Source organism: Prionailurus bengalensis, chromosome E3, assembly GCF_016509475.1.
Source record: "Prionailurus bengalensis isolate Pbe53 chromosome E3, Fcat_Pben_1.1_paternal_pri, whole genome shotgun sequence".
Classification (NCBI taxonomy): Eukaryota; Metazoa; Chordata; class Mammalia; order Carnivora; family Felidae; genus Prionailurus; species Prionailurus bengalensis.
In genome coordinates, this window is record NC_057357.1 from 29775578 (window position 1) to 30063935 (window position 288358).

The 288358-nt window shown below is 44.3% G+C and overlaps 2 protein-coding genes, 2 long non-coding RNA genes and 1 other non-coding gene across 13 annotated transcripts; 1 reads left to right on the forward strand and 4 right to left on the reverse strand.

The window, feature by feature from the left end:
* Nucleotides 1-14622: 14622 nt before the first annotated feature.
* LOC122471644 lies at nucleotides 14623-36648 on the reverse strand. Of its 3 annotated transcripts, none has more exons than XR_006294224.1 (3): nucleotides 36372-36648; nucleotides 22046-22127; nucleotides 14623-15125 (listed from the first exon to the last, which is right to left on the reverse strand). XR_006294224.1 is itself a non-coding variant. In XM_043560494.1 (2 exons), exon 1 carries the CDS (start codon nucleotides 30534-30536, stop codon nucleotides 29547-29549), a length of 990 nt encoding a protein of 329 aa, XP_043416429.1. In that variant the 5' UTR covers nucleotides 30537-34838; the 3' UTR covers nucleotides 14623-15125; nucleotides 24638-29546. The 3 variants fall into 3 exon arrangements, 1 of the variants encoding a protein (XP_043416429.1); XR_006294225.1 differs by lacking the exon at nucleotides 14623-15125 and adding an exon at nucleotides 20119-20636; XM_043560494.1 differs by lacking the exons at nucleotides 22046-22127; nucleotides 36372-36648 and adding an exon at nucleotides 24638-34838.
* Nucleotides 36649-52566: 15918 nt separating this feature from the next.
* Nucleotides 52567-52638, reverse strand: TRNAT-CGU. The gene has a single exon. It is a non-coding gene; the product is annotated as a tRNA-Thr (tRNA).
* Nucleotides 52639-80053: 27415 nt separating this feature from the next.
* Nucleotides 80054-209021, reverse strand: MRTFB (myocardin related transcription factor B). 7 transcript variants are annotated; one of them, XM_043560501.1, is made up of 15 exons: nucleotides 208788-209021; nucleotides 144038-144103; nucleotides 141975-142030; nucleotides 140669-140744; nucleotides 136596-136757; nucleotides 134436-134614; nucleotides 122297-122431; nucleotides 119334-119581; nucleotides 114035-114167; nucleotides 112197-113087; nucleotides 110237-110380; nucleotides 107504-107662; nucleotides 107043-107180; nucleotides 88186-88246; nucleotides 80054-85754 (listed from the first exon to the last, which is right to left on the reverse strand). In XM_043560501.1, exons 1-15 carry the CDS (start codon nucleotides 208939-208941, stop codon nucleotides 85222-85224), a joined length of 3135 nt encoding a protein of 1044 aa, XP_043416436.1. In that variant the 5' UTR covers nucleotides 208942-209021; the 3' UTR covers nucleotides 80054-85221. The 7 variants fall into 7 exon arrangements, with proteins under 7 accessions (XP_043416436.1, XP_043416432.1, XP_043416435.1 ...); XM_043560497.1 differs by having other exon boundaries at nucleotides 112047-113087; XM_043560500.1 differs by having other exon boundaries at nucleotides 122297-122434; nucleotides 208788-209020.
* On the forward strand, nucleotides 163121-171247 carry LOC122471646. Its single transcript, XR_006294226.1, has 2 exons — nucleotides 163121-163710; nucleotides 170807-171247. It is a non-coding gene; the product is annotated as an uncharacterized LOC122471646 (long non-coding RNA).
* Nucleotides 187508-196667, reverse strand: LOC122471647. The gene is made up of 2 exons (XR_006294227.1): nucleotides 193365-196667; nucleotides 187508-193242 (listed from the first exon to the last, which is right to left on the reverse strand). It is a non-coding gene; the product is annotated as an uncharacterized LOC122471647 (long non-coding RNA).
* Nucleotides 209022-288358: the final 79337 nt, after the last annotated feature.

Consider the following 288358-nt stretch of genomic DNA (forward strand, 5'->3'; position numbering starts at 1 on the left):
CTAACCTGCCTTGCAGAGTTGACGCTGTGGTCCGAAGGCCCTGACAGAAACAGGTGATGTGTGGGGATATCAGGAACCCCTTGAGGTTCCGGAATTGGGGACTGCTCAGGACAGGACCCTGTGTTCAGGGTCCTCTTTTTTCCCTCCAGCAGTCTAACACTCAAGAATCAGAATGGTGTTCCCTTCCTCCCTTCTTCCCCTCCTCAGTGTAATCTTTACCCTTTTGGCTTCCAGCATGTTCTTGGCGCAAGTGTGGTACCCTGGCCTCAATTCGCCGAAGCCCCTGAGGGCTAGGACAGGAGTTGGCAAAGCATCCATAAAGTGCCAGAGAGTAAATATTTCAAGCTTTGCAGGCTGTCTGGTCGCTGTAGCAATGACTCCACTCTGCCGCTGTAGGTCAAAAGCAGCCACAGAGAGGATGTCAAGCAAATGGCCGTGACTGTGTTCCAATACAACTTTATTTGCATCAGTGCAAAAAAGAAATGATAAATACGCGATGTGAGAAAGATGTTAACTGATACTACTGTATAATCATGTTGCAATATCTAAATGTGTTAACGTATGGTACACCTTAACCTTACACAACGTTCCGTCCCTTCTATTTCAAAAAATGTTTCTGATCTAAAAAATATTTGAAAGCTTTGTTTCTTCTGCTGCGCTAGTCTTGAAAATAATCAACAGACTGGACAGGCAGCCTACGGAGCAGGAGAAAGTAGCTGCACGCCACATACTGATCAAGGTTGACATCCAAAATATATGAGGCAGAATTCCTGTAGCTCAATAGCAAAGCAACCAACCACCCAGTCAGAAAATGGGCAGTGGACTCGAATAGACCTTTCTCCAGAGAAGTCACAGCTGGCCAACAGGTGCATGAAAACATGTTCGACATCACTCATCGTCAGGGAAGTGCAAATCAAAACCAGTGAGGTATCACCTTGCACCTATTAGGATGGCTATTATAAAAAAAAAAAACTAACCCAACGAAAGCAAACCAAACCAATACAAGTGTTGGGGAGGAAACGGAGAAATTGTAACCCTTGTACACCTGCTGGTGGGAATGTAAAATGGTGTGCCTACTCTCAAAATGCTGTGGAGTCTCCTCAAAATATTAAAAACAGAACTACGCCTGGGTGGCTCAGTCGGTTGAGCGACCGACTTCGGGTCAGGTCGTGATCTCGCGGTCCGTGAGTTCGAGCCCCGCGTCGGGCTCTGTGCTGATGGCTCAGAGCCTGGAGCCTGCTTCGGATTCTGTGTGTCTCTCTCTCTGCTCCTCCCCTGCTCGTGCTCTGTCTCTCTCTCAAAAATAAATAAACATTAAAAAAAAAAATAGAACTACCAGATGATCCAGTAATGCCACTTCTGGGCTGGAAAGCAGGCACCAGGCACAGCAGCCAGGATGTGGAAACGCCCCAAGTGACAGAGGGATAGATCAAGACAATGTGGTCAAGACCTGCAAATGGGATACTATGCAGCCTTACAAAAAGAAGGAAGTTTGGCCACACGCGGCCTGAAAGCGCCTGGAAGGCAATAGGCAAAGCAGCACAAGCCGGTCACAGAAAGACAAACACCGTGTGATGGTACTTCCTCGAGGCATCAAAAGTAGCCCAGCTCCCAGATGCAGAGAGTCAGAGGGTGGTTGCCAGGGCCTGGGGGCAGCGGGAATGGGGAGTTCTTCTTCAACGGGTATATAAAGTTTTGGTCATGCCAGTTGAGAACGTTCTGGAGATCTCTACGACGCTGTGCCTGGAGTTAACAATAGCGTCTTGTGCACTGAGAAGTTTGTCGGAGAGGGTAGATTTCATGTTATATGAAATGTTACCACGCTAAAGGAAAGAAAGAAGGAAAGAAAGAAAGAAAGAAAGAAAGAAAGAAAGAAAGAAAGAGAAAGAAAGAAAAGTACAGTGTGCTGTAATTGGCCCCACCCTGGCCTAAGCCTTTGGAACCCAAAGCCGCACAGGTCCAGAAAGTGCTCCTGTTTTGAAAAGCCACGCAGATATTCACCCTCAAACGCCAGCTCATGCTTGAAAACCTTTGTCAAGTCAGATATCACTCCCTAATTGACCTTTGGGAAGGAAGATATATTTTCTGGCCCTGGTTTGCCCACAGTTCCCTGTGCTTCATGCTGCCGGGGTCATCTGACTCTTGGCGTCTCTTTCTTGAATGTCCTGGGTTTTTGTACGTCCCAAGAGCACCAGATGGGCGGCTAAGGCCTCTTGCTCGGGGGGCGGGGGCCAGGGGGGTCCAGCTGGTCTGGGGTGGAGCCCTGGTCACACCACTTTCTTTCTTCCCTTGGGCAGCATACCCATCATCTCTGACCTTCGGTCGCCCAATCTGTTAACTGGGAAAAGCACCTCTGCTCAGGGTTGTCCCAAGGCTCACGTGCCTCAGTGTCAGCTACCTGGCCCTGGGCCTGGAGGAGGTGGGTGTTTAACCCAGCAACTCCCTCCAGTTATGCTGGCAAGAGACTTGAGGCACCTGATTAGAGAGAGGGTTCGAAGGTAGAAAGGGCAGGACGTGGCACGTAGAATCAATCAAATCTCTTCACTCCTGTGTGTCCGTAGGTAGCTCCGTAACCTTTCTGAGCCTCACTTTCCTCGCCTGTAAAACAGGGCTGATAAACGGGACCGACTCGGTGAGACAGCACGCAGTGTCTGGTATGCAGTGGGCGCTTAATAAGTGCGGCTATTGAGTGTTTACTTCTGCCGGGTCCCGTCCTCAGGGCCATGTGCTTTGTGGACTCGCCTAGGTTTACTGGCCAGGTTTCCGTTGAGCACAGAGTCTGGTCGGGGTGGGAGCAGGGAGGGTCCTCTATCCCCGGGTCACTCAGCAGGGGAAGTCCCTTGCTGAGGTTTCAGTCGTCCAGAGCAGTCGTCCCATCTGCTGGGATATATAATATCGCTTCCTTCCTTCCTTCCTTCCTTCCTTCCTTCCTTCCTTCCTTCCTTCCTCTTTCTTTCTTTCTTTCTTTCTTTCTTTCGTTAATTTGTTTATTTTGAGAGAGAGACACAGCATGAGCAGGGGAGGGGCAGAGAGAGGGAGACAGAGAATCCCAAGCAGAGTCTCCTCTGTCAGCACAGAGCCCGACGCAGGGCTCGAACTCATGAACTGTGAGATCGTGACTTTAGCCAAAATCAAGAGTCAGTTGCTTAACTGACTGAGCCACCCGGGTGCCCCACATCGCTTCCTCTTGATCGTCTCTGCACAGTTATCTTCTACTTACGGCCAGTAGTTGCTTTCTGCAGTGATAGATGTGTGGCAAGCACTTTCAGAATGTTACTTGGTTTCTGGGACGCCTGGGTGGCTCAGTCAGTTGAGCGTCTCACTTTGGCCCAGGCCTTGATCTCCCAGTTTGTGAGTTTGAGCCCCTTGTTGGGCTCACTGCTGTCAGTCTGTCCGCACACAGGCGCTTCAGATCCTCTGTCCCCTTCCCTCTCTGTCCCTCTCCCACTTGCACTCTCTCTCAAAAAAATAAACATTAAAAAAAAAAAGAATGTCATTTGGTTTTTATTTTCTATTTTTTTAATGATTCTTTTTCTTTTTCTTTTTCCTTTTTTTTTTTTTTTTTTTTTTTTTTTGGGAGAGGAAGGGGCTGAGAGAGAGGGAGAGAGAATCCCAAGCAGGCTCCATGCTGTCAGCACAGAGCCCAACACGGGGCTCAAACTCACCGACTGTGAGATCATGACCTGAGCCCAAACAAAAAGCCAGACCCTTAACCCATGGAGTCACCCAGGTGTCCCTGTCGTTTGGTGTGTAAAATGAATGTAAGTTGGCTTTAAAAAAAAAAAAAGCAAAGAAAGAGTACAGGAGGGAAAAACGTGACTCGAGTTTGGGAAGCCCTGGAATAGGGCAGGGGCTTGGTAGGTCACATGGTAGGGGTTTGAGATGGTGAGACAGCAGCCAGATTCGGTGGGAGTGCCCGAGGCCCTCTCCTTCCTTAACACCAGCCTCAGTTCCCCCATCTGCAAGATGGGGGCGGCGATAATTATGACAATTCACGGAGGCCGAGCATACGAAAGGCTAGGGACAGGGGCTGGCACGTCATAACACCGAGGTACTAATTTTTAGGGTAGGGGTGGGGAGCCAAATGCCATGTGGCGCCCCGGACTGGGTCCTGCGAGAGAAAAAAGACATTGGTGCCAAAAACGGGAAGTCTGGATCAAGTCTGGGGTGTAGGTAATAGTCACGTACTCATGCTGGTCTCTTAGTTTTGACAAAAGTACCATGGTTCTGCCAGACGTTAGGTTCGGGGAGGCTGGGCGAAGGCCGGGCGGTTGTGTCTTTGCAGTTCCTCCGTCGATCCCAAATTCTTCCGTAAGAAAGTGTGTTTACAGGCATTAACGTTGACGGGGGGCAGAATGCTCTAGTTAATCAGGGACGGGAGGTGCTGAGTCGAGGGAGTCAAGGATAGGTGTCCTGAATGGGGGTGGGTGGAGGGGAAATGTCGAGTCCTGGAGGAGAGAAGGTGTTCCTCACGGAGGGAGCTGCTGTCTCTGGGTGAGGAAGCATGGAACCAGACCCTTCCCCAGCACCTGGCCTTTGCCCCTGCTGTTCCCCTACCTGGAACACTCGTACTCACCACCTCAAAGAGGTCTCGGGGCCCCATCCACTGTCACCCGCTCTCAGGGACCCCTGTCCTTTTGCTTCTTGGCCTGAGCCCACCATGTCATGCATTAGTTCTTTGTGGGATTCAGGGTGGGCTGTGCCGCGCACCGGGCCTCGCTCAGAGGGGCCCCAGCCTTGGCTGAATGCTCTGCTGGCGCCATTTTGAAACACTTAGTAAGTCTCCAACCGGGGCCTGCGTTTTCTTCTGCACCGAGCCCCCTGCAAATCGCGTAGCTGGTCCTAGTAGGATCCATGAGCTGAGCACCTCCCTCTGGTGGACCCCTGCCTTCGCTCCCTCTGGCCTTTGTAACAAATTACCACAGGTGAGGGAGTTCAAACGATGCCATTTGTAGTACCCTTGCCGTTGTGGAGGTCTGAGGTCTAACCTGGGGCCTCGGGGCTGTGTTCTTCCTGTGTCCGTTTGCCTGCCTTTTCCAGGCTCTAGAGGCGGCCGCACCCCTTGGCTTGCGGCCCCTTCCTGCATCTCTGAGGCCAGCACTGTAAGCATCTTCTCTCCGCTCTGACCTCTGCTTCTGTCCTCACATCTCTTGGCCTCCGGCCCTCCTGCCTCCCGCCTACAAGAACTTGTGAGTGGGTGGGGCCCACCCACATAACCCAGCTGACTCTCCCCATCTCAAGATCTCGAATTTCGCCACCCCTGCCACGTCCCCACTTCTGGTGAGGTTGTAGGCACCGGTTCTGGGGATTAGGGTGTGGCCATGCTGGGGAAGCCATTATTCGGTCTCCCACAACCATGGTGGCTGGGATCCCTGGCCTCCTCTGCTCACCACCGCATCCCCCTGCCACGGTGTCGCACACGGCTGACAGCAGACGCTCAATAAACAACCAATGATCGCATGGGTGGGTGACAGGAGCAGCCGTGTGCAGGCCAGGAGGGCAGGAGACTGGCTTGAGCCGGGACGGCCTAGTCTGTCACTCGGCTGTGGGTTGGTCAGCAGCCACCGAGAAGCTGGCCGGAGGTGCCTGGAGCCGCAGAAGGTGGCCACTTCCTATCACAGGCCAGCTGGGGTGGTCTTCAGCCTTTCCATGATGGCCTGGTGACCCTAATGGCCTTGATTGTCCTTGGCTGCCTGGGAAAAGGGCACGTGTGGCTCTTTTCTAGCGCCCCTCACCTTTCCTTCACCAGGGTCACCCCTCCTCTGCTTTCTGGGGAGGAGGCTGCTGGGTGATGGCGGGAGTGGTGAGGCCACTGGGATATCCCAGCACCCGGCAAAGGGGTTGTCATTGTGGCAGGGACACTGCGACCTAGTGACCTGGAGGTCATGCCCTAAGCCCCTGGCCCCCTCTTCAAATGGGCTGTGGGGTGGCCTTTCTTTCGGTGACTGTAACTGCCAGCACGGGCTGCATGCCAGCTACTGTGCCAAGTTCAGGGACGGTACAGTGGGAAGGCCCGGGGAGTCTCTGTTCCCCCCGGGGGACGCTCTGCAAGGTCCATCTCGTGGCTTAGAGGGACACGTGAGGACGCACTTCACGGTCATTTCAGAGAGAGCAACACGCTGTGAAAATGGCACAGTGGGTGACGGGTGAGGGGCCAGCCTGAGGTCGGTCCCCCCAGACCTCTCTGAGCAGGTCCCGCCTGAGCCCAGCCCGGAAGGACAGAAGCACCAGCCCCGTGGAGAGCCCGGGACACAGCCACAGGCAGAGCCAAGAGCAGAGGCAGAAGGCAGAGGGCAGAGGTCAAGGTTGGAGCTGGGGTCTGCGAGGAGGGGTGGGCGGGAGCATCTATACATCTGTACTGTCTGCCGGGTGGCGAGGCTGGCCCGCACACGGAAGGAACGGGGTGGCCATTGGTGTTCGACTGAGGCCTCCCTGCTCCACTTAGCCTCGGTCAGCATTCATGCGGCCAGGAGGAGAGAAGCCACGATGCACAACACCCTCCTTCCCTTGCCCTTGCTCCAGAGAAGAGCTTTCAGATGCCGGTGTGGGTCTGGGAGGCAGGATGCCCCTCTCTCCCTGCCCCCACCCCGCCACGGGATCCCAGGGTCCACAGTCTGGCCACGGAGGGCCATGCCAACAGGTGGTGGCAGCCCCAAGTGAAGCAGTGAGGTGGGCTCAGCCCTGGTGGTGGTGGTGGTCGGGTTCCGTTTCTCTCCAGAGCCTCGGCAAATGGTGTCGAACGTTTATGGCACCAAGAGGGCTGGGTCGCGTAGATGAGCCAGGCCAACGTGCTCACCTCAGGGTGAGCTTAATTAGAACTTGGCTGATACAAAGAATGGTTGGAAATGTCTAGCTGTGGATAGAAAGCATATGGGGAGATGATGAGGTATTTTGTCACTGCTCTAAGCAGTGACACGTGGCCCTCAACCAATGACTGGAGAGATCTGGTGTATAAATACCCCAGCTCCCTCACCTCCCAGATGTATGTTCAACACTGTCTCCCCAGGTTCCTCGGTGGGATTGAGCCCTGGTTGCTCAAGCAGCAGTAACTTGCTTTGCGACACGTCCCTGCTGGCTTCCTCTCTTGTCTCACGTCACCCCCTCCCACGACCTCTCCTTGATGTATTGTGTGCCCAACAGAAGTATTTATTAAAATCGAAATAAAATCATGTTCCTCTTCTGCTCAAAACTTGCTATTCCTCCCAGCGCATGTGGAGAAATTTCCTTTTTTCCCCCCTATAGCCTCTGCTATAGCCTGAAGGTGTCCCCTGAAAATTTGTATGTTGAATCCTAACCCCCAATGTCATGGTATTAGGAGGTGGGCTCTTCGGGAGATGACTAGGTACAAGGGTAGAGCCCTCGTGAAGGGACTGTGCCCTGATAAAAGAGGCCCCAGACAGTTCCCTTGCCCCTTTACCATGTGAGGACACAGTGAGAGGATGGCCATCTGTGAACCAGGAAGCTGGCCCTCACCAGACATCAAAATGGCCAGCACCTTGATCTTGGACTTCTCAGCCTCCAGAATTGTGAGAAATAGATTGAATTGTTGATAAGCCTCCAAGTTTGTGGTGTTTGGGTTATAGCAGCCCAAACGCGCTAAGCCAGCCTCCGAGGCCTCGTGATCTGGTCTGGCCCACCCTCTGTCTGTGTCTCCATCAATCCTCCTCACCCTGCTCCCTCTGTCCTAGAAATCCTCGGCTCTGCTCTAACTCAGGGCCTCTGCTCATACACTTCCTTTGACCCAGATTATTTCCCCTGTAACTCTTTGTATGTCTCTGTCATTCTGGCGGGCTCAGCTTCCGCACGCCATCTTGAAAGAGTCTTTCCTGACCCGCTCCTCTGAATGACCCAGTAAGGTCTTCCTTGGAGCGCCCCTTCCCCGAACTCTCCACACTCAGGGGTGTGTCCCCTTCAGTTCTGTGGCCACAGTCCCTGCTCTGAGAGGCCCAGATTCTGGACATGGGAGACCTGGGGTCGAATCCTATCTTGGCTTCTTAGAACATGTCTCAGTGGGCCTTCCTGAGTGACACCCCCCTGAAACACAGCCACTTAAAACAGTGATTGGTTATTTCTCGTGAGGCTGTGGGTTAGCTGGGGAGGTCCTCTGCTGGCCATGACTGGGCTCACTCAGGGCGTCACCCGGACGGGAAGGTGCGGATGGCCTCCACCATGTGTGTGGCTGGTGTTGGCTGTTGCCTTCAATAGCCTCCATTCTCCTTCCTGAGGCCTTTCATCTCCTGGGAGGTGAGACCAGCTTCCTCACGTAGAGGCCTCAGGTCGCCCTTCCACGTCAGCGAAGACGGAAGCTGCCAGGCTTCTTGAGGCCTGGGCTCGGGGCTTGTACTACTGCTCACGCACTCTATTAGTGAAAGCGAGTCACGAGGCCAGCCTGGGGGGCGGGTCGAGAAATACAGTCCACATCTTGGCGGGGGAGCAGCAGGGGATGTCTGACCACGTTTAATCTCATGCAGTGGGCTGTAAGGTCTTCGGCCAGCGACCTCACCTCTCTGTGCCTCACTTTTCCCCACTGTGAAATGGGTCTGTTGACATCTCTTGTATAGAACTGTTTATGGGGCTCCAACAGATGATGCGTGTGAAGTGCTTAGCACCCAGTGTATCTGTCGGAAGGTGCCCAGTGAGAAGCAACTATTATTATTGTCGCTGTTAGTAACAACATTACAGTAACGAGAGTGGGAGACTGGCAAATGATGGGTGGATGGATGGAAGAACGAACAAATGGCTTTCAACGTTCGAACAGCCTACAGTCCCGACGACCCATCTGGGGATAAGTCCTCTCATTTCATGGAGTTGACAACAAACAGCACCTGGCAAAGACCAGGGAGTTCAAACACTCTGATTTCTTGCTTTTTTTAATTTTTTAATTTTTTTGGTAATGTTTATTTATTTTTGAGAGTCAGAGAGAGACAGAGCGCGCGTGGGGAAGGAGCAGAGAGGGAGGGAGACACAGAATCCGAAGCAGGCTCCAGGCTCTGAGACATCAGCACAGAGCCCGACGCGAGGCTCGAACTCACGAACCGTGAGATCATGACCTGAGCCGAAGTCGGACGCTTAACTGACAGAGCCACCCCAGCGCCCCCAAACACTCTGATTTCTAAAGACACCTGATCTCTTGCTCAGTTTACTTTTTCGTCATCCGGATTTGGGAAGGGGGGAGGTCAGATAATTCTGCATGCTTTGTGCACAAAAGATTATATACAGCACTCTCTGTCTCTCTCTCTCTCAAAGACACCCCCCGTCTCCAGGGCCTCGGTTAGATGTAACCAAACACTACCAACTGTGACAAACTCAGCCAGGCTTCCCACTGGAAGGCTCAACAGCAAACCACATGTGGCCGGAGCCCCAGGGAGTTTGTTGGCACACAGTCCCCAATGGGGGCCCGGCTGGGGTGCAGCCCAGGTGGGCAGCTGTGAGGGACTCGCCAGCTGCTGTTCCAGAGCATAGCACACCTTCTAGGTCCTGCTGTGGGGACCCTGCCATAGCCCCTGGAGCGGGAGGCTGCCCGTGGGGCTGTGTGGACAGAAGGGAGCTGATCTTCCTGGGAAGGCTGGCCCTTTAGGAGCATTTTGGCTCTGAGGCCGTCTAGGTGAATTGTGAGCGATTGGGGAATGTTGCCACCTGCTAGTGACACTGTCCCTGCCCCAGCCTGACACTGGGTGCGGGAGGGCCCGGGAGAGGGAAGAGGGAACAGGAGCTACCTTTGTTTCCTAGGTCTGCTGCAGCAGCTCTGAAAACCTGGCTGTAGAAAACCATAGAAATTCACACTCTCACGGTTCTAGAGGCCGGAAGTCCCAAATCAGGGTGTCGGCAGGACCCTGTCCTCAAAGGCGCTAGGGAAGAATCCTTCTTGCCTCTTCCTAGCTTCTGGTAGCTTCCCGTAATCCTTGGTGCCCCTTGGTTTGGAGCCATTATCCCTTCAGTCTCTGCCTCTCTTATCACATGGGCTTCTCCCTGTGTGTGTCTGTGTGTCCTCTCCTGCTTTTATTTTATATTTTTTAATGTTTATTTTTGAGAGAGAGAGAGAGTGAGAAAGAGAGAGAGACAGAGTGCTAATGGGGGAGGTGCAGAGAGAGAGGGAGACACAGAATCTGAAGCACGTTCCAGGCTCCGAGCTGTCAGCATAGAGCCAGACGCAGGGCTCGAACTCACAAGCCATGAGATCATGATCTGAGCCGAGGACAAACTTTCCTCGCCTCTTCTTACAAGGACCCCAGTCATTGGATTTAGGGCCCACCCCAATCTAGTAGGACCCCAGCTTATCTTGATTGCATCTGCAAAGACCCTTCAAATAGTGTCAAATTCTGATGTTCCAGGTGGACGTGAATTTGGTGTGTGTGTGTGTTGGGGGGGGTAGATACCGTTCAACCCAGTATGGGAACTAAGGCAGAGGCGGTCAAAGGACGGATGGTCAGGGTACAGATGCCAGGGGTTCTGCATATGAACCGGAAGCCCACGAGCAATCCTGCGTGAGACTCAGGCGAGGCTGGCCGTGGGATTTGGACGGGGCTCCCACCGGTCCTTCTCCAGTCAGGCCCTCCCCCACGAGGCAAGTAGCCACGGAGCCGGGGGCATGTGCCCACCTGGTGCCCACACAGTCGCCACTTCTGCACCACGTCCTGGGGATCCAGGACTCCAGAATTCCTGCCCCAGCAGCCCCGAGCCATTTCCAAAGCCTGTTCTGGTGTTTCTCTCATTCTGCCCTGCTGATGGTACACCAGCCTCCCAGTGTGTGCACCCCTAACCTGAAGGGGGGCTCAGCGACAGCCATATGTGGGGGTCAGAGCAGAACTCGCACTTTCAGGCTGGGGTATCACTTCAGGTGCACAGGGCCCCTCAAGATGCAGAACGGAGAAGGGTGGGGAGGGAAATGGAGTGCTCTGTGGAATCAAGAAACCTGGGAGAATTCTGAATTCAGTCCTGACCTTCCAGATGATAGTGAGGGTGTGTTTATTGAAGAGAGAGGACAGCACATATTTTATTTACATGATTTATAGCTTTTAAATCTGTAGACATACAGTACCTGGGCCCCCACTTCTCTTCTTGCCCCGGGTCCAGCCGTTGTTATAGGCTACACGTTGAAGCAAAGAATGTGGAAGGTTCAGCATCCAAGAATCACCCTTGGTCTCATCACTCTCTAAGTTATGTTGTATATGTCGTGTGAGTGTGTATGTGCATAACTTGATTGTGTCGGTCTTTCTCACTAGCATATAAGCTTCGTGAGATCAAGGACCTCTTTGTTACCCTCTGTTAAATGGGATTTGTAATACCATTGGTTGGTGTGCCTGGGTGGCTCAGTCTGTTAAGTGTCCGACTTCGGCTCAGGTCATGATCTTGTGGTTCGTGAGTTCGAGCCCCGCGCCGGGCTCTGGGCTGACAGCTCGGAGCCTGGAGCCTGCTTCGGATTCTGTGTCTCCCTCTCTCTGCCGTTCCCCCACTCATGCTCTGTCTCTCTCAAAAATAAATAAACATTGAAAAAACGTTGGTTAAATAAAGAAATAGCCACTGCTCTACAGGGCTGCTGGCGGAGTGAGCAAGTTAGTGGTCATGAAGCCCAGAGTACGGGGCCTGGCCCATGGCGAGAGGTCTGTGAGATTCACTTGAGTTGCTGTTGAGTCACCTCTGGAGCCCCAGAACAGCGAACGGCGCCTGCCGAGTGCCAGCAACTATGGGTGGGATGAATGACGGAATGGCTGAGTCAGTCAAATCTGTGCCATCTGGTCATCAGACCCAGTGTCCCCCAGCAAGGCAATGTGATCACACGGGCGTTTTGAGACAACTCCTCTGGATGCCAAAGGCAGCCATCCTGGAGGAGTGAGGCAAGGGTGAGCCCCAGAGCACCAGGTGGGAGGCAATTCTTGAGGCCAAGGTTTCAAGAAATGAGATTGCGGAGAAGGTGGACGGGTGGACAGGGAAAGACGTAAATGCTCAGATTCAGTTTTGGACAAGTTGGATTTGAAGGGCCCCCAAGACATCCAGGAATTAGCCCAGGCTTGAGTCCCGGAGTCCATACTGGCAACATTATCTGGGCAAGGCTCCCTCGCCACTCCGAGCCTTGGTTTCCCCATCTGCAAAACGAAATACCTCACTGGGTAATCGTTAGGACCCCCTGTGGGAATATATGCACATCGCCCGACCCACAGCCAGGCACCCCGAGGAGAAAGTGCGTGTCTGTATTACACTGTCACTTAGAAGCAGCAGACACACTGGGCGCCTGGGTGGCTCAGCAGGTTAAGCGTCCGACTTCAGCTCAGGTCATGATCTCGCGGTTCGTGAGTTTGAGCCCCGCGTTGGTCTCTGTGTGGACAAGTCAGAGTTCAGAGCCTGCTTCGGGTTCTGTGTCCCCCTCTCCCTCTGTCCCTCCCCTGCTTGCGCTCTGTCTCTCAAAAATAAATAAATGTTAAGAAAAGCAGACACACAAGGCCAATGGGCTTCAACACCGAATTTACTGTTCCTGTCACTAACATTGGGGAGTAGATTTGACTTCCCCTACAGCTGCGTCTGGGGCTCAAGCATTGTCACACGGGCTTCATATCACCCTCAGGTCCCCTCTGCATGTGTTCATAATGGTCACCGACTCAGCAAATCCAGTGGCAAGGGGTGCCTTCTCCTATAGTTCTGGCAGAAAAGTCTGTTCAAGGAAGATTCTGATTGGCCCAGCTTGGTCACGTGCCCATCTTAGAGCCAATCACTGTGGCCGGGCTTGGGTCACATGACTTCCCTTCTAGCATGGCTCCCCTGTTACTAAGAGGTGGAAGCAGCAGGAGCAGAGCCAGCAGGAGTCCAGCACGTTCTGTCTGTGCATTGGGAGTTTCAGGATGGGAAGACCCGTGGACGTGAAGTTTCTGGCACAACAGTTAAGACCGAGATCCAGCCACAGTGCCCATCAGTGGATGGCTGGGTAAAGCAGACCTGGCATATACCCGTGACGGAATATCACTCACCCGGAGAGAAAAGAAGGAAATCGTATCATATGTGAACCCAGGGATGAACTTGGAGGAAGTGATGTTGTGTGAAGTAAGCCAGTCACAGAGGGACAAGTCCTGTATGATTCCATTTATACGAGGACTCTAAAATAGCCACCCTTCTAGAGCCAGAGGGTGGAAGGAGGGGGAATGGGGACTTCGGTAGGCGGGGAGGGAGAGGGGAATGGGGAGATACCGGTCAAGGAGTACACAGCTTCAGGTGTACAGGATGAGTAAGTTCTGGAGATCTCAGGTGCAGCAGAGTGCATATAGTTGACAATACTGTGGTGTGCACTTAAAAATGTGCTAAGGGAGTAGGGGCACCTGGGTGGCTCAGTCGGTCAAGCGTCCGACTTCGGTTCAGGTCAGGATCTCGCGGTTTCGAGTTCGAGCCCCCCATCAGGCTCTGTGCTGACAGTGTGGAGCCTGCTTTGGATTACGTGTCTCCCTCTCTGCCCCTCCCCCACTCGCACTCTGTCTCTCTCTCTCTCAAAAATAAACATTAGAAAATATATACTAAGAGAGTAGATCTTACGTTAAAGGTCCTGATCTCCAGAAAAATTAAAGAAGGCAAGACAAAACTTTGGGAGGTGAAGGATATGTTCATGGCATAGGTTGTGGTGATGGTTACATGGGCGCGTACTTCCCTCCAAACTCAGCAAGTGTAAACATTAAATATATACAGCTCTTTCTAGGTCACTCATCCCTCAATAAAGTGGTCTTAAAGATAAATTGTTTTAGGGGAGCCAGGGTGGCTCAGTTGGTTCAGCATCTGACTTCGGCTCAGGTCATGATCTCGCCATCCGTGAGTTCGAGCCCCGCGTCCGGCTCTGTGCTGGCAGCTCGGAGCCTGGAGCCTGCTTCCGATCCTGTGTCTCCCTCTCTCTCTGCCCCTCCCTCGTTCGTGCTCTGTCTCTCTCTCTCTCTCTCTCTCTCTCTCTCTCTCTCTCTCTCTCTCAAAAATAAATAAATATCTAAAAAATTAAAAAAATAATAAAGTTTTTAGCACACAGAAGGGATTGCGCTCCTGGTGGTGGTTTCTGGCATTAGGATTCTGACCAGAATGGCCGTCGCCCACGTACGTGTTCTAAAGTCCTTGACAAATGTGGCCTCCACATTCAATGAGTCCACTTTTCCTCGTCCTTCTCCAGGGATTCACCAAGAGGTCAGTCCAGGGGGGCTTGAGGCATCCCTCGGTCTGCGTCACGGCTTCACGCTGTCATCCACGGTCAGCCACACATGGGCTCTAGGCATCCCTGTCGCTGACCCCCACCTGGCCACCGGGGGACTCTCTCTCTACTCCGGGGACATTCCGGGACTTGGGGCACCACCACCTCCTCCCCCAAAGCCTGAGCTCTGGAGAGAGGCAGACAAGATCAAGAGAACAGGTTTTGCAGAGTTAGACAAAAAAAACCTTTGCGGTTCATAACGTCAGCGAGAAAATTCCAAAACCCCGGGGCGAGCTGTGATGTGGATGCTGCTATCAGAGGCCGGCCTCTGATTGGAGCCGCCCGGGGCCTCCCTGCCAATCAGCGCGCGCGCTGCGAAGCCTGGAACTTGAGAGCTTAGCAACGAGAAATCCGGAGGAACTCTGGAATTAATTTCAGGAAAGGGGCAGAAAAAAAGGAGAAGGGAATTAGTAGGCAGATAATCAGGCAGCGCAGTTTTATGATTACCTTGCGGCCAAGGCAAGTCACGAACATTTGCAGCATTAATCACAAGCCCAGGGGGAACCAGCCAGCTATCTTGTCTCAAACGCTGGGGCTCGTGTTTTGTTTATATTTTGTTTTGGTTTTTCTTCCCCCCTGAGCTGGTGCCGATGTGAGCTGGTGCTGATGTGTTCAGATGTGAACAGGGCCAAGAAAGAAGGGGCAGAACAGGTCCAATAATTAAAGAAAACGCTCCCTCCCTCCCGGATCCTGGCTGCCACAGCTCCTTCCAGGAGCCTCTTGGCCAACCTTTCCCTGGGATCATCTTCTGTCATGTGACATCACGGATGCCAGCCTGTCTGAAATGGGAACTGGAGGTCGGGGTGGCTGTAGATGGTTTCTGTGATTTCAGACGGAGGCCCAGGCGAGGTGATGGCGGCATTGGTTGGGCCATTCGATGACTGTTCGGTAACTGCCTTCACCACCGAGACGGGGGCTGTAAGACAGAAGTGAACATCTCCTAACAGTCCCTGCTTCTGCGGCCTGACAGTCCAGCCGGGGGCGGGGGAGACTAGGTATTCCTGATGACTTAATCACGCAACTAGCCGTGTGATTACAACCGGGCTGATTCTGTGCAGGGACGGGTGGGTGCTAGCAAAGGGGCGTGTGGGTCGGGGCCCCTGCAATTAGAAGGGCCCTGACTGTCCTGGTCCTACTTCGTGTAGCATGCAGCCTTCTGGAGGCTTCTGGACGGCCCAGCTGGGCCAGGCAAACCCAGCGCGGGAGGCCTCTGGGCCGGCAGAGTTAAGAGTTTGTCCTAAAGCAACGGGAAAAATGAGAAACCATTTAGGTTTATAAACTGGGACGTGGGGTAATTAGATTTACAGCTGAGGTACAACACTCTGTTGGAGGAGAAGAGATCAGAGTCGGCAAGGAAGGGAGCGGGGTGATGATGTGTGGGTGGTACCCCCCCGGGGAACGCGAGCAGGACCCCTTGATTCCATGGGGGCCTTGTGGATGGTTGTCCTCAGCCAGCTCCGCCCCAGGGCCCCGGGTCCTTGAAAACACCCCTTTAGGCGCCTTGCTCTGCGATATAGCTTGACCGACTCATCCTGATTGCCTATGACCTGCTTGGTGTCAGCCTCTAAAGATCCTGTTCCCCAGGAACCCCAGGATTGTTGGTCCCCCTCCTCTGGGACGGGATTAAGTGGGTCAGAAGAGCCAGCTTCGCTCACCACGTGGGGGCTTCCTTGCGTCTTCTCCCCAAGCAACCTAAACTACAGGCTTAGCAAGCTGACTTGCTGTGTGGTCTGGAACAAGTTACTTGGCCTCTCTGGGCCACTATTTCCTCATTGGCAAAACGGAGTTTGACCTGGGGAGAGCCTGTCGGTCTCCTTGAAGCCCTGATTTCCTAACTTGGCTGCTGCATTTTCAGAGCTCGATCACAGCAGAGGACCGAGCATAGAGGACAGGGCCATATACCCACGGTGCAGCCTTAAGCAAGGTGGCTCGCCTCTCTTTCCCTAGTTGCTTCTTGCATAAAATGAGAATAATAGTACTTATCTCATGGAAATGCGAGCACTAAGTTAAATAAAATTATTCTGTGTCTGGCATAGTTGGATCCTCTGGTTAACCAAAAATAAGCTGGAGACTTAGGATTTTCCTAAGTAGTGGCTTTATTTACCACACTTCTACTCTTTTTAAGACTGCCTTTTACCTCTGTCTGGTTCCATGAGGTGGAGCCAGGGTCCTTGTTGCCACTGTCTCCCCATAATGAAGGTTTGTTGAGCTAGTCGAAGTCACATTCTGCCCATTTTATGGGTGAGAAGACTGAGGCTCAGGGAGGCTAAAGGTCCTGCCATTAAGTGATGAAGGCAGAATTTAAGTCTGGATCTCATTTAGGGTCCTGTTCTTCTTTTTTTTAAGTGGTTGTTTATTTTTGAGAGGGCACAAGCGGGGGAGGGGCGAGAGAAGGGGACAGAGGATCTGAAGCGGGCTCTAGGCTGACAGCAGCGAGCCCAACGTGAGGCTCGAACTCGTAAACTGCGAGATCACGGCCTGAGCCTTCGGAAGCTCAGCTGGTTGAGCGTGCCCTCGGGACGCCCCCGGGTCCTGTTCTGTCTGCGAACTGGCCTCTGCTCCCTCCGGGTGGGGGGCGGGGAAGGAGGCACAAAAGTGATAGGGAAGGGGTGTGAGCAGGCAGATGTGGGGAGGGCGCCCCCTGTGAAGATGTGTGAGTGGCAATTCTCCGAAGGGAGCAGCTCCAGTGGCATGGCGTGACACGAGCAGCCTGACCTGATCCTCATGTGGACAGGAGCATACAGGAGGCTGTTTGCCCCCATCACTGGTTGCTGTGGAAATGGATGTGCGTGTGTGTGTGTGTGTGTGTGTGTGCGCGCGCGTGCGCGTGTGCATGTGTGTGTACGTGCTGAGATGGACCTCAAGTCTACGACCCAGGCTTGCCCCAGTGCTGCCAGCAGTGGGTGGGCAGACCAAGCCAATACCCTTGAGAGGAGGGAGGGAAAAGGGGGCGTTCTCATTTTTATCATGAAAATCTTTGTACACAGGCGTGGGGTATACGGTACAGTAACCCCCAGCTACCCACCACCCACCTCCAGCAATCCCACCTCTTGGCTGATCTCATTCTGTCTCTCCTCCCTTCCCTTCCGCCCTCATCCCAGATACTTTGAAGCACATTCCAGACATCAACCGTTTCTTTTGCAAATATTTTAGTATATGACTCAAAAAAAAAAAAAAGGATTTTTTTGAACCACCATCACCCCTACGAAAACAAACAGTAATGCTTTCATATCGGCAAATATCCGGTGTTCAGATTCCTCTGGTTGTCTCATGAATGTTTTCGTCACAGTTGGTTCAAATCAGGACCCATATAAGGTCCATACGCTGTGGATATGTCTCTTAGGTCTCTCTTAATCTGTAAGTACTCTCTTCCTCCCTTTTTCTTCTCTGGCAATTTATCTGTTGAAACAACTGGGTTGGTTGTCCTGTGACACCACTTACGGAATGAGTTTTGCTCGTTGCGTCCCCGTATTGTTATTATATGCGTTCTTCTCCCCGCTATATTTCTTTCTCTCCCTCCCTCCCTCTCTTCCTTTCTCTTCTTTTCTCTTCTTTTCTCTTCTTTTCTTTTTTCTTTTCTTTTCTTTTCCTCTCCTCTTTTCTTTTCTTTTCTTTTCTTTTCTTTTCTTTTCTTCCTCTCTCTCTCCTTCTTTCCCTCCCTCCCTTCCTTAGCGAGCTCCTGGAGTCACGACACGAGCCACAATCAAGAGTCGGACGCTTAACCAACTGAGCCACTCCGGCCTCCCTCCCAGCTGTATTTCTGATAAATCCCTCGTTAGAGCTAGAAGCTCACTTAGATTCATGTTTCGTTTGGTGTGTGTGTTTGTATGACTGGTCTTCAGTGGCTGTTTAATATTTCCCTTTGAAGGCGCATAACGTCTGGCTGCCCCTCTTCGCGGTGTTGGCAGTCATTGATGATGACGGTCCGGGTCGACTGGACCTTATAAGATGGTGGCATACCAGTTCCGTCCTGTCTTCGCCCGTTAGCTGGAACACTTCCATAAAGAGCAACTTGCCCTTATCTACCCGTCTGGTTACTGCCAGGTAGATATCGTTCATACCAGAAACGACAAGGGCTTGCTTCTTTCCCTTCATTTGACAGTTTTCAAAATAATGAGTTAGTTCCTCAGTATCCTCCAACGATGACAAAGGAACTGCTGTTTTTCTAGGTATCTTTGTGAACCCATAGATTTCGATGCAAATGGCACGTTTTAACCCGTTGGAGTTACTATTCCTATTGATATCAAATGGTCCCATCTGTGGCCAGTGGGAGCCTCTTCACACTGTCCCCCGCATCCTTTCTGATGCGACCCCAGAAGTCTCTGACAGCTCCACACGATCTGGGTGACAGGATGTTTCCAGGCTCATTGTGCACACTTCCTGCCTCACACCTGCAGTCGGCCATATTTCCACAGAGCCCTGATCTCCGGTGAAAAGTGGTGTTTAGAGACCATAATGTGGGTGCCAGGAGTGCTGATAGCTACTGAACTGGTCGTTATTTAAAAAAAAATTTTTTTTTAATGTTTATTTTGAGAGAGAAAGGGAGGGAGGGAGGGAGGGAGAAAGCGCACAAGTTGGGGAGGGGCAGAGAGAGAGGGAGAGACAGAGAAACCCAAGCCCAGTGCAGGGCTCGAACCCACAAAACCACGAGATCGTGACCTGAGCTGAAACCAAGGGTCGGACACTTAACTGACTAAGCCCCCCAGGCGCCCCCATACCGACACTTCCAACTCAAATCTGGGGCTACAGGAGTTTTACTCTGTCTCTCTGATCTTACATTCACCACTCCTTTCTTTCATGACAGTGTGACAGAGCCTGCTTCTAAAAGCGGAGATCTCTGTTGGGTCTCCCCTTGAGCAGGACGCTGAAATCTTTCCCCTCAGACATGAACCCGAGCTCTCTTTGAGGAGGGTGTTTAGAGGTGGTTTGGGGGAGCCCACGTCCAAGTCCACCAGGGGCCACGTTCTCACGGGAGATGAACGAGCTCTGTCCACCATCCCTTGTGTGTGGATCCCCTCACCTAGCTGCTTTCAGTCCTGCCTGCACACTTGAATCGCTTGGAGACTTACCAAAACGCCTCCCAGTCACATTTAAGTCGGAATACCTGGGGCTGGAAACCTCTGATCCATAAACCAGTCCAGGTAATTAAAAAAATAATATATTTTTTTATTTTTTAGAAAGAGAGCAGGGGAGGGGCAGAGAGAGAGAGAGAGAGAGAGAGAGGAAGAATCCCAAGCAGGATCCACACTCAGCTTGGAGCCCGACACGGGGCTCAATCTCACGACCCTGGAATCATGGCCTGAGCCAAAATCAAGAGTCAGACGCTCAAACACCTAGCCACCCCTAGTGCAGGTAATCTTAACGTGCAGCCAAGATTCAAATCACTGCTTTAGCTCACCCTCCTTGGCCAAAGGAAGAGAAGGAGGAAGTCAGGGGCAATGATGGAATAGTGTTGCCTTCGAAGATCATAAGCTTGGGTCTGAACTGTGGCACTCCCAGCTTCTGCCCTTGGAATCTTGGGAAGAACACCCACCACTAGAGCTTTCTGCAGTACTCAGAATGGTCTCTATCGATGCTGTCCAATGTGGCAGCCGCGAGCCACATTGAACTAATTGCTGATGCAACCCAGGCTGGGAATGTGTGGATTTTTAAACTTAAAAAAAAAAAAAAGTTTATTTATTTTGAGAGAGAGCGCGTGCGCACGCAAGCGAGCAGGGGAGGGGTAGAGAGAAGGAGGGAGAATCTCAAGCAGGCTCCACACTGTCAGTGCAGAGCCCGACACGGGGCTCAATTTCACAAAACATGAGATCATGACCTCAGCCGAAATCAGGAGTCAGACGCTTAATCGACTAAGCCACCCAGGCGCCCCTAGAGATCACGTATATTAAGCTCACGGTGCACACAAGGCATTCAGTAAAATGCCCGTTTATTTTCCTTGTTAACATCGGCCTGTCGCTCTTTAAAAAAACAAAACGAAACAAACTTGCCGTGAAAAGTGAGCGCTCAGAAGCACCCCGCCCCCGAGACGAAAAGTTCTAAGCGGTTCCACAGGACCTCCTGGAAAATATTCCTTAATTGTAGAAGTTCAATTGCAGCAGGACGTTATCAGTTGCAAGGGCTGTATTTCATTACAGATCTAGCCGCAGCTCAATAAATTAAGCAATCACTCAAAATAACATGTTGCTTTAATCCCCTCTTGGAACAATTTCAAGTTGTTTGGTTTCATATTAGCACAGCGCTTGAAAGGAGACTCACGTTGGCCTCGTTTCTTGTTCCTCAATTCATCAGCCCTTCTCCGGATAGGTCTTTGCGCGGCTAGCAGGAGGGAGCTGAGCCAGAACTGCTTTTTATCAAAACCCGGAGCGTTTCCATCCTCTGGCCTTTATGTGTGCCACGGCTCATTCGCTAAAATTACTGGCGGGCTTATCTGCAGCGAACACAGAAAGAGACACCTCTCGGCAGCCAGTTCTGGACGTGAAAAGCAAACTTGCAGGGGCTTTTCTGTTCCCATCTTCTCCCGAGTGGTTGGTTTATAATCTCACAGCAGAATTTCATTTCTCCTAGAAACTTGGCACCGGAGGTGTCAGCCAGGGAACATATTTGTTTGTGTAAATTAAAAGAAGAATATGTTTTGACCATATTTAAGTTCTAACTGCACTAAAGAAATAAATACTGAGCTGCACAACGCTTCTCCCTGCACGGTTCTGGCTCCCCTCCCCAGACTCTGCCTTTGTTTATAAAACCCAAGCTGATGAGAACTCTGAACAGGTTATCATCCCTGAAAGCTCAGGGGCCACGTCCACCTCACCCGGGGCCGCGTGGGAAGCCTGCGTACCTCACTTGGGACTTGCTTCCCCTGACGGACTGTGCCCTTGATGGGGCGGGTGAGGGTGCGGAAACAGGCACCCCGCGCATGCGCTGTGGATGGGCACCGGACAGAGGCTGTCGGAATTAGAAATGCACATATGCTCTGGACTGAGAAATCCCGCTTCTAGGAATGTATCCTAGGAGTGTACTTAGACCCGTGCCAAAGAGAGTGTATGTTATAATGGCGAAATCCTGCCGTTAAGTGAAATGCTGCCCGGTAGGGGACAGGTTATGTATGGTGCAATGCTAGAAGTCATTAGAAAGAATGGTGTGGGTCTGGGCTGTCACGTCTTCAAGATACATAGGAACGCCCCCGGCTCTCTTGACGTTATGAGAAAAAAAAAAAAATGCACTTGAACATGGCTTGAAAATGTATGAGGATTATGCAAACTGCATACAGTGGCTACTTTTCAGAAAGCGAAATTAAAGAGAAATGGCCAAGGGGGTCCTTCATTTCCCACATTTTTCTCGTCTGTACTATTTTTCTTGCCATGAACATGGTATTATTTTTACAATTTGGGGCAATGACATAACATAGTGTATTTAAAACGATGTCCAGGGGCGCCTGGGTGGCTCAGTCAGTTAAGCGTCAGACTTCCGCTCCGGTCATGATCTCGCAGTTTGTGAGTTCGAGCCCCACGTCGGGCTCTGCGTGGACAGCTCAGCGCGTGGAGCCTGCTTCGGATTCTGCATCTCCCTCTCTCGCTGCCTCTCCGCTGCTTGCCCTCTTTCTCTCTCTCAAGAATAACCAAACATTAAAAAAACTAAATAAGATGATGTCCACACTCAGGAACAATATAAAAGGGTAATACTCTTTCCTTACATTTCTGGCAGGCCAATGGAGTAGTGGTGGGGATCCTTGCTTCTCCGGCTTCTTAATGCAAATAATCTGTGGTGGGCTGCATGGTGGGTCCCAGAGAGATACCGGACACGTCTACCCTCCCAGTCACCGGAACCTATGAACATTACCTTGTGTGGCAAAAGAGGTGTTTAAGTCAAGGATCTGGAGATGAGTTTATGCTGGATTATCCAGATGAGTACTATGTGCCTCCTTAAAGAAAGAAGCGGAGACAGACACAGAGTTAGAAAGCAGGAAGACGGAGGCAGAGATTGGAATGATGGGGCCATCGGCTGAGGACAATGGGAGCCACCAGAAGCTGGGAGAGGCAAGGTACAGATTTTCCCCCGAAGCTCCGGGGCGGGGGGGGGGGGGGGGGGGGGGGGGGCACGTGACCCTGCCAGACTTTGGACTCCTAGCCTCCAGGACTGTGAAAGTCTCCATTTCTGTCATTGTAAGCCTCTTGGTTTGTGGTCATTTGTTACGGCAGCCCTAGGGAAATAACACCAGGCCTGCTTTTCTAACGCCTCTAAAATGCATGAAGGAAGCACAGAGGTATTTTAAGAAACAAGTTTGGGGGCGCCTGGGTGGCTCAGTAGGTTAAGTGTCTGACTCTTGATTTCGGCTCTGGTCATGCTTTCAGGGTTCATGGGTTCGAGCCCTGCGTCGGGCTCTGCGCTGGCCCTGTAGAGCCTGCTTGGGATTCTCTCTCTCTCTGCCTCCCCTGTTCATGTTCTCTCTTTCTTTCTTTCTCTCTCTCTCAAAATACATAAATAAACTTAAGAAAGAAAGAAAGAAAGAAAGAAAGAAAGAAAGAAAGAAAGAGAAAGAAAAAAAGAAAGAAAGAAAGAAAAAGAAAGAAAGACAGACTAGCTGGCCTGTGTGTTTGGGGGGAACACAAAAGATTCGTTCATTCACAGCACGGGTATTTCTTGAGCATGTCCTTGGTGACAGGCCCGGGTCTAGGTGCTGAGGGGACAGCGGAGAACAAAGATGCCTGACCTCCTGGAGCCGGTACACATCCCTGAGGTGGGAGGGACAGTATGTAAGATAAATGGAACATAGAGAAAGACCCGCGGTGGTGGAGGGGGCCAAGGAGAACAAGAAAACATGGGAGGAAGACAAGTGTCCAGAAGGGGGCTGGGGCATGGGGAGGTGACACTGGAGTAGAGCCCTGAAGGCGATGTGGGCAGGAGCTGTGTGTCCACCTGAAGGGAGAGTATCCGGCAGAGGAAAGAAGCACAGAACTTGACCCTGCCAGTGACCCAGTGGTTGGACCACAACAAATAGGAATGAACTGTCCTTTCTCCCCTCAAGTTTCCTTCCCCACCTCCCTTCCTCCCACGCTTGCTGCCTGCCTACTGTGTGCCCGCAGCTGGGGGCCCAAAGATGTCCAGGGTCCCCAGGCTCAAGAGGTGGGGGGAGGGGACAGCCCTAAACAGATCGCCACAAACAACATGGCAGGCATCGGAGCTTGGCCAGGATAAGCTGCCTGCCCGGCCCATGGCGGAGAGCGGGGCAGGGTGGGGAGGAGAAGTGGGTGTGTGTTGGAGGCGAGGTTGGGGAGACCGAGGCAAGCAGGAAAAGGGTGTGACTTCAAGTCCAAGGACGTAGCTCTGATCCAGTGGGAAACTAACGGTGCGTTGCGGCGGTGCCTCGAGACGTGCCTGGGGGTTGTCGTATTCTCAAGTACAGCAGGCACACCTGGGGGGGGGGGGGGGAGAATGAGTTCCGAGGATAACCCACCCCTGTCGGTTTCACACAATCCACCAAGGGAACAGTCCCCACGTCCTGAGTGGGGATGCTCTGGGTCGCACAAACACCAGAACTGATCTGCGGTACAATAGGGGATTCGCCACTCTGGCAGCTGCGATGGAAAAAGGGCAACGCTGAGCTGCTCCCGGATCCGGGACCCGTCAGGCTCTGGGGTCAGAAATTAGCGCCGGACCCTTTCCGTCCTCCCCACCCCACTCCCTCGCTCATGTCTCCCTCTTGCAGCTTATTAACCTCAGTCTCTGAGATCGCGGGTATCTCTGGACGCCAGAGAGTGGGGATGAGGCAACTTTTCCTCCAGGTCCAGGTAGGACGAGCCTTGTCTGGCCTTGCTTGGGTCCCATGACCCCGCGCGGACCGCTTGTGGTCAGGCACAGAAGTGGGAGGCGGTGATTGGCCATGTTTGGTCACGTGCCCATGTTTGGCCCAATTACTATAGCTGAAGGATGGGTGACGGCCACCTTCGGCCATATTTGCACATGGCGTCCGGCCTGTTGGCAGAAGGCGGGAAGCAGGTGCTTGCAAAAAACAAAAAATAAAAAACAAACAAAAAAACCCCCCACGAAACACAAGACCCACAGCTAACAACAACAACAACAAAACCCCAGAGGCACCCAACCCCTCCGGAGACATCTGCTGGCTGTACTGCTTGTACCTTGACTTTGCCGAGAATTGCCTCAATCCTGGGTCAGACGCTTTGAGATCCACTCCTCTGTCCCCCAGCCCCAAAGCTGTCTGCGGGATTTACTCAGACCTGTCGTAGTTCTTTTTGGCTACTGCCATTATGTTACTCTGATCAAATTTAAAAAAAATTTTTTTTCTTTTCACCTTTGGTTTGCGATGGCCTCTCCTGCCCCTATAGGTCCGCCCCTGTGTTGAGCGGGGCACTGCTTGACCCACAGGTGAAGGTGTAGGTGGAGAACGGAGTGCGTGGGTGAATGTTCACTTACTGCACATGCCACGGAGGAGGTGCAAGGTCCTTATCTGTTCTTTCCTCAAGGAGTCCCTCTCTCGTCCCCTGGCCCCCCTTCCCAGCCGTGTCGTATGCCCTCCGTGACAGGGCCCTGGTGGCATGAGGGCCTCGCTGGGCATCATCCAAACACACACTTGGGGGCTTCGAATCTCTCGCGGTCTTGAGCAAAGCTGATACGTTCCTGGGTTGAGACGCGAGCGCGGGAAATCCGGTTCATTTGGTCGGTGGAGCTCTTTGGAGCTGAGAGGGTTTGGGGCGCCATGATTGGTCGCCGGTGTCCGCAATGGCCACCTACCTCGAAAGGGCATCCCGGGTCCTGCCGCCGCGCTGGACTGTTTGCTAACCAGGGGGCCTCTGTTCTTCAGCCTGAAGCCCCGTGACCCGCTGTGAGATCAGGGGACACTGAGGGTCCAGGACAAAATGGCGTGGCTTAAATGAAAGAACTGCAGGCTCTTAGGGAGGAAGGCTTAAGGCCAATGGCTAATTCTTTTTTTTTTTTTAAGTACTTATAACCCACAAGTCAACTGGGGTCATCTTATTTTTGGAGATTCCAATGGAATAGGCTTGAACTCTGTCCCACGTGCCACTGTCTCCCACAAGGGAGACCCAACTTTCCTTGGAAACGTCCCAAGTCTTGGAGGTGAGGGGTGCTTAGGTCTCTCCTAGGCACCAAGGCTCTAACTTCCCGTGTCTGTTGAACTCGTTCTGCCTGGGCACCCTTTTCGCTGGCCTCCTGGGGACGTCACACGGACGGTTGCACAAGGCCTATGTTTGCTTTAATGCTCCGATGTTGTCATCTTGAACTCCTTAATACTTTGTGAACCAAGGGCTCCACACTTTCCCTGTGCCAACTATGTAGCCAGTCCTGCTTTTCTCAGGAGCTGTTTCCTTTCCACCCCACGTCGACCCACTCGGGACCGTGCCCCAGTTCGCCCATTCTCCCCACTTCCGTCCACACAAGGATGTGGGTGTAGGAGGCTCTGTTGGTCTGGGGCAAAAGACAAGCGCCGACCTCTCAGCCAAGGGAGCAACCTCAAGTCAGCGCTTGAATTGGCTTTGGAACTCTTCAGAGAGTCACGGGGCGGGGGGGTGGGGGGCAGGACGGGAGGCAGATGAATCAGAACGGGCGAAGGTTGGTACTGGGTGGCCCTGGATGGTGGGCCCGGGGTGCTCCTTACAGCATTTTCCCTCCTTTGAGTATATACTCCTTAAAAGGCTAACCACGCATCTTCCACATAACCCGGAAAATGCCACCTGTAGGTACAACGCGGAAGAGAAGTGGCCGTGACAGGGCACACCCACGCACGTGTGGAAAGCTGTGTTATCCCTGACAGCCAAAACGTATGAACGATCCAGATGCCCGTCAGCTGGCAGGTGGGTGAATAAAAGGTGGACAGCACCGGGCCACAAAAAGGAATGAAGTGCTGCCCCGTGCTGCCTCGGGGACGGACCTTGAGAGCGCGATGCTAAACGAAAGAAGCCAGTCGCAAAGCGTCACGCCGCGTGTGATTGATAGGAAGTGTCCAGAACAGGCGCATCGACGGAGAAGCAAGCACACGAGTGATGGCTCAGGATGCCGGGGGGTGGGGGTGGGGGTGGTGGCAGATGCTAAATTTCTGGGTGGTAAGAAGGAACTCTCTCTCTCCTGCACCCTCTCCCTGCGCGTGCACAAGTGGCCGTCTTCCTTTCAGTCACCTTCTCGTGCCTTAAGATGTTTTTCATTCTATTTCCCAGTCGTACAGACTTCAGAAAACGATCTTCTCTGAGGAGAAGCTCCTTCCACAGCCACAGTGCCCCGCTGAGGTGTCTTTCTAAAACTCTAACACTTTCCTCTTCAAAAGTTCCCCAGTCACGGCTACTAAAATCACAATTTTAAAAGCCCCCCCCCCCCCCCCCGCCGTGTTCTGTTATGGCAGTCACTAATAATTCCTAGCAGTTGTAAATTCCAAGAGCTTTGTGATTCCCTCAAGAAACGAGAGGCCGACTCAGTCTCTCCAGAGCCAGGGGTCTCTGACCGAAAACGTAACTCTTAGTAGCGGCACAGGTAGGGAGAGGGGGTGGGAAAGAAATGTTGCCAGGGCCGAACCCGAAGGCAGGTTTCGAGTCTGCAACAGACACGGGCCGATCGCAGCCTGTGGACCAAATTCAGCTCATGTCTGTTTTTGTAAATAAAGTTTTATTGGAACACCCAGGCATGTCTGTTCTGTATCGTCCGTGTCTGGTTTTTTTGTCCTAATGGCTGAGTGGAGTAGCTGGGACACAGACCACGAGGCCTGCAAAGCTGAAAATATTTAGCGTCTGGCCCTTTAGAGACAAAGTTTGCGGGTCCCGGGGATGGGAGAGCCAGGCTTGAACCCCAGCTCATCACCTGCTGGGTGTGTGACCTTGGACAGGTCAGTTCCTCTAAGCATTTCCTCATCGGCAAGCTGCGGACAGTTGTGCCTCCTTTTCATGTTGCTTGGGCAACTAAAATGACTTCATATGTGTAAAGTGCCTCGTATATATAAAGCCCATATACATGGGTGGTTATGTTATTTAGAAAAGGAAGCTGCTAACTCCTCCTTTACAGGGTTATCTGCAGCAATGGAGATAATGCCTGTGAAAACAGTTGGCGAAAACATATGTTTATCATTGTCATAAATATCTTAAAGGCTTTTGAGACGCGCCTGGGTGGCTCCGTCGGTTAAGCGTCGGACTTGGGCTCAGGTCGTGATCTCACGGTTGGTGAGTTTGAGCCCGGCGTCGGGCTCTGTGCTGACAGCTCGGAGCCCAGAGCCTGCTTCGGATTCTGTGTCTCCCTCTCTGACCCTCCCCTGCTCGCTTGCTCACTCTCTCTCTCTCTCAAAAATAAATAAATATTTAAAAAAAAAAAAACATTTTAAAAAGGGTTTTGAGATGATGCCTTGCTTCTTAGTAATATTTATAATTTGAGCTTTGAGGGTATAAAAGACCTGTAATAACAGAGGAAAAAGGACCTTTAATCCACACATCCAAACCCTCTCATTTAACAATCCAGGAAACGGTGCCCCCTGGTCCCCAGCTGGGACTTGAACCTGCCCAGAACTAGAACCTGAGCATTTTTTTCAACTGAACTCTGCGTCTTCCCCAGTAACAGATGCTCAGGAACCCAGGCCCCCCGCATATCTCTAAATATTTGTGCCGTGGCTGAGCTCCCCGCCAGAAGCTGTTGAAGGCGCTCTGCTACAGAGCGTTGGCACACGGGTTTGGGACGGGGAGGGGAGCAACCAGAAGCACATCCGCACCCCCTTCAGGGGCCGTCAGGGCTGGCCCCGCACCACCGACGACCTGCTTTCCTGGAAGGTGTCATTTAAATACGTTTGGATCAGGGGCACCTGGGTGGCTCGGGCAGTCAATTTTCTGACTTCGGCTCGGGTCATAATCTTGCTTTTGTGTCCCAGGAGCCCGCACATTACTGACACACACACATCGGAGTACACACGCATGTACACATGCCCCTTCTCTCACATGCTGATGCCACGCACACAGTGCGAAACGTACCCCCCCCCCATGTGGGATAATTTCTTTGCTTACTCTCCCACCTGTGCCTCCCAACTCAGCTGGGAGCCCCATGGGGACAGGGGCTGTCGGGCTCCCGGCTGTGCCTCTGGGACCCAGCACAGTGCTTAGCACACAGTAGGCCCTCAATAGACACGTGCCCAGTGACAGGAGGCAGGAAGCCCGTGTCCAGCCGGGGCGCTCTGATCCAGAATGAGCGGCTGCAGTTCTCAGAACCTCCAGACTGAGTGGCTCAAGAACTTGTTTGGGGGAGGTCCCTACCTAAAGGCACTCCTGGCTTTTCTCACCTGGGGGTCTCCCCCCTGAGTGGGAGAGAGGCACAGAAGGGGTGCCTGCGGGCCCAGCCCCCATCCTGGCAGCTTGCAGGGCAGGGGCGTGGGCTGTGCTCTGGCAGCTGGGCCGGCAGCTGGCCGCCAGGCTCTCGGTGCCTGCCCCAGCTGGCCAGCTGGGCCCCGATGCCACCCCCCACCCCATGACACAGCAGAAAGTGAAACCAGAGTCCGCCCCTGCCGGCTGGGGCCGAGGCCCGCTGTTTCCCTGTAAAGCCACCAGCCCGGGGTGCGGGGGAGGCAGGGAGCTGGCGCCCAGGCCTGGCATGGGGTGGCCTGTCGAAGGAGTGTCTCTCCAGGCTGAAGGCACTGCTGTGGCCCCTGCCTGTCTCATGGGGCTGTTGGTGAACCATCGTAGCTGCCCCATGGAGCCCTGTGAACTCCTTGATCTGGGACAGAGGGTTCATTATTGTCCCCATGTCGCCGAGAAACTGAGGCCGACAGGTTCCCTGGTGAGGTCATGGGTCGTCACGACCCCAAGATGAGAGACACATCAGAGTGGGTGTAGGGGCGGAGGGCTCTATGTTGGCGAGCAGGGAAGGGGTCGGGCACCCCCGAGAAGGGAAGACATATGACATCCAGGCTGTCACAGGCGGACCCCTCCCCAGATTTGAATTGGGAACCCACCCCGGTCCATCTTGATTTCTGCCCCAGGCTCAGTCAACCGTGTACCACAAAGATCCCTTCTCCCCGTGCCCCAAATTGCAAACCAACTGCTTGCTGTAAATAGAAATGAGCTGTACAAAGAAATACCTATGAGAGAAACGTACATCCTTAGCTGGGTGCCGCTTAAAGTTACTGAGTAGATCTGTGCATCAGACTCGGGAGATCGCTATTCCGAGGGGTGGGTTTCACGTGGGAGGAAATGGCAGCGCGGAGAGGTTGAGTCATTTGCCTGGGTTGGGGGGGACACAGCGGGGGTCACAAAGTGCAGGCAGGCTGATTCCAGAAACCTGTGCTCACTGTTGGGCTGTGATCTCTCCTCCATGTCTGGGTCGTCTCAGCATATAAGGCGTGTGTTCAGTAAATATTAGTACTAACACCTTCCATTGTTAATGCCTCAACTCCCCCATTTTCAAAGCACCTTCGGGGCTTGTACTGCACTTGAGCGCATAGCACTGGGTACAACCAAGAACCCCTTGAGGCCAGATCCTGGGGTGTTGCCCTCCCTTGGCGGATGGGGAAACCGAGGCAGAGAGTGGGAAAGTGACGTGTCCCGGGGAGCTGGGGAGAAAGCCGGGACCGGCCAGGGCCCCATGCCAAGGTGAAGATCCCAGAGGCCCAGGGCCAGGCTGAACGTGAAATTTTCGCCTCATTCGCCTGGTCAAACAGGTAATGCCTGTTTCTTTTCCACTTTCCCCACCTCCCCGCCAGGAACCCCCAGAGCAAAGGCCAAGGCCGACAGTCCCCACGGCTGCCCTGTTTCCCGGGTCTGACTTCCAGCCGTCTGCCGTGGAGACAAAAAGCACGTTTAGCAACCAATGTCTGTGCGTGGCGCCTTTTTCTCGCTCGTGGCAGTGACCAGTTCTGAGCGCTGTGAGTGGAGAAGGAGGTGTCTGGGGAGAATGGGGGGGGGCATCTTTCTCTCTTCCTTTGGGTGCTGGAGGAACTCAGAGCTGCCGTCTTCCCAGCCGGCCCAGGGGCCCCGAGGAATACTGCAAGAGCAATAAGGATTTTTAGGGGCATTATGATAGTGGAATAGAAACACATCTGCCCCCAAAAGTCCCTCATTTTCCCTGCGGTAACGAACCAGCTGGGCAGGAAGTGGTGGCTCCCGGAGCACCAAGAGCCAAAACTAAAAAGGAAGAAACGTACAAAGTTAGAGCAAATTTTAAACAAGCCAAAGCTTTCACGGTATGCGGCGGCTCCACCCAGGCTCCCCCAAAGGCTGACGATTATTGGCTGGTAATTGGCTACATGTGTCTGTGTGCGGCGGCTTCGAGACCGACGCGCCTCCTCTGTGCCCGGAAAACCAAGATCTGGAATCCCAGCGCGGGTCATGAGGCTCATCCCCTGACACCAGGTGACTCCCAGGACTCGCCCGTGACGTCTCTCCAAGACCCCGAATGGTTGATTACTCCCCACTGTCGTTACTGATCTAAGGAAACCACGGATCCGTCGATACCTCCTCGCGGGGACTGTGGGAAAGGTGGTCAACTTGGGAACCTGCGAGGAAACATGCGGGAAGGGAGCAGCTGTTTCCAACCAACTGCAGGTTGAAGGCTTGGGGAGGGGAGCCTGCTGGTCATCACTGATGGGGCACAAGGAGGGGAGAATGCCTGCTAAGATCCGGGATGCCACCTCTCAGGTCTGGCCGCTAGTGATTGAGGACTGGGAAGTCCAGGGCAGTGGCTCCCCTGGGGCCTGTGGCCTTCAAGGTCTCTGCAGGTGGGCCGCCCCCCCACCCCCATGCCAGCCAGCACGCCTGGCTGAAAGGGTTAACCCTGAAAGGGTTAAGCTCTCCACAGTGGCTGACACCCAAGGAGGAGAAGGCTGCTCTCACGGCAGGCTGGCATATCACACTGGGCCATCGAGACAAGAGAGGGGCTGAAAACAGCCTCTCGGAGCTCTGTCAATGGAGGCCACCTTATCAGCATCGGAACGAAAACGGGACGCAAAGCCTTCCTGACACAGAACCGGCTCCCTGGGCGCTCGCTGTCTCCTTGGCACCTGCCGCATGGCCCCGGAGCCCTGGCGGGGGCCCTGGGCATCTGTGCTGGTGAGCACCCAGCCGTCTGGGCCAGGCCTGCAAGGGTGCGATTCTACACTCGCCATGTGACAGCTGGCAACCCGGCCGGATCTCTTCTTTCAAGCAGCACCTAAAATATTCTCTGGGTGAACCCGAGGCTAAATATGGCCTGGCCTACAAGTGCCTGGTCTGGACCTTTTAATGCCATCCTAAGAGACAATCAGGAGCCCACGAGGCCTTCTGGTGGCCTGGAGTCCGGTTGCTGGGGCCAAATGGGAGTCCCGTGGGACTGGTGACTCAGGGCTGGGTGCAGCTTGCCTGAGCGGGCTTCCTTTCGGCGCGTTCTCCCTGGGATGCCCATCCAGTTCTCTCTGGGCTGCTGGCCCCGTGCCGTGCCCCCCGGGCCCATCCCAAGTGGAGAGTGGAGAAGACTTCCTGCTGGCCTGCAGAAGCACAGCTCCGCCCCTGAACCTTCTAGACTCACGTCCGCTCTCTCCTCTCTCGCCCAGGCGGATTTGCCCCAAGCCCATAGGGCGGCCTCCTCTGTTTCCCTTTGAGCATCTGGGAGGCCGGGCTTAGCAAAGTGAGGTACTGCCCTCAGCACGGACCACGTGGTAACGGCCAGTGAGCCCTGAGAGTCTCTGGGGAGTCCCTCAGGAGCCACACACCCCTCTTGTAGCCAAGAAATGCTGCCGGCTGGGTCCCGGGAGCAGAGACCCCCGGACACCTGTCTTGGGGCTCGTGTGGGCTCCAGCGGTGCCTCTAGGGCCACGTTCAGGCCTGGGCTGGCAGCGGTCCACGCTGTCTTGGGCAGAGATGCCAACAGGCCTGAGCACTGATCTCACGCACGATTCCAACAAGAGAGCCTAGTTTTCCACACGCCTCTGAGAACACCGCGCTGCCCGGCTGGCCGAGGACTGAAGGTAGATGCCGACTCCCTTCCCTGCGGAGGCCAGATCCTGGAGAAAAGGCTCAGTTTGCCCCCCTCCCTCCCGCCCCCCTCTTCCCGTGGCTCTTTTCCCCGTGGCTTTCTTGTGACAGCGACGTACACATTTTGTAGGTCTGTCTCCCTTTTGTGGAGTGGCGTGGCCATTCAGGGACACAAACTGGCCTTGTGGTTCCTTAAATGCAGATGTGTTATAAAAGGAAGATGATGTAAAATCAGAAACCTGAGGGTTCTGTAAACACTGACGTGCCCCCTGTAACTGAAGATGCGAGGTAAGGCTGCTCTGAAGAGAGCCCCAGGGGGTGCTCAGGGTGACGGGAGGGCCCCCAAAGTTCAGTCCTTCCAAACTCTCCACCACATCCACCCTTTTGCTTGTAAAAGCCCGCGCGGCTACGGGGCCCGAAGAGTCTCTGGTTGTTTAGCTCACGTTTGCGTCGTGTTTCAGGGTTTCTTTGCACCCCGTTCCATGCACAAGCCGCAAAGAAGCCTTTTACATCATCCCGATGCCGGGCAAGAGAGAAAATTCCGGCTTACGTGAATTCTGATCAACACCATTTTCTTTTGTTGGCGTAGGCACCTCGGGGCTGGCAAACGAGTCTAAGGACCTGAGTTTGCCTCAACTTTCATCAGGCTCATTTTTATCCTCATGCCCCTAAGAGCTGTATTTATTCTCCGATCCCAATGAAAAGAGGGCGCACTGATCCACTTCTAGAAAGCCATACCTTTAGCTGGCGAGATTCTTCTTTCTGTTCTTAATATAAAGTGTGTGTGTGTGTGTGTGCGTGCGTGCACGCGTGCATTTTTGGGGAGCGGTACTGGGGTACTGGGAAGGGAGAAATAGAGGGAGTGGTCCCTCACAGGGACTTTCCCACTTTTCACTGGTTGGCATCACAAACGCGTTTCATTCTTAAGGAAATATTCGTCACACTACCCCCTCTTCCTCACCCCTAACTGGCTATACATTTCCACCCCCTTCGAAAACTTTTTGTCCCTAGGAGATGGGCTCTGCTTGTATATTGCGAAGAACTAATTTCAAAGTTGCTATTTTTTTTTCCTTCTAAACCCACACTTCTTGGTGGGGTGGGGGGGTGGGGGGATAGCAGCCGCTTCATGAAATTTCACACAGACGGGCCAAAGGAGAAAAGCCAAAATGCATTCAGCATATTCAGTGGTTACACGTTCCCCCCCCCCCTTTTTTTTTTCTTATTGCTGCAGGGAGGGCAGGGAGAGGGGAGGGTGGTGGGAATATGAAAAGAAGCTGTGATTCTCTGCCGAATCACTGAGGACCTCTCACTGCAAAGTCCTGATTTATAATCTCTCCACCATACTACTTTGCCTGTTTCCAGACTCGGTGCGGGGGGTGGGGGGGTGGGGGAGGCAGAGTTCGCTAAATGTATTCAGCGTTACAGGCTCGGTTTCAGAGGGCTTCGTGGAAGCAAGGGCTGTGCTCTCTCTCGCAAGTGCTCGCCTGACAGCCGACCAGCTCCACACGCAGCTCGCAACTCCGCCTGGCTCCCCGCACTTCGCAATCCAGCAATGTTAACATACGGCTTCCCGCCCGGTTCTATGGCTCAGTATCTTGGGGCCACGTTCCCGATTCCGGCCTCGTTAATTCACGTAAAACACCCTGTTTGTGGAAGTATCATTAAAGGCTAATTTGGCGAGAGATCCTTATTTAGCAAAGCAAATAGGATCTGACAGCTCTCTGGTGCGGCCAGGGCGGTGACAATTCAGCAAAGCACAAACACAATTTATGTCACAACGTGACAACTGCCCATCATTGAGCCACGCTGCAATTCTGGGCTCCTGGATTTTGTGCTGTTTCATCGTGTCCCATAACAAAGAGAAAGAGCCCGGGGAGTAAAGGACAGTTTTTGCCAAGGCCCCCAGCAGCGCAAATGTCATCTGTGTGTACATGTGTCGTGTCTATTAAACACAGAATCCTCTAGCAAGAACCTTGTGTTCCAAAGTTCTTCAGGAACAGCTCACTTGGCTATTCTGTGCGGTGGACACCTGATTGAAACCCAGGTTTGCAAGTAAATAAACTTAAGGTATGTGGGTGTCTGTATAGGTCACGGCTGGAGGGCAGGGCTGTGTGTGTAAATTAATACGACGTAATAAGGTCAGCATTCTGGGAAGGGTATGGGTGCCCCCACCTCCCCCGCCTTGCAGAGCTCCTGGGAACCCAGTGTCCTGAGTTTCTTATAAAATGGCTTAGAGCGAGGTGGCAAAGAAATCCTGTGACTGCCGGTGGCAGCAAGCAGAAGGTTGCTCCTTTGACAAATTTGAAGACAAATCTAATGTAATTACCATTCCCAGTGTGATTCTGGGGTGTCAAACAAACACTTTGACATGACGGGTATGCCACTCAGTCCCTTCAAATCCTCCGACATCTCACTAAACCACAGGGGGGAAAAAAAACAACAACTGTACAATTCCCTTATCTCTCTGGCCTCGAAAGGCAAGAGGCCCTTAAAAACATAGCAGGTTCAACAAACTGAGAACACACACACGCACACACAGAATATTCAACCCACCCCCACCGTACAGCCTTTCACTTTTACCAAAAGTAGCAAACCTCCCCCCTTTTCTCCAATCAGCTTTTAGACGTGCAGCTTGGAGGTGTTAGCTCTTGGCTGGCTCTCTCCACGGGCTGCTGGGCCCGAATCCCTCGATGTTTAGAATGACCCCAAAAGCGGGACTTTGTGGGCCAGTTGGATAAAACATAAACTCATCTCGCCCTCAAAACCCCGATTCTGGGACCACAGCCTCCGAAACGGTTCCAAAGAAATGTGTTCCCCTCCACAGCTCACAGCACTGGGGCAGGCAGCCTCTGAGGCAGGATTTTGGAGAATCCTGGATAATTAAAGGAATCCTGGGTTTTGCTGCAGGGATGACAGTTGAGCTCCTGGAAAAGCCAGCACCGTGGTGGGAGGGCTGGGGGAGGGTATCTGCCTGCCCCTTGGGGGTATCTTCTTCTTCTGCTTCCCAGCCCCACTGTAAGGCCTGAAAGCTTCCCAGGAAAGACGCTGGGCGCCCAAAATGTCCCTCAGCAAAGCGCAAGTGCCCCTGGTGCCGCATACGGTCCCCCCCCCCCCCCATATCCAGCTAAAGTTTAGTTATTTATGCTCCTAATTGTCCTTCATTAAAGTCAAATTTGCTGCTTGCCCGGATTGGGGGAAATTATTTCCACCTTAATAGCTCAATTAGCCTCCGGGTTCTGACAAGGCCACCCCCCCCCCCACCTTTTCTCCCCACTTGCACCCCCCTCCTTTTTCACAACTTCTCCTAAAAATAAATTATAAATATGGATGTGTCCTCAGAGGATCTGAGCGGCACATTCCAACGCTCCCCACGGTGGGGATTGGAAGCGAGAGAAAGCAGAAAGGCCACTCCCCCCCATCCCCAAATCAAAATGCCTTTTTTTCCCCCTAACTTTTGCCAGAGCAACACGGTGTGGTCTCGGGCCCTGGCACCCGGATCTGCACCCCGGAACCTAGTTTTCCCCTAACCCTCCCCCCCCCCTCCCCTCGCGCCTGCCCATCAGAAGCTAAGCCAACGTGCTATGGCCGCCTGCTCCTCGGAAGGAAGGGGGGAGCCGCCAACTTTACTTCGGGGAGGTGGTAACTCTCTGGGGACTGTCCTCCCTGCTTCTCCGTTGGTCCCCAGGGCCCGGCCCGAGCCCGCGCGGCCCGGGGCGCACGTGGAGTGGCAGGGCGCGGCGGGCGCGGACCGGCGGGCGGGCGGCCTGCTCTCCGCGCGGCATTGATATCGGGGTCACGCAGCGAGTCAGTTTCCCGCACGGGCTTTCCGGGGTGGGGGCGGGGTGGCCGCCTCTCCAAACGCCCATTAATTTCCCAGCCCCGGCATCGGGGGAGCGGGGGGCTGCCTCGCCCCATCCCACCTTCTCTCCTAACACGCCCCTCTCGGGAGCCGGGGAGGGGGCTGGGGGAGGTGGCCCAGCTCCGCCGCCTCGGGGGGCGGCAGCGGCGGCGGATCGCAGCCCAGACGAGCGTCTAGCGCCGGGTCCCCGGAGAGCCCGGCGCTGCCCCCGCCACCACCTCCCCGCTCGCGTCCCCCCGCCGCACCCCCCCCCCACCGCCAGGCGGCCGCCCCGCACCCCTCCGGCCCGGGGGCCTGGGCACCCACCTGCCGCGGCCCCTGCCCTGGCGCGGGGGAGGGTGCCGTGCAGGCAAGAGGGTAGACTCACCGCCGCTACCTCCTCCGGGGGCGCAGGGGGCCCCCCGGGGCTGCGCCTTCCTGGGCTCCCGGGAGGCGTGCGCGGGGCGGGGGGCGCCCGCGGGCCCTGCAGCCTCCGCCTCGATTGGAGCCCAGCCTCAAATCCTTCACCGCGGGGGGTGGGGGGGGAGACTTCCAGAAAAAGATCCCACCCCTCCCCAGACAAGATCCAAGTGATGGGCGGGGGGCGTAGAAAATCCTTTTCTGCCGAGAGCACGGAGCCGACGGGGCTGCACCCGGCCTCCACGGTCCGCTGCCGCCACAAAGCCGCGCCCCCGCCCCCCCCCCGGCCCGGCCCCCCCCTCCCCCGCTCCCCCCCCCCCCCCCCCGCCCTATGGCCGGCCCGGGGCGGGGGCTGGGCCGGCCCGGGGTTGGCGGCGCTGGGGAGGCGGCGGCGGCCCAGGCGGGGCGGCTCCTCCCCGGCCCGGGAGAGAGGGCGAGAGCCTGGAAGCGGCGCGCGCCCGCCTGCCCGGGTGGGGGCTGGGGCGGGGGCCGGGGTGGTGCTGGGGGGGTGCCTTCCTAGAAACCCTCGCCAAATATAGTCAGCGGATAGGGGCATTCCTAGAAATGCGGCGGCGACGTCAACCTCGACCTGTGGGGGCAGAGCCTGGGGTTCTCCAACCTGGGGGGGGGGGCTCGGGGGAGGGGGAGATCCCCACTTCCAACACCCCGTGGGCCGGAGGAGGGAGCCTGGGCTGGGCCTCCCTCCTGGGGGCGGGCAGGCGTCCTCCACATGCGCTCCAGGGATCCCTCAGCTGGGGTGCAGGGTGCCTGAATGGGGACACATCTACTTGAGATTCAGACTCGCCCCCAGATCTGCTAGCCTCTTTTGGGAACACTCAGTGACAGCGCCAGCAGGCGCTTTTAGCCGGTCCTCCCCATTTTCTTCATCCCCCCACCCCCACCCCCCATGAGAAAACTGTAGGAGTAGGAGCAGCGTCCAGACTGGTTCCCAGCCCTGGTGGCCACTTCTTGGTGGCCCCGAACCTGCTTGGGGATGACCGGAGTCCCTTGGAAGCCCCAGGTTTGAAACTGGACAGACAAGCTCTGTTCCCAAGAACTCCCCAAATACCAACCCACTTTCAGGCCAAAAAATAAAGTTGTGTTTTCCGCCCTCCCTGTTCCAATGCACTCTGTTGCTGTTTTCACAGCCGCTGGCCACCAGCTCTGGGAGATGTTCTGGAAATTGGAGGTGGGGCATTGAGGGTCCCCTCTCCACCCTGCAAAGATCTGGCCCCTGGGGTGACACCCCACTCCATAAGCTACATAAGGTTCCAGCCATAAGGGGGACCCTCCCCTACAGCTCAGCCCCCCTGAAATCTTCCCCACCTGCAGCCCTTGCCCAGGAACCCCCTGATCATCATGCAAGTGTCCCCTCTCGCCCAGACAGGATCCAAATAACTGAGACATGACTTGTCCCCTTCCACTGCCCAGCCTCTTTTCGAGTAACTGTGACGGGATCGAGAGCCTCCCAGGATCATAAAAAATGTATTTGCTGTCCTCTGTTGGCCGACATGTGTCACACTCAGAAAATGTATCACCCAACCCAGTGGGCCCTCCTCATGCCATCAAGGGGGTCCCAGGGACCCCAACCAGAGGGAGTGAGCCAGGCAGAATCCTCTATTCCTTCTCTCCCAGGTGCACCCCTATCTCCTGCCCCCACTTTGCAGGGAGGAAGGGAGGAGGGGGTCCTCATTTGCAGCCACTGCACAGGACTTTGACCCACTGGTTTGTGACTGAAGTCCCTTCTCCCTCACTGGGCTCTAATTCCAGAAGCCTGGAGGACAGTGCTCAAGAAGAGGCCAGACAGGCTGTGTGTGTGTCTGTGTGTGTGTGTGTGTGTGTTGGCATAGGGGTTCTCTGGGTTTACTCTGGGCCGAGGGACCCCTAGGGGATAGTATTTCTCATAGCAACTTGGAGGGGAATGTGACAGAAGAAGATAGGTCAAATGCCTCTTAAGGCAAAGGGCTGATCACTGATAATCATCAGTCCCCATTTCCTCCTGAGGCCCTACTGTGTGCCAAGCATGTGACATATACTAACTTACTGAGCTCTTCCCATTTTCCAGAGGAAAACACTGAGGCTTTGAGGTCAGTTGTTCCTTGATCTAAAGCTTGCTTGCCCTCTTTGTGCCAGGCCCAGAGCTGACACTGGAGCCACTGTGGCCAACAGGACGGGTCCCTGACCCCAAGCAAGGCATCGTCTCCGGGAGAGACCTGAGTCAGCAGCCAGTTACTATGCTGACCCCTGTGGTCCCGGGCACGAGCTCTGGAGCCCAGCTGCCTTGGGTCAGGACACCATGAGAGACCAAAGCTGGGCTGAGCGTGTCCACTGGACACCAGTGTCCCCCCCTCCCCGGTCCCCCTGGCGTGTGGTCTCCATGACTGGATACTGCCATGGGGTAGGACACGGGAGAGGCTGGACTCTCCCTGCTGGTGCTTCTCATCAGCTAGGTGACTCTCCCTGGGCCTCAGCTTCCTCATCTGCAAAGTGGGAGTTATTATTATTTTTTAAAGTTTATTTACTTAGAGAACACAAGCTGGGGAGGGGCAGAGAGAGACTCCCACGCAGGCTCCACATTGCCAGCACGGAGCCTGACAAGGGGCTCGAACTCACGAACTGTGAGATCATGACCTGAGCGGAAATCCAGAGTCAGATGCTTAACTGACTGAGCCGCCCAGGTGCCCCTGTCACGTGGGAGTTATAGAACCTGTCTTCTAGGACTTTCACAGGGATTCAGTGAGACAAATACCCTGGTAGGGGTATTTGGCTTTTTTTTTTTTTTTTTCATTTCTTCTTCTAAGTTTCTTCTTTTTATTTATTTTGTGTTTAAACGTTGCAGGGTGAAGTACCACTAACAGAAAATCCGTCACAAAAACCTCCTAACAAGTGGAAAAAATAATAATCAGAAATGCCGCAAAAGTTGGCCCCGTTCACATATTTTCAGACTTTTACTGAGTATTTCCTCTGCTGCAAATTGGTTCTGTGACATTTATACAAGCATTTCCGGATGGCGCTGCGCGCTCCAGTTCATCACGGTCTCTCACCCAAAGCTGAGAGTCCCCGGCTTCTGAAGGCAATACCTGGGAGCTCGGGAGACGGTCCATCTGAGGCGCTGCGGACGTTGCTCTGTTCCTTCACCTAAAGATGTTTCCAGGGAGGCGGTGTTTCCCCCTTCTCTTTGCTCTCACCTCCCCACAGCGTCAGAACGAGGTTTTGGAAATCCAAAACAGATTTCCTCTGTTTTTGAGCTCATTCTTAGGGGCAGGGAACCCGCTTGCCAAGTTCATAGGTAGCTCCACACTGAGAATGGGGTTTCGCCCAGAATTTTAGCAACATTTGACCAAAGAAGGGCCTCTGAGTGAGTCTGCGAGATGGTTGGTTGTGCGTGGGATTATTACCTGGAGGAGGGGCTATTGGAGGAAAGAGGAAAGAGCTGGGGGCGGGGTGGGGGGTGTGGGCGTGGAGTCTGGGCAGCAGGTATGGCCTGTGCAAAGGCCGGACCGCTGGGGAGTGGAAATAGCTTCCTGGTGCCCAGCGGCACAGGCTCAGGAGCCTGGAGGGGCTGACCCCCACCCACGTCTGTGCACGGGGCCACAGGATTCTGGAAGCTCACTCATCACCCCCGGTCCAGGCCCTCGGAGCTGGGTGCAGAAAGAAAACGCACGCTGTGTTGGGACCAGCAGGGCCTGGGGGCAAGACCCCCCGAAGGCAACCAGGGCCCTGCCTTTACCTTGGACTTTAAAAGCCCCCTAAAAGATGTCCCCCAATCCCTTTGAGGCCTGCTCTTGCCTGTTCTGGCTCAGCTGCCTGGGACTCAAGCTGGTGGCCAAGCTGAAATCCAGCTCAGCTCTGGAAGAGCCGCCAGACTCCGGAAAACACCCCACTCTCCAGCCGGAAGCCCCAGGGGCCCGCTCCGGCCCTTCTCCCAGGAAGGAGCGTCACCCGCACCCGAGTTTCTGGCCCGGAGCAGATGCCAAGGCCCAGGCCGGAGGTGCAAGGTGGCCACACCAGGCAGTAGGAGCCTCAGGGAAAAGGCCTGGGTTCCTGCTTCCCTGCCCTGTGTAGCCCCCACGGTAGGTGGGGCGAAATCAAGTTTTGTTAGAGAATGAATTAAAGAAAGAATGAAAAGTACCGGAAAGGCAGCAGCCGGGCTGGGGCCATAGTGACGTCCCTCCCATCTGTGAAAATGTTGAGACTCCCAAGAGGGGGAGAATAGCAGGCCCTGTGTAGACCGAAAGATAAGCTGCCATTTGGTGAGACCGAGGGGTCTGTGGTTCCCGGTCTGCTGGCTACAAGCCCCTTGCCTGCTAGAGGCATCATGACACAGATGTGTGAGAAAGGCCGGTTAAGAAAGCCTTTGCAGGGCGCTTGGGTGGCTCAGTGGGTTAAGCGGCTGACTTCGGCTCAGGTCATGAGCTCACGGTTCGTGAGTTCGAGCCGCACATCGGGCTCTCGGGTGTCAGCATGCAGCCCGCTTGGGAGCCTCTGTCCCCCCTCTCTCCGCCCCTCCCCTGCCTCTGTCTCAAAAATAAATAAACATTTGCAATGGAGAGAAAGCCAGAGATCAATCGGGCTGTGACCTGGGACAAGTCCTTGGCCCGCTGGAGTTGAGTTTCAGTTAGTTTCCTGATCGCCAACAATGGGGTTGTTAAAAGGATTAAATCGTCCGATTCACAAAGTGCTTGTTGGGGTCTGGCGCGGTGAGCGCTCAATAAATTGTAGCAACGATCAGTCGCTATTAAACGGGCTAGGAATAGATTCAAACGCCTGAGTGTTTCTCCCTTGTCTACTCTAAGTTGTGGTTGGGGTCCCAGGCACCAGGGACTGGGGTGGGTGGGTCAGACTGGCCCACGTGGGACCTGGTCCCCTAGAAATGCAGAGTCGGCTCCTTGGAATTTCAGCAGAGTGGCCAAGCTGTGTCAAGAAACTGGAAGATGAAGGAGTGGAGGGGGCGCCTGCGTCCGCATAGACCTGTCTGGAAACCGCGTGACAATGGACCTCGCGACGCCTCTCGGGCCGGCACCAACTTAAAAAGAAATGCTGTTGGATTTGAAGTATTTGACCAGAGGTGGTGACGGGCAGCCCACAGGCCAAGTAGAGCCCGCGGATGTGTTTCGTTTGGCCCGCAGACCATTTAAAATAATAATAATAAATTTGACTTGGTGGCCAACATTTTTAAATCAGGAAATTTCATATTTAAAAAATCCAGATTTCTGGCTTCTCTTTAAAAAAAAAAAATCAGATGATCAAAAGACTGGGCAACGCGGGGCTGCATTCCCACAGGGCAACAGTCGGCTGGAGCAGGACAGTGGGACCCAGTATCAGCCAGGGGAGGCTAGCTGTGTGACGAGCCCAAACTTTCAGTGGCTGACCACAATACAGTTTCATTTCTTGGTCATATTATCACAGCCCAAGAAGTGGGGAGCACGGGGATCCACAAGTTCTCGAGGAACCGGGGCACCTTGTCTTTCATGGCTCTCGTATCTTCTAGGACTTCCTTCTTTCTCCGTGAACTGGGAAGACGGTGAAGGAGCCTCCAGGGAAAGCAAACCAACTAAGTGCATCGGCTAGGAAGTGTCCCACACCGGTGGGAACCAATCATGAGGCCCAGCAGGCACCTAAGGGGGCTGTGAGTTGTGGTGCCTGGCTCAGAGACCAGGAGGAAGAGGCGGCTTATGAACGCCAGCATCTCTGTTTCAGGTGACCGTCCCCGATGCTTCCTCAGCTCAGTCATGGAAGTTCTCTTCTCATTGTCTTTCCTCACCCCTCTGCCGCTCAGCTCTTTGGCTCAGAGGAAACGGCCAGTCTTTGGTCAGAGAATAATCATGTGATACAATCCCCACCAATGAGACAAGATGGATTTGGATGTGATGCCTGGAACTGCAGCAGCCATTTTGGGCCAGCGTTGGGGTGAAACCGACATGCTGCTGGCAGAGAAGAGAGATGGTGGAAGGAACCTGTGTCCCGAGGGGCCGCATGTCGTTGCTCAAGAAATCAGCGGAGAAACCCACCCTACCTCTCGTAGTAGTACCCCCTGGTAAATGCATAATAAATTTCCTTATTTTTAAAGGCAGTTTAAGCCAGGGGAGCTGCTGTTCCCTGCAGAAAAAAGTACGCAAAGTGCTAAGGCCATATAGTTTTTGCCTGGCTGGATTCACTTAGGTCAGCTGCCTGGCCATATAGATATTTGGGTTTTGACCCCTTGACTTAAAATTATTTCTTTTTTAATGCAAAGCTTGGCCAGCCCCAAGCTTTATGGCCTGAAATAGAAATTTCTGAGTGTCTACCACTGGAGAATGCAATGTGCAACTTTCAGTGCTGCCTGGGACAACAGGGTCCCATCCAGGGCCTGAATCTCCACCTGCAGCCTTGGGAGTAAGGCCTTGATATGCCCGTCAGGGTAATGGGTGAGGGGACCGGGGAACCTAGACAGGGGAGGGATACATTAGAAAGGGACAGAGAGTCTGAGAAAGAGAACGGATTGTGTAGGTGACAAGGGGAGAGCTGGTCAGAGGAGAGTCACCCCAGCTGGGTTGGGACGGCGTCTGGGGAGAGGCCAGAGGCAGCTTCCTATGAGATGGGCCAGCAAAGAGAAGGTAGAATTCTTAAAGCCATGGAGTTGGGTTGTTGGAGTCTCTCCCCACTCATGCTGGCTCTGGTATCTTCTGGAGGCCCACAGGGGGGCTTCAAAGGGCTGTTCAGTCCCTCTGGAGTGTGACCTTGGAATGCCACATTCCGCAAATGTCTGCATAAATCTGAGTCAGAGAAGGCTGGTTCAGGAAAAGGCCCAGGGATGGGCCATTTCTGCCTCTGCCCACGTGTCTCTAACCCTACCCCATGCCATTCCATCCTCTGGACCCTGGGGACAGTACCTCCTCTCTCTTCTTCTCAATTATGCCATCGGTAAAGTGCAAGTAGTATTTTCCTCATCATTTATGTGCCAGGCTCTGAGCCAGGTGGCCTGATGTGGGTTAGACCACACTAGACCCCCTTTTTTTTTTTAATTAAAAAAAAAAATGTTTATTTATTTTTGAGAGAGACAGACACAGAATGTGAGTGGGTTAGGGGCAGAGAGAGAGGGAGACACAGAATCGGAAGCAGTCTCCAGGCTCCGGAGCTGTCAGCACAGAGCCCGTCGCGGGGCTCGAGCTCAGGAGCTGTGAGATCATGACCTGAGCCGAAGTCGGCCGCCCAACCGTCTGAGCCACCCAGGTGCCCGCCCACCTTTTTTTTTTTGCCTGTAATTGGGAGGTATTTCAGGCTGACCCAAAACAATAGAGGATATTTTTTTTAAGTTTATTTATTTATTTTGAGAAAGAGAGAGAGAGCAGGGGAGGGGCAGAGAGGGAGAGAGAGAGAATCCCAAACAGGCTCCATACCAGCAGTGCTGAGCCAGATGTGGGGCTCGAACTTGTGACCCATGAGATCATGACCGGAGCCGAAACCAAGAGTCTGATGCTTAACCGACTGAGCCACCCGGGTTCCCCAAAACAATAGAGGATAAGTCAATAGACACCCATAGACTACCACCAATGGTGGCTTAATTAATACGTAAGTCAAATAAATCAAATCAAGATTCACTCAATACCCCTCGTGTGCCCTTTCTCCCTCTCGGCCACCGCGGACATCCCCACAGACAACGCCGTCCTGAATGTAGACGTCATCACTTGCAGGCCTGTCTGTATGCTTTTACCGCCTATGTAGCCAGAAACAACTACAAGATGTTTGCTCTGTGCAACTTGCAAGATGTTTGCTCTGTATAAATGGTATCGAGATGCCTCCTCGTTCCCTGCCTGCCTTGTGTTTTGCTCCACGTTTTGTGTGCCTAATGCACGGAGTTGGATGGAGTTAGGGTTTATTTATTTGAACTGGCTGAGCTTAATTCTCTTCTGTGCGCACTCCACAGTTTGCTTTTCTCTTTTCCTGGACGGACACTTCGCCCTTCCCAGCAACGCTGCTATGAACAGCCTAGTGTGGACGAATTTCCGCACGGTTTACGGGCCAGAGCGGAGAGGCTGGATCTCACTGAACACGAGATGTTCGGAAACGTGGTGGCTCTCAGCCCGGCGTGGCCTCTCGGAGTCCTTGTTGTCTTAGACCCAGAAGGTCTCACACATTCACACACCCTGTCTGGCTCCCCTGGGCATCCGAGCTTTCGACCTCTGGTCTCGTGGGAAATGCATTGGGCATGCAAGGCGGTAATTGTAATGATTTGTGCTAGGTGCTGTGAAAGCAAGAGACCCCAGGCACTGGTGCTGCATCGAGGAAATAGCAACTCCAACTGACGAGTTCAGGAATGATTCAAAATCATAGTTAAGTTAGGCGAAGTTTTGTGGTATGAGTAGGAGTTTTCCAGGAAGCTGGAGGTGGAGAAAGGCCATGATAGGTAGAGGGAATAGCCTAAGTGCAGGCCCAGAGGACTGAGGAACAAGTCGAATTGAAGGAATAAGAGAGGCTGCTGTAAAACACTGAAGAGCACGGGGGAGATCGGTAGGACACTTGGGGCCCAGAATGCCATGCTAAGGAGGTGGGATTTATCCTGGTGGTGGTGGGCATATGGTGAAGGATGGAACGATGAGTGGCACGTTCACTGGTGTTTTCAAGAGAGGTCGGGTGACAGTGGAAGAAGCGTGGAAGAGAGATAAGACTGAAAGCAAAGGAAACCAGGCGGGAGTCTACTGCAATGGTCCAAGCACCAGTCATCAAAGGAGAAATGGAACCTTGAAGGTCTAAAGCAACACAGAGGAGGTGACTGGCGAGAGTTTAGGCACTGACCAACTGGATGAGCAGGGGAGGAAGGAGGGGTGAGTCAAGGGTTGGGGTAGGCAGAATAATGGTCTCCCAAATATGCCCACGCTTTAATCCCTAGAACCTATGAACATGTTGTGTTTTGTGGCAAAAGGACTTTGAGGATGTAATTAATGTCATAGACTTTTATTTAATGTTTATTTATTTTTGAGATAGAGACAGAGCATGAGCAGGGGAGGGGCAGAGAGAGAGGGAGACACAGAATCCAAAGCAGGCTCCAGGCTCTGAGTTGTCAGCACAGAGCCCGAAGCGGGGCTCGAACTCGCAGACCGCGAGATCATGACCTGAGCTGAAGTCAGATACTTAAGAGACTGAGCCACCCAGGCGCCCCCTAGAGTCATAGACGTTTAAATAGGAGGATTAGACTGGATTATCTATTGAGATTGAGGCGGGCCCAGTCTCAGTCCAGGAGCCCCTTCCAAGCAGAGAACTTTCTTTGGCTTGCATGAGAAAGAGGCAGAAGGCGAAGTAAGACTTGAAATGTGCGGATGTCAGGACACACACGTGCAGGGACTGGAGAGGGGCCTCGAGGCGCCACGGAAACAGAGCCCCGTCCTACCCACGCGAGGAACTGAATGTGGCCACCAAGCTGAGTAAGTGTGGAAGCGGATTCATCCGGAGCCTCGTGATAATAGCCCAGCCGGGCAGCACCTTGACTTTAGACTTGTGGGAGACCCAGAACCAACCTGGGCTTCGGACCTGCAGAAACGGAAAGATTAGCAAACGGGGCGGTTTTAGGTCGCTAGGGTTGCGGTAAGGTGGTACAGAGGCGGGAGGAAAGGGTCGCGAGCATGGGTTCTGGGTTTGTCGCTGGGCTGCGGGCAGCTGTCCCCGTGGACCTTGTGGGGACTTGGATGGAAACTAGATCTCCGTGTTCCTCATCAGACTCTTCCTGTGTTAATTATCTGTTCCTGCAGCAGCAAGATTACCAGGAACTTGGCAACTTGAGGCCACAGGCATTTATTGTCTCCCAGTCTGCACGCGGGTCCGCTGGGTCCTCTGCGAGGCTGCAGTCCAGGCTGGGCTCTCTTCTCGGTGCTCGGCCGGCGGCTTCCTCGGTTTGGGCTGCTGTAACAGGAGACCACAGACTGGGGGCAGGGGGTGCTTAAACAGCACACTTTTATCTCTCACTCTTCTGGCCGGGAAGTCCAAGATCAGGGTGCTGGGAGATTCGGTGTCCGGTGAGGGCTCATTTCCTGGCTCGCCGACGGCCTTCTTGTCCTCACAGGGTGGAGAGAGACCGAGCTCTCGTGCCCTGTCCTTTTTTTATTTTTTATAAGGCATTAATTCCACCGCAAAGGCCTCAACCTCAAGACCTCATCCTGCCCCAATTACCCCCCAAAAGGCCTCTTAGGAGTAATACCATCACACTGGGGATTAGGGCTTCGACATACGGACTGGGGGAGGCGGGGAGTAGGCGTGAGCTACAAACCTTCAAGCCCAGAGCAACCGGAAGGACTCATTTTCTTCCCTTTTTTTTAAAGTTTTATTTATTTATATATTAAAAAAACATTGTTTTAATGTTTATTTTTTGAGAGAGAGAGAGAGAGAGAGAGAGAGACAGAGCATGAGCGGGGGAGGAGCAGAGAGAGAGGGAGACACAGAATCGGAAGCAGGCTCCAGGCTCTGAGCCGTCAGCCCAGAGCCCGACGCGGGGCTCGAACTCCCGAACCGCGAGATCATGACCTGAGCCGAAGTCAGACACTTAACCGACTGAGACATCCAGGCGCCCATATGTATATATGTATTTATTTGTTCGTGTATTTATTTTTCAGAGAGAGAGCCCAAGCAGGGGAGGGGCACAGAGAGAGAGAGGGGACACAGGATCCAAAGCCTGCTCTGCACAGACAGCAGAGGGCCCGGCGCGGGGCCCGAACCCACGAACCGTGAGATCATGACCTGAGCCAAAGGCAGATGCTTCACCGACTGAGCCACCCAGGCGCCCCGGGACTCCCTTCCGAGTCCCTACGGCTGCTGACAATTCAGTCCCTCGTGGCCTGCTGGACTGAGGGCTTCGATTTCTTGCCATGCTGTTGGCCGGCTTCCGTTCCTTGCCGTGTGGGCCTCCCCAGCACGGCCGCGCGTGTCCTTGAAGCAGCCAGAGAGCGTCTGCTATCCAGATGGGTGCTGCCGTCTTATGCAACATAATCAGAGAAGTGACATCACGTCACCTGTGCCGTATCCCGCAGGGCACAGTCGTCCCACTTAAGAAGAAGGGAAGACACGGGGTGTGAACAGCAGAAGGCAAGAATCGCTCAGGATGTTGTCAGAGTCTGTCCGCCAACGCTTCTCAAAGGAAGGTACGGGGTTTCTTTTCTGGGGGTGTTTCAAGAATTGTGAGGGATTTTGCAGCCCGCCCGGCCTGGAGTTCAAGGGTTCTTTTTTTTTTTTTACCCACGGTAAGCCAAAACCCAGGTCTGGCCACCTGGGTTCGAAGGGCCGGGCAGGGACCGGAGGGAACAGACTCACGGGCAGCGTTCTTTGTGGGCCGGCCTGGTGGTTTGCTAAGCAAAACTCAAGTTGATATGACATAAACAACGTCTGCTGCCTCCAGGGGCCTGCCACAATATTTTCTTTTAAGTGCTACTCGTGCCTGAAATACGCTTCTGGTTTTGAAATGTGGTTCTCCACTCATGCACGGCTACAAATCACTGAGTCTCTTATTAAGAGCGCCGTTTTTTATTCTTTACTGGAAGTTTGCAAAGCACATGACGTCATTCCAGATGGGAGACACGCCAGGGCAGTGGGCTGGAGGCCTCTCCTTGGAGGGGGTCAGTTTGGAAGACAAGAGTGAGCTTTTTCTTGTTTTAATGTTATTTATTTTACAGAGGGAAAGACAGAACACAAGTGGGGGGAGGGGCAGAGAGCGAGGGAGACACAGAATCCCAAGCAGGCTCCAGGCCCTGAGCCGTCAGCACAGAGCCCGACGTGGGGCTCGAACCCAGAACCGTGAGATCATGACCTGAGCCGAAGTCAGAAGCTCAATCGACTGAGCCACCCAGGTGCCCCAAGAGGGAGCTTTTTCCCTGCAAACTTGGCATCTCATCCATGCAGGGCCAGCCCTGTGTGAACGCCTGTGCTCTCCAGAGCCCTTGGCATCTGTTTACTCTTTATATTTTCTCTTCCCCCCCCGCCCCCCGTTGTTAAGTTTGTAAGTTTTTGCTGCCAAAACAGTGCATCCGGAAGTAACATAGCTTCCCTTCCTGAGGCCATGATAATAGGAAAAAAAAAAAAATTGGGCCTTTGCTCTGTAATCCCTCTGTACCCCTCACCCCACCTGCACGTCTTCATGATCAACAGCAGGACATGGAGCCTTCTGCATGGGATGTGGATGTTCTGGAACATTCTGAGAAGCCAACATAAAAATCTCTGTGTATGGGGCGCCTGGGCGGCTCAGTCGGTTAAGCGTCTGACTTGGGCTCATGTCATGATCTCACGGCCCGGGAGTTTGAGCCCCGCGTCGGGTTCTGTGCTGATGGCTCAGAGCCTGGAGCCTGCTTTGGATTCTGTGTCTCCCGCTCTCTCTCTCTCTCTGCCCCTCCCCCGCTCACTCTCTGTCTCAAAAATAAACATTAAGGGGCGCCTGGGTGGCGCAGTCGGTTAAGCGTCCGACTTCAGCCAGGTCATGATCTTGCGGTCCGTGAGTTCGAGCCCCGCGTCAGGCTCTGGGCTGATGGCTCAGAGCCTGGAGCCTGTTTCCGATTCTGTGTCTCCCTCTCTCTCTGCCCCTCCCCCGTTCATGCTCTGTCTCTCTCTGTCCCAAAAATAATTAAACGTTGAAAAAAAAATTAAAAAAAAAATAAATAAAAAAAAATAAACATTAAAAAAAATTTTTTTTAAATCTATGTGTATGGATAAATATGCTTATTTGTAAGCATATCGGCTAACGTTACAGCTATACAAGATGGACAAATTCTAGAGATCTGTACAACCTAGCGCCTATTGTTAACAACTCTCTTAAGGGGCCAGATCTCACGTTGTGTTCTCAGACACACAAAAGAGCAAAAGGACACAGGAAACTTGGAAGTGATGGTATGTCTCTCACCTTGAATGTGCTCATGGTTTCCCAGGTGTGTGCCTATGTCCAAACTCATCAAATTCTATACATTTCAATATGTGCGGGGGTTTATTTGGTTGTTATACCTCAGTAAAGCTGTAAAACCACCTCCCCCAAACGGGGCACAGCTTTTCTTACTAAATGAATCTCCAGGTCCATAAATCAATCCTTCCTTTTCGTGGCGGCCCATGACGCCAGGGGATGGATGGATTGCCCTTTCACGTCCTGGTTGGTGGATGTTTACAATGTTGTCGTCAGAAAGCCTCCATCGCATGAGAACCAAGTGAGTGTGTGCCAGTCCAATTATAGAATGGGAGAAACTGAGGCCCACAGAGATTAAGTGGAGGGTCCGTGGCTCCCCCCACCCCAGGTTCTGGTAGATTCCCCTAGCAGAGAGAAACCATGGCGGCCCTGCTATTGCACGCTGCTGCCACACGGTGTCACTGTTGAAGCTTGCTCCCCGTGCAGCCTCTGCTAACAAACAGCCCCTCCTAGCTACCACCAGGAACCTGGGCTCCCTCTTTGCCTTCAGAATTCTTATTTCACCTTCTTCTGGCACTGACCATCGTGATCTCTCCTTACAGAGCTCCCTGTGCAAACCCACCTTTTCCCCAGTGGTCAAGTTGTCACAGAACAAACACAGCGGACTTCAAGCTGACTTTCAGAAATTCACAGACAAGTTACGGGAACCCAAACATGGCTTTACAGATTCAGGAGTGCAAGTGGTTCAAACCAACATACAATGGCTTGCTTATTCAGACACACCATCAGCTTTACCCACTTCCGTGAAAAGAGGACCCAAACTCAGAATTTGGCTCACTAGTGTCTGATTCGGCAGCCTGCACCCAGCTGGTCTCACAGCTCCGTGGTATCCCCAGATTTCCAGCAGAGGTGATGATTTTGAGATTCATGTGTAGTCTTCCAGGCTTAAAAACAAAAAACCGGGGCACCTGGGTGGCTCAGTCAGTTAAGGGTCAGACTCCTGATCTCAGCTCAGGTCATGATCTCACCTTTCATGAGTTCGAACCCCACATTGGGCTCTGTGCTGACGGTGGGGAGCCTGCTTGGGATTCTCTCTTTTTCCTTCTCTCTCTGTCCCTCCCCCACTTGTGCGTGCCCTCTCTCTCAAAATAAATAAACTTAAAAACAAACAAACAAAAAACAGCAAGCACTTCCCCACACATAAATACATACCCTTAGTTTTGTTCAATTTTTTTTTTTTTTTTGAAAAATGGTACCTACAACACATTTTGTAACTTGCCTTTTCCTGAAGCCCATTCATCATGTGGGGCAAAGGAGAGTGGGCAGGGTGGGGACAGTTTTGGGGGGTGGTGAGAATGGGTGTTTTCCTAGGATGATGGCACTGAGTGAGGCTTTACTCTTTGGAGAGAAGGACAGGAAACTGTGTGTGGACTACTAACATCCTCCCACAGATACTGGCCTAACTGAGGGGCGTGGGGGGAGGAGGAGTATGGGTTTTTTGTTGTTGTTTAATGGAAGGAACCTAAGTGTTCCTTTGTGACTTTTTTTTTTTTTTTTTTTTTTTTTTTGAGAAAGAGACAGAATGCAGGGGAGGGGCAGAGTGAAAGGGACAACAGAATCTGAAGTAGGCTCCAGGCTCTGAGCAGTCAGCACAGAGCCTGACTCAGGGCTCGAACCTATGAACCACAAGATCATGACTTGAGCAGAAGTCAGATGCCTAACCCACTGAGCCACCCAGACACCCCTGTGGCGCTTCTTTAAAAAGAAATGAATGACTGCTCCAGGGGAGAGAAGACAACACTCAATCATTATCTGTCTTAATTCTGGATCATTCTAACTCGCCTGCCTCCTAATAGGTTATCTTTGGGTTTGTGGGCTCTGGAGAGATTCTGGGGAAAAAAAAAAATTCTGCACGATTAAATCTAAACAATGTGAAAGTTTTCAGGATAAGAAGTGAAGGAATCCTTTGCACAGATCTCCGACTGGCCGGCTGTTAATTTGATGTGGATCCCTCTACCCTCTGCCCAGTCAGGGAGGGCGGGGCCCAGCCACACGAGCGTCACCCAGCCGCAAGTTAGAAATGCAGGGTCTCGGCGCCACTAAAGAACGAGAACCTGTCTTTTAAGGCGACCCCCGGGGCGAAGAGAGCTTCTCGGTGTGGTCTGGCAGCATCAGGGCCACGTGGGGGGTAGTCAGGCCGCAACTCGGATTTACCGAATATGCAGAAGCCCCGGAGGTGGGGCCCAGCGATCGGTGCTTAACAAGCCAGGGGATGCTGCGGAAAGCCGACGACTGTGACAGCCGCTGCTGTGGAGTCGGGGACTCCAGCCCCTGGCCGCTGCAGCTAGGCTCCTCGCTCCCCATCGCATCCCCCAGGCGCCCTCCCTCCAATCCGCCCCGATGTGGCTCGGTCACCGAGGTACCCCCGGAGTCCAGCTCCACCACGTATCCACCAGGAGCTCCATTAACGCTCCCTTCGATTAGGAATCTCGGGCCGATCCGGGTTTCCCTGAGGAGGTCAAGCTGGTTTTCAGAGGGCACAAAACCCCCGCGGGTCGAGGCCACTGCACGCGTGGTTAAATGCATTCGAGCAGCCCCGCGGTGCATCCTTTCGTGATGCGAAGAAAACAGGTTCCCTGTGACCCCAGCTCCGTTTCCCGGGGCCGCTTCCACGGCCAGTCCGTCTGGCAGCACACAAACGCCTACAGCTGGCCAGACGTCCATTTCACAGAAGGGCAAACGGAGGCTCAGGCGGGTCTAGGTCGTCACGTCAGAACGGCTCTAGGTCTGGGCAGGATTTCCTCTCTTCATGCAGTGCCTGCAACGGATTTCTTTTTAAAAATAGCAAGCCAGCCAGCAGCTGCCTCTGGGTGTGGGCCCGGCATCAGGCAACGGCAGTCCTCTCATTAGAGAGGATAAACTTGGACTTTCAAGTTCAGGGGGAAAGCTTAGCGGCTCTCGAGTCGAGTGCCAGCAGCTGTGGGGTTTTTGCCGGGGGCCACGGTTTCTGGGGGCCCCTCCGCTTCCCGCGGGGGGCGGCAGGGGGCGCCAGGGGGCGCCGTCCTCTGGGAGCGCCGCCCGGAGCGGGCAGAGTTTGCGGACTCGCCGAGGCCGGACCACCCAGACGCTCACCTCCTGCGAGGGCGGGAGCAGAGCTTGGAGCCACACGAGGTGAAAACAGTTGGCCGGCTCCGCACCCATCTGCACCCAGGGGCGAGGCTCTCGGCGCGGCAGGCGGGCGGGGGCCTCTCCGGGGGCCAGCTCTTGAAAAGTGGTCCCAACCCTAAAAAGTCTCGCCACTGGGGAGGCTCGCGCCAGGCACGGACGGGGTTCGAACCCGTGATCTTCGGTTTACGAGACCGACGCCTTACCACTTGGCCACCGCGCCTGCGTTAGAATGGCGGCTCCGCGAGCCTCTATCCTGGCGTCGCTCCCGTGAGCTCGCCCCGCGGGCACGAGCGCGAGCGCGCCCGCTCGGCCCCCGCGGAGCCCCGCCTCCTCCCTGCGGCGGGAGGGGCGGGGCTCCAGCGGGCGCGCGCCGGACGCTCTCCGCAGACTCCCGGCGGCCGACCCGCGGGGCTTGGAGGGTAATCCGGTCCGCTCGTGTGGTGGGGTGGCGGCCCCGGAGTCCCCACGGCCACGGCAGGAGGCGTGTCTGGAGCTCCGGAGTCGGCGGAGCAGTTGTCGGGTACTCAGTGCCTAGTGTTCGAATCCCAGCTCCTCCAGAGACAGTCTGAGACCTTGGAGGGCGCTCCTCGGAGCCTCAGTTTCCCCTCTGGGGCGAAGCGGGAGAAGGGATGGCAGTGCTCGTTGCCAGCCGGATTCCCCGGGCGGTCCCCGGCTGCTCTGCGCGGAGCACACGCTCGGCGACGGTTGTTGAATGAATGAGTAAGTGTTTAAGAAATAAGCTCAAAGCTCCTTTCCCCCGATTGCCGCGGTGAAGCCCAGGGTGTCTGCCTCGTCCCGGAGCAGCGCCATCACCTGGGAACTTGCCGCCCTGCGACTTGGCGGTTTCACCGGCACCTGCCAAATCACACCCCATTTGGAGTGCCTGGTGGAGCCAGGCAACGTGGGCTTTCACTAGCCCTCCAGGCGATGCTGATGCGCCGGAAAGGCTGAGCCCGCTGCGCCAGACAACTGATAGACACATTCATATTTATATGCTCAAATGTATGTACGTATTCAAACTTATTTTTATACACATGGACCGACTCTGCAGTTCTCTTGGATTTTTCATGAATGGATGTATGATGTATTAATACAGCGGCTTGTAGTCATAGAAAATAATCACAAGTGACAGTGGATTATTTAACAAACACTAATGTGTGTTTCGTTAATATTATGCATAACCCAATATTGTAAATTATATATACTACAGTATATACGGTAAGACCATTCTACAAGGATGGGTTACCTTATTCTCTTTAATAGCTATTAGTGGTTAATTAGCTAATAGTGGTTTCCTTTTGAGTGGCTCTATCGCAGTTGATTTAATCAATTTCTGGGCAGTAGCTTTATGTTGTCCGCAGCTCTTTTGCTGCACGGAACGTTCTGCTATATGCATCTTTCCCGTCTGGTACCAGTGATGCTTGTAGGGCTTATGAAGACATACATTAGGACACCACTCAACTGCTCAACTGTATAGGCAAATAGGAAACTTAAATACCGGGAAGTTGTGTTCACCAAGTTGCTTTAAATGTCATGGTTTGGGACGGTGAGTGGAAAAGGCACCGACACTTATCCTCAGACACTGGGACAGGAACCCTGAGACACTGCACCCAGTGTGTGAGATCTTTCTGCAAACCTCACCGCAGCTCCCTAATTAAAAAAAAAAATTGGGGCACCTGGGTGGGTCAGTTGGTAAACGTCCAAGTTTGGCTCAGGTCATGATCTCAAGGTTAGTGGGATGGAGCCCTGTGCTGGGATTCTCTATCTCCCTCTCTCTCTGCCCCTCCCCTGCTTATTCTCTCTCTTTCTCCTTCTCTCTCTCTCTCTCCCTCCCTCTCCCCCCCCCATCTCAAAATAAATAAATAAAAATTATCAAATTTGGGGCACTTGAGTGACTCAGTCGGTTAAATGTTTGACTTCGGCTCAGGTCATGATCTCAAGGTTTGTGATCTCAGCCCCGCGTCGGGCTCTGTGCTGACAGCTCAGAGCCTGGAGCCTGATTCGGATTCTGTGTCTCCCTCTCTCTCTGCCCCTCCCCTGCTCGTGCTCTGTCTCTCAACAATGAATACATGTCCAAAAAATTAATAATAATTTACAAAATTTTATAAGCATTTTTAAATAGAAAACTCAAGAACATTTTCAGAATTAAAACATTTCTTACTGAGCAATGCCTCTGACTAGTTGAGGATAAAATTGGTGCCAGTGTCTCCCTCCTTTTTTGGGTTGAGCAGTTGGGATGATTGTGCAGAAGTGGCAGAGGCTTAGCCAAAGTTAAAAGAAATTAGCAAATGAAGGAAATTCACATGGGAGCAGAGCCCAGAACTAACGGGGCAGGTGGAGCAGGAATCAGTCTCTTAACAGGTGCTGTTTTTCAGTTTTGTCTTGTGAGGGAAGGGAGGGAGCAGAATAATACAGGGGCATCTGTAGCTTGTTGGGCAGGTGGGATGCCCCAGGTGTCCAGGATCCGAGGGGCCCTGAGAGAGGCGGGCCCTGAGAGAGGCTGGCCCTCCCACCTTCTGTGAGCTGGGTGGTCTGACTTGACTTAATCTGCCAGGCAGAAGACGCACAAGAGGCCACAGAGCTTGTACACGTGGACGGAGGGTCTGTCCTGGTTCCAGTGTCCCAGAGCGGTACCTGCACAAGGTAGGTCCTCAAAACGTATTATGGAAGGAATTAACATTCAGGGTTTATTTCAGTGCGGTCCTCCTCGTGGTTCTGGGGAACCTCCTTGGCCAGTGCCCTCCAACCACAGTTCCAGGATTGTCCTGACACTGAACTTGTCTGGACTCCTTTTCAGGGGAAGCAGAAACTTTGAATTCCTTGGTGATGGGAGTTGTTCATTGTTCACTCTTGCAGAAAGAGCTTAAATCCAGTGAACGTTTCCTCTTTTCTGCGTCCTAACAAAGGCCCTGGGGCAGATGATGGCACAGAATCAATGTGACCCCAACCCCGGGCCTCCTGCATGCATGCGGGGTGAGAAACCAGGGTCTGCTGATCTGGTGACCAAGCCAGGTGATAGGATGGAATACTTTTGATCTTTTTGTTCCGTCTGTATATTCAGGTCACCTGGATCTGAATAATTCATGAGCATTTGCATTTCTTTTGTGTTGAAATGTCACTTTTTTTTTTCCATTTTAGAAAAAAATATCTAGTTTTAAATCTTTCTCTTTTTTTTCCTGTACTTTTTTTTGTTTCTCTGTGCCCGTCCCCCAGGTTGATGTGGCTTGAAAAACTGAAGTTCTCTCTGGGACCCTCTCTCCTTGCAGGCCAAACTCCTGATACAGCCCGTGCCTGGGTCCTGGCTGCCCTGACTCATGTGTGCTGCCCCCATTTTAGCGGCATTTGATAGTTCGGGAGGGCCTCCACCCACACTTTTTAACGGGAGCCTTCGTTGCAACCTTAGCCGCACATCTCACTGGGACCCCCACATCTTGGGAAGACGCAGACCCATATGGGGACCGTGGGGCAGCCTTTCCGACAAACTCCCATGTTATGCTGATGCTGCCGGTCCTGGCTCTCACTTTGAGAACCCCTCCTTTAAAGGATCTTGGGGGCGTCTGGGTGCCTCATTCGGTTGAGCGTCCGACTTCAGCTCAGGTCACGATCTCATGGTTCCCGAGTTTGAGCCCTACGTTGGGCTCACTGCTGGCAGTGCAGAGCCTGCTTTGGATCCTCAGTCCCCCTCTGTTTCTCTGCCCCTCCCCAGCTTGCTGTCTCTCAAAAAAAAAAAAAAAAAAAAGATCTTGGAGAGATTCATTTGCATGAAGAAGATGGCAGGGAAACCCTTAAGCTTGGATACTTAGGTCACCTGAGTTAATGACATCAGGTTTTGACTGATAACCTAAATCGAGCCTAAACAAAAGCTTCCTCAGCTCCTCCCAGCGTGCCAGCGACCGCGCTGTTAGTCTTGGTGGGTTAGAGCCCAAGGCTGGAGCCAGAGAACACAGCCTGCCTTCATTACTTTCTGGGAGAAAGTCCATGTTTCCCAGCGGGCTGAGCACCTCAAATGCTAGGTAGGGGCCAGGCTGTGAACGGAGCAGGCATAGGACACCCCGAGTAAGGGACCTGGGCTTTTTAACTTTAGCTCTTCTGGTGGGTACGTGGTTGTATCTCATCGTGATGTGTATTTCCCTGGTAAGCGCCTCTTCCTGGGCCCATCAGCCGCTGCATACATCTTCTGTGAAGTGGCTGTTCAAATCTTCTGCCTGTTTTTATAGCTCGTTTGTCTATTACGGAATCCCTAGAGTCGGTTGTATAATCTGGATACAAGTCTTTTGTCAGATGCCTAGGTTGTGACTATTTTCACCAAGTCTGGGGCTTGCCTTTTCAAGTCTTAAAGATGTCTTTCAAAGGGCAGGAACTTTTAGTTTCAATGTAGTCCGCTTTATCCTTTTTTTTTGTTTTCCTTTTATGTTTCGTGTTTGTTACGTTCTTTCTAAGAAAGGACTCCCCGGTCATGTCGAGGTAGGTCATGTGTACCTAGGTCACCAAGGTTTTCTGGAATTTTATCGTTTGACGTTTTACATTTAGGCCTGTGATCCGTTTTGAGTCCATTTATCTGTATGGTGTGAGGTACGGCTTGATGTTCATGCTTTTCCCAGATGGCTATCAAATTGTTACAGCACCATTGGTTGAAATGATTATCCTCTCCCCATGGAATTGTGGCAGTACCTGTGTTAAAATTCAGTTTCCTGTGTATTTGTGGTCTGTTTCTGGAGTGTGTGCTGTGTTTTGTTGATGAGAATGCTTATTTGCAGGCCAGTTACCCCCCCAGTCCTGATGCTTGTGTTTTCTGGTGAGTGCTGAAATCAAATGTTATAAACCCTCCATCTCCATTCTTCTTTTCCAGAATTGTTTCTTGCATTCTAGTCCTTTGCATTTCCGTATGATTAGTAGAAACCGCTCATCAGTTTCGACACATGCCTGCCGGGATTTTGATGGGGAGTGCATGGAATCTGTAGGTCAGTATGGAGGAAGTTGAATATTTCATTTCACAGTTGCTTCTTGCTCGTGCCTCTGGGTCTTGGAGTCTAAACTCATTTCCTTTGCATTTCATTATGTGAATTTCCTGTGATTTTCAGTGGAGGAGTAGGTGGGATGCTTGTGGTAACCGTGTTGACCTCCTTTTGGCATGCCATCCATGTGAAGGAATGGTGGGGGCCCCCGCAGGACACATCTGGAGGAGAGTTGAAGGAGGATGTGTTGTCAGTGTAATCTCGGTGACAACATTCAGAAGAAGCAATGGTCTCCTGGTTCAGAAAGGGGATCATTGCTTCCACACCCTTCCACAAATAATGCCAACCGTACACCAAAAGTTACAAAGATGTAAATTAAAATTTTCTGCAGAGACATTAGAGTTGTACAGAATGCCCTGGTATCATCTCATCAGATCAATCTTAGAACCCCTAACCTCTAGAAGTCATGTTTCAGTAGGTTCATTCCAGAACTAGAATAAGCTCGAGTTGGCAGCTGTGAATAATAAGTTTTGTTCTTTTTCTTTTTTGGTTTTTTGGATAAGCTCTAAAAAGGTCAGATTATCTGAGGTACAGACATTTGCATGTAGCATTGACGGTGCTTTTATGTATATGTAAAAAAGGCAGAAAGTAATGGAGAAGAAAATTGCTATTTCTCTTATTATTTGTTCTTTGTGTAGCAGGGGGCCCTACGCTCCCAGCTCTCCCTTCCCCTGCTTCCCCTCGTCTTACTAGGAGTTTATTTTGGGTCATTCTGTATCTTTTTGTTTTGTTTTGTGTTGATGTGTATTTATACATGGGAAGTATAGTGTTTGGGGTGGGATTGATTTTCCCTCCAGTGATACATGTTATGTATCCCTCCTGTTGTACATGTTATATAGCTCGCCTTTTTAAAAGCTCCACAAAGCATCAGATGTCCAGCGGTATCATTCCCTATGGCTCTAATTCCTTTTAACTGCCGTGCTCTAGTGTGCTGGGTGACTGTAGCGGTTTTATTAATTCCCCTCTGGCTGGGGTTGTTTTGAATTTTTCTTCATTACACACAGTGCTGCCCTTGTATCTTTGCTTTGGCCTCCTTATGCATGTGTGTGGAGGGTTCTTTAGCAGAGATGTCAGGGTCATTGCTTTCCTAACATAACTTTTCTTTTGCTTTTTAGCAGCCTTGAGCAAACATCCGTTTGGTGGCGAGTGAGCTGCTGTCTGTGCTACCGGGCTACAGGAACAATACTGGCTCTGTTTGAGGCTCTCATTAAAAAATTTTTTTAGCAGTGCCTGGATGGCTCAGCTGGTTAAGGGTCTGACTTCGGCTCAGGTCATGATCTCACATTTTGTGGGTTTGAGCTCCATGTCGGGCTCTGTGCTGACAACTCAGAGCCTGGAGCCTGCTTCAGATTCTTTGTCTCCTTCTCTCTGCCCTTCCCCTGCTCATGCTCGCACACTCTCTCTCTCAAAAACAAATAAACATTAAAAATAAAAAAATAAATAAAAAATAAATATATTTAAAAAAATTATCTAAATATTGTTTTGAGAGGGACAGAGAGAACAAGCCATGGAGGGGAAGAGAGAGAGGGAGACAGAATCCTAAGCAGGCCCCGCGTTGCCAGCAGCAGAGCCCGATGTGAGGCTTGAACCCACAAATGGTGAGATTGTGACCTGAGGTGAAACAAAGAGTCAGATGCTCAGCCACCTGAGCCACCCAGGTGCCCCTTGAGTCTCTGATTTTTAAAGTCTTTTTTTTTTTTTAATGTTTATTTATTTTTGAGAGAGAGAGAGACAGACAGAGTGTGAGCCAGGGAGGGGCAGAGAGACAAGGAGACACAGAATCCGAAGCAGGCTCCAGGCTCTGAGCTGTCAGCACAGAGCCCGATGCAGGACTCGAACCCACGAATCATGAGATCATGACCTGAGCTGAAGGAGACGTTTAACCGACTGAGCCACCCAGGCACCCTGAGTCTCTCATGTTTAAGTTTGTGTGGAGTTGGTTGTGAAGAAGCAGAGACAATCAGTCACAAGCTCTGTGTGCCGCATGGCCGAGGTCCTCTCAGCTGGTTGAGACCTGCGTTTTGGGTACGGGTGTGTTGGTGCAAAGTGAACAAACATCTTTGGTTCTTTTCAGTATCATAAGCTTGTAAGAGACAATATGTGAATGTCCCAAAATGGTTCTTTTGCAAATACTGCACTTTGTGTGAAGTAGTACCAGCATCTCCCGTGAATGATACATGGGGTGTGTTTCTCAATGCAGCAAAGAATTTATTTTCCCTTAGCTTTATTAATATCATATGGGTTTTCAAAAACTCACATCTTGATTCATATTAACCATGAAGTCATTTTGATTGATAGAGACCATTTTCTGGGCCTTGTGTTTGAAGATGACTGTTACATAAATGACACGTGATCTCCTGGGTTGCAAATTTTTTTTTTTAACCAATACAGAGTTTTGGTGAATTTATGCTTGTAATTGGGCCACCTTCCATATACACCCCCTTCCCTTAAATGTAGGAGCAGAAGCAGTGTTTACATGCTTAAAGATTACATGTATGTGATGAAGTTCAAAGTGACTTTAAAAATGTCATCTCCTGTCATCCGACGCCAATTATCATATCCCCAGATTTGGGTGTGGGAGGTGATTATTCCCAGGGCTGTTCTTGGCAACTGGAAAAGATAAACGGGCGGAAGGAAATGAGAACAAATGTGAAGAGACATCTACCTACAGAGCAGAACATACCTTTTGCGTTTTCCCCTGGTGGTTTTACTTTAGTGCTGTGAAAACATAAATACGTATGTAAAACTTAGGGGCAAAGATGTCGAACGTGAAACGTGACTTTCCCCCCATTCCATTATGGACATGTGCGAATTTCTCCTAGGGAAACGTTGAATAAGATTATACGGGAAACCTTTTAGGGTTGCTCTTTCTCATGGTTCTGTCCCTCACCGTTCTTAAAAAGCTGTCGCTGTGTTTTCTTGTGATGCTTTGAGTCCGTAGCTGCTCTCTGGGCACTTCGGTGCTGGAAGTGTGAATGGTTGCTCTGGTGTTTGCCTCTGTGTTTTGCTGGTTGTCATGGTATATTAGTGAGTGCTGTGTAATCTTCTGCTCTCTCTAAAAATAACACAGGGGCAAATATTTGGAGAAAGTACAAACACTACATCCAGACCTCAGCTTATCTCAAATAGAAGCCACTAGTTCCATTCAGGTAAAAACACCTGTGGAAATCGAGAGTGGCTTCTTTCTTTTGAGTTGGGCTGTTTGGTTTTTTGGGGGGTTGGTTGTTATTGTAGTCTTAGAATCTTTCCCTCCCATCTTTCAGCAACTACTATTCTGCTTCCTGTCTCTATGTTAGTTTCCATATCCTGGAGTTTTACATAAATGGAATCAAACAGCATGTATTTTTTTTTCCTCCTGGTTTCTTTCACTCAATATACTTATTTTAAGATTCATCCATATCATGCATGATTTCATGTGCAAGAATCCATTCCTTGTTTCTGCTGAGTGGCATGGATATTTATGTTGTTTCCAGTTGAGAGTGATTACAGATAACGCTACCATGAACCCATGAACATTTCATGTACAGGCTTTTGAAAGGACATTGAAAGGCTTTCATTCATCTTGGGTAAATAGAAAGGAGTGAGATAGCTGGATCGTGTGTTTATCTTTTTTTCTTTTTTCTTTTTTTTAAAGAAGGTGTCATGCCCAGTGTAGACTCCAGTGCAGGGCTTGAACTCACGACCCTGAGATCAAGACCTGAGCTGAGATCATGAGTCATTCATTTACCTACTGAGCCACCCAGGCGCCCCTGTATGTTTATCTTTTTAAAAAATTGGTAAACTGTTTCCCAAGGTGGTTGTGCCTTTCACATTCCCACCAGCTGGGTAAGAAAGTTCCAGTTCTCACCAGTGCTTGGTAGAGTCAGTCTTTTAAATTTAGCCATCCTAACAGGTGTGGGATGGAATCTCATGGTGGTTTTAATCTGTGTTTCTCTAGTGACTAATGATGTTGAGCATTTCTTCATGTGTTACTACTCACTGGTCTTTGGAGAAGTGTCTGTTCAAATCTCTTCTGCCCTGGGGTGTCTGGGTGTCTCGGTCCATTGAGCGTCTGATTCTTGATTTCAGCCCAGGTTATGATTGCACCATTCATGAATTTGAGCCCCGACAGCTCTGCACTGACAGCAAGGAGCCTGCTTGGGATTCTCTTACTCTCCCTCTCTCTGCCTCTCCCCTGCTTGTTCTCTCCTCCTCCCTCCCTCCCCCCCCCCCCCAAAACAAATAATTATAAAAAGAAAAGGCATGCTCCTGCCAGGACTTTAAAAAAAAAAATCCCTTCTGCATTGTTTTATTGGGTGGTTTCTTTTCTTATCGAATTGAGCAAGTTCTTGATCTATTCTGGATACCATTACGTCATCAGAAATTTGATTTTCAATATTTTCTCCTGTGGCTCTTTTCATTCCCTTAACAGTGTCCTTTTAGGAGCAGAAGTTTTAACTTTTGATGACATCCACTGTGTCTGTTCTTATGCTCATCATTCTTTTTTTTGTTGTTTGTTTATTTATTTTTGAGAGAGAGAATGAGCACAAGCAGGAAAGGGGCAGAGAGAGGGGCAAAGAGGATCTGAAACAGGCCCTGTGCTGACAGCAGCGAGCCCAGTGTGGGGCTTGAACTCCTGTGCTGAAGTCGGAAGTTCAACCGACAGAACCACCCAGGTGCCCCATGCATCATTCTTTTGATGTATATATAAAAGAAATCTTTGCCCAACTCAAAATCACAAAGGTATTTTCCTATAGAAAGTTTTGTAATTTAAAGTTTGGCAAAAATGATTCCTTTAGAGTTAATTTGGTATATGATGTAAGTTATGAACTGAAGTTCACTTTTTGTATATAGAGATAAAATCGTTCCGGTATCTTTTGTTGTAAATCCTGTCTTTTCTCCACTGATTTCCTTTGTACCTGTGTTGAAAATAAGTTGTTCATATTCCTACTTCTGGGCTCTATTTTGTTCCCTTGATCTCTTTGTCTGTTTTTATACCAATTCCACACTGTCTTAATTACCATAGCTTTGTAAGTCTTGCAATCAGGGTAGTGTTGGTATCCCAACTTTGTTCTTCTTTTTGATTATTTTAGTTCCTTTGCATTTTCTTGTGGATCTGGGAACCCGGTAACAGTTTCTCCAAAGAGCCTGCTGGGATTCCATTGAACCTGTAGGTCATTTTGGAGAAAACTGACATGTTGTCAGTACTGAGTTTCCCAGTTCATGAACATGATACATCTCTTGATTTTTGTTGGTGTTCTTTAATGTGAACAGTGTTTTGTAGTTTTCAGTGTCCACATCTGTTACGTCTTTTGTCAGATTTATCCATATGTAGTTCATATTTTTGAAGCTATTATAAATGATATTATTTTAAAAATTTCAATCCCTGATTGTTCATTACTGGTAGCTAGAAATACACTTAAGTTTCTTGCATCAACCTGACATTCTCCCATCTTGTCAAACTCACGTATTAGTTGTATTGTGGTACATTCCTCCAGATTTCTACACAGATAGTCATGTCATCTGTGAATCCTGCATTTTATGTCTTCCTTTTTCATCTTTATTTTTCTTTATTGGCTAAAACTTTCAGTACAATGTTGAGTAGAAGTGGCGAGAGACAGGCTTGGCTAACTTCTGATGCTGAAGAGAAACCATTCAGTATTTCAAATTTAAGTGTGATGTTAGCCGCTGTGGGTTTGCCCTTTATTAGGCGGAGAAAGTTTCCTTCTTTTGCCACTTTGTTGGGTGATTTTTTTAAAAAAATCAGGAATGAATGTCAGATTTCATCATGTTTTCTTCTGCCTATTGAGATGACCATGGCTTTAATTTTTTTTTAGTTTCTTAATATGCTGAATTACATGTTTTTCAAATGTTCAACCATCCCCACATTCCTCAGGTAAACTCCACTTATCTCATGATGCATTATGTTTTTATATATTGTTGCAGCCAATGTCCTAAAAATTTGTTTAGAAATTGTGCACGTTCATAAAGATACTGGTCAGTAATTGACTTTTCTAGTAATGTCTCTTTCAAGCTTTGGTGTCAGGGTGATACTGACATGTAGAATAAAGAAGTATTCTTACAGTAAAGGAAGTATTCCCTCCTTTTCAATTTTCTAGGAGAGTTTGTATGGAACTGGTATTATTTCTTCCATAAACGACTGGTAGAATTCACCGGGAAAGGCCTCTGGGCCTGGGGTTTCCCTTGTGAAAAGGTTTTTCACTCACTATTAATTTCATTTCTTTCCTAGATACTGGTCTAATCTGGTTATCTATTTCTTTTTCTTCTTCTTCTCCTTCTTTTTTGTTTTTTAAACCCTAACCCCAATTGTATCTATACTTGGAGCCAGGGCCCTTTTTTTTTTTTTTTTTTTTTTTTACTGTTTTTATTTTATTTTTGAGAGTGCGTGCGAGACAGTGCAAGCAGAGGAAGGGCAGAGAGAGAAGGAGACAGAACCTTAAGCAGCCTCCGGGCTCTGAGCTGTCAGCACAGAGCCCGATTCGGGGCTTGAACCCACGAACCATGAGATCATGACCTGAGCCAAAGTTGGATGCTTAACCGGCTGAGCCTTCCAGGTGCCCCTTAGTTGTTATATATTTCTTCTTAAGTTAGCTTTTGCAGTTGGCATCTTTCAAGGAAATTGTTCCATCTAAGTTGTTGAAATACCAACATAAAGTTTTTCATGATAATGCCTTATTATCCACTTCCTGTTTGTGGAATCGGTCTGATGTCACCTCCCTCATTCCTGATATCGGTAATTTGGTAGAGGTTTATCCATTTTATTGATCTTCTCCAGGGACCAGCTTCTACTTCCATTTTCTTTGCTATTGCTTTCCTGTGTTTCTATTTTGTGTATTTTGGTTTTGACCTTTATTATTTACTTTCTTCTACTTAATTTAGGTTTAATCTGCTTTTATTTTTCCAGTTTTTTAAGATGGACACTGAAGCCATTGATTTGAGACCCTTCTTTTTTTTTTATTTAAAAAAATTTTAATTTTTTTTTTTTAATTTACATTCAAGTTACTTAGCATATAGTCCAACAATGATTTCAGGAGTAGATACTTTAGTGCCACTTACCCATTAGCCCATCGCCCCTCCCACAACCCCTCCAGCAACCCTCAGTTTGTTCTCCATATTTAAAAGTCTCTTATGTTTTGTACCCCTTCCTGTTTTTATATTATTTTTGCTTCCCTTCCCTTATGTTCATCTGTTTTGTCTCTTAAAGTCCTCATATGAGTGAATTCATACAATATTTGTCTTTCTCTGACTAATTTGACTTAGCATAATACCCTCCAGTTCCATCCATGTAGTTGCAAATAGCAAGATTTCATTCTTTTTGATTGCCGAGTAATACTCCATTGCATATATATACCACATCTTCTTTATGCATTCATCCATCGATGGACATTTGGGCTCTTTCTGTACTTTGGCTGTTGTTGATAGTGCTGCTATAAACATTGGGGTGTATGTGCCCTTTCGAAACAGCACACCTGTGTCCCTTGGATAAACACCTAATAGTGCAATTGCTGGGTTGTAGGATACTTCTCTTTTTAGTTTTTTGAGGAACCTCCACACTGTTTTCCAGAGTGACTGCACCAGTTTGCATTCCCACCAACAATGCAAAAGAAATCCTCTCTCTCTGCATCATTGCCAACATCTGTTGTTGCCTGAGTTGTTCATTTTAGCCATTCTGACTGGTGTGAGGTGGTATGTCATTATGGTTTTAATTTGTATTTCCTGGATGATGAGTGGTATGTGGAGCATTTTTTCATGTGTCGGTTGGCCATCTGGATGTCTTCTTTGGAGAAGTGTCTATTCATGTCTTTCGCCCTTTTCTTCACTGGATTGTTATTTTGGATGTTGAGTTTGTAAGTTCTTTATAGATTTTGGATATTAACTCTTTATCTGATAAGTCGTTTGCAAATACCTGCTCCCATTCTGTCGGTTGCTTTTTAGTTTTGCTGATTGTTTCCTTTGCTGTGCAGAAGCTTTTTATTTTGATGAGATCCCAATAGTTCATTTTTGCGTTTGTTTCCCTTGCCTCCGGAGTCATGTTGAGTAAAAAGTTGGTGTGGCCGAGGTCAAAGAGGTTTTTGCCTGCTTTCTCCTCGAGGATTTTGATGGCTTCCTGTCTTTCGTTTAGGTCTTTCATCCATTTTGAGTTTTTGTGTATGGTGTAAGAAAGTGGTCCATGTTCATTTTTCTGCATGTCAGTGTCCAGTTTTCCCAGAACCACTTGCTGACTGTTATTCTTTCCTGCTTTGTCAAAGATTAGTTGGCCATACGTTTGTGGGTCCATTTCTGGGTTCTCTATTCTGTTGCACTGATCTGAGTGGCTGTTTTTGTTCCACTACCATACTGTCTTGATGATTACAGCTTTGTAATACAGCTTGAAGTCTGGGATTGTGATGCGTCCTGCTTTGGGTTTCTTTTTCAAGGTTGCTTTGGCTATTTGGGGTCTTTTCTGGTTCCATACAAATTTTAGGATTGTTTGTTGTAGCTCTGTGAAGAATACTGGTGTTATTTTGATAAGGATTGCATTGAATATGTAGATTGCTCTGGGTAGTATTGATATTTTAACAATATTTGTTCTTCCTATCCAGGACCATGAAATATTTTTCCATTTTTTTGTGTGTGTCTTCTTCAATTTCTTTCATAAGCTTTCTATAGTTTTCAGTGTATAGATTTTTCACCTCTTTGGTTAGATTTATTCCTAGGTATTTTATGGGTTTTGGGGCAATTGTAAATGGGATTGATTCCTTGTTTTTCTGTTGCTTCATTATTGGTGTATAGGAATGCGACCAATTTCTGTGCATTGATTTTGTATGCTGCAACTTTGCTGAATTCACGGATCAGTTCTAGCAGTTTTTTGGTGGAACCTTTTGGGTTTTCCATGTAGAGTATCATGTCCTCTGCGAAGAGTGAAAGTTTGACTTCCTCCTGGATGATTTGAATGCCTTTTATTTCTTTGTGTTATCTGATTGCTGAGGCTAAGACTTCCAATACTATGTTGAATAACAGTGGCAAGGGTGGACATCCCTGTCTTGTTCCTGACCTTAGGGGGGAAAGCTCTCCACTTTTCCCCATTGAGGATGATATTAGCATTCGGTTTTTCATATATGGCTTTTATGATCTCAAGGTATGATCCTTCTAGCCCTACTTTGAGGGTATTTATCAAGAAAGGATGCTGTATTTTGTCTAATGCTTTCTCTCCATCTATTGAGAGGATCATGTGGTTCTTGTCCTTTCTTTTATTGATGTGATGAATCACATTGATTGTTTTGCAGATATTGAACCAGCCCCGCATCCCAGGTATAAATCCCACTTGGTCGTGGTGAATAATTTTTTTCATGTATTGTTGTATCTGGTTGGCTAATATTTTTTTGAGGATTTTTGCATCTATGTTCATCAGGGAAATTGGTCTATAGTTCTCCTTTTTAATGGGGTCTTTGCCTGGTTTTGGAATCAAGGTAATGCTGGCTTCATAGAAAGAGTTTGGAAGTTTTCTTTCCATTTCTATTTTTTGGAACGGCTTCAAGAGAATAGGTGTTAACTCTTCCTTAAATGTTTGGTAGAATTCCCCTGGAAAGTCATCTGGCCCTGGACTCTTGTTTTTTGGCAGATTTTTGATTACTAATTAGATTTCTTTACTGGTTATGGATGGGTCTGTTCAAATTTTCTGTTTCTTCCTGTTTCAGTTTTGGTAGTGTATATGTTTCTAGGAATTTGTCCATTTCTTCCAGATTGCCCATTTTATTGGCGTACAATTGCTCATATATTTTCTTACTATTGTTTGTATTTCTGCAGTGTTGGTTGTGATCTCTCCTCTTTCCTTCTTGATTTTATTTATTTGGGTCCTTTCCTTTTTCTTTTTGATCCAACTGGCTAGAGGTTTATCATTTTTGTTAGTCCTTTCAAAGAACCATCTTCTGGTTTCATTGATCTGTTCTACTGTTTTGTTTTTTGTTTGTTTGTTTATGTTTGTTTGTTTTGATAGCATTGATTTCTGCTCTAATCATTATTTTTCCCGTCATCTGCTGGTTTTGGGTTTTATTTGCTGTTCTTTTTCCACCTCTTTAAGGTGTATCGTTAGGTTGTGTACCTGAGACCTTTCTTCCTTCTTTAGGAAGGTCTGGATTGCTTTATACTTCCCTCTGATGACCACCTTGGTTGTGTCCTGGAGGTTTTGATGTTACCATTTTCATTGGCTTCCATGTACTTTTTAATTTCCTCTTTAACTTCTTGGTTAGCCCATTCATTCTTTAGTAGGATGTTCTTTAGTCTCCAAGTATTGGCTATCTTTCCATTTTTTTTTCTTGTGGTTGATTTTGAGTTTCATAGCGTTGTGGTCTGAAAATATGTACTGTATGATCTCTACCTTTTTGTACTTCTTGAGAGCTGATTTGTGTCCCAGTATGTGATCTATTCTGGAGAATGTTCCATGTGCACTGGAAAAGAATGTATATTCTGCTGCTGTAGGATAAAATGTTGTGAATATATCTGTTAAGTCCATCTGGTCCATTGTGTCATTCAAAGCCATTGCTTCCTTGTTGAATTTCTGATTATATGATCTCTCTATTGCTGTAAGTGGGGTGTTGAAGTCCCCTTCTATTATGGTATTATTATCAATGAGTTTCTTTATGTTTGTGATTAATTGATTTATATATTTGGGTGCTTTCACATTTGGAGCATAAATGTTTACAATTGTTAGGTCTTCTTGGTGGATAGACCGCTTAATTTTACGATATAATGCCCTTCTTCATCTGTTACAGTCTGTATTTTAAAGTCTAGATTGTCTGATACAAGTATGGCTACTCTGGCTTTCTTTTGTTGACCATTAGCATGATAGATGGTTCTCCATCCCCTTATTTTCAATGAAGGTTGTCTTTAGGTCTAAAGTGGGTCTCTTGTAAACAGCATATAGATGGATCTTGTTTTATTATCCATTCTGTTACCTTATGTCTTTTGATTGGAGCATTTAGTCCACTGATGTTTAGAGTGAGTACTGAAAGACACGAATTTATTGTCATTATGTTGCTTGTAGAGTTGGAGTTTCTGGTGGTGTTCTCTGGTCCTTTCTAGTCTTAGTTGCTTTTGGTCTTTGTTTATATATATACATATATACATACACACACACACGTGTGTGTGTGTGTGTGTATGTATATGTATTTTGTCTTTTCTCCACTCAGAGAGTCCCCCTTAAAATTTCTTGCAGGGCTGGTTTGGTGGTCACGAACTCCTTTAATTTTTGTTTGGGAAACTTTTGATCTCTCCTTCTATTTTGAATGACAGCCTTGCTAGGCAAAGAATTTTTGGCTGCATATTTTTCCAATTCAACACATTGAATATATCCTGGCACTCCTTTCTGGCCTGCGAGACCCTTCTTTTTTATTAAAGGCTTTTACTACCATTCATTTCCCTTCATGTACTGCTGTAGCAGCATATCATACCCTTTGATATATTGTTTTTATTTTCTTTCAGTTAAAAATACTTATTTTCTCTTTTGACTTATTTTTTTGACCCACAGTTTATAGTTTCCAAATATTTGGGGATTTGCAAAAGGATCTTCCTTTTATCGATTCCTTATTTAATTCCATTGTGGGAGAGGAAGATGAGCCTTTGTAAAAAACGCATATTCTGTTGTTGGGTAAAATGTTTCATATGTATCAAATTGGTGGCTAGAATTTTAAAATCTTAAAAAAATTCCTACTCAATTTCTTTTGACTTGTTCTATCAGTTGCTGAGAGGATATTAAAATCTCTGTGGGTTTGCCTGTATCCCTTCGAAATTCTGTAATTTTTTGTTTCATGTTGTTTCAATCTGTTAAGTACATAAACAGAATTGTTTTGACTTTTGATGAATTTATCATTATGATATGATCTTGTTTATCTCTGGTCCTATTCTTTGCTCTGAAAATCTTTGAAATTTTGTCTCATAAAAATACAGCCGTTTCAAAAAAAAATAAATATAGCCATTTCAGTAATTGAGTAGTATTATCATAGTGTACCTTTCTCTATATGTTTACTTTTAAGCTATATCTGTGTCTTTATAATTGAAGAGTATTTCTTGTAGGCAGCATAGAGTTAGGTTTGGCTTTTTTAGCCATTCTGAAAATGGCTGCCTTTTAATTGGATTATTTAGACCATTTACAGTTAATAAGACAGTTGATATGGATATGTTTATCATATTCCTGTTTGTTTTCTATTCCAGTTAATGATCCTTCAGGAGATTTAAATACTAAGAAAAGTTGTGATATACTTGTATAGTTACTGTTTCTGGTGCGCTTCATTTCTTTGTGTAGATCCAGAGATGCATCTGGAATCATTTTCCTTTGTTCTGAAGAACTTCCTTTAATATTTCTTGTTGTAAGAATCTGTAGGTGATGAATTGTTCCAGCTTTTGCATGTCTGAGGAAATCTTGCCTTCATTTTTGAAAGATAGTTTTGCAGGTAATAGAACCATAGGCTAACAGCTTTCTTTTCTTCCAGTATTTTAAAGATGGTACTCCATTACCTTCTAGCTTATATTATTTGCAACAAGAAATCTGCCATAATCCATATCTTTGCTCCATTATAAATAATGTGTACCCCCTCCCCCCGGCTGCTTAAACAATGTTTAAATAGTGGTAAAACATACATAACATAAATTTTACCATCTTAGATGTATAGGTCAGTAGTCTTAAGTACATTCAGTTGTGTCACCATAATTATTGTCCATCTACAGAAATATTTTCATCTTGCGAAACTGCAGCTCTGTACCCACAAAACAATAAGTCTCCATTGTCCCCTATGACAACCCCTGCTGAGTACCATTCTGCTGTCTAGCTGTGGATCTGAATTGTCTTTCTTTGAACTTTTAAGGCTGAATAATATTCCCTTGTATGTATATACCACATTTTGTTTATCCATTCATTCATTAATGGAAATGCGTTTCTTTTACCTTTTTTTGGCTACTATGAATAATTCTCTTATGGACAAGGGTGTATGCAAATATCTCTTTAAGATCCTGCTCTCCTGAGTATATATGCAGAGTAGAATTGCTGGATCATATGGTAATTCGGTTAATTTTTTTGAGGGAACAGTCAGGTTGTTTTCCATAGTGGCTACACCATTGTACATTCTTATCAACTACACAAGGGTTCCAATGTCTCCAAATCTGCACCCACCAGTCACTGTTATTTTCTCCCTCCCTCCCTTTCTTCTTTCTTTCTCACTCTCTTTCTTTCTCTCCTTCTTTCTTCCTCTCCTTCTTTCTTCCTCTCCTTCTTTCTTTCTTTCTTTCTTTCTTTCTTTCTTTCTTTCTTTCTTTCTTTCTTTCTTTCTTTCTTCCTTCCTTCCTTCCTTCCTTCCTTCCTTCCTTCCTTCCTTCCTTCTTTCTTTCTCCCCCTTCCTCTCTCCCTCCTTTCCTTCTTTCCTTTCTTTCTTTTTAGTATTCTTTTTAGTATTTATCCTAATGGGTATACCTAATGAGAATATACCTCATGGGATTTTGATTTGCATTTCCCTAATGATTATTAATGCTGAACATCTTGTCATGTGCTCATTGACCATTATATACTTTCTTTGGAGAAAAGTCTATTCAAGTTGCTTGTTTATCTTAAAATTGGTGGCTTTTTTTGATAGTTGATGAATTATAGGAGTTATTGGTATATTCTGTCAATGTTTGCTTTATATACTTCAGATCTGTGATGTGTGCATATGTGTATAGTCATTATATACTTGTGAATCGACCCCTTTATAATTATTTAGTGTCCTTCTTTAGCACTTGTAAAAGTTTTTGATTTAGAGTCTATTTTGTCTGATAATAGTGTAGCTGTTCCTGTTCTCCTTTGGGTTTACTACTGGCATGGAATAAGTTTTTCCATTCTTGCACTTTCGGTCTGTGCATGGTCTTGTGTCTGTGGTGAGTCCCTTACAGACAGCATATAACTGGGTCAGTCCTGTTTTTTTAATCCATTCTGTCAAGTTGTGATTTTTAAATTAGGAGTTTCATCCATTTGCAGTTAATTACTGACAAGGGAGTACTTAATATTGCCAATTTATTTATTTTCTGTACTTCCTGTGGCTTCTTTATCCTTCATTTCTATCCTTCCTTCCTGCCTTTGTCTTCAGGTGATTTTTTTCCAGTCATGACTAGTTTTGAGTCCCTTCTCATTTCCTTCTATGTATATTCCGTATATATTTTCTTTGTGGTTACAATGAGGATTACATATAACATCCTAAAGTTATAACAATGTATCTAAATTGGTTACTTCACTTCACTTAACATGTAAAAATCCTGTATCTTTACCTCACTTCCCCCCCTTAGATTATTGATGTCACAGGTTCCATCATATGTTATGAACCCACTAATGTAGATGTAGAATTACTTGCATGATTTTGTCCTTGATATCCTATGGAGGAGTAAAAAGTGCAGATAAGAACCAAAATGACAACATTACAATTTTTTATTTGTCACATATATACCTTTGCTGGAGAATTTTGTATTTTCACATGACTTTGGGTTATTACGGTCTGTTCTTCCATTTCAACTTGAAGGACTCCCTTTAGCATTTCTTGAAGGGCAGGACTAGTGATGTAGTCCTTCAGCTTTTGCTAATCTGGGGCTGTCTTAATTTCTCCCTCATTTCTGAAGGACAGTTTGTTGTATAATAAAATACTCGGTTGTGTTTTTTTTAAGGCTTATTTATTTTGAGAGTGCGTGAGCATGAGTGGAGGAGGGGCAGAGGGGTAGAGAGAATCCCAAGCGGGCTTCTGTGCCATTAGCTCGGGGCCTGATGTGGGGCTCTAACTCATGAGCCTTGAGATCAGGACCTGAGCCAAAATCAAGAGTCAGAGGCGTAACTGACTGAGCACCCAGGCGCCCCTCAGTTGTTTTTTTTCTTTCATCATTTAAATCCACCCGCCAGCTTAATTGAGGTATTGTGGACAGATTAAAATCATGTATATTTAAAGGTATACATTGTGATGATTTGATCTATATTGTGAAATGATTAGCACAATCAAGCTAATTAACACACTCATTACCTCACAACGTTCCCCTATTTGTGTGTATGTGGTGAGAAAACTAAGACCTACTAAAAAAAAAATTTACTCTTTTAGCAAATTTCAGGTACATAATACAGTATGATTAAACACAGTCACTGTGTTGTACATTAGATCCCCATAAGCTATTCATCTTATGCCTGAAAGTTCATCTTACACCTTGACCAACATCTCCCTGTTTCTCCTCCCTTGCTGCCCCTGGCAACCATTATTCTACTCTCCTTCTGTGAGTTTGGCTTTTTTCCATTCCACATGTACATGAGCTCATGTGGATTTGTCGGTGTCTGGCTTATTTCACTTAGCTTAATGTCCTCCCGTTCATGTATGGTTTTGCAAATGTCAGGATTTCCTTCTTTTTAAAGGTTGAATCCTATTCCGTTGTGTATACACACCACATTTGCTTTTTCGATTCATCTGTCGATGGACACTTAGGTTGTTTCCTTATCTTAGCTACTGTGAATAATAATGCAATGAACGCTGGAGTGCAGGTCTCTTTTTTGAGTAGTGATTTTAATTCTTCCGGATGTTTTCCTACAGTGGGATTGCTGGACCTATTGCTAGTTCTAATACATAGTTGTATTTTTAGTGTTTTGAGAAAACTTGATGCTCTTTTCCATAATTGTACCAATTTACGTTCCCAGTGTATAAGGGTTCTGATTTCTCTACATCGTTGCCGATAGCTGTTATCTTTTGACTTTGTGATAATAGTCCTTCCAACAGGTATGAGGGGGCATCTCAGTATGGTTTTGATTTGCATTTCCCTGATGATTAGTGATTGGAACAATTTTCCACAAAAACTTATTCACACAAAAACTTGCACACAGCTATTTACAGCATCTTTATTCACGCTTGGCAGAGCTTGGGAACCGCCCACCAGGAGATGAATTGATTAATAAACTGGTACATCCAGACAGTAGAATGTTATTCAGTGCTGAAAGGAGACGAGCTGTCAAGCCCCGAGAAGACATGGAAGAACCTTAAATGCATATTCTGAAGTGAAAGCAGTCAATCCAAGAAAGGCCTCATATTGTGTGATCTCAACTATATGACACTTTCGAAAAGGGAAACCATGGAGACAGTAAAAAAAAAAAAAAAAATCAGTGGTTGCCAGAGGTTGGGTTGTGGGGAGAGACGAATAGGAAGACACAGGGGATATTTAGGGCAGTGAAAATACTCCATATGATAGCATGGTGATCAATACATGTCATGGTACTTATTTCCAAACCCATAGAATGTACACCACCAAGAGTGAACCCTAGTGTAAACTATGAACTTTGGGTGATAATGGTGTGTCAGTGTAGGGTCATCAACTGTAACAAATGTACCACTCCAGTGGGGATGTCGGTAATGGTGCAGAGGGTGTATGGAACTCTCTATACCTCCCTCTTAATTTTGCTGTAAGCCTAAAACTGCTCTAAGAGAATAATTTTTTTTTAATTGGTCATAAATAGGAGAGTTTATTTCTGGACTCTCAATCCTGTTCCATTGATTTCTATGTCTATCCTTTTTGTTTTTAATGTTTGTTCATTTTTGAGAGAGAGAGAGAGCACGCAAGCGTGTGCAGGGGAGGGGCAGAGAGAGAGAGGGACACACAGAATCCAAAGCAGGCTCCAGGCTCTGAGCTGTCAGCACAGAGCCCGACGCGGAGCTTGAACCCACGAGCCATGAGATCATGACCTGAGCACAAGTCAGATGCTTAACCACCTGAGCCATCCAGGTGCCCCATACATATCTATCCTTACGCTCATACCAAAGTTTGGATTAATGTAGCTTTGTAGTAAGTTTTAAAGTCAGGAAGTGTGAGTCCTCCAACTTTGTTTTTCTTTCTCGATATTGTTTTGGCTCTTCTGGATACCTTGAATTTCCATATGAATTTTATGATCAGCTTATACATTCCAGCAAAGAGTCAGCTGGGATTTTGGTAGGGAGTATATTTAATCTGGAGATCAATTTTTGGAATATTGCCATTGTAAAAATACTAAATCTTCTGATTCATGAACATGGGATGTTTTTTCATTTATTTGTGTCTCCTTCAGTTGTTTTCTGCACCGTTTTATAGTTTTCAGAGTATGTCTTGCACTTCCATTATTAAATTTACTCATAAGTATTTTATTCTTTTTGATGCTAATGTAAGTGGAATTGCTTTCTTCATTTTTGGTTTGTTCACTGTTACTGTTTAGAAATACAACAGGGGCACCTGGATGGCTCCGTTGGTTAAGCGTCTGACTTCGGCTCAGGTCATGACCTCACGGTTCGTGAGTTGGAGCCCCACGTCAGGCTCTGTGCTGACAGCCTGGAGCCTGCTTCAGATTCTTTGTGTGACCCTCCCTCTCTGCCCCTCCCCCACTCACACTCTGTCCCTCTCTCTCTGTCCCTCTCTCTCAAAAAATAAAATAAACATTTAAAAAAATTTGAAAAAAGAAATGTTAGATTTTTAGTGGATTCCTTAGGATCGTTTATATACAAGATCCTATCATCTAGTATAAATTAACATAGTTTTACTTCTTCCTTTCCAGTCTGATGAGTTTTCTTCTCTTTCTTGCACAATTGTCCTGGTTAGAACCTCTGGCACAGTTTCAAATAGAGGTGGTCAAAGTGGTCATCCTTGTTTTTTCCGTGATCACTGGGGACAAGTATCCAGTCTTTCACAGTTAAGCATCATGTTAGCTGTGGGTTTCGTTTAGATGACCTTTATCAGTTTGAGAAAATTCACTTCTAGTACTAGTTCATTATGTATTTTTATCATGAGGGGATACTGAATTTTGTCAGATGCTTTTTTCATCTGGTATGATTATATAGCTTTTGTACCTTATTCTGTTGATACTGAGCATTACGTTAATCATTTTCAGATGTTAGACCAACTTTAGATTCCTGAGATATGCCCCACTGGGTCCTGGTGTATAATACTTTTTATACGTTGTTGGACTTGGTTTGCTAGTCTTTTTTTTAAGGTTGTTTGTGTGTATACTCCTAAGCAGTATTGGTCTGTTTCTTTTCTTTTCTGATGACGTCTTTATTTGGTGTTGGTGTCAGGGTGATACCTAATAGAATGAGTTATTTTTTCAAAGATGTTTGTGAAAAGTCAGTATTCTTTGAATTTCTGGTAGGATTTACCACTGTGAAGCCAACTCATTAGTAGTTTTTAAAAATTAATTCACGGGCTCCTGGATGGCTCAGTTTAAGCGTCCGACTTCGGCCCAGGTCATGATCTCACGGTTCGTGAGTTGGAGCCCCAAGTCGGGCTCTGTTCTGACAGCTCAGAGCCTGGAGCCTGCTTTGGATTCTCTGTCTCCCTCTCTCTGCCCCTCCCCCATTCGCAATATGTCTCTCTCTCTCTCTCAAAAATAAATAATAAACATTAAAAAATTAAAAAAAATAATTCGTTTTCTGTATTTGTTATAGTCGATTCATATTTCTGATTTCTTAATTTTTGATAGTTGTGACTTTCTAGGAAGTTGTCTGTTTTATCTAAGTTAATTAATTTATTGGCATACAGTTGTATATAGTATTCCCTAATAACTTTCTTTATTTTAAACCTTTTTTTACATAAAATATTTCCAATTCACAGAAAAGAATGGGGGAGAATAAAGAAATCAACTGCCAGTAAGCAAATGTTAATGGTTTTCTATATGGCTGTAGAATTCTTAAAAAGAACAGTGATGAAATAAAATATTCAGTATTAATTGAAACTTACTTTATACCTACTACTACCTAATTCCTTTTCTTTCTAGATGTATCCTGAATGTTGAAATTGATCTTAGAAATTGAAAAATTGAAATCTTGAATCTTTACCAGCCATGTTTTTGTACTTAGTATCTTTGTATACAGAAAACTGCACACAGCATTCTTGTTTTAAAATGTTACTTGCAGGTGCCTGCACGGCTCAGTCAGTTAAGTGTCTGATTCTTCATTTTGGCTCTGTCATGATCTCACAGTTCGTGGGTTCGAGCCCCACACAGAGCCTGCTTAGGATTCTCTGTCCCCTCGCCCCCCAAATAAATAAACATAAAAAAATGTTACTTGACGGGCACCTGGGTGGCTTGGTTGGGCGTGTGACTCTTGATTTTGGCTCAGGTCATGATCTCATGGTTGTGAGATCAAGCCCCATGCCAGGCTCTGTGCTGGGCGTGGAACCTGCTTAAGATTCTCTCTCCCCCTGTCCCTTTGCCCCTCTCCCCTGCAAAAAACAACAAAAAATGTTACTTAGGCCTGCTTCATCCTGCACTTTTTTCTCCTAAGCATTTTGAGATTCTCTTACACGGACACATTTGATGTAGTTCATTTATGTAAACTGCTTTGTTTAAAAGTTCTTCAATTGAAAGGCACATGGGTTGTTTTTCTCATTGGCTCTGTAAACGATGCTTTAGTGTTGATTCTGGCACCTGTCTGGGGGCATGGGTGTTTCTCAAGGAGGTAGACCAACAGAGTTAAGTCACAGAGTTTGTATCTCCAACTTGACTAGGTGTTGTAAAATTGTTCTGAAACTCTTGGGCTTTGGGATGTGCTTTAAGTGGCTACAGAAGTCCCAGCCGTGATAGGCAGTGTTGGACAGGGAGTCACTCATTGCGTGTGGCTTGGCCAGCAGGTTCATTTACCGCGCCCCAGTTGTGTAATCCAGGTTGTAGCTGGCTGGCCAGGTAAAAGCTGTGCCGTGAATGCCACACACTATTCCTAGGAGTAGCTACTTCTTAAAATGTGTGAGACTGAGACTTGAGAGACAGCCAGTTGGGGTGAACCCTTTGACGTAAATGAAGTCAGCTGTGATCAACTGAATCTGTAATATATCCTAATGGAGACGAAGCGTTGTGGGCACCAAGTCTGCAGAAATAGTCTGGGTTCTGGGGTATCAGAAGCATAGTCTCAGATCCACGCTCTGCTTTCTTTGTAATTTTGGTAAAGTCATTCCCCTCTCGGTCCTCAGTTGCCACATCTGTAAAATGGGGGTAATCACAGTTCGTAGCTCACAGACTTGTGGCTAAATGAGGTAATACTCACAAAGTGTTTGGCACCGGGTCTGGGATCTTGCAGCATTGACTAGGTTTCTGTCCATGGTTGCATTCCTATTCACCAGTGCTGTGTACGAGGAGCGTGCACAGAAGGGTTAAGTAGCTCTCCGTCATAGTACCTTTTTTTGGTCTACCCATTGTGGCTTCTGTATCTCCAGTGAATGTGATGTCCTGGTCAGCCTTCCAAGTTGCTTGACATAATTTAAGTAAAGCACATAAAGCTACTGTGTCTCAACAGCTCCGCAGACCTTTTCTAGTGCTTTTTTGTTGTAACAAAACCACTGTAACTGCACTCTTGGTCTGGAGAACCTCACCGGCAGACAGCTTTGTTGGCCGTTCTGTGTAGCGTGACTTGACTTCCTTGCAGCCGTGAGACAAGGAGCACAGCAAAGCCTTCGAAGGCCTATACTGGAGTGTCTGATGGGAATTGCTTTAAATTCTTGTGTTTGTGTGTGTGTGTGTGTGTGTGTGTGTGTGTGTTTAAGTTTATTTTTGAGAGAGAGAATGAACATGAGAGGGGCAGAGAGAGACAGAGAATCCCAAGCAGGTTCCACGCTGTCAGCCCCGAGCCTCACCTGGGGCTCAGTCCAAGTCATGGATTAGGAGATCATGACCTGAGCTGAAATTGAGTCAGATGCTTAACCCACTGAGCCACCCAGGTGCCCCAGAAGCACTTTAAATTCTTAACTATCAACCTGAATAAAGGCCCCTCCTCCTCATCAGTTAAATTTCAGCTTTGGACACGACGACACTGGCATTTGCTTCCTTGGGGTTTTAGATGGTTTCGAGTCTACTACGTGTAGCATAGGGTGAGTCCACTGGGGTGACCGCCTGCCAGGCCATCTTCCATGGTCCCTTCCTGGAATGATCTGTGACACAGTCCTGCCCGACAAGAGGGTATTCAGAAAGTTGATGAGCATCTTTTGTTTTTTGTCTCATGACACAGTATGTGTATGATTTCAGTAACTCGCCATAAAAACTAGCAGAAAAGATGGCCAGGATATCAAAGTGAGGTTTCTTTCTGGAAGCTGAATTTGGTTCAAATTCACAGCCATCAGACTCCTCAGAAGCTAAGCTACGTGTGGGAAGAGTGGAGGGGGAATGGTCATTAGGTGACGAGAAACGCTGGAGAGGATCGTGTGGCCACACGAAAGGGTCGGTGGCATGAAGCTGACATCTGTCACCAAGTTGGGCTTGCCTTGGCTTAGTATGGCTCAGCGCACTTCCAGCCATCGCTAAGCCTGTGTGTCTGCACTGAGAGATTTGGTACTCACCTTGATTCTAGAGCAAATGTGCATACAGCGTTTGAAAGATGCTCAGGGAGGGCCGTGTCCAGGATCTGAACAGCTTTCCAAGGCCCTGTAGGACCCATCCCCGACAGAGTGGTCCACAGAAGATGCTGAAGCCCCTCAAGGCCTGGGACCCTGGAGGGCACAGCTGCCTCCTACCTTTCCAGACCTTGTTTCTCAGACTTTCTGTGTGGAGTGTGTCCTGTGGCCAGACTCCAACATCTAGCCTGTGGCCAGGTGCAGAGGAGGGTCTCAGCCCAAATCGCTTGTTAACCCTGACCTCACCCAGCCTGCGCTCTCTGCCCGGAGTGTCCTTTCCGTGTGTAAACACCGTGTCTTGTGTGTACCTAAAGCTCCCTGCTCTGTCCCGTGGCCTCTCCTCAAAGGCCGGGGCACTTTCGCATGCTCTCAGGCCACGTTGTCTCTCCTCGCAGTGTGGGGGGCTGGGGGGACCTTGGCTGGTAACATGGGAAGTGACAATGTTTTAACCCCTTGGAAGCATCATGTACTTACTGATCTGTTGAGGCAGCTGTCTTGGTCCCTCACCGTCACAGTTAATGACCATCTTGTTGCATTGAGGGAATCAGTGATCTTGCTTTTTTCCCTTTTGTGGCCATTGACACGGGGCCTATTTCATAATCAGGTATCGAAATGGACATTACGGTTTCCATCACATTTGCTCACCACCATTTTATTTCCAAAGCAAGGAGGAAAATATAATGCTGTTTTCCTCAAAACTTGATTTTAACCATGGGCTTTTGGGTTAAAAATTAAATGCCATCTTACTAAAAGAATACCTAATCCTAAAGACATTTTGTATGATCTATAAAAACACCTTGTAGTGTTTTGTTTTTTTTAAAACTTGGTTAAATTGAAGGATTATCTGGGTCTTTCAGGAATTTTGTTGGTGCATTTCCTGCAATCAAAGTGTGTGCGTTTTCACTGTCCACGGATGTCCACATCAACCTCCCCGGGGGGAACCAGGTACTTGATCCTATCTTCCCGTCAATGTTTCTTTAGAAGAATGAACATGGCTTTGGTGTAAATCTTGCCATGTTCAGGTTCGGCCAGTCCTGATTTCTGTCTTGTCTCCCACGTTCCTGGACTTGGGGGAGGATGGCCCACTTGGCCTGTGAGTTAGAGTTCACCTCGGTGAGGCTACTGGTTTCGTCTGCGGCCAGGTGCCGTGAGGTGTGTGTTTGAAGGTGGGGTCTCCTCCAAACTCCGTGACTGCACCCAGCTCTGCGGTGGCTCTCCCGACCCGTAGGGTGTGGCCCTCCCTCTGCACAGCAAGAACCACAGTACATCAAAATGTTTTTTATTTGAGACACAAAAAATGCAAAATTGCTGAGATATCAAACGTTTCCCGATCGGCTACAATACTGCCACTATGTACAAAAGATCTGACGATCAGTGTGCACACATATAAAAATACAGTATGCGTTGCCTATGTACAGGACATGTGCAAAATGTATGGCGTTCAGACATGATACGGAATTGATTTCAGGGGTGCAAACAGCAAATACAAAGGCATCATGGTTTTTCTTTTAAAAAACAACATAAAGGCAGTACATGAATGGACCCCCCGATTGCCGTAATTTTTTTATTAGGCTAGTGCTTTAGTAAGCGGGGCTCTGTAGATGGGTATCTTTCTCCTTGTTTTCATAAAGTGAGATGCTAAGACATGATGTGACAATGAAAATAAGAAGAGAAACACCTATCACGCTGTGTTTCTACTGCAAGCAAGAAAAAAAGGAAACTAACCTGTACTTAGGAAGAAACTCTGTATTACTACTAAATATGCATTCTTCTGAAACCAACAAAACAAATCTATACTATTTTACATGAAAACAACAGAGAAATATCTACAACTTTGTGAAAACTATAACCTTAAATGGATAATACCTTTTTGGGACTGATTCTTGAGAGCTCGTTAGTCTCAAATTTTAAATAAAAAGTGCCTCCTTTTGGCAAATACTTGGCAATGCCTTTGGTTCCTTTAAAGCGAGTTTGCATTACTACTGGTTACTTGAGGTTAAGTACTTTTGGTAGATACTAAACCCTTCCCTAAATGCTCCCTCTTCCTACCAAGTTAGCAAGTCTCCTTACAGCATCATGTAGAGAGGTAACTGTTACAAGTCTCGGTGATTCTGTGAACTGGGTTAAAGCTTTGTCTTAGTAGTTGGCACAAAGCTCTGTTCAACACAACAGCTGTGCTGATAATCGCCAGTGGCCTGTTTTGATTCCAGACAGCACCTTTGGTCTGAGACCGCCATCCTCGTGTCACAGAATTGTGACCTTTCTGGCTGGTAACTAGCAGAGCAGTGTGTAGTGGGGGGGCGGGGGGGGGGTGATGAGCACTCTGTAAACGTGCAGCTTTATGAAGCGTGGGCTTCGAATCAGCTCTGCAGGCAGGTTGGCCAGGGGGAGTGGGGAAGACACAGACCCCTCTTGGGTGTCATGCGGGCAGTCACTTCACACATGAGAAAGGCAGCCCAGACGGACGGTGAGCGAGCGAGGGTGGGGACCAGGACAGAGAATTACTGCTTCTGGTGATTTTCCAGTTTTGACTGAAACCACTCAGAGGATGGGCTGATGCGCAGGTAGGATGCTCTCCCAATCCGCATCTCTGCACTTGTAAGCTGTGCTCCCTGATAAACCTGACCTTCCACTTAATGTTCTTTGACGGTGTGGGCTGCGTGACCTCCAGGGTGGTGGACAGTTTGTGTGGTAGCCCTCTCTGGCGCCAGGAGCCAGCCTGCACACGTTGGCAGGGCCGGATGGTGGAAAATGGAGGGTTACTTGTGGATCTGGATAAATGGCCTGTGTTGCTCTGTTGGTAGACACTGGACAGCTGTTCTCCCCGAACTTCTCTAACAAGTCCCTGGTGGTGCCCCAGCCTCCCCCTGCCCCACCGCAGGCAGGAGCCCGATGAGGCCAGGCGGGCCCACTGCCTTCGCCGCTTCTCTGTGGCCCAGTGTGTTGGCAGACTAGAGGGACTGTCCCATCACTTGCGGGGACGGCTGCTTGGCCAGCTCCTGTGGCTGCTTTCCGCCTAGGAATTCTGAAAGGGCTCTGAAGAGAGCCGTGTGGCCTGGAATGATTGGGGTTGAAAGGGCAGAGGAAGCCTGAGTCAACTTTGGTGACAGGATGGGCAACACGCCGCCGATATGCTGACTGCACAGTTCCGTGGCGCTATCTTATTACCATGACTTTGCTTTCAGGAGGCGGCAGCTGGGAGGCAACACCAGGCTACCTTCGCCCCTGTTCCGAAACCGCACCTCCTCCAGCCTCAGTTACGTGGGTCACAGAACCGTGCAGTTTAGAAAGGGAACTGAAATGAGATCTCTCTAGCGCTATAAAAATAGTCCTATGAAACACAAAGCATCCGAGCAAGAAATCCCACGAATTGAGACCGTGTCTTTGTCTAAATAGGTGGCAAACACTGTACAGTAGATTGCACGATTCAGGAGAATGCTAGAACGTGAACCACCAACGACCCGCCTGCAGCGGCTCCCTAGACGCGCTTTGCGGAGATGGACAAGGTGCCCACGTGCCCCTGGGCTTCCAAAGGCTGGAGACGCTTCGGTGTCATTTTCTGTTCGTCTGGCCGCCCAGTGACGTGACCAAGAAAGAACTGCGTACACTCCAAAGGCAAGCTTGGTTCTGTCGTGTTTCAGGAACATTTAGGGAAGGAAGCGTGGATGTGAGGAAACGCGTACGTCCCGGAGCTGGCTATTTCCTTGGCCAATTGCAGTCTGCAAGACGACGCATGACGCACGACGCATGACGCACGACGTCTACGCTACAGGCGTTCACGCCGAACGTCCGCCGCCACCCTGCCCTGGGCTTCGATGGCCGTGAGACCTCCCCTCGGACAGTAACAGTAGTCCTCTGGACTGCACAGCCTTCCCGTCGCGCTTCGCATCGCGTCCACAGACTCAGGTCAGGGGCCTCGTTTCCATGTCCTCTTTGGTCTCGTCACACGCTGCCCACGCTCCGTGTCCTCCCTCTAACCTACAACGTGGGGCGGGGACCCCGGGCGGCCGCCCCCACGGCACGGACGCCGGGCTCGCCTCCCTGGCCGGGCCCGAAGGAATGGTGCGAGCGGGAGGCCGGCGGAGCCCCGAACGGGAGCCTCCTCGCCTTCCCTTCCGAGGAAGCCCTGCACGTGACGGCGAGAACGCACGTGTGAAGCGGGCACCTTCGCGGTGCGTGGCGGGCAGAGAGCAGGCTGGGGAGACGGCCTTCTCCGCGCCACCGCGGCTGTATTTCGGAGAGCGGCCTTCCTGGGGTGTGTTTCAAACCCTGTTTGACGAGAGCGAAGAGGACTGCTGAGGGCTGGGACACCCCGTGTGCGCGCGGCTCAGGGTGACGGAAGCGGGGGGGGGGGGGGGGCGGGCGGCGGGGGCCGGGGCACAAGGTGGCGCCGCGGCACGAGGCGGCGCCACCGTCCCCTGCAGTCCCACGATGCCGGGTGCCAACCTCGTAAGCCTCGTTTCAATCTGAGCGAAGCCCCAAGCCTCGACCTCCCCTGAGAGGAGGAAGGGCCTGCCCGAGCGAACGGGCCCTGCGTCCCCAGAGGGCGGCTGGCGCCCTCGCCCTTGCTCACGGGTACATCCTGCTTCGAAGTTTCTAGATTGCATGCGCCGGCCTGCCAGTTCCTCGCCATCTCAACTACTCACTGAGACCACACTGAGCATAACCGCTTCTGCCTGGAACCACTCAGAAGTGCTTTCAACTCGGGAAGCGCCACCTCACAGAGGGCTGCAGTGTGCGGGGCGACCGGATACGGGAAAAACAAACTTTCCTTGCATGTAGTAAGATCGAGAAACCAAAATAAAAATCTGAAAGGAGGTCGGCTCTGCGGCAGAACGCAAACCCGGCAGTGGCTCCCCAGTTCTTTCCAGACAGTGGGTCAGGCTGGCTCTTCCCACGTCACTGTGGGGATATCACCACCTCACGACCCAGAGAGATCAACCTGACCCTCGGGTTCACACAAAGCGAGGCGTAGAGCATGACAATGGTATTTAACAAACACCTTCACGCTTTTTGGTAGATTGCAGGGTTTTTCTTCAGTTATTTACATTTTATCGTATACTTAAATGACTAGCTTGACCTAACTTTGGAAGTCCTGTGATCGTTGGCATTTTAGAAAACTCTTCAGAAACTACTCAACAAACGTGACAACTTCTATGTAAAAAAAACTAAAACCTCCAGTTTTTCAATCTTCGGCCTGATAATATAGCGAGAACTCGGGTATGACATCCAGTTACAAGCCTATAAAATGACAGGCAGGGAAAAGCGACAGGAGAGGCGGCCAGAGCTGGGGCCTGGCGGCCAGCCTGGTGAGAGTGTAACTTGGAGCCGCTGCAGGAATGTCCCGGCTGAGGACAGCCTTCTCCCCTGCCCTCTCTTTGCAACTCACCAGCTCAGGAGGACCGTTCACACTGGGGCCTCCTGGGTTCTTTGAGATGGGTCTGGTTACCTGAAATCAGTCAGCTTTTCTTTAAATACAGAAATACACATGGCTCAAGTACTCTAGAAATATTCGAGTTATTAAAACAAGTAGAACCGCTGGCTACCCACTCCCTTACCCCAGTGTAGGCTGTACATACCACATGTGAGAGTGTACATACAAGTGTCTAATATACACATGAAAATCAATCTGATCAACCCTGAGGGTTGCTAATAGAATTTTCAGTGTTATCATTCATTATATGTGGACTTTGTACAGTGGTTTATGACCGTTTTTGTTTTTGTTTTTTGGTTTTGTTTTTTTTTTTGTTTTTTTTTACATTGTCTGGTGATGGTGAAAGATCATCCATTTGAATTGAAATTTGGGAATCTAAAGTAAGATTCCCCAAACCACAAAATAAACTACAACACACAAAAAATTATGTTGGTTTCTGAATGGAACCGAAAATCTTCAGCTGGAAGCTGTCCCGGAACTGGCTGGCGCTCTCTCTCCACTGCCTGTGCTGCCTGACCAGGCTCAGGCCATTTCTAGGAAACACCACGTGCAGTGACCTCTCACCTCCCTCAACTGGCATCCTCTTGTGAGTGGAGCCGTCTGCCTTCTATTTGGGGTCTTTAAAGCGACCACAGAGGTTTAAATGTAGTTGACGGAGAACCCTCATGTAGTTATCCTGCACACGTCACTCTCTGTCATGTCTTTATCTAAAGGTACTCTGCATTCTTTACTGAAGTCTGGAAAAACGAATGAGTCTTCTCTGACCAGCGATTTTTTCAGAAGGCCCCGTGCTATGTTAAATTGTAGAAATTCACCGCCGGATGCAATGACATGTTTTCACACTTGGTTTCCAGGCTGTGACCATCTAGCCGCCCTTTCTATGACAACGTATTTTAATTGCAACAACGCCGCTATGGATCTGTCTCTAAAAACTGCCCTCTTCAGAACGATCTTCATCTTCTTAGACGTCAGGAACTCGGACGAGAAATCTGTGATGTTAGTCCCATGGCAACGGCAGGTCTTGTGGATCTAGAAAGTCAGTGGAGAACATGCTGGGAGCAGTGGCGCTGAGGGGAGTGAGTCCCGACGTGTTGGGCATGGTAATGTCCAGCCACTCCATGTTGTCTAAGTTTGAGTCAGAGAGGTCAAGTGACAGACAGGGGGTACTTGCAGCAAACTGGGCTTCAGAAGTCTCCATGGGTGAGTGTGAATGGTCCAGCACACTTGAGTGACTCAGCAAGTCATTTTGGAGGTCCTCAATCAGAGAGAAGGGCTCTCTGTCTTCACTGCTGCTTTGCAGGGGAACAATTTCGTTGGCCGAAGGTAAAGTTCCATCCAAGAAAGCTTCTAGCTGGTTCTCTAAGCTGGCAGATAAACTGCTCAGGGGTTCTAAGGAGACGGGTGGTGCCATTTGGACTTGGGGCGGGGGCCGGGACACCACCGTGTTGACTGGCATTGTGGTGATGCTGGCTGTCACTGGTCTCATTTTGGAAATGGGAGAAGGCTCTTCTTTTATAGGGAGGGAAATCTCTGTGTAAAATAATTGAAGTGATTAGTAAGTAAGGACGTGATACTATTTAAACATTTTTATGAATTAGGACAGTTCTTTTGCTATTTTGTGAGGACTTCTACACAGTCCGTCTTAGGGGTAGGAAGAGAATGCTATTGGTCAGATAGAGTCCTTGATCGTCTGTAGGATGATGGCTCTTTTTAGCTGAATAAACATTTTCAGGTTATAACATTCTGATATGCTTTCTAGTCTTGTTACTTAAGAGCAGTAAGCATGACAAGCAGTGATATGGCACCAGGGAGGAGCTGATGGTTACATTTAATTGATAATTTGATCTTTGGGTCCTGGTTCCCAGGTACTTCAGGCTTCAGACAGGGTTCATGTCTTGTCCGATACCATGGATCTGCCGTCACAGCAGCAACCACCCTTAAAGTGAACCTTAATGTCACAACTGTGTTCCCAGTTTGTGCAGCCATGAAGTACATTCTTAATATCCTGAAAGCTCTAACTATATTCTTTTTCCTACTGTCATTATAGTTGAACTATATACGTTCTGTATAAAGTTCGAAAGAGATGCGATGCCCACCATCTTTTATTTCTGAATTATAGCTAACACACGGCTCCTTGGACCCTCTTCTTTAAGATGGGTCACCTTACTTTTCTGCCTTTTTTGTCTTGTTTTCTGAATTTATACAAAATCTTGAAGATGTGGCAAATGTCTTAATAAGCACTAAATATGTGTTCCTCCTTGCTGGATCAAGTAGAAAATTACCACCATTTGCATTAGATTGCAGTGTTGCTATAGATACATTTACTTGAATAAAGTATCTTTTCTTACTTTCTTAGGGTATCTGATTGGTTTCGTTCGTATGCAGACACGCCAGGAAGGGTGGATTTAGTAACAGCTGTCAGAGCTCAAAGGCCGGGATGCTTAATAAGGGAAAGAACCCACAGGCTGACTCCTGCTTGGGGACTGTCAACCGTGTGTGCTGACTGTGCAACTCTAGGACGGTCTGTGGTTTCTCACTTCCTGTAGTCGTCCCTAGAATTGTTCTGAAAGCTGACAGTGCGATCTCAGTAACCAGGCTCATAATCAACTATTTAAATCTCTGTTCTCATGATTACTGGCCGTGGTTTACAACAGGATAAAATAACATACTCACTGGATTCTTTGCCATTAAAAAAAAAAAAAATCATGCGTTGTAGGAAATAACTCATTTGATGACTTTGTCACATCTTAATTTCCAAATTTAGGCTGTAAAAATTATTCTTTCTAATCATATAAAAAAATCTTTATTTTCACCAGATTTGGCAAAAAAAAAAAAAAAAACCCATTAAAAATATCCTGAAATCATGGCCATGAAATGTCTATTTCTTTTATCTCCATGGTGTAGATATACAATGAGTTTAAATTACTTTGTGATGCCAGTATAGTTCTTAGGAAAAGAAAAAAATCTATTTGCACAAGTAGAACTATAGTCAAACATCAAGAATTTCCTGTGTCTTCAAAAGCAAATAGTTATGCTATTTAGGGATATAAGCTGCTATGAATGGGGAAATTTTGATCCCTGTTTAAAAAAGTGATTAAAACTCCTTTCACCAAGGTAATTTAAGAATACTTTATTCCCAAACAGTATTTGTTGAATTTTTAAAATACTCTTATTTATATTTGTTTTGAAAGATAGGTTTGCGGAGGTTGAGATACCCTTGATTTCTTTTGTGTGTGGTTAATATCCCTTGTCTCTTTTTAAAAAAAAATTTTTTTTAAGTTTATTTTGAGAGAGACCGAGACAGCATGAGTGGGGGAGGGGGAGAGAGAGATGCCAAGCAGGCTCGGAGCTGTCAGCGCAGAGCCTGATGCAGGGCTCAGACTCACAAACTGTGAGATCACAACCTGAGCCGAAGCCAAGAGTTGGAAGCTTAACCAACTGGGTCACCCCCCCTTATCTCCTTTTAAGATGATACGCTATAAAGTCTAAGATTTTCAATTATATGTAGAAAGTGCTTCAAAATTGCCTTTGAATTCTAATAAAGTCACTACAGTCTGAGCTAGGTAACCCGTGGTGGTTACAGAATTCATGTGTGAAGTAAGTAGAGCACTTTTATCCCATCACAGTGACATACATAGGGAACATGTTTTAAAGTTTTTCAGTGTGGAATTTAAATTCGGCTCTCTTTTGCTATTTTTGAGATGGTCTGTTATTTTCAAAAGGCAGAGATCTATGGATAAAACTAACATTACGTTATTGTTTTAAGCTGAAACAATGGTTTTTCCTCCATTTTATAAGTTTTAGTGTCCTAATTTAACAGATTTAAAACAGTAAATATAGTTGGAATTAGAAAAATATGTTTCTCGCTACTCAAAGATATGCCATGAGCTCTAAAGGAAAATATTCAAAACCTTGTCATAAAAGGTGACTCTGGTGGGTTCTGATGTGACTTGTAACCTACCTCCACTCTTGATAAGTATATCAAAGAGGTCGTCCATCTGCTGACTGTGTGCACTGGAAATCTACAACAAAGAATATAAATTAGCTTTCTTTCATGCGGACCCAGAAGCATTAACAGTTGGGAGCATTAAGGGACCCCTTTCCCCCATTCAGGCTTTCTCTCTCAAAAATATAGATTAAAAAAAATAAATAAACAGCTTCTGCACAGCTAAGGAAACAATCAACAAAACTAAAAGGCAATAGACAGAATGGGAAAAGATATTTGCAAATTACATACTGGACAAAGGGTTATTATCAAAAATCTATAAAGAACCTACCAACTCAACACCCGAAAATCCAGTGAAGAAATGGGCAGAAGACATGAATAGACACTTTTCCAAAGTAGATGTCCACATGGCCAAGAGACACATGAAAGGATGCTCAACATCACTCATCATCAGGAAAATACAAATCAAAACCACATTGAGATGCCATTCCACACCAGTGAGAGTGGCTAACAGTAACAACTCAGGAAACAACGGATGTTGGGGAGGATGCGGAAAAAGGGGAACCCTCTCGCACTATTGGTGGAAATGCAAACTGGTGTACCCACTGTGGAAAACAGTGTGGAAGTTCCTCAACAAATTAAAAATAGCATTACTCTGTGACCCAGCAATATCACCACTAGGAATTTATCCAAAGGATACAGGAGTGCTGACTCACAGGGGCACATGTACCCCAATGTTGAAAGGTGTACTATCAACAATAGCTCAGTTATGGAAAAAATGCAGATGTCCATCAGCTGATGAATGGATCAAGAAGATGTGGTATATATTTACAATGGAATGCCGCTTGGCGTTCAAAAAGAATGAACTCTTGCCATTTGCAACAACATGGATGGAACTTGAGGGGGTACTATGCTAAGTGCAGTAAGTTAGAGAAAGAAAAATACCCTATGTTTTCACTCCTAGGTGGAATTTGAGAAACTTAATAGAAGACCATAGGGGAAGGGAAGGAAAAATAAGAAAAACAGACAGGGTGGCAAACCATAAGAGACTCTTAAATACAGAGAAGAAACTGAGGGTTGATGGGGATGGGGAGTTGGGGAGGGTGGGGAAAATGGGTGATGGGCATTGAGGAGGGCACTTGTTGGGATGAGCACTGGGTGTTGTATGTAAGTGATGAATCATGGGACTCTACTCCTGAGGCCAACCTACACTGTAACATACACGGTTACCCTGTAAGTTAGCTAAAGTGATAATAAATTATTAAAAAAAAAAAGTATGCCTCTTCACACCAAGAAACAGACTCTGAACTATAGAAAACAAAACTGATAGTTACCAGAAGAGAGGTGGGTGGATGATGGATTAAATAGGTGATGGGGATGAAGGAGGGCACTTGTGATGAGCACAGGGTAATGTACGAAGTGCTGAATTACTATACTGTACACCTGAAACTATATTTCACTGTATGTTAACTGGAACTTATTTTTTTTCTTTTTTTTTTTTTTTAATGTTTATTTATTTTCGAGAAAGACAGACAGAGTGTGAGCAGGGGAGGGGCACAGAGAGAGACACAGAATCCAAAGCAGGCTCCAGGCTCCGAGCTGTCAGCAACAGAGCCTGACATGGGGCTTGAACTCACGGATCGCGAGATCATGACCTGAACCAAAGTTAGACGTGTAACCGACTGAGCCACCCAGGCGCCCCTTATTTTTTTTTTTTTTTTAATGTTGATTTGTTTCTGAGAGAGAGACATGGAGACAGAGTCTGAAGCAGGCTCTGCAGTGACAGGATGTGGGGCTCAAACTCATGAACTGTGAGATCATGACCTGAGCAGAAGTCAGTGATTTAACCAACTGAGCCACCACCGAGGTGCCCCGCTAACTGGAATTTAAACAAAAACTAAGAAATTTTAGTTACTATCTTATTTTTATCAACCAAAAAAAAAAAGTATGCCTCTCACTGATGTATACGTTAGTTACGCATTGCTGTATTACACATTCTTCCAAGTTTACTGGCTTCAGATGCTATAGAGTTGTTATCTCCCATTTTCTGTGGGTCAGGAATTTAGGAATAGTTGAGGTGGGCAGTTCTGGTGAGGGCACCTCCATGGGTGTGAGGTCAACATGGTGGCCAGGCTACAGCCATCTTCCAGCTTGGCTGGAGAGTACTACTGTAAAGATGGTTCACTATATGACTAGCAGGTTGGTGCTGGTTGTTGACGGGGGGGGGGGGGGGGGGGTGCTCAGTTTCCCATCGCACGGGCCTCTCCAGAGTGCTGGAGGACTGTCCACATGACAGCTGGCTTTCCCCAGAGCCAGCATCCAAAAGAGAGCAGGCAAGGCAGGAGGAGGATGCCTTTTATGAACTAGTATCAGAAGTCAAACACCATGGCTTCAACCACTTGTATTAGAAGTGAGTCACTTAGGGAGAAATGTCAAAAAAAAAAAAAACAACCCCAGAAATCTCTTGAAACCACTGCAGAGCGTTTGGTTAGGTTGGGTCTGTTTTTTAGTCATTCTGATAATTTCTGCATTTTAATTGTCTTGTTTACTCCATTTCTGTGTCTTGCATAATCAGTGATAGGATTAAGTGTGGGTTTACCATTTTTGTTTTGATTTGCCCTGTTTTTCTTGGTGGTGGTGGTGTTCCTCCTTTCTTGTGTTTTAAAAATACATATTGATTTATTTTTGGAATTCTCACTAAATGTTTCTATTTTGTAATAGCTGTACTTCTTTAGTTGTATGGGCATGCAATATACAGCCTTCATGTTTTGTAGGTTACTTAATGTTGTAGCATTGTACACAAGATATAAAACCCTGGTCAACATCTAGATCCACTTCGACCATCCGTTATTGATATTTTTAAGTGTTAAATCTATATATTTTATAAACCCCTTTACAATGTTATTTTTTATAGTGCAGGTTTTCTGATGATGAATTTTTTTTTTTAATTTTTTTTTTCAACGTTTATTTATTTTTGGGACAGAGAGAGACAGAGCATGAACGGGGGAGGGGAGAGAGAGAGGGAGACACAGAATCGGAAACAGGCTCCAGGCTCTGAGCCATCAGCCCAGAGCCTGACGCGGGGCTCGAACTCGCAGACCGCGAGATCGTGACCTGGCTGAAGTCGGACGCTTAACCGACTACGCCACCCAGGCACCCCGATGATGAGTTCTTAATTTTTATCTGAAAATATCTTCAGTTCACTTTTATTCTTAAAGAGTATTTCTACTTGATACAGAATTCTAGTTTGACAGTCCCTCTCTCCTTCCTGTTCCCCACTAAGAACTTTTCTTGGGTATTTTCTTACTTCAGCAGTTTCTGATGAAAACTCGATCATAAAACAAATAGTTGTTACCCTGTGTGCATTGTACTGCTTTTTTTTGGCACTTTCAAGATTTGCTCTTTAACTCTGGCTTTCAGTAATTTGACTATGATATGATGAGGCCTTCTATTTGCCCTGCTTGATGTTCAGTTAGCATCTGAAAGTTACAAACTTGTCTTTCATCATATTTGTGAAAAACTGGATTCTTTTTTTTAAAAAAATTTTTTTATGTTTATTTATTTTTGAGAGGGAGAGAGAGTGTGAGCGGGGGAGGGGCAGAGACAGGAAGACACAGAATCTGAAGCAGGCTCCAGGCTCCGAGCTATCAGCACAGAGCCTGACGCGGGGCTTAAACCCATGAACCATGAGATCATGACCTGAGCCGAAGTTGGATGCTCACGGACTGAACCACCCAGGTGCCCCTATATATTTATTTTGAGAGAGAGACTGGGGGAGAGACAGAGAATTGCAAACAGGCTCCACACTGTTAGTGCAGAGCCCAACTCAGGGCTCAAACTCAGGAACCTTGAGATCATGACCTGAACCAAAGACACTTAAGTGACTGAGCCACCCAGGTGCCCCTTGACTATTATTTCTTAAAATATTTGGCCTGCTTCATTCTCTTCTCGGAATCCTATCATACCCATCTCAGACTGTCTAATATTAAACAACAGGTCTCTGAGGTTCTGTTCGCCTTAAAAATAAAATCTTTTCTCTCTTACTCACATTTGGATAAATTCTATTCAGCTGTCTTCAAGTTCACTGTCTTTTTACCTGTCATCTCCATTCTGTTAAGGCCATCTCTAACTTTTTTCACTTTATTATTTTTTCAGTGTTTATTTTGTGAAAGAGAGAGCACGTGCAGAAGCAGGGGGAGGGGCAGAGAGAGAGGAGGAGAATCCCAAGCAGGCTCTGTGCTGTCAGCTGAATCCGACAAACTGAGATCATGACCTGAGCAAAAATCAAGAGTCAGACACTTAACTGAGCCGCTCAGGCACCTCTTTCATTCTAGATCATGTATTTTTTAGTTTTATTTTTCAGATGTTTATTTTTGAGAGAGAGAGTGAGAGAAGGAGTGGGGAAGGGACAAAGAGAGAGATCCACCATGGGCTCTGTGCTCACAGCAGAGAGCCTGATGCAGGGCTCAAACTCATGATCTGCTAGATGGTGAGCTGAGCTGAAGTCAGAAGATTAACTGACTGAGCTACCCAGGTGCCCCATATTTTTTAGTTTTATTATTTCCATTTCATTAAAAAAATCATTTCTGTATTTTCTATTTTTTCATTCATTGCAAGTACATTTTCCTTTACATCACTGATAGCTGTAATAGCTATTTTAACAGCCTTATTTGCAAATTCTAATACTTGGATTAGCTGGAGTTGCTCTTAATTCACTGCCTTTTGCCGTTCAGAAAGGGTTGCATTTTCTTCCTCATTTCTATACTGCATGTGGTGAATGGCTATGAATATCACATAGTGGAGACTCTATTCTGTTACTTTTCTCAGATGAGTGGTTTCTTTTGTTTTAGCATGCAGTCAACTTGGCTGGACTTGGAACTTCTGCCCAAGAAACATTTGGAAGGTCAGTCACAGCTCATATCTTATCTTTAGTCTGCTCCCATGACCACCCAATGTCTATGTGGCTTAGGAGTCAGCTGGAGATACAGACAGAATTTGGGGATCTTCCCCACTTGTTCCTTTCCTTTTAGGTTGCTCTCAACTCAGCCCTCGGACTTCCCAGGGCATAAAGGCTATGGTTTTTCGACCGGTAACCTCACCACTTAGCTTGATCCCAGAATAAAAGCAGCAAAAAGAGGGAATTCATGCCTTTTATCTCCCTTCCTCCGAGTCTGGACTCCTCACCAGAATATGCTGCATCGATTCACTCTTCAATGCCCTCATGTTAGTGCTCTTGGTATTAAGACCAGGCTTTACAGCTGTTATCTGTGGAAGACTTGCTTAGCCAATAGTGAAATTGGAAGTCTGAGTGAAGGTATTTTAAAAACCTCAGCATGCCTGGAGTTCGGTGCTTAACAGTGTATAAAGAACACCAGACAGTGATGTAGAGCTGAGCTCCCTTAGCCTGTAAACAATAACCAGAGACAAACATGGCAGGGATTCCAGTCAGCTGTCTTTAGTTAAAGGGAGGTGAGGTTCCTTCTCTGCTGTTCCATGCATCAAGTGAGCAGCACATATGAACCTACACATGAGAACTGGGTTTGGAAGGATGCGTCCTACCTATTAATTTTCTCACCAATTGCAGTTAAGCTCTTTGCCTTTCATTTCATCTCTCCTCTCCTGTGGAGAGAACAGGTGTCACTTCTTACGGACTAATGGGGGGGACCATCTAGTCTAGCACCGTGTGTTCCCATTCTTTTTGTAAATGTTTAAAACTATTTCTGAAAGTTGGTTCTCCCCTCACAGATAAGGGCCCCTGCTGACTGTGGAACTGAAGAAAACCTTTTCAACGACAGGGACTGTGTTCCTTTGGAACTAAGCAGTCAGAAGCACATGGTAATTGCACTTCCCGGGAGGCAGGCCACCCTGGGAGCATGCCGAACTGTATGCTGCGGCCTGGGACCGAGCAATTTCTGCAGCTGTCCGCTGAGGCGGCTGGGTAGGTCATGGTGACCGCTCATTGCCTGGTTGAGGGGACGGGCTTGTTCGGTGCTTGCTACACAAAGTGTGGATCTTCTGTGAGGCAGGGGTTCTTTCTCGAAACTTACCTTTTAGTTTAGAGGGGGAGGGAGACCAGGACAAAGTCTAGGGGAAGGTATGACAAGGTTGTTGTTGGGCACCCACTGCGGGCCGGATGCCTTTACCAACGGGAACTCTCTTCCCATGGCTTGCAATAGGGAGCAATGAGGAAGGCTCGGCGGACAGGGGGACGCCTGGTGCACCGTGCCTAGGAGCACCTGGTTGGGCTACGGATCAGCGCCCAGTGAAGTCAGGAGGAGGTCGGTCTCCTCCAGAGTGCTCTTGCTCAAAACACTAGCAAAATGGTTTGCATAAGCTGGCCGACTGGAGCAGAGGGTTCTGGAGACGCGTGGAAGATGAAGCAGGGTAAGGTAGGGGCTGGGCAGTCCCGATGGCCAGCCAGGTGGAAGACCATCAGCTGAATGCCCCCGACGAATGGCAGCTTTAGGAAAGAGGGCCCCATAGAGGACTTCTGGGAGGATGGTGGAATCCAGGACCCTCGGCTCACCTGATCCCACGGACAAAGCCAGATGACAGCCGCATGGGTACAAGAGTGACATAGCAGACTTTGCACGGGTAATGGTAGGAGCATACATGGAAAAGAGGAGGGGGGGGGCAGAGACGCAGTAGGGAATCAAGTTCCTGGTGAGACAGACCACAAAGGAGAGGGATACCAGAAGCACAGAGAAGGGAGGGGAGCAGACCCCACCCACATCAGGCACGCCAAACATCGGGGACCTGAACTGGGAAACGTTGAAAACCAATGGGCCTTAACTCTGGGTCCTTTAACAATCGGTGGGCTTAGCTCTGGGAGAGCGGGATGGCAATGGGAAACCGAGTCCCCACCCTTAAAGACCCAGCATAACGAACAACCCCACTGAAATACAGCATAGAAGGAGCAGTTTGAAAAGCGCCTGGGGTATAAGGGAGCAGATTGATTTTGTATTTACTAATCTCAGAACATGCGCTGGAGAGGCAGGGATCTTTGACAGACTTCTGCAAGAGCCACAGAGCTGGTGGGCACCATTCTTCCCCCGCCTGCCAAGTTTAGACACCTGACACTTGTAGGAACCAGTGCAAATACTCTCCACCTGCCTTGGTAACCCCACATACTGATTGTCATTCTCTCGGGGACTCACACCATCCAACCTGCCCTGGGCAGATGGGAAGATAACCGCACACACGAAGGCTTGGGGCAGACAGGTGCTCTTATTAGTGGGCAGGGCCGGCAGTCAAAGGCTCTCAGGGACAAAGCAGGGAGAGTGCCCTGCAGGCTGGTATAAACCATAGCCCTGTCAACTTGGGCTGAAGGCAGGGATCTGGTCTGATCCAACTACAAGCCCAAGGCAGCCCCAGACTGGCCCTTTAACAGCACAAAGACGAAATCCTGCCACAGTAGGCAAAGTTGGGTCACTGCAGCCAACTGGACTAAAGGCAAATGTGGCTCAGCCACAACAGTGGGGTGCATGCAACACACGTAAGAGACCCCCTGAAGCAACTACTTCTGGTGAGCGAGGCACATGGCACTACAGGGTACGACAGGACCTCTTCTTAATGAGGACCCCACTTTCAAAAGCAGGAGACATAGCTGATTTTCCTAGTACAAAGAAACAAACAGGTTTAGACAAAATAAAGAGACAGTGGACTGTATCCCAAAATATAAAAAAGAACCAGAGATTAAGAACTCAATAAGTGAAATTGATTCCCTCTTGTGTATTTTTAATCACAGAGGAAGCAGAAGAATGGATCAGTCACCTGGAAGACAGAGTAATGGAAAGCAACCAAGCTGAACAACAACAAAATAAAAAATGAGAACAGGTTAAGGGAATCAGCAACACAACAAACCATAACAATATTCAAATTATTGTGATCCCAAATTTATCTGAAAAATTAATAGCCAAAAACTTCTCTAATCTGGAAAAGGAAACAGACAACCAGATCTAGGAGGCATAGTGCGCCCTAAAGAAGGTGACCCAATGGGGCGCCTGGGTGGCGCAGTCGGTTAAGCGTCCGACTTCAGCCAGGTCACGATCTCACGGTCCGGGAGTTCGAGCCCCGCGTCAGGCTCTGGGCTGATGGCTCAGAGCCTGGAGCCTGTTTCCGATTCTGTGTCTCCCTCTCTCTCTGCCCCTCCCCCGTTCATGCTCTGTCTCTCTCTGTCCCAAAAATAAATAAACGTTGAAAAAAAAATTAAAAAAAAAAAAAAAAAAGGTGACCCAAGAAGGTAAACACTGAGACACATTTCAAATGGCAAAAAGTAGTGACAAAGAAGTATAAAAGCAGCAAAGGAAAATGGTTATGTACAAAGGAAACCCCATATAGCTACTGGCTCAGTGTCCAGCATAAACCTTGCAGGCCAGAAGGGAGTGGGATGATATATTCAAAGGGTGGAAAGGAAAAAAACCTCCAAGAATACTCTACCCAGCAAACTGTATCATTCAGAATAGGAGATGAAGAGTTTGTCAAACAAAATTTAAAGGACTTCATCACCACCAAAACAGCCTTACAAGAAATGTTCAAGGGGATTCTTTGGAAAGAAAAGGCCAGGTTCAGGAATAAGAAAATTAGGAAAGGAAAAAATTTCACAGGTAAATGCAAACATAAGAAAAGTCAGAGATTAGTCACTTATAAAAACCCAATTTGGAGGTTAAAGCACAAAAGCAGGAGAATCAATTATATCTACAAAAATCAGTCAAGGTAATTCACAAAATAAAAGGATGTAAAGTATGACAGCATATACATAAAACATGCAGAGGGAAAGAGGAAAAATTTAGTGCTTTTAGATTGGGTGCACACTTAACCATCAACTTAATATATGCCTATGCCATATGCATAGGATGTTATATATCAACCTAATGGTAACCACAAATCAAAAACCGGTAATAGATACGCAAAAAGTAAAGTGAAAGGAATCCAAGCATATGATTCAAGAAAGACACCAAACCACAAGGGAAGACAGCAAAAGGGGAAAAGAACAGAGAGGAACTAGAAAACAAACCATAAAACAAATAAAAAAATGGCAATAAGCAGATATACCCATCAATAATTACTTGAATGTAAATGGATTAAATGTTCCAATCAAAAGACATAGGGTGACAGAATGGATAAGAAATATATGCTGCCTACCAGAGACTGACTGTAGACTAAAGACACATTTTGAAAAGTACAGGGATAGAAAAATAATTATTATGCAAATGGAAGCAAAAAGCAAGCTGACACAGCAATACTTACATCAGATAAAACAGACTTTAAAACAAAGACCCTACAGAATGAAATGGGAACAGTCCAATAAGAGGATATAACAATTACATATAGTTACGTACCCATCATGGAAGAATCTAAATACATAAAGCATCTATTACTAGACATAAAGGAAGAAACTGACAGTAGTACCTAAGGGTAGGGGACTTTAACACCCCACTTACATCAATGGATAGATCATCCAGACAAAAAACATGGAAACAGTGGCTTTGAATGACACATTGGACCAGATGGACCTAACATATATTCAGACCATTTCATTCAAAACCAAAAGAATACACATTCTTTTCAAGTACATATGGAACACTCTCCAGAACAGATCACATATTAGACAAAAAAGTCTCAATAAATTAAAAAAGACTGAAATCCAATCATGCATCTTTTCCAACCACAATGGTATAAAACTAAAAATTACAAGAAAAAAAATATGGAAAGAACATGCTACTTAATGAATGGGTCAACCAACAAATCAAAGAAGAAATCAAAAAGGAAACAAAATATAAATGGAGACAAATGAAAATGAAAACCTAACGGTCCAAAATCTCTGGGATGCAGCAAAAGCTGTTCTAAGAGGGAAGATTATAGCAATACAGGCCTACCTCAAGAAGTAGGAAAAATCTCAAACAACCTAGTCTTAAACCTAAAGGAGCTAGAAAAAAAACAAAGCCCCAGGCCAGTATAAGGAAGGAAATAATAAACATTAGAGCAGAAATCAATGAAATAGACTAAACAAACAAAACAAACAACCCCCCCCCCCCAAATAACAGATGGAGCAATGAAGCCAGGAGCTGGTTCTTTGAAAAGACCAACAAAATTGATCAACTTTTAGCCAAACTCCTCAAAAAAGAAACAATAAGACTCAAAAAAATAAAATCAGAAATGAAGGAGAAATAACCAACACCACAGAGACACAAAAGAATATAAGAAATACTATGAAAGATTATATGCCAACAAATTGGACAACCTAGAAGAAATGGATGAATTTCTAGAAACATATCATTTTCCCAAAGTGAATCAGAAAGAAATAGAAAATTGGAACAGACTGATTACTAGTAAAGAAATTGAATCAGTAATCTAAACACTCCCAACAAACAGAAGTCCAGGACCAGATGGCTTCACAAGTGAATTCTACCAAACATTTAAAGAAGAGTTAATATCTATTCTTCTCAAACTAATCCAAAATAGAAGAGGAAGGAAAGCTTCTAAATTCATTCTATAAGTCCAGCATTGCCCTGATACCAAAGCCAGATAAAGACACTACAAAAAAAGAAAATAAAACTATAAGTTACTATGATGTCTGATAAACATAGATGCAAAAATCCTCACCAAACTATTAGCAAACCTAATTCAACAATACATTAAAAAGATCATTCACCATGATCAAGTGGTTTTTATTCCTGAGATGCAAAGGTGGTTCAATACTTATGAATCAATCAAGAATGATACATCACATTAACAAGATAAAGAATAAAAACCATATGATCTTCTCAATAGATGGAGGAAAAGCATTTGATGAAGTGTCACATCCATTTAGGATAAAACTTCTCAACAAAGTAAGTTTAGAGGGAACATACATCAACATCATAATGGCCGTATATGGGAAAAACCCACAGGTAACCTCATACTTGATAGTGAGAAACAGCTTTTCCTCTAAGATCAGGAGCAAGTGAAGGATGTCCACTCTCATCGTGTTTATTCAACACAGTACTGGATGTGAATACACAGCAATCAGATAAGAAAAAGAAGTAAAAGGTGTCCAAAGTGGCAAGGAAGAAGTAAAACTTCTACTATTTGCAGAGAGCATGATACTATATAAAGAAAATACTAGAACTGATAATGAATTCAGTGCAGTCACAAGACACAAAGTTAATATATAGAAATCTATTGCATTTCTATATATTAATAAGGAAGTAACAGAAAAAGGCATTAAGAAAACAATCCCATTTACAACTGTATCAAAAAGAATAGAATGCTCACAAATAAACTTAACCAAGGAGGTGAAAGACCTGTGGTCTAGAAACTATGAAACACTGATGAAAGAAACTGAAAATGACATAAACATATGGAAAGACATCCCATGCCCATGGATTGGAAGAACCAGTATTGTGAAAATGTTCACACTACCCAAAGCAATCTACATATTTCATGCAAACTCTATCAAAATACCAACATTTCCCACAGAACTAGAACAAACAATCCTACAAGCTGTATGGAACCACAAAGGCCCTAAATAGCCAAAGCAATCTGGAAGAGGAAGAACAAAGTTGGAGGTAGCACAATCCCAGTTTTCAAGATACAAAACTAGGGTAATCAGAACAGTACTGTACTGGCAGAAAAACAGACACATAGATCAATGGAACAGAACAGTCCAGAAATAAACATGCCTTTATGGCCAATTAATCTATAACAAAGAAAAAGAGAATATACAAAGAAGAAAACATAGTCTCTTCAACAGACGGTGTTGGGAAAACTGGACAGCTACATGCAAAAGAGTGAAACTGGAGCACTTTCTTTACACCAGGTACAAAAATAAACTCAAAATTGATTAGTGACTTAAATGTGAGGCCTGAAACCATCAAAGTCCTAGAAGAAAACTTAGGTAATAATTTCTTGGGATATCAGCCACAGAAACATTTTTGTATATATGTCTCCTCTGCCAAGAGAAACAAAAGCAAAATTAAGCTCTTGGTACTACACCAAGATAAAAAGCTTTTGCACAGCAAAGGAAACCATTAACAACACAAAAAGGCAGTCTACTGAATGAGAGAAGATGTTTGCAAATGATCTGACAAGGCGTTAATATCCAAAATGTACAAAGAACTTCTATAATTCAATACCAAGAAAAACCCAATCCAGTTAAAAATGGGCAGAAGATGGGGCGCCTGGGTGGCGTAGTCGGTTAAGCGTCCGACTTCAGCCAGGTCATGATCTCGCAGTCCGTGAGTTCGAGCCCTGCGTCAGGCTCTGGGCTGATGGCTCAGAGCCTGGAGCCTGTTTCCGATTCTGTGTCTCCCTCTCTCTCTGCCCCTCCCCCGTTCATGCTCTGTCTCTCTCTGTCCCCAAAATAAATAAACGTTGGAAAAAAAAATCTTTAAAAATGGGCAGAAGACATGAACAGGCATTTTTCCAAAGAAAACATACAGACAGGTAACAGACACATACAAAGATGCTCAACATCCCTCATCATCAGGGAAATGCAAATCAAAAACCAAAATGAGCCACCACTTTACACCTGTGAGATGGCTGAAATCAAAAACGCAAGACAACAAGTGTTGACGAAGATGTGAAGAAAGAGGAACCCTTGTGCACTGTTGATGGGAATGCAAACTGGTACAGCAACTGTGGAAAACAGTATGGAAGTTCCTTAAAAAATTAAAAACAGAATTACCATATGATCCAGTAATCTCAGCACTGGGTATTTGCCCAAAGAAAACAAAACACTAATTTGAAAAGAGATAGGCGCCCCTATGTTTACTGCAGTATTAATTACAACAGCCAAATGATGGAAGCAATCTAAGTGCCCAGTGACAGATGAATGGATAAAGAAGATGTAGTATATTATACACAATGGAATATTACTCAGCCACACACAAAAAAAGAATGAGACCTTGCCATTTACAACATGGATGGATTTGGCAGGCCTAATGCTAAGTGAAGTAAGTCAGTCAGAGACAGACAAGTACCAAATAATTTCATTCATATGTGGAATTTAAGAAATAAAACAAACAAAGGAAAAAGAGACAATAAAAACCAGCCTCTTGAACTACTGGGACCTCATCAAGATAAAAACCTTCTGCATGGCGAAAGAAACAATCAGCAAAACCAAAAGGCAAGCAACGGAATGTGAGAAGATATTTCCAAATGACGTATCAGATAAAGAGTTAGTATCCAAAATCTATAAAGAACTTATCAAACTCAACACCCAAAAAACAAAGAATCCAGTGAAGAAAGGGCAAAAGACACGAACACACCCTTTTCCAAAGAAGACATCTAGATGGCCAACCGACACAAGAAAAAAATGTTCCATATCACTCATCATCAAGGAAATACAAATCAAAACCGCAATGAGATACCTCCTCACACCTGTCAGAAAGGCTAACACTAACAACTCAGGCAACAACAGATGTTGCCGTGGATGGAGAAAAAGAAACCCTCTTGCACTGCTGGTAGGAATGCAAACTGGTGCAGCCATTCTGGAAAACAGTATGGAGGTTCCTCAAAAAATTAAAAATAAAACTACCCTATGACCCAGCAATTGCACTATTAGGTATTTATCTAAAGGATACAGGTGTGCTGTTTTGAAGGGGCAAGTGCACCCCCCATGTTTATAGCAGCACTATCAAAAATAGCCCAAGTATGCAAAGAGCCCAAATGTCCATTGATGGATGAATGGATAAAGAAGATGTGGTATATATATATACAATGGAGTATTACTAGGCAATCAAAAAGAAAGAAATCTTGCCATTTGCAACAACATGGATGCAACTAGAGGGTATTATGCTAGGCAAAATTAGTCATTCAGAGAAAGACAAACATCATATGACGTAACTCATATAGATGAACATAACAGAAGGGAAGTAAAAATAATATAAAGACAGGGAGGGGGACAAAACATAATACTCCTAAGTACAGAGAACAAACTGAGGGTTGCTGGAGGTGTTGGGGGGGATGGGCTAAATGAGCAAGGGGCATTAAGGAGGACACTTGCTGGGATGAGCACTGGGTGTTAACATGTAGGGGATAAATCATTGGATTCTACTCCTGAAATCATTATTGCACCATATGCTAACTGGATGTAAATGTAACTTGGATGTAAATTAAAAAAGAAAAACACAACAACTAGACTCGTAAATTGCACTATAAGCTAACTAACATGGATGTAAATTTTTAAAAAAAGCAACCAGAGAACCTGGTTTACTGGATCACTATATTGTACAGCTATGTGTTAATTATACTTGGCTTTAAAAAAATAAGGAGAAGAAAAGAGAAACGTGTATAAAATACATGCCCTGGCTTACCATCACATCTATCCTTAACATGACTCACCCCCCAAGGAGAAGTTAAAAGACAAACCCTGATTTTGTGAGTAAGTAGGAATTGCAGGTTACACAGCTGCCGAAATTGTTTGGCAGTCTTCACAGTGAGTGGTATTTTGATTTAAAGTAGCATTTAAAGGAGAAGCATGGGAAATGGCAGAGTAGGTGGATCCTGAGCTCACTTCCCATGGACACATGAAGTGTGTAACTAAATATAGTGAAACTCCCTCTGAAAATGACCTGAAGACTAACAGAACCTCTCCCACAGCTAAAGATAAAAAGAAAGCCACAGGGAGAAGGGAAGGAGGGGTGGGGTGTGGTCAGAAACCAAATCCCAGGCACTGTGATCCCTATCACCCATAAGTGGGAGTGAGATGAAGCCCCACAGTGGGCAGCCCCAACCTTGGGAATCTCCAATGGGGACATGAACCCCCATAATCTTTGGCTTTGAAAATCAGTGGGGCAGGAGCCAGAAGACTATAGGGAACTGAGATTATGCTTTTAAAGGGCCAGTGCATTATATCACTTAGTCTAAGACCCAGCACAGAAGTAGCAGTTTGGAAAGCATCTGGGGTATATGCGAAGGAGATTTACTTTTTAGGGCATGTGCTGGAAGAGCACAGATCTGTGGGATATTTGTCTATAAATGTAAATACTGGTGGGAGCCAGCTCTGACGCTGTCCATCAGTCTTGCTAACGACGCTTGCCCTGCCCCACCAAGTGGGCAGCTTGTTCTGTAGAAGGGTGGGGCCAGCCCTGCCCACCAGTGTACCCACAGAAGTCTTGGCCCAGTCACAACAGCCCACACAGAAACCACCCTCGAGTGCATGGTTCTGGTGAGCATCACCTGATTGGATTGTGTCACTGGGCCGTAAGGGACGCCTTCTACACAAAGCCACCACTTTTAAGACCAGGAGATGGAGCCAAGCTACCTAATACATAGAAACAAACACAGAGTCAGACAAAATGAGGAGACAGAGTAATATGTTCCAAATGAAAGAACAACATAAAACCTCAGGAAAAGCACTACATGAAACAGAGATAAGCAACCTACCTGATAAAGAATTGAAAGTAATGGTCATAAAAGATGTTCACTGGATCTGAGAGAAGAATGGATGAACTCAGAACTTCAACAAAGAGACAGAAAATATAAAAAAAGAACCAATCAAAGCTGAAGAACAAAGTAACAGAACTGAAAAATACACAAGAGGGAATCAGCAGCAGATGAGGACGCAGAAGAACAGGTGAGTTATCTGGAAGACAGTGCTGTGGAAATCATCCAAACTGAATAGCAAAAAGAAGAATAGAAAAAAAAAATGAGGTTAGGTTAAGAGACATCTGGGTCAACAACTATACTGACATTTGCATTATAAATTCCTTGAAGGAGAAGAGAGAAAAAAAAGGGCCAGAAAACTTTTTTGAAGAAAAAATAGGTGAAAACTTCTCTAACCTGGAGAAGGAAACAGATAGCCAGGTACAGGAAGGTGGAGAGTTCCAAACAAGATGAACCTAAGGAAGTCCACATAATAACTAAAATGTCAAAACTTAGGGATGCCTGCATGGCTCAGACGTTAAGTGTAGGACCTCAGCTCAGGTCATGATCTCATGGTTTGTGGGTTCAATCCCCGCATCAGGCTCTGTGCTGACAGCTCAGAGCCTGAAGCCTGTTTCAGATTCTGTCCCTCCCCTGCTCTCACTCTATCTCTCTCTCTCTCAAAAGTAAGTACACATTTAAAACATGTCAAAAATTGGGGCGCCTGGGTGGCGCAGTCGGTTAAGCGTCCGACTTCAGCCAGGTCACTATCTCGCGGTCCGTGAGTTCGAGCCCCGCGTTGGGCTCTGGGCTGATGGCTCAGAGCCTGGAGCCTGTTTCCGATTCTGTGTCTCCCTCTCTCTCTGCCCCTCCCCCGTTCATGCTCTGTCTCTCTCTGTCCCAAAAATAAACGTTGAAAAAAAAAAAAATAAAACGTCAAAAATTAAAGATACAGAGAAAGGCAACTAATTACATATAAAGGAAACACCATGAAGCTATACACTGATTTCTCAGGAGAAACCTTCACAGAAGGTAGCAGCGTAATATGTACAAAGTGGTGAAAGGAAAAAAAAATCTACAACGAAGAACACTCTACTCAGCATTCAGAATTGAGGGAAATTTATAAAGAGTTGCCCAGGCCAAAAAAAGTCAAAGGAGTGCATCACCACTGAACTGGCCTTACAAGAAATGTTAAAGGAACTTCCTGAAGCAGAAAAGAAAAGGCCTTAACTAGAAGTAAGAAAATTATGAAAGGAAGAAGTTTCACTGGTAAAACAGTTAAAGATAGTAGATCATTCACTTATAAAACTAGTATGAGGGTTGAAAGACAAAGAAGTAAAATCAACTGTATCTACAATAACTACTTAAGGGATTCACAAAATTAAAAAAATATAAACTATGACATTATATACATAAAAGGGGGAATAAAAATGTACTTTCAGAATGTGTTGGACTTAAGCAAACTGCCAACTTAGAATACTATATACCTAGGATGTTATTTATGAACCTCAAGGTAACCACAAATCAAAAAACCTGTAAAAGACACACAACAAATACAGAGAAAGGAATCCAAGCACAGTATCAAAGTCATCTAATCACAAAGAAATCAAGAGAAGAGCTATGAGAGGAACTCTGAAAACAACCAGAAAACAAAAAAACACCAATAAGTACATACCTTTCATTTTAAATATAAACAGACTAAATGGTCCAGTCAAAAGACACAGGGTTACCTAATGGATACAAAAAAACCCAAGAGCTATCTATGTGCTGCCTATAAGAGACTCACTTCAGACCTAAAGACATATACAGACTTAAAGTGAAGGGATAGGAGAAGATATTCCATACAAATGGAAGCAAAAAAGCCAAGGTAGCAAATATTTAAAAATTTACAACAGACAAAAACAGACTTTAAAGTAAAGGCTGTAATGAGACAAAGAAGGGCACCGCATAACGTTAAGGCGATCAATCCAAAAAGAGGACATAACAACTGTAAATACCCATGCACCCAACACAAGAGCCCCTATATTTTGCAGATACAGTAAATATTAATGGGCTAAAGGGGGAAAATTGTCAGTAATACAATAATAGTAGGGAATTTTAACACCTCACTAACATCAATGAATAGATCATCCAGGCAGAAAATCAGTAAGGAAATTGTGGCTCTGAATGATGCATCAGACCAGACAGACTTAATAGATATATACAGAACATTCCATCCCTCCACCCCCAAATAGCAGAATACACATTTTTCCAAAGAAGACATCCAGATGGCCAACATAGAAAAGAGTCATCAGGGAAATGTACATCAAAACCACGAGATAACAACTTACACCAGTTCAGGATGGCCACTCTCAAAAAGACAAGAAGTAACAAGTGTTGGGAAGAATGTGGAGAAAAGGGGACCCTCTTTCACTACTGGTGGGAATGCAAACTGGTGCAGCCACTGTGAAAAACAGTATGGAGATTCCTCAAAAAATTAAAAAATAGAACTACCCTATGATGCAGCAATTCCACTTCTGGGTATTTTTCCAAAGAAAGCAAAAACCGTTAATTTGAAAAGATATCTGTACCCTTATGTTTATTGCAGCATGACTTACACTAGCCAAATATGGAAGCAACCTAAGTGTCCACGGATAGATGACTGGGTAAAGAAGATGTGACACACACACACACACACACAGAGGATTATTACTCAGCTATAAAAAAAGAGTATTTTTCTGGGGCGCCTGGGTGGCTCAGTCTGTTAAGTGTCCAACTTTGGTTCAGGCGATGATCTCATAGCTTGTGAGTTCAAGCCCCACATCGGGCTCTGTGCTGACAGCTCAGAGCCAGGAGCCTGCTTCCGATTCTGTCTTTCTCTCTCTCTCTTGGCCTCTCCCCTGCTCATGCTCAGTCTCTCTCTGTCTCTCAAAAATAAACATTAAAAACAAACTACAGAAAGTATTTTTCCTATTTGTGACAGTAGGGATGGACTACGAGGGGTTTATGTGAAGTGAAAGAAGTTGGACAGAGAAAAGCAGATACCAAATGATTTCACTTCCCTATGGAATCTAAAGAACAGAATAAATGAACAAACAAAACAGAAACACTCATAAATCCAAACACACCGGTGGCTGCCAGAGGGGAGATGGGGCGGGGGGATGGGTACAGTAAGTGGAGGTTATTAACAGTACGAATCTCCAGGTACAGAACAAGTCACAGGGATGTACAGTATAGCACAGGGGACACAGTCTGTGATCTCGTAATAACACTGTATGGTGACAGATGGTAACTGCACTTACCTGGGGAACATTTCATAACGTATAAGAGTGTCAAATGACTGTCGAACACCTGAAGCCACTATAATATTGTATGTCAAGTATACTTCAATTAAAAAAAAATAGCATTTCAAATGCAAATGAGGTTCTTGGCTCTGAAATTTGTGTTCGTACAGCGGCAAGCGCGTTTTAAACAAGGGATTCAGTGTGAGGATGACACCCCAGATACAAGCCCACAGACCGTGGCCGCTGGTCTCGCTTACTTACCTCTGGAAGGGAGGACGGGGCACCACGTGTCTGCTTGATGGCCTCCTCGTAGCGGGGAGGGTCTTTTGTCTTGGGGACCGGGCTCCCAAACAGGGAGTGCTGGACGACGCACTGCTGGGGTGGAGGGGACGAACTAGGCTGAGGCAAAAAGAGGAGGGCACATGTCAGGTCTGGGCAGTGAGCTCAGAGGGCGGCCGAGTCACGGCGCTCCTGAACTCAGGAGCCTTCTCACCTCCAGCCTGTGTGGCCGATGGCACCGGGGCACCATCCTGTGAGGGAAGGGTCATCTGTTCCGCGGTAACAGCCAAGCTGCCCCTTAACAACCGTCACCACGGTCTTTGGCTATTTTGTCCCATTAATATTGATACTCAGTCCCTCCACGCCCGAAGCACTGGGTTCTGCAATGCTTTAGGGCCCCATGAGCAAGCACTGTTACTGCTGCCCCGTCCGCACAGCACTACCTTGTTGGAAGCGGTAGGTCCATTCTGCAGGGAGGCAAGTGGTGCGCTTCTGGACTGAAGAACACTGGTGGAGGTCTTGTTCACAAAGGGCTGCTGGACCGCTGGAGCAGGTGGTCTCTCATACGGAAGAACTGAATTTGATGCCGAGTTCGTGAAAACCTGTAACGGACAAATATTTTCCATTCAATCTGTTCTTTGGCTCTTCCTACCGAAGAAAACCATGTTTTAGGACGAGGCTCGGCAGACTTGCCCTGTAAGGAGCCACCACGTGTGCAGTTTAGGGTCTGCAGGCCACGGGGTGTCTGTTGGAACTGTTCACCTCTGCCACTCTGGCCCAGAAGCAGTTTGGACAACGCATAAATCAGTGGGTGGGGCTGGCTTCCAATAACTTTATCTACAGAAACAGGTGGGGCGCTGGAGGTGGCCCTCAGGCTGTGGTCTGCCGACCCCGATTCTCCAGCATCCGTGGTCCCTTTACTCAGTGGCCTGTCTTTGATGGCGGTGTGGACTGTACCTTCTGGGAAATCAGCGCTTGCTCAGTATGATTTCTGTCTTAGGCGATAGCTGAATTTCTCATATTCCTCACCAGGGTGGTCTCATCTACTTTCACAGCTTTCATGTCCACGATTAAGCTAATAATCCCCAAACCCACCTCTTTTCCACCCTTGCTTCCAAGTGCCAAAGCCACATTTATAACCTTTATTTACAAACATAAATTCAGGACATCTCAAATGTAATATATTCCAAACGAAACTTTCCCCTTTCCTTCTACCACCACCAGCCTCGGAGGAAAAGTAATTCTTGGTTTTCCCTTCATTTATTTTTAAAACTTTGGTAAACGGAGCCATCAGTCTCCTCTGCTGTCTCCCTTCAGTGCTCACATGCCTTATGAATGCCTCCTGAATCAGGCCTCTGTCCTCCGCTGTCCTAATCCACGTCCTTGCTCCTGATCACGGGAGTACCGTGGCATCCTCTTCACTGTGCCTCCCTCGTGTCGACCCTCTGCTACAGTTACAGCCTCAGCACACACCTGATGGAGCCCCCACAGTCCCTGGCTCCTCTGTCCTTATGGTAAAACCCTCCTCTCTGGCTGGCACAAAAAGCTTCCACCACCCGGCCCCATTTCTGTCCGACCAGAAAGGCTACACAGGCTGCGGCCACACTCAGGTTTGCAGTTTGTTGAAAGTGTCTCCAAATCCTTGCAGGGCCCCATTTAAAATCTGCCCCCTTCTGAGAAGCTGGCCTCCGCTCTGTCAGGGAGCGGTGAGGACTCCCTCCTGTGGAACTAACAAGTGTCTGTTTAGCCCCCATCACGAGCCAAAGGTCTTATGGCCTTTTACAAATGTATGGTCATTGTGTGATTTTGTGATTGTATTTCACAGAGCTGATTTACTCATAAAAATATTTTATGTACTTTATACCACTAGTATTCTGAAAGAGAAAAACTTACCTCTGCGTTTCTATTGTAAACATACATACGTATTTCTTAAGTGGGCAAGTATATGTGTGTGTGTGTGTGTGTGTGTGTGTGTGTGTGTGTGTACACCCCTTCAAAAGGTACAGCTGCTCTGGGCGAGGAGTTCTGGAAGCATACTCCTCTTTGAAAAAGCTGGAATTAATGATCCCTAATTCTAGTATTGAGACTTAGTGAATAAACCCTTATTTCTCCTGGCTATATCCTGTTTTTCTCTCTCTTCTCTTAAAGAAAACTGTCTTAACATTGGAACGTTCACTGAGGCGATCACCACCCTAGAATGTTATTGTGAGCCCAAAGTCAGTAATATGCTGCTGTAACTCACTGCATTTCCCAGAGGAGATTCCAGAAGAGAGCACATGATAATGTGACTACTGATGACCTCAGGCGTCAATTTCTGTTTGCTGCTCAAGTGGTCTTAGCCCAGAAGGTTCACGCTACCTTGGGGCATGTCTACAGGTACACCTAATTATCCAAGTTCTTTTATGTTGAAGATTAACATTCTGGGACTAATAATTCTCAAGGTTAAAAATAATAAGACCTATTTTTGAGGCCTTAAGAGTTTTCTGTCAAGGAGATGTGCACACAGCTCCACCTGCTGGGTAAGAGGGAATTTTTGTAACTTCTGGGCTATTCAACATCACAATTTTTTGGTAGGAACACATGGAGGGGTTACTGAGTCCTAGACCAACACGGTCATCTGAAAGATGAGGAAAATGACACTCAGAGGAAGTAAGTGAATTTTGCATAAGGCCAAACCTGTAGGAAGTGGGGAACCAGAATCCGCACACCTGGGCCCTCTGGCTCTTAGCCCACAAGATGGCAAACTCTTAAATATATAAAGATCTTATTCAAGATAGACACTGAAAAAGTATCTTTTTCGACTTCAAATATTTCTTCCCAGGGAACAGCACTTCCCCCTCCCCCACAAGATGATTAATTTGAAAAGAAATTTATTTTAAAACTCAAAAAATCCTACATGAGGATTAAAAACAAACTTTTGAAACTTTTACTTGGAAAAGGGCTTTAACTGTTAAGATGACCGGTCTTTCAGTAAAAAAGAACCCTTTTTCCCTAATAACTGCAAATCTGCAGCCGGATGGCAGGTGGCCTGAGGCCCATCCAGTGGGAGGTGCGTGATACAAAAGAACAAACAGGTACTTCACACGGAAGAGACCGCTATAAGGACACTTGCAGAATGGCTGAGCAGATGACAGTCACCATCGGCGATGGCCAGTCACTCATTAGCATTCACCAACCTTTCTAACTTGCTGAGGCTGATTGAGCACATGTGGCGTGAAAGCTTCTTGCTTCTGAGGTACGCTCTGGGCTAAGCCTGAGGACAGGGTGGTGGCTGCTGTCTGTGGCTGAGTCTGAGTCTGGATTCCTGCTTGTGGTGGAGTCTAGGAAGCAAACAAAATATTGATTTAATTATCAAAATCAAACTCAAAATCAAGAGTGTAGGTGTGGGGGCACCTGGATGGTTTGATCAGAAGAGCATGGGACTCTGGATCTCGGGGTTGTGAGTGGGAGCCGCAAAGTTTGGGTTGAGTTTGGGCGTAGAGGTTACTTAAAAAATACATACATAAACTGAAAAAAAAAAAAAGAGTTTACATGTGCAACATGCGATCATGTGGGGAACATATCTGAAATGAAGTGATAAAATACTTACAGATAGATACACACTTCATCGACAACACAGTTTGAACCTTAATTCTAAACCAGAGACCTAACACCAGACCAGTTTTTTTCACGCTCTTATTATTTCTTAAGTGGCTAAGATTTTCATTGGGAAATTTTGAGAAAACGGAAAACTGAAATAAAAACCTATAGTGGCTCTACACACAACAGGCCAGGTGTGACAATAATTTTAACAGCAGCAAGAAAATCTGAGGCCTAACTGCCCAAACAGTATGTGCTCCCTCTGGAGACAGTCAGCTATGTGCTGGGGCACACACGGGCCCAGAATGGAGAATGTCAACTCTAGTGAAGATTTGGATGGAAAAATACATGTTTAGAAAAGCTGTGTCACAGAGTAGACTTTGAATTTCACAGACAGTCTAAAGGTCAAACAGGAGATTTAGAATGCTTGCACATGCCAAGGGCCTCTGGGTCATGCTTCCTAACCTCAGGGGCACAACCCACTGGTCTCTGCCATGAAGAGTATGTGGGTGGCGGGGGGTGGTCAAAGCTGAGGAGCACTGTCCCAGGTGGTTTCTGTTCACCTGTCGCCCACCCACTGTGTGAAAACCTACCAAATGCACTGCATAAAAACAAGGTCAATACACAGGTTATGGAGGAGGCATAAAAGGAGGTTTCATGCTTACCAGTGTTTTATCAACTCCCTCAACACCTTCACTCCTAAGTTTGTGGTCACATTTTCCTCAGATGCCCCACATGCCTTAGGCATCTTGACTTCAATGGTGTCTTTCGAGAATCGCATTTAGGAGGCAGAACACACGAGTGGGCGTAAAAGTAAAGGCCGGGCAGTTAGAAAACCCGGCTCTGTCCTAGAGCAACTTACCCAACGTTTCAAGGCCTCAGTTTCTCTACCTCAAAATGGGTGCCATCACTTAGATCTTCTGGGGGGAAGGGAGAGCTGAAGGGAGTGAGCCATTTAAAATACACGGAGGAGCATGTGACTCTCGATCTCGGGGCCGTGAGTTGGAGCCCCATGCTGGGTGTAGAGATGACTTAAATAAATAAGAAAATAAAGTACGTGATCCTGTGCCTTGCACACAAAAAGCACTCAGCGACACCAGCTATTCTCACGATACTGTAACCGGTATCTCAAAATGTCTGCACGTTCGCTAACGATACCGTGTTCACTAAAGATAAAAGCGATCAAAAGCAGGAAAGCACCGCTTGCTTGTTTTAACTATGTGGAGACAATGCTAGCTATTAACATTTCTGAATTAAATTCCAGGCCCCCGCCCCCACGCACACATTTTCTGCACCTCTGAGGCCCGGTTGGGGTGCATGTATGAGAAGGCTGGGGCGCTCGCCATAAGGCAAGTTTCCGTTCCATGCAGGCTGTAAGGCAAAGGAGTTAGAAGACACACTTCACACCTGGAGTCTGAGGCTGCCTACTGGGAGTTGCACTGAGGTGACATTGGAGCCCTGGATGGACAGCGGCAGCAGCAGCTGAGCGGTTTGTGTGGTCAGTAAAGCCTGAGGCTGAGCGACAACGGCAGGCGGCGGCTGTCCCTGGGAACTCACGTAAAACTGCGGGACGACGCTCTGCTGCTCGGCCTGGGCCACGGGGACCTCCTGCTTGATCACTACGGCCTTTTTGGCAACCAGGGTCTGGCCGCCAGCCGAGACGGGCTGGCCCACAGGATGGCTGGCCAGCGGGCCAGGCCGCCTGGGGCTGGAGCAGTCGGGCAGCGCAGTCTCGTCCTTGACGGGGGAGCCCACACCGCCATGCTTCGGATCTAACTTGCCGGCCGAGCTGGCCGCGGCGCCGGGCTGGGGTTCCAGCGGCTGCTGCTGCCGCTGCCCTCGCTTTTCAACCTCAAGCTGCATTTTCAGAACTTCCACGAGCTTCTGCTCCTGTTCCAGTTTCCTCTTTAGCTCCTCGATCTGCTTCTCTTTCTCCTGCAGCTTGCGGTCCTTCTCGGCCGCGTCCAGTTCCAGACTCGACAGCGTGCTGCTGGCGGGACTCGGGCTGTCCTCGCTGCCCGTCACTCTCAGCGGCGACGAGCACAGGAACTGCGCGGGAGACATCATGGTCATGATCTCGGTGAACGTGTCTGCCATGCTTGTGTCCTCGGTCCCGAGACTGGACTGCTCGGAGGGGGAAGGCGAGATGGGCAGGGGGGAGCTGACGCTCTCGGCGTGGGTGACGTTGCTGCTTCCGGCAGGCGGCAACTCTGCCTTGAAAGAGGGGCCCGAGCTCGTCACGGAGTTGTGCAGCGTTGTCACCGGCAGTGCCACGGTGACTTCTGGGTTGCTGGCGACGATGGCAGACGCTGGCACCGCCAGGACGCCGCCGGCAGCAACAGCGCTGCTGTTCACTTCCTGGTAGGGCTTCAGGCGTTCGATGAGGTCCGGTTTGGTTCCTGACACCGGAAGACCCCGTAACTTCAGCTCCGTCTTCAGTTCCGACACCTGCAAGTACAAACAAATCACGTCTCTTCTCTCGGTACCGCAACTCCCGACAGATCAACAGGACGCCCAGACGCAAAAGGTGCCTACCACCTGTCAGCTCCACGTTACCACGTATGGGCAAAGGGGACGGTTTCTCTTCCCGACGCACACACAGCTACGGACCTGTGGCACTGGGAAGGCGGGAGGTAAAGCAAGGGCTTTTAGAGGGTAATTCCTGTTCTGTCTGAGGATTTACAATCAGAAATTGTGACGAGGACAGTCACATTCATTGAGTAATTACCACGTGCCACACACTGATGGAAGTGCTTTATACTTTGTCTTTTCTCTTCTTTTCTTTTCTTTTTTTTTAAAGCAGACTCCATGCCCAGCGCAGAGCCCAACTCGGGGCTCGAACTCACGACCCTAAGGTCAAGACCTGAGGGGAGATCCGAAGCTGAACGCTTAAGTGACTGAGCCACTCAGATGCCCCTATTCTTACAATTAATCTTCACATGAGGTGTGGGTGTTATTATTATTATTCCTAGTGCACAGATGAGGAGATTGGGGCAGTGAAAGGCAGACCGTTATGTCTGACCTACCATGGATAACCAGAAGCTGAGCTGAGGGAGGAAGCCTATGCAGTCTGGCCTCGGAGAGGAGATTCTTGACTGTTAACATTTTCCTGCTTCTCCCAACTCAGCAAGGAGCAGGGAAGAAGAAAATCTCCCTCTGCGGTCACAAGCGTTCTGGTGCCCACACATGGTCTATGCTCAACAAATCAGAGTTATTACTGATCGTCTTCAAAGAAACTTAATGGACGTAAACAGACAGTACCCCTGAAAAGGTTATCTTACTGTTGGTAAAGCTGAAGGTCTATTGAAAACTTACCTACACCTCAGACAAATGTGGCCAATCATTTCTGTTTTTGTGGTAATTACGGGTGAATAAACTCTACTTTGAAGTATTACCTTTAAGTCATCCAGGCTAGAAGGCAGGGGCCCCGGCTTTCTCACGGAAGCAGATGGATTCTGTCTTGGTGTATTAGGCGTGGTGCTGTTCAGAGCTGAATTCCCACTGTTGTTATTTTTGTCATTGAGTGGCCTTCAAAAGGAAAAGAAAAGTAGACTTGATAATAAAATCATGTCTGAATTTGATCCTGCTTCTGCTAACGACTTGACTGTTAATGTGTGAAGAGAAAATCATCATGGTCGTGGATTGGAAGACTCAATAGTATAAAGATATCAATCAAATGAGACCCCCCCTGCAAGTTTTGCTTGCTTGCTTGGTAGAAATTCTGAAGGTGATTCTGAGCTATATATGGAAACACAAAGGACCAAGAATGGCCATGGCATCACTGAAGGAAAGCAAAGCTGGAAGAGCCATACCACTTATCAAAACTCATTATAAAGCCAGTTATTAAGATGGTGTGGTGCTGGTACAAGGGCAGAACAACAAATGGAAGAGAACAGAGAATCCAGAAACAGACCCTCACATATAGAGCCTCTTGAGTTATCGCCAAGATGGCACTGAAGTGCACTAGCAAGAGGGTGGTCCTTATAATAAATGGTGCTGGGCCACCCTGGATATTCACACAGATAAAAATAAGGCCCTTAACTGACCCCTACACCTCACACCATCTCAGAAACCTAAACGTGAATTATGAAAGCAGTAAACTTTTAGAAAACTTAGGGTAATATTTCAGGGTGCCCGGGTGGCTCGGTTGGTCGAATGTCTGACTTCAGCTCAGGTTGTGATCTGGTGGTTTGTGGGTTTGAGCCATGCGTCAGGCTCTGCACTGGCTCGCTCTCTCCCTCTCTCTCTGCCTCTCCCTGACTTGTGCTCTTTTTCTCTCAAAAAAAAAAAAAAAAAAAAAAGAAAGAAAAGAAAACTTAGGATAATGTCTTCATGGCCTTTGGGTAGGGAAAGATTTCTTAAACAGGACACAAAACACACTAAGGGAGACAGCTTTAAGAGTGAAAAGTCAAATCATAGGAGAAGGTACTTGTAATACATATTTCTTTTTTTATTTTATTTAACTTTTCAGTATTTATTTACTTTTGGGAGAGACAGAGTGTGAGCGGGGAAGGAGCAGAAAGAGAAGGAGACACAGAATCTGAAGCAGGCTCCAGGCTCTGAGCTGTTAGCACAGAGCCTGATGTGGGGCTCAAACCACAAACCGCAAGATCATGACCTGGGCCGAACTTGGACACTCAACCGACTGAGCCACCCAGGTGCCCCTCTAATACGTATTTCTGACAAGGCATCATATCTAGAATATACAAAAAAAAGTCTCACAAATCAGTAAGAAAAAGACAAAACGCAATGGGAAAATCCTGAACAAGCATATCACAAGAAAATCTATCCCAACGGTCCTTAAACGTGTGAACAAGGGCTTAACACCTCATCAGACACGAGGAAAATGGAAAAAGGCACAACAAAACAGCACTGCACATCCAGCAGAACTGCTGCCATAACGAATAAGACGCCAATACGAAGCACTCGGAACATCGAGAGCGCTCAATCACGGCTGGGAGAAGTGTGAACTGGTACAACCACTTCGCAGAAGTGTTTTATGTTATCTACTAAAGACAAACCTGTGCCTATCCTCTGACCCAATTCCATTCCTCGAGGGACACCTGACAAAAATCTACATACATGAACCAAAACACACAGGTCAGAATGCTTAGTATGGCATTATTCATACCAGTCCCAACCAGAAACAACCCAACTGTCCACCAAGAGGATGATGGGTGGATAAATGATAAAATACTAGACAGGAATAAAAATTAACTACTTCTATCTGCACCAGTAAAGATGCATCTCACGAACACAATGTTGAGCAGAAGAACTCACGTGCGTATGTATACCGTAAGACTGCATTTATATAATGTTCAAAAAAAAGGCAAAACTAATCAATGGGAGAGAAGTCAGGTAGTCACTGAGGGGGGATGCCAGGGGGCTTTTTGGGGTACTGATATTCTATTTCTGGATTTAGGTGGTGGTTATGGAGGTGTGTTTACTTAGCATTGATTTTCAGTTATGATTTATGGACTTCTCTATCACTTAACACTTCATTTAAAAAGGTGATTTAAAAAATGTGTTTTATTTCTGTACTCATCTTCCCAGCAGAATCAGGTCCCCATCTAGCTTCTTCCCCCTAGGATACTCTTGGCAACAATGACATTTCCTCCCCTGGGTGGTTGACACTGTACAGCCAATTCCATTAGAGCCTCACGCTTTATTCTTATAGGAGTCTTGGTGCTGAAGCATGGAGACTCTGACTTCCATGTTCTGAAACAGGGACCTGATGTTGCTTATGGGGAGAGGTCCCTGCTTAGATGAGCTTTGTCCAGTGGGTTTTTGGAAGATTGTGTTTGAAGCCATTTCTGGCCCTGTGAATAGCTAACTCTTGACATTCATCTGGGGTCTTTGAAAACCTGCCTAAATTTTATGGAAGTTAAATACTTTAAGTGTTTGCAACGAAGTTTCTTGAAATTTGGGTGGAATGACAAATATTTTATGTATCATTTATTTCCTTTCTAAAAATCCAGTTTTAAAATCTTCTATTAGAATTATGAAAACATTTTATGTAAATCAGAACTTCTCAACCTTACTTATTTTCATTACTGTCTCCACAAGGAGACTTTCTATGAATTTTTTTTCCCTAATTGACCTCCCAGTGAAATCTTAATACGCTCAGGGATGTACTGTGTAATCACCTACGTACCGTATATGTGTCTGTGCTCTCTTCAATCACAAGTGCAGCACTCCCCCGAACCAACTTCTGCTCCCTTGTGAACAATAAATTATTCTATTGGTGCGTTTGGTTGAGATTCTATAATGCTTTACTTGTTACTACGATTAACAGTTCAGTGCTTGCTTCAACTTTCGAAATAACGAGAGTAAGTTGGACCTAGATTTTTTTTGTCCAGATCCACAAAGACAGAAAACATGCTGTGGGGGGACCCTGACAAATGTGATGTCTGTGTGGATGAGAAACCTGAAGTCCAGACACCTGAAAGGACCCTCCAGGAGCTCCCGTCAGTGTGTGGCTACAGCCCCATCTCCCAAGGTACCAGGGGCTGTGTTATCAGGTCAAATCTCACTGCTGTGGAGCTACAGACTTCTGCATTCAGCTTCCTGTACTGGAATTTTGGTGAAAAGAAACACTGTTTTAGAAAACAACACCTCCACTGTCAGGACCCGGAAATTAAACAGAAGTGACGTTCAGTCTTTGCGTGGTGCAATAATACACAAAAGTAAGTGACCTTTCCCCCTCTGTGTCCCCGGATCTTTGTGTGTGATGCTCTCCGGGGCTGGGTGGCGTGGCTGCTATGGTGGTGGGGGTGTTTGTGGAGGACAGGGGACCGGCAGCCTTAGTGGAAAGACAAAGAAACATTAGAGACCAGATACTCAGCTCCTCAGATGTACTCTTCCCATCTACAAACTGGCCCCACACAGTCAATTTCTTTCATTACAGAAAAGACTGTTTCATAGATACTACAAAAATCCTTTTATGGGATTTTCAGTTGTCCGGGTTTCCTCACCCGGGAGTGCGGTCAGTAACGTCACCTCCTCCTGGAGTTACGGTGAGGGGCACAGGGATGTCAACGTCGAGCACACTGCTGGGTGCATCGTAAGGAGCGCGCACAGGGGAGCCAGTCACCGCTCGTGTCCCTGCTGCCCGATGCCAGAGGAGGGAGGCGGCAGGGGAGGACGCCTCCCTCGGGCCTGGACGGAGCTGCAAAGCGGCGGTGGTCTGCGTCTGATGCGCTTCCAATCCTCTTTGGTCTTCCCTGGTTCCCTTCCAATGTCAACATCTCACTCAGGCCTGCTTGACCTTAAAATAATAACATGCTACAAAAATTCTTTCTTTCTTCATCTCTGTGCCCTGATGTTTTAGATTTACGTACTTCACAGTAAGGTCCAAATGACTAATAGGTCTAATCTTCCTCGAGATATCAGGATCTTAAAAGAAAAAAGTGCATTGATAATCACTAGCATATGAGGAGACGGTTCTTAACAGAGGAGCTTTTTAGCGGATCTCACTCCTTGTCTGCTCCTAGGAAACAGGGCTCCCTGTGGTGGAATGCTCAGCGTATGCGGAGAATATCCGAGTCGAATTTCCACACACCACACGGATCATGAATTGAGTGGCCTGCTCACTGAGAAAAACTTTCAACTCGAATAAACTTTGCACCTTTTTGTACAGTTTGTCTTGTGAGGCCAATGTAAATGTCCCTTTCTCCTGATAACTGAGGGAAATGAGAGACGAGGTATTTTCATTTTTACCCATGTTTCCTGGAAAATGCATACTGAGGATGGAGATCTAGAAATTTCCTTCTGTACATAATTAAAGTTCACTATGGATGTCTTGCTGTGGATTCAGTCTCAGAAGCTGTCAGAAGTCACTTCCTTCTGTCTCTCTCAACTGGGCTCAGACTTTGGAAACATGTTCCTTCTCCACAGTTGTTGGTCACCAAGACCTTTAACTGTCTTGGAAACATCTCTCATCTGTTCTTTCCTTCCCCTGATCAATGCCCTCATCTTCTCACATCTCCTTTATTGTGAAATGTCTGTCTTGCCTGATGCCAGACTCCCCTCCGTGACCAGCATCTCACTGTCCTTCCGTGCACTGTGGCGTCACCACTACAGCCCTCTGAATCACCTACCACGTCAAGATTCAAGGCTGCCCGGCTTCAGATTCCTCTGGACAGCGGCTCTACTCAGTTTTGTCTTCTACTTTTCATTCCGTTCCTTATTCAGGCTATTCTCCCCGTCATCCCATCAACAGGCATGGCCCGCTCCTTCCTCTGTTCTCGCACGGGGGGTGGTCACTCTCCTTTGCGTGAAAGGGCCCCGCCCAAGTTTCGGGCTCTTTCTCACAGAGGTATCCTGCCTGCTCTCATAAAGCTTTCCTTGACCACTCCGGCTTCTACACTCATCCCCCCGCACCCCGCCCTTTTTAAGCTGTTTACAACAAGACTCTCGCTCCTTACGCTTTTCTCGCGGCGCCTAATACTACGTGGCAAACAACAGGCAGATCTCTCCTGGGCGAGTAATTGTGACGAGGCACCGCTACCGTGAAAGGTCAAGGTTCGGAACCTATCTCGGAGGACAAACCCTGGACTCACTGGCACGAGGGCAAGACGCCGCGGGACGGGCTTCGAGGACCAGGCAGTGAGACCGATCGCTGAGCGCAAGCGCCCCACGACATCCACCCCCTAGGAACCAGGGACGTGGCCCGCGCCGCCCCCGGCCCCGTACTTGAGCGGCGCGGGCAGGATGGTCTGGTAGTTGTAGTGCTGCTGCTGCTGGCTCAGGATCTGGAGCTGCAGGAACAGCTGCTGCTGCTGGAGCAGGCGGGCGTAGTTGGAGTCCATCTGGGGCTCGCTCTTCTCCCCCTTCTGGTCGGGCGGGATGTACTGGTGGTACTTGAGCTTCTTCACCCGCGGCTTGGGATCTTTGCACTTCTTGCCCCGGTGTTTGTCGTTAGGGTTCTTGGGATGGCTTTGCTGTTGTCAAGAGAGAGACAGGAGCATTTTAAGAGGCGCCATCACACGCAGCCTGTTCTACCGTGCGCCTGAATGCTCTGACGGTGACGTCAAAGAGCCAGGTGCCTCAGAAACTGGCGTAGCCGCTTCGGAAAGCAGTCCGCCGAATACGCTGCCAGAGCTACGGAAGCGTGGGTCTACCTCCCTGGGCCGAGCAATCCGGCGCCTGGGGCTCAGCTGGTTGAGCTTCCGACTCTTGATTTCGCCCCAGGTCATGATCTCACGGTTTGTGGGTTCGAGCCCCGCGTCAGACGCTGAGCGGACAGCGCGGGGCCTGTTTGGGACTCTCTGCCTCTTCCTTGCTCACACCTTCTCTCTCAAAATAAATAAACTTAAAAAAAAAAAATCTGGCTCCTAAGAACTTACTTTTTCCTGTTCCTTGTTTTCTTACAGTAGGGGAAGGATATACTCCACTGAACACTATCTATTCAAGTTAAACAAAGTTACTTTGGGTTTCTTGTTTAGACACACTTGTATCTATTGTCTCCTAGTGAAAAAGAGGCTGTACGCCAAATATACAAATGGGAAAGGATTAGGTATGCTTCCCCCTGTGTCCTGTCTTGTAGTCATTAAAAATATATTCTTTAGAGACTATGTAAAAACAGAAGAGTGCTTCTAATGGAACAAAGCAGACTATAAAGTTGTGTGTTTCTAAGGAAAACACAAACACACACAAAAAATACTGCAGTCTCACAATATTCATCAATTCACTGTCATCTGCTTATTGTGTTATCGACAACAGATTTTACTTCTGGTCGTTTCCAAGTGATTGTAACAATGAACGGGGTGTGAGTTAAGGAGGCTGGACTCTAATTGTTATGTAATGATACAAGTGACTCAGCCAATCAGGAAGGCACCTGTTGGTAAGGGAGGGGGGCAGGCACGTAAGAACCATTGTTCCTCAGACGAAATCTGCTCTTATTTCTTCACTGGCACATTCTCTCAGGAAGGGAGGGCGGGAAACAGCTTTCCTCACAAAAACCCAAAGAACTGTGGTCTCTTTCCCAGTACGTACCTGTCTTCTCCTCTACTAGCAGAGTCCTAAGATCGCCTACCCAGCCTCTGAATGTCACATTCTTAAAGGATGCCTTTTGCCCCAGAATCAAAGCCCTCCTTAAAGAGGCACTCACTAGTGAAGAGGAGAAATTCAGAGGAGAGGAGAGGCAGAGACCTCTTAGGATCCACAGGGAAAGACGCACTGGCATTCAAACAGTCTTTGTGCCATCAGTGGTACGTGTTTGCGGACGTGGGCAGAGGGGTGCGAGTGGGCATTAGCTCAGCTGCCGCTTGCCACACTCTGGAATTTCGGGCTCCAAGAAGAAGTGATGGAAGATGCTGAAATGCACTGATCTGTGCCCTGAAGCCACAAACGCTGGGCCACCCTGACAAAGAGGCTGGAATAGAAACAGAGCCTTCTCTGCAGGAGGGCTGAGGACCAGGAGAGTGCCAGAGGGTAGCCGGAAGAAGTGAGGAATCCGCCCCAGGTACCTCCCCTGGGAGAGCGCAGCCCTGTGTTCACCTGGAGGCAGAAAGAAGGCTCCCCAACGCTTCAGGGGGCCTGGGTCGTTCCTGGCCTTGTGACTTCTTCGGGCCTCACTTCCTCATCTGGTAGGTGCAGAGAGGGTCAGCTAGCTCTCTGATGTCCTTTTTTAGTTCTAAAAGTTTGAGATCAGGGTTCTGCTGCTTTTGGCAAAAGCTGTATCGGAACTGTTTAGACTATTCCTCTGTTTATCCCCCCCTTTATTTAGCAGCTCTACATGGACTTAAAAAAAACTTTTTAAGCCTACTATATATTAAAATTTTTAATCTTCTTTGGGGCCTATTCTAACTGAATTGTTTCACCAAGTAAAACTTAGGGAACAGTGCCACCAATGTGCAGCTTCTCGGAAGAACAAAACGAGCTTCAGCGGGCCAAATCTGCTAAAGCAAAAAACGCAGCCGCCTGTCTGAAGCCTCTGACCTGTCATGTGATACATCTGGAGTACCAGTGAGCTTGACCTTGTGTATAAACTCCAAAATTACGTTGCCATTAAAGACGTCTGTTCGTGAGGGGCGTGACTCCCCAGTGCTGTATCCTACTCTCTATCCTACTCTCCTCCCAGTGTGTCTTTCATGTCAGCAGCCTGGATGGAAGCAGGATTGGGAACCGCCGACAAAATGTACCCTCAAGCCTTTCCGCGTGGCTCTGGGAGTTTTCTAGAGACCAAATTTTGTGCAGTTCTTTGGTGACTACAGAACAACAGGGCATCTGCTGAAGGTGGTGGTTTCCAATATTTTTTTTTTTCAATTTTTTTTTAACATTTATTTATTTTTGAGACAGAGAGAGACAGAGCATGAACGGGGGAAGGTCAGAGAGAGAGGGAGACAGAATCTGAAACAGGCTCCAGGCTCTGAGCAGTCAGCACAGAGCTCGATGCGGGGCTCGAACTCACGGACCGTGAGATCGTGACCTGAGCCGAAGTCGAACGCTTAACCGACTGAGCCACCCAGGCGCCCCAGTGATTTCCAATATTAAGGCCTGACCTAGCAAGTCTGCCCGTGGGTTTTGTCTTCAAGGCTTTATTCAGGCTGAAAGGCAGGCTAGGAGGTGCAGAAACGTGCCTTTGTGTTCCCCGCATGGGCCACAGACGCGCCGCGAGTAAACCAACCTCACACTGGCGTGTGCCAGGAACCCACCTTCACCAGCGACGGGCCAGGCTTTGCTGAGGACACGGTGTTTGTGGGGAGGACAGGAGCGGGGGACCTGGTCGGGGGCTGATCCGGAGCAGGAGTTTTCAAGAATTCAGGAACTGCTGGGGACACTGAAGTAAACTGCTGGAAAAGGCGGAAAGAGAACAAGCGTGTGAACTCGATGGCATAAAATTAGAAAAACCAGAATTATAAGGGAATGACCTCATTTTCTGAATGTCCCCTAGGAAAGAAACAAAAGAAAAATATACTATTGTGTCTGAGACCCAGATGGCAGAGTAACAGGCTTTACGTCAACGGACCCAAGTATTTAGTCTTTGCCCCAATGGCAATGAAAAGCAAAAGCTAAATAAGGTAATTCGATTGACTACACCCTAGTAGTGTTTTCTCAGAAATACGGTCAGAACCGCCCTTTTTTTGGCAGAAGCGAAGTCCAAGACTCTTGCAGAAATGATCAGAATGGTACGTGATACTTGTGAAGTTTTCTTGCTGTATAGATCATAGTAATGCCGGCTGATTTAAACGTGGCATTTACTTTCCCTTACGGGCCCGATCAGTCCCCTCCAGCATACCCCAGATCCACGGCCTGGCAGCATTCAGTAAGCAAGCTGCCACTCCCTGGAGGCCCCTCCACACACATGTGCTTTACAGCTTACGTCCCAGGGTCCGAGCCCGACTAGCACTCTCTTGAACCATTTCCCCCATTTCCCACAACAGTCGGGCATCTGAACAATGTATTATTCTAAGACGGCCTTGTTTGACTGAGGGCACTCTCATACCCAAAGCAAGAAGCTAATTTATTACCGAGGTCAAACAAGTAACCACTAAACCTGGGTGTGGTGTCGTATACTAACAGAGGAAGCTACCAAAGGCTTTCATAGCTTTTATCAACAGGCTAAGAGCCTATTTCTGCTGACACTCTACTTTAAGTAGATTTTAAGTATTCACTTACTAGGAAGAGATATTAATTACTATTCTCACAAATCAGTTAAATGTTGCACAGCAATTACTACATGGACTTAACTATTATCAGCCTTAATTTAAGAAAAAAGAATCTCTTCCTTTATCACTCTGCTGCCCTGCCCACAACTCTCAAATTCATTACAAGAATCAAAATCGGTTCTTTTACTGATGTACTTGGGTTTAAGAATAGCAGACTGTATTTTCCTTCCTTAAAATAAATGACCTGAGAACTCAGAGGCTATTCAGCAGCAAGAAATATGAAGCTTGGCACATACTAGTTATTCAATAAATATTTGTTTAATGGGTGAATGGAAATTCCTTGTGGCTTTACTCATGCTGGGTCACACTCTCAAGGCCGGCTGAGACCATGAGGATGTGTGTGAGTGTGCAATGAACTGTGCGTGCCCATGACGGCTCTCTCCCTAAGCATGGTTTTCCTTTCGCCACTGATTTCCACTTGTAAATAATTATTACTAACGGTGAGGGCTGACAATAAAAAGACGTGACTTTTGAAAGATGGCTATACGGTAACCCCCTTACCCACGGTTTATCTTTCTGCAGTTTCAGTGACCCATGGGCAACTGGTCCTGAAGGAGACGATCCGCCTCTGACATAGGGTCACAAGGTCAATGACAGCTTAACGCTACATTGCAGGCCTTTGTCATTCACCTCACTTCATCTCCTCATGGAGGCATTTTTATCATCTCACATCATCAGAAGAAGAAGGGAGTGTACAATCATGAGATATTTTGAGAGTGGAAGCCCACATTCACATAACTTTTATTACACTTATAACTGTCCTATTTTTACAGTCGTTAACCTCTTACTGTGCCTCCTTTATAAATTAAACTTTACATTGGTATGTACATATAGGAAAAAACCAGGGTATACAGGGTTCTGTGCTATCAGTGGTTTCAGACACCCCCTGGCTCTGGGAATGCATCCTCTGTGGGTAAGGGGAGAACACTGCACTTGATTTCATTCAAAGAGAAGTGAAAGAAACGAACTTCTCCAGGAGTCTCGACACCTGTACTCCAGGCTGACTTCTGCCCCCAAATGGCCCTGAGACAGCTGCTTCCTTAACGAACCTCTGACATGAAGGGAAGCTGATGGCCAGCTAAGTCACTGCTTTAAGGATATGGTTTTAAATTATTTGTTTTCCTCTCACTTTGCACATTTTTTGGAAGTGAGGATATTTATCTCTGGGTCAATTTTCCCATAGGGAAAAACATTCCTTGGCTGTTAAATAATTGGCATATGAAGTAGAATCACATATTTGTGTGTGTATGTGTGTGTATAATATATATGTATATGTATATATGTATATATATAGTATATTTAAAAATTGTATATACAAAGGTGTGTATATTCATATGGGTGTGTGTGTGTTTTGTTCCTTGCACATAAATTCTACTAACCTGGCAAGCTATTTTACCCCTCCAGCCCCCCAATGACTAATGCGATTACAGTGATGCATTTGACAGCTGTCAGTGTTAATAATCTGGAAAATAATCCAGTAGCATAATGTGCTATCAATTATAATATTTATGAAAATGTTTCTCCTGTATTTCTAAGACCTTGTCTAACTGACTTCAGCCTTGATTACAGATACTCTCATCTTACTAGCTCTTTTCAGTGTGACTCTGCTACCCAGAAAACCAGAGGCCCCCCCACCCCCCACCCCAGCATTAGCACAAGAATGACCCAACTGAGATACGGTGATTATTCACATTACCTTATCTGATGATAAATTCTGGTTAAAATGGGAGAAACGTCTAAACTCTTGTTTACATTTGCCAGTCTTTGTTATGTGCCTTAGAAATGACCCCTTAAATAACCTTACATCCTAACTAGACGTTAGGATCCTAGTGACTAGAGTTCCCCCAAAATCGAGGTATCAGTACTTCTGAAACGACAGTATTCCAAAAAAGATGAAAACAATATTCAAGCCATAAAGGACACCACACTTACTTTACCCCATCATAAAGTAAGCAGTATGTTAAAATCTTAAAAGAATACTTCAAATGTTTAAATTTCCACTGGCACCTCAGGTCACCTTTTGTACTTTCAAAATTTAATCTCAAATGATTTGGAATCTTTTCTCCAAGGAAACAAAAGAGCTGCAAGCTTTGCTCTGTTTTATTCGATCTGAGTGCTGTTCCCAAGCTACAGGTCTCATGACCGCCAATTCTTCAACTGTCATCACGACACCGTGACAGACAATGTCAGGAAAACACTGTTGTCTAATGAGGGATACTTAGGCTTTAAACAAAACCGAAAAGATTCAGTCTTTGAATCTTCAAGACTGACTTTTCTCTTCTTAGAAATTGCTAAGGGTAAGTTCTGCTACCAAAGAAAAAAATAAGTCAAGGTAAATGTTTAAGCTGATTAAAATTTTATAATGTATCAGGTGTCTGCACTGGTTCCTTCTGAAAAGATGATACACTTGTCAAGGACCAATCACTGTTCTCTGGTAAGTTCCTTTTTATTAGATTTCTTTATGCGATCCAGAGGGGCAGAAACTAGATATTTAAAAACAAAGTTTTTTTGGACTGGAGATTTTAAGTCTAAAATACATGTGTTTTTAATTTAGGATACAGCAGAGATCTTAATTAAGATGGGAATATGCAAATAAGAAATTCAAAATGCAATTATTCTTTAAATATTGTTTCCTTACTCTGATCCCCAGACAAATAAAACAAACGCTAGTCAATGAATGGGCTGAATACAAATCAAAAACACATGCTTTGTATATTTAATAGATGGATATTTAATGTAAATTCTAGTTTTGCTAAAATATATCACTTAGCACTGACCACTTTATGTAATACACAGTTACAAGTTAAGATATTTCATTTTTTAGGTTTTTATTTATTTTTTTTGAGAGAAAGAGAGAACATGAGCCGGGAAGGGCAGAGAGAATCCCAAGCGGTTCTGTGCTGTCAGCACAGAGCCCGACTTGGGGCTCCATCTCATGAACAGTGAGATCATGACATGAGCCAAAATTAAGAGTCGGACGCTTACAGTGAGATCATGACATGAGCCAAAATTAAGAGTCGGACGCTTACAGTGAGATCATGACATGAGCCAAAATTAAGAGTCGGACGCTTAACTGGCTGAGCCACCCGGGTGCCCCTAGGCCTTTTATTTTTAGAACAAGGAGCTGAACATTAATATTTTGGCACAATATCTAGTGAACATTTGGTTGGTACATTTGACCTGGTTAGTAAAGAGGATCTGCATGTATCCCTCATTTAAAAAATCTATTATTTAAAAAGATTGTGGTAAAATACATATAAGTTACCATTTAGGGGCACCTGGGTGGCTCAGTCGGTTAAGCTTCCAACTTCAGCCCCAGTAATGATCATGCAGTTTGTGAGTTCCAGCTCCACACTGGACTCTGTGCTGAAAGCTTGGAGCCTGGAGCCTGCTTTGGATTCTGTCTCTCTCTCTCTGCCCCTCTCCTGCTCGCACTCTCTCTCTCTCAAAAATGAACATTTTTTTTTTTTAATTTTTTTTCAACGTTTATTTATTTTTGGGACAGAGAGAGACAGAGCATGAACGGGGGAGGGGCAGAGAGAGAGGGAGACACAGAATCGGAAACAGGCTCCAGGCTCTGAGCCATCAGCCCAGAGCCCGATGCGGGGCTCGAACTCACAGACCGCGAGATCGTGACCTGGCTGAAGTCGGACGCTTAACCGACTGCGCCACCCAGGCGCCCCCAAAAATGAACATTAAAAAAAATTTTTTTTAAGTTACCATTTAAACCATCTGATGTATTAAAAAATTTTTCTTAATGTTTATTTTTGAGAGAGAGAGCATGTGCAGGGGAGGGGCAGAGAGAGAGAGAGGGAGACACAGAATCCGACGCAGGCTCCAGGCTCCGAGCTGTCAGCACAGAGCCCGACGTGGGGCTTGAAGGCACAAACGGCGAGATCATTACTGGAGCTGAAGCTGGATGCCTAACTGACTGAGCCACCCAGGCGCCCCTAAAGCATTTTAAAGTGTATAGTCCTATGGCATTAAGTATATTCCCACTGTTCTGTAACCATCAGTACCATCCACCTCCAGAAAAACGGAAACTCTCTTTCCATCGAACGACTCCCCATTCTCCCCTCCCACCAGCCTCTGACAACCACCATCTACTTAATGTCTATATGAATTTGACTATTCTAGCTCTTAATAAAGTGGAATCATACAACATTTTTCCTTTTGTGATCGGCTTATTTCGTTTAGCATAATGTCCTGAAGGTTCATCCATGTTATAGCGTGGGTCGCTCAGAATCTCCCTTCTCTTTTAAGCCTCCACAACATTCTATTGCACATACACACTGCATTCATTTGTCAGTGGCCACAAGGGTTGCTTCTGCCTTTGGCTGTTGTCCACAATGCTATGAACATGGCTGTACAAATACCTGCTCAAGTCCCTGCTTTCAACCCTTTGAGGCATTTACCCAGAAATGGAATTTCTGGATCATACGGTAATTCTATTTTTAGCTTTTTGAGAGAACTGCCGTACCATTTTCTGTGGTGACTGTACCATTTCACAATCCCATCCAGAGGGCACAGGGATTCCAATTTCTCCACATCCTTACCGACGCCTGTTAATTTATCTTGTTTGGATAGCAGCCATTCTAGTGGTGTGAGGTGATACCTCATGGTGGTTTTGATTTGCATTTCTCTAGTGATTGGTGATGTTGAGCATCTTTTCATGTGTTTATTCACCATTTGTTGATCATCTTTAGAGAAATCCCTATTCTGGTCCTTTGCACATTTTATTTTTTTTAGTGTTTATTTTTGAGAGAGACACAGAGTGCGAACAGGGGAAGGGCAGAGAAAGAGGGAGACACAGAATCCGAAGCAGGCTCCAGGCTCTGAGCTGTCAGCACAGAGCCCAACGCGGGGCTCAAACTCACGAAGCACGAGATCATGACCTGAGCTGAAGTCGGACGCTCAACCGACTGAGCCACCCAGGTGCCCCTGTATTTCTTAAGTAACACAAAGAACAGCTGTCATTATGAGTTATAACAGGGTGATACGGGACGATGTGCTAGAAAAGGGTCTTAAGAAGAATCTCAAACTGATGGCATAATGAGAACAAAGTTATTACTTTAAATCCTGTGCAGGTCAGAGAGATGCTCTCTTAATGACACCTGTAATACGTGTAATGTAAGTAGCTCAGCGCCTGGCCCAAATAAGTGCCCAGCAAATGCTGGCCATTCTTTTTCATCCTCATCTCAATTATATTTGATAAACCCTAACTGATTTATGAATACAGAGGAAAGGCCTATTCTGTAGAAAGTATACTTTCCTATTGGTCACAGGAGAACAGAGTTAGGAGCTGGGTTGGTACACAACTTCACAGTTAATGCTGGAAACCAGCTCCAAATCTAAGTCCTCTCGACATGTAAGTTACACACAATGAGATTGGAAGGGTAACAATAGAAATTACCACCAATATCTTTGATGCCCTAATTTAGGCCTTTATTGATAAGCATTTGTAATAAAAGTTAGTCCTGTTGTAATTATTTAATGTATGTGTACATGACCTTGCTCATTTTGTGAGCTTAAAGCTAAGGTGTCTATATTATGTGGGAAAGGTCGTCTAGCTAAAAGTTGCTTGATACAATGGGAAAAAACGTACCAAGCTCCTCTAATCCCGTCTTCATGAAAGTACACAGAGGATCCGACCCACGAGGTTCCTTCTCAGCCCTACTTCCAATTCAGCACAGGAGTTGTCCCCGAAGCACAGACTTGGAAAATGTCAGGTGCTTATAATAAACGATTAATTAAATGGCTTAAGAAATCGCTGAGGGAGTAAAGGTCTTCAGATTAAAAGCACCAGTGTAACAGCTCCTGGTGCTCACATGTAACTAGCTGTTCTTAATTTTCTACAGCTTTCCATTGTTCAAAAATTTCTTAGGCATAAAATAAATTGAGCTCCACCAATGTGTGATGTCTGCTCCATTAATGTTGTGGCAAGTTCCTTTCCATCTGTACTTTGATCGGAATTGAAAAGAAAAGAGAATCATCCAAGGAAGGGCAGTGCTAGTCTCTTACAGACCACACAGAATTACATATTTCAAAGAAGAATTTTTTTTGGTGGAATGTACATTTTGAAGGAAGGATATGCTGGATATTATGTGTTTTATTATTTTTGTTTTGTAAGGAATCTATCTTTTATCTGAATATTTTCCTGTAGGACTCAATCCTCTGGTATCTCTCCGTGTGTTTTGAGAAAGAAGTCAGGAGACAACATGTTGTAACACATTTTGGAGTTAAGCAAGCCATAAAACAATCTTAAGCCTAATTTTCTCTAAAGTAATTATCTGTAAATATAACTTTTAAAGAACTAGAAAGAAATTCCCTACACTGGCCCTGAGATTTATATTAGGCCAAATAAAAAAACAATTGAATAGGAAAATTAGAAAAATGTGTTTTAATCATGTGATTAAATGTGTAGCGCGAAGTGATGACTAATTAACATATAAAAAAACCCTGGTTCCGGCAAACAAGAAGAAAGCGAAATCTATGACAGTTACTCTAAGTGGGGTCTATGGACTTTTGATACCTGCCTCCTACAAGTACGGGAAGTCCCACAGAAATCTGGTGCTACCCTACTACTTTCACTGTGTTGTGCAAGAAGACTGGTCCACAATGATCTGGAAAACAAGCTATGTAAAAAACACATACTAGTCTTTCACTCCAGGCAACCTGAGGACCACTGGTCTATAGTAACAAAATTCGCCATCCGAACTCCTGCCCTGAGTTTCCATTTTAAAGACTGAAAACGAAGACACCCAAGTTATAAGCTGTCTATGTTGTTTTGTTGTCCTGTCTTTATACGGTTTCCATAACAGGGAGGAGACTGACTCTGGGGAAGTACAGTGATAATTCTAAAGCAGGAAAAAAGAAATTACAGAGATAATCTCCCAAGTTTTTCATTCATTCAAGCAATAAGCACTTGCCGTGTGCTGGACCCTGCATGTTCAGGATGACGTCACCAAGATAGAATGAGGGGACATCCCAGCCCTTTGGAAACTCGATGTCTAATGAGAAGCAGTGTTTTCAGGTACTTTTCCCTTGAGCTACGGATGCGAAAGTAATCATGTTTAGGGAAACAAACATATTTTATATATATATGAAGTGAGATGCCTGGAAAAATTCATAAACCAACACTAGAGAACAGTGAAAAAAATTAAAGTACAAAATGTGCCAAAACAGACCCTAATTATCATTTCTAGATGACACAAAAATCCCGAAGACGTTATAGGCATCACAAAGTTGCCTGTGCAGTTGATTGAAAAACAAACCCCCCAAACCTACAACATACTTAGAATCCTCCTCAAGGATTATTTTTCTTCAACATCAGTAGAGCACAGTTAACAGGGAGATGCTTCTTTAATCGAATGAATCGAGGTGTGATATAATAATGAGAATCTTTGTCAGATTCTTTCCTTATAAATACTAACACACTTACTACCAGGGAATTTTATGAAGGACATGCCACGTAAGAAGGTCTCAAGGTTTGTGGTGCAGAAATTATGTGACAGGTAAACGTGCGGCAGGCCAGCCTGAGGTTCTAGGTTCTTCTACTTGGATGTCTATGCAGGCAGCATACCCCTCTCTGAAGTGGGGCTTCCGGCGCAGGCCGAGCCGACAGATAAAAAGCAGACTGTTAAGGGTCTGCACGTAGCAGGCAGAGCTGGGGCTGCAGCAACATCAGTGTTCTAAAAGCCAGTGTTTAAGTTCCCGATGACCCCAGGGCTTCATGTGTATTGCACTGGCAATAAACTGACCAGACTGATTCTTCAGGAAACACTGCTATTCCTTTTTTCCTTCAAGGAATTCAGGAATGTCAGCCCACGGGGCGGGACTCTCTCTGGTAAAAGGTTCTCACTTAGAAACTTAGCTGGAGACCAAGTTTCAAGAGCAAAGCAGAAGACTTAATACAAGCAGTGCAGAGATGGGAAAACGCTAATCTCCTACAACACAGGGGGGCTGTCATGAGGCCATCACCAGGCAGATGGCTGACAGGATAAAATTCCATGTCACTAAAGCCAAGCCCACTCTGATAGCTGTCTGATATCCTGACCTAAGCTGAGAACAAACAACCAAGATGGGTAAGTAGAACTGTTTTTTAATGGTATTGACTTGCATACCTGACATTCTTTTTAGCCCTATTTTTAAAGCTCAAACCCAGGGCGCAGCAAATATGTGAGAATACAGTAGGGGCTGGGCTCCCTTGGTCTCCCTGTCTGCCTGCTCAGACCTCAGGCCGTGGGTCTGGTCGCAGACCCCACCTCCTTCCAGACCAGGTTCTAGCCAAGCAGAGAGGCCAGTGGCTCTCGCCCTGAAACTCTGATAGGACAATCTGAACCCAGCTGCCTGCACTACCTCGCATGAATCCGAGCCAGAGAGGCTCTGCTCTCAAACGGAAGAACACAAACACTGACTGCTTCTACAAGCCTGGCATCAGTCAGCGCTTGTGCTGAATTCAGTTCAACATTCATTGAGCGCTTCTTCTGTACCAGGCCCAGTGCTGGACGTTGCAGACGCACAGACACATCACACACACACAGACACAGACAGACAGACAGACAGACACGCGCACACACACACACACACACACACACACACACACACACTAAAGTAGCTCTCGTCCCTCTCTGAGAGTCAAAGTCCCTCTCCTCAAGGGCTCACAGTTTAGTTGGAGGCATCGACACAATATGCAAACGCATGAATGTATTTCAGATCATGGTGATAAGGTCAGTAAGAAAAATCTTGCGGGAAGACCTAGTCCCTAACAAACAGACATTCAGGAATGAGAAGAAATGCTGAAAGAAAATATGCAAACATTTTTAATCACCAAATTTCCATACCCCTCTGAACCCACGCCTCCCCTGGTGTAAGGGTTAAGGCAGGTAATTGCTAAATTCCTTCCCAACTCAAAAATGCTATGATACTTGGCTTTAACAAGAACATTTTCTACTGAACTTAACCAGTTCCATTAAGTAGTTCAATAGCTCTGGCTTAAAGATAACTAAATAGCGTTAAAATTTCAGTAAGGCAAAAAAAGACTATAAGGAGATGAACAACTAACTTATGTGCAGCATAAGACTTCTTACATAACCAAATGAAACATGAACACCCATTGGAAAGTAAGAAATGGGAATTTCCAATGCAATTATTAAAAACTATTTGTTAGATTCCTTTGCATGCACTAGATTTTCAGTTCCCAAAACAATCTGACACATAATACGTGCTCAGTAAATATTTGTCGAACAAAGAAGTTCAATCTAACCCAAATCAAGAAGCCAGTTACAACACTGAACTCTCCAAACAGTGTGCGAGGTTTACAGTGAAGACATTACCTACCTGTGGTAAAGACACAATGACTGTGGGAAGCGTATTACCTTCTTGGAAGACAGTTGAAATGCCCACCTTTTACCTAAAAAGGTCCAAATCCATTTCAAAACCTGGTAACTATCCAAAGAAATAATCAGACAAGTGTCCAACAACGTATGCATAAAAACCTATGGAGGGGGCGCCTGGGTGGCTCAGTCGGTTGGGTGTCCGACTTTGGCTCAGGTCATGATCTCGCGGTCCCTGAGTTTGAGCCCCGCGTTGGGCTCTGTGTGGACAGCTCAGAGCCTGGAACCTGCTTTGGATTCTGTGTCTCCCTGTCTCTGCCCCTCCCCTGTTCGTGCTCTCTCTCTCAAAAATAAATAAACGTTAAAAAAAGAAAACCTTCTGTGCATCAAAGGACACTATCAGTAAAAGGTGAGGACCAACACAAAGAATGGGAGAAATAGTTGCTAATCATATATCTGGTACGGGGTTAATATACAAAAAACTCCTATAATTTAATAGCAGAAAAACAAATAATCTGATTAAAAATGGACAAAGGACTCAGACATATCTCCAAAGATGACATACAAATGGCCAACAAACATATGAAAAGATGCTTAACAGCAGTACTCATTAGAGAAAGGCAAATCAAAACCACAGTGAGATACCACTTCATAACACTAGAATGGCTACTATCAAAAGAGCATAAACGATTAAGTGTTGGTGAGGACGTGGAGAAACTGAAACCCGCGCATGCGGGAATGTGAAACGGTACAACCGCTAAGGAGAACGGCAGGGAGGTTCCTTAATAAACTAAACATAGAATTACCATGTGGTCCATCAATCCCACTTTTGGGTATATGCCCCAAGGAACTGAAAGCAGGGTCTCAAAGAGATATTTCCAAACTCATGTACCTAGGGCCGTTATTCACAATAGCCAGAGATGGGAGTCAATGACTGCCGATGAGTGGATACACAGAGTATGGTATACATCCATACAATGGACTGTCATTCAGCCTTAAAAATAAAGGAGATTCTGTCATATGCTACAACATCAACAAACCTTGAAGGTATTACATTAAGTGACATAAAAAGGCAAATATTGCATGATTCCATTTATATGAGGCATTTAAAGGAGTCAAACTCATATGTACGTATGTACATATTTACTTAAATTCCAGTATAGTTAACACACGTCATATTAGTCTCAGGTGTACAATATAATGATTCAACAATTCTATACATTACTCCATGCTCATCATGGTAAGTGTACTCTTAACAGCCTCCACCTATTTCACCCATCCCCCACCCTAAAGGAGTCAGATTCTTAGAGACAGAAATGCAACGATGGGCGATCATCAGGGTCTGGAAGGAAGGGGGATGGGGCGTTACTGTTTAATGGCCACAGTTTCAGTTTTTTAAGACAAAAAGCTCTGGGTATTTGTTGCACAACACAAGTGTACTTAACACTACTGAGCTATAGATTTTCAAATGGTTAAGATGGCAAAAAAAAAAGGGGGGGAGGGGAGGGTTATATTTTATAGTATGCGAATTATACCCCCAACAAAAGTTATGTGAAACATTTTAAAAAGCAAGTTACACAACCATTTGTAAAATAAAAGTGTGTGTATAGAACAGAAATGAAATGTAAGAATCTACTGAAAAACGTTAACAGTGTTTGTATTACAGGTGAAAAAGAAGTCTGTAGTTTCCCACACTTTCAGACTTTTCTTCTGGAGAAAATGTAATTACCTTGATATACAAAAAACAGGGCATGGTCTCTATTAAGGGGCAGAAACAAGAAAGCTGATACCTGGGCTGGAGTGCTTGTAGTCACGGGAGACGGCGATTCACTAACTTTTGGCTCAGTCGGGGAAGCGGCGGACCCCTGCGAGTCCTGGCTGGCTGGCTGGTCTGGAGACAGAGCATCACTGCTGTCTTCGTCAAATGAGAAATCGCCCTGAGTTTGAGGATAGTCCTCCTTCCCAACGCCTAAAGAAAGAAATGACTTTCAACTTAAGTTGACCTTGGAACACCAAGCTTACAATGATAAAGAAGGAGAAACACTGTTTACTACAAGAACTTAAGAAGCTGGTTTAAAAAAAAAAAACTGATGGGGCTCCTGGGTGGCTCAGTGGGTTGAGCGTCCGACTTCGGCTCAGGTCATGATCTCATTGCTCGGGAGTTTGAGCCCTGCACTGGGCTCTGTGCTCACAGCTCAGAGCCTAGGGCCTGCCTCGGATTCTGTGTTTCCCTCTCTCTCTGCCCCTCCCTGACTCATGCTCTTTCTCTCCCTCTCTCAAAAATAAATAGTAAAACATTAAAAAAAATCGAACATAATGTACTTCCCAGAGGAAGGACACACCAGTCACTACCTATGATGAATACTTGGGGAAGAAAGTCAGATCAGATCAGTCTGAATCAGATCAAGCCTTTGGATCCAACTACCAGTTTCAGGAAATACAGAAGACAAAAAAAGTTTTTAATGACACTGGGAATGCTAAAGCATTCAGTAAAATCCAGTATGTGGGCATGGCTAGAGAACAGAAGGCTTTTTCACCAACGAAGAAAAGTTAGAAGACCCACCCAGGAGATTAAGATTTAAGAGCTATATCAGCAAAGACAAGGTGTGAACCTTGCCTGGACCCTGATGTGGAATACAAGTGTTAAAAAACATTAAGAGGCACGGGAGAAAATGGAGCTATGGTTCGGTATCTGTGGATGAGTCCTACTTCATGGAGAGGCCCAGTTACGCTGATGCCTTGCCTTTTGGGGCCCATTTCTTTGGGATTGAATGGAATCATCATTGAATGTACTACTTAGAATTACTGACTGCAAATTGCCTGAGATTTAAACCCATACTCATGCAAAATATGAAGTCCCCAGAGTAATGGAAACAAGAGTAGTTTTTATAGCAGGATATTAACTTTTCAAAATTGCTTGCTGAACAAGCGGTATTATTATTATTATTTTTTCTGCTAAAACTTGTGCCAGAATATAAAGTATGCGTGGTGAGGAAACATTAGTAACTATGATAAGATCAGGATAAAATGGACAAATTTTACCATTCTTAATAAATACATCTGTCCTCATGTGCTACTTACGTTGTTGAACTAACACTGAACAAGATATTCATCTTTCCTAGAAGTACACAGAATTAAGTAATGAAAAATCTGTAAGGATCTTAAACAACACAACAGAAATTAAATAGTATAATGAGTAAGTTGCATTAAGAAAACGTCAGAATGAGGGGCGCATGGGTGGCTCAGTCCGTTGAGTGTCCAACTTCAGCTCAGGTCATGATCTCATGGTCCGTGAGTTCAAGCCCCACGTCGGGCTCTGTGATGACAGCTCAGAGCCTGGAGCCCCTTGGGATTCTGTGTCTCCCTCTCTCTCTGCCCCTCCCCACCTGTGCTCTGTCTCTGCTGAAAATGAATAAACATTAAAAAAAAAATTAAAACAAAAAGATGTCAGAATGAAATTGGAACTTAAGGACAGAAACCTCAGACGTGACAAGAGGAACTTCTGTGTTAACTGGTAAGAGATGCTTCATCTACCTTATTACATAAAAAACAAACAAACAAAAAATCCCAAGAATAACGGGAATTGGTGCAAGTATTAATCGATTTCTAATTCACCCAGAAAACAATACTCATGATCGGTGCTGGCTTTTTAATTTTAATGTTTATTTATTTTGAGAGAGAGAGCATGTGCATGAGAGGCGGAGGGGCAGAGAGAGAGGGGGAAAGAGAGAGAGAGAGAATCCCAAGCCGACTCCACACCGACAGCACAGAGCCTGACGTGGGGTTCGATCTCATGAACCAGGAGATCATTACCTGAGCCAAAATCAAGAGTCGGACTCTTAAGTGACTGAGCCACCCAGGTGCCCCTGGTGCTGGCTTTTTAAATTAAATTTGTTTGAAACTTCCAAGTTTCTCTTTCTCCCAGAAATAATAAATTTTTAGAGTCTTGCCTATAATTGCTTCCTTAACACTGGAGTCTACAGGAAGGATGTTTTTCTCTACCAGCTCCATAGGACCAGGTCTTTGAGCAATCTTTTCATTCAGATCATCCGCTAGTCGAGCTCTTTTCAACTTCATCTGAGTAGCCTGCAGGGATGGTTCTGCAAATGTTTCTAAAAGAGGAAACATAGTTTTAACCATTACTTGAATTACTCGGTTCCATAACGTTACTTCTGGCCAACTGAATCTAATTTAATTTAAACTGGGTTAAACATATTTATGTGTTCTCAACACACTGATGGAAAGAGAAGTAGGCTGTTTAAGAATGCTGTAGTGTACGCTGTATATTTTTAGTCCTGGATACTTTATACTGTCTATATAATGCCCTTAGACACAAATTAACATGAACTCAAGCCAAAAATGTGGTACTGCTCTTGTTCATTTATGGTGGGAGGATCACAGTCACATTTGTTAGGTATTGGGAGGTCTGGAGGATGAACACGAGGGATGTGGTCCATCCGTGGCCCAAGAAGTGTCCAGGTGTGATCTGGCTTCACTGCAAAGTCAACCGCGAGATGTGGCACTGTTGTCTTACTTAGTTAGGTCCTAAAGCTTCTCTACAGGAGCCAAAGGAAGAGCCAGAATCAAATTCTTGGGTTGATCCTTGTGTGTCTCAGTCAATCATCCTCACTAAGAATCTGGGTTTATTTCTGGGTATATAACCTTGGAACATTCAATTACATAGTCCTATGTCATAAAGATAGATGTCAATGGTCATAAAGAAGGCTCGGCTCATCTACTTGCAAACAGGAAGTTGTACAACAAATGCAAAAGTAACGTAAGTATCCTAGCTCATTCATCTGGGTAACTGTGTCAATGACGGCTTCTGGTACCTCTCATTAACATTTTATTATATTGTTCTAAATAATGTTTAGAAGTGATTAAAAACATGGTGAGGTGTTAACCCCAAATTCTGAGTTGACAGCTGCCTGCCACTTAAATTATATAGCAGAAGGTCTTTTAATGAAAATCCCCATAAGTAATCTCAGGATTAACTGATGTTCTCTTTTTAGTGGGTACAATGTCCTGGCTGAAGCCCAAAGCACACCAAAAGCCCACGGCCCGTGAATTGCTCCCCAGCACATCCGAGTGCTTCTCCTTCCACCAGCTGAATTACATGCTTACCACAACTCAACCTTGATGGTCCACAAAACAGTTCATATCATTTCATATCTGCTGTCAATACATAGTTTAACTACATCTTATAGGAAAACAATAAACTTCAAAAATAAGACTATTTCTTGGGAACCTAAGTTAAATCCTTTGGAATGATTTGATAAAGGTGGTTATTACAGAATAAGTCACTGTCAAATTAGGGCAATTAACAACTAAAATATTTGGGAAAAATTATAAAATCTAGGATTTTCCAACTCAGATTGCTTTTCAAGTGTCTTTATGTTGTTTTTGCACCCTAAATGGAAATTGTAGATGACGTATGATAGCTGTGCTTCATGCAAGAAAGATGATGTAAACTCCATTCACTCCCCTAATGAGGGCCCTGGTCTTAAATCAGAGTATTGGCTAATAAATGCACATTTCTGTAAGTGAAGATAACATGGGTGACCTCTCACTTTTAACATTTTCCTGTATAACCTTAGGCTGTGGCCCCCATCTTATTACATAAACCACTTCTAACCACACAGGAAGATGACAGGTAGAGAGAATGAGACCAAGCCAATCACTCTTAGGGTGATTTTAAATGCTGTTGTTAAGATCTAGGTAGGACAGTCTTCTGCCTTTCTCCTTTCTCCCATCAACATTTCCATATCAGGAATATGTCTGGAATGAAAATATCCCGAAAGTAAATAATTAGACGCTGGGATTTTGGTATGTTTCTGTTTTTGGTCTTGTGATCTCCTCATCTCCACGATGCTGAGGTTAGATTTTAGCTGAACTTCAGAAAAATAATTTAGACTTTTGCCTGCCAAACATCCAATTCAATCAAAATTGGGGTAATGTTAAAATAAGTTGGGGGGTTTGAAGTTATTTTTTAAAATTACAAACAATATAGGGGCGCCTGGGTGGCGCAGTCGGTTAAGCGTCCGACTTCAGCCAGGTCACGATCGGTTAAGCGTCCGACTTCAGCCAGGTCACGATCTCGCGGTCCGTGAGTTCGAGCCCCGCGTCAGGCTCTGGGCTGATGGCTCAGAGCCTGGAGCCTGTTTCCGATTCTCTGTCTCCCTCTCTCTCTGCCCCTCCCCCATTCATGCTCTGTCTCTCTCTGTCCCAAAAATAAACGTTGAAAAAAAAAATTAAAAAAAAAAAATAAATAAAATTACAAACAATATATATTCTTTCTTACTTTAAAAATCCCAACTTGAGAACAGATAATAAAAAAACATCACTTACGGGCCGCTCATGCACATAGTTGGGTTTTTAACCATTGGGTAATCTTTTCTTCTTCTTCTTCTTATTTTTTTTAAAGCAAATATGATTCTTTTTGATAGTTAAATGTATTTGCTTTGGTTTTAATTATATTAATAAAGCCTGTTACAATTAGAAGGCAAGTTGAAACAGACAGCATTGTTCCTTCAAAAATGTCCTTTATAGGTCGAGGTATTTTTAGGTGCGGAAGGAGCCCCGTCCCCAGTTACTTACCACCACAATTGCTTCTTGAAGATTCACTTAACCCTGACATTTTTTGGTAGCTGTTTCTACCCTACCACTTGAGTTCTGGAAAAGCTTTTTTAGCCCAATGGACTTCTGAGAACACACTAAGAGTAGTGGAAGGCATATACCCGTCACTTCCCACCCCAGATATGGAGATAGTCACATAATCATAGATTCTTTGGATTAGAAGAGACCCTACTTGGGGATGCAGATACCAACTTGCTACTTGGGATTTGTTTACAACATCCTACTGTGGTGTCATCCTGTGCTTCGTCCCCACCACAACAGCCTGTTTACTGCCATCGAGCCCTTTTCACAATCTGTAATTCATTTGTTTTGCCTGTTTATTATCTGTCTCTGCTACTAGATTGTAAGCTTCATGAAAGCAGGCATGGATCTGGCTCATTTGCTGGGTCTCTGGGGTCTAGTTCACTGGCCAATGAATGACCACGTCAAATGAGCATAACCTTATTGCTTCTGGAAGAGTTTTAAACATGTCTGACCTTCAGGATATTACTCCTTATGATGAGCGACAATCTAATACTTTGTAATATCAACCTAATTCTAATACTAACTCTATCATTAGACCAGAGGAATAAATGTAATATTCCTACTTGAGAAGAGTCTCTGAATCTTTGTGAGAAATTTCCAGATTCTTTCTGTATCATCTCAGGGTTTAACACACTCAAGACTATCACGGGGTCAAGCTTCTAGTCCTTGCTTAATAAATCAGTCTGAGGAACAAAACAATGAAAGAAAACGTACTCAGGAGCTTATGGGGGGGGGGGGGGGGATACTTTCAAGAATGCTCTGTCTTTAGACAGAAAAACATTCTGGTCTGAGTCATGTGTCTCACTAGAGACAGAACAGAACTGTCCCTACCAGCTTCACAAGTGATGAAGCTACACCACTGAGGAAATCCGGTGGGCTAAGTGGAGAGTATTTATATTAATGGTCAGATCAAGCTGGACTGTTGTGGGTACGTAACGACAAACAAAAGATGTTAGGTGTGGGCAGTGCACCAGGTAGATATAACAGGGTCCATCCAGATAGGTGAAAATCTAGGGTTACACTTGTGGCCACTGTACCCTTTATGACTTAATGGGAAAATATTCCTCACTGATGAAGAAATCCTCTGGACCAAAAATGTTTTTCCAGAACAGATGGTAGAGACATCTACAGCACCAGTTGGTGGGGCAGAGTCAGTTCATCAACTGGTTATCTGGAGAATCAAACCTTCCCCATGTATCTAACATAACATTTTAGCTTTGGGTCTTCATGTTGGCTATCCAATTTGGAGGATGTCAGCCTGTGGGGTAAAAAGTTATTAAGATGGGAATAAACAGCAATGGTGGAATTCTCACTTCTTTTCTTGAGAAAATGCAGCAAAATAAGCAGAAATAAACATTTTTACCTTCTAAAATGTGCATCCTGACAAGTTCAGAACGATCTGGTCGGCTCCGAATCTTATGCTTCAAAAAGTTTTCAGTCTTGAGAGAGAGAAAGAGAGAGAGAGAGAGAGAGAGAGAGAGAGAGACAGAGACAGAGAGAGAGACAAGAGAGAGTGAGTCTTACTATAAATTGAGAGAGAGAAGAGAGAGTGAGTCTTACTATAAATTGTTTATGACTTATTGTGGTTTTCCATTTTTCTCTCAAGGTACTCCATTTAAATAAATTGTATACTCTTTGGTCATGATTTTGAGAAGAAAAGAGTAGCAATTAGTACTTTGAAGAGCTATTATCCAATACATAATTTAAACTGCAGCCTTCAAAACTGCACAGGCACTTGAAATGCATGCTGGCATAAAGTAAGCACTTTACAGACTTTTATTTTAAAACTTGGAAAAGGCAAAAGGCTCATAATTTGCACAGACATAGGATTTTGATCATTTAAATATCTAATAGCTACACTTCAGGTCAAGTAAAAATCCACCTAAATAACAAATTCCTTTAAAATCCTAATGTGTTTTCATTGATGAATTCATATCCTTGACCATACTTTCTTACTCAGAAAGGTTCTCAACTGAAACAATAAGGCTTTCAAATGGGTTTTATATTTTACAAGATTCTAAGAGATCATTATCGCCTTCTGGGAAAATTCCTACGGAATTTTTGGAACATGCTTATTTTCATATTGCATGATAGAAGTATTCCCTAAAGCAAAAAGAATGAATGTGCATAACGGTACTTTTAAACAAAAGTAATGAACATGAATTCGATGTGCAAATGGCATGGAAAACTCTCAAAGAATAGAGCGGAGTTGAAACACAGCAACTTCTTTAATTCAGCCAGATTCTCCTGCCCTTGGCCAAACGTACAGCGGACGCAGACCCAGTTAGGAAACCACCTAAAGATGTGTGGTTGTCGGGACACCACTTGGGCTGTCGGTCTGCTGGGGTAACAAGCGGCAGAAATACTCCATGGTTATTCTAAAACCTGTTGGTATGCCCCAGCACTGAAATGAAGAAATGCGATTTGTCCTTTATGTACAAAACCAGTTACTGGTTTTAAAAGAACAAAATTTGAACATCATGCATTTTCTACAAACTTCCAAGATTCAACTACCCCAGAATACATAACTCTGGAAGCCACCTGTCCTGAAAATACACTGCATTTTCTCTATGGATATATTTAGGAGGAAGATTGCTACGTGCCCACAGGTACTTTAAAATACAAGAGAGAAGCAGAGAAGCAGAACCTCTGAAACTGAAATTTCTTACTCTGGCTCGTTCCAAGCTTTTTATCTGCTCATGGAATGCAGCTGGGCTCTTCAAAGCTGTGAGAAGAATAAGAACCATGTAGACAGACGAGTTAATATTTCAGCCAAACGTTAGGGTACATTATGTTGATGTTCCTTCTTAATCTTACTAGTTTGCATCTACAGTTCCATTTATTACTAGTTCCTTTAGGAGATCTGCAAAATTTGAAACCTTAGACATTTCAGAATTAAAATCATATATTCACAAATAAAGCAAGTGAACATTGAGGATAGAGTTGTATACATAATGACAATACAAGTACCAGGTCAGACTAGTTGGAGCCAACAGTTGGGCCAAATTACGACTCCTTGATGGGTCTTTGCTCTTAGTGGCCATAAAAGATACCAGAAAAAGCCCAAATGTCCAGAGGACGTTTAGCCTAGGAGTCGTCTAACCTTGAACACGAGGACATGCTACACTTTCTGTCTAGCAGAGCTGAGTTACCATTCACTGAGACCCCACAATGGACATAGTCCTACGCCCTGTGGTCAATCACAGTTATATCGTGGCTGATCGTCACCACCTCGCAAGGTAGGTATCAGGCCAAGTACAGACGAAAGCCTCAAAGTGGTTACCCAAATTCTCAAAGCCATATAGCTAAATTGTGATCAAAGTGGAATCTAAGTCTAGCCTTGTGAATTAGAAGGTGTCATGCTCTTTCTATTGTACCACAGTGCAACTCACCCTAAAGGCCTAATGATTCTTTAATATGTTAACTACTAGTACTTTAAATATTCCAGAATCCCAGAGGGAGGATAAGCAGTGTTTTACTAAAACATCACTTACTACAGTATTTCTATCAATTATCTTTGCAAAATCTTTTGTGTGTATGTCCACCTGTAAGAACTACAGGCAGTCAGACGCTGTGCACAGGATTTGGGCTAGGTTTACTTGGGCCGTCACCTCTAAAACTTGACTCTCTGGGTAGGATTATTTTCAGCTCTGGTACTTGAAGCACTGCAAAGATTCCCAGGAGACAAGCCCATACAGGTTTCTGTCTAGGGAGCAGCTCCCAAAATCAGACTAGAGCTGGCTTGGCAGTGGTGTTTTAAATATCACTGATACTATTTAATTGATTGGTTCATCACTGGGAAGGTGGTAGAGAAATCTGGCAGATCGTCAAACCACCTTTTGAGTCTATCATAATACTAGATTCAAAATAGTTAGATAATTAATAGTAGTCCAGAAAAGTTTTATTGGGAAAAAAGTCTACTGCAGAGAACAACTGTTCTCATAAGCCAAAAAAAGGTAGGGACGCATAAATTCATTTTGTAATTTCTTCTTAGTCTTTTAAAGCCATATAAATTACTTCTTCGAGAGATCAATTTTTAGACAAATACCCATATAAATAATCATAACACCAAAGCAGCCACTCTTCCACCTCTAAAACATGAAATTACCTCCAAACTTGGTGAGCAAAGGTAAGAAGGCAACAGGTGAATATTCTAAAATTAATCAACTCTAAAAAATGAAGGCCTCGAAATACCTCCAAATTATCTACTTGGGCAAGAAAGATTTTATTAATTATAAACAGAATGTGTATTAGTCCTATAACCGAGATGCACTTAATTACAGACCAGACTGTACTGTATCAAGGATAATTAACTTGAATTAAATAAAGTAGAACAAGTTTTAAAATTAATTTTATCACGTTACTTTCGCAAGTCAAAGTAACACTGGACCTGTTAGGCAGAGGGGAGTCTGATGATTTCACAACTAAAACGAGGGCTCATGTTGGAAGTGAGAACTGATTTCAACCTAACTACCCCGTTTTCAAGGTGTTCTTTGTGTAATACAGAATTAATTCAAGCCCATCTTTTACAGTGCATCTGGTTTTCAAAACGTTCTTTGAGAGGATTCTCTTAGGCTGGCAGCGCTGAGGCCCGGTTTTCCGTATCAGCTCACGTGGACGCCGTATACGGACTACGGGGACACAAGTGAAAGCAGAGTGCGGTCCAGGTTCTTCCCGGACGGGTGCGCTCTGTTACATCACACTGGAGGCGACAGTGACACTGAAATCTTACGTGGCATGATGCCCTGGTCCACCAGCTGTTCTCTCGTCCTCCTCTGTTGGAGCCTCAGCTGGAGCACTGTCAAAAGGAAAGGATCACCACTGAGTTTATCGGCAACTGCAGGTGCCAACAAGCGGATCCCGGAGGAGATACAACTACGCTTTATTAAACCCCTTCTACTTCATAAGCGAGTGAGGATACTACCTGGCACCGTCCAACTTGTAAAAAGAAAACCGATTTGTAGTTTCTGCCAGTTTGGTGAGCTCGGAAGTTCCCTTGGCTTCTTTTTTGTTTAGATAGTTCATAATCTTAATTTGATGAATATAGCTAAGTATTTGTTGTTTAAATACAATCACAACATACTCTGCAAACAAACAAAAATAGTTGGCTTATACCTAAGTTGAGACTTGGGAATAAAAAATTTTAACTTGTAGAAATAGAAATGTGAGATTCCTTGACATTAATTGGCTTTTTTTTTTAAAGCAACAAAAATTTATTTTAAGATTGACTTATTCGGAGAGATTTGCTCCATCTGGAACGAGTTTTAAATAGCTTTAATGAAGGCCAAGTATATAACAAAAATTAGACCTGTGAGGTATTACTAATGACCCAAAGGAAAATTTCTAAATTAAGAACTTAAAGTTTAATAATCTTTGCACAAACATCACACCATGTCTCACTCTACAAGTTCTAAAAAAAGCCAAAATCAATCGATATCTTATCTTTTTAATGAAGAGAAGAAAGAATAAATCATTAGAATTTGTGGAGAATGAAGTATATGTCACAAAATGTGAAAATCCAGTTTGCCACATTTAATAAAAAAAAAAGTTTCCCCTGTATTTCTCCAGCAGCTTCCTTTCCTAGCATCTATTTTTGTCTGGAAAATGAGCCGATCTTCACAAAAGAATTACGTGAAGTAACTTTGAAAAATACTTTCCTTGGTTTACCTTATGTTCAATTTTAAGTTTCTATTTTGATTTTTGTGGTTTCATCTATGGATGAAAACCAAGGTTAGGATTATTAAGGGTCTGAGTAAGGTTTGCCAATATGCTAAAAAAAAATTACCTCTATGTACTTCTGGAAGAAAGACAGAGAATTTTCTAGCAAGGGGGTGATGGCTGGTCCGAGAGGCTAGCTCAGGCCAGTCACGCACCCAGGCTCAAACAATATGCAAATGATGGCTCCTAGTTGTAACGACCCCCTGAGATCCAAAGACACAGGGCCCAGGGCCCTTATATCCTTTGCTTTTTGCGTGCCCTTGTGCTGGGTGCACAGCACAGTCCTAGAGACAGTTCCAAAACAGTCTAGACTGCAAAATGGCTTGTAAACACATTTTCTTATTCAATGCTAGATATGAATGTCATCCTTTACTAAATGCTGAAAAATTTTTTTTGCTTCTTTTGGGGGCCGTAGGGATCACAAAGCATCAATGACCTCCCATTGAGAACCGAAGCAACTGACCTAAGATTCTATCACATAAAGCCAAAGAAAAATTTGATGAGTCAAAAAAATACAGGCACATGTTTCTCCCAGTAAAATGGCTTGTGATACTTTGAATCAATTATGCTCTAACACAAAGATCGTTTCCCTGATAACTTACAGTTTCCTGAGGACAGTATGTTCCCACCAAGGTACTTCACTAGGAACAAAAACAGCCAAAGAGATGACCTATGAACAGGATAGCACCCAAACGGCTGCATCCTCTAACATTCTTCTGTGAATGCTAAAGCTAACACTTGTCTGAACTTGAGACGGTCATATTCAAGAGGCCGAATCCCAAGAAGAGGAATACTGAGGGGAGAAAAGGGTCAGAACCATCTCCAGTTCAAAGGCTGACACTTCTGGAACACGGTGGTCCATGTCTGCTGATGGATCTCTAGCAGTGGCAGCCTTCCTTTCTCACAAGGGGGTCCTCAAAGAAAGGTGTAAAATAGAAAGAGTAATGAAAACATCAACAGCCCCCTTCTTTGGTTTAAAACAAACAAGCAGAGCCCCGTACTTGTGAGACATTGTGAGACACACGTATCAAACACGATACAGATCTTTAGGGTGCGTGGCATCTCGGGATGATGGACACATTTGCAACAGCTTCATCTGCAAACCACAGTGACGACAGTAAGCCACAGAAAGCCGTGAAGCGTCTCCTGACTGCACGTGGGTCCGCGGCCCTCATGCACTTTGCTGGCAGCCCTGCCCGCCATCAGGTCTTTGACTAGACATCACATTCTCATGCTGACGTGCAAAGCATGTGTGCTACCAGGAGGGTACCACACAACGTGGACGCATGTCAGCGACGGTGAAGACGAAGCAAACACCAAACACAAACCACCTGTGTTTTCCATCCAGGTTCCTACGTGGCAAAACAAAGCACCTTTCTTATGCCATACTGCTTTCAGGGAGAGGAATCATCTTGCCCATCGATTCCCTCCTCGTTGCCTCTTTAACCTTCCCAAGAAGCAACATCATCGCACTACAGCGCCACTCAAAGCAGGGGAGGCGGGCAGCCTTCGTCTCCTAAGAGCCATGTACTGGGTGTCTGTTCGTGACTGCACGGAACACGTGTGGGATGCACGGCCAAGGGCGGCAGGAGCAGCAACGGCCAGGAATGGAGGGTGTGTGTCGAAGCAAAGGCGTGAGGAAGAACATGAATGGAAGAGGCAGAGGTACAGATGACAGTCAGGGTGTAAGCCTGATGACCCAGTCTGGCTTAGTTTTCACCTCTGACAGGAGGGGGGCGGCCCTGGACACACTGCACGGACTGTCAGGCACAACGCCCCGTGGAGAGCCTCGGGTACGCTGCCACTTTGGGTCAGTGTTAAAACACAGTTACAGTATTTGCCCACATTAAATATAACCAGTCACTCACAACCTGATGGAAGCTCTTCTGAGAATTTATAAAAAGTACAAACAGGTACAGGCTCATGATTCTGGGAAACAGCAAACCTCCTTTGGGTACTTCCCACTCAGCCCATCAGTAAAAAAGTTTACATATCATAAGCGACAACCAGTCCGCACCCCAAAGGCAGAACGTCCAGCCCAGGAGAGGCGAGGATGGAACCATGCACACAGTGTGGCTGTCCCTCGGCACTGGACAACTGGAGCTGGCAGAACCGGAAGCTGAGCCAGGGCGGCGAAGGCGCGAGGGGTCCTGGAGACAGAGGACCTGACTCTGTTAGTAATCAGAGCACCACTCGTGGTTGTGGGATCAAGATGCTTTCTCGAATTTCTCCGGGGCCCTTATGAATCCGGCCCGGAGACCATTTTCCTCCCTTGTAGGCTCCACACTCGTGCTCCCGTGGACACAGGGAAGGCCCGGCCCGCTGACCTCTGCCAGGCCTGCCGCACGGTTGTCGTTCTTAAGACAAAGGAGTAAACTGCTATCCCGGCTGGTCTCTGGAAAAGTGACACACTCTGCATGTGTCGGTAAGACTGCACTTCTGTAACCACAAAGGCAAGACTAGAGGCTGGTCCGGCAGGTGCTTTCTTGGGGTGGCGGCGGGTGGCCGAACAGTTGCCTAAGAAGCCAACGTCCCGGGCAATGGCCTTGCGTCTGAAAACTGAACCTCACAGCGTCCTCCCTGGTGCCGAGATGGGCGGATCAACTGAGCTACTGGGCTGACACCACAGCCTCCATCCTATGAGGAGATTAACTAAAACTGAGGGCTCTCCAAGGCCATTGTGCAAATACGACATGCAAGAGAAGAAAACATGTAAATCTAGAGAATTCTGAGGGAGAAAAAACCATAGTTCCAAACAGTCAGCGAGCGGCGACATCGTTTCAGAAAACAAAGGACACGGTAATAACAGAGCAAAATAGAATTTACGTTACCATTGCTCTTATTTGAACATTTTCAAAGAATGCCTTTGTCTTTGAAAAATGTAGAAATGAAAACAATCCAACACATGATCCTGCTAAGTCCTTCAGTTTAACATTGTTGAGTTTAAACTCATTTGATTTTCTCAACAACGGGGGGGGGGGTTTAGATATAAAAGATACATATCTCATTATACAGCTAGCATTGTACTCTCTGCGTAAAAGCAAATACCTCAAGTTGAGAATTCTACGACAGCTCTGTTTCCTGATGACAAGACTCAAAGAGGTGCTCAAAGGACCTCCATCAACGAAGGGAGAGGAAGTGACAGAGCCATTTGCATACTGTATGTGGCACGTCTTTCTTAATTAGCCGAGTCCAAGTCTTTTATTTTTTATTAGAAGAAAAACTTTTCATCTAAGAGTCAGATATGTTCATTACACAGACTAAGGAAATATACCAAAGGAGGAGGAAGAAACTAAGCAACAAAATCCCTGAGTATATCACCCACAGACACACAACTACTGTAACCCTACTGGTGTATTTCCTCTGTCTCTTATCTAGTCCTAAGTTTGGACCCTCTGCTTCCACACATCATACCGTACATGTAATGAAAAATACTCTTTTTTTAATGACTACACATTCTTTGCCGTGCACACTCCATGGTGTACTAAATATCTGCCTGTCATTTAGCACGGAGGTCGTTTCCGATTTATGCTACTATATATAATGATGCTATGGTGGAATTTTTGTGTATAAAGTTTGTTCCTTATTTCCAGATATTTCCCTAATTCCTAGAAGGAGTAATACCTCTAGTGGTCCATAGAAGGTATGGCTGTGAAGTAGTGAGATGCATTTCTTCGGGGGCAAACCAGCATCTTTGGAAATTACAGCAGATGGGGGAGGGCGTGAATACAGACTACTTTACATCTACTTCATGTAGAGAAAAAAATTCTTAATTATTGAATTTTCCCAAGGTGGACAGGTCTTAATACTTTTTAAGGCTAACCTTCAGGGCTTACTCTTATATTTCAGCAGAGAGAAAAAAATACAAACAATTTAAAAAATTCTATTTTGTGCTATTCTTTACTACAACAGATGAAAACAATAAATGTGTCAAGGGAAGTGCTGGAGGCTTGTTTTTTTTTTTTTTAAAGAAATGTAAAACTTGGATTTTTAAGCACCATTCCAAAAAATGAAAGGGAGCTTATTCAATGTTAAAGAGGAAAGGTCTCTGTTATACGACATCACAGATACTCTACACATTGAAGAATATTTTCTTTTAGTTCCTTTCCCCTGCTTTTTGTTAAATGGATTAAAATGCTTTTGGAACAAAATTTCCAGGTTAGTTTCTAATAGAAAAAAAAAGAAACATAATATGCAATAATGTCTTTCACATAATACTTACACCCCACTTCAAAATTTTCAGCCGCTTTATGAACCAAGGCGATTTGTCTGTTCTTTTTTTTCTGTAAGTAGAACGTTTGAAGTGCTTCTATAATATGACATAAAGTGCTTTTTCACTCTAAAGGAAAAAAGCCCCATATTATGCAGCATTTTAATAACATACGACAGTTTAGCATGAACTGGATAAGCCAGAGCAACGCGCAGTTTTGGCGCAAAGGGCTTGCGAGGGGACATCTGAGGACGGTATACTACAAAAACAGGGCAGAAATGACCCTTTCTGGGAAGCGGTGTGGCAGTGGGCCATGATCTTGGAAATTCTCAATAAATAGCCAGTTTCACTCATGGGGTACGAAGGAGGGTGGGACAAGAAGGGGAGGGGACATAAGCAGCTGTCAGTGCGTCAGAGAACCCGACTGCGGGACATCGGGCAGGATAAACCGCAGAATCATGGGGAATGAAAAGCCCAAAATCCTGAGAAGTCAAGGGAAGGCCGGCTAACCAGAGGCCAAAGCAAAGATGGAAAACCAAAGAATACTCTAGAATTGATGATGTATCGACTCTGAAGTCAATACCAGGCAAAAACCAGGCCCTGGTTTCAGTTTTTCAATTTAATTTTTTCAAACAGATGTTTGAGTAAAGGGAATAAAGTGATTGGGGTTTGGCAAAAATCTATTACGGACCGTTAAAACTGCATTAACTTAGGGGCCTGGGGTGCCTGGGTGGCTCAGTCTGTTAGGCGTCCAACTACGGCTCAGGTCATGACCTCACAGTTGGTGGCTCTGAGCTCTGCGTTGGGCTCACTGCTGTCAGCAGCCCACTTTGTATCCTCAGGGTCCCTCTCTCTCTGCCCTTCCCGCATTAGCACTCTCTCTCAAAAATAAATTAACATTTAAAATAAATTAGGGGCCTGATGCTATGAAAACAAGACAATGTTATCATCATAACATCTTTTCAACAGATATGGGAGGGAGTGACGGGTCCCTAAGTCACATCTTAGGACAGTGAAGCCTGAGGGCCCCATTCAGTCCTGGATGCAGTGGTTTATTAAAGTGGCAGTTGAGTGGTAAAATGCACAACTACATTTGCTTACAGGTAAGGCCGAAAATTTGAAGTCTTGGAAAAATGTGATATTGAAATAGCAAAAGATTGATGAACTTTTCCTTGTCCTTAAAAATAAATGTTTAAAAAGGTGGTGGTTATTAATACTGTACTATGACCACTATTACTCCAGATGCTTGGGAAAAATTACCATTTTTTCCCCCAAATATAAAACCATAAGGATTGTTAAAAAAAACTTTATTATTTTTTAAAGCAGTTTTAGATTTACAACAAAACTGAGAGGGAAGGACAGATTTCCCACATACCCCTGCCCCCACACATACAGTCTCCCCCATTATCAGCAAGGTTTTAAAAAATTTAATCCCACCAAGATTCGCATGTTCTTGGTGTGGACGGGTACTCTGTAGTCAGAAGGTCACATCCTGAGAATTCCATCTGGGCCCGGGTCTCAGAAATACACCATTATATGTACCACCAATGCCTCTATTCAAAATCCATGTTTTAGGAGAATCTTTTCTATTTATTTGTTGAAATAAAAGTGACACACACACATAAAAAAGGCATTAAAAAGAACAGTGAATGTTGGTCCATCCCACTCCCCACCTCTAGTCCTCCACCATAAAGGAAAGCACTGGGAAGCTTCCATGGCTCCAGAGGGTGTTCTGTGAATATTCCCAGAATATTAAATATAAAATATGCAAAGGAGATGTATGGGGTGAGATCTTACTATTCATGTAGTTTGGTGACGTGCTTTAAAACACCCCACGAAATCTAGCTCATTCTTACCAGCTGTGTTAACGGCTGTATCTAACGTGTGGAGGTCTCAATTGTATACACGTTAAGTCTCTAGGTTTTTTGCTATTATAAACCAGGCTGCGGTGATTGTCCTATTCATTTTTTTTGGTATCCTTTCATGATGATGATGATTATATAAAATGTATGATAACAGAATATGCACTTCAAATTCTGATAGGGGTGCTTTGCAATCCAAATGGTTTCAGTACTCTGTAGTCCCACTTACGACGTAAGAGAGGACACTTCTGTTCGTCCCTTCCCCAGTATGTGCGTCATCGTGTCTTAAGAGAAGTTTAAATTCAGAAACAAAGATCACTTCCACTCACCCCAGACCACTGGCAAATATCATGCCAAAAATAATAGTAAAATTTGATATAACTAATAAGGAGTAAGGGACCAAAAGACATCAAAAGAATTAGGGAGGGTGATGGGGCAGGTTTTTGACTGAATGTGGAGACATTTACGGTTGTCAGAAGCTCTAGTTAAGCTTTCTGTTGCAAACCTCGTATTTATTCATAAACCTGGAAGAATTTTCTGATGTTCCTGGGTAGAAACCTCAAGCACAAGACATCTCATTTTTTTCCCCTTCAACACAGCTAAGAGATGTACTAGACAGATTTAAGATATATTTAGAATAAAATCAACCAGTACGTGGTAAGAGACTGGATGCTGGGCTTGAAGGGGGAAGACACAACCAAGATGGCTCCTGGGTTTCTGGCTTAAGCACCTGGGTAGACCGGTGACTGAGACGAACAACGCAAGTTGGCCATTTGGGAGCTCGGTCTCGGACGTGTGTGAATTAGAAGTGCAGATGTCAAAGTGACGATGGCTCTGGGGGTCCAGATTTCAGAAGGCAGGTCTTGGAAGGAGACTGAAATTTGAAAGTCGTCACTTATGTGGCATTTAAAGCCCTGAGAGTCCGCCGAGCTGGAGAATACGGAAAGAGAAGGCAAAGGAAGCCCGGGACTCAGCAACGAGGAACAAGGAACGTTAACAATTAAAAGCCCACTTATGGGTCAGCGAGGGGATGAAGAAGACCCAGCAAAGGAAGTCGAAGAAGCCATCTGTGAAGGAAGAGGAGCCTGGAGAGTGGTGTAAAAGTATTTTCTATAAGGGGGTCATGAGGAGCTACTGCTCGGAGGGATGGATGTAAGTCAGACCAGAGGAGGCGTACGGAGTAAAGGAGGGGCAAGGGTGTGAATGACGTCAACGGAAGCAATGCTTTCAAGATGGTGCCCATGAAGGCAGGAGAGAAGGCGCAAAGCTTCAGGCCGGAACATACTGGAGCAAGTCTATAACAGATGAAGAGCAAGAGAGAGGAATGGGGAGGGGAGGGGAGGGAAAGGGGAGAACGGGGCTGAATGAACAGGAAGGAGAATGAACAGGAGAGTAGGAAGCGGCAGGTCCCTTGAAGGGGAGGGCGTCCGAGCACACAGAGACAGCTTCTGCTAAGAGCCGCTCCTTCTGGTGCAACAGGAGGGCAAACAGAACGGGGCAGAGCTGCAGGTAGGTATACAGATCTGGATTGGGCTGTCCAGAGACTTGCCAATGACGCCTTCTATTTCCTCGAAGGAGGAGGAAGCCAGGCGATGTGCTGAAAGTGAGGCGAGGGAGGAAAAGGTCAGTCTGAGGCCAGTGCAGGAGGTGCGAAACAGTCGCTGCGGACGGTGAAGAGCAGGGTGAAAAGAGAAACAGGTTATTTGTTCCCGAGATGCTCCGACTAATGGTGGCAACAGCTTGGGGGACAGAAGTCACTCAGGAAACTGGCAGGTCGCTCGTCAGCTCTGAACGTTATCACTGTGATCAGAGAAAGAGACCACGAGATACAAAATCACGACGTCTGGCAGTTCTCCCTAAAGCTCAGCAAACCAAGTTTTCGTCACGAGCAGTTGTAGCCCAGCAATTCCCCGTCTGGGTGAACCAGAAAGAACGGACGGCGGGGGCTCAGACACACGGGTGCATCCGTGTGCGCAGCGGCACCGCTGACAGTCCGCAGAAGTTGGGGACGGTCCCTAAGTCAGCAGCACATCAACGGATGAACGCGCTGCGGTCCGTCCACACAACGGAACAGAATCCAGCCATAAAAAGGAATGTAGCACGGACAGGTGCTGCCACACGGACGAACCTGGAAAACACGATGCTCAGTGAAAGACGCCAGACAAAGGCCACCTGGTGGACCTGTGCCGCGTGTGAAATAGCCACCTGAGACAGAGTTCAGAGTGGTGACTGCTACGAACTGGGGTGGGGGTTGGGGGGGTGGGAGGGGGGTGTGGGAGCAACTGCTTAACAGCTGCGAGGTTTTCTTTGGGGTGATGAAAATGTTTTGGAACCAGAGGTGTGTCTGAGCAACCTGGTGAATACTACTAAATGCCTCTGAATCATTCACTCTAAAATGGTTAAGTTTTTGTTATATGAATTTTAGCTCAATTAAAAAAAAACCAAACACGTCAGCAGAACAAGAGACCTTAAGACACGAATAACTCAATAACCAAATTTCTCATTTCTCACCCACTCCTAGCTAGCCCTCACCACAACTCCATTAACCACTAACGCTGACTCCATCTTTTAATAATGTGATAACTATAGTCACAGCTACATTTTACACTGCTGTCACACTGAATTCTAGGTTGTCCCGGGGCTGTTCTGGCCCCTATTTCCCCTTCTAGACCACATCCCTATATTCTAGCATCTTCTGCAATGCTCACAGTATAGAAGTTTCAATCAACACGTTTTACTTAACTTTGCACGGTAGACTTACAGTATGTAACGGAGTTAGAGTTTCTAAGGAAAGAAAGCTCTGCCAATTTTTTTTTTTAATACTAGGCCAAATTTAAGAAGAGATCAACAGAAGAATTTTCGAGGGGCAAGGGCTTATCATGGGCAGAACCAAGATTATTTCAGTTTGTTGTAGGAATCTGAGGCTTGGGTATTTTTGAATTACTGTGGGTGGTAGAACAGAAAATAAAATTTAATACAAGATGACTAATAAGGGAAGGTGAAGGCAAAGGAGTCAAGAAAACCATGAAAACCTGGCAGATACCAGTTGGTTTTCATCTCCACTTACAATGACTGTAAAATTCATGATGCATTAAGGAAGAGAAAAAGGACTCAAGGACTCTCACACATGACAAAAGGGAGCAACCAAAGATCACAGACCTCTGGCTTTATTTTCAGGGCTCTAACTTGCCAATTACAAAGTAAGCCTCTTCTTTAAGTGATGCTACAAACTAGAAAACACAAAGAGGCCCCAAATAAAGTGGTGGCTTGTCTTCTAAGAGCCACGCCATCTGCACTGACGCGCAGGCTTCCCGGACCACGGCTTCCTTTCTGGAGCAACGCAGTTACGTACGGAGTGTATGTAAATCGACACTCTGACATGACGAAGGGCAAGCAGCACTGTGATCAGGAATTTTTATATTATGATTATTTTCCACTGAAGAAAGGGAGACAACATCAAATTAAAAAAAAAAAAAACTGTACAGGGGTGCCTGGGTGGCTCAGTTGGTTAAGCGACTGACTTCGGCTCAGCTCATGATCTTGCGGTCTGTGAGTTCGAGCCCCATGTCAGGCTCTGGGCTCTGTGCTGAAAGCTCAGAGCCCGGCACCGGTTTCGGATTCTGTGTCTCCCCCTCTCTCTGCCCTTCCCCCACTCGCACTGTGTCTCTCTCTGTCTCTCAAAAATAAATAAACTTTAAAAAATTAAAAAAAAAACTGCACATATTAGTGTTTGAAAAATTTCTTAGACGACATAGGAAATATTGCCTTTCTTTCCAATGTCAGAAAGCCTAACGTAGCCTATGAACTCGCCGGGTGTGGGGGATATGGGAAGGGGCAGGTGAGACAAACTTTGGAATTTAAACTTGCTGGTAAGGAGGTCACAGTCTAAAATGCACCATTTAGCCTCTATTAGGAATTAAAAGCAAAAATGAAGTAGAAACAAAAATGCGAACAGTCCAGGCTAACATGCGATAGGTTTCCTGAATTATTCTGCAGCATGAGGTCAGGAAGACCATGTTTTCAACATGCAGCTTTGGAAATTTACAGGCACTTTGATAACTCCGTGGTTGGCTGCTGCTTCTGTTACCATGGAAACAGACTGCTAAAAATGGGGCATGTTTCTTTAAACTGATCATACCTTCACACAAATTCCCTTCTCCTTTTTGTCAAAAGTTGGAATGAATTTAAAGTATGCCTCTCGTGGTATGACAACGTGATGTCAAGCTGGGGGGCCTGGTACAGAACAGCAGGGGTAACATCAGTCTGTGGCACGCATACAGAAGGATATTACACACATACGCGTTTTAAAACATCTCATTTGGTTAAGGAGTGGTGGAAATGAAGTACCTAGTGGCATAAAAGGAAGTATAACGCAAATATCAGGCACTTTGAAAGCAACATCATCCACTTAACTGCCTCATCACCAGCAACGTAAAGAGGTTAAAACAATACTTGATTTCTTTCTTGTTGACAACGGACTTTTAATCTGTACGACCCTACTGGCTCTATCCCCGAACTTCCACATTTCTTTTTTTTTTTTTAATTTTTTTTTTCAACGTTTATTTATTTTTGGGACAGAGAGAGACAGAGCATGAACGGGGGAGGGGCAGAGAGAGAGGGAGACACAGAATCCGAAACAGGCTCCAGGCTCTGAGCCATCAGCCCAGTGCCTGGCGCGGGGCTCGAACTCACGGACCGCGAGATCGTGACCTGGCTGAAGTCGGACGCTTAACCGACTGCGCCACCCAGGCGCCCCTGAACTTCCACATTTCTTAGCCTACATGGTTCCCAGAGAAGATAATATTTTTCTTATTTTGGGGGCAATCAGAACTTCTCTATTCCACCACCACCACATCAGAATTCCAGTGGGCAGCTCTCGCTAGAGGTGCCGTTGAGTAAAAGCATCTTCCTAACTGCTCTAAGCTGGGAAGATGTACGTGGCATAAAACATTCTGAAATGTCTTAACGTAAATGCCTGAGGCAGGTTCTCTGAGTAAAAGGACAAGTGACAATGAAACAGGAAAACTGTGGCATATTAGGTACCTCCAATTTTTCCCAGACTAGAAAGCACATGCCACTCTTTTGAGGCCACTTGATCCTGGCTCAGTGGCTTGGTTTTTCTGCCTACTTTGTGGATTTAGAAATGGGCTGCGTGCACACACACACACACACACACACACACGCCAATCTGCCCAGGAAAACAAGAGAACTGAGAAGTGGGCTAACCTGTGTGCTCTCCTAGCACCCCAGCGACTGTATGTGATGGTGCAGACGAAGGGGTGAGCTGCGGCCCGTCAGGCCAATAGAGCAGGGTGGGGTGGGGAGGAGAGGCATTCTGGGAGAAAAGAGTGATGGAGGGACAGAAAAATGTGACCCGCTTCTGGACACAGGGGAGGGGGCCTCACTTGAAGGAGAGGTCCGATTGGGTGGGGCGAGATGAGGAGGCAGCTTTTGGTCTACTGGAGTCAAGACCCCTATAAAGACTGTATTTGAGGAAAGGGACCTCGACGACAAGGGTGTGGCTGTGGTGCAATAATGCTGTGGATAGGAGAAAGAAATACTGTTGAGGTAGAAGTGACAGATCTGGTGACAGGACTCGGTGACAGGTTATGAGGAGGAGGTCAGGGATCAGCCCTATTCAGGTGTCCGCCATGAGTCAACAGGTGGACAGAGGTGCCCTCAACTGCGACAGGACACTGGAGGAGTGGGTCTCATGGGAAGGTGAAGCCGGCTGGTGTCGCCAGGTCGAGGACTGCACAGGCCTGCCTGGAACCCGCGAGAGAGGCTTGACCATCCCTCACTGGACCAAAGTACACATGGGTTTCTTCTTTATCTTTTATGCACGTGTGCTCATTTTTACTCCTATATTATCATTTACTTTCTCACTTTTTGGGCTGTGAGCTCCTTGCATGCTGGCATAATACTATGCATGCTCAAATTTCTGCAAAACGGAATTATTTCCAATAAAAAAAATTAGATAATTTCATCTCAAAAAGAGCACGCACCATTTTCTTTTTAAAAACACTGACTCATGTCTGGGAAGAGGGATCTTTTACCTTTTCCATCACACCTGTATGTTATTTCAATTTCTGAAAAGGACAATATCCTACTCTTTGAAATTACTTTTTTAATGTTAACTTAGTGATATCTCACTGTACAACACTTTCAATTTTGTAGAACACTGACAGAAAACAAAGAAAGGAGACATTCCCAGAGAAATCAAAATAGTTGTAAAACTCAAGTGCTTTTACTGTAAAGCTTTGTAGCATTCTTTATTTCAACTGCCTATTTGTCTCTCCCACCATGGCTCAATAAATGTATTTTAGTTAGGTCAACAACAGAATCAAGATTGCACTATTACATTTTGTTAATTTTTGCTTACTTTGAAGGAGCTTAGACAAAGCCTACCTGAAAAGGGAGAGTGGCCAGATTTTGGCAAAAATCAAACAATAAATAACAATGCTAGCAATCTAGTGATGGTCCAGGGATCACTCTGTATATCTCCACAGTGCCTTAAGGAACCAATGCATTCCATTTGGGGGTTATTAGTTTATAGCTAATTATAAATTCTATCTGATGGGAATAGTTCAAATGGTATTCTGCTTAAGAAGGCAGGGAGGCAGATAATACTCTTTAAATCCTTGTTGCATAATAATGTGTCTATGAGATAGATGCAGGACACTGGGGGTGAGGTATGAAAATGATCCAAATAAGGATTCTATCCCCCCAAATCATTACGGCCTAACAGTGAAGATAATAAAGATACAATAGCAAAAGGTAAGGGGTGCCTGGGTGGCTCAGCCAGTTAAGCATCTGACTTCGGCTCAGGTCATGATCTCACAGTTTGTGGGTTCGAACCCTGCATCGGGCTCTGTGCTGCCAGCTCGGAGCCTGGAGCCTGCTTCTGATTCTGTGTCCCTCTCTCACTCTGCCCCTCCCCCGCTCATGCTCGCTGCTCGCTCTCTCTTGCCCTCAAGAATAAACATTTAAAAAAAAAAAACACAAAACCCAGCAAGACGTAAAATGCCATAGACAGACGCAGATCAAGTTATCGGGAACATACAGAGGGAGGAAATTATTCTTAGCTGATAGGGTCAAGTGACTTTCTTTAGGAAATGACATCGGGGTTGGGTTTTCCCAGACTCAGCCTGCAGAGCTGAGGTGAGAGGAACATGGTGAGCAGGGGCGTGAAGTGGCGAGGGGAGAGCAACACCATCTTTCACAGAACTTTCGACACCGGGGGCAATCTTTTATCATCTGCGCTGCTCAATACGGCTGGCTCTAACCACCTGTGCCTAATGTGATGAAGGAGCTGGATTTTAAACAAAGTGTTTCATTTTAATTACTTTAAATTTAAAGAGCCACACACAGCTAATGGGCAGCGCAGGTACAGCACGTATGAGATGATTTCCAACATTCAGAGAAGTTCTGGCGCTTAGGGAAAGGTATTTGTTTCATCTCTCCTCCCCAGCATGGCCTGCTTAGAGGACTTCAGACAAAGGTGCACTATCTTCTTACACAGCCACGGCCCAGCACACCGCGTCGATCCCCCCACGGTTTACTATGCCACCTACCATGAACTTTCACACCCTTTATCTCTACTGGGATTCACCGGCCTGTGACAGAAGTGGGAACGTGGCCCCCCAGTCTGGAAGCCTTCCCCCCGCCCACACCCACGGGCTGGACAACACGACAGGAGCCCAGATCCCCCAGTCGCCGAGAGGACAGCTGACCAGGGTGGCAGTCTGATCCACCTTGGGCCGTGCTGAGCGAGAAATCCACTTTGGTTCAAACGCTGAGTCTTAGGGCTGTCAGAGCAGTCCGTTTTGGTCAAAGGAAATTAATAGACAGCCCTGTTTTCTTTCTGTGGTTTTTATTCTCACCATTAGAGAGCTCTGGAAACTGGACATCCATTTTCCTGTTTAATTGTAACTAGCTGGTAGCACAGGTATTATGGTTCGTTGCCTTAATAATGACTCCGATTAAATCACTCAATTGAATTAAAACACCTCAACTTATTTGATTTTTCTTCAAAATCTGTAATTATTACTTCTTCAGTTGTCAAGTCAGTGATTTGTAACGTCCTTTAGTTCTAGAACCAGAAATGAAATTTAAATCTCATCCATGTTGCACACAAACAGAAAACGTTCAAAGCCTTCTGTGGACAAGTCAAAGGCCGAGGCTCCCTGTTGCTGCTTTGACAAAACAAACTAGTCTAAGGAGAGTGTTCTGTTTTGAATTTCACCAGGAGAATCCGAGATGCTTACGGCTAGCCTCACCTAAAGCAACTGATAATGAAATTCCCCACTACGCACACGGCCTGGTATTTACCAGGCACTTTATATAAGCATTCACAAAGCTGCGAGGTCATAGGCTTCGTTATCCCAACAGTTCTTTGGTATGTGATGACGACTCCTCGTAGGCTGATGGTACTTGGAACATCTTCCTCTTAACTTTTCAGTAGGTATTACTACCTTTTCTTGTTCAGGAGTTGCAGAGACTCCCTGAAGCCCGACACTATTTGCTAATACGTCTGCTTTTCCCCCTAATAATAATTATGGCTAACCAGCACTGTCAATAGTAACAGGAATTCTGCGATATCCTAATGTAAGTAAGAAAGAGGGCAACACTGGACTCCCAAGCCCTTACAGTCGACACACGTCAGAAACACCACAGAGACTGAGCAGTGTCCATGCCGTTAGAACTAAATGGACCAAAATCCATCGTTCCTCATTACCTGGAAACTCGCGGTCTCGAAAGAAAAAAAAAAAACACCAGCAGCCATTCTTTCAAATAAGCCAACTCTGCCAAAAAGGAGTGGAAAATGAAACGCTACTGATGTGAAATATCCTAAGTATTTTTAGTGCCCTTCACACGTGAGGCAGAAACCTTCAGACACTAATAGTCACTTGTCTATGTGTGTCTTTTGACAGAACGGCGTAGGATCTAATGAGACTCCAGGGCATTTTCGCGTTTCCACAACTGCTGCTGTGTCAATCAACTTTCACGGATCAATACAACTAACATACGGTCCGAGGCCGAAAAGCAGAGGAAACTCAGCAAAGGGCTGTCCCAACGTCGTCCTCTAGAGTCCGATGAGGTGACCACCGGTACTCATCGGCGGGCAGGGACCGTGACACTGTGAATTCCAGGAGTTCGATCTTGCACAGGAACGTTATTTTCATACTACTCCAAACAAAAAGGGCTCTCTGCAAAATTTCTCCTATTTTTTCCTGTTCTAATTAAACCCAGGTCTAATCTCTCTTTCACCGTCACTAACTTGGAGGTAACAGATTACCCTTGGTATCTATGGGTTTGCTTGTCCCTCCCCCCACCCCGCCCCCACCACCACCCAGCCCTATCTCTGGCAGAAAATGAGTAGAAATGCAATCTCTTGAGGTATGAAGAAAACCCTGTTCAATGCAGCTGTGATGAGAGAGACTAATTTGATCCAAACACATCTGTGGAGTGTTTTAAAATATGAAAGTTCTCTCCCTTTACCTCTTTATACCTGTGAGCTTATATGACAGTAATATTTCTCTATGTGATAAATATATATATATATATATATATATATATATATACGGAATTTTAAAAACTAAAATTTAAACAGAAGGAAAAAGTAACAAAGGGCTGAAAACAAGACAAGAGGGATGACAGAATGGCATCAAATTGGACATCTCATAAAAACAGTATCAGGTACGTACTGCTTTTCCTCCTTGTACAAATGAGGACAGAAATTAAGGCTCAGAGCAGTGAACTTGTCCAGGGTCACAAAGCTAGGAAATGGTGTGCCTGGGACCTGATCCCAAGTATATCTCACTTGAGAGTCCATGTTCTTGCTCGTGTGACATTACGCTGTCACACAAGTTTAAATGGAAGGCACGGTCACAATCGTTAGGGAAACAACCTGTACCTTATGTAATCATGTCAACTCTGCTTTGCTGTGCTTGTTGGTAATTCTACCCGGTTTTCATATTTTTAATCCTTGTTTCCAGGCTCCTTTATCAAGCTCTGCGGTTGTGACATCTCCATTTTCCTCCACTTCCTCAGTTTTCAAGTAGCACAAAAATTGTTTTTAAATTTCAGGTATTAATAGGAGCCTAACACACGAACTTGACTTAAATGATACACACACAGCTAATTCTTAACTTTTTTTTAAGTTACAATTTAAAAACCTTAAGTTCCCTCAGGGAATCTCTAGAATGTGTCCTAAAAATCCCACTGGTATCGATTTTAGAAGAATCCACAGTAAGGCTTGCTGCGCACAAGCAGAGGCGACCCCATTGTTTGATTCCTGGTAACAGCTATTTATACATGATTGTGTTTGTTTTGATCGAGAGGTTTTTTTCTACTTGTACTTAAAAGTAGTTCAACTTTAAAAAGTCCCACTGTTGTTTCTTCTTACTATCTTTCAATTCTGTAACAATCCCTACCATCACATTCTCATATTCTAAGTGAGCAAAAAAGGGGGCAATATGCTTTTGGAAGAAGCTCAGACTCCTGCTCAGGCAGGTAAGTCTACATTTACTCTCTGGGTCTAGGAGGTGAGCAAGAGCGAGTGGAGAGGTGAGGGGGTGGCTGATGGCCGGAGCTGAAAGCAGATAAAACGAAAAGAGGATATTGTGGGTTTTTTTTTCTCCCAAAGAACACTAGAAAATCAAACTTCAAAGTCAACAAGCATGGCGAGGGGTGGCCTTCAGGATCCCAAATTCAGGAAAAACTTCATGTCAGTAGGTCCTCTATTTCCTGAACCATGGCCCTTGCTCTCCAGCTGCAGTGGAGCACAGATGGCACCAGTCTTGCCACACTTCGGTATATGCCGGGCCGGGGGACAGCAATGCTACACCTTTGGCCATCTTCTCACGTCAATCACTAAGGTGCTGTGCAGTGGCCATCAACAGTGATCGCCGGCATTCACAAGCTTATCTTATGCCTTGTTAAAAACCCCCACGAAACTAAGCAATGCATTTTTAAAAAACAAAACAAAACAAAATGATGCACTGAGCATTACAACCAAACAAACCAATCATTTAAAGACATGCTTAAGAAAGCAGTAGCTACCTTCCTGGCTTTAAACAATAAAAACCATGAATGTGTCAAGTGGAAAAAATTAATTTTCCTGGAATTATGTGTTTAAGCCTAAAGCAAATAGTGTGCTAAAGACTATCGAAAGGGAAATGGCCTCTCCTAAAGGGGTGGGGGCGGGGGGCATGAGAAAATGCACGAAATGGACCTGGCAGGATTTCACTGAAATCAGGGCTGGCCTGCTAAAGTCCCCTTCCTGCGTGAAACCCTGCAACACGCCTAGAGGTCTGTGAGCTAGGGAATGGTTGCAGAGAGCCACCGAGGACAGCACTGCGCTTTCATTTCCAGGAACTCGGAGCGTGTGCGGTACAGGAGTGAGCACAGAGAGAAGACACACCGCACGGTAGGCAGACGGGCACACGGACGTGCACAGCCTGGCCTACGGGCAACAGAGACCCGGCACTTGTGCCCCCAGCCACAGACACACTGACCTTCCTTGAGACTTTTCTGGTTGCTCCCCTCAAGGCATTCCTTCTCTTTGACCGGTTCGAAATCCCCAGCAGTTAAAATCTCCGGGAAGCCCTGTTGCTGCTTCTTGGAGCTATCGATCATGGTGAGAGGCTCCTGGAGACGGGCAGCATCAAGCGGGAGAAAAGCGCAAGGTGCAGAGCACGCTCCGGTCCGGTCCGCTCCCCGGGTCCCGGGTCCCTCCTCGCAACGCCCCAGGCACCGGCTGATCAGGTCTCTAAGCAGCCGGAGGCAGCCATTCCCCTCTAGCTCCCGGCCCGACCCGCGCACACACACACCCGCGCTGCGCGGCAGGAAGCCCTCAACTCTCTCCACCTCCCACCAGAGACACCCGCAGGCACGATGCTGAAATCCCACCCCTTTTCCCAGCCAGCCCCCTCTCCCCTGCCATTCCGGCTGCCCCCTCCCCCCGCCTCCCCCGCGCGCCGGGTCCTTCCATCTGCAGTTCGATGGTCCGAATCATCTGACAAACACTGAGTCAAGCGGTTAAAAATAAATCCTGTAGTTGTTAGAAGAGAAGACTTTGCTGATACCTAAGAAGACAAAGTGTTGCCTGCGGTCTCTCCCCGGCTCTCTCAACACACCCGCAGGCTGGGGGAACACTTTCTATCGGCCAGACAGGCACATTCATTACTCATTAAGTTCTCCAGCTAGACAAACGGCGGTCTAGAGCATCAGAAGGAAGCGGGTCTTATCTCAGCGCAGGCACCACACTCCAGAAACGCCCTACCAGCATAACCGGCTACCAGCGCACGCATCCCGCTCCCAGGGGTCTTTGGCCGGGGGCTTTGCCCCGAGTCCCGCTCTTCCGGGCAGAGCCGGGGCTCTTGGTATCGGGGAAAGGCTCTGGAACTGCAGCTCTCGGCCGTCACCAACTCAGACCCGGGCAGCACTTTCCCTTTGTGCCGCTAGTCGGCCGAGAGAGTTAACATCGCCATGATTGTGCGAAGGGAAGGTCTCCTCCCATGGATGAGAAGCAGACGCAGCGGGAGAGCTTCTGTCTCCTATGGAGCGGAGCGGAGCAGATTCGGCCGGCCAGCGGCCCGAGTTTTATCTCACGTGAGTCATTTAATCTCACGGGCACCCCTCCCGTGAGTCACAGACTGCTGGCTGTGGGTGCCGCTTGGAGGGAACCACTAGGTATGGCACTTCCAGGCAAACGTGGAGAGGAGCCTGTTTTCATACATATCAAATACATATCTACCCATAGCTACAGCCAAACCAGTCTGGTTTTTTTTTTTTTTTTACAGGTTCAAAGTATGCTCCTTTGCAAAGGGTTCCCATAAAACCCATGAGAGGCTGTAAGAGCAGTGGATGGGATCCTCTTCCATGAGGGCTATATTTTGCTCACTTTTTTTATAACCAACATCCAGCAAACTGCCTTAACTATTAGTTTTCAATAAAACTTGTTGCATGATTGAGGGAACGAATGAAAGCTGAAGAAGCTCCAACAGGAAAACTTGTTTTGATAATACTCAAAATTCTGAATCAGTCCTAGATCAATGACTATTAGTCACTGATTTGAGATGAAATCGTTCTCTAAAAGAAGCACATTCTCTCTTTAGAATATACACATACATTTTGAATGTGCATCTGACATGATCCTTCTGTGGGATAAAGAAAGGATTACGTTTTTGAAGCCAGAAAAATCGCTATCGTCTTCACCACTGAAACACAAATGGGGACTGGATGAGGATTCTGTCCTTTGTCCCTGGGTCCAGGGCTGGCATGCACTAAACCCCGTGGTGTTCTAGAAAGATAGTGATCTACTCTCCTCCAGCGTCTCTCGAGAATGGGATTACACAACACATGACATGCTTCTTGTCAAGTCAAATTCCTTCTGAAGCACCGTAAGCCCGGTGCTGGGAGTCTAAACCCCCACAGCACAGACAACGCTGAGCTTATCACACACAGTTCACAAAAATGTGCTCAAAGGCTCCACTACTATTTCCGATTCTGAGGCCTCTGTTCATCTACGTTGACTGTGTCTGCATCTTTAAAGGAGCAAAAAAAGTAACCATAGTTTTTTGAGGACATTCTTTAGGTCAGTCGCCTTTTTAGCAGTTTGGTGAAGTTTATCTCATCTAACCCCCAAAAGCCCTTTCTGACCACTATGATGTTTGGTTCATTGCAGACATTTTACAGACCCGGCCCCAAGTTACAAAGCTTCTAAGGGGCAGGTCGGAAATTTAACCAATCTTAGCTCTCCAAAGCCTGAGTCTTTGATCTTGAGACAGGTTTTAACAGCAGAGGCCATAACTTTTATGGCGACCTAGCAATTCTACTCCTGGTGAGGGAGAAGGAAGTCGACATAACCATATCAGAATGTTTTCGTGAAAGCATTTCAACTTTCCTGAAATTACTATTTCCTGAAATAATAAGAGCAGTAGCCAAGTCTGTTGAGTGCTTACGGTGTGCCCCAGTCCAAGTGCTTTCCATACGTCATCTCATCTGTCCTGCTGCCAGCCTGGGAGTTCAACACTATCGCAATTTACAGATGAGGAAACTGGGGCCTAGAAAAATTGACTATTTTGTCGGAGCTCACATGTCTTCTACGTGGTGACCGGGATCTGTGACAGGTTGCTTGGCTGCAGAGACTGTATTCTTAATTACTTTTCTAAAAAGAACAACAACAATAGATCCTAATATTCTCTTTCTCATAAAGCTGCTTTTGAAATCCCGCTCAACTGTGTTCAGGCCATAAGTTTAGAAATCTGAGTAGATACGGAGCTCGATCAGCCACGTCAAAATTCTTTACTGGCTGTGTGTGCCTGCCTATGTGTGCTGAGTGGGTTAAAAACTGAAACAGTTCTCTTTTAAGGATCTTCTCTAAACTTATTATTTTTGTATCTGATAAAGATAAAAAAATCTCAATAAGGGAACACATTGTCCTGCTGTAGGTTTCTATCTCAAGTCTTGCTTCTGTAGTTTTGAGAGAAAATAATAATTTCCTTAGTGGTAAATATGCCTGAAAGAACATTTATTTTGTTATTTTTAAAAATCTGAAATAATATCAAATTCACAGAACATTTTTTTCCTGAACCATCTGTGACAAGGCTCTGACGTGATGCCTCTTTACCCTAAGCACTATGGTGTGTAATTCCTACAACAAGGACATTTTCCTAGAAAGCCCCAATATTACCATCAATATCAGAAAATTAACACTGGTTTATCACCATCTAATCCACAGACTCAGTTCCACTAACTGTCCCAACAAAAGGATCCAAACGAGGATCACGTGTGGCCCTGAGTTATTTCAAGTGTCTTTAGCATTCTTCCATTGTGAATAGTTCCTGAGTCTCTCTTAACTCTTCTTTCCTTAAATTTTGAAGATTACAGACCAGTTATTTTGTAGAATCACCCTCGGTTTGGGTTATCTGGTGTGTCTTCATCATCAGACTCACGATCAGGCTATGGCAGGAGTATCTTGGGCAGGAACATCACGGAAGCAGTGATGCGTTCTCTGCGTCCTGTCAAGTGGTACGCAAATTCAATTTGTCTCATAACTGGTAAGAGTTATTTTGATGAACCGATTAAGACGGTACCGGGCATGTTTCTTCATGGTAAAGTTAGTTTTTCTCTTTGTAACAAATTATTGTGTGGGGATGAATTATTTATTACTATGATGGTTGCCAAATGGTGATTTTGAAAAGTCTATCATTCCTTCTACGTTTATTAGCAGCACATCCTACTGTAAGAATAAGAATTCCCTGTATCTCGTTTATGTTACCTGTTTCTATCACCATGGACTCCTGGGCTCCTATTTTATTTAGTGGGGGAGAGCATGTTCCTTTCATTTATTCTGATGCTCAGATTCTTGCAGATTCGGCCAGCGGGGGCCCCTTCAGGCTGGCTTCAGCTCCTGGCTGTCATGGCCCATCCTCTGCGTACTTTATTACTTCCCGGTACAAGGCATCCCGGACTCTTTTACTTGTCCCACCCCGCTGAGAAAGCAAGGGCTGTGTACCAGGTGTGCTCGTTGCTTCTGGGGTGACAGTGTTCCCAGGCCTCCTTTGGAGGAAGTTAGGGAATATGTCTGTGAGATTATGTGTGTGAATGTACACACACTTACTTCTCTCTATATTTAAGCATGTATGTCTGTATTTATTTATATATGTTGAAAACCACGAGTTTGCCCTGATGCCTCCAATTCTGATCCAATGCCAAAGGTTCTTTCTCAGTTTCTCTCTTTTATACATTTGTAACCCCCTTCTCTGACAGCGAGGCTCTGGTCTCCCACGGTCTGTGCACTCCGTTCGCAGATATCCTGGTCACCTCCTTACTGTCAATGATGACCAGACCCGACACAGGTGTCTCCTCACCCCACGTGGGCTCAAACCCTACCCTGGACTGCTGCCCCCACGTAGCTCAGCCCCACAAAATGTCTTTTGGATTCAATCAGGGACAAAGGGACGAAGGATGTTTGCATTCTCTCTGAGTAAAAGAAGCCACAGTTATCAAGTGAACTGCTCTCAGTAGGTCTGTCCTTGTTCGTTACTACATGTACTGCATCATCTTCAGTGTCATTTGGCTCTACTGTCGTGGGGGGCATTTAACTTCAAATGACAGGTGATTAGAGTCACTTTGGTTGTGATAAATCTGCTTCCAGAGTCTTTGTGTGTACACACATGTAAAAGAGCTGTTTCAGTACGAAAGACGGTACCGTAAATCAAGTCATTTTCCCACTACTCCAAGCATAGATATTTAATAAGCGTGAGAAAAATTGTGTGGCTTGGAGACCAGGAATAATCCAGGAAAGGCTTCAGGGACTCAAAACAGAAACAAATGCGGCTCAAGGGACCTCCACAAAAAATTGGCAGAGTCAACGTATGCTCATAAAGCTGCTGATAAAAAAGAGATCGCTGTGGAAGACACTGCGCTTCGATAAAGACAGACTGGACAGTACCACTGATCGGGCAACTCTTGCGCAACCTAAGAGGCCGAGGGTGATGAACGCTGTAATTAGAAGCAGAACGGAAACAGGTTGCTAAATACTGTGTTGTGCTTCTCCTGTAGCCTTTCTGACAACGGACTAAGATGCCTTTCCTTTTCACCTCCAGCATCCTGGGACTTTGAAACAGGGCCTCAAGGAGCCTGTCACTGGAGCAGGATGAAGGTGCATCCTGGGGCTGGCCTCCACAAGGCCTGAGCCATGGTGTGGCACAAGTCAGGCACAGGTGGACAACTAGACTGGATGCATGTAGAGGGAAAAATGGCAGTCTAGGTTACGCCTAATTTTTTCCCCAAGGGTACCGTATTTTTAGTAAAATACAGATATGATCCTTAATTTTCCCTCTTTTAAAATTATAAGACCAATATAAAAATATTGTATCTTTTAAGGGTGCCTGGGTGGCTCAGCTGGATGAGCACCTGACTCTTGATTCCGGCTCCAGTAATGATCCCAGGGTCATGGGATCGAGCCCACATCAGGCTCCATGCTGAGTGTGAAGCCTGCTTAGGATTCTCTGTCTCTGTCTCTCTGTCCCTCTCCCCAGCTCATACTCTAAAAAAAAAAGAAAAAAATATATAGTATCTTTAGATAAATAACTAAATGGTTATGATAAATTCTAATAATTTTATAATTATTAAACCCAATTTAATGATCCTGGTAATTAAAATGATATATTTTTGTTAAAAAAAAAAAAGGACAGAATGCCATCTCTGAAATCAGAGGACATATCCCAAAAGTCGTTCCTTTTCTTTTTACATTTTAAATACACGGATATCAAATGTGTAGTACTTCAGATATAAAGAGATTAACAAATAAGCCCTATGGAAACCACTATTTTATAAGGAGGGACAAGTTTTCCTGTTATTTCTCAGACGAAGGACCGTCAACAGTCTGAACAATTAAGCACGGGCGTAAATGAATACTACGATCGGGTAAAAGAGCCTGATAACTTGGCTTGTAAAGTGTGTTCACACTCCTGAGGACAGGAACCTCGGCAGGGGTGTTCGGGACTGGAATGTGACCATCTCACCATCGGTGACCACTGATTAACCTCCGCTTATGGCAGAGGCAGGAACTTCACCAGGGATGGGCGAATGGCAGGGGAGGCCGAGGAATGCGATTCCTAGCTCCTTCTAAGTCCCCGTTACGTAATGATGGCATCGGTCAAGAGCAGTGTTGGGTGTACACAAGTGACCAGTGCCACGGGTCTCCTCCTGCCCAAAGCTGCAGTATGGATGATGAAGAGATGACAGAATACACTTTATCAGCTTTAAAAAAAGTCATCCAAATCCCTGCTCTATTTCAATTTTTTTTAACGTTTATTTATTACTGGGAGACAGAGAGACACAGAGTGTGAGCAGGCGAGGGGCAGAGAGAGGAAGACACAGAATCCAAAGCAGGCTCCAGGCTCTGAGCTGTCAGCAAAAAGCCCGATGCGGGACTCGAACTCACAAATTGCAAGATCATGACCTGAGTCGAAGTCTGTCGCCTAACCAACTGAGCCACCCAGGCACCCCTCCCCCCCCCACCGTTCTGTCTCTAAGCTGGACCGTTACTTATGAACATGTGAAGATTTACAACAAAGCTTTCCTTAGATCATATATCTTCAGAGTAGGGTGCCATGAATTCGGAGTTACAGAATAGAAGGGAGAATGAAACGGCCGCAACTTCGAAGGTCTGGCACAGACAGAAGGGAGGAGGGAAGAGTGAGAGGGTCAAAGCCCAGCAAAGGCGGGAAGACGCATCATCAAGCTACGAGCAGCGTGATGCTGAGGTCAGTACTTGTAATAAGAACCCTGTCTACAGGAGTGTCTCTTCACCTTTTTTGCATCATTGTCCCCATCGCCTGGTCCTAATCATTTTCCATGAAATTTTAATACCACAGATTTACTACGTATCTGTTTACGTACTTTATGTGTATCTGTGCCTTACACGTAAGTGATTTTTTTTTTTTCCGCCCATCCCTCAAGAACCAATCTGTGCCCCTATTGGGAACGCTCAACCCACAAGAGGGAAAAACCAACGTCCCCTGTTCTGCTGAGGGAAAAAATAGTAAGAAAATAAGAGTGAGCTCTATGTAGGAAACCCTCAACGGGAAAATAACAAATGTCCCCCACCCGTGATAATGATTTTTAGGTCACAAGTAAATTTAACATACCTTTGAGGGTCTTAAAGATCTTTCGATCCTTAGCAGCTCTGAGGTAGGGGACACACACACTGACATGTGTTTTAGAAAACAAAGAAAGGAAACTGCAGTTCAGCTATGAAATACTGTGTTTTAAAGCTGGCCTGCTGGTGAACGCCTGTCTTTAATCCTGGTTTTCTGACTCCAACATTATTTTCACCAAAAGCAAAAACCTGTATGGGTTTTTTTTTTCTTTTTGCTAAATCTACATATGATTTTCAAAGGCATGTAATTAAGGAAAGTGGGTAATTTAATTTCAGGGGGTGACAACATCCCATATGGATTTATGAAGGGTACAGGCAGGATGGCTTTGTGGAAAGAACATGACTTTGGAGGTGAACACAACTGGGCTCTGAGGGCTCGGAGACCCTGGAAAAGTGCCACCATCTCTGTGCCACAGCGACCTCGTCTACAGAAAGGCAGTGACGACAAGGACGACAATGGGTGTTTTCTGTGGTTATGAAAATCAGGGGGAAAATGCATATAAAGTACCCAGCAGAAGCATGACGGGCATTCCCCAAACAGTGCAGTCCGTGAGGACTCCTTTCTGGCATGATCCCCCTCGTCGGCTATCCTCCGTGGCTGCACGTTTGCTAGGTTAGGGGTTTCTCTAGCAGGAGGCGCACACAGATGTCCGTGGGGAGCAGCACGCTAACCACACACGTGTTCTCCGGGTCCCACCACACCCGATCGGGCTGCCCCTGGGTCTGGGGAAAGTTCACAGGGTTTTGATTTGGCGCTTAATATCTTCTGGTGTCTTCCTACCACTTTAGATCTCATTTATTAGATTAAATTTGAAATTTTTATATATGTGGAAAACCCTGCCGATTCTTCTTCACTTCACTGGAATAACGAAATAGAAAAAACGCCCCCAGGTGACTGACCACGGTCAGCCGTGAGCCATAGGGTCTGAGAACTGAGTAGAACAAACACTCAGACATGGTCTCAGGAATCCAAGGATGTATTCTCCGCTGAGCTCTTCATGGAAATTTTTAAATTCTGTGGTTTTGTTTTGTTAGCCTTGAAAAAACGATCCTGAGTCGCCACGTAAGAGTGAAGAGTAAAGAGAGCTGGACATCGTGGTGACAACACACGCGGAAGCCCACAGAAGGCAAAACGGTGCCGGGCCAGCAGCGGTCCGAACAGAGCACAGGTCGCGGGGAAGTGCACTGACAGCGCGCCAGGCAGCCCAGGCTCGGAGCCACAGGATGGCAGCGAGCACCGCGGTCGGGTCCAGCAGCAGCCACTCTGGGGCAAACACGCATTGTGTCACAGCCAACTGACACTGATGCGAATTTCGAGAGCTTCACAGATTTTACAACTGATATGCAAAAGTGTTTCTGTTTTGTGGTTGTGTTAAGCGCTACTAAACCTAAGTGTATACTTTTCTGTATGCTTTTACACGTTTATGGTTGTACCCAATTTAGCAACATGAGACTAGTAAAAATTAATTCTAGTAATTGTTTTTATTTTTCTTTATTTTTTAAACGTTTGTTTGTTTGTTTGTTTGTTTAGAGAGAATGTGAGCAGGGAGGGGGCAGAGAGAGGGAGAGAGAGAATCCCAAGCAGGCGCCACACCGTCAGTGCAGGGCCTGACGCGGGGCTCAAACTCACAGATCTCGAGATCATGACCTGAGCTGAAATCAAGAGGTGGATGCTTGACTGACTGAGCCACCCAGTCGCCCCTCTAGTAATTGTTTTTAAAGGGTCAGTACCTTTCCTGAGTTTGTGAAATACTGCTTCACCATACAACTCAAACGGGGAGAGGGGACCCATTTACTCTGCTGCTTGGCTTCCATACAGTTACCCTGAGGAATTAAACATTTGCCATTACACAATCTGCCTGGATATCCAACCTGGCCATCTCGGGGGTCCTGACACAGGTGGAGGTAAAAGAGTTCTAGAAGACTGTCCAAATCTAACGTGAAACCATGTCATGCCATCATACATGTTCCAAAACGTTTCCTGGGTCTCTTCTCAAGACTATTTTGAGTTAACTGTGCCACTGTTTCAAATCATTTCCATTTTCTTCAAGACCACACTACAACACCACCCTCACACCCTTCTCAGCAAGTAGCGTGGCCCCTAGATTTCCTAATACTGAGGTCTTCACACACAAGCCCCACTCCGCCTTCCCACTCCCATTCTGTCACCTGTCTTTATGGAGAAGTTTTTTTTTTTTTTTAAGTTTATTTATTTTGAGAGAGAGAGCGAGCGAGCAAGCTGGAAAGGGGCAAAGAGAGAGAAACAGACAGAGACAGAGACAGAATCCCAAGAAGGCTCTGCGCTGATGTGGGGCTCAAACTCACAAACGCTGAGATCATGACCTGAGCAGAATTTGATGAAGAAATAATCTTTCTTCTTGCCCAGGGGAATCCAGACACTTTGTTTAGGGCTGTAGTTCCTTCCCACCTACTTACCAAACTGTGATCAAGAAATTATACTTCTCCACCAGGATCCTTCGTACTTACCAAGATACCCGCATTTCCCCCATTCCCCGCATTTCCTAAGATTTTGACTATTTCTGAATGTTCTCCCTTAGCAATCTTATCCTTTGCACTGGTACCATTAACTCCAAACATCCACCAACACACACATCAACACAAACCCTGCCTCCGGATCATCATGCACTGACTTTCTAAATGGCAGTTTCTAAATGAGTTTTCCTTCTGCAGTTAAGGTATCCTTGATTTTAGGATTACATGCTATGTACTGAGGACAACATCATCTATAATTTTATAATATAGTCTTTGCCTGACTATATTTTTTTAAAGCTTGTTTATTTTGAAAGAAACAGAGACAGAGTGAGCGTGGAGGGGCAGAGAGCATAGGGGAATCCCATGCAGGCTCCCCACTGTCAGCACAGAGCCCGAAGTGGGGCTCGAGCCCACCAAACGGTGAGATCATGCCCTGAGCCAAAACCAAGAGCCAGACGCTTAACTGACTGAGCCATCCAAGCACCCCTCTGTGCTCGACTTCAATGGAGAAACAAAGATTAATGCTGCCTGAATGAATAAGTCAATGCCACTGGACCAAAACTCCTTTGGGCCTCTCTACCCACCTGATTCTGCTCACATTTGTTAGCTTGGCATTAAAACCACCAGTGTTTTGTCTCCTGATTTCCTGAGCAGCATTACTAACCCTGACAACGGTCCTTACACTTCAGCTAAATCAAACTGCTTCATATCCCCGAATACGCTCTGAGTTTTCCTGGTCTTTATTCAAGCTTTTTCTTCTGCTTGAAACTCTCCATCTCTGCTGGAAACAGCACTCGGGCACTCTTCAAGAACCATGTGCCGCATCAGTCACTTTCAGAAACTTTCCAGGATGTGTCTCAACGCTCCCAAGGAGTCTTTCCTCTGCTCACCGTGACCACTCCTGGTACGGGCCACGGGAGGACTTAGCATTCTGGGAACGATGATGAGATGATGCCGACTCTGGTCACTAACAGGGATCTGTTGCTTACTGTGTCCTGAGCACAGACGTCACGCGTGGTGATGTCATGTCAACAACCCTCAATAACACCATCTCCGTTTCACCACAAGGCACCAGGAGGTGAAATAACCTGTCCAGTGACACAGCTTTTAAGGAGCAGAGAGACTTTTGATGTAGGTGGCAGGCTTCTGGCCACTAGCTTTTCTCCATGGGTTCTGGGAAAGAATTAAGCCCCAATGCCCAAAAGCATCCACTGTATTAACTTCTCTCCCATGTATCGAAAATGACACTAGCTAGGTCTTCCTTGGGATAAGTGAGAAGACTAAGCACATTGGTAGGAATCCATTTTGTCACGAAACTTGGCTGAGAAAGACAGGATGCTTTTAGCTACTGCATGGTTTTTCTCAATGCCTGTCTAGATACTTTGCACATTCCTGATACCCCTTCACCATTTTAGTAAATTTTACGGTCTTCAAAAGCTGGAACTTCACCTCATTCACCTTTGTATTTCCTGTGAGATCTGTTCCAGTATTTTAATCATGTTCACAGGATCAATTTCTCCTTAAATGACTCAGTTCTTACATTTAGTAGTCCAGGCTGGACGGTAAGTATCTTCCTTAAACTAAAACTACCTGCTAGTTTGTTTGTTTGTTTGTTTTGGTTGTATCTGACAGACACTTAAAAAATCACTATTACTAAGGTACAAAGACAATCAGATACATCAATTTATTTATTTATTTAAAAAAAATTTTTTAATGTTTATTTATTTTTGAGACAGAGAGAGACAGAGCATGAACGGGGGAGGGGCAGAGAGAGAGGGAGACACAGAATCGGAAACAGGCTCCAGGCTCCGAGCAGTCAGCACAGAGCCTGATGCGGGGCTCGAACTCACGGACCGCAAAATCGTGACCCGGGCCGAAGTCGGACGCTTAACCGACTGAGCCACCCAGGCGCCCCCAGAGACATCAATTTAAAGTGTATATGTGTGGCAAGTTTTGATGGAGGTATACGGCTATGAAGTCATGGTCACGTTTGAGACACAGAACATTTTTGACATTCCTAGAAGTTTCTTCTTGCCCCTCTACAGTCCATCCTTCTGCCACATGTAGCCCCAGGTAATCACTGATCTGCTTTCTATCACTAGAGATCAGTTTGCCTGTTCTAGAATTTCAAGTAAATGGTACCATATAATGCACAGGCGTTTGTGTTTGAATCCTTTCACTACGACAGGACTCTGAGATCCATCCATGCTGCATGTATGAGCAGGTGGTGTCTTTCTACTCCAAAGTAGGAATCTAGTGTATGAAGACACCACATTTTGTTCATCCATTCACCTGCTGATGGACATGTGCGTAGTTTCCAGTTTTGAGCTACTATGGATAAATCTGTTATGAACATTTACGGTATAAATCTTTGTGTAGATGTTTATCTTCTTTTGTATAAAGGCTTGGTCAGATAGTGGGTGGATGCTTAGCTTTTGAAGAAACTTTATTGGCAGCTTTATTTTTAAAAGCCCAAAACTACAAACAACCATCCATACGCAGGTGACTGAACAAGTAAATTGTGATATATCCACAATGAAGTACTATGCGACAATAAAAAAGAATAACATACAACAATATGGGTAAATATCAAAATAATTATGCTGAATGGAAGAGGCCAAACAAAAAGGAACACATGTATATATGACTCTATTTTTGAAAAAATGCTAGAAAACGCAAACTAATCTATAGTGACAGAAAGCAGATCACTGTTTGCTTGGAGACTGGTGGAGAGAGGAATGGTTTACAAAGGGGCATGAGGAAATTGTTACGGGTGATGAACATGTCATCTTGATTGTGGTGCGGTCAAAATTCCTCAAGTTGAATACTTAAAATATGTGCAGTTTATTGTATGTCAATTATATTTTGATAAAGTAAAAAAAAAACCCACACTGATACTTATGGGAACAGAGAATTCCTTTATGTAATATGATAATTGTGAAACAGCCTATTTACAAAACTTGCATACAACTGAGGATTTATGTGGGTGTCTAAACTCTAAAACAACTGAGCCAAGATTGCTCTAGAGAATCTTAAAAACAACAACAACAACAACAACAACAACAACAACAACAAACCCACTCAAACCAACAAACCCATTCATCCATTAAAATAAGTAAAATAAAATGAATCCCACGTGGGATATGATAACTGAATGAGGTTTCACACGCCTGCCGGAAGTGCAGCCTGGCGCGCTGTGACTAACGGGCACATGTGAGTCTGGTGAACCGGCACGTGTAACAGACCAGGATGTGGAGAGGCAGTGATCCTGAACACAAAACACAGAATTCAAGTTAGAAACACTGCATGTGACAAAGAGGACACCTCTTAATGTGAAAAGCCATAATCAACAACAAGACTGTAACAGCTATGACGAAGCACAAAACAATGTAACTACTCTCATACAATATAAAGCCCAGGAGGCACAAAGGGCCGCTGACAGAAATGCACAAAGAATAGGAGACGTTAATCTGTCTGTCTCAATACAAGACAGATGAAGTAGACAGGATAAGAAAGGATATACAAGGCCAAATCAGCATAACCAATAAGGAGATCTTATTACTATGCAGTGAACTTTATACCTTGATGACATAGAAGACACATTCTCAACTACACATGGAATATTTAAAAATAAAAATCACCTATTAGGGCACAAAGAAAACCCGAGGAAGTTTCATAAAATAAAGAATATAAAGAACACTCCAATCTCAATGTAGTACTAGAAATTATTAATAAAATAGAAAAAAAAACTTTTTAGTAGCCTGCCTACCCAGAAATTAATAACATCTCCTATTAACTCGTAGAGAAGAGGAAAAACCCAGACTGAAATGAAGGAACTTCTCGCCAGAATCTATGGCATTTGTACAAAGTAGTGATCAGAAAAACATTTAAAAATGTCTATAAAAATAAAACCATCAAAATCCTAGGAGAAAACAGGCAACAACCTCTTTTACCTGAGCTGCAGCAACTTCTTACTAGACATGTCCCCAAAGGCAAGGGAAATAAAAGCAAAAATGAACTATTGGGACCTCAACAAGATAACAAGCTTCTGCACAGTGGAGGAAACAATCAACAAAACTAAAAGGCAACCGATGGAATGGGAGGAGATATTTGCAAATAACATATCTGATAAAGGGTTAGTATCCAACATCTATAAAGAACTTTTCAAACTAAACACCTAAAAACCAAATAATCCACTGAAGAAATGGGCAGAAGACATGAATAGACACTCTTCTAAAGAAGACATCCAGATGGCTAACAGCACACGAGAAGATGCTCAACATCACTCATCAGCAGAGAAATACATATCAAAACCATGATAAGATACCACTTCACACCTGTCAGAATGGCTAAAATGAACAACTCAGGCAACGACAGATATTGGCGAGGATGCGGAGAAAGGGGAAAACTTTTGCACTATTGGTGGGACCGCAAACTGGTACAGCTACTCTGGAAAACAATATGGAGGTTCCTCTACAACCCAGAAATTACACTACCAGGAATTTATCCAAAGGATACAAAAATGGTGATTCGAAGGGGCATATGCACCCCAATGTTTATAGCAGCACTATCAACAATAAGCCAAATTATGGAAAGAACCTATATGTCCATCAACTGACAAGTGGATAAAGAATAAGTGGTACATACAGGGATGCCTGGGGGGCTCAGTCAGTTAGGTGTCCAACTTCCACTCAGGGCATGATCTCATGGTTTGGGAGTTCGAGCCCCACGTCAGGCTCTGTGCTGACAGCTCAGAGCCTGGAGCCTGCTTCAAATTCTTTGTCTCCCCCTCTCTCTGCCTCTCTGCTGCTCATGGTCTCTCTTTCTTTCTCAAAAATAAACAAACATTAAAAAAAAAAAGACGTGAGATATATATATATATATATATATACACACACACATACACACATACATACACACACAATCGAATACTACTCAGCGATCAAAAAGAATGAAATCTTGCCATTTGCAACAATGTGGAAGGAACTAGAGTGTGTTATGCTAAGCGAATAAGTCAGTCAGAGAAAGACAAATATCATTTGATTTCACTCATGTGGAATTTAAGAAACACAACAGATGAACACAGGGGTAGGGAAAGAAAAATAAGATAAAAACAGAAAGGGAGGCAAATCATAAGAGACTGTTACAGAGAACAAACTGAGGGTTGCCGGCGGAGAGGTAGGTGAAGGGTGGGCTAAAGAGATGATGGGCGCTGAGGAGGGCACTTGTTGGGATGAGCACTGGGTGTTGTATGTAAGGGATGAATCACCGGGTTCTACTCCTGACACCAATACCACACTGCGTGTTCACTACCTTGAATTTAAATAAACAAAAACAATTTAAAAAATATAAAAATGAATGAAAATAAACTATGTGCCTCAGAGAAAAACAGATTCAAAAGACAAAGAACAGAGCCACCATGGCACACGGATGATATCAGAGAGTCTACCTTATGAGCAACGTGAGTTCCAGGAGGAGGGTGGCGAGAGAGTAAGCCACGAAACATACCTGCAAAGATGATGCCTGAAAATTCCCCAAATTTGATCAAATACATAAATTTACAGATTCAAGAAACCTGGCAAACTGCCAGCAGCATACATTCAAACACATACAGTCTTCAGATACACAAAAAATAAGCTAGAGACTACAAATATAGACAAAAACCCACCAATAATAGCAACAAAGAAGGTAAAAATACTCAGGAGTAAATTAAAGAAATGTGTAAAACTCCTGAAAAACCTGAAAGTCGGCTTGAACAAATAGAAAGACAGTCCTTGTTCCTGGATAGGATAACATCACATCATAAAAATGCCATTTTACACATTTAATGCAATGTCAATAAAAACAGCAACGAGCTTTCACTTTAATGGGGCTAAAGACAAGTTGATATGTAAGCTCATTTGGAAAAAAATGAAAACACCCAAGGCAAACTGAGAAAACAGAGAAACACAGAGAAAACAAAGCTCCATGTAGGGGAGCCTTATTAGATTAAAACAGACTCAAAGTAGATCAGAGATAAGCCGTTAAACAAAAACATCCAACCATATGAGTACTTCACGTAAACACTGATGGGACCCTTCTGTAACTAAGATATAGGGAAAAGCTTTCTAATTGTGACCCCAAATCCAAAAGCAGTAAAAGGAAAGACTGATAAATTTTGGCCACATTAAAAGAAAACAAAACAAACACACTGAAGAGGAGGGGCTGATCTCTCTGACACATAAATTAGTTATTTAAAAAGGAGACTGAGAAATGAGCAGATAATTTACACTCTCCTCCAAAAATGATTCTGAAATAGTGCTTACAGATATCAAAGGATGTTCAACCTTACTCATAGTTAGAGAATGGCAATTAAAATTACATCAGAATACCTGATGGCAAAAATGTATAACATGTTCTGTTGTGAGGCTAAAATAAACATTCTCATACACTGATGATCAGAATGCAAACCGGTACAGCCCTCTGGGAAAAGAATTTGGCAATATGTAACAAAACTACAAATGCATTCACGTTTATTTATTTCTTGAGAGAGAGAGAGAGAGAGAGAGAGAGAGAGCGAGAGAGAGCACACTAGCAAGCATGAAAGCAGGGGAGGGGCAGAAAAAGAGGGGGAAAGAGAATCTCAAGCAAGCTCTGAGCTGTTAGCACAGAGCCTGACACGGAGCTCGAACCCACAAACCGTGAGATCATGACCTGAGCTGAAACCAAGAGCTCGATGCTTAACTGACTGAGCCACCCAGGCACCCCACATTCACCTTCTGACCCACCAATCCTCTCTCTATCTAGGAATGTACCTGTAGGATAAGCCTCCAACATTATAATACGGTATGGGTCCAAGGTATTTACTGCAGCACCATTTGTAACCGCAAAATGCTGTAGACAACTTAAATGCCTCTCCCTTCCAAACAGGATTGGTTGAATAAATCATGGTGCATCCGCGCCATGAAATACTACACAGTTGTGAAAAGGAGGACCATCTCTTATAAACTGGGATGAAGCAGTCTTCAGAAAATATTAAATGAAAAAAGCAGACTACAAAACTGTAACAACATTACCTCTTGTGTAAGAAAGAAGGGGAAGCAAGACAATATATTTACAGCTGCTTATATGAGGGGGAAAAAAATGAAAGGAAGGAGAAACCAGAAACTATGGAGGCTGATTAGCTTCGGTGGGTGGGGAATCAGGGTGGAATGGATGGGGGATGGGAAAGGGACAGGCGAGAGGGGCAGGTAGTGACACTTACCCAAGGACATCTTTTTTAAAATATAATTTTAACTTTGAGAAACTGGTTAATACATCACATTCCCAAAACTGTATTAATAAAATCGGCAAAGATGGAGGAACATCCAAATTTGAATACAAACACCATAAATGAACCCAACTGTATTTCAAATAAATAACATGAATACGCTAAAGAGGAGACAGAACCAATCTCGGGAACCTCTGAATATAATATTTTGACTGTACACCTTTGGGCTAAAGACAAAAAGAAGGTAAAGAAATATTCAACTCCAGTTAGCAAATTTTTTTTTAATGTTTATTCGGTTTTTTTTGGGGGGGAGGGGCACAGAGAGAGAGGGACATATAATCAGAAGCAGGCTCCAGGCCCTGAGCTGTCAGCATAGAGCCTGATGTAGGGCTTGAACTCACAAACCGTGAGATCATGACCCAAGCTAAGTGAAGTCAGGCGCTTAACCAACTGAGCCACCCAGGTGTCCCAGCAAATATTTTTTAAACAGGTTTACTGAAATATAACTTAGAAACCGTAAGGTTTGCCTGTTTCTGATGTAGCGGATTTACTTTTCCCAGTGGCATGGCTTAGCAATTTTGGTACTATGTGTATTCTGGAATTAAACACAGAAGAAAATTCTATGTGTACCATGGGAGCAGGATGGGAGTAGTCCCCCCTGCACCCAGGTCAGATGAGGGGGTTACAAACATGGGAAGGAGGAGGCAGTGGATAAAAGCAGAGGTGTCAGTAAAGATGCCTGATTTTCAATATACGTAGTGATGCAGGTGGACAAGAATAGATACACAGGTGTGTGTGTGTGTATGTGTGTGTGTGTGAACAAAAACATGCATTTCATATTGAATTCCTTCTCTCCTGAGAAGATCAAGAAGCAATGAACAAACAGTAGCGATGGACACCCCCGGCTCCCAGGTCTTGGTCTATAAATACTGCAGTGAAATCAACCAGACTTCCTAAGAGAAATGGCTGACGCCAGGGCAAGATGAGCAAAAGCTGAGCCAGCAGCACACTGCTGTATGTACTCAAAGACGATGGGAACCTGTCAAAAGGACAAGGAAGCCAGCTTGAGGGAGCACCACCTGGCCAAACCTAAGACAATCTGAACATCAAAATTAATAATAAGAGAATTATTAATAAATAGCATGATTTGCTAATAAATAGACTAAGACTCCATGATTCCATGCTGCTATAAATTCATAAATAAAGGGGGCACAAAGGAAAGCTTGTCTTTAAAGCGGAATGTCATCGAATAAATGTAAGGAATGATGGAATTAGAAAATCACTGCTTAGCAATTACCAGCGTAATAGTTCTAGGCAAGAATTACCAATGGGTACTAAAACAATTCAGTATAGGTGAGAGTTTGAAAGGGGCAAGACTTTCATATAATGGCAAAGCATTTCCTCACAATATACTTATTACTTACAAAATTACAAAGAGAAAAACAGTAACTTTGCCGTGGAGGAACCTGGAAGATAGATACTACCTTAACCATATGCCCGAAATTAACACCACCAGTAACAGGTCAAAACGATATCCTTTGCCACCGAGAAGCCACAACACCACTTCTGTCCTCTTCCTGCCCCAGGGGCCCGGCCTAATCTAATCATGAGGAGCCAAGAGACAACCCAAGTTACCGACTGTCATTCCACAAAATGTGATAAAAGACTTAAAAAAAAAGAAAAGAAAAGAAAAAGAGAGGAATAAGCCTACAGAACTGTTCCATTCTAAAGAAGACGGAGAAACCTGACAAATGTAACCTGTGATCTGGGACTGGATCATGAAACATGGAAAACATATTTTTATTTCTTTTGCTATAAAGGATATTATTAGTGGGACAACTGGCATAATTTGAATAAGGTCTGGGGTTAGTATTGTATTAATGTTAATTACTGATTTAAATAATTATACTGTGGTTACATAAGACTGTCGTTATTTTTAGGAAACACACAACCAAGTGTTTAAAAAATTTTTTTTAATGTTTATTTATTTTTGAGAGAGAGACAGACAGAGCACGAGCAGGGGAAGGGCAGAGAGAGAGGGAGACACAGAATCCGAAGCAGACTCCAGGCTCTGAGCTATCAGCACAGAGCCCCATGTGGGGCTCAAACCCACGAACCGTGAGATTGTGACCTGAGCCAAAGTCGGGCTCTCAACCGACTGAGCCACCCAGGCAAGTGTTTAGGGGTAAAAAAAAGGCATCCTGTCTGCAACTTACTCTCAGATAGTTCTGGGAAAAAATATTATGTATAGAAATGGAAAGAGCAGGGTAAAGCAAGTGTGATCATCTGGGGAATCTGGATATAGGATATATACGGGAATTCTTGGTACTATTTTTGCAACTTCCCTGGAAGTCAGAAATTATTTCAAAATAAAGTTTCAGAAAATGAATCAAACTGGACATGATGGACCTGTGTGCATTACAGTGAATGGAAAGTATCACTCAACCTTTAAAAATTTTAGTAACAAAAATTCTTCAAGTAGGTAAGAATGCTGTGAATACACTGCCAATAAATGCATAAAGTGGTATATTTTAGAAAGCCACTGGAACTATGCTAAAGAATGCAGAAAGAGGTCTGAGATGTTTGAGCCTGTAATTCAGTTTGAGCCTTTCATTCTAAAGAAATATTCTGGAATACACACACACACACACACACACACACAAATATACATATATCTGTATGAACAAAGCCATGTGTGTGCGGTGCTATTCATCCCAGTACTAAACACAGTGGTAAAGACATGATCCAACTGTTAATCAACAAGGGAGTACATAAATTGGGACATATATATAATGACATCTTGTACAGCCACTGAAGTAATGGCTTCAAAACTGGAAAATAATTACTGGGTGCTCACAATGAGCCAAAGAAGTAAGAGGGATTTCTTTTTTCCACAGGAATATTTAACAACGTGGAAAATATTGGGGCGCCTGGGTGGCTCAGTCGGTTAAGCGGCCGACTTCGGCTCAGGTCACAATCTCGCGGTCCGTGAGTTCGAGCCCCGCGTCGGGCTCTGTGCTGACAGCTCAGACCCGGGAGCCTGCTTTGGATTCTGTGTCTCCCTCTCTCTCTGCCCCTTCCCTGCTCATGCTCTGTCTCTCAAAAATGAATAAACGTTCAAAAATTTTTTTTAAAAAAAAGAACATGGAAAATATTTACTGTAAGATGAAAGGAGAAAAGGCTGCCATAAAAATGCATGCTCAGTATAGTTTCCATTTTCTTTCTAAAAATTATATGAATGGAGAAAAGATCAGGACAAAATACTGTGAATGACAGGACTTACAGTTTACTTACACGCTTTTGCTATTTATCTTTCCAAATGTTAAAAATGATCTAAATAGAGCATACATTGTATTTATGATGAAAAAATGCTAAACCTTAATAAAATATTTTCTGTAGTAAAATATCCTGAATTGACAATCCAAACTATCTTGCCACAGTAATAGCCTATATGTCATTCATTTAAACAAATTCTAAGCTATTAGAATTCTAGATAAGCAAATACATAACTCCACGAAAAGAAGCAAGACAGCCATTTGAGAAAGCAATTAACAGTTTTAAAGCATTTCTACAAATTTAAAATTGAGAATAAATGAGTAATTTATTTCATCAGAACTGTCAGCAAATCATTGTATTCTGACACTTTGCAAAATAAATATTTCCTTATCTTATGATTCTGATACTGTTCTAGGAAATGACTCTGACATATTACACACTATTGTCATTCTTTGTTTATTATTTGTATTAAGTAAGTTGTGCCTGACATTACTTTTAAAACATTAAGAGTGAAGTCACTTGAAAAGAACTAACAAAATTAAAAAAACAAAAAACAAAAGACTTTTTGGGGCGCCTGGGTGGCTCAGTCAGTCGAGAGTCTGACTTCGGCTCAGATCATGATCTCGTGGCTGGTGAGTTTGAGCCTCATATCAGGCTCTGAGCTGTCAGCATGGAGCCTGCCTCGGGATCCTCTGTGGCCTTCTCTCTCTTCCCCTCCCCTGCTTGTTCTCTCTCTCCTTCTCTCCCTCTCTCTCGGTCTCCGTCTCTTGCTCAAAAACAAATAAACATCAAATAAAAAACCTTTTGTACCTAACAAACATCCCATCTAGTTTGAACGTCGGCGGAACAGATGACCTAACATGCTCCCACCATAACACAACATGTTATGCTGACATAACAGCCTCGAAGCCACATTCTGGTAGAGCAACCTCATAACGCTGATGAGACAAGACCATTTTCATGAAGAGTTTATGGCGTACGAGTAACAACGATTCCAGAATTTCAAACTATAAAATTCATTTATAATAATTCTGCCATCTCACCAACTGGCATTCTCTCATTTACCCCGTACACATCTTTCCATGAAGCACACAATAAGGGGGGATGGCATTTTAGGCATAACATAGAAATGAGAATTACATTTTAACTCTTCGAATCCAATAAAACACAACCAATTCAATAACAATCACTGTAGCTATTTACTGAGCGCTCACTGTGTCTAAGACACTGCTAAGAACTTTGTTTGTGTCGTTCCATTTACCTCCCTCAACCACCCTAACAACAGGCACAGTTACTGTACTTTCATCCCAGATCCCCGATGAAGAAACCAAAAGGGTGGTAAGGTAACTGGCTGTGATTCTGAAACTAGAACTAGCTGTCCATAGAGTCCAAAGTCCATGCTCTTAGCCAGGAGACATCTTAAGACTACATGAGCTAACTAAATAAGGGACATTTAACAAATGGAATTAAGATGTATTTGAATAGTCACAAAAATGGTAGTGTATTTTAAAGAAGGATTTTAGTCTATGGGAAAATAAATACATAGCTAAAAACGATTTAAGTGTCCAAGAGTAAACATTTGGTTAAACTATACCTGATGTACTCACTTGAGGCAGTATGCAATAATTAAATTGTTGCTTATAAAGCAAAAAATTTTTAAAAACTACAAAAAAGTATATTAAATTGGAAACAAAACAAAACAATACAACTCAGGAAACAACTCTACGTAAGTGACGTTTTATTTATTTATTTTTTTATCTTTTTTTTTAACGTTTATTTATTTTTGAGATAGAGAGAGACAGAGCATGAAAAGGGGAGGGTCAGAGAGAGGGAGACACAGAATCAGAAACAGGCTCCAGGCTCTGAGCCGTCAGCCCAGAGCCCGACGCGGGGCTCGAACACACGGACCGTGAGATCGTGACCTGAGCTGAAGTCGGACGCTTAACCAACTGATCCACCCAGGCGCCCCTCTTGTTTTCTTTTTATTTTATTTTATTTATTTTTATTTTTTTTAACATTTCTTTTTGAGACAGAGAGAGACAGAGCATGAAGGGGGGAGGGGCAGAGAGAGAAGGAGACACAGAATCGGAAGCAGGCTCCAGGCTCTGAGCCATCAGCACAGAGCCCGACGCGGGGCTCGAACTCACGGACCGCGAGATCATGACCTGGCTGAAGTCGGACGCTTAACCGACTGAGCCACCCAGGCGCCCCATAAGTGACGTTTTAAAACCAAAACGGACTGCACTTAAGAAAGATTAAGACGGTACTACACAATTTAACTGTGGTTACCTGAGAAGTGGGAAAATGTATTAACCTTTTTGTCTTTCCTTTTCTTCTTTCTCATCAATTTGCCATAAGTATATGTTACTGCCATTTTTAGGACAGTCCAGCTATCTTCAAAAGCGCTAATAGGCTACGTGTCTAAGCAGCACAAAAAGACCAAAGAAAACACAAAAACAAGCATGAGGAGTGTCAACAATGACTTACAATAAAAGCACTTCTCGTACAAACTGGTGTCGGCTATTTATTTATGTATGATCACAATGCTGTCTTTTCCAGGCTACTGTGTTTGCTGGAGTTTCAATTTTTCCCCTAAACATTATTTTTGGAAACATGAAGATCTTCTTTAAACCTTGGAGAACAGTGCTAACATGTTAGCTTACGAGGAGTTAGGAAGCGTCAAAGGGGAGGGTGAGAACGCCTCACCAGGAAGAGAAACAGGAAAGAAAATAGGAAGCAGAAAGGTGAATTTACCTCAAGTGTTGTCAAGGAGAAACCTTTTCTTAGTCATAACACCAGAGACGATACACAGAAAACAAATGTGAATGAAAGAAATCCAGAAAGAAAATGAGAAGTGGGATATCCGTTGTATTCAGATTTAATACATAACACATTTTCGTAAGTAAAATTTATTAAGGAAGGACACCAAACCTTGGGAAGTAACATGACAACGCACATCTCTGCTGTATCTATGAGATGACAATTTCAAGTGAACCAAGAAAAAAAGGCTGGGAAACCAGAATATTCTAGGAATAGTCTTAAAATAACAGGCAAATTCTTGGACACAGAGATCTGTAAAGCACGAAACTGCATATAGCTAAATTAAATGCAGCTGACAATAACATCGGTGTCACCAGCAACCATCAATTCCTTTCAAGATCAGGCTTATTACCACTTCAGGACATTCTGTCATAGCATGGAACTTCATGAGCATCAGAGAGCCTACAAAATGGATGGGCCCTCTCGGCCCTAAGCAGGGTCTCGTAATTTCCAGAGGCTGGTGCTGGAACTATAAATCAGAGGGGGCAAAAAAGATTTCCTCAAGTATGTGCCAGTTGAGTGACAGTAGTTTTCAGTCACAAAGGGCAAGGCTGCTGGGAGAAGATGCTCACTTACGGTATACTAGGTCACACATACGCAATGAAACAAGAAAAGTTAAAGAAAACAGTATAATGTCAGCAATCACATAGAAGCCCCATGTTTTAAAAATTTAGATTCAAGTTAGTTAACATACACTGTAGTCTTGGTTTCTAGAGTAGAACCCAGTGATTCATCACTTCCGTACAACACCCCATGGCTCGTCCCAACAAGTGCTCTCCTCAGTGCCCATCGACCATTTAGTCCACTCCCCGCCCAACACCCTGCCTGCAGCCCTCAGTTTGTTCTCTGTATTTAAGAGTCTCTTGCGGTTTGTCTTTCTGGTTTTGTATTATTTTCGCTTCCCTAGAAGCCCTATTTTTTTTCAGATAAGCAATATTTTCAAAAACATGGTTTTTCTTGGGTTTCCTTAAATCTGGCTGCTCTGTTTCTATAGCAAATACAACACTAATAAACACTCATCAGTGACTCTGGAATGAGCTGAACTTCTGGAATATTCCCTGAGAGAAGAGACTGTGGCTCCCCCTGTACAGCCCTAGCATTTGGCACAGAGTCCAACACTTAACAAAAACACACTGCATCAATAAACAATGATCACAAAACCAGTGAGGTCACAATGCATCCATCAACAATGGCAACATAACCGCCACCTATTGTCGCTTTCTTTAAAATACACATGTGTACACACATACTTACACAAGACCCTAATGTAACATACACAAATAAACTCACTCGGGGGCGTTTCTAGCAGTTTTGGCATAAATAAATCCTTATCTGAATTGATGCAGAATGAAACGTCTTTTTTTTTTTTTTTTAACTTTTAAATGTTTATTTTTGAGAGAGACAGGGTGTGAATGGAGGAGGGGCAGAGGGAGAGGGAGACACAAAATCTGAAGCAAGCTCCAGGGTCTGAGCTGTCAGTACAGAGCCTGACGTGGGACTGGAACCCAAGAACTGTGAGATCATGACCTGAGCCGAAGTCGGATGCTCAACCAATTGAGCCACCCGGGCGTCCCCAGAATGAAACGTCTTTTAAAGGGATTTTCACCTCAAATTTCACAGAAACAGATTAGTATGTAACAAGTAGCAAAGGGTTATTAAAAGTCTACCAAGTTATCAACAAAGCAGAGCAGAAAGCTATGTTTAGGTCATGAAATCAGAGTATGTAAAATGAGATTTAAAAATCCGTTTTATTTACAACACCGTCAAAAATAGATGTATGTACAAGATTTCTATATGAAAAACTAGAAAGCACTGCTGAGAGAAATTAAGGAAGGCCCATATAAATGGAGAGAGATCATACTGACCAGCTGGAATTTAGATGTCAGTTTACCCCAAAGTGATCTACAGATTCAGCACAGTCCCAATCATATTCCATCTAGTTTTTTTTTTTTTTTCAGAATATGACTCTAAAATAGACATGGAAATGCAATGGATCTAGAATATCCAGAGCATTCTTACAAAAGGAGAACGCAATTGGGGGGCTTATCCTACTCGATTTCAAGAGTGACTATAAAACTGCAGTAATCGAGACTATATGGTACTGGAATAAGAATTAAGAAACAGATCGATGGAACAGAATGAGAGGCAGACACACATCCACACTTAAATGGTCTTTGGATTTCAGACAAAGGTGCCAAAGCAATCCAATGGGGAAAGGGAGACTTTAACAAATGGTGCTGAAAACAATCAGAAATCTGTACGGAAGATGATCTTCAACCCCTACCTCACACCAGACATAAAAGCTAATCTGAAATATATCACAGACATACATGTAAAATCAAAAACTAAAAAAGCCTTTAGAAGAACATAAAGGAGAATACTTCCATGGCACGGGGGTAGGCAAAGGTTTCTTGACGGGGGGAGGGGGGGAGCAAAAATCATAACAAATTGATAAATTAGACTTGACCAAAAACGAGACCTTTCCTCATCAAAAGACACTTTGCGAAAATGAATAAGGAAGCTGTGCACTATGAGAACATGCATGAAATGCTTACTTGACAAGTATCAAGGGTATATAAAGAACTGCAACCATTTCATAATAAGAAAGCTGGCTTAAAATTAGGCCAAAGTGTCTTAGACAGTACTATTACAAGAAATTTTCTGAATGGGACCTGAGCGAGACTGTCACCTCAGAGAGCACCTGGGCAGAAGCACAGGCGATGGACTGGGGTGGAGAAACTCAAGAAGGAGAGCGCAGGTGAGGTGCTCTCAAAATAGGCTCGTTTTATAGAAATACTGAACCCTGATGATACACACGTTGACATCTGCAGGGAAACGTGCACAGATGCTTTTTGAATCGCCAAAAAAAAAAAAAAAAAAGAGACAGACTGATGATTGGAGGGAGGGCGATGATTACGCCTGAGATCAAACAAGCACGAAGAAGTAATAATGGGAGAGCGGAGGTGGGAGGGGGAACAGATGAGACGTCATCTTCCTGTCGTTTCTCAGGTAATGTTTGTATTACTTTAAAAATTATTATTTTTTAATTTTTTAACTTTTAATTTTAACATACATACTAACAAGCCACATGTCGTAAGTGTATTACTCGCTGGATGTTCACGAACTGGACACGCTCACGCAACCGGCCGCAGGGAACCCAACATCTCCTGTACCCTAAGAGCTCTTGCGCTGTGCTTCCTTTCCAGTCACTTCTCTCCAGATAGGGGTGGCTGCTGTCCTGGTTTCTAACACCACGGCATAGCGTTACCTGGTTTGGGGCTTCGTTAGCAGAATCGTAGCATATACAGTCTTTTGTGACTAGCTGCCTTTACTCCGTGTCATTTTTGCGAGAGTCACACATATTGTCACATGTAGGTGCGGTGTACGCATCCCCAGCGCTCTACGCCACCGTGTGGTATGTCACTAATGAACCGGCTTCTGCGGGTGGGCATCTGGCAGCCTCCAGGCCTTCCCTCTAACAGGCAGCGTGGCGGTGAGCATCCCCGTAGACTGAGCCGCGTGAAATGGCTCAGAGAACCTACAGAAGATGACACCTCCACATCACTCAGATTAATACATCAGCTTCTGATGAACACAGCTAGAGATGTCCCCTGAGTAAAATCTAGGAGTGGACTTGCTGATACTTAGAATTATGCACAGGTTCCCTATCCAAACTTCCTTCTGTCATTTAGATTTTACTTTTTAAAGTTTATTTACGTACTCTGAGAGAAAGGGGGAGGGACAGAAAGAGCAGGCATGGGGGAGGGCCAGAGAGAGGGAGAGAATCCCAAGCAGGCTCTGTGCTGTCAGGGGCAAGCCTGACACAGAGCTCGATCCCACAAACCACGAGATCATGACCTGAGCCGAAATCGAGAGTGGGACCCTTAACTGACTAAGCCATCCAGGCGCCCCACATGCAGAAGTTTTCTAAAATAGTTACCCCAGTTCACACATCCACCACCTGTTCTGTACACCATGCTCCTTGGTACGCCTAGTGTGTTCCTCTCCCTTTTTGCTGTCCTAGTAGGCATGTGGTAATGCCTCACTGAGATTTGCACCTGTGCTGCTTTGATGACCCATGGACACACATCTATATATATGCACACCGTTTGATTCCCTCTTTTGTGACGTGTGTGTCAAGGCTTTTGTCTGGTTCTTTATATTGGCTTGTAGGAGTCCTTTTTATGTTCTGGAAATGAATCTTTTGTTAACCACATCCATTAAAAATGCTCTCTTCCCACTCTTCTGGGTTGCTGTTTCTCTCTCAATGATGCCTTTGGTGCACAAGAGTTATTAATTTAAATATAATGCAATCAATCACATTTTTCTTTTAGGAGTAATGCTTTCTGTATGCTGTTTAAGAAATTTTTGTTCATTTCAAGGTTATGGAGATGTTTTTCCCTAAGAGCTTTCTTGCTTTACCTCTCAGAGTTGGATTTTTTTGCATGTATGTATGATTTAAATATCCAATGAATATTTAATCCAGAACCACTTATTTAAAAAGACCACCCTTTCCCACTGCATGTACGTGTTACCTTTGTAGTGAGTTAAGTGACTAAATACTATCTATTTCTGATTTCTCTATTCTATTCCACTACTCAGACTGTTTATCTGTCTAGACTAGTGTTATAGCAGGTCTTGATATGTGGAAATGTAAATCCTCTGGTTTCATTCATATTCTTCAGACTGCATGGCTTCTCCAGCTGTAACTAATGATTAAAAGGAAAAAAAAAATGTGCTAGCTCCGTCCACTGAAAAGGCTAAGAAGCAACGACACCCAAGTAACAATGAATGTGCTTAGCTCTCAGATCTTGGTTTCTAAAAACTATACCTTAATAAAAGGAACGAAGGATCCTTAGAGAAAGGGCTAATTTCAGGACTGGGGCATGAAAGTATAAGGAGATCCTGAAATATTCTTTTCCAGGAAGTAGGTAAGGGCTCCAAAATTAAGGGGGATGGGTCAAAGGGACACAAAAGCCCCATGAACAAGGCTCTCATTGGCCAAATTTGGGACAATGTGTGTATCAGAAATGATGACAGAAATGGATAATACCTTTCCCAATATACAAAATAATCTATGAGTCCATAGTGATACTTCCCTTAGAAAAGAAGGTTCTAGAAGAATGCCAGCTAATAGAAAAGGCATGTCAGAATTAGAAAACCATCAAGTACCTTTATAATAATTTATTTGAACAAAAATTGTCATTAAAAGCATGGGTGAAAGATGCTTGTGAAAGAGAACAGAAAGTCTCAAGGTACTATCTCACATACTACTTTATAACTAATCATACTGTAACTGATAATATTTACAAAAAGGAAATAGGGCATTTACATAGGAGAAGTAGAAGGTGAACACTACCTTAAATGAGTGATCAAAATGAGCATCACAGTAATGGAACAAATGTCATGTATCTTCTGATGTGATTCACTGAGGACATAATGTCACCTATGTAATATTCCCACTGAAATGTGTAACTTGAGCTGATTAGAAGGACCTAAACAGACAAATTCAACCTGAGGGTCATTCTGCAAAATAAATGGCCTCAACTTTTAAAAAATGCCAAGTCTGTGAAACATTAAAAAAAACAAAAAGTGGTCATGAATGCAAAATGGTATAGCCACTTTGGAAAATAGTTTGGTGGCTTCTTATGAACCTAAATATACTCTTACCATACAATCCAGCAATTATGCTCTTTGGTTTTTACCCTGAGGAACTGAAAACTTACGTTTACACAAAAACCTGCACACAAATGTTTACAGCAGCCTTCACCATAAATGCCAAAATTTGGAAGCAACTGAGATGTCCTTCAGTAGGTCAACTACTGAATGGATAAACAAAGTGAGGTATACCCAGACAACGGAATATTACTCAGCACTAAAAGGAAATGAGCTATCGAGCCATGGAAAGACACGGAGGAACCTTTAAATACATATTATTAAGTGAAAGAAGCCAGTCTGAAAATGCTACCTATTGTATGATTCTAATTATATGGCATTATGGGAAAGGCAAACTATGGAGCTAATAAAAAGATCAGTGGTTGCAAGGTTGGGGGTGGGGCGGGCATGAAGACATGAATAGACAGAGCACAGAGGACATTCAGGGCTGTGAAAATACTGTGTGTGATATTATAAGGTGAATGCATGGCACGATACTTTTGTCCAAACCCAGGAAATATACAGTAAGAATCAACCCTAAGGTAAACGATGGACATTTGGTGATTATGCTGTGTCCATGGAGGGTCAGCCTTGGTAAAATCCTTCTGGTGAGTGACGTTCGTCATGGGGGAGGCTATGCATGTGTGGGGCATATGGGAAATCACTGTACCTTCCTCTCACTTCTGTTGTGAACCTCAAACTGCTCTGAAAAAATTAAGTCTTGAAAAAGTAGAGAAAGTGTTCTAGATTAGGGGGGATTAAGGGGTTATGACAGCTAAATGCACAAAATGATACAAGATTAGATCCTGGTTTAAAAAAACAATAAAGGACGTTCATTACTGGGAAAAGTGGAGAAATATGAATAAGGGGAATATATTAAGTATACGCTGTATCGATGTTAAGTTTTTTGAGGGTGATAACAAATGCGGTACACAAGAGAAAATACGTACTGTTAGAAGATGCATGTCATACTGACACGTTCGGGCATGCCTGCAACTTACCATACATTGTTTTTAAATAAAGAGTTGATAAACTGCTCTAAGTTTAGAAGTTAAAAAGAACATGTAGAAAGATTATTATCTACTATAGGAAATCAGAAAAATGTCCCTTTATATTGTTCCACAGCAAAGATACAATTGATTTACAGAATGAGTGAAAGGAGATTTTTATTCTAGTCTTTAAATGTCATACAGTTTAATATGACATAAATTGCCACCAACAGCATGCTCTATTATCAGGCTCTCAATCTTACTGGTAAATCCGAAAATACATTTGTTTAGAAGGTTAAAAACAACAAAATGACTAGTTGGGCATCCACCACTAGAGGAATCGTGAACATTTCTTCATTCATTCAGCTGAGTCCCTTCAAAAGCACGAGGCAGGAATGAAGAGACACACACAAAACTGCCCGAGGTCTCTGCTCTGGGTGACCACGGCGCCCGGTTGTGTGGCTGGCTCCTAGCACCAAGCGTCTGACAAGAGGGTGCGGTGAGCTGTGATGTGGAAGAGGGGGCTGACCACGTCCCGGGGCCCCTATTTGTGGGAGGGACCGTGGGCACAAACTCCCCCCACACCCATCACTCGTGCTGGGTAAACTCCAACGGGGCTGTCCGGCACACGCCGAGAGGGTGACGGCGACTGCACAAGGACTTAATCTCCAACAGGCTTTTAAAGGGCACTATTCCACTCAAGTAAAATCCTAATTAGAATTTTAGCTTTATATGTGATTATATTTATACCTTTGCAACTATTTTCTGTATATAAAAGTTGAAATAGTCTACTTTAGAAATACATTTTATTTAGAAGAAAGAGAGTCAAAATAAAGGTATCTTTCCTGTTCTAACAGTACCCTTTATAACTGGAGAGGTAGCCTAAGAACCAACTGTATCTTTAAAACTTCACTCTGTTCCTTTTTAGCTGCTTGTCCTTGCATTATTTAATCTCTCTTTCAGTTTATAGTCCTATAAAATGAAAACACCTGATGTTTCCGATTCTGTGTCTCCCTCTCTCTCTGCCCCTCCCCCGTTCATGCTCTGTCTCTCTCTGTCCCAAAAATAAATAAACGTTGAAAAAAAAAAATTAAAAAAAAAAAGAAAACACCTGAAACCCACCTCATAAGGTAAAATGCCTTGACCTATTTCAGGAAGAAACCCTCTCTCTACTGGTAGAATTCAGTATTTTAACTTGGCTATTTGCCAGGTTGGGTTCCAGGCCTACGGTACAGACAACAGGGAAGAATGTAATCATAGGCAGAAACACACAGAAAAACCTAACACGGTGCCTTATTTGCAGGTGGATTTTTAAAAAACATACATTGATTCATCATAGCATAGAAGGAAGTAAGAAATGAACTGTTTTGTTTTTGTGAGAAGACAGAGTAGCTAAGAAGGTCAGACTATAAGTGTTATATATTTAATTTACATGATTATAATCCTTAAAAAAGCAAAGGCAGGGAACAGCACCTTATAAAAAGCATAGAGCTTAAAAATAAAAATTCTATTGGAAAAGATTCTGCATTCGCGTAATGAGACCACTCACACATAATTCGAATATGTTTTCAAACATTTGGGCTAATCAAATAGAATTGTATATATGAAACATTTGACAAAAAACAAATATATTCTAAAATGCACAGTTTGAGTATATATTGATGATTCTAATTTTCAGAAATAGTCTTTTCACTTTTCATTTATTCAATGGTGTCTTATTTTTTGGGTTTCCACATCTTATTGTTTATGTATCACCTGGACGAAACAAGACTGAGAACCAGTCCTGATGGCCACTTAGTGGAGCTGCAGACCTGCCCCGGGCTCTGTTCTTCTGGGTCTCGGGGGCCAGCTCTGACACACAAGCCTCCTTCACCCCGCCCGTGACTAGTGACACCCCGGGTATCTGTTCTTTCTCTCCTAACCCACTTGGGCTTCTCAGCAACTGTAAGACAACCACATGAGGGCACACAGGGACAGCCAGGGTGACCGTGTGAACCAAGGTGGCAGCTTTTGACCTCTGGGCCTCAGGTTGAAGCAGGAGTATAGACCATGGGGCCCAGATTACGGAGACTGATCAAATCGCGTTTCTGTGATCCTCAGGTGACCCCAGTAATATTCGACTTCACTTCTATTATAGCACGCACAACTCTTTATCAACATAAATTCTCCTTTAAAGCTCTGTCCACAAAGGATGAGAATCTGTGATGTGCTGTGAACATTCAACCCAGCTCTGAGCAGAATCTGATTCTAAGTAGAATCTGATTTTTTAAAAAATTTTTTTTGATGTTTATTTATTTTTGAGAGAGACAGAGACAGAATGCGAGTGAGTTGGGGCAGAGAGAGAGGGAGGCGCAGAATCTGAAGCAGACTGCAGGCTCTGAGCTGTCAGCACAGAGACCGACGCGGGGCTCAAACTCACAGACCGTGAGATCATGACCTGAGCCGAAGTCGGACGCTTAACCGACTGAGCCACCCAGGCATCCCAGGGTAGAATCTGATTCTAAGGAGGACCCCCCCCAATACCATAATATAATCATGAGCTACAAATTACTCTAATATTTCCCATTACGTAATGTGGCATATTTTTTAAAAAAGGTTTTCTCCTTCCTTGACGTCCAAGCAGCACACGTGCATTACGAAAAAAGCACACCACAGAAAAGCAAGCAGGTGACAGTAGTGTGTGTAGATAACTGGATATAATTCTCTGCACGGTGTTTTCCCTCTGCACAGGCTCTCTTTTCTGGAGGGCGGGACGTGTTGGTGGGACAAGTGAAGAGGAGGGTGAGCTGCACTCATGGTGAATTACCATGAGGACCACTTAATTCTGTGCTTTGCCATTCGATATAACCTAGACGTTCTTGAGGAGAAAATTCCCCTTAATTCACACGTAAGAAGAAAAACGTCATCTTTAGTTATATTTTCTAAATCTTCTATAGGCTGACTCTTTTGCCAAACTGAGTCAAATTCAAATACTGATGCAAGGAGAAGTTTTCTTAACTTCAACATCCCTGTGCAGAGAAAGTAATATGTAATCATGTCTTTATTAATGAAGGATGCCTTCTGCCAACCCGCGAATCCTTCCCTCCTCGCGGTCGAAGCCCGATGGCCCCATGAACCCCCGAGTACCTATGCTGCTGGCTCTGAGCGAGCCAAGAAGGCCTAGCATGGCACCTTTCCCCATAATCTTGCTCACCATTCTGCACCCACAGCAAAAGCTGGAAAGCTGGTTGGCGTGGGAACCCCACTGACGATCAGCCTCGGCCTTTAATCCACAATTTGGTTTCCTTCATTCAGCGACCCACAAGAGGGGAGCAGCCCGCGTGCCCAGCACCGTCTGAGTGTCTGGGGGGGCTCCCAATGCAGAGCGGCACGGCTGCAGCCCTGTCAGAAGGCCAAGGTGCAGGCGTTCGGAGAGGAACATGTCTTCGTGGAAAAGCATGGGCCTTGTGCCGCGTCCCCAGGTCCAGACTCCGGTTTGCAGCTGTGCTGGAAGAACGCGCACTGCCCTTCACCTGTCACCGCAGGAAACCACACAACTGGACAGAACGCTCTCCTACACTGGGACACAGGCCGTACAGAACTCCTCCTATGGTCAAGGCAACGACGGCAGTGAGTCTTACAGCCGCTCGAGCTTTCGGCCTGCAGGTAACTTCCAGACTGGGGGCACAGCTCTCAAACAGAGCTGGTCAGGCTCGTGGAATCGATGAGCCAGAGAGGAGAGCTGAAGGGGAAGTTGAGACAGCTGGGAGCCGCCGTGCAGATTTCTGAACTGGAGGGACCCGTGCCGAGCAACAGCTCCGGAGAGCGAGCTGCACAGGAGCGCCCTGAGTCTTGGCTGAGGCCTGAGCTGGATGAGCAGGGCGCACAGCTACACAGGGCCGGGCAAGCAATGACTGGGAGCCGTATGCTCAACATGTGTCAAAGTGCACACAAGGTTGGGGTGTTCGAGCTCAAAACGAGCCTGAGCGACACGATCTCCCTGGGGCATTTACGGGGGCATTTGGCAGAGATCCCAAAGGAGGTCAAGGCCTGATAGTCAACGCACCATCCCTGGTGGGAATGCTACCTTACATTACATCTTTCCTAACAATGCTTTAAAAAGGCCTTGAGAGTGACCCGAAAGCTCAGCACTCTTACCAGAGCAAAGTCCCAGCACTTAAGGAAGACAACACAAAATGCAGCCACTCAGCAGTGTAGCACTCACAACGTTCCACACAATGAAAGGATTACCGGACTCTGTGCTAAGAGGTAGGAAAATGTCTCTTTAACAGGAGAGAAATTTTTCAGTAAAAACAGACTCAAAAATTACTGAAAAAATAGAATTAACAGCCATAACTATGTACAAGTATTTAAAATCTTTAAGTTTCTTTATTTCGACAGAGACAGTGCGAGTGGGGGAGGGGCAGAGGGGCAGAGAGAGAGAGAGAGAGAGAGAGAGAGAGAGAGAGAGAGAGAGAATATGAATTCCAAACAGGCTTCGTCCTGCCAGTGCAGAGCCCCATTAGGGGCATGAACTCATGAAACCGTCAGATCATGACCTGAGCCGAAACCAAAAGTCAGACGCTTAACCGACTGAGCCACCCAGGTGCCCCACTATGTACAAGTATTTAAAGGAAAACATGAATATAATGATGAGAGAAAAAGACAATGTAAAAAAGAACAAAATGGAACTTCCAGAGATAAAAATAAATTAAGATTAACGTTTTATTGGATAGGATTAGCAGCATATTAGACCTTCATTCGAAAAGATCAGTGAACATTTGAAAAAAAAGTAAAGCTAATAGGATGTTGTAAAAATAATAATACACAAAATACTAAAAAAAATTTTTTAAAAGGCAAAAAAAAAAAAAGAATAAAGGAAGAGTGAACTGACTAGACAAATACAATATATAGCAAAATAATAGATTTTAAATTCAATTGTGGCAGGTGGCCTCTAATGATCCCTGCCTTCTGGTATTTATGGTCTTCTATAATCCTTTCCCCTTGAGTAATTTGCTTCTAAACAAAAGAATAGGACAATGTTGAGAAAATGTTGGGGGGGAAAAAAAAAGATCACTTTGGTCTTGCTAGCACACATCTCTCTTACTGGCTTTGAGAAAGTAAGATGCCATACGGGAGAGGCCCATGTGGCAAAGAACAAGGCTCCAGCCAGCATCCAGCATCCAGAGAGGAACTGAGGCCCTTGGTCCAATAGTCCTCAATGAACTGAATCTTGCCAAAAACAATACAACTAAGGTTACAAGCAGATCCTTCACCAGTTGAACCTTCAGATGAAACCCCAGCCTTGGCTGACACCTGACTGCAGGCTTATGAGAGACAGAGGTATCCAGCTAAACTGTGCCTGAATTCCTGACCTAAACAAACTAGGAGATAATAAATGCGTCTTGTGTTAAGTTGCTAAGGTATGAAGTACTTTGTTCCACAGCTATAGATAACTAATATGCCACATTAATCAATAATGACCTTAAATGTAATCTATCTAAACACTGCAACTAAAAGACAGAGACTGTCAGACTAGACTAAAAAAAGAAAGATCCAGCTCTATGCTATCTGAAAGAAATCTACTTTAAATCTAAAGGTGCAGATGAGTTAAAGGTAAAAGCTGGGTAAAGATGTACCGTGCAATCCGTAAGAAACTCAGGGGGCCTATATTAGTACCAGACAAAGTAGACTTTGGGAAAAGGATCATTACTAAGGATGCAGGTATTTCATAATATAAAGGGATCAATCCAACAAGAACCCATAATAGACCCTCAAAATATGAAAAGGAAAAAATTACTGAAAGGAAAAATAAACAATTCCACAATATTAGTTGGGGTTTTCAACATACCTCTCTGGGCAACTGACAGAACAAGAGGTAAGAAAATCAGTAAGGATATATGACTTGAACAATCTTACAAACCAACAGGACCTGACATTTACAGAACATTTCGCCCTCAAGGATACATGAAACATTCCTGGTCACTTAAGAGATGTATACATTTTTATGACAGAGTACATGTTACATAGTTTCAATGTAATAGAACAAAAACCAAATTATGTCTAAACCCACTGGATTCTGAAATTCACAGTTTAGGACTAAATTCTTGGATTTCTTTAAATTTCAATTTTTTTCAATCCTTGCTCAATCTGCTTGGTTTAAGTGTAAATTCTTTTATCTGGAAAATCCTCCAAATTATACTTGGGTGTCCAAATAAAATCTTCAAATTCTTGAAGGTTGTAAACTTTGTTTCTGTTGAGGGTTCAAAAAGCATTCAGCAAGCAATCAAGCAGCTACTCTAACTCTACACACAAGCAAACAAGCACACGATTATACAGGCAGAAATTTCACTAGTTTATCAGCAAGTTATTGAATCAAGTTCCATTGTTTTGAAAGATGAAGAGACTACCTAACTGAAACTGACAGTGAGAGACAGAAACATCCATGTTAGAAAAATGTATTAGAAAAGTACTACTTTGTCATATTAAGAGTATGTCTCGTTAAATATCACTTTGTTATTCTCGGCTTGAGAAAAACAGTAATATAAGCACATAGATCTTTTTCATCATATACATTTTATACATCAGTCAAGAGCCACAAAATACTTTAGCACATTCAGTAACTACCTGTGACCAGTTACTAAGCACCTTGTTACGTCACTTTTGTTTCCATTTTCTTTTACCAAGGAGACCTCTAAAATATGCTGGGTTTCTAAAAGCTTCCTAGAATGTGATAAAAATGAGGTTTATTTGTACCACTAATATTAAGAGGCTTGGTTGAAATCATATACCAATTATTTCCTGCATCCCATTTTAAAATTTGTTTAAAACATATTACAATCCTACACCATAATCAGATACCAAATTACAACAAAGTTCTCATTGTGTAGGATTCATTTGTTAAATACTGAAAACTTTGTACTTTCACCCAAAGGATTAACTCATTAGAAAGAAACATGCAAAGAAGGAAACAAACCACACAACCCCCGCCCCCCCACCACCTCCAACAAACCTGACCCTTCAAATGCAGAACGCTGTTCTGCCCTGGAATTTCATACAGGCTCCAGATTGGAGAACCATGAGGCTGGTAGCATTTAAGGCCAACTGTAAACCAAATAAATCCCAATTACCCATTTCCTTAGGTTGCTCAGACTCTAAATCTCTTGGCTTCTGGCCCTCTCATTTATTTTTTGCACTACGTTGCTTTTTGTAAGAAGTGTATAATACTACACAATAGAATATTTAAGAGAATTCAGATTAGTTGAAAAACTTCTAGACCCGCCCCCCTTCTAAATGACCTTAAAGCATCATCTAAACAACTGCTATCACACCAAGATTTCACAGGAGAATATTCTACAACACTAAAACTGTTTGTTCTCACATATGCCAAAGGTCATTATGAAACATGTCATTGTATACATACATGTTTATTTTTTAAAAGGTCATTCCCGAATTTAGTCAATTTCTTTGCTAAATAATTGGGTTCTTAACGAAAAAAAATTAGTTGCGAGATGTGATTACGACATAGATTTCCAGGAATCAAAAGGAAAAAGAAAAAATTTAAAAGTCAACTCAGAGCAAGAAATCTCTTTAAACAAATGACTGTTTTACTACCTCAAAATACCACAAGTCTTCTGTATAATACTTATCATATACATCAAATGCCTTAAAAGCGTCTGAGCAACCATATCTACTATCCTAATCTCTTCAGAGTAAGTACATAAGAAGGAGAAAGATCTATAAATCAGTCCTTGATGACAGAGGGTTTGTTTAGGAGTTTACCAACTGGAATGGCCCTGCTGGAATTCCTTCAAGCAGCCTGTGAAAATGTCAGAACGGAGTCTGTTTTGGAGGTCATGGTCCCTAGAGAGCTCTGAGTTTTGGCCTGTTTGTCTTTTCACATGCTTTAATATTTGAAAATCATTCCTTGCAGACACTGACTGATGCCCAGGGAATGCTAGGATTGTGGGAACTGGCAGTACCAACAAGACAGACAAACTCCATGGGAAATCAGTGCCTACTGCACTCGCCCTCTGAGCTCTCATCAGATAAGCTGCTCTTCAAGTGTTGTGAAGGTACATGGAGAGACATTAAGAAACTGCATGTCATTTCGGTATCTTTAAAAAGAAATACTTGTGGAAAACGGGCGCAGAAATGACTGGGACTATTGAAAGAGACACTAAAAGCTATAAAAAAAAAAAACCCATGGTGGAATCCTGAAAACTATATTCACTTAATATGAAGCGGAATACAGCTTGGCAGTTGAAAATTCACAAATAACGTTCGACTCCCCCAAAACTTAAGTGCCTATCGTTGACCTAAGACATCAACAGGTAACACACATTCATATGTTATATGTGTTACATGCCGTACTCTTACAATAAATCTAGAGGAAAAAATGTGATTGAGAAAATCACGAAGAGGAGAAAATACACTTACGGCACTATACTAGCTATCAGAAACCGCCTGCCTATGTGGGGACCCGTGCAGTTCAAACCCATGTTGTTGAAGGACCAACTGTACTACATGCTCAAAACATATGTAACAATAACAAACAGTTGTAAAGTGCTACTTACTTGCCCTTGTTGTTCTAAACACTTCACTTACATGAACTCATTTAATCTTCCTAGCAACTCTGTGAAGCAGGTCATAGTAGGGTCCCCATTGTGCAAATGAGGAGACCGAGGCAAGGGGAGGATAACTAATTTGTCTAAGTTCATACAGCCAGTGGTGGTGTGGCCAGGATCTAGGCTCAGACAGGCTGGCTCCAGAGTTGGTGCTCTTAACCACCGTGCGTACTTCCTCTTTGGTGGTATTTTTACATCAGACAGGCAGTGCTGGGTACCTATACCATGTACTGTATTTTATGATGTCCCATGTACATGCCAGTTTGTACAAGAGCTCTAGTATTTGAAGCCTCTCAGCGATTTATGAGGTACATCTAACATGATTCCTATTCACGGACAAAAGACACAGACTTTGTGTCTGACACCACACAGTGAGTACAAGAGAGCGGGCTCTATGCTTGGCTCCACAGCCCTCTTTACTTTTTATTTTTTCACAGCCCTCTTCCTTAAAACTAGGTTCTTCTTCCTCTCTGTTATCTGCAAGAATCGTCTCCGAGTTACTTTTCTGTATATAGTTGAAGATACGGCTTTCAAAGATCTACGTGTCCAACAGTTTTATGAGGATACACTACACTACGCTGTGAACTGCCAACGTTGTACTAGAGGATTAAAATCTAAGAACTATTCTAGGGTAGGAGACACAGTGGTCATTCAGTAAATGTTTTCTAATAGTAAAAGAGTCCCTACCTCCACTCCTGAAATGCTGATTTTTAGGCTATTTTGGAGAGCTGAGTATCCCGTATGGCAAACTTTCCCTTGTATATACTGCATGCTGGTGCTTTCGTCAAACGGTCAGTCAACACACTTCCTCACTGCTATATTGGGATCATGGCTTCTGTCAAAGAGGGTTTCTTATCTTGAAGCTATGAACCTCAAATCTTCAGACAGTACTGACAAATTCTAGTATGTTACTTTTTTAACTAGCCCACAAGAACCAAAGGCAAGTTGTTGATCAGACTTTCTGCTTTTCTTGTTATATCTTCATTAAACAGAGATCGTGTATCAAAAATTTAAGTTTTGTGAAACAGACACCCAACTATTAGCATTTCCTTGATGCAAACAACCACAAGGATGACCAGAATAGAACATGAATAATTTGGACTTTAAACAAAGCTAAAAAATTGTCTTTTGATAGTCTGATGCTTACTATAAAAATGTTAACACATACCTGCCAACCCTTAAATACCATGAATAGGAAGATACTGCATGTTCTAAATTAGATTTAAAAAAATTTTTCTTTTAGGACAACACAATTGAGTCAATTTCTCTTTCTTTTTAAATATGGGGGAAAGTCTGACTAATTGGGCGAGCTGGCATGTATGCTTAATAATACACCTTGAGGAATGGGATACACAGCGACATCATTAACTTGTATCTATGGAAAATTCCACCTGCTGAGACGCAAGTCATCTTCCATTCTTCCTGGTTCTGCTGCCCAATGAACAGCACAGGCAAGAGTGACAATGAGATATAAGAGCACATGATGCAATGAGGAAGGGCAGCCAGAGAAGGACACATGGGCTGAAAGCTACCATACAGGTACTACAACGGGCACACCGTGACACAGAGCGCTTCTGAGACTTACCCATGCTCACAGACTGAGTCAGCAGAGGACACTGGAGTCCTGACTCCCAAAAGACTACACTTCCTGTTAATAACAGTGAGGGCAGCAGGTGAGGGTAGCCAACAGCAGGGGTTAATTTAAAGGAGTTAGAAAAACACTGGGTATGATATTTGCTAATTAGTCAGGGTGATAATTAACTAAAACCCAAGGAGAAAATTCCAATATGTCTGGTATTCCAACATATTTGTCTTGCTGGTTTCTGTCTCAAAAGTGCTTTATTACTGATATCTTAAAATAAAATAACAAAGGCTGAAAAAAAATCACGACCACTTTTCCCCACTCTATTCCCTATACTTAACAGCTCTTTCAAAAGAGTCACAGTACACAGCAGGTATCCAGTATCTATCCTCTCTCTTCCTTTTTAGCTAAAAGAGGTCACACTGTAGTTGGCTTAAGGGGAGCACACAGGCACAAAGAGCCCCTACTTAATTTTAATGAAGTCTTTTGGCCTCGCACAGGGTCTGATTATAAACCAACTATTTAATTCCAAGTACCTTGAAAGGTCTAAGTAACTAGGGTACTGTAGTTGAGTAATCTTTATTAACTAATCATTTACATTGTATAGGTAATTAAAATTACCCTCTGACGGACAGGAAAGCCCGTTTCTTAATAAATTAGTGTCAGTTTATTTGCTGATCCAGTGCTTAATATAAGTCATATGGTAGACTCTAGTTTTATGAAAATTATCTCAAATAATCTATATATGAAACAATGCACTTTTAGGACTCTCGTAACTTTAGAAAATCCTTATAAAAATTTCAGGCAAACATTTTAATAATTTTAAGATAATGCTAGATTAAACCGATAATTACTATTAAGTTCTAAATCTTACTTTTAATAAATACATTAATGTCAACACTCGAAGGGCATGTTTGCAAGAGGACACAATATAAAGACTGGATAAATAACTCAAAATGGGGCTTCGCTCGTGCTGAACTGGGGCCTGCCATCTTGCTGATGCACTTCTGAAACCGTAAGCTTCATCCACCCGGTCAGCAATGACTCAGTAGGCCTCTGGTAGTGCTCTGACCCTGCCAGCTGCAGATGGGTGTGTGTGAGATTAAGGCCCAGCCCCCTCCCTCCACCCGCACACTGCTTGGGTGTGTTAGGCAATGTGCTAAAGCCAGCTAAGTCCTCAGTAACAAGAAGCCCAGAGTAGAAAAAAAGGTGACGGACAGCGTTATAGGTGCTCATTTACACTGTGAAACAAAGCATGCTGTTTAATAGGAGACTGTGTAAAGAGCATTGCGAAAGGGAGTACCTCACCTTTAAGCTACTTATATGACTTTGTTTTCATGGTGAAAGGTTCAAGAGATTGTCATAGACAAAACATACGAAAACCACCTTAATTAATCAAGAATTTCTTTTACAGTGGTCAGGGGGCTCACAATTGGCTTTTAAACTTTATAACTGTGTTAAGTATTTACCTGTAAAGGCTAATCTCAGAAATCTATTAGAAACTAAGGAAAATTAATTAAGGAAATTATACCTATTTCTGTTCTCAGTCTAAATACTCTTAAGTAACATCCAAAGCAGAAAAGGAAATTATCTAAATGTATCAGACTGTTTATTAATATCACTGAGAATTTTAAATATTTAAGGTCCTAAAGATGTTAACAGTAAAGCCAAGGACAAGAGAATTTTACAGAATCTTACTTGTTTCGATTACCTCCAGTTAAAGAAAGGGAAAGCAAGAATCCTAGAGTTACATGTTTTGGTTATTTAGCATCTATTTATTTCCTTCCCACTTATGACACTCTGAGAATCTTATGTCTGGCTGTCTGCTCCAGAGAAAAATAGAAATATTCTCCCTTTTCCTCACCAATCTCCAGATGGCCACCCCATCTCATGTATACTCTTAAGGAACAGGGTTCTGGTCCAGACAAATGCTTACCACCTTTGTGCATTTCCAAACACCTAGAGTGACAGTAAACCTAACAGGTTAATGAGGAATGAGGAAATGTTGCATGAAGAAAAGATCAGCTTTGAACAAATACCACTTATTTTCTATAGTACAAGGCAAGCAATTTTCTTTAGCCGAGTTCCACGGAAAGGCAAAGTTATCTGTGTGCAAATGTATTGATACCTGTATTGAATCTAATGCAAAGAACTACCTTGTGTTCCCTCGTGTGCAACAAACTTTTGAATGAACTATTTTCTCTTTAGTATAATCATTCAAGAGCAGAACAAGAGATGGTCTAAAACTGTCCATTGTGATAAATTTAATGGATGGAAAATCTTAGGGAAAAAAATTCAAAACAGGACCATGAAATCAAAAACCCAACGAGTACGGTAACTAGAAGCGTCAAAGTTTAAAATAAGAATGACAAAGTCTCCTTTTCACTGAGGCCTAAAACACGCTGTTCCCAAGTAAATACAGTTTCAAAAAGTATGCTAATGAACGGAAGAGAAAGTAGCAGACACTATTTTTCCACCTACTCCATACTACTGACAGCCGGCCTGGGGCGTTACCTGTGGCCATGTGAACACGACTGGACCGTGCCTATTTTCAGAGCTGTCCCAAGTGTTAAAATACCAAACTGTTGTGCAAAAGGGGAATCTATGTCAATTTATCTGCTTTATCGTCAATGCTGGGAGTGACTCAAAAGCTTACATTCACCAACCAGCACACTTCTCGGTCTTGCAAATGACCTCGGGAACCAAAGCCTTCCTGCTGTGGTCTCCCCTAGTGCGGGCACAACACAGAGGGCTGGAGCTCTTGGAGGCGTGTCGGTTCCATCTACTTCGCCTTTCCCTGCCTTTACGAAGCTGTATTCAACTTACAGCATCTGAGCTTTTCCCACGTGAACAATAAAAAACAACTAACTGTCCCTCGGACTGATTTCCCCTTTACTGCCAGTGTTTACCATCTGAAGGAACGTTAATACTGTGTAAAACATCAAAACAAAGCTCAAGTCCTCTGTGTGTGTGCTGTTTCAGTAAAAGTCTGTCATTTACGTCTTCTGTATATCCACATTTCTTTTAGGAAGAACTCACTTCTTGGGAAGAATTAATGGCCTAATTGGTGGTCTTACTTTGGAGGTGCCACCGGCCACATGTTCAGGGGTAAAGAACAGCCCCAGTTTATCTTTCACATGTGCTACAGTAGTAGGAATGTTCTATGTTCTATGCCACTACATTGCCAACATAAGTATCAGTCAAAACTAAGGGAGGATCCTGGAGTCATTACTTAGATGTCAACTTCTCTCTCATTAAGTTTATTTATAAACTATTTGGTGACATGATCCTTCTACACACTGATCCAAATTGAAGTGTCTTCATTTTCCCCCCAACTAGAAAGGGAAATAATTCAAACAAGTGAAATTCAAATGCTTAGGGCTAACAATGAAACACAATCACAAGAAAATACCTAAATCGGACTATTTCGTAATACTCTAAAGAGTTTTTTGTATTAATTAATTTCGAGGCTAAGATTCACATTTTGTATATGATATAATCTAAACAGGGCATTAAGAAGACTTAAAAATGAAGCATAAACATGAAAAAATCAGTAGGGTAAGAAAGTTATGCTTCTTCTAATTCCATAATTGCTTGATGTGATTCCACTTGACTCATATAACTATCAAAAATGTAGATTTCTGATAGCTGTACAAAGGATTCTATGTATGCCTTGGAATATATATGTAAATCAAGCTAATATATCATAAGCCTGACATTAGAGTATATGCCTGAATATAAGGTAAGCTTTTTAACTGCCTGAAGTCACTTATTAAAAAAGAAGAGATTGGGGGGTGGGAGGGAGGGGAAAGTGGGTGATGGGCACTGAGAAGGGCACCTGTTGGGATGAGCACTGGGTTTTGTATGGAAACCAATTTGACAATAAATTACATATTAAAAAAAAAAAGAAGAGACTGTCTGCTATTTGAGTCTTTATATAGCATTTCATAAGATATTCTTTCATTTACTCAATATTGGACAAAAAAAGTACTTGAGGAAAACATTTGCTTAAAAATTAACTTCATTTAAAGCTAGTTTTAGGATGTTTATAAAAATATCTTAGTAGAATCATAAATGGGGGGGAGGGGGCGGAGAAGGCCAACACATTAATTATTCCTAGGTTATAACCTTAAAATCGGAAGTACTAGGTGTCGTTGCAAAGAACAGTTTCAAAAACTCATTTTAAAAAAGTAGTCAAATACAATTGTCAGAAAGGATACAAATGACAATAGTGAACTCCAGGAAAGGAATCATGTAGCTCAGGGGAAAGACTGGGAAGTGACTTTCTTTTCACTGTGTACCCATTGGTACCCTGTACATTTTAAGCCAGTGAATACGTTACGTACTCACAGAAAACAGATAATTACATTCTAAAACAGGAACTACAGCCCCATAAAATGTTATAACCAATCACAAATCACAAGAGTGATTATGCTATAGAGATTATGAGTATATGACAATATACCACACACACACACACCATTTTGTCAATGGTACTTGTGGTTTAGACAGAAAATCTGTGGTATCAGGTCATACATGTACTCAAAAGCTGCTGTAACTCAGACGAAAGAGACAGTAGTGAAGACACACTGTGGATTTTAGCACTAGGTGCATGATGCCAAGGGGTTCGGCTGATGATGAGGAAAAAAAAAAGCATTTCCCCCAAAGATTCATGGATAGAGTCTGAGCCAGATGGTTCTATGAAATATTAGTGTGAATGAAGGAATCCTTCTATATTATTGCACTGCATCATAAAAATATGATTTTAGTTATGGACATGTAACTAAATTAAAAAATTAAAATTCTTACCATTTACTCCACTTCCCAAAAGTTTATAAGGGGAGGCTACTTAATATTTGGGCTTAGCTTACGTTCAGGCATACATATTCAAGGCAACATTCTTGCAAGAGAACATGGTGCGCTGTGTCAAGCCGATCACGAAATACAGATTTGCCCGATACATTTCCCTACCATTTTCCTGACTAATTGTGTGTTATTGCAATTTCATACCAGTGCAACTCATTTTTTGAGGATAAGAATCTGAACACTATACAGGCCCAAATGTGCAGTGTGAACCTGATTGCATTTGGTCATGCTTCAGTAAATGTGGTCATACTCTCCAAGCCACTGTCTACGAAAAATGGAAGATTCTAAAGCCACTGCTCTACGACAGCCTCCTGAAGGGCCTGACAGCACCTGAGCCAGAATGCTGCTTTTCACCACTCACAGCGGACAAGGGTTATGCCCAAGAACAAGTATCAGAAGCCTTATTTGAAGGGAGAACAAATACACTCCAAACACATGTACTAAAGAACTAAGAATCATAACATACATCTTTTCTCCACTTTCCTGAAGAAGGTGAGGCCAATAATGAAAAGGCCTGGTTAGGACTCAGAACCCAGAAAAACAGTAACCAGGTACAAAAGGAAGTGTTTTACAAGGGAACGGTTTTATTTCCTCAGGCTTTTAAATCTACAATTTTTAAAAACTATTATTTGTAAATGTAAAACTCATCAGAACGGTGGAAAGCGTAAGAAATTCAGCTGTAATTCTTAATGTGGCCCTTTTAATATAAGTGCTTGATGTGTTTATAAATTTTAACATTTTGTTAGTTTTTATGTTTTAAGTATTAAAAATAAGTCTCTATCATCTATCCTTACTCATTTACATTAAAAATGGACAGTATTATGTTTTCCAGAGAGGATGGGAAGCCTTTGTGATCAATGAAAATTTCCTGAACAGATACCAAATGGACAGAAAATACTCATTTTGTATACAACGATAGGCAGAGAATGACAATATGGTCATATCCTGTAACGATTAATAGAAAAACACTCCAACAAAAAATTCTTGCTTTCTTAGTAATCATTAGGATAGCTTAAATTTTATCAATCTTGAAATTAAGGTGCAACACACTGGAGACGGGAAAAATGGGAGGAGAATCTAGTCAAATCCACAGTCAACCTTCCCCAGGATCAGTGCAGGAAGCTACTCTCCAGTATCTTCTAGCATGAAATCTGCTGGTACTAAAACGGTTGAATCTAAAGCTTGTTTCCAAGGAGAATACTGCTACCAGACACTTGTTGGGGAAATAAATGAAAGAACTGGATGGAAAGTGAAATTCTGCCTGTTACTCAAAACCAGCCAATAACCCACAAGGCTCTCCCCGCCATGACAGCCTGCCCAGGGTAACTGACAAAAAAAAAAAAAAAAAAAAAGAAAGAAAAAAAGAAAAAAAGAAAAAAGAAAAAGAAGAAGAAAAATTACTACCAAACAGGAATCAATTGGACTCATGAAGGAGTGAATCTTTAAATCCAGCTCCCACCACACATGCTGAAGAGCTCACCGTTCTTCCTCTCGTTCAGCGGGGGCAGGTGCTGGCTGGGCTGCAGGGACAGCTCCTGGAATTCATGGGCAACAGCTTCGCTTTGAGGACTTGGGGCAAGATGGGCTAACGGCCCCACTTCATCCTCCGCGTCCAGTGCCCCTGGGGGATCCATCGTGCTCCAGCCACCGGCAAAAGGTGTACGAGACCTCTCTTAAATGCGGCCTGCTGAAGAGACTGTCAAATTAAAAACGTGTAAGTAGACAGTACATTTATTTTGCTCCAATTTACACAAAAATGTTAAAATGGAAACCCTGGGTTCTAGTTCAGCTTCACTGCTGTGTAGCAAGGGCCAATTCGTTTACTCTCTCTGGATCTTGGTTCTTTGTCCAACACACACAGGAATAAAAGACTAAAAATAGCATTTACCAGGTAAATACAAGTTGAAAAGTATTTTAATTTTTTGTGCTGTGGATTAAAAGTTACAGTTACTGGTGTCATTAAAGATTTTAATGCACCCTACAATAAGATAAAAGTCAACTAATGATGATGGGACAAAAAAGCAGTCTAGCTTGAAAATCTGTCTTAACTCCTACGAATCAAAACTTTACATTAAGTCAACATTCACAGCAACCAGCAATGTCTCGGAGGAGGGCTCCTCCCTCGGCAGGGAATAGAACTCTTAGCTGCACCAAAATGGACATGCAGTTCTTGACAAAGAAACCAACCTTTACTTCAAGCCACTGGGGTTTAGGACTATTTATTATCACAGCATAACTGGTCCATTCTGATTGACACAGCAATCAGCAAGAGAAATACCAAAGACATAACCAAACCATAAATACGTGACACGGGCTTAGGAGCTGAACAGTGGGCAGCAAGAAAACAGTTACAGAAAGCCAAAAGCTAAAAGGATGGCGGTCCACATGGGGCAGGGGAGAAACATTTCATAAGACTGCTATCTGCTTAGCAACATTCTGGACCACAGTTCGTTGATGCCTTCGCCTACTGATGGACATCTGAGTTGTTTCCAGTTTCTGTCAGAAATAAAAATGCTATGAACATTCTTGTCCAAGTATATATAGGAATATAAGCTTTCACTTCTCTTGGGTAAATACCTAGGAGTAAGTGGACCATAAGGCAACGGCGTGTTTAAATTTTAAAGAAACGAACAAAGGATTTTCCAAAGTGGTTCCACCATTCTTATTAGCAGTGAATGAGAATTCCAGTTGTTCCACAACCTCACCAACACTTATGGTCAATCTTTTTAATTTTAATTATTTTTGTGGGTGTGAAATGGTAGCTTAGTGTGGTCTCATTTATTTATTTTATTAAATTATACTTGAGATATATTAGTTTCAGGTGAATAAGATAGTGATTTGATATTTTTATTTTTTTATGTTTATTTATTCTGAGAGAAGAGAGAGAGGAAAAGTGAGTGCGGGAGGCACAGAGATAGAGGCAGAGAGAGAATCCGGAGCAGCTTCCCCACTGTCAGCACAGAGCCCAATGCAGGGATCAATCTCACAAACCATGAGATCGTGACCTGAGCTGAAATCAGAGTCAGATGCTTAACCGACTGAGGCATCCAATTGCTCTGGTCCTTTTTTAATAAACAGGGCCCAACACGGGGCTCAAACCCACCAACTGTGAGATCACGACCTGAGCCAAAGTCAAGAGTCAGACTGAGCCACACAGGTGCCCTGATATTTTTATATATCGCAAAACGATCACCATAATAGGTCTAGATACCATCTGTCACCATACAAAATCATTACGATATTACTGACTACATCTCCTGTGCTGTATACGACATGAGACTTATTTTATAATTCTTTACCTGTTAATTCCCTTCACCTATTTTGTCGGTTCCCTCTCCCAACCACCAGTTTGTTCTTTTTATCTATGAGTCTGTTTCTGTTTTGTTTGTTCATTTTGGTTTTTTTAGATTTCCCATATAAGTCAAATAATACAGTGTTTGCTTTTCTCTGACTTATTTCACTTAGCATGATATCCTCGAAGTCCAAACATGCTGTCACAAATGGCAAGATTTCATTCTTTTTGTAGCTGAGTAATATTACAGTGTGTGTAATATTCCAGTAATATTCCACTGTGTACACACACAAACACACACACACACACACACACACACACACACACACCCGCCACAGCCTCTCTGTCCATTTATTATCTATTGATGGACACTTGGGTTACATCTATGTCCTGGCTATTGTAAATAAGCATAAAGGTAGTACAGCTTTTTGAACTGTTCTTTTCGTTTTCTTCAAATACCCAGAAGTGGAATTCCTAGATCACATAGTAATTCTATTTATAATTTTTTGAGGAACCTCCAAATTGTTTCCATAGTGGCTGCACTAATTTACATTCCTACCAAGAGCGCACAAGGGTTTCCTTTTCCTCACATCCTCAGCAACACGTGTTATTTCTTGTCTTTTTGATAATAGCCATTCTCACTGGTATGAGGTAGCACCTCACTACTTTTGATTTACATATCTGTGATGATTAGTGATGTTCAGCATGTTTTCATGTGCTTGTTGGCCATCTGTATGCTGTCTCTGGAAAAATATTCAAGTCCTCTGTCGGTTTTTTAATTGGGTTGTTTTGCTGTTGTTGTTATGATTTGTGACATATGGTTGTTGATGTATTTTGGATATCAACTCCTTATCAGATATATGGTTTGCAATCATCTTCTTGCATAGTAGGCTGCATTTTCATTTTGTTAATGGTTTCCTTCACCCTGCAAAAGCTTTTTAGCTGATGTGGTCCCAGTTGTTGATTTCTGGTTTTGATACCAGTGCTTGATGAGACGTATCCAAAAAAACATTGCTAAGAATGATGTCTTACTGCCTTTGCTTTGTCTAGGAGTTTTAAGGTTTCAGGCCTTAATCCATTTTGAGTTTATTTTTGTGCATGGTGTAAGAAAGCAGTCCACAATTTCATTCTTTTGCATGTAGCTGTCCAATTTTCCTAACACCACTTATCGAAAAGATGGTCGTCTCCCCATTGTATGTTCTTGCCTCATTTGTCATAAGTTACTTGACCTCATAGGTGTGGGTTTATTTCTGGGCTCTCCATTCTGTTCCACTGATCTATGTGTCTGTTTTCGTGCAAGTACCATATTGTTTTGATTACTATAGCTTTTCAGTACAGTTTCAAATTTCAGAGCATGATACCTCAAACTTTGTTCTTCTTTCCTAAGCCTGCTTTGGCTATTTTGGGTCTTTTGTGGTTCTGTGCAAATTTTAAGATTTGTTCCACTTCTGTGAAAAACATTAACTCTACCTACCCCAAAGCACAGCATATCTTTTCATTTATTTATGTTATCTTCAATTTCTTTCATCAGTGTTTTATAGTTTTCAGAGTATAGGTCTTTCACTTTCTTGGTTAAATTTATTTCTAGGTATTTTATTGTTTTTGATGCAAGTGTAATTGAGATTGTCTTAATTTCTCTTTCCAAAAATTCATTATTAGTATGCAGAAATGCAACAAATTTCAGTGTATTAATTTTGTATCCTGTAACTTTACTGAATTCATTTATTAGCTCTAATAGGTTTTTGGTGGACTCTTTAAGGTTTTCTGTATATGGTATCATGTTGCCTGCAAAGAGTAACAGCTTTACTTCTTCTTTTCCAATTTGGGTGTTTTTATTTCTTTTTCTTGTCTGATGGCTGTGGCTAGGATTTTGACTACTACAATGAATAAAACTGTCAAGAGTGGGAATCCTTGTCTCGTTTCTGATCTTAGAGAAAAACTTTGCATCTTTTCATCCACTGAGTATGTTAGCTGTTTGTCTGTCATAGCAGCTGTTAGCTGCTAGGATTTTGACTACTACAATGGATAAAACTGTCAAGAGTGGGAATCCTTGTCTCGTTTCTGATCTTAGAGAAAAACTTTGCATCTTTTCATCCACTGAGTATGTTAGCTGTTTGTCTGTCATAAATGACCTTTATTGAGCACAGGCTCTCCCTACCCACTAGAGAGCTTTTATCATAAATGGATATTGAATTTTGTCAAATATTTTTGCTGTACCTATTGAGATGATAATATATATTTTTAATGTTTATTTTATTTATTCTGAGAGAGAGAGTTAGCACAAGCAGGGGAAGAGCAGAAAGAGAAACCCAAGCAAGGTCTGTGCTGTGAGTGCAGAGCCTAATGTGAGGCTCACTCCCACGAATCATGAGATCATGACCTGAGCCGAAATCAAGAGGTGGACGTTTAACTGACTGAGCCATCCAGGCGCCCTGAGATTATATAATTTTTATTCTTCATTTTATTAATGTGTTGTACCATGTCGATTGATTTGCAGATGTTAAACCATCTTTATATCCCTGGAATGAATTCCATTTGATTCCAGTGTATGATCTCTTTCAATGTTTTTGATGAGTTCAGTTTGCTAATATTTTGCTGATAATTTTGGCATCTGTGTTTATTAGGGGTGTTGGCCTGTAATTTTCTTTTTTATGATGGTGTCTTTGTCTGGTTTTGGTATCAGAGTAATGCTGGCCTTGTAAAATAAATTTGGAAGTATTTCTTCATCTTCAATTTTTCATTATAATTTCTGGGATAGTTTAAATGTTTGGTAGAATTCACCTGTGAAGCCATCTGCACTTGGACTTTTGTTTGTTTGTAGTGTTTTGATTACTGATTCAAATTTCATTTTAATAATTGGTCTATTCAGATTTTCTGTATCTTCATGATTCAATCTTAGAAGACTCCATGTTTCCAGGAATTTATCCATTTCTTCTAATCTGTCAGCATATAACTGTACACAGTATTTACTTATGATCCCTAGTATTTCTGTGGTATAGGTTGCAATTTCTTCTTTTTCATTTCTGATTTTATTTATTTGGGCCATCCTCTATTTTTTCTTGAGGAGTCTGGCTAAAGGTTTGTTGATTTTATCTTTTCAAAGAACTAGCTCTTAGTTTCATTAAACTCTTCACGCACGTGTGGATGTATTTCATTCCCCCACTATCACTCTGATCAGTATTATTTCCTTCCTTCTATTAACTTTGGGCTTCTTTTTCTAGTTCCTTTAAATGTAAAGTTAGATTGTTTATTTGATATTTTTCTTGTTTCTTTAAAAAAAATTTTTTTTAACATTTATTTATTTTTGAGACAGAGAGAGACAGAGCATGAACGGGGGAGGGTCAGAGAGAGAGGGAGACACAGAATCGGAAGCAGGCTCCAGGCTCTGGGCCATCAGCCCAGAGCCCGACGCGGGGCTCGAACTCACGGACCGCAAGATAGTGACCTGAGCTGAAGTCGGACGCTCAACCGACTGAGCCACCCAGGTGCCCCTTTCTTGTTTCTTGAGGTAGGCTTGTATCACTATAAAAGTCCCTCTTAGAACTGTTTTTGCTGCACCCCAAAGAGTTTGGAATACTGTGTTCCCATTTTCATTTGTCTACAGGTATTTTTTTGATTCCTCATTGACCTATTGGTTATTTAACAGCATGTTGTTTAGTCTCCATGTGTTTGTGGTTTTTTTCCAGTTTTCTTCACATAACTGACTTCTAGTTTCATGCCACTGTGGTTGGAAAAGATACTTGATAGGATTTCAATCTTCTTAACTTTACTGAGACTTGTTTTGTAGCTTAACATGTGATCTATCCTGGAGAATGTTCCATGTGTACTTCAAAAGAACGTGTATTTAGGTTTTGGAAGGAATGTTTTGCACGTATCTATTAAGCCCATCTGGTCTAATGCGTCACTCAGGGCCACTTTTTCCTTAATGCTTTTCTGTCTGGATGATCTATCCACTGATAAAAGAGGTATTAAAGACCCCTACTACTGATTACAGAATGCATTTGTGATGAGCACTGAGTGATGTATGGAATTGCTGCATCACTATATTGTATACCTGAACTAATACGACACTGCATTTTAACTAGAAATAAAATAAAAAATTAAAAAGAAAAAAATAAGGTTCTCTACTATTACTGTATTGTTATTTCTTCTTTTATTTCTGTTAATATTTGATTTATATATTTAGGTCCTCCTATATTGGGTCCATACATTTTTACAAATGTAATATCCTCTTGTTGGATTTACTTCTTTATCACTATGTGATACCCTTCTTTGTCTTTTCTTACAGTCTTTGTTTTAAAGTCTATTTTGTCTGATATAACTATAGCTACTCCATTTCATTTCCATTTGCATGGTATATATCTTTTTCTAACCCTTTATTTCCAGTCTGTGTATGTCTTTACATTTGAAGTGAGTCTCCTATTGGCAATATATAGAAAATTCCTGTTCTTTCTTATCCATTCAGTCACCCTATGTCTTTTGACTGGTGCATTTAGACGACTTACATTTAAAGCAATTATTACTAAGTATGTTCTTACTGTCATTTTGTTCATTGTTTTCTGGTTGTTTCTGAAGTTCCTCTGTTCTTTTTTTCTTCTCTCCCTCCTCCCTGTGCTTTATTTTCTTTATGTGGTTTTATTCCTTTATCCTTTTGTGTATTTATGTTTCTTCTTTGTGGTTGCAAGATTTACACACATCTTATGTATACGCAGTCTCTCTTAAGTTGATAATAACTTAATTGCATTCCAAAGTTTTGTAATTTTAGTTCGCACTCCATGTTTTATATATTTGATATCACATTTTACATTTTTATTTTACATATTCCTTAACTAATTATTGTAATTTTAATTAAACTGTTGTCTTTTACCTTTCATACTTGCTTTTCTAAGTGGCTGATCTACTACCTTTATTATTTATTTACCTTTTCTGGTAGGATTTTTACTTTTATACATTTTCTTATTATTAATTAGTGACTTTGCTTCAGAATTTAGAGAAGTCCCTTTAACATTTCCTACAAGCTTGGTTTTGTGGTGATGAATTCTTTCAGGTTTCCCTTTTCTGCAATACTCCCAATCGCTCCTTCTTGGTTGGCAGTTTTTTCTTTTCAGTACTTTGAATGTCTCATGTCACTCGCTTACGGCCTGTCAAGTTTCTGGTGAAAAATCTGCTGATAGCCTTATGGGGTTTCCCTTGGATGTAAGATGTTGCTTTTTCTCTTGCTGTCTTTAAGGTTCTCTCTATCCTTAACTTTTACCATGTTAATTATAATGTGTGCCAGTTATTTTTCTTTTTGGTTTCATCTTATCTGGAACTCTGTGGAATTCCTGGACCTAGCTATTTGTTTCCATCCCCAGATTAAGGACGTTTTCACCCATTATTTCTTCAAATAATTTGTTTAGTCTTTTCTCTTTCTTCTCCTTCTAGAACCCTTATAGTGTGAATGTTAGTATGCATGAGGTTGTCTCAGAGACCCATTAAGGTATCCTCACTTTTAATTTTGCTGCTCTGTCTGGATGTTTTCCAACGCTTTGTCTTCCAGTTCACGCAGTCGTACTTCTATTTCATCTACTCTGATGTTGAACAACTCTGGTATATTTTTTCAGTTCTACTATAACTTCTGTTTGGTAGTTTCTTGTATTTTCTATTTATTTGTTGACGTTTTCTCTGTGTTCATACCCTCTTCTGAGATCAGTGAGCATCTCTATGACCATTACTTTGAACTCTTTCTCAGGCAGGTTACTTATCTCTATCTCTGTTCTATTAAGGTCTCTTTCTGGGGATTTGCCTTGTTCTTTGGTTTGGAACATATCCCTCTGTTTCCTTATTTTGCCTGTCTCTCTGTCTATATGCATTAAGCAAAACAGTTACCTTCCTGAGTACTCAAAGCTTTCCTGTGTGGCCCAGATGCACAATCTTCCCTGGCTACCAGAATCAGGCACTCTGTGTGTGTCTCTTGCATGGGTTGTGAGTGTCTGCCATTGTTTTAGGGATGTGGCTGCTGTGTGTGAAGGGTGGGGCTCAGGGCACTCACCCGGCCTGGTTGCCCTGGTTGTCCCAATTGTGGTTCTAGCACTGCACAGGGAAAGAGGGGTTTGAGTTGCTTGTTCTTCCTGGTTGTGGCTTTGGTCATTGTGTGAGGTGGGTGGGGGCTCAGGGAGCTCACCCAATCCTGTTGCTGCTAAGATGCTGAGCAGGGTGGGTGGGGCACGGGGCACTTGCCCAGGCCAGTTACAACATGGGGTGGTGAAGAGCACACCCTCTGGTGCTAGGAAGCTAGAGAGAGGGCACCAAAAATAGCACCAGTCAGCTCAGTCACCAGCAAGTTAGGATGAGATTACAAAAATGGCATCTACCAGTACTTCTGACCCCAGATAAAGTTCCTGCAAATTCCTGCCTCTCCAACAGCTGCTTTTAAATTAGTAAAGGGGTGTCCCTCATTTAAGGTCTAGATGCTTTTCAACCTGTTGCTTTTGTGCTGGATCTCAGAGTGAATGGGTTTGTATACAAGCCCTTTAAGAAAGGGATCTCCATTCCCTATAGTTCTATGATTCTCCTGGTCTTAATTCCCATTGATTTTCAAACACAGACATTTTGGGGGCTCATCTTTCTGGTACTAGTTCCCAGGGTTGGCATATCCAGTGTGAGGCACAATCCTTCAAGTCTTTGAGGGAGTATTCCATATTTGAGGAAATCCCTCCTGCGGTGAGGTCACCCTGTCTGACTGCCTCTCCTTCCCTTGTTGATGCATCTCTTTTACCTTTTGCTGTGGAGGCCACTGTCTATCTTATTCGCAGGTCCTTTCCAGAGGAAAATTACTCCACATGTAGCTGTAAATCTGTTGTGTCTGTGCAAAGAGGGAAGTTTAGAATCTTCCTATGCTACCATCTTGAACCCTCTTTATCAGTGTGGTTTTCATTTGTATTTCCCTAGTGATCTTGAGCATCTTTTAATGTGTTTATTTGCCATCTGCATATCTTCTTGGGTTAAGTATCTGATTAAATATTTTGTTCATTAAAAAAAACCTTATTTATATATTGTGAGAAAGAGAGACAGAGAACACACAGGGAAGGGACAGAGAGAGAGAATCACAAGCAGGCTCTGTACTGTCAACATGGAGCCCAATGGGGGACTTGAACTCACAAATCATAAGACCATGACCTGAGCTAAAATCAAGAGTTGGACGCTTAACTGAATGAGCCACCCAGATGCCCCATCTTTTGTTCATTTTTAAAATGAGGTGGCTTATTATCTTATTATTGTTTTGAGAGCTCTTTATATATTCTGGACAAAAGTCTTTTATTGGATATGTGATTTGCAAATATTTTCTCCCAGTCTACAGCTTATTGTTTTATTTTCTTAACAGTGCTTTGTAAAAAGCAATTTTTTTAAATTTGATTAAGTCTGACCTATCATTTTTTTCTTTTCTGAATCATGTTTTAGTGTTTTAGTGTTGTTGCCAAGAAACCTATGATTAATCCAAGGTTACAAAGATTATCGCCTATGTTTTCTTAGAGACATTTCATAGTTTTCTGTTTTAAACTCTACAATTCATTCTGAATTAATTTTTGTATATGCTATGAGATATGAATCAAAGTTTTTTGTTCTTGGCATAAAGATATATGACTGTTCAAATACCCTTTGTTGAAAAGGTTATCTTTTCTCCACTAAATTGCCTTTGCACCTTTACTGCAAATCAACTGACCATGTATATGTGGATCTACTTCTTGACTCTGTATTTAGTTCCCCAAAAAGAAAGAGCCTCAAAAGAGAAGTCCCTAAATCCTGTGTATAAACTCTGCTCAAGTCTCTGGGTGACCCCTAAATGATGCACATGCAGACAGACTCCCAAAAAGTCCAGCTAAGGAAAAAAACAAATAAAAAACAAACAAACAACAGAATTGAGATTTCAGTTGCTGCTCACCACAGGAAAGGGAGTTTGCAAAAATAAGTTCACCAAAGTTAATTGCTAAAATAAAACAATATTGTTAAGATGGAACCTCACAGAATCCAGAGTCTACAACTGTCCATCCAGAATTCCGTATCCAACAAAAATATCCTTTAATAATAAAGGCAAAATTGTCAGCAGACACACACTACAAGAAATGCTAAGAATTTCTTCAGGCCTTAGGAAAGTGATGCCAGATAGAAACTTGGATCTGAGGAATGAAAAGCATTAGAAATAGTAAACATGTAGATAAAAACCAAAGACTAGTTTTTCCTCTTGCTTTCTTAACTATTACTAATCAAAGTAGCATTTATATAACACTATGTTACGGGAACTATAACGTATGTACTTGTAGCATACAGTAAAACCTTGGTTTGCAAGCATAATTTGTTTTGGAAACATGTAATCCAAAGCACTCATATATCAAAGCATATTTCAAGAACCATTGGCCCAGTTGTGATGTGATGTTCAGCATCATATACAACTCGAAATGCAAGACACTGTTGTTTATCAAGTTAAAATTTATTATGTTTGCTCTTCTTGCACAACACTCTCAGAACAAGTTACTTGTAATCCAAGGTTTTACTGTATATGACAATGATAGCACAAAAGATGGGGAAGGATAACTATGACAACATTATTACATTTCTATACATTATAAGAAAGATGTACAATTTTAACTTGAAGTAACCTGAGAAGTTAAGGTTATTTATGGTAATTCCCAGAGCAACCATAAAAATATGCGAATAGGGAAATTAAAAAGGAATTCCCCAAATACTCAATTATCCTAAACAGAAATAGTAGAGAGGAAAAAGAGAGAGAGAGAGAGAGAGAGAGAGAGAGAGAGACAGAGATGGGACAAACAAGAATAGTAAAATAGTAGAACAAAATCCTATGTTATCAACAGTTATATTAAATGTACATGGACTAAACATTATGAATAAAAGACAGAGACTGACAGAATGGATTATAAAAGTGTAAAAACACATGCCTATAAGTGGCATACTTTAAATACGAAAATATAAATAGGATGGAGGTAAGTAGATAGAAAAAGGCAGATCATGCAAACAAGAAGCCTGAGAAGGCTGAAATGGCTACATAAATATCAAATAAAATAAACCTCCAAAAAGATGTTAGGTAGGTACATTTGCATTGAAAATGACTTGTTTCACTACAGAATATTAAAACACGGCTCCCAAGTTTCTTTCAACACTATGAATTTCATTTCAAATTATTTATTCATATAAAATAAAATATGTTCACAGTAAACTAATTTGAAGATACTGGGGTAACATACTGTCCTTATAAGGGCAAGAAGTACAAACTCTGAACATTAGTGCGAATGATTTGGAAGATCCTTTAGGCACAAGATTTTAAAATATTTTCATGCAATATTATTTTTTCTTCATGTTGAAGAATTTTTTCAACCTATTATTCCTTGACATTATGATCACCTTAAACTCCCACACATGCCTCCAAATTAAGAAAATTATAAGCTAAGAAAAATCTTTAGAAAATGTAGCAAAAGGAGAAGAATAAGTGTTCAAAAATTGTTAAGTTAATATCCATGAAAATTTTCGATGGAGTATAGACTATTCCCACAACCTACTACCAAATTTGTAAGCTGTCACCCAATATCCACTTAACTGCTTAATTTTCTATTGAAACTGAAATCTAACATCACACATAAAAAAGCATTCTCCGTCCAAAAGTCTCTAACTGAGATGTTAAAGAAACAGCATTAGAATGGATTCTTTCACTGGGTCATAATTTAGTTGTGAAAGTAAAGCTCTCATTTAGCTGTAACTAGAGAAAGTGTGATAAAAGATTAATGTGTCTATAACTGACAGAATGAATGAATATGGAGTTAATACCCATATTGTAGTGGAACTTCATTCCAAAATGAAACTAACCCAACAATTATCTGGCACCAGGTCAAAGCACAACACAACAGATAACCCCGGAGAAGACGGTGGCACAGGAGGACGCTGGGCTCACCACGTCCTGCTGATTGCTTAGGTTCCACCCACATCTGCCTAATTTACCCAGATAACCACCAGAAGAGGAGCAGAACGGACTCTCCGGAGCCAAGCGTAGATGAGAGGCCCTAGGAAGAGGGTAGGAAGGGCGGAGAGGCGGTGCGCGCTACACGGACTGGCAGGAGGGAGCCGGGTGGTGGAGGGGCAGCCAGCTGGGCAAGGCAGAGCCCCCGAGTCTGACTTGCAAAAGCAGAGGGGCCGGATGGAGTGTGTTCTGACAGCCAGTGGGACTTAACATCTGGAATGTTATAAGTCAACAGCTCTGCTCGGAGAGCGGGAGGGAGAGTTGTTGAGCCCCAGAGGACAGAGCTCAGCTTGGCGGGGAACAAAGGCGCTGGGAAGGGCCTTCTCCCTTGCCCATCCCCCAGCCAAAATCCCAAAAGGAACCAGTTCCCGTCACGGAACTTGCTTGCATGGTGCAAACACACAATGCTGTGCTTCTACGGATCCATCCCTCTGAAGGGTCTGCCTCCCTCCCAGTGCTGCAGGGCCCCTCCCAAAGCAGACCACCTAAGGCAAAGCCATCTGAGCCTACCCCTCCCACCCCTGTGCACCTTGCGGAACCACCTTGGCTAATATGCCAGATCCCACTGAAGCAGCACCACAAGCCTGGCAGTGTGCAAGTAGCCCAGACAGAGGCCACACCACTCCACAGTGAATCCTGCCCCTGGGAGGGGGAAGATAAGGTACACACCAGTTGGACTGTGGCCCTAGCAGTGGGCTGGGGGCAGACAACAGGTCTGACTGCGGCCCCACCCACCAACGCAAGTTACTCTAGACAGCACACAGAAAGACCCCTGCAGTTCCCTGCCACTCCAGGGACTATCCAAAATGATGAAATGGAGGAATTCTCCTCAAAAGAAACTCCAGGAAGTAGCGACAGCTAACGATGTGATCAAAAACGATTTAGGCAATATAGCAGAAAATGAATTTAAAATAACAGTCATGAAATTAATCGCTGGGCTTGAAAAAAGGATAGAGGACAGCAGAGAATCTATTACTACAGAGATCAAGGGACTAAGAAACAGTTATGAGGAGCTAAAAAAATTCTATAAATGAGCTACAAAATAAAATGGAGGCGACCACAGCTCGGATTGAAGAGGCAGAGGAGAGAAGAGGTGAATTAGAAGATAAAATTATGGAAAAAGAAGAAGCTGAGAAAAAGAGAGAGAAAAAAATCCAGGAGTATTAGGGGAGACTTAGAGAACTAAGTGACATAATTAAACGAAATAATGTACGCATAATTGGGATTCCAGAGGAGGAAGAGAGAGGGAAAGGTGCTGAAGGTGTACTTGAAGAAATAATAGCTGAGAACGTCCCTGATCTGGGGAAGGAAAAAGGCACTGAAATCCAAGAGACACAGAGAACTCCCTTCAGATGTAACTTGAATCGATCTTCTGCATGATATATCATAGTGAAACTGGCAAAATACAAGAATAAAGAGAGAATTCTGAAAGCAGCTAGGGATAAACATGCTCTAACATACAAAGGGAGACTGATAAGACTCGTGAGTATGTGTCTACTGAAACTTGGCAGGCCAGAAAGGAATGGCAGGAAATCTTCAATGTGATGAACAGAAAAAATATGCAGCCGAGAATCCTTTATCCAGCAAGTCTGTCATTTGGAATAGAAGGAGAGATAAAGGTCTTCCCAAAAAAACAAAAACTGAAGGAATTTGTCACCACTAAACCAGCCCTACAAGAGATCCTAAGGGGGATCCTATGAGACAAAGTACCAGAGACATCACTACAAGCATAAAACATACAGACATCACAATGACTCTAAACCCGTATCTTTCTATAATAACACTGACTGTAAATAGATTAAATTCGCCAACCAAAAGACACAGGGTATCCGAATGGATAAAAAAACAAGACCCATCTATTTGCTGTCTACAAGAGACTCATTTTAGACCTGAGGACACCTTCAGATTGAGAGTAAGGGGATGGAGAACCATCTATCATGCTACTGGAAGTCAAAAGAAAGCTGGAGTAGCCATACTTACATCAGACAAACTAGACTTCAAATTAAAGGCTGTAACAAGAGATGAAGAAGGGCATTATATAATAATTACAGGACCTATCCATCAGGAAGAGCTAACAATTATAAATATCTATGCACCAAATACGGGAGCCCCCAAATATATAAAACAATCACAAACAAAAGCAATCTTATTGTTAAGAATGTGGTAATTGCAGGGGACTTTAATACTCCACTTACAACATTGGATAGATCATCGAGACACAGGACCAATAAAGAAATAAGGGCCCTGAATGATACATTAGATCAGATGGACTTGATAGATATATTTAGAACTCTGCATCCCAAAGCAACAGAATATACTTTCTTCTCGAGTGCACATGGAACCTTCTCCAAGATAGATCACATACTGGGTCACAAAACAGCCCTTCATAAGTATACAAGAATTGAGATCATACCATGCATACTTTCAGACCACACTGTGAAGAAGCTTGAAATCAACCACAAGAAAAAGTCTGGAAAACCTCCAAAAGCATGGAGGTTAAAGAACACCCTAGTAAAGAATGAATGGGTCAACCAGGCAATTAGAGAAGAAATTTAAAAATATATGGAAACAAATGAAAATGAAAATACAACAATCCAAACGCTTTGGGATGCAGCAAAGGCAGTCCTGAGAGGAAAATACATTGCAATCCAGGCCTATCTCAAGAAACAAGAAAAATCCCAAATACAAAATCTAACAGCACACCTAAAGGAAATAGAAGCAGAACAGCAAAGACACCCCAAATCCAGCAGAAGAAGAGAAATAATAAAGATCAGAGCAGAAATAAACAATATAGAATCTAAAAAAATCTGTAGAGCAGATCAACGAAACCAAGAGTTGGTTTTTTGAAAAAATAAACAAAATTGACAAACCTCTAACCAGGCTTCTCAAAAAGAAAAGGGAGATGACCCAATTAGATAAAATCATGAATGAAAATGGAATTATTACAACCAATCCCTCAGAGGTACAAACAATTATCAGGGAATACTATGAAAAATTATATGCCAACAAACTGGACAACCTGGAAGAAATGGACAAATTCCTAAACACCCACACTCTTCCAAAACTCAATCAGGAGGAAATAGAAAGCTTGAACAGACCCATAACCAGCGAAGAAATTGAATCAGTTATCAAAAATCTCCCAACAAGTAAGAGTCCAGGATGAGATGGCTTCCCAGGGGAGTTCTACCAGATGTTTAAAGCAGAGATAATACCTATCCTCCTCAAGCTATTCCAAAAAATAGAAAGGGAAGGAAAACTTCCAGACTCATTCTATGAAACCAGCATTACTTTGATTCCTAAACCAGACAGAGACCCAGTAAAAAAAGAGAACTACAGGCCAATATCCCTGATGAATATGGATGCAAAAATTCTCAGTAAGATACTAGCAAATCGAATTCAACAGCATATAAAAAGAATTATTCACCATGATCAAGTGGGACTCATTCCTGGGTTGCAGGGCTGGTTCAACAATCACAAATCAATCAATGTGATACATTGCATTAATAAAAGAAAAGATAAGAACCACACGATCCTGTCAATCGATGCAGAAAAAGCATTTGACAAAATTCAGCATCCTTTCTTAATAAAAACCCTTGAGAAAGTCGGGATAGAAGGAACATACTTAAAGATCATAAAAGCCATTTATGAAAAGCCCACAGCTAACATCATCCTCAATGGAGAAAAACTGAGAGCTTTTCCCTGAGATCAGGAACACGACAGGGATGTCCACTCTCACCGCTGTCCACATAGTGTTGGAAGTTCTAGCATCAGCAATCAGACAACAAAAGGAAATCAAAAGCATCAAAACTGGCAAAGATGAAGTTAAGCTTTCACTTTTTGCAGATGACATGATATTATACATGGAAAACCTGACAGACTCCACCAAAAGTCTGCTAGAACTGAGACATGAATTCAGCAAAATCGCAGGATACAAAATCAACGTACAGAAATCAGTTGCATTCGTATACACTAATAATGAAGCAACAGAAAGACAAATAAAGAAACTGATCCCATTCACAATTGCACCAGGAATCATAAAATACCTAGGAATAAACCTGACCAAAGATGTAAAAGATCTGTATGCTGAAAACTATAGAAAGCTTATGAAGGAAATTGAAAAGGATATAAAGAAATGGAAAAACATTCCATGCTCATGGGTTGGAAGAATAAATATTGTCAAAATGTCAGTACTACCCAAAGCTATCTACACATTCAATGCAATCCCACTCAAAATTGTACCAGCATTCTTCTCGAAGTTAGAACAAGCAATCCTAAAATTTGTACAGAACCACAAAAGGCCCCGAATAGCCAAAGTAATTTTGAAGAAGAAGACCAAAGCGGGAGGCATCACAATCCCAGACTTTAGCCTCTACTACAAAGCTGTAATCATCAAGACAGCATGGTATTGGCACAAAAACAGACACATAGACCAATGGAATAAAATAGAAACTGCAGAACTAGACCCACAAACGTATGGCCAACTAATCTTTGACAAAGCAGGACAGAACATCCAATGGAAAAAAGACAGTCTCTTTAACAAATGGTGCTGGGAGAACTGGACAGCAACTTGCAAAAGGATGAAACTAGACCACATTCTTACACCATTCACAAAAACAAACTCAAAATGGATAAAGGACCTGAATGTGAGACAGGAAACCATCAAAATCCTAGAGGACAAAGCAGGGAAAACCCTCTCTGACCTCAGCCGCAGCAACTTCTTACTTGACACATCCCCAAGGGCAATGGAATTAAAAGCAAAAACGAACTATTGGGACCTCATGAAGATAAAAAGCTTCTGCACTGCAAAGGAAACAACCAACAAAACTAAAAGGCAACCAACGGAATGGGAAAAGATATCTGCAAATGACATATTGGACAAAGGGCTAGTATCCAAAATCTATAAAGAGCTCACCATACTTCACACCCAAAAAACAAATAACCCAGTGAAGAAATGAGCAGAAAACATGAATAGACACTTCTCTAAAGAAGACATCCAAATGGCCAACAGGCACATGAAAAGATGTTCAACGTCGCTCATCAGGGAAATACAAATCAAAACCACACTCAGATATCACCTCACGCCAGTCAGAGTGGCTAAAATGAACAAAACAGGAGACTATAGATGCTGGAGAGGATGTGGAGAAACGGGAACCCTCTTGCACCATTGGTGGGAATGCAAACTGGTGTAGCCGCTCTGGAAAACAGTGTGGAGATTCCTCAAAAAATTAAAAATAGACCTACCCTATGACCCAGCAGTAGCACTGCTAGGAATTTACCCAAGGGATACAGGAGTGCTGATGCATAGGGGCACTTGTACCCCAATGTTTACAGCAGCACTCTCAACAATAGCTAAATTATGGAAAGAGCCTAAATGCCCATCAACTGACGAATGGATAAAGAAATTGTGGTTTATATACACAATGGAATACTATGTGGGAATGAGAAAGAACGAAATATGGCCTTTTGTAGCAACATGGATGGAACTCGAGAGTGTTATGCTAAGTGAAATAAGTTATACAGAGAAGGACAGATTTCATATGTTTCCACTCCTATGTGGATCCTGAGAAACTTAACAGAAGACCATGGGGGAGGGGAAGGAAAAAAAATGGTTAGAGAGGGAGGATGCCAAAACATAAGAGATTCCTAAAAACTGAGAACAAACTGAGAGTTTATGGGGGGTGGGAGGGACAGGTGGGTGGGTGACGGATATTGAGGAGGGCAACTGTTGGGATGAGCACTGGGTGTTGTATGGAAACCAATTTGACAATAAATTTCATAAAAAAAAAAAAAAAGCACAACACAACACTAGTAAGATCAACCTGGGATGTGGCTTCTGCTCTCAAAAACAAACCATTTCAGTGCCAGATACGCTACCAGAGACAAAAAACAAAATAAAAAACAAAAACTCAAAAACCAAGAGACCTCTTGTTCATCTATTGATTCACTCCTATCTTTTTTCCTGAATGGAGTGAGTCAAGATAACATCAATAATAATCTTGTATTTTAAAAGATGCTGGGCTCTTGGGCTAAGGTAGTCTCAAAACCAATGCTAACATCTGTTCTAAAAAGAGTGAAGTCCAAAGCCAAAACTTTTCCTACTGTACCTTACTGTTCCCAATGACTAACTCACATGAACTATTAGTAAATAAAGTGTGTATTGATTTTATAATCAATGCTATAAGAAAGGAAGTAAATAATAAAGGAGTCCAAAGAATATCAATATAAAAATTAAGAAGTTTAATATATAACCAACCAAATGCAGACAGAATATTCAAATATACTCAACCAGAAATGATTCAGCAACAGCATAACTGTCATCCCTGCCCTTTAAAGCATCCCTGAATTACAAACATTAGGAAAACACCTGGCAAACAGCCAGGAAAAATAAATTTCTAAATTCAAACAAGATAAAACTTGAATCAAGAAATTCAAAGACAAAGTTAATCACACACACAAATTCCCTACATTAGAAGCATATTTACTATGAAGTCCTATGATCAAACAAGTTGAAAATTTCAAATCAAATGCACTTTTGAGAAACAGAGTCTTATTTGGGGTTGGGTTAATTAGTGATATCAGCACAAGGTTATCTTGTTATCTATTCTTCCTCCAAAGTTCCTGGTGGCAATCTGTTAAAAACCTAATGTTAGAGTTTAAAATTTATTTAATAATTTAAGAACACACTCTCACCAAGCGCATATGAGAAAATACTTCCTTAATAATATATTGCTGTTTCTGTATTATCTTCTAAATGAAATTTCTTAAGGATACCAAGAATTCAGTCAAATCTGTTTACATTTTTATATAAATAACATTCACCTCCCTGTTTTATAATTAGGGGAAAATTACAGAAACATTTTACCCTATTTGTCTGTATTCAGGTTTAACAATTAGGATAGAACCAGAAAATGAGAGTTTCTATACAAATATTATTTCACAACATATTACTCTCACTGACTCTTACCATGAATTATTTTTGTTTCTGTATGTGTTTTCTAATTTGTGGTTTGATTACTTGAATGCTCTTATATGTAAAAAGACTGTTTAAGTTCTAGACTAAGAGAGTATTTTACTTGAAAGGTACCTTAGATATGATGTCCAGCGAAGTACTTCTCAACCTTCCTCACAATATGATAGTCCCTTGAGGAATTTAAAAAAAAAAAAAAAAAAAAGAAAAAAAGGAAAATCCTGGGTGGGTGGGGTACAGGGGAAGGCTCTCCAGAGATTTTGAGGTAAGTGGTCTTCAATAGAGTGACTCTAATGTGCAGCCAGGGTTGAGAGTCACTGATCTAGGGGAACCCTTTAAAGAGAGAAGAAATCATTTGCTCAATGAACGGGAAGGGACACCAGGAGCGAATTACTAAAATGAGACTCTAAGTAGGTAGAAGGTGCTGCAAGAAACTGAAGAATCCAATGTATAACTGCAGCCGGGCAAGAGAGCAAAGTCTTCAAGGATGAACAGGAGTTTGCAGGCACCGATGTTTTCTCAGCGGTCAGAGCACTGTGGCTGGAACAGTTCTCGCCTAAGCGCACAGCTTGATGGTGCAGGACAGAGAGGGCATGTCGTGGTGACAGGAGGTCAGGCTGGTGTAGCTAGTTAGAGCACAACTGTGAAGGAGTGTGCACTGTAAAGGACAGTGATATGATCCGATTTGTATTTTTTTTAATTTTTTTTTAACGTTTATTTATTTTTGAGACAGAGAGAGACAGAGCATGAACAGGGGAGGGGCAGAGAGAGAGGGAGACACAGAATCTGAAACAGGCTCCAGGCTCCGAGCCGTCAGCACAGAGCCTGACGCAGGGCTCGAACTCACGGACCTGAGATCATGACCTGAGCCGAAGTCGGAAGCTTAACCGACCGAGCCACCCAGGCGCCCCAATCCGATTTGTATTTTAGAAAGATAATTCTGACAGAGGCTGCTTACTGATAAAATCTCAGGCTGAAATGGGGAGGGACCAAGTTAAGGCAGTGGAAATGCAGAACAGGGAAGAAGTTCAAAAAATATGTAAGAGGTAAAACGTCCAGGCTTGGTGATGGGCTCATTTGAAAGGTAAAGGAGAATAAAAAGAGTTGAGGGTGGCTGAGATGTCCAGATTCGGGCAGGCAGGAAAGCTGGCGGCGTCATCAAAAGGCAGGGGTGAGTAGTGGTGAAGCAGAGCGCTCACGCTGAGAAACACAGGCCTTTAGGAGGGAACCCGGGGGGAAGGGGAAATGGTGTGTCTAAAGAGATAGCTACTGAATTGTAGGTAAATCACTTCACTTCTTGGGGATCCTGTTCCCTTATTTAAAAATGACAGATGAAAAGAAGAAAATGGAAGAATATTTACATTTCTGCTCAGCTTGGCACGAAATCTGTTCTTTGCTTTCCTTAATGTTATCCTAATGACCACTCTGTAGGCAGGCAGTGTTCTCATTTCACAGATGAGAATATCAAAGCTTGGCAATATGAAGCATATCTGAGGGACTAATGTCAACTAGACCAGGATTTCAATTTCAGAGGCCATATTCCTTCCCCAGTAATGTGACGTTTATGTGCCAAAATGCAAATAAATTAGAGCAAATAACTGGGAGACACTCTACTGTTGGGGCGGAGGGAATGGCGAGGACGAGGGAGATGTCGCTGTGAGAAGAGCCACGTGTACAAATCTTTAACAGACATACTGAAGGGGGGTCAGTCTCTTGAGCGTCGGACTTCAGCTGAGGTTGTGATCTCACGGTTCACGAGGTCGAGCCCCGCTCTGGGCCCTGCTGTCAGCGCAGAGCCCGCTTGGGATCCTCTGTCTCCCTCTCTCTGCCCCTCCCAGGCTTGCTCGCTGTCTCTCAAAAATAAATGAACATTAAAAAAAAAAAAAAATACATACCGAGGGCCCAGAACATCAGGCCCTGTGCTGGGCATTGGGGTTCTAGTGACAACCTAGGCATAAGCCCCCTAGCTCCTGGAGGTAAAGACCTTGTCAATCAGGCAATGATACCACAACATTGATACTTACCAGGAGAAAGCACAACACGCCTACTTTGTGGCAGATGAAGGAAACACTCTCCTCTTATTGTTCCAGTTTACAGCAAACACTGAGAGTGTGAGTGGAATTAACTCCAGACCAGAAGATAATGAAGTCTAGAGTCGTAGATGTACTGCACATAAATAGGACATGTTTTTGACATCAGCCTACAATTCTTTCAAATAAACAACCTCTAGGCATGGTTTTTTATTTGTAGCAGTTGGATTTTTATGTGTAGCCACTAAACACCTAGCAAAAAGGTACTATAAATATACCAAATACTGACAATACACTGTATCGGAAAAGTTATAGAACTGTTTCCTATGCTTGAAGTGGCTGTGAAAGTTCTACACGAGCCAATGTGATTTATTTTTTGACATGTTTACTATAGATTTGCTTCAACTGACCATAAAACATGGAGCAAGCCGCATACTTAACACCCTCCAAGATAATGCATTCTTAAGTACTATAACTAATACTTAAATGAACAGCGTTTCTGAAATATTCATTGCCATCCATTTATAAATAAAAATTTGAATTAGCATAAGTCTAAAACACATGTGGCTTTTAAACTACTACATAAAAAGACATGAAGAGCTAGAAAATATTATTTGTTCTTCAAGCAAAATGACCAAAATTCATGTTTTTTTTTAGTTTGAACAACTTCACTTTCCAAGTTTATTCAAAATGAATGATTCTCAGAGAATAAGAACTGATTGGAAGATTAATTTTAAACTGAGATGATTTCCATATTAAGCAAACACTGGGTTAAAAACAAACTCTAATTTTGTTGAATCATAAATTAGCACTCTGATTTTGTTGAATCATAAATTAGCACGGTAGGTTTACATGCTACAAACTAAATATTTGTAAACAGATTAAACAAATGTTTTATTTAACAGAAAAAAAAATATACTGGACTCCTACTTCTAGGTTCGGTAAGGCAGAGAGGGAAGGTGGAAGAAAAAGAAAGGGGAAGGGGGAGAAAAGAGCACCAAGAAGAGGGAAGCCTCTCTCTCTCTCTCTCTTTTTTTTTCCTAGCTCTTCACTCTTTGCGATGGTAGGAATCAGTAGAATTTAAACTTAAACACAGATATTTTACTAAATTCAAAAGTATCGCTAACATACGAAAACAAAGCCTGAAGTTTAGTTTACTTGTCTAAGGTATCGGGACGAGTTAAGCACCAGGCGGGGCCACGAGTCCCCTCATTCATAACCCAGTTCTCTTGCCTGAGGCAACCAGGCAGGTGGTTGTGAGGTGGGTAGGTGGTAAACTGAAAAACTCAGGTAAAAGAGGAGTCATTACCTATCAACACAGAGGACAAACCAATGGTTGCCAGAAGGAAGAGGAGCGGGGGGCTAGTCAAAATGGATGGAAGGGCGTGGGAAGGACAGGCTTCCAGTTCTAGAATGAGTAAGTCATGGGGATGAAGGGCACAGAGAGGGAAATATAGTCGACGCTTCTGTGGTGGCACATTTGTGCGGTGACAGGAGAGCTACGCTTGTGGCGCACAGAGAGTTGTACAGAGTACAGACTTGTTGAATCGCTACGTTGCACGCCTCGAAGTGACATAACGTTGTGTCTCTACTGAAAAAAAAACTTTTTTAAAGGGTCCTTAAACGTGATACACATAAATCTTCGCACACTCTCTTTCAAATCAAAGGGCATATGTGGCCTTCCATTTTGCCAGTCTTCCACCACAGGGTCAAGGCCTTCTCTTTGCACATGTATCAGCTGTCTGGCATAAGCCACGACTGTCTACGATTTCGAGTTTTGATTTCTTTAGAGTGGAACCCAAATTGAAAGGATTTGAAGCATAGAATGCTTCCACATTTTTACAACTTTTAACCCAATTTTTTTAGTTTCTCACTCACACCCAATTCAACAGCATTCAGTAACATGACTTTGTGTTTCCAAACATTTAACTTTTTTTTGCACTCATATTTCATCGGTTTATATAATATTTAGTTGAACTATATAATTATGATTACTACTGCTATTGTGCTATTGGCATGAACAGCTTTGGGAATAAACACAGCTGACTTGTGGTTAGCATAGAACTTAACTAGTGAGAACAGAAATGTATCACCAGACTTTATTGTCACCTCTTATGTCCCAAGACAAACGGACTAGAAAAGGTTGGTAAACCAGCAAACTGGACAAGTAGAGAATGGATAAAGGGAGGTTCTACCAGAAGGAATATTAAAGATTTACGTTGCTACCAAAAGGCAGCTCAAATTGGAAACTTGGGTCTTTTTATGTTTTCTGGAGTCTGTTAATACAAATTACTACTGAGATATTATGTCATTACCATCTCATTTTATGCAAAATACGGTCAGACTATACTTTGAGACAAGCATTCAGAGTACATGCCAAATAGAAGCTCATATTCAGAGAATTGTAACAGCACCCTAGCAGCTAGTACCACTATAAATAAGTTTCTAATGCCATGATTAAATATGAAATCTATTCTCCTTGTATCATAGTCCTTCAAAATACTTGTGAATTCTTCTCTATCTTAAACACACATTGGCACATATCATCAATCAGCAATTTCAAACATCTGCCAAAATTTTATTAGTTTTACAATGGTTATAGATAAGGAGTCTTTTTTGTTAATTGCAATATAATTCACCTGCCATGAAATTCACTGTTCTAAAGTGGACAGTTCAGTGATTTTTAGTATATTCACAAGGTGTCCAGCCATCACTAATTCTAGAGCATTTTCACCACATTTAAATCCCATGACCATCAGCAATCACTTCCTTGCCTCCCCTCCCCCAGCCACCACTCATCTACTTTCTGTCTTTAAGGATTTGCCTGCTCTAGACATTTCAGATAAACACAATGTGTGGACTTTGCGTGTAGCTCCTCTCACTTACCATAATGTTTTCAAGATTCATCCGGGCTGTACCAAGTGTCCACATTCCATTCCTTTTGATGGGTAAATAATATTCCATTGTATGTAGCTACCATATTTTGTTTATCCTCTCATCAGTGATGATGGACTTTGAATTTTCCACCTTTTGGCCGTTATGAATAATGTTGCTATGAACACCATGTTCAAGTTTTGTGTGAACATGTTTTCAGTTCTCCTGGGCATATACATAGGAGCGGGAATACCACAGAGTAACTGTGTGCTTAAGTATTTGAAGAACTAACTATCCACCTGCTGTCCACAAGTCTGCATGCATCATCTTCCATTCCCACCAGCAAAAGAGAATGGTTCCAATTTGTCTAAATCTTTTCTTTCTTTCTCTTTCTTTTCTTTTCTTTTTTTTTTTTTGTTACAGTTATCCCAGTGGATATGCAGTGGGATCTCACTGTTGTTTTGATCTGCATTTCCCTAATGACTAATGATATTGAGCATCTTTATGTGTTTTTATTGGCTACGTATGTATCTTCTTTGGAGACATGCCCATGTAAAAGTTGGGTCATTTGTCTTTTTTACTGTTGAGTTGGAACAATTCTGTCACTATGTGTGCTTGAGAAGAGACGTGACACACTGCTGGTGAGAATGTAAAATGATACGGCTACTTTGGAAAGTGGTTTGGTATTTTCTGAAGTGTTAAATGTAATTTTACCCTATGGTCCAGCAATTCCACTCCCAGATGTCTTTTCAAAGGAAAAGGAAAACCTAGATCTGCACAAAGACTTACAAACACATGTTGACAATAGCATTACTCATAATAGCCCCAAACTGTCAACAATTTAAATGATCATCAACTAGTGAATCAATTAGCAAAAAGTGGTATATCCTAGTGGAATATTATTCAGCAACAAAAAAGAAATACGATACGACATGGATGAAACAAAAAAAAATTATGCTCACTGAAAGAAGACCACATATGGTATGATTCCATTTATGTGAGATTTCCAGAAAAAGCAAATCTATCTAGGAAGAAAACAATGGTTTTCTGAGGTTGGGGTAGGAATCGAAATTACATGTACATGGGATGGGCGTAAGGCTTCTTTTTGGGGTGATGAACATGTTGTAAAAGTAGAATGCAGTGATGGCTGCCTGGCTCTGTAAATTTACTAAAAACCACTGAAGTTTACACTTTTAAATAAGTGAAACCTAGGATACAGAAATGACACCTCAATGTTGCTACTTGTGAAAAATAATATCATTTTAGGTAAATGTCTATAGCAGCATTACTCCCAATTGCCAAAAACTGGAAACTCAAATGTCCTTTGATTCGAATGCAAGAGGAAGCCGTGGTGCATCCATACAAGGGAACACCAGTGGTCAGTAACAGGGCTGATTACTGATACCTGCGACGGTATGGCTGCATCACCAATGCACGCCGCGACGGGAAAGGAAACCATCCTTGAGGGCTTCACTTACCGGGAAGCCAGTTTTGTGGAAAAGCGAAAGCAAAAGCACCAGCGGCTGCCAGGGGTGGGGCTGATAATAAAAGGGAAGCCAAGGAAATGTTGGGGAAATCTATAGAACGGTTATATATCTTTTTTGAAATTGTTGTCATGTTTCTTTATTTTGGAGATAAAGAGACAGAGTGTGAGCAGGGGAGGGGCAGAGAGAGAGAAGGAGACGCAGAATCCCAAGCGGGCTCCAGGCTCTGGGCTGTCAGCACGGAGCCCAATGTGGGGCTCGAACCCAGAACTGAGAGATCATGACCTCAGCCAAAGTCAGCGCTTAGCCACCCGAGCCATCCCGGCGCCCCGGAATGGTTACAGACCTTGACTGTGGTTACACGACTCTATATTGGTCAGAAACTAGAAACGTATGCCCAAAGCAGTGACTATTACCACAGGTATATTAAAAATAAAATTTTAAAAATGATATTATAAAAGATTATTTTTAATATAATAATACTGTAATATTTTAAACATAATAAGAAAGAATGAGAAAGCTCTCCAGGTGACAGTGATAGGGAAAGATGTCAGACAGAAAACTAGAAAAAAAGAAGAAGAACATAAATATATCCAGTTTTGCTAAAATGAAACTCTAGATGCAGACACGAGAAAGCAGTAGAGCACTTCTCCCCTGTGGGAGTGAGCAGGTGGTGCGACGGAGTGGCTGCTGGCGGAGGGAGAGCAGATTTAGTATCGTGTTACTACGGTCCCTGAACATGTGGATAGACCACTTACGTTTAAAAAGGAACATAACAGGGGCACCTGCGTGGCTCAGTGGGTTAAGCGTCTGACTTCAGCTCATGGTTCATGGGTTCGAGCCCCACATCGGGTTTTGTGCTGAGAGCCCGGAGCCTGGAGCCTGCTTCCGATTCTGTGTCTCCCTCTCTCTCTGCCCCTCCGCTGCTCATGTTCTGTCTCTCCCTGTCTCTCCAAAATAAATCAATGTTAAAAAAAATTATTTTAAAGGAAACATAACAAATAGAACTCACTGAATACTGTTTCATCCTCCAATATACGCATATACTCTCTCTTTGTGTCCTGTGAAATTTGTCTTTTGCATCTTCATCTGAGTCAATGATGAAAATATTGAGCTGAACAGAGTTAAGGCAATCCTTGCAATAAAGTAATAGAAATCTTTCTTAAACTGATGCTAATCCATTACTCCACACCGTTTCAAATGCACGAGTTACAAGGACAACTAAGGGCAAGTTGCCTAACCTCCCTAAGCCTCTTTGTAAAATGGCTGTAAATATTATCTCCCTTGAAGGGTGCAAATTACCCTTCAACGTATGTGGGACAATATACGTTGCGTGCTTGGAGCCATGCTTGGCACTGACTGAGTAGGCATTCAGTAATCGCTCACTGGCTTCATTTTTAGTTACAGCTGTATCCTAGCCGGTGTATTCACCTCACTGTCACCAAATTCAGTCCATATTTCATGTGATCTTGTCACATAAGACCTGCATTAGTGAAGGCTTTCTTCTCTCTTTGTTGGGCTGCTTGGGTTCCAGTTCCACCTCTGGGATTGTCTAACTGGTGGGCAAGAACTTTCAAAGCCACAGGATCTTGAGGTATAAATGGAAGTGACAAAGACTTACTGTACAGGATTAAAGGGAGAAGTGGAGATATTAGAGATGTCAGGTGCACAGCAGGGCTGTGAGCACACAGGATGTAGCCCATAAACATTAGCAACTGGCAGTGTGATTTTGTCTACCACTCTCCTGCTTCCCTAGTACATGAAGTAACATAAAGAGTATCGCAATCCTTATCTGAATTTGGTAAAAACCTCATGCTAAACTTCATTTCTAGCTTGTCGTAACTTTCTAATTATACTTCAAACTTCCAAAAAAAGTTTATTCCTACCAACTGTGCAGACACACAGAAATATTCTGATGAATAAATGATAATAGGGTTTTCAAATCTCCCTAACACAGGCTTATGGGCTAGCTCTAAAAGGAACGGAAGTTGAAATCAGTATGTATACGTCGCATTGTCTTCTCTGACATTTGGGGCTTAACAGGCTTTCCGTTTCTAGAGATCTGGCAGAACACGGCTATATGTATAAACTAAAGTTTTCTGAAAGAAAAGAACAAGCTCATTTTTAAAGAAAAGGCATTGTTCTTACATCACTTCTGACATCTAGGTACCCAAACTAATCTCAATGGATTACAAGAATCCAAAAGTTGTTTGTTTGTTTGTTTGTTTTTAAGTACTATCAGTAAAAGGTCTCTGGGTACCATTTTATTCCTTGTAACATTGTTACCTCTTTAGTGTTTTCTTAAAGTAGGCAGAGAAGTTCAGGATTTTGAATTTAGTCCTTGAAAGTAATTATTTAGGGTTACAATATCTGTACTGGAAATGACTAACTACTGAAGGGGAAGGCAGCTCAGACTGCTGTGTTCCACAAGCCCTTTGTTTTTCAAGCAACGTTACTTTAATTATTTCCTATAAATACATCATTATCCTTAAGAAAAATATTTTTCAGATAAAGATTAAAAAAAATCTTTAATCATCACTTGGAACACAGAACTTGGATCATCACTTGGAAATGACCTCAGCATATTATAAACCTTCTGAAACAGATTTAGTGCATAAAACCCATTTGCCAAATAAAAGTAACTATTACACGGAATTTCATTAAACAAGTTATTTTTAAAAGACTTAAGAGTTTTTATCTTTTATTTGTGGCAACAGAGTATTTTTAGAAAATTCTGGGATATGGTAAAAAAAAAAAAAAAAAGTCAACCGGACAGAAGTGAGTTGTTAGCCAGGGAGGGCTTCTGCTCACCCTCAGCCATCCATGCTGCCACCGCCCCCTCTCTGAGGCCTCCTTTCCAAAAAGAAGCCTCTGGCTGACATGACCATTGTCTGCTGGGCCAAGCTTTCCATTAAACCATTAAGATTTCCTTGTGAATCCCAGAGAGACCTGGATCCGCAAGGATTTATCCTCAGTGGAATTCTGACCATGAGGCAGTGGGCAGTGATGGCCTTTCTGGACGGGCTGGGCAGAAGGGGGGCCGGTGCCGCCGTGACATGCCCCCTTGCCAAGATGGCTCAAGGAAGGTAAAGGCAGTTGCCCCCAGCCGACTTCTCTGAGACAGGCAACGGTGGGCAGACGCTCAGGTCAGTGTAACGTTCCAAGTCGCTTTCTTCCCAGCGTATCGCACTATTAAAGGCTATGAACCTTAGTATGGTCTTTGAAGCTGCAGGCAAGTGGTCTGGGGCTGGCGGGGGGCGGGGGGGGTGTCTTGATTTGAAGTGCTAAGACAAATCCAACAGGTACCACAGAACAAAACAAAGGACAAATTTCACAGTTTTGAACAACCCAGCCCTATGCACAACAGCAAAGTACTCAAAGAACATACAGGAAAAACTATAACAGGAGAAAGTACAGTGGTTACAAACAAATATTTATAGAGAAAAAATGAGAACAAACATTGCCCATCAGTAGGTTAAATAAATACTGGTACATGCATTTCACTGATGCTGGTATAAGTGAGGGAAAAAGACAGACCTTGGTATACTCAGAGGGGAAAAAGTCCATGACACAGATTTAAGTAGGAAAACTTGGCTCTAGTGAACAGCAAGGATCGCGTATACAGATGACACATGGGAAGACTGGGCGAAGAGACTGGGGCAGGTACAGAGAGGAGCAGGGAGGCTGGCAGGCAAGAGAAGGCAAGGGCAGTCTGTGCGAGGCAGGCTAAAGAAAGAGGGAGGTGGTGAGAGGAAGAGAGACGGGGCAAGAGACAGAAGAGAAGAAACGGGAGGGCAGACACAGAGACCAACAGACACACAGGGACTTAATCACAATGGTTATTGCTCTGAGCGCCCGATGCAGGAGCCACGGGCCACAGATGTCTGCTTAGACTTAAATTAAATTAAATAAAATTAAAAATTCAGTTCTGCAATCATCCTAGTCACATTTCAAGGGCTCAACAACCACATGTGGTTAATGGCCACCACCCTGGCAGCACGGAACAGAGCGTCTCTGGCACCACACAGACATCTCCTGGGTAGTGCTGCTCTGTACCCTTTGGTATCGTGTGAACTTTTTATAGTGAGCGTGTTATACTTTTGGAGTCCGCAAGGAGAATAAAGACATTTCCAATCTGAAAAAGAAACACACAGGGTTTTGGTCCCACTGTCCCATTCTGCATCTAATAGTTCTTTTTCAAACAGCACAGAAGGAAGTTCAAAAGGGAGTTCATAAGGGCTTACTCATCTAGATGCTGCCAATTTCACGAGGTTCATTGATTGTTACTAAGTCGGTTAACTACTTAACAAGAGTTCAGATGCCACCAAAATAAGGAAGACAACATATATTTAGAACGTCGTGACATCGCTCTTATTCTCTAAAATCTAAAAAAAAAAAAAAAAAAGGTCATGTTACTCATTCTTAGTAAAGCAAGCACAGTTGAGAGAAACCTCTTACAGTTTAGACCAACATTTTAAATTGAAGCTTTTCTTCAAAAGAATAACAGCATTTAAAAATAGTATTCATTTTTTTCTGATTCAATTCAGTACAAAGTAGAGAAGAAAAAATAAAGCCAAAAGTTAACAAAGAAAAAGTGCCACATTAACTGTAAAAGAAAATGGCAATGCTAAGAACCAGTTTTCAAATGAAAGCTGTAACACCACAACAACAGTTTCTAAAGACTTTCTCATGTAATAGAAGTTTGGATCATCTGGTGGGGTTTTAAGAAAATAACACTTTCCTAAAGAAAAGTTAAAGTCCAGAAAAACATAAGGCACATACACATTTATGGGAAATGCACAAATAACATTTTGAGACCCTCTGTCCCCTCCAAAAAAAACCACCGACTGCTGCTGAAAGACTACAGTCCCAGTCCCTCCTGCTGTCTCCAGCAGCATCCACTCACCCACTGGGTCCAAGGGCAGATCTAATCTGGGCCCTCAAAGTTCTCCTGAAAACCCTGCACAGTATCACATCCACCTTCCTTCCTAGGTAGCTACCTGCTAGTCTCCTGCCAGACCCTAAGTTCCAATCACAACCATGTGTCCAAGGTTCCCACCATGGGGCTTTGCATAATACAAAAATATACAAAGTCCCAGTAATTAAGATGGTATAAAATGACACAAGAATATATTGTAGAACAGTGGAGCAGAACTCTTGCACAATGAGCAATCCGAATACAAGACAAAGTGGCAATACATATCAGTGGAGAAAAAGATGGGACTATGCAATCAGAGATGCTGGTTCGTGCCACTGGTTTATTCGCATGGAAAATTATTCCCTATCTCATACCACACACACAAATAAATTCCATGTGGATTAGACTCATGCTAAAGAGCAGAACAAACTTTTACAAGAAAATATGGTAGGATCTCTTTATGACCCCAAAGTACTCAGAGTACGGTGGGATTTATTAAACATGATGCAAAAAGCCAACCATAAATGAACAGACTAATAAATGTGACTTGATTAAAATGTAAACTTGCACACAACAAAGCACATCATAAAAGATAAGCCACTGGGAGAACATACTTGAAATGCAAAATATCAACAAAAGATAAGTAGCCAGAATATATAAAGAACTAAAGATACATAAGTGGGGGAAGCAATCCAATAGGAAAACACACAGAAGAGAAACAACTCGCTGAAGAGGAAACTGAAATAGCCCAATAAACATAGAGAAAAGATGCTCACACTAGAAAACAAAAAAATGTACTACAAATTAGCAAAAAAAAAAAAAAAAAACCCCGGAAATTTGACAATACCAAGGCTTGGCAAGGATATGGAACACGAGGAACTCTCAGACATTGCTATCAGGAGCTGTACTTGGTACACCTGCTCTGGAGAATGATCTGGCCACATCTCGTGAAGTCAAGGATGCACATGCCCTATGGACCAGCAATTCTACCTCTAGGAAACTCTAAAGAAGATGTTAAACATGCACAAGAAGACAGTACCACATGCTCATAGCAACACTGTTTAATAGCAAAGCATGGAAATAACCAAAACTCCCACTGACAACAAATGAACAAACTATCATAATCCTAGAATACCAGAAGCAAAAATGGTTAACAGTAGCGAATGACAGGAATTATTGCTACACACATCTGTACAGATATATCTCACACACAACAGTTAAATGAACAAGTTGCAGAAATATACACAGACTATGATACCATACTGCACAAAGTTCAAGATGCACAGAGTAAATACACTGTTTATAAATATACACGCATGTATCGAAACCCATGTAAGGGAGTAACACACTCTCACTTCAGGATGATGGTTCTTCTGCAAAAGGAAGAGGGTGGGGGGGGGGGGAAGCATCTTGCAGGGCTACAGAGGGGGCGTCAACTATTTGCAAGACATTTTGTATCACTTTAATGTAAAGCAAAGGTAGCAAAATGTTAAGATTCCACTTAAGCTAAGCAGAGATTATATTATTCTCCATATTTTTCTAAATTCATATATTTCAAAGCTTCAAGGAACCTGAATTTTAAAGAAAAGGCAGCAGAGGCTGACATCTACAAAGTGGCTGTCTCCTAACATCAAGCCTGTGGTTATGGACAGCTTTTCTTTTTTCTTGCCTTCTATATATACATATATTTTTTTTTCCCCAGAAAGTCAACCCAGATACTTCTAGTCCAATTTCTTCTCCTATCTCACTCCCAAAACCAACACTGTATTTTCTTGCTCTTTTGGGTTCTTGGAGGGCCTACTAGATGCATTCTCACTTGTCTATAAATTATGCATTAAATGCCTACAATGTGCCAGTTCCTGTGCCAGGAGCTGGAGAAACATACACTGTCTCTTCCTCCACAGAGGTTAGCCTCAAGGAACAGGAACGTTAAATAACATGGAAAAAACTATACAGTTAAAATTGTGGGAACATTATGAGGGAAAAGAACAGGTGCTCTGGGCCCATATAATAGAATGGCCCAGTTTAACCTAGGTTGCATAGGAGGCATCCGCAAATGCCAGGAAGGAAAGGATGGAGGGGCGTTCCGGACAGAGAGAGAAACCAGCCGAGTGTCGTTCTCACTAGGCTGGCGCAACTCAAGGGCAAGGATTGCTTCTGATTCTTATCTGTGTCCATGACTTCGTTGGTGCTTGAACAAATGCTCTCTGGCTGATTCTAAGGCAGCCTCTGAGCAATCAGGAGATTCTGTGGCTGTAGCTCGAAGGCAGGAAAGCAGCCCCTTGGGGATGGCCCAGGAGGTGAAAGGAGTAACAGAGAAACCGGCGGGACAGAGTCTGAACTCACTGTGTATAAATAAACTCACACACATCATGCTCCACATCGTGACAGAGCTGAGCCTTTTTCTTCGTGTGTCCATCGTTTATCCACCTCCTTCCTTGTACAGTACCCTCCCCCCTACCCTATTCATCAATTCAATTCAATACTTTTAAGGGGATCTATGTGTGCCAAGCTAGGGGCATTAAGACCCACATAAGCATAGCCTCTGCCACCAAGAGTTTTCCTTCTAGACCAGTGGAGCACAACCAAGGGTGACTGTGTCACCCAGGGAACAATGTCTGGAGACATGTTTGGTTGTCACAATGCAGCAGGACAGGAGGTGTGCTACTGCCATCTAGCATGTAGGGTCCAGGGATGCGGCTAAGCATTCTATGATGACTCTTGCAGCGACAGTCTCCCACAGCCAAATGTCAGCAATGCCAAGGCAGGAAAACCTGGGGGAGATGTTTAGAACCGTGTAGAAGTTGACTGCTAAAGCAGGGCAAATGTCAGGGGTCAAAAGCCAGAAGCCAAGGAAGTCAAATGTCAGAGGCGTAGGAGAGTGGTAAACACCAGGTCATTGGATAAGCAAAGAAACAACGTCAAGAGTGCTGAGGTTGAGGAACTTGCTCTGGACAATGAGCAACGTAATCACACCACAATGCCAGAAGAGGATAAAATGCCGTCCAAATACAAGGTGCAGCATCTAATCTAGAATCAGGGGTGCAAAGGTGCCCTCGGAAGTGACATCTAATTCAAAACCTGAAAACCAGGGGCGCCTGGGTGGCGCAGTCGGTTAAGTGTCCGACTTCAGCCAGGTCACGATCTTGCGGTCCGTGAGTTCGAGCCCCGCGTCGGGCTCTGGGCTGATGGCTCAGAGCCTGGAGCCTGTTTCGATTCTGTGTCCCCCTCTCTCTCTGCCCTTCCCCCGTTCATGCTCTGTCTCTCTCTGTCCCAAAAATAAATAAATGTTGAAAAAAAAAATTAAAAAAACAAAAAAAAAAAAAACAAAAAAAAACCCCTGAAAACCAGATGAGTTCGAAAGGGATGTGGAGACGAAGGCAGGGTAAAGGGGCCATTCCAGACAGAAGGCACAGCCGGCGGCCAAGTGGGACTATGGAACGGAGGAACACATCTGTAGGGCGGAAAGTGGGAGGGGCTCCGGGGCTGGAGAGGCGGCCAGCCCGATCATAACGGGCTTGTGTGATGGCTTAAGAAACACAGACGTTATCTTTAAGGCAGTAAGAAGCCACCGAAAGAATTTACACAGAGGAGTGACACGAACAAGCTTGTTTTAGGACAAAGGACTGCTAAGAAACTGAGTGGGAGGGAGCTCCTGACATCCAGACGACGGTCGTGGCCTGACCTAACGCTGCCCCTTGGAACGGAGGGGAGCCATTCAAGAGACGCTCAGGTATTAAGCACCACTCCGGTTCTCTGCCGAGTAATTCCAAGTCCCCCAGACTCCAAAACCTTAAAGTTTTTACATAATTCATCTGTGGCCCAGCCTAACCAGAATTATGTGGCAGCAAACCCAGAACCTGAACTTACTTGAGGCTATTAATAGCACACTTATCCTATTTAATGTGAATATTTCAAGACAGAAGGACAAATGCTTGATTATAGGGTGACGTCCCAGACCTCACTGGGTAGCATATTAACTTTTTAAGATTCAAAGAAGTCCGTATTCCAAAATGCAGCTGGGCCCCAGGGTTTACGATCAGGGATCGTGGACTTACACAAGGTGCTAAGTAAACCGTTGTCAAACTCCAGTGAACTGGGCAAAGCAGTTTTCTGGATGATTATTTGTGCAGAATATTTTTCTAAGTCACTATCCGTACTATCAACAGCATGACACTTCCAGATACCACATATATACATACCACATGATTTATTTTACGTAACTTTCCCTTAAAAACCTAGAACTTTGGCATGCGATCGTAACAGACACAGCAGCAGGATATGGGGAAAGAACTAAAATTATTTCACCAAAATTTATCTGTTGACTTCGTCTTTCTCCATCCTCCCCAGGACCGCCACACAGAAGGCAGAGTAGGTACACTCAGTCACGGTGAACGAGAGCTTCACCTTAGTAGAATAATTCCAAGTAAAGCCAGTTAGGAGTTGCAAGAGCCTGAGGTCACCTCCCCATCACCGCCAGCACAGCCACAAACACATCAGTGACCGGACACTTTCTCAGCAGAGGAGACCTGGCCCCTTTGTACTTGTGCCAGGTGGTCACTGGGCACAGCGGCAGTGGCGAGGAGGGTGGGCCTGGGTCCCGCTCTCATTCGTTCGCTCCTTCCCTCCACACGTATCTGTGTCCCAGGCACTGTGTATTCTAGGTGCTCAGCATCGAACACTTCGTGAGACAGACGTGGTCCCTCAGAGGTTATGAATTTTACCAGAGCACAAGGAGATGACACATGTAATTACAACCAGGTGTAAGAAGTTAGGATGGGAAAGCATAATGATGACAATATGCAGCAGAGGGACCCAACGAAGTCGGAAGGGAAGACTCTAGAAAGACCTCTTTGAGAAAGTGATACTGAAACGGAGACCTAATGTATAGTTAGAAATTTTGATCTGAAGGTACTAGAAAGAGAGGAAGAAGTTGAACTGAAGTAAACCAGACAACAGGAGAAAACAGTGGTTGAAAACTAAGGGTGGGAGGGGAAAGCCAGAGAAGGCCCGAGCCAGCAGAAACACGGAGGAACACAGCCTCCAGTGCGGGCTGGACAAAAGATATCGTCTATTCATCCTCCTGAAAATGGGACGACGCTTGCTCATGTTCTGAAGGTACTTTGCACTTAAAAAAAAGCACGAAACAAATGTGGGAAGTGTTTTTAAAATACTCAAACACTTATTTTATGCTTATGTGAGGGGAAGACGACCCTTCGAATGTAATAAAGTACACCTAAAATGCACTTCAAGTGGACAAAATAAATAGTTGTGTACTGAAACACTGAGAACACTGAGAGTGAGTCTGAATGGTAAATTAGGTCAGCAGTATGCTGCCAACCTTGTAAAGTACTATGGTCTCTGGCAGGGTATAAGAAAATCCTGAATTTACCAGAAACATAACTGAGATATACGGATGTCAATGGAGACGACTTGGGCACATTAAAGTTTCCAACCACAAATATACCCGTGTAAATCATACTCTGTATTTTGAACCTATGACAGCCAGAAAAGCAAACACTAGTGTTCTACCCCAACGACCCCAAGGAACCAGCCATTCACGGCCACCATGTTTATTCAGAGGCCCTTGTCATCCCACGCCAGAGTAGCAGACTTTTAAAAACTAGTGTTAGTTGGGCGCGTGGGTGGCTCAGTCGGTTAAACATCCGACTTCAGCTCAGGTCATGACCGCATGGTTTGTGAGTTCAAGCTCCAGGTCAGACTCTGTGCTGACAGCTCGGGGCCTGGAGCCTGCTTCGGATTCTGTGTCTCCCTCTTTCTCTCCCCCTCCCCCACTCACACTCTGTCTCTCAAAAATGAATAAAAGTTAAAAAAAAATTTTTTTTTAAAGAACTAGCGTTAGCCATTTTAGTTCTATCTGTGTAATACTTTTTATCCTGTAATTCAAGAGACCTTCTAAACCAAAAGAGCTCTCAGCTAACTCAGTACACCCAGGAGAATCTGGGGGAAATGAAGCCTGCTGCACGGGGAGGCAACGCCTCACAACCTCACAGGTGTTACTTAGTTTCTCTGTGAATAGGCTTTTCTTTCTTTCTGTCTTGTGTTAACTCCTCTCCTCCTCAGCCTCTGCTAGAGTCCCGTACTGACCACGCAGCCCCTCCTGAAGGCCTCAGTGACTGGGCCTCGTGTGTACTCTCCTCTCTGCATGAGCCCTTGCCGTCGGCTGGAGAAGTTGGACTTCCCTCTCGCTTTCCAGGGTCCCAGAAATTCAGCTTCCTCGACAACGGGAACCTTCCCACCCTCTCCAACCCCCCCACGAAACAATCCCATGCCAGACGCACCCTAGAAGCCGAACTCTGCGACGACACTGTCTCCTCGTTCTTGATGTCCCTTGTACCTCTTTATTCAGCCCACCTGCACTCCCTCCCTCTCTCCCTCCATCAATTCTACCTTCAACTAATATTCACCAAATACTTGCCTTTTGCCAAGTTCTGTTCTGGGTATGGGGGGAACACAGCACTTAAAAATTAAGACATAATAACTCACAAATACACGAATAAGGAAATAAAATGTATACCGTCAAAGAGTGATAAGTACTGTAGAGACAAACAGAAAGGCAGAGAATGGGGATGTTAGTACTTGGCAAGAGAAGCCCCATTTCAGAGAGGGTGGCCAGAAAATCCCCGGGAGGAAGACACCTGAATAACCCTAACCCTGAAGGAGGTGAGGGATCAAGCTGTAAAGAATACTCGTGGGGGCGCCTGGGTGGATCAGTTAGTTATGTGTCTCTTTTTTTTTTTTTAATTTTTTTGATGTTTATTTTTGAGAGACACACACATTGTGTGAGCGGGGGAGGGGCAGAGAGCCAGGGAGACACAGAATCGGAAGCAGGCTCCAGGCTCTGAGCTGCCAGCACAGAGCCCGACGCGAGGCTCCAACTCGCAAACTGGGAGATCGTGACCTCAGCCAAAGTCGGATGCTTCACTGCACAGGCGCCCCCATGAGTCTGACTCTTTTTTTAGGCTCAGGCCATGATCTCACGGTTCGTGCCTGTTTGGGATTCTCTCTCTCCCTCTCTTTCTGCCACTCCCCTGTGCTTGCTCTCTCTCAAAATAAATAAACTAATTTAAAAAACAAAGAGTACCCGGAGTACGACAGGGACAGAAACAGTCAGACTTCTGCTACAGACTGACCCCTCTGGCTGCTGCGTGAAGCACAGGCTGCAGTGGAGAGAGAAACCCTGGCTCGCTCTCACCTTGCTTCCCCTGAAGCCCCATCAGGGTACTTCTCCGCCCCACAGCCCTCGAGCTACCGGACTTGGAGAGGGGGTAGGTATCTTCCCTGCTATCCACCATCACTCCCCCACCTCCCCGGAGGCCCCTGGCTTCGAATGTCCTGTCATCAGACCGCACCCACTCCTGTGGCTGCTATCCAACACCCCTCACCCCCATGACCACCTGCCAAACCAAGAATACTCCTCGGTCATCACTTTCATGCACCTACCCTCCGACCACCACCTCCTAGATTTCCAGCTCACTTTCGTCCATAACCTGGATCTGACAATCCATTCACCCTCCCGGGGCGTCCACGCCACTGATCCCACCACCCTTTTACTGTCCGTCATTCCTTGATATGGTCACTTCCCTCTTCCACTTAACAGCCAGTCCCTTCAACTGCACTGCTGCTTTGTGCCTGCTTGGCAGACGGTCGATGACGATTATATGAAATCCCACTCTGCCCCTGCCCAGGGAACAGCTGATGGCGTGGAAGGCAGTCCAAAGACTTCAAGAGCAGAGGACAGCTCTTGAGTAGGTGAGAGGGGCTGGTATCCAGCACAGAAGGGGCGCCGCAGACGGGGCCTGCGGGGGGTGGGGGAGGGAAAGCTGAGCGCAGGGCACAGGTTCTGCTGGGCGGCAGCGTTTGGCAGAAGCTGCCTTCCGGTTGCTTCCACGTTCCCAGTGGGCGGGAGCCAGGCCATGCAGTGAGAGTGAGGGAACGACAGTGGAGGGAGGATGGAGGAAAGGAGAGAGCAGTAGAGCAGGCCGGCGAATGACCGTGCACGGCCCGTCTTGGGTTACCCAGCCCTCCTCTGCCCTCACTCCTCTCTGCCAGCCTGGAACCGGGCAGGGGCGGCGGAGGGGAGACGGCCGCTTCACCGATACCAGTATTTAACTCCGCTCCACCATCCAGATCCCTAAGGCCAAGCACTGCTGGACACAGTCCGAAAACAGAGAGGATTCTGTCCCCGACGCCCGCAGGTTAGTTCATTTCAGGTGGACTCCCAACGCTCCTCAGTAAACCCTTTACTCACCGCTGCTTAATGCCAACGCCAGAGCCCGCAGCACGTGAGGATCCCTACTTTCTTTAGGTTCCCGGCAACACCCCTTCACCCTGAGCAGCTGAACGTGGCTTCGGTTTTATCGAGGGCAAAGGTCACTTGATGTGAGCGAGCTTCTTCACAACTTCCTTTCTCTAGAGTTCAAACCCCCTGCGTGTTTAACATCGACTGTCCTTTCCTCTTGGCTCACAAACGCTCTTCCCTTTGTTGTCCGGCTAACCCCACCTCTCTCGCTACTTCTTTCGGCCCCAACCTACAGAGCTTTATTCAGTCATCCTACCCTTCCTGCCTCTTGAATTTGTTACATGTACAGGTTATGAAGAGAAAAAGGTATTCCAGATAAAAGAACCAAAATCAACAAATGACACGAGCAGGAAGGAATACGGAAGATGCGCGAAAACAGCTATAAACTGGTCTCACTACACAGCAGGGTGTGCTGGAGAGTGACAGAAAACAAAGGTAGATGGGGAGGGTGGGACAGGATCACAGTGCAGGCTGATCATTTCTGAACGGGGAAACACTCCTGATGGAAACAGTGTTTAAGGGAGGTGAGACTCCGCACAGGATGGGATGGGAAAGGAGGGACTCGCACTGAAAACAGGAACAGGATGAGGGGGTTGGGGGTAGGGAGGGTGGAAGGCAAGAGGGTGAGGCAATCATCCTGACAAGTATACGGAGAGTCTGGTCAAATGCAGAGGCGGTGAGAAGGAAGAAAAGACAAAAGGCATTTCCCTTTGGGGCGCCTGGGTGGTTCAGTCACTTAAGCGTCTGACTCTTGGTTTTGGCTCCGGTCATGATCTCACAGGTTCGTGGGTTCGAGCCCTTACATGGGGCTCTGCACTGACAACAACGAGTGGACTTGGGATTCGCTCTCTCTCTCTCTCTCAATAAATACATAAACTTAAAAAAAAAAAAACAAAAGGCTTTTCCCAGGAAGAAGTGGACAGCACCTGGTGACTGACAGCACACCGTGGACACACGGCAGCCCGAGTCCCGTGAGAGAGGGGTACTAGCGCTTGGGGATGGAAGGAACGGTGCTCCACTGGTGACCTCGTTAAGGTCACTGCACTCAGAGGCCGAACGGGGCCAGGGCCTCTGAGACCATGTGATTCAGCCCCCTCACTTTACACATGAGGAAGCAGAGCCTAAAAAAGCGCAATGATTTGTCCAAAGCCTCCAAGCAAGTTGCCAAGGGCTGGAACTGGAGCCCTGACCCCTGCCTCCGTCTACTCCACCTTGCTGCCTCCCCTAGAAACAATGCTGCGCTTCCCATTTGCCCACTGAAACCCCTGGGGGCCCCACCACTGCTGATGCAATTCGCCCGATGGAAGCGGCCGCCTGTGGCCAACCGTGGCCTCCGCGCTTACCTGATCCAGGAGAGTCAGCTCCTGACCATCAGGCGGACAGCTGCTGGGCTGACTCTACCCCAGGACGTTCCTGAAGATGAGCCTGCCTTGCCCTTGCATGGCTTGCCCAGCTCAGACTGTGTCACGTCTTTGGACAGTTTTGCAGTTTCTACCAAGTACCAAGGTGAGACAGTAAACACGACATAACCCTACTCCAGGGATCATTAACGTGATTTGGAAACTAAAGGGCAAACTATTGACCCTTATTGTTTCCTTCTTCCCCTCCTGTTCCTACTCGGTGACAGAAGTTCGGATACCGTTCGCCCCTTCTGTGTCGGCAATCTTAAACCGTGCGTATGCTTTCCTGGCAAAGACTGCAGTGGTGCTTGGTATTCTTCACAGTGTCAGCTCACAGACCTCCGCTGATAACAAAAAGTCATCCATAATATTACTAGCAAGGCTTCTACATTTTCTTTTTCCCAGGCGATGCTGATTAGTAAGACAGAAGTTTCTAGGTAATTTCCCAGTGAAGTTTGAGCCTCGACAGAGGTTAACATGAGTATAGCTTCCAGTGTCTTATGGAAAACAAGCACAATTATTTACACTAAATAAATACGGACAACTTACTTGTCTCATTTCTTCTGTCAGTGTCAAAAAAAAAGACTTCAACAAGCTAACACAGACTTCAGCAAGCCATCCATATTGAAAGAGATATTTAGAACGGACTATCCTGAACTACTTGAACTTATTAACAGCTACCTGAATGAAGTCAGTAGATAATCCGGAATAATTTTATCACAGAGGAATTTAGTATTATTTTTTTTTCTCTTCTTGCTATTTCAAAGAGCTGCAATGACAAAAAAATTTTTTTGAAGAAAAAATTATAAAATCTGCCAAATCCTTCCTTGGAAAATACTGACAATTCTGTGTTTTCAAAGAACAGTTTTCAAAGACCAGCCCCCACAGAAACGACAGTAATGCGATTAAAAGGTACACAATTTAGGTACTGAACTTGACCCCTCAGTTTGTTTTCTTCCACCTTTATTTCCTCATACTATCCACTCTGAAATTTATTATTTTTTACCACATGCTGTGAGCACCTCAAAAGCTTATACTGAACCTCTGTTTGCTTAGCAGCCTCAAGATTCTCCTTTGTGACTAAGTGTTCAGTTTATTTTCACACACGTAAACTAAGCCCTTGAACTTGGGGTGAGGAAAAGCATTGGGCTCAAAGTTTGGAAAGGAAGGAACTACACAACAGCTTCCTTTAGAACAGCCTGCATTTTCAGCTTCCTGTATGAAAATAATATTGTATTTTTATAGTAATTGCTAAGAAACAATGAAGAAATTATAATTAAGCCTTTAGATAGTTAAGCCTCAAATCCGTTAAAGAGCAAACAATTTCTTCCAGTAATTTAGATATTTAAATCAAGCAAAGAACAGGAAAAGAGATGAATAAATAGAAATGTGGTACAAATCTTAAAGTGGATTATGCAATTTTCGGATTACTATAAGGAGCTCACATTTTCTTTCACTGAATGACAGGCATTAAGACTTTCAGCTTTAAAAATCCCAAATATCAAGCTATTGCATTTAGTAGAGATGACGGGGGAAAGGTTTTCTTTGTCAGTGCAGGGGATGCGACCGTTGTTGTGAAACTGTTTTGATTCAAACACATAAACACACACACGCGTGCACGCACACACACACACACACACACACACACACCACATTTATTATTAAACACAGCTTTTCAGACTCTAAGTGAAGCAGAGATAATTGAGTATTCTGTTTAAAAATAGAATTCGAATGCCCCCGGAACCTGGGATCCGAGGGGAGGGAGAAGGCGCCTCCTCGGGGCAGGCTCTCGCGGGCCTCTGTGCCACAGCACAGCCACAGGCCCGGCAGTCGGCTTCCACGGCCATCCCTCACACACGGGTTTCAACAGCTAACACGTGCACCGCCAGAAAGCAGCTTCTGCTGTTCGTCACTCTGGGTTCTCTGCGCGCATAATTCAGTATGTTACTACCATGCATTTAGAAGTTTCCTACCAAGGGTTGTTAAATGAACGGAAGCTCATAACGAAATCCAGCCTCTTGTTCTCCCCGTATTCTTGCCTGCATGCTGGCGCTTCGTCTTATTCACGCATTCGAGATTCAAGTGTGGGAGAGAACGTCATTCCCCCGGGCCACTCAGGAAAGAGCAACACAGATGTAGAAAGCTCTAGAACAATTTCCTGGATGTTATTTAACCTGCCCTGATCCCACAGCATCCAGCAGCCGACCTAGCAGCTGGTTCACAAATCCACGGCCCCGCGGAAGCATACGGCCCCTGTCTAGGAGACCAAAGCCAGGCGGACAGCAGCCCGACTCACAGGAAGCTCCAACACGGCCAGCGCCCCAGTCCACTGCTACGGCCCAAACTCCGCCAAGGAGAGGGGTGCCTGGAGGAGAAGCCGTGGTGGCCAATGTCTGGAACGGGCGCTCAGGGTTCCCTGTCCCTACCTGGCATCAGACACCTGGAAAAGACGACGAAGGAAGGTGCGCCTTCACAGTTCCCAATAACCCTTACCGTGTCCTCTCCCTGGAGCACCCTGTGCCGTACTGCCCCCGACCCTTCTGCACCCTCCTGGCCGGTGACCGCCACCCCACGTGCTCCTTATTCACTGGTTCACTCTATCTTTTCACGCGCCCACGAGGGTCTCAGGTCAGCGGGGTGAGGAAGGTCATCTGCTCGTCTCTGTGTTTATCCCTGGTTTCCAGCACAGTAATTGGCACGGGGCAGTCCTTCAGTATTTGTTACTGAACTTTTTGTTGGCGAGTTGTCAGAGACCGAAATGAAGTCTATTTTCTAGTACGTTCACCTCCTAGCCCTGCCCCCAACCATGCCTACCTCCTACTCTATGCCTGGTGCTTATTCCTCATATCTGATGAAAACTACTATTGGGGAAGGATATAATAAATCCCTTCAACGTGAAAGGAAAAAGACAGGTATGTGGTTGACCTCTCCTAGTGACCCTACAAAACGATGGCATGTCAATTACCTAGATGTGAATGGAAGAGACTCCCGGTGGCAGCCCGGAGGCATACCGCGGGCAACTGCTTCCCTCCTACACACAGCCAGACCACTGCATGAAGTTCTCAGGTTCGTTTTTTCCCTGCGTCTTCGGCACCACTGGCTCTGTCTGCCATCTCTGTCCCTGGTGCCCTAGACCCACCTGAAAACACGACACAACTTAAAAAAAATTTTTTTTTCAATGTTTATTTATTTTTGGGACAGAGAGAGACAGAGCATGAACGGGGGAGGGGCAGAGAGAGAGGGAGACACAGAATCGGAAGCAGGCTCCAGGCTCCGAGCCATCAGCCCAGAGCCCGACGCGGGGCTCGAACTCCCGGACTGCGAGATCGTGACCTGGCTGAAGTCGGACGCTTAACCGACTGCGCCACCCAGGCGCCCCAACACGACACAACTTTAAATAACATACTGAACAACTGCATGGCAGCCATACAGTACCCTTCACTTCCTATCTGTCCCTTTACATTCTCGGCAAAGGCGGGAGCTGCCTGAGGGCAGGAGCCACGTGTACTTCTCTACACTGGGTCCTAGCCAATGCTGAGCACACAGTAGGCATGCGACAGGGCGTTACACACAAGATTTGCAATCCAGCAAGCATGGGAAATGTTTTACAAACAGACTACCCTCACTGTTACAAAAGCATCCGAAATAACCAGAAATCTGGAATGAGCAATGATAATATTGATGCCGTTAAAAAAGCAACGCACGTTTCCTTACAAGCTTTACTAAATGTCAGACTCTGAGCTACGCCCTCCACAAGACAGTCTCTCATTTAATCCTCATGACGTTTGGAGATGTCCAACAACTCAGTTACACTGTGAACTGGGGCAGTCGGCAGACTGACTGCAGAGAACATTCAAATGGCTCATGAATTCAAATATTTAGCATCCCCCAAATATTTCCTAAGAGTATGGCTAAGAAGATGTAAAGCGATTTAAAAGAACTGCTTTAAAATACCTTTTCATCTCTGAGCCCAAACCCATGCAGTTTCCTTTGTGGGCACACCACCTCTGTCCCACCTCCCTGTCTGTCAGACAAATCTCGCACACGCTGAAAGTCCGCTCAAGCATCACCCAGCTCCTGCAGTGCTCCCACGGCACCTCGCACATGTCCACATTCTACCAGCGGTCCTGATCTGGTCCCTGTGTCTGATTACTTCCCCAGGAGAATCTGAGCTCCTGGCGGCAGAGAACCTTGTCTTTCCATCTGGGTACCCAGGTCTCTAGCACACCATCTACCGCACAACAAGTGCACGGTCACTGTTTGTCTTCGAAATAGTTGTAAGAGTAGCTTTACAATTTTTAGTTTGCAATGCCTATCTCTCACAGAAGATCTGTATCAAGATCAACATCATAACTTTCAACTCAATAATTTAAATCTGTCTCCATAGCAACTCGGCAAAGTGCTTCTTACAATACTGAGAAAGGCAGGCTCTAACTTCAGGTTCAACGCACTGAAATACTTCACAATCATTTGCTTTTGTTCTTAGCAGGAAGAGACAGAATGACAGCATTTAACTCTCTGTAACTTCTAAGAACACTCTAACTTCACCATTAACAATAAATCAAAACTTATTTTTTCTAACATAACTAGACTGTCATCTCCATTAATAAAGAGACAGCATCTTATTACTTCCCAAATTGAAAGTATCTGTAAGAGAACAATACATCTAATGAGGGCCATAGCTGTATTTCAGACTCTGACAGACCAAAAGATATAAATTGTGACACTCTATTTTTAAAGTAAACATCACTTCTTTCTGACAGTTGACCTTTTATAAAAGATGTCATGGACAATTCTAGAAGAGATTAGAGGAGAGACTTCTACGGGCGAATGTAAAACATGGCCCAAGTTAGGCAAGGGGGTGGCATAAAACAACTCAAGACCTCTATCAGTTCAGTAATTTTAACTCAAAGGCAAGGTAAAATGAATTCGACTTTTCATCTTTCATTATAATGGCTGCGTGCTTTCTGAAAGTTTACTGATTTCCAGGATATTAAATTTCAAGTTCTGTGCATTTGTTCACTTTTTTTCCCCCCTTAATACTTGGTTGGTTCCCTTCCTTCCTTCCAGCCACCCCCTCCACCCCTAAGTATTAGACCTCTAAAAACGACTGGCGGTACCCTGACGGCCCTAAGTTCTTGTTAGGGTAACAAAGCAGAAATGTAAATATACCTCACGGACAGGCTAACTCTACTAACTATACACTCCTATTTCTTTACTACAGATGCCAAAGAAACATAGATGATGACCACACATCCTACCTGGAAAAGCTATCTAGGGAAGAGGAGTTATTAAACCCTAACGGAAAAGATCTCATCCGAAATTTAGTATCTTTCAAAGCTTACGTTGAAAAGCCCGTCCTTCTCAAATTTTACTCCCGGAAATAATGGTATATTAACAGAAACAATACTCATTTTTTGGTTTTGGTTTTTTATGACAAATAGGATGCTCCGCTTTATGGGTGAAAGCTCAACAATTTAGATAATGAAGGCCTCCGATAATGCGGAGACTCACTGATACGCTTAAAAGGCAAGATTCAGCTGCAGAAACACACGAACAGAAATTCACCGCGCTGTCCTGGTGAGTGCAGAATACACAGACATCAATCCACTGCATGAGCCTTATTTATCATGTTTACTCATGAGTGTTTCTGCTGCTTTTGAGCAGCATCCGAGGAACATGAATTTCAGCAGTAACTTAGGAGACCAGGTCACCTGGCTTCCAGACGTCTCTATCAGAAACTCTAAAAAATGGTGAGAAGAATGAGCAAATAAACTTGGCCCACACATTCAAACAATTTATCCTTTTATAGGTCCCTCCCACCTGAATAAGTAATGTTCAGTCTTTTGGGCTGAACTATGGTTCAGGACCTCACACCTCAACATTCTCCTTGCTACATACCACGTCAGAGTTCACTTGTAATTTGTGCTTGTTTTTTTTTTTTATTCTGGCTCAAGAGCACCCTTTGAAAAGAAATGGTCATCCATTCATCAGGTAGACTATATATGAATACGTAACATCATCAGGTAATTTTGTTATTTTTTTTCCAGTAGCACATCGTAGTCTCTGTGCCTCAGCATCCAGAAACCAGGCAGAACTTAGCCCACAGGGAGGTTCAGTACCACATGACTGACTCAGCACAGCTTTAATTCTGTGTAGTACCCTACAGTACAGAAAGACGAAGCAGGGGCCAGTCGCCTCTTTAAAAGTGCTCCTTCAGTTCCAATAATTTCAATTTCAGCACCTAATTTGCTGTGGCTCTGCTAGACTGGCTTTGTGAAGGCATTAAAAGCGGACTGTGTTTGTAGCCAACTGGCCTGTGTACCTAATGTAAAAGGGTAGCTACATCACAGTGACATCCCATTCTGATTGCAGCGGTGAAAATGGGACTCCATGGAGGTATCCCAGGGATCCAAACAAGTCCGTGGACCTACTAAGCACAAGGTAATACCACAAAGGCTGCCAATAACACTAAGAAAACACCTCAGCTCATTCTTCTCACTCAAATGTTCCCGGAGTGGAAAAAGAGAGAGGAAGACGAAGAGGGAAAGATTCAAAGAGAGAGATGAGAGAAGAGAAGGGGATATGAATACATTTATTAGATAAACAGTATATCCTTACTCTCTGAACATTATGCATCAAACTCAATGTTTCCTATATAACGCCATCTCCCTGAGCACTTTTTTTTTTTAACGTTTATTTATTTTTGAGAGAGAGAGAGCAAGCAGGGGAGGGGTAGAGAGAGAGGGAGACGCAGAACTCAAAGGAGGCTCCAGGCTTAGTGTCAGCACAGAGCCTGACACGAGGCTTGAACTCATGAACGGAGATTAATGATGTGAGCTGAAGTCAGAGGCTTAACCCACTGAGCCACCCAGGTGCCCTTCCCTGAGCACCTTTTAAGTCAGGAGTTCTGCTGGGCGCTGGGAAACGGAGATGAATAAGACCAATTCCCTGCCTTTAAGGTTTGTTAGGGAGACAGACAAGAAACCATACAGTCACAACATAGTGTGGTAAGGAACGTTAGATGAGAGCAAGGTGTTATGGGAAAAGGGAGGGGGTCTTTAACACAACTGGGCAGGAGGATTGGCAAAGAAGCTAAATCTTAAGAGAATAGATAGGGAAAGGATAGGAAGGTGGGGGAGGAGGGCAGGGGCATTCCAGCAAAGAGAGGGATATGCAAATGATCCCTCTACTCCAATACTTTTTATCACCCAATAATCTCCACCTCACTATCTTCCTTTAACCTGAAGAAAGCTAACGGCTCCACACAGAGGAAAATGGACATTCCGGAGTACGTATCACGAGAGGGAAAATTGCACACATGCATGCTGTGGGAATGTTTTATAAACACGAAAACTTGTAATGACAAGAAGCAACACTTGTTTTTGCACATATTGTTTGTTGGGCACCTTGTTACAAAGTTTGAGACCAAACAGAAGCGCTAACAGGTTTAAAAAAAATTTTTTTTAGTGTTTATTTATTTTTGAGGGAGGGGAGAGGGAGGGAAGGAGAGGGAGGGAGGGAGAGAGAGAGCAGGCGCATGCGCGCGCGCGCGCGCGCGCGCACACACACACACACACACACACACACACACACACACGAGTGGGGGAGGGGCAGAGAGAGAGGGAGACACAGAATCCAAAGCAGGCTCCAGGCTCTGAGCGGTCAGCACAGAGCCCAACACAGGGCTTGAACCCACTAGCCATGGGATCATGACCCGAGCTGAAGTAGACACTTAACCCCTGAGCCACCAAGTTTTAACAGGTTTTAAAGCAATTATAAATGTATGAAAATCAGGTGCATTTGTTTAATTAGAAAAAAATATATATAGGGGCGCCGGGGTGGCTCAGTCGGTTAAGCGTCTGACTTAGGCTCAGGTCACGATCTCGCGGTCCATGAGTTCGAGCCCCGCGTCGGGCTCTGTGCTGACTGCTCAGAGCCTGGAGCCTGTTTCAGATTCTGTGTCTCCCTCTCTCTCTGACCCTCCCCCGTTCATGCTCTGTCTCTGTCTCAAAAATAAATAAACGTTAAAAAAAAAAAAAGAAAAAAATATATATAACCTAAAAACAGATGAAGTGGATGATGAGGTTGGAGTCACTCTGGAAAACAAAAACTCTAAGTAGATTCTTATGTCCATGTGACTCTTAATTATTTCCTTGAGTCCTTGAGAAAGGAAAAACGGTTCCCTTGTCAAATAGTTTTAAACATTTACTAAGTACTAACTCATATATTTTCTCATTTAAACCACAACCAGAGGAAAAGTGTCTTCAGGCTACGGTCCCACTTACAGAGTATAAAGTAGGGAGGCAGGATTAGAATCCAGTTTTTCTGACTCAAAGTCTGGGCACCCTTACAAACCAGACACTTAATCCCGCTTAATCTCATCGCTGTTTTCTCCTCTAAAAAACTAATTTTGAGAAACAAACTGTTAAAGGAATAGCTTGCTCTTTCAACCATAAATTATTTTAAAATGCTCAGGTTCACAGTGCCCACCCTCTCCTTATAAGAGAAACTAAAATAATGCACATAATAACTCTCTGCCCTCATGGCCATTTGAAAATAACTCCATTTCTTTCCCTTCTGTTTCTTCCCTATAGTTGACTACCAGCCATGCTACTGCTGCCCCAGCAAACAGCTATTACATATTTTTCAAGATCCTAAATACAGTACCTTGATTCAGATTCAACCTTATATGGACACTGAGAAGATATTATTACAATATGCTGGCTTCACTCCATTTATAAAATAATTATACAACTAAGCTTTTTAATGATAAAAACTCTTAAATTCTGTTTAAAGTTTTTTATTTTATTTAAAGTTATAATGTGTTAAAGAAGAGAGAAATACTCCTCAATGAGACTAAGTTTGCAGCGAGATATTGATATATTTATAACAATGCCCCCACTTCCTGCCGCCAGATTTTCCTCCTATTCAACAGTAATCTTGTCAGCAACACCTGCCGCTACTGTTACAGCTCGTTACCATGACCACTGCCAACAGTCTTAATAGAAACAAAAAGCAGGTTTGTCAATTAAACCCAAGGGAACATTTGCTATACGCAGACTTCTCCTAGAATATTCTAACTCATTTTTCTGAATAAAGCAACCAAGGAGGAGGTCTGCAACCAACGCAAAATAAATTTTAGGAACTACTACTTTGGATATGATGTCATCAATTTTATTTTTTTTTAATTTTTTTAATGTTTATTTATTTTTGAGACAGAGAGAGGCAGAGAGCATGAACAAGGGAGGGTCAGAGAGAGATGGAGACACAGAATCTGAAGCAGGCTCCAGGCTATGAGCCGTCAGCACAGAGCCAGACGTGGGGCTCAAACTCACGGACCGTGATATCATGGCCTGAGCCGAAGTCGGACGCTTAACCGAATGAGCTACCCAGGCGCCCTGATGTCATAAATTTTATCTTAGACTTCAACAAAGTAAGATGACTAAGTCACCAAATTCTCCAAAAAGGCCCTCTTATCCCACTCTTTACAGGCTAAATCTCTTTGCACTCTTACTTGCCTGTGTCACAGCATTTACGACCCTGTAAGATAACAGATACAAGGCTCTGCATATTCACTGTTGACTCTCTTAACTTCTCAGAGCCTCGATATCTTCACGGCCTTGGGGAGGGACGTTTAAAGGAAGACCTTAATGGAACCATACTGTATAACATTAGAAAAATTTAACAAAAGAAAAACTAATTAAAGTTACAAACACACACAGAGTAAGCAGAAGAAAGGAAATAATGAAGATCAGAGCAGAAAATCAATGAAATTTTCAAAAAAAGAAAAATGAAGGAAACCAAAAGTTGGTTCTTTGAGAGGGTGGAAAAAAAAATTGAGAAACTTCCAGCTGAACAGCTCAGGAAAAAAGAGAAGATACACATCGCCAGTATTAGTTCGAGAGAGGTGACATCACCATACAGATCCCATAGACATGAAGACGATAATAAGGAACTATTATGAAAAACTTTATGGCAGTAAATTCAACAGTGCACATGAAATGAAGTCTGTGAAAGATACAAAGTACCAAAACGCACTCAAAAAGACATAAATACCTGGAATAGCCACAGATCTATTTTAAAAAACTGATTTTGTACTTTAAAATCTTCCCTCAAAGAAAAGTCTGGATCTAGATGGCCTTATTGGTGAATTCTAACAATTAAGGAAAAAACAGTACCAACTCTACACAAATTCTTTCTGAAAACTGAACAGGAGGAAATACTTCCCAACTTCTTTTATGAGACCAGCATCCACTTGGCACTAAAGCCAGACAAACACATTACAAGAAGCTATTACATCCCTCATGAACACACATGTAAAAATTCTAAACAAAATCTTAGCAAATCAAATTCAACAATACAAAAGAAGGATAATATATCATGACCAAGTGGGGTTTATCCCAAGAATGTAAGGCTGGTTTACTGTTCGAAATATACTCAACGTAATTTACCATATTAGCAAACTAATAAATTAAAACCATGTGATCATCCCAATAAAGCCAGGAAAGTATCTAACAAAATCCGAAAACCATTCCTGATTAAAAAAAAAAAAAAAAAAAAAAAAAAAAAACTTAGCAAACTTAGAAGAGAATTTCCTCAACCTGATAAAGGGAATCCACAAAAAATTACTGCTAACATCACATTTGATGGTGAAAGACTGAATGACTGCTGAGACAAGGATGTCCACTCTCACCTCTTCTATCTAATATTATACTAGAGGTTCCGATTAGTGCAGTAAGACAAGAAAAAGAAACAACAGGCATCCATACTAGAGAAGAAAAAATGAAACTGTCTTCATTCAAATACGACATTCTTTATGTGAAAAAAGCCAATGGACTTCACAAAAAAGCCAGAATAAGTGAGTTTAACAAAGTTGCAGGATGTAAGGTTTATACACAAAACTGAATTCATATACAAAACTGTATTTCTATCCTAGTAATGAACAATTTTATGTTGAAATTTTTAAGACCACCACTTACAATAAATAATGCCACAAATATGAAATACTTAGGGATAAAACTTGACAAAAGATGTGCAAGCTCTGTACTTCAAAATGTTGCTGAGAAAAATTAAAGACCTAAACAAACAGAGAGAAATAACATGTTCATAGGTTGGAAGACCCAGTATTGTTAAGAAGTCAGTTGTCTCCAAACTGATAATACAGATTCAATATAATCCCAAACAAAACCTCAGCAGGCTGTTTTGTATAAACTGGTAAGCTGATTCCAAACTTCATATGCATATGCAAAAAATCTGAATAGTCAAAACAACTCTGAGGAAAAGTTGGAGGAATGACAATACCAAATTTCAAGACTTATTATAAAGCCATAGTAATACAGTGTGAGACTAGCGTAAAGGGAGACAAATAGATCAATGGAACAGAGGGTCTCAAGTGGACACAACACTTATGGGCAACCAACTGATTTTGGAAAAGGTGCAAAGGCAATTCAGGAAAGAGAGTGGTCAGTTCAACAAACAGTGCTAGACCAATGAGACATCCACACGCAGACAGCATGAACTCTGATCTGCACCTTGCACCACATGCAAAAATTAAGTCAAAATGGATCAGATATCTAAATGTAAAATCTAAAACTATAAGACACCTACAAGAAAATGCAGGAGATAATCTTGATGACCTAGGGTTAGGTAAAGATTTTTTAAATAGGATACCAAAAGCATAACCCATAAAAGAACAAACTGATAAACTGAACTTCACAAAAACCAAAAACATCTGCTCTTTGAAAGGCACTGTTAACAGAATTAAAAGACAAGTCAGACTGAAAGAAAATATTAACAGATGATATATCTGAAAAAGAATCCATACCCAGAATATAAGAAGAACTCTCAAAACTCAATAATAAGAAAACATACAATCCAATAAATGAGTAAAAGATTTGGCATTTCACAGAAAAATGGCAAATAAGCACCGGAAAATATGCTCAACGCATTAGTCATCTGGAAAATGCAAATTAAAAGCACAATAAGAAACCACGACATGCTTATTAGAATGGCTAAAATTAAAAAGACTGACCACACCAACTACTGACAGAGATGTGGAGCAAATGGAACTGCCATGCAATGTTGGCAAGGAATGTCAAAGGACACAACAACATGAAAAATAATTTGGCAGTTCTTAAGAAGTTAAACATATACCTACCATATGATCCAGCCATCCCACGGCTAGGTACATGCCTAAGGGGAAAGAAAGCGTATGTCCATACAAAGACTTGCATATAAAATGTTCAGATAGGTTTTATTTGTAATAGCCAGAAATTGGAAAGACCCAAATGGCCATCGACAGTGAAGAGATATATAAATTGTAGAGTATCTGCATCCCTCAGCAATAAAAAAGGCATAAACTACTGATACACTCAACAATATGAACAAATCTCAGCACGATTATGCTGAGTGAAAGAAGACATCCTATGAAAAATCCACTTCTATAAAAGCCCACGATAGGCAAACTAATCTATAGTGACAGAAAGCAGATCAGTGGTTGCCTGGAGACAGGGGCGAAAAGGTGTGAGGGTAGAGTTCCAAAGGGATACAAAGATACTTTTGTAGTTACGGACATTCCCATTATCCTCGATGGTTTCAAAGATGCAAACGTGTCAGGAGTGATGGCAATGTACCCTTTAAACCTGTGCCATTTAGGGGCGCCTGGGTGGCGCAGTCGGTTAAGCGTCCGACTTCAGCCAGGTCATGATCTCGCAGTCTGTGAGTTCGAGCCCCGCGTCAGGCTCTGGGCTGATGGCTCGGAGCCTGGAGCCTGCTTCCGATTCTGTGTCTCCCTCTCTCTCTGCTCCTCCCCCGTTCATGCTCTGTCTCTCTCTGTCCCAAAAATAAATAAAAGTTAAAAAAAAAAATAAATAAAAATAAACCTGTGCCATTTATTTGTGTCAATTATGCCTCCATAAAGATGGGGGGAAAGTAACTGCCTAAACTTTATAATATCCATTTTGAATTGTCCTTTTTTCATCAGCATACTAAACCTCTTTCACTGTAGCAAAGCAACTGATTTAACTGCTTTCCTTTGACCTTTCCTCTATATAAACAGCACTGTAAAAGCAAATTACTATTGGATGGAAAAGTGAACCAACTGGTCTCCCTGGATTGCACAGTGGTCTGTTTACTGGCTTCAAATGAAGCCTGAATGTTTAGCTCAACTACCAGTACAGAATGTTGCTCACTTAATAGTGAAAATATTATAACCACGAGCCACCCTAGAGCAATTCATGAATTCAAATTGGCATTTACTGCACATGTACTCTGTCTGGCATCATTTTAAGTGTTGGGTTTCATGCAGAATGGTCAGTACCAAATTACAAACCCATTCTGTACCTACCCTGGAAATGCTCGGTAAGTCAATGCATTTAAATAACACAACTGAAGAAAATTGACAGAAACAGGCTGATCCTTCTAACACAAAGTTAAGATAATAAATGCTGCTGATAAGATTATTAAAGAGTTGTACATTGACAGTTTAGAATTCCAGATAAAGGTATCTCTTGAAACCTAAGTGAATTCAGGACAAATATGCACAAAGTACTCTCACACATAGCTGGAAGAGCAGAGCCTGTCAGCTATAAGAGGTCCTGCCAGCTTGGAAATAAAAAAGATGCGAAAAACTTAGGGAGACAGAGACAGAGGAAGACAAATACCATATGATTTCACTTACATGCAGAATCTAAAAACAAATGAACAAAAGAGCCTCTTAAATACAGAGAACTGGTGCTTGCCAGGGAGGAGGGAGGTAGGGGATGGTGAAATAGGGGCAAGGGATTAAGAGAGACAAGCTTCCAGTCGTAAAATAAGCCACGGAGATAAAAGTACAGCATAGGGAATATGGCCAATAATACTGTATGAGGACACATGGTGACTATACTTCTCTGGTGAGTCCTGAGTAATGCAGTGAATTGCTCAATCAATAGGCTGTACCCCTGAAGATAATACAACACTGTATGTCAATTATTCCTCAATAATAATAAAACTTAGGTAAACAGATCCAAAGTGATTTAAACTAAAATCATAACTAGAAACCTTTAAGTAAATTCTCTAACTGCTCACATCAAAGACAACAAACACACTATACCATAACGTATACTCTACAGTCAATTATAGAGAATTCTAAGCTAGCTGCACCAAGGATGGTAATTACAGCTGACAGAAGATGTAAACTCATTTACTCATCGCAAATACAACTCAATGGGTCCACATCTCCTGCCACAAATACAGGATATTTTACAGCTTATCAAGTCTATCCATTTGAAAACCTTTCACTCTCTTTTTCCCCCTGCAGTGGTACTTCTCTTTCAAGCTTTTTCTATAAAAGGATCCAATAAACTCATGCAAGGGCCATAAAATCAACGAATATCCCTTGTTAGGGAGAATTGTTGATGACATTATGCTTTACCTTCCCTTAGAAACTGTTATTCCTTTCCCAAAATTTTCAGGTTGCCTCTGAACTGTCATGTTTTTATTCTCAAAGGAACAATTTTACTAAATGATAAGCTTTTAGTGAATTTTGACTGACATAATGATTCCGTGTCACATGTCCTAAACACATCATACCCAGATTTATATCCACATTAAACACTGCTAATCTCCCAAACACTCTGTTATCATAGCATTCCAGACCAGGTTCTGCGAGCATAGTTTGTAAATATTCTCATTCCCACAGAGAAGCAGTAACCATTAAAACAAAAGATGAAAAAACAAACCAGTATTTGGTCATTTCACCTTCTGGTTTTTGTTTTTCAGGATTTTAAGCACAAAATGGTTCCACTTTAGGTAAAATTGTAAGAAGCACCCAAAAGCAGACACATTCAAGTGCTGGTCAGTAACAACAGGTCCCCATCAAGGGCTCTTCCAGTACCTAGATACCTACTTTCAATAAAATGTGGAAATGACACCTGTTGACCAAATGTGTGTTTTTGCAGGACAGCTCCACCGTCAACGGCTGCCCTATTATCACATTTCCTCTTGGAGGAACATGTCCCATCATGCCCCATCTCCACGCGCCCTCCCAACAGTGCTCGGCTGGAGCACTTTACAGCGAGGTGCAGGGTGAGGAACCTTAAGTGCTTGCTCCATGTCACAGAGCTAATTCCTACTACTACCAGCTCGAAGGTCTTTCCCCCTTGAGGAGCAAGTCTCCCAAGCGAGGCTCCCAGCAGGACCACATTTGCCTGAGGATCCGGACTCCTACCCATCAAGCCGTATTGGACTGGACGCCCTAACAAGGAAAAGAAACTTCACTGCGAATGGGCGAGGTGCACGTGCCGGTTTGTCTCCCACTCTTTGGCTCTCGTTACCCTTGGCTCCATAATCTTGCAAAGTCAGGCAGGTCTCTTTTGTCAGAAGACAAGACTGTTGTACCACGACGGACCAGCCCCACTAGGAGTGTGATTATTGCTCCTGACGACGTGTAACGTGGTGTTAAATATTCACAACAATCCTGATTTCAAATCCTATTGGTGTTTATCATGCGAGCAAGTGATACAGTATAACGTTATAACAAATAAGACGCATAAATGAGTAATTCATCCCTCCTTCCTCCTAGGATTCAACATTTCATTAATGACAGCATGGAACAGTGGTTTCAAATGGTGATCCTGGAGTGCCTGTGAGGCACTCGTCCAGCCTTCCACAGCCCTCTGAAAATAACCTATTTTATCGTCGGGGTTTCATGGATAATACAATCATAAAAGAAGTCTACGAAACACATACTCCCACCCTTACAGAATTTCTGTTTACGATTTTGCTACCTTTGAGATGTTGAGTAAAACTTACTTAAGTTCAGACTTCACTGACACAGGAGCAAGAGCTGACTGAATAGCTTCTGCATTACGATTCAGTAGAAAAATAATAACCAAGACTTCTCTACTTAAACGACAGAAGCTTCAGCTGAAGCACATTAGAAAAGTCTATTTACATACACAATACATATAAATTACTTAGAATCACTTCACAGATTGTTTACAACTGCGAGGCACCTTATCAGCCTAAACCCTACACCCATCTACTGAGAAGGGCATTTCAATTGTTTTACACCTTCCATAACTCAAATTTGTCCCCTAGTTACACTGCATCTAGGTAGAAACAGGACATTTGCATCCCCCCCACCCCCATTACTTAATGCTACCTGTTGAATTATATTTATCAGTGATCAGAAAAGCCAAAATTAAAAGAGTGGAAATCCTGTGTCTGGGAAAGTGATGTTGTCATTTTAGGGGATGCAGTAGAGGAGTGAGCCTCACAAGCCCAGAGACAACGGCATGAGGGATGCAGGCCTCTCTCTGCAGGGTCTCCTGTTTGCCACCGTCCGTAAGAGCTGCTTACTCTCTGCCGGACATCTAGGCTGTGAGCTTTTCTATTCTGAATGATGCTACCTTCGAAGAATTCATTAGTAAAGAAGGAAGCTAACTACCTCATAAAGAATAAAATCATTTCAGAATACAGAATAAGCTGTACTAGATGAGATGCATTTTAGCCATTTTTTTTCTCCAGGAGGTGGTAAGGGGTGCCTCCAGAAATCAACATTCTTTCATTTCGGCTCTATAAACTGATTTCAAAAGGGTTATACAATTTGCAGGGATCTATGGTCTCAATACAGAGATTTTTTTCCATGTAATTAATAACTTTCGATGCAGTTAATAACTTATGCAGGAAATTAAACCTATAATATTGATCTCATTAACATTAAAATCCAAAACATTTCTTTCCCAGCCTTTGAACAGTTTTGGTAAAATTCAAAATACACGAATTCTTAGCATATTAGGTATTTGTTGAAACTCTAATGTGAAATAATAAGCATCAATCTATAAGCCAAAAGAAAATCATCTGAGTTATATTATGTATATATACACACATACATACATATATATACACATATACATACACATACATATGTGTGTGTGTGTATATATACATATGTGCGTGTGTATGTATGTGTGTGTGTGTATATATATATATACACACACACACACACATATGTATATATGCACACTACAGTAATTCTAAAAACTGAGATGCTATAAGCTACTCAATGTGAGCTCTTAGAGAGAAATACTCTATTAAATTACAACTTTGCTTAAAAGACACTGGCCTGGGGTGCCTGGGTGGCTAAGCCAGTTAAGCATCTGACTCCTGATTTCGGCTCAGGTCACGATCTCACAGTTCACAGGATCAAGCCCTGTGCTGGGCTCTGTGCTCACAGCACAGAGCCTGCTTGGGATTCTCTCTCTCCCTCTCTCTCTGCCCCTCCCCTGCTCACTCTCTCTCTCTCTCAAAATAAATAAGCTTAAAAAAAAAAAAAAAAGAGAGAGACACTGGCGTGCATTCGTTGTATGGTGAATTTAGTCAAAGTTCTTTAATGAAAAATTAAGTAAGTAAAAATGCTCCTCTCTCTACTGAGGCGGGTGTGGGGAAGAGGAATCTAGAAAATAAAGATACTTAAAAATATATGCAACTTACTATAGTATCTTCTCATATGGCAGGGTGATAAGAGGGTGTTCAGCCTACAAAAGTAATACAATGTATTTATGCCTTAAAATGAAACAAACCACCTCTCCCAAGTGTGAACATAATATTACTATTTTATATAAACATGCCTATGGTTTTCTAATATTTAAATAATAAAAAATACAGCATATTCAAGCTACATTCGCGTGGTTTTCCTGAATACAGAGGGAAGACAGAGTTGGAAGCATACTCATCTCAAAATTAAAGGGTAAAAAACCAAAGTCAAACTCCATTTTTAGCCTAGTGTTCCAATGGTTATTAAGAGATAGGAATCAGGAGTCAGATTTCAAGATGCCAAGATTTGAAATCTGCAATTCATTTTATTTTTATACAGAAGAGGAAACTAAGTTAACATCTGCTATCCAGAATATAAAATTTAAAGTCTTGATGTGAACCGAATTCTTACTTTTAAGGTGAACTTCGAGTCCTTTTCCATTCACAAATGGGACTTGATTTATTAAGTTCCCTGCTTTGTATCTCGAGTTGATCAAAGCACATTTTCTTAGTACAATCTGTATTGTTCCAAGTGTTTTATAAACATCTTTTGTGAGAGTTTACAGGAGTGATCTGAAATCATATCCAAGATTTCATCCTATGAGTCAGTTATTCTTAAAAGGAAATGGAATCTCCCTCTTTATCACCTTTATTTCCTGATCTATCACAAATCTAATTCTAATCTATCTTGGAATTTGGAAAAAATCATTGGTAGGGTTATCAGTAGAAATTACTGACATTAAATACTAGGCAGGGCAAAGGAAAAAAAAAGGCACAATATCATTATGTGGACGTGGAAATTACAGGTCTACAAAGTATCTGAACTTTCATAAAAGTCCCTTAGCCAAAAAGGATAACCCTCACGGCTCGTCTACAATCCAGCCCTACACTGATACCCCCAAATCTGTATTCCCTGTCCTCATCTGAGATCCCAGCTGTCCATCCAGCTGCCTGCTGGACTTGTTCACGTGAATGCATTCATTCATATAGATACTTGCTGAATACCTACTACATGCCAAGCACATTATAGTAAGCTCTGGAGATTCATAGCAAAGAAAAGAGACAGTCCTGTCTTCACGGGGCTTCTAATTGTGAAGGCCACACCAATCAAATAATCACAAAAATACATAACATACAAGTTGGGATTAGCCCTATGGACCAGTCGAAGCTAGTCTAAAACTGAACTGAGCCCTTATTATCGGATGGAAATGGTGTCTTCACAGGTTACCAAAGCCACACATTTGGGAAGCATTCTTGACCCGCCCTTCCTGTTCAGATCTTCCTTCCCAATCTCTGGGTCCTGCCTGTATTTCCAGAGTTGATGTACATGATTGGCTCTGCCCAGCATAGCTTTTCCCTACTTCTTCTGGGAAATCCCAATGTGATGGTGGTAAAAGTTTCAACAGAGACCCCTTCTGATAAAGGCACAAAACCCAAGGCCAAGAGAGCCCCTGGGATTTTAACAACTAAATCTGAGAGGGAGAAGTTCTTTTTCCTTTTAGTTGAAGAGTGTGAAGATGGCCCCCGTCCTGTGGAGAAGCTGGAGGCAAGAGACACAGGGGGGCAGGAGTCCCTGTGATAATGAGTGCCACTTCCAACCCTTCAGGCCCCTGAGGTTGTCCTGGCTTCTACAGCATTTCATTCCTTTTGGACCTTCTCCAGGAATCTTCTAATTAATATAGTGTGAGCATGGTTTCTGTTACCTGTAGCCAGGATTCCTAAGAGCTTCTAAACATTTCCACCCTGTGACTTACCCAACTCTGCCAAGAATGCCCTCGTTCAGGTCCCCATAAACTCCCACCTGGACCCGCTTAACAGCTTAATGGGGTCTTCTGTCCCCAGTCCTACCCTTTGCATCCAGCATTCCCAGTACAGTCACCAGCATGATCATATCACCTTCCCTGTGCTGGACATGTCAATGGCTCTCCTTAACATGGACAAAATCGAAATTCCTCAAAGGATACATCCAACTCTCTATAATCAATTTCCTCTACAGCCAAGCCAACTATTACTCCCTCCCTCATATTTTACGCTGATTATGTGCAACTATGTGGGCTTCAGCTTAGACAAAGAGACAAAGACACACACACACACACACCATGCTGAACTAATTGGTAAGTAGGACATTTCTGAAAACTTTGAAAATCTGAAGACATTAGAGAAAAGTCGTTTTCTTCAGGTTCAGTTCCAGTCATTAAGGCATCACATGTACATCTATATCTCATCAGGTCGATAATCCTAAACATGGCTGCTGCACAATGTCTGGCACCGGGGCACACGGCACGCACAGCACCAAGCAACCCTAAGAGGAAAGTCCGCACCGCCGAACCATCTTTGCAGGTGGAGCTCAAGTGTCTACTCCTCCAAGACCCGTCCTCACCCAGACAGAGGGAGGTCCTCCCTCCTCCTTTCTGTATTCTTTCACTGTCCGCTGTGAACACTCCTCACACGGCACCTGTGTGCTTGCTCCTGGAGGACGGGGCCGCATTCCACTTACCTCTGGCTCCCCCAATGCAGTCAAGTCCTCAGTGCATATGACACGCTTATAAACATTCACAGAATGATGTGCCCATTCTGAGCTATACAGAACCCTGAAAGGCAATTTTCTAATTAAAAAGGGGGGAGCACTTTGGTATTAGGCTAGGAAATTTGGTCTTCTCACACGGAATTTGAGAACACTTGATGTTTAATGTCTCCGACTCACTATACACAGTTAAATGGTTAGCCACTTAATTTTGCACTGATGTTTTACACGGGAGAGGTCTAGAAATAAGTTATGACTTTTTAACTTCTAGAAAATTTCAGAGAGAAGACCACACAAGCAACCAAAATAATTAATTCATTAAAATAAATAACTTATTAAAATAAATAAATAAATTGGATTTCATCCAAATGTAAAACTTTTTGCCTCAAAGAATAAGAAAGTGAAAAGACAATTCACAGAATGGGAGGAAAATTGTACAATTTGTATTTTTGATAAGGACACGTGAGTGTGCGTGTGTGTATCCAGAATACTTAAAGAACTCTTATAACTCAACAATAAAAAGACAACCTGATTATTTTAATGGGAAAAGAATCTGAATAGGCATTTCTCTAAAAAAAAGATACACATGTGGCCAACAAGCACATGAAAAGATGTTCAGCATCATTAGTCATTAGGGCAATGCAAACCACAACTACAAGATACCACGTCACACTCTTTGGGATGCCTACTGTGAAAACAACAACAATAACAACAACGAGAAAATGACAAATACGGGCCAGGATATGAAGAATTTGGAATCCTGCCAATATTTGGAATCAATACAGCCGGTAAGAATGTAAAATGGTGCAGCCACTTTGGAAAACAGCTTGGAAAAGAGTTGAACATAGAGTTATCATAAGACCCAACAACTCTACTCCTAGGTCTATAACCAAAAGAAACGAAAACATACATCTGCCCAAAAACTTGTACATGAATGGTCACGGCAATTATTCCTAACAACCAAAACACGAAAAACGCCCAAATGCCCATCACTGGATGAATAAACAAAATACGGCATATCTATGCAATAGAATATTATGTAATTACACAACAGAATACAATTCTGATGCATGCTACAGCATAGGTGAACCTCAAAAACATGCTAAGTGAAAGAAGCCAGTAAGAAAGGCCACATAATGTAGGACTCCATTCCTATGACAAATCCCAAACAGGCAAATCCGCAGAGAAAGCAGCTCCGTGGTTGCCAGGGGCTGGAAGGCGGGAAGAATGATGAGAGACTGCCAACGGGGATGGGCATTCCTTCTGGGGTGATCAAAGTGTTCTGGAATTACAGAGGGAGGATCGGTGCACAGCTCTGGGTATACTAAAGTCCACGAAACCGTGTGCCTTAAACGTACTAGCTGAAATGTATGGTATGTGAATTCTATCTCAATAGAGCTATTGTTAAAAAAAGTGACTGCACAAAATCATATAGTGACACCTCTGTGCAAAGGCCTGGCTGAACCACTCTGCCTGCTAAGGATAACCTGTTGTAAAAAACACACAATCTGTCCAGAGGAGGAAATGATTTATTCTCCTACCACTAGATCCCCACAGCGACCAACTATAAAATCCAATCCAAAGGAAAAAGAGGAAAGAACAAAACAGCACACAATTTGCAATCTGCTGGCAGGTACGAAACGGAATTAGCAAAGACTGAACAAAAAAAAAAAAAAGTTCAGCAGCACTGCTTGCTTCCCTTTGATTACACAGATTTAAACAAGTCCAAGTCCTTTTTAACTCATGAAAAAATGAAAAACAAGCATTCCCTCCTGTAACAAAATTAACATCCCACAGAAGGTCTGTTTGTACTTGGCCGTCATGAACCTTTCATCTCCAAGCACTGCTAAATTAAACAAGCCTATGTTGTATTGAACACAGTGAGCCAGACACCCTGGCAGGCTCCTAACTTCATCCGTTGATGCTGAAGAACATTCAAAATAAAGAGGATGGCGATGGTGGTGATAAAGTAGCCTCCTCTTCGCTCTGTCCAACATAACAATTATCTACAATGATGAAGCACTCCAACAACTCTGAGACCCCTTTCTCTGCTAGTGCAGAGAAGAAGAGAGCACACTTTGGAGCCAGAGACGTATGAATTCAAGTCATTGTTTTGCTTTGTTTTTTAACACACTAGCTGAGTGCCCAAGGACAACTTTCATAACGAAGGCATTCTGTGCTCTAAAACCGGGTGATTATATCTATCCTCCGAGTGTTGTTAAGGTCAAAACGTGGGAACGGCCAATGCTCAGTATGCCAATCCCTACCACTCTCAACTCTTCACAGCAAACGCTCATTTTAGAGCTTCTATCACAGTCTAAGTAACTGACATCAGCCATCCTTTTTCTACCCTGAGGACACCTAAACAACCAAAAGATCCTGTGAAGATTCCATATTAAATAAATTACCCCCTTCCATAGAACTGAAAGGAAGAAAGCCATCAATAACGTCTGCTTTAAATGTATTAAATCAGGGCATGACACAAAGCATTCATTCACCTAAAAGGTATTTAAAAGTACTGAACCGAGTGAGACATACCAAGAGAAACACGTACTATTAGGGAGAAATGCCTATTTTTCAGTGCAATAATTGGTAACCTTTCTGTAAAGATTGACGCCATCTGATTATAATTCCCAAGTGGCAGTAATCAGTTCTTAAGGTAAAAGAAAAAGGAAGTGGGATGGTTTCAAGCACTCCAGAAAAGATGTAGGAGGATATCCTTTCCCAGTGACAGCAATTAATGTTTGAGTGATGGCTGCTAGAACATTCAGACTGAAAAACTTTGTCACATTAGAACAGACCAAAATCTACTTAAAACAAAACTTAGTGGGTTTAACAAACACAAACACGACCCTCGCCACGAAGTGGGCATCCTCTCGGAACAAACCAAACGGGCACAAAGGCACGAAGCGTGCGTGCAGCTCCCGTACTGGTCACCACACCGGTAGGACAGGATCAGCCATACTCTCGTGCTGGAAGTCTATTTAAAGAGAGTCTCTGGACCCTGCAGTAACAGACAAGAGTCAGACTCCCTCTGCCCCGCTCCAGACAAATTTCTATCAAGCCCAACACGAGGCCAAGCTTCCGGCGTTAGCAAGGAAGACTTCTGGAGGAGGATGGACCGTTCAGAGGCTGGAGATTTCCCGAGGGAGTTTCTCTAAGCCCTGTGCTCATCGTGGAACTTGAAGCCCAAAGCTACCGCTCTCCACTGCTCTCTGCCTCTCTGAGGTGATAATAATGCCTTTGTGAGAGACCAACGCAGGTATGCACACTGCAGAAGTAAGCCCAGGGTGCTTACTAGGGATTCAGCCGCACAGAAGCACTGAAAAATCGCTTTCCACTCTTCCATACCCTCACCCTGACCATGAAACCATTTCATGTGAATAGTCTACCACCACAAATTCTGGACATGAAGACAGAACTTCTCCTCTTTCCAACTTTCCAATCAAATAGCCACTTATTCTGCCAGTCTAAACTTTAAGCGGTACGCCTAAAATAGGAAATTGTTACAAATGCACAAAATCCAACCCATTAATACATAAGAATGTCTTAAAATCTGTTGAAATGCAGAACAATTTTTACAAATACAGCTAAGAGCAGAAATAAAAGATAAAGTCTTAATTCTAATTAAGACTTTGGTTTAAGTACTATTGGTAATTCCTCACTTTTCAGGAGTATTTTTAGATTTAAGGTTTTAAAGCATGCAATTACAGAAATTAGCTCCTCAGTGAAATGAAAGCTACCATGTAAGCAAATTCCTATACTACCACAGAAAAAGTTTCAAGAACCCAGAACTTTGGTGATTATAGAAGACAATTACAAGGTTATACCATTAGCCACACTAAAATATCCAAGGAAAAACTCCAGGAAATCTCATTAATTTCGACCCCACTAATGAAGACTCAACAATGTCCTTTCAGGTCTGCCTAGATTTCACTTTGGACTATTCATTTAGTAAGGGGTTGCTAAGGAAATTAAAGTACAAATAAAAATTGCTAGGGGGTTATTTAATCGATTTAAAATTTTTTACATGCAAATAACTGCTGCTAAAATGCTAATTAAAACTAGCTCATGCATTCTCTAAAACCCCATAATCCAGTGGAAACAAAATGTATGAAACAAAAGTCCCCAACACTGCTTAAATCTATTAAATGCTTGTTCCATCTGCTGTGTTTATTTTGGCCGTGAAGAACTAGTTTAGGAGTCAGAAAAGCTTAAAAGGCAGGATACTGGACAAAGATTTATACAGTCTTCTCAATGGCTAGCAATCTGTTTCTCTACTTCTATTTTTAACAAATGCTGAACCACACAATTAAAATATAACTCAATGTCTTTCCATCATAGTTTTTTTTTTAATTTTTTTAATCTTTTATTTTTTTTTGGAAAGAGAGAGACAAGCCCAAGTGGGGCAGGGGCAGAGAGGGAGGGAGACAGAGAATCCGAAGCAGGCTCCGGGCTCTGAGCTGTCAGCACAGAGCCCGACGCGGGGCTCAAACTCACGAACTGTGACATCATGACCTAAGCTGAAGTCGGACACTTAACCGACTAAGCCACCCAGTGCCCCTCTCCATCATAATTTAAAATATATTGTGGGGTATTCTCTTTAGCCTTGTCTACAAATAACAACTGAAAAATCATCCCATGTCTATAATACCAAACATCATAGGATTCTGGAATTAAGATCTAGCATCTTACCTAGTTTAGATACTTACTATGCCCTTAAGAGTAACAACAACAACAACAACGAAATGGGATATAATCCAAACAAAATGTCACAAAATGTTACTGTATTAAGTGTCACTATAATTATGCATGTCTAGATTTAGGTGCATTTAAGAGTCACAGATACTAGCTTTCTTCTCCAAGGAATTAAATGTCTTCATTAAAACCTAAGGGACTCCTCACTTATATCTTAGTTCTAACTCAACGATGCCAATACACACCAATCATTAATTCCCTCAAAAACAACTTGAGCGTCTGCCACATATGTGCCAGGTGTCACATTAGTTGCCAGTTATAAGCTGGTAGATAAAACACACTTGGCTGCAGCCTCAATAATGTTAACTTGGAATGAAAAGAAAAGGACCCACATGAAACACAATCTATATTATAAGAAGATCCATTTTATACATAAGAAAAAAAGATGAATTTTAATACACTTTTTATACAAAGAACGAACAGTAGGACAATGACATGGCTGGGGTCTGTTTCATGGGAGACCTTCCTTAAGAACTCTCATTTGATTGAAATAAAATCTAAAACAAACATAAAGTCAGAGCTCACATTCACATCAGAAACTGACAAAATACTCTGGACAGATGAGACTCCGCATCGATATTCACAGGTTTACTGTTGAACAAGTATTCGTGTAATTGACAAGTTCAATACAGATTCCACTGTCCCCCAAGTTTGCGAATCACATTCTCTATGCTAGTCTGCAACTGGGATCTGTGTTAGAAAGATGTTAACGAGTCAGTTTTTAAAGCTTCTTCAAGCTCCACTATGAATGAATAAAAAACAAAGTACTGCTCCCTACAGAGGAAAACGTCCAGTATCCAAAACAATTAGTTAGTTGCCAATAATTGAAAAATATTTGTAATGAGGTAATCAGGGAAACAGAACTAAAAACAAAGGACTCAACATATTTGAACATTTTCCTCATATTCAAGTCCAAGAGAGTGTCTCACTCACACAGGAGAATCACAGGTCTGTTCTCATGTAAGGAAATTCTTCATGTAAGTGAGAGTATCAGATGAAAGAGGTCTTTGAAAACATAAAAGGCTTATTTAGGTCAAAACCTTGCTATCTCAAAGATACTATTTTTTTCTCCTATTGGATTGGCGAAGATTAAAAAGGTTAACAGAACTCGGTGTGGGCAGGCATATGGAAAACAGGACTCTCATCAACTCTGCGGGGCTGGAGGGCAGGTGATCAACTGGTAGTCTTTACAGAGGGTAGTTTGGCCAAATGGACCAACGCTGAAAATGTGCGTCATGTCTGACTCAGCACTTATACCTCCGGGGAGACAAATGAACAAGGACACAGCGATGTGAGTACAAGGCTGATCAACACACCACTATCTGCTAGAAACGGTCTAAATGGTCATCAAAGGAATGATTAAAGTATGGCGCCTCCCAACAATGAAATATCACACAGTATAATCATCATGTATGGTTATGCACACCTTGTACAACTCCTGGGTAGAGAATTATATAAACTACATTGTTGCATTAAAAAAAGACTACCATCTACAGCGTAAACCAATTTATTTAATGATTTGTATACGACTACTTCTAAATCCACTGATACATTTCTTAAAGTACGTTCAGCAAAATATTAATGGCAGGCATTTCTGTGTGCCACTATCTCCCTTGAAAGCAAGCTGTGGAGAGAAATTAAAAAAAAAAAAAAGGTGCTGGGGAGGGGGGAGGGACTGGGAGGTTGGAGGAGGGGGAGGTTTCTTTTTGAAAAAAATTAAATCATAAAAAACTTACCTCAGTAAAAATATTTAATTATCTTCCTGTCTTACATCCTCTTTCTTAGCACCTTTACTGTGAACCTGCGGTGGGGGGGGGGGGGGGGGGGGGGTGCGGAGAAAGTAAAAATTACTTTTTCCTGACCACCTACTACATGCCTGGCGGGGGCAGTCAGAGAAAGCCTCCTGGAAAGCATGAAGTCTGAGATAAATTGGAAAGAACAAAACAGAAGTTACTAAAATGGGATGGCTGGGAAGGAAAACGGCAAGTTGCAAGTGTGATTAAGTAACTTTTCCTAAATTGTTCAAGAACCTATAAATGGCATACTCAACAAACAGGTGGAGAACACTGTAAAAGGTTAAGGGTTGGGCTGCTAGACTCGGAACGTCTGTATTTGAATCTCAGCTGTAGCACTTCCTAGCTCATGCGCCCTGGTTCCTGAACAGAGATAAATAGCACCCAATTCTAGGACTGCTGAGGATTATAGGAGATAATCCACATGAGGGACTGTACAACAGTTCCTGGAACATAATAAATGTTCAATAAATGTTAATTTGGGTTTTTACTCTTTTTTTTTTAATGCTTATTATTTATTTTTGAGAGACAGAAACACAGCACGCGCGGGAAGGAGCAGAGAGAGAGGGAGACACAGAATCTGAAACAGGCTTCAGGCTCCGAGCTGTCAGCACAGAGCCTGACACGGGGCTCAAACTGACAGACCGTGAGATCATGACCTGAACCAAAGTTAGACGCTTAAGCGACTGAGCCACCCAGGTGTCCCTGTTTTTACTATTATATGCTCTTACGTAATAAGTCTGTTTGCCTCTCACCACCATTATTACTGTTGTTATTAAGAGATGATATAATCCTTGTCCTCAAGGGGCTTACAGTATAGAGTATAAGAGTTACCCAGATACTATAAGGCTAAAGAAAGATCAAAGTCAATTATTCATTCACTTATTTAACAAATACCTGAGTGTGCATCCTTTGCCAGGTATTTTGTGGGCATCTTTGGATGAATGGACAGATATGGTTTCTCTCTTCGGTTTCCAGTCGATCACAGGCCAAGCTATAGGGCAGATGAACTGCACAAGGAGACGGATACTGTTCTTCACTGGCTGAGGGGCAGTACGTATCCGAACCGGCAGACACAGGTAGCAGAACATTCTGGGTGGAAGGGATGGTGTTACAGGATACACAGGGCCTTCAGGGAAAGCTAAGTAGCCTTGCTGTCAGGGTGTGTCTACAGGGCAGTAAGTAGTAACGCCAGAAAGTAGAAGGGGCCTCAAGGGCGGAGCTGGGTTTGTTTCCTATCTCAAGCACACTGATTATCCCGTTGGCATTGAATCAGAGCTTACTTTTAACTTCAATCCCAACACGTTACTGTTTTTCTCCATGGTTTCTTTTTTTCCTCTTTCAACGATGAAAGGGGTAAGAGTGGGAAAAAGAAAAAACCCAGTGGCCTCAACCCATGTTGGCCTTGGTGGTGGAAGCAGCAGTAAGTGATGAGTCTCTTGCGTTCTTGTTTAATTCCTCCAACATCCTTACACAGAATGCTTCCTTGTACAGGTTCAGGAAGTGAGGCTAAGAGCAGTCAAACAGACCTCCTCAAGTCCAAGGGCTAATAAATGCAGACACGGATTTCAACTGCACACTTGACCCTCAAAGCTTTCTTTCTCTTGGGCGAAAATGTACAAGGGAATTTGCAGAATTTGAAGTCTCTTAAAAACTACTTGTAACTTCAGGGTCTGTCAATTTCTGTACTCATACAGAAAAACAACCTCCATACATACAGGCAAAACCACTTAGAAAAGATAAAGAGAAGATCTCACAAAAGCAACACAAAAGATAAAATACGTAAAATAAATTTTTAAAAAATTGGCAAAACGTATGTAAGAAAAAGTTTTAAATGCTCCAGAAGGACTCAAAAGTAAAACCAAACAAATGAAAAAACTACACAAGGTTCTTGGATGGGAAAATCCAATATCAAGGACATACAAATTCTCTCCATAAAATTAGTTTATAATTTTAACATGATCTCAATTTTTTAAAGCTTTTTTTTTTCTGGAACTAGACAAAATAATTATAAAGTTAACATGGAAAAGTGAACAAGCAAGAATTTCCAGGAAAATGAAGGGCAACGGGGGAAACTAAAACAGTTTATAAAACCAATAATGTGAACTGGTGTCTGAATACAAAGACTAATGGAATAGAACAGGGAGTCCACAGATGGGCCCCAATACACATGGAAGCTCTAAATACAATAACGGTGTATTTATTGTATTCTGAAACAAATGGGTAAAGATAGCTGGCAGCTACATGAAAAAAGATAAAGTTGAATCTATATACCATCCCTGAACACCAGAATAAATCCCATATACCGTATATCAAAGATTTAAGAGTAAAAATGAGGGGACCTGGGTGGCTCAGTCGGTTAAGCGTGCAACTTTGGCTCAGGTCATGATCTCACCGGTTGTGAGTTCGACACACTCCCCCCACCCCCTTCAGGCTCTGCACTGACAGCTAGGAGACTCTGGGACCTGCTTCAGATTCTCTGTTTCCCTTTCTCTCTCTGCCCCTTCCCTGACTTGCGTGCATTCTCTCTCACAAAAGTAAATAAATAAACATTTTTAAAAAAGGAGTAAAAATGAAATCATACAAGCACTGAAGGAAAACACGAACAAATTTCAAATTCTTGGCGGCCTTTCTGTGATGCAAAATCCAGACACCGTAAAAGATTAGAAAAAACTACCTAAAATTTAAAGAAAAATCTTTTAACCTTTCTCCATGCCAAAATCTATGGACATAAATTAAAAAACAAATAAACTGGGGCGCCTGGGTGGCGCAGTCGGTTAAGCGTCCGACTTCAGCCAGGTCACGATCTCGCGGTCCGTGAGTTCGAGCCCCGCGTCGGGCTCTGGGCTGATGGCTCGGAGCCTGGAGCCTGTTTCCGATTCTGTGTCTCCCTCTCTCTCTGCCCCTCCCCCGTTCATGCTCTGTCTCTCTGTCCCCAAAATAAATAAACGTTGAAAAAAAAAATTAAAAAAAAAAAAGTTTAAATAAAAAAAAAAAAAAAAAAAAAAAAACCAAATAAACTGGGGGAAAGCGCAACTCACATCCCAAAGGGCTAATCTCTCTGACTTATACATTCTTAGAAATCGGTAAGAAAAAGGCAACCCAAAAGAAAAATTACAAAGGGTATGAACAGGTAGTTCATAGAAAAGGAAATAGAAATTGCCTTTAAGCATATGAAAAGATGCTCAGCCTTATTCATAATCAAAGTAAGGCACATTAAGACTACAGTGTTATCATATTTCACGTATCAGAATAATACAAATCTAAAGGTTGGGAAACACTGCTGGAGAGCCCCCTGGAGGAACGGGTACCATAAATGCATTACTTGCAGGAGTTCAAAATGTACAACCCTAAAGAAGGGCAGAATTTATCAAAATTATCAATGCACTGCTCAACGAACCAGTAGTCTCACTTTGGAAAGATATCCCACAGATATACCTCACATATATGAAATGTGTACAAGTTTATTCACCATGGCATTGTGATTGTTAAGGGGCTGAACAAAACTCAAATAGGCATCAATAGTTGATGCACAGGGGCTAGTTCAATAAACTATGGCACAGGCATACACTGGAATATTCTGAAGCTATTAATGAAGTGTTTTCTACACATTAATATGGAAAGATCCCAAAGGTATGTGAACTGGCCAAAAAGCAAGGGGCTGAATAATTTACAAGGTATGCTGTATTTTATATACAAAGAAGGAGATATGTATACTCTGCTGGTATTGGCTTGTGTCTACACAAAGGAAGATCTGTAACGATACAAATAAAAGAGGTTATTTATGGGAAGAGAGGACAGATTATATCACAAGAGTTGGAAACCAGACTCCTCCAAATAAGCTGTTTTAATTTTTGAACTACACGAATATTTTACCTATACAAAAATAATTTTAAAGCATTACAAGTGTAACCTGGGGCACATGGGTGGCTCAGTCGGTTAAGCATTCAACTCGGTTTTTGGCTCAGGTCATGATCTCATGGTTTTTGAGTTCAAGCCCTGAACTGATAGCCTCATGCTGTTAGAGCAAAGCCTGCTTGGTATTCTCCGTCTCCCTCTCTCTCTCTGCCTCAACCCAACTCTCTCACACGCACTCTCTCTTAAAAATAAACATTAAGGGGCGCCTGGGTGGCGCAGTCGGTTAAGCGTCCGACTTCAGCCAGGTCACGATCTCGCGGTCCGTGAGTTCGAGCCCCGCATCAGGCTCTGGGCTGATGGCTCAGAGCCTGGAGCCTGTTTCCGATTCTGTGTCTCCCTCTCTCTCTGCCCCTCCCCTGTTCATGCTCTGTCTCTCTCTGTCCCAAAAATAAATAAACGTTGAAAAAAAAAAATTAAAAAATAAATAAATAAATAAACATTTAAAAAAATAAATAAATAAACAAATAAATAAATAAAATAGATTGTATCTACCTGTTTTTTTTTTTTTAAGGGTAACTCATAGAAAGAAGAGAAAGAGAACTACTCATTAGCCAGAGTCAAAATCCAACAAGCATTAAAAAAGAGAATTTTCTCTGAAATTAGATATCGACAAGCAATTTTAGTGTGGCCATCACTAAAAGCTATAAAAGACAACATAATCTTTTTCTCCAACCAGTCTGAAGCCTACAATTATAATAATCCATAAAAAGAGCTATTTAAAGGGGCGAGGAGTTACAAAGGAGAGAAAAGGAAGGGGCAATGAAAAGGATGCCTTCGTCTAATGGTTCTCATAGTACGGCCCTGGCCCATCAGCATCAGCATCACCTAAGAACCTGGGGAGAAGGCCCCGGCCCCGGCACCGAGTTACTGAACAGGAAAACCCTGGGAGTAGTGGACGAACACAGCAATTCCTATAATGCACACCCAAGTGTGAGAGCAACTGATCTGGTCCAGCGCTTCCCACACATTCATGTGCATCACTTGGAGTAGGATTTTGTTAAAAGGAAGATCCCAGTTCAGTAGGGTCTAGGATGGGCCCCAGAGTCTGCATTTCAAACAAGCTCCAGGATGCTGCTGGTTCGGAGAACCACACTTAGAATAGGTGAGGTCCACCTGGGGGAGGAGAGAGGCAAGCAGTCTTCATGTGACTGAGGGTCCTATGGAACCTGCCCTCAACATCAGATGGAAAAAGTCCTTACACAGGATTTCTGGCTAAGAGAAACCGTGCAGCCTCCCATAAAAAAGCTGTACCTAACATGTAGTAAATATATTTTCAAAAATATTTCTTATTAAGACAATAATAACTATGAACTGTTGAAATCCACTTTAAGGATGTCCCATCCGAAGAAACTGTCAATTATGAGTGTACTTATGACCATTCCAAAATGGAAAAAAACAAAAACAAAACAAAACCATATTCTTATATCTGTTGGGTTACACTGTCTGATTAACTTTACCGCAAATCCATTAACCACACCATCTGCTCTCCATGAAAAATCACCCAGCATGTTTCTTTCTAAAAATCTTATATAAATTTGTTCTGGGGACACCTGGGTGGCTCAGTCGGTTGAGCCTCCAACTTTGGCTCAGGTCATGATCTCATGGTTCATGGGTTCGAGTCCCGCATTGGACTCTGTGCTGACAGCTCAGAGCCTGGAGCCTGCTTGGGAGTCTGTGTCTCCCTCTCTCTCTGTCCCTCCCCCACTCATGCTATGTCTCTGTCTCTGTCTCTGTCTCTGTCTCTGTCTCTCTCTCAAAAACAAACATTTAAAAATTTTTAAGAAAAGTTGTTCTTATATTTATAAGTACTGATTTTTCATTTGCATTACATGGGGGGGGGACTTTTTTTTTTTTTTTAAATAGGAATCTTCTGAGTAAAGGATTCTAGTTCAGATGGAAGTATCTAGAAATGTGTCTTTTCATTTTGCAAGTCATGCTTGGGGTAAATTTTTTGGCGTTAAACATTAATCAAGGTGCTGAAATTTGTACACATTCCCTATGTCACTGGAGGAAGACACCATCAATTCTGAGACATACTATTATTTCATGTGCCACTAAGAAAAGTTGCCAAATCATGACATGCCAATTTTAAGATACCATTTCATTTTAGAGATGCATCTTAAAAAATAATGAAATAGCTTAATTATAAAACCCAAAGATATGTGCATAGTAAGTCACTCTTTTTCATCTACAAAGGCATGATTTTTGCCCATTCAACAATGTATCCCTACACCTAAAAAGTGGAAATTTCAATATCTATGCAATTCATATTATTTGTTCCATTTTTGTACATATATTTTTTTAAGTAGTGATAAAAAAAAAGTAGTGAGAAAAAAAAAAAGAGGGATGACCTCTTTTTACCCTGCAACATGATACGGCTTGCTCAAAGTAATAAAAGTTAATTACTCTCAATCTGGAGGGTTTTCCCATCTGTAAGTATTCAATTTATCTATCTCTAGTCAATTTAAAATACATTATCATCCTATTCTGACAAGAGCCTTTACTTACATGTTTGTTTCCACCTTTCAAAAGTAACAAGCAATGAACAATATGCATCGTACAGCATCTTCTCCATTCAACAATAAGAAAAATAAATTGGTTTTGCAGATTTAACAAGAATTGAAGAAATGTACGCTGTTACACTACAGCTATATGTGACTCTGAGTTGAACTTTGTGACTCAGTTGCATTTTCCTCCTGGCAACAAGATGAACAGCTTCAAACGAAAAGACAATTTCTAACAAATCACACTCGGAGGACTTAGGACCTATGTGATTACAGGACATTCGACACCTTTGAATTTGCACCTCTGAATCCATCTACATCTTCTAAATTCTCTATTATGGATATTAGCAAGAAAAAACTTATTTAGTAAGTGGTTACACCAATTTATATTTTACTTTAACTCAGACCTCTTTAGTTATTCTACACATTGTCACTGTCACTTCCCAAATCCATCCTACCTCACACTGCTCACTGATTCAGGTGTTTAGTGTCAGCATTTCTAACAAGAATCACAAATAAAGCAAGTTTTTAGGCAAAGGGATATAGGTATGAACCTCTCTCCCGTCTGAGATTCTAGAATAATCAATGAGAGCGTTACTAGCCAAGAGCCTGCCCTTCTGATACGTCAGATGCCTCAGAAAGAATAGGGGAAAAATTTTTCCCCCCACAAAAGTTGTCAGTTAAAATCTGCCCCCTTTCCTGTTATAACTGAGTAGACCATGGACTGCTGTTTAGAGTGGATCTCACGGTGGGGTTATTAGTGTCCCTTAAGAGACATGTTTAGATATAGAAGTAACTGGGGGACACCACTGGCATTTAGTATTTGGGGACCAGGATGCTGGACTGACTTCACACAATGCATGCAACAGATAATGAAGATCCATTCTGGCCCTGAAAATCTTTTAAATGTCCAGCCAGATTAATCACTATAAGCAGGCATTACTTTAGAACATACTACCGAAAAGTTTTTAATAAGGAATTATGGGGAAACCTCAGTGATTTAGGAGAAGGTAGCTAAAATGAGAAAAGTTGAGATAAAATATGTCTGAAATTAGTGGCCATAGCCTGACATCACACCCTGCTAACATATAGTTACAAGGTCACAATACTGAGCATATTAACTAATGCGATATCAGCACTGAATCCAAAAATTTCGATCTAATATTTTATTCGTTATCAGTGATAAGCGCCAGGAATCCAGCACCGTGCCTCAAAGCTTGTGACACAAAAGGTGCCATTCAGTGTGGACTGAAAACACAGCATCCATGGAGGGCTTATATAAATATTATTTGCGTGTTGGCTGAATCTGTAATTTACCTTGACATGTTATCCTTACTGCAACCTAGGCTCTTTCTCCCTTTATTATCATAAACAGGTTATCCCAACACTTAGGTGTCTACCCGCCACCCCTTCCCCGCCCATGCCAGGCTCCATCTATAGCTTCGCTCTTTCCTTTTCTTGTGTGAAATCGCCCCTGATATTTTTACTGCTGTTCAATCTAAACATCTTCACTGGAAGCAGCTGCAAGCACCCGGTACAAGCTCTCTTCCAGCACAGCAGTGTGTGCGAGATGTAAACGATAACGGCAATGTGTGTCATAGATGGTTCTTTTATTTCTCCCTTACACTTAAATCGGGGCATCACAGTGATGTTCAACTACGTGTGCAGGTAGGTTACACTGTTGATGAGTTTCATGGTAGGGAGGTAAAGCGGGCTTTCCGAAAGTGTGCTGCAAAGGGGAGGGGTCTTGGTTCTAACAAGGCTGACAGCAAGCACCACAGCTTCCAAAGACTGTAATCATGTGCTCAACGACAATCAAACTTCAAAGTTTCCTTTGCTTACAGCAAGCCCTGGGCTCCAAAAGTCCACTTCCATTCAGCCTGACAACCCATCCCTGGCACATACTCGCTGCTCTAAGACCTCTTCTGGGGTCGTGCAGGGCCATACAGGAGTTCTTGACCAACTGGGGGTCAGGGACCCTTCTGGGAATATGACCAAAACCAAAGACCCTCTCCCAAGACACTGCTATACCATGCTGCAGCCAGTGCCGGGGGGTGGGGGTGGGGGGCTCCACACACCTACTGCAGCCCAACTCGGACCCCAGGAAGACTTCAAGCCCTAAAACCCTGAGAGTGGGGGTGGAGACAAGGATGGGAGGCAAGGACGGGACGTGGGGGCTGGAATCGGTGTGCCTGGGTGTGAACCCCCCACTCCGGCGCTTCCCGCAGGGTGACTCTGGGCGGGCGCTTCGCCTCGCTGTGCAGCCCCGGCGCGGAGCAGCGCAAGTTAAGTGCCCGGCATACTGTAAACGCTCAATAAATCGTGCTGCCGCGGCCAGGGGCACCGCGTCCTGGCGTCAACCCCGCCGCCGAAGGGCACCGAGGCGGGCCCTGGGGTCGCACCCGAGCGCGGGGACCGGCTGCGAAGGGGACTGGCCCTGGCGGCTCCGCGGCCCCGGCCCGGCCGCCCCGCCCCGCCTCGCCCGCGCGAGTCCCGGGACGGCGCGGACCGGGCGGCTCCGCTGCGGCCGCCGGGCACCCCGCGGCGGCCGCCCAGGACGCGGGCCGCTCGCCGGGGCCGCTCCCCCGCCCGGCCTCGGCCTCCGCCGCTCTCACCCCCTTCTCAGTCCCCAACGGCCGCCACCGCCGGCCGCAGCTCACCTCCAGGGCCGCCGCCGCCGCCGCCGCCGCCGCCGCTGCCGCCACCGCGCGCGATCTCGCGAGACTTCGCTCCCTTCGGCGCTCCCCCGCCCTCCCCGCGGCGCCGCGCCGCAAGCGCGGACCCCGGCCTGGAACCGACAAGGCGCGGCTCTCCAGAAGCCGCCCCCTGCCGCGGGGGTCAGGCGTAGCAGTGCTCGCGATCCCCCGCCCCGGCTCCTGCAGCCGTTCCCCTAGGTCCGTGACCGCGAAGGGTTAAAAGCCAGGTGCGCGACGGTCGACTCCCCTCACCTGGCCGGCCTGGTGCGCTTGCGCATGCGCATGCCCGGGGCCCTGGACCTGCGAGCTTTTGCAGAGTCTCGACCACGGCGACAGCAGTAATCCTAACCACCGGTCTTGGGGTGCTTACTGTGCCCCGAGTACTTATGCAAGTCCCCATGGGTCCTCACAACAACCCCACGAAGTGGGCATTACCATCCTCCCCACTCCAGAGAGGAAAAAACGACCAAGTAACTAGCGCCAGCTCACACTGCGAGGAGCCTGACACCCAAGCCAAAGCCCCATTTTTCTGCCTCCGTGACAAACCCAGGCGCTGGCCTTGGCCATCCTTTGGCTGAGGGCGACGAATCTCATCGCCCGGTCTTTACTTACCTCCCAGGGTTCACCAAGGGGAGAGGGGCGCTCCTAGGTGGCCAGTTGCTACAATCTATGAGCTGCTATCCAGAAAATGCTTCTTCTCATTACACGAACTCCCTAAGGCCTCCCCGTGCCAGACTCAGTATAGGGCCCTGAAAACTATGGGACTATTTATATTCTTATATTCAGTGGTCCCCTTTTTAGACTGGTGGCATTTTGATTGTAGAGAGCACCGTGGAGTGGGACACAGGACACGGGCCTAGAATGTACATGATGTTAGGGGGCACAGAGAAAGGTGTGTCTCTTTCCTAGGGGTAAACTCTTCACGTATAATTGTTTCTAAAGCAAAGGGGCTAGGATTTATTGAGGACATTTCAAGGGTGCCACCAATATTCTTCCAAGTTAAGTCCTAGGAAAATGGAGACTGGGGAAATGGAGAAACTGGCCTGAGGCTCCGTAGTGAGACAAGATGTAAACCTAATCCGGAGTCCAGAACCCAGTACTGCCTTGAACCAAAGTCCCGTGAGTGAACACGGGCTGGCTTATCTGGGCCAGCAGGCTGCTGGGAAAGCAAGAGCCTTGGAGGTTCTAGAAGCTCCTGCACGTCGCATCAGGGGCCACACGGGCTTACCCAGCCGACCTGACAGTCACATCCACATTGGCAAACATTGGCCTGCCCATTCTCCAAGCCTGTCCACCCACTCTAGCAACAATGCCATTCTCTACAGGCCAGATGTTATGGGTGCCCCTCCGTGTGCCCAAATAACCCAATCCACCTGATGGAGGAAGAAGTGAGAAAGGCAGGGAAATCGCCTCCTGGGAAGCTACAAGGTGCCAAGTCCTGCTCCAGGGACTATCCATTCATTAACTCATTTAGTCCTCCCCCAAACCCCATGTGGAAGGTATGGTTGGTCCCCACTGTAGATAAAAAAATCAAGGAGCTAAGAGGGGAGTGAAACTGCCCAAGGATATACAGTTAGTAAGTGGGAGGGCTGTGGTTGTACCTTAGGTGGGTCTGTCCCCAGACCCACAAACTTTGGCCTCCATGCGTTCTCACGAAGCTAAAAACCTAGAAATCTCCTGAGCTCAGGGCTCCAGTGGAAGATACTGTGTGAGATAGAATATTCTCATCTAAAATAAGGATATAGGGGCGCCCGGGTGGCTTGGGCTGTTAAGCGTCCAACTCTTGGTTTCAGCTCAGGCCATGATCTCATGGTTTGTGAGTTTGAGCCCTGCACTGGGCTCTGTGCTGACAGTGCAGAGCCTGCTTGGGATGCTCTCTTTCCCTCTCTCTTTCTCTCTCTGCCCCTCCCCTGCTCATGTTCTCTCTCTCTCTCTCTCTCAAATAAATAAATAACTTTAAAAGTTAAAAAAAAAAAAGGATATAAAGAGGTTGTTGGGAGGACTAGCCAAGTTCTATATGAAGCACGTAGAAAGTACCTTGCACAGATTAAGCTCTCAGCAAATTGTAGCTATTATTACCATAGGTGCCATATCTGTGATGTTTTATTCTTTCCCCATTTCCCAATATAAACTCCCAATCGAGATGGAGGATATGACCTTATTTGCTCAGGCATGGGAAGAAAATTAGTTTCTAGCAACAATAAATGTTCTTTAATGGACAAAATTACCCCCACACTTCCTCTTGATGGTGGAAAGAAACCGGACTTTTCTGAAGCTCTGATGTGCTCTCTCTTCCCTGTTTCCTGGGGGGACTGGGGGCCAGTCTTATAACAGGCTCCCTCATTAGGAAAAGCTACCCAAATATTTTTAAGTTGTTGGCAAAAACAAAAAGAAATCTGACTTCGGCTCAGGTAATGATCTCACAGTCTGTGGGTTCAAGCCCCGCATCGGGCTCTGTGCTGACAGCTCATAGCCTGGAGCCTGCTTCGGATTCTGTGTCTCCCTCTCTCTCTCTCTGCCCCTTGCCCACTCACCCTCTGTCTCTCTCTCTCAAAAATAAATAAACATTTTTTTTAAAAAGCCCTGGGGTGATTCTAATATGCACACCTCTGAGGTATAAATTTCAAAAAGCACTATTAAAACGCCTTTTGAGAGCACCTGGGTGGCTCACTCTGTTAAGCGTCTGACTGTTGGTTTCAGCTCAGGTCATGATCTCATGGTTTTATGAGTCCGGGCCCTGCATCCGGCTCCATGCTGGTGGTGAAAGTCTGCTTGGGATACTCTCTTTTCCTCTCTGCCCTTTCCCCACTTGCACTCTCTCTGTCTCTCTCAAAATGGTGGAAATAAATAAGTAAAACTTAAAAAAAATAAAATGCCTTGTGAGCCAGGAGAAATTTTATAATGCGATTTATTTAATGCTCATTCATTCAATAAAAATGTATTAAGCACTTAAGTATCAGTTACTGTGGTAGTAGCTGTCAGCAAGACAGGCACAGCCCATGCCCATGTCACATCGATGGCATAGAGGAAGAGACAGGTTTTAATTAAATAATTCAACCAATAGGTGTTGAAACATTGTGTGATAAATAGAATGAGAAAGAAGAGCAAATGACCAAAAGAAGAGAAGAAAGAAGAAAGAAAGAAAGAAAGAAAGAAAGAAAGAAGAAGGAAGAAAGAAAGAGGAAAGAAAGAAAGAAAGAAAGAAAGAAAGAAAGAAAGAAAGAGGAAGGAAGGAAGAAAGGGAGAGAGGGAGGGAGGGATGAAGGAAGGAAGAAGGAAAGAAAGAAAAAATAAGAGAGGAAGGAAGGAAGGGAGAGAGGGAGGGAAGGAGGAAGGAAGGAAGGAGGAAAGAGGAAAGAAAGAGAGAAAGAAAGAAAGAGGAAGAAAGAAAGAAAGGGAGAGAGGGAGGGAAGGAGGAAGAAAGGAGGAAAGAAGAAAGAAAGAGGAAAGAAAGAGAGAAAGAAAGAAAGAGGAAGGAAGGAAGGAAGAGGAAAGAAAGAAAAAAAGAAAGAGGAAGAAAGGGAGAGAGGGAGGGAGGAAGGAAATAGGAAAGAAAGTGAGAAACAAAGAGGAAGAAAGAAAGAGAGAGAGGGAGGGAAGGAGGAAGGAAGGAGGAAAGAAAGAAAGAAAGAAAGAAAGAAAGAAAGAAAGAAAGAAAGAAAAAGGAGAAAAGTCAGGATGGATGGAAGGATAGGAAAGAACTGGCTTGAATGGAGTTCTCAAGGATCTATCCGAGTGAACGAGGTAAGGAGAGGGGAAATCATTCCAGAGACAGGGACAGCATGGATCAGCAAAGAGTAGGTAGGTAAGTGTTGGTAGCTGGGAAGGCAGGGGGGACTGGGGATTTAAGAGGCATCCCAGACCTGTACATACTGTGAGCACATGGGGACAATGGAGAGGAGAGAACCCGAGTGGAGGTGGAAGAGTGTGGTGAGCCATGACATTGGTCCCCACATACACATCCTGCCCCGTTGGTCAATTCTAACTCTTTATGGAATCCTATCACCCTGCCCCGACCCCCACCCAGTGCTTGGTCAAGGA

Coding starts and splice junctions, on each gene's coding strand:
- MRTFB (XM_043560496.1), bottom strand. CDS start 208,941: ATGGATCCCCCAGGGGCACTGGACGCGGAGGATGAAGTGGGGCCGTTA. Junction 122,435..134,435: donor CTACAAGCACTCCAGCCCAG/GTATCAGCTTTC, acceptor CGCCTTTTCCAG/CAGTTTACTTCAGTGTCCCC. Junction 107,663..110,236: donor AGCCTCAGCAAGTTAGAAAG/GTTGGTGAATGC, acceptor TGTCCGTTACAG/GTTTTCACGAACTCGGCATC.
- LOC122471644 (XM_043560494.1), bottom strand. CDS start 30,536: ATGAGCCTCATGACCCGCGCTGGGATTCCAGATCTTGGTTTTCCGGGC.